The sequence below is a fragment of the Panthera pardus genome, unplaced genomic scaffold, assembly GCF_024362965.1.
Source record: "Panthera pardus isolate Hobbes unplaced genomic scaffold, ASM2436296v1 HiC_scaffold_15, whole genome shotgun sequence".
In the NCBI taxonomy this organism is placed as follows: domain Eukaryota; kingdom Metazoa; phylum Chordata; class Mammalia; order Carnivora; family Felidae; genus Panthera; species Panthera pardus.
The window spans coordinates 43,075,594-43,342,630 of NW_026526710.1; the positions used below are offsets into that span (position 1 = coordinate 43,075,594).

Sequence of the window (267,037 nt, forward strand, 5' to 3'; positions counted from 1 at the left end):
ATGTTTTGAGATGATGAAAATCATCTATATTTTTATTGTGATCATAATTACATGGGTGTATCCATTGGTAAAAATTCATCTTTAAATTCTTGTTGATATTGCACTGAATACCTAAATCAATTTGAGTTTGCCAATTCATGAATCTGATATATACCTCCCCTTACTTAGATCTTCATTAGATTCTTCCAATAATATTTTAGTTTTTTCTGTGTAGAGGTCTATATGTATTTCCTGGAAATATACTATACACATGATATCTTTTTTTTAAAGTTTATTTATTTATTTATTTAGAGAAAGAGAGACCAGGGGAGGGAAAAAAAGAGAGGGAGAGAAAGAATCTCAAGCAGGCTCCGCATTGTCAGTGCAGAGCCCAACATGGGGCTCAGTCTCATGAATCGCGAGATCATGGACCTGAGCTGAGATGAAGAGTTGGACGCTTAACCGACTGAGCAACCCAGGCGCCCCACTTAAAATCTTATTTCATTTCCCTAATTATCTGCTTTTGCTTCACAGAAATATAGTTGATTTGTTTTATGTCAATCATGTGTCCATCAAGCTTCCTAAATTCACTAATATTAGCGATTTATCTATAATTTATTTTGGACTCTTTATTACATATACAATTAGGTCATGTAAAAATGATATGATTTTCATTTCTTCCTTTCCAATACTCAAAGTTTTTCTTTTTTCTTGCCTTATGTTTCTTAAAAAGAACTCCAGTTACAAAGTTATATAGAAGTGACAAGAGCAGGTACTCTCAGGTACGTTGCTGATCTCAAATTTGAAAAAAGTTCCAATATTTAACCATCAGAAATGATGTTTTCTGGAGGTTTCTTGTAGATCCCCTTAGCAGATTAAGGAAATTCCTTTCAATGTTTAAATTATGAGTCAATAAGATTGTATGAGACAGTGGATTTCGGCTCTTCGGCATTTATTGAGGTAGGGTTTATTCCCATTTCAAGAGTCAGCAAACTTTTTCTATAAAAGACCAGGTAGTAAATATTTCAGGTTTTGCAAGCCACCTTGGCTCTATTGCAATTATACAACTCTGTCATTTTAGCAGGAAACAATAATAGACAATATAGAAAAGAATATGCTAGTTGTTTTCTAGTAAAGCTGTATTTACAAAAATAGGTATAGTGGCTAGCCAGATTTGGTTCCTGGGCAGTAGTTTGATAACTCCTGTTTTATTCTGTTAATGTGGTGAATTACACTGATTGCTTGCTAGAATAACTCAACTTAGTTGTGATGTACATGTGATGTATCTTTTTTTGTATATTGCTTGTTTCTGTTTATTCTTTGCTTAGGATTTTTATATACATGTTCATGTGTGAAAATGACCTGCAATTTTCCTTTCTTATACTATCCTCAGGTTTTGCTATTAAGATTATGCAGCTTCACGGGCATCTGGCTGGCTCGGTCAGTGGAGCATGTGACTCTGATCTCAGGGTCATGAGTTTGAGCCCCATGTTAGGCATGCAGCTTACTGAAAAAAAAAAAGTTAGACTGTTTCATAAAACATGTACGGAAGCAGTCTCCCTTTTACTATTTCTGTGATGACTTTATGTAAGATTGGTGTCATTTCCTTCTTAACTTTTCCATAGAATTCACTAGTGATACCCTTGGGCCAAGTGTCTTTGTGGTAATGTTTTGTTTCTGGATTTAATTTCTGTAACAGATTTGGGACCGCTGAGACATTTCTCTTTTTTTTAATTTTTTTTTAACATTTTATTTATTTTTGAGACAGAGAGAGAGAGAGAGAGCATGAACAGGGGAGGGTCAGAGAAAGAGGGAGACACAGAATCTGAAACAGGCTCCAGGCTCTGAGCCGTCAGCACAGAGCCCGACGCGGGGCTCGAACCCACGGACCGCGAGATCATGACCTGAGCTGAAGTCGGACGCTCAACTGACTGAGCCACCCAGGCGCCCCACATTTCTCTTTTTTCTTGCATTAGTTTTTATTATGTTTTTCTATAAACTTGTACTTTTACTCTAAATTTTCCAATTTATTGGCATGAAGTTACTCATAACTTGTTAATGTCATTAAGATCTACAAGGCCCTCTTTTCATTTTTCATATTGTGTCTTCTCTTTTTTCTTGATTACTCCTGCCAGCCATTTATCAATTTTATTAGCTTTTTCAATGGTATAACTTACAGTTTTCTTTACATTCCCCATTATATATTGTGTATTTCATTGATTTCTGTTCTTTATTATTTTCTTTCTTCTACATTCTTTGGGTTTAATAAGCTGTTTTTTAATGTAACATCTTAAGGTAATGATTCTTAGTCTTTCTCCTTTTGTTTTATATATATACATATCTAATGTTTATTTATATTTGAAGCTGTGAGAGAAAGAGAGAGAGAGAGAGAGAGTGTGTGTGTGTGGGTGTGTGTGTGCGCGCAAGTGGGGGAGGGGCAGAGAGAGACAGAGACAATCTGAAGTAGGCTCCAGGATCTAAGCTGCCAGCACAGAGCCTAATCTGACTCTGGCTCAGGTCATGATCTCCTGGTTCATGAGTTCAAGCCCTGCATCGGGCTCCACACTGGCAGCATAGAGCCTCTTGGGGTTCTTGTTCTCTCTTCTCTCTCAGTCCCTCCCTTCCTTGCACTTTCTCCCAATAAATAAACAAACTTTTAAAAAATACATTTCTTAATTTTCAAATACATGGATGGTTTCTAATTATGTTACTGATTTCCAGCTTAATTCTCTGGGGCCAGAGAATATATTTTTATGCTTTTACTTCTTTGAAATTTGTAAAGCTGGCTTGACAGCTACTTTTTTAAGTGTTTGATATTTGCTCAAAATGTATGTGTAGTCTATAGTTCTTAGGCATGGTGTTTTTTGTATTTTAATTTTTTTAACGTTTATTCATTATTGAGAGACAGAGAGACACAGAGCATGAGCAGGGGAGGGGTAAAGAGAGGGGAGACATAGAATCTGAAGCAGGCTCCAGGCTCTGAGCTGTCAGCACAGAGCCCGACACGGGCTCGAACTCACAAACCGTGAGATCATGACCTGAGCCAAAGTCGGTCACCCAACCAACTGAGCCACCCAGGCGCCTCAGGCATGGTGTTTATATGTGCGAATATATTAGACAAAGATTGTATTCCTTGAATATTCTATATTGTTTTTAATTTTTTTATCTGCTTATTTTATCAATTACCAAGAAAACTGTGTTAAAATCTCCAGCTATAATTGTCAGTTTCTCTATTTCTCCTTCAGTGCTATCAATTTTTACGTTATCCTGAATATATGGTTGGTGTTAGGTACAAAATTAGAATTAAGTATTCCTAGGAAATTAAACCATTTATCATTACAAGATATCCCTCAATATCTCTTGCTATCCATCTTGACCTGAAGTATACTTTGTTTTACTATACACTAGGTCTTTTTTTTTTTTTTTTACATTTATCTATTTTTGAGAGACAGAGTGAGACAGAGGGCGAGCAGAGGAGGAGCAGACAGAGAAGCAGACACAGAATCTGAAGCAGGCTCCAGGCTCTGAGCAAGCGGTCAGCACAGACCCCGATACGGGGCTCGAACCCACAAACTGTGAGATCATGACCTGAGCCAAAGTCAGACACTTAATTGACTGAGCCACCCAGTCACCCCATATACTAGCTCTTTTTGCTTAGTATTTGCATGATATCTTTCTCACCCTTTTACTTTCAATTTTTTTTTACCTCTTAAAGTTTATCTCATGTTGCATATAGGTGCAATTTCTTTTTTTTTTTTAAGTTTATTTATTTATTTTGAGGGAGAGAGAGCATGTGCAAGCAGTAGGAGGGGCAGAGAGAGAGAGGCAGAGAAAATAATCCCAAGCAGGCTCCGCGCTCTCAGAGAATATAAGTATTAATGTAGTTATCTTGAAGGCTACTAAAATACTATTTGCTTTCTATTTTCCATGTTGTTATATGTTTCTTTTTCTTTCTTTTTAGTGTTCTTTTTTGTTATTACCTTATTATAATAAAGTATTATAATATACATGGTTACATATTTTTATATGGTTCTCTAAGAGAACCCCAGAGATTATGCATTTTGGATCCATCAGTCTAATATAAATTAGAAATGCTACTACTTTCTGAAACAATGAAGGGAAGTTAGAATATTTCAACTTCATTTGTCCTACCCAAATTATATATTGTTTTTTCAATATTTTAATACTATTTATAAGCCCTATAATATTTTATTCAGTTAATTTTTTTTTGATCTTATGCATATGTTTACTCTTGATGGTCTTTATTTCTTCCTCCATCTCCAAATTTCCATTTACGATAATTTTCTTCTGTCTAAAGAACATTCTTCAGTATTTCCCTCAGTGAGTGTTTGCTAGTGACTAATCCTTTCTGGTTTTGCATGAAAAAAAAAAACCCTTAATTTTGCCTTCAATTTTAAAGGTTATTTTCACTAGAAATATATTATCATACCAGCTTTATAGGGATTTTCTTTTAGCATGTTGAAAGTAACATTCCATGTTGGTATAGAAGTCAGCTGATAGTGTTATTATCTTCTTTTTTGTAATATACCTATGTTTTTCTTTAGATATTTTTAAGGTTTTCTCAGTGTCTTTGGTTTACAGCAGATTTATTGTGTTTTTTCTAAGTGTGAATTTCTTTTATTTATCCTGCTTATTGTTAATAGTTTTTCTTAAATCTGTGGCTTGATTCTTTGGCCAGTTTGAAAATTTCTAAACAAAATATCTTCATATGTTGTTTCTGCCCTGTTTTTTTTTTACCTCCTATTATCTGGTAGTCTAGCTATACATACATTCAGTTTTTTCAACATACCATGTTTTAGATTATTTTTCAGTGTTCTCTTTTTATCTCTCTCTGCTTTGATATGGAAATTATATATATATATATATATATATATATATATAACTATCTTCTAATTCCCTACTTCTCTCTTCAACTAGGTCTCATTTTCAGTCCAATTTTTGAGCACTTAATCTCAATCAACGTAGTTGTCATTTCTACAGTTTCCAATAGGTTCTTCATTAATAGATCTTGGGGCACCTGGGTGGCTCAGTTAGTTGAGCTTCCAATTTGATTTGGTTCTGATCATGATCTCATGGTTCATGAGATCAAGCCCCACATTGGGCTCTGTGCTGATAGCACGGAGCCTGCTTGGGATTCTCTCTCTCACTCGCTCTCTCTTTCTCTCTCTCTCTCTCCCCTTCTGCTCACACACACACTCTCTTTCTCTCTCAAAATAAATAAACTTTTAAAAATTCTAATTTTTGCTTTAAAAACTTGACTTTTATCTTTGGAAACACATAGTATGCGTTCTTTTTCTTGAAGTGACAAATTTTGTTCACTTTCAGAAATATCTGCCCAAATATCTAACTCTGAATAACCACAGTGTGTCAGTCTCTCTTTAGATATAAATGATGTTCCATGAGAAAGGGGGCTGGGTCAGCTAGCAACTCAGAGATTTACAAAAGTGCTTTTTCTTAGGGCACCGGGGTGGCTCAGTTGTAACGCATCCGAGTTTGTTCGGCTCAGGTCATGATCTCACAGTTTGCAAGTTTGAGCCTCACATTAGGCTCTGTGCTGACAGCTCAGAGCCTGAAGCCTGCTTCAGATTCTGTGTCTCCCTCTCTCTGCCCTGCCCCCACTGATACTTTGTCTCTCTCTCAAAAGTAAATAGACATTAAAAAAATTTTTTTAAAGTGCTTTTTCTCAAACTAACCACCTTGCTTTGAAGGTAGTAGAAGTAACTTATGTGTACTTCCCATTCTGTACATTAAAAATATAAGTACTCATGACTCAAGATTTGATAAAATTAGTAATTTATTGCTTCTTCAATGACATTCTTTTTAAAATTTTTGTTAATGTTTATTTATTTTTGAGAGAGAGAGAAAGAGACGGAGCACGAGTGGTGGAGGGACAGAAAAAGAGGGAGACAAAGATCTAGCAGGCTCCAGGCTCTCAACTGTCAGCACAGAGCCCAACGCGGGGTTTGAATTCATGAACCATGAGATCATGACCTGAGCCAAAGCTGGACGCCTGACCGACAGGGCCACCCAGGCACCCCCTTATTCAATGACATTCCTAAATGAAACTGGCATTTTTTCAAATGACTGCTTAGTGGTAAAGTTGAATACAATGTATACTAGTATAGTCTGGTGCTACTGTCTTGATTCATACTAAGGCTCCAGCAATTGTACCCATTTCTTTTGTACTGCAAACGTAAATATTCATACAATGAAAGGATAAATACTGTTCTAAGATGATCACTACAGTTTTCACATTGTAAATCCCTTGAAAGGTTTTTGGGTACTTCCAAAGATCTGCGGACCACAGTTTGAGAAACACTGCTGATGTGGGGCTGCCAAGTGAATGATCAAGAAAGAATTCTTGAGGCATTTTTGGTGCAAAAAGGTGCTTTTATTATACTTCAGGGACAGGACCTGTGGGCAGAAAGAGCTGCACTGGGATTATGAAGAGTGAATGCTTATATTCTGAAGAGTTAGTGGGGGTTGGGGGGGGGGGGGGGGTAACATAAGTCCCTAAGGAATTTGTGCATGTTGAAAGCAAGGTCTTCAGGACCTTGGAGGGTCCTATTGTTAAGATAAGGTTGCTTTTAGTCTGTAATAAAACATCATCATTAAAGCAGCCATGAGTTCCTTGAGGAATGTCACACTCTTCATGTCTCAGGTAATTATCAGTGGGCTCCAAGTTGTAACACTTAATTTTAGCTACATTTCTCTTTCCTTTGCTCTCCTCATCAACTGCCTTATTCCAATCATTAACTGAGATGATGCAAAACTTAGTGCTAGTCCTTGTGAGAAAAGGTCTATTTTTGGTTCATCCTTACTTCTGAGTCGTGGTCCTTTGGGTCCCAAACAAAAACTTAGGTGTTTACCATGACCCCTATACTTTGACAGGCTTTGAACTCCAATTTTTGTCTACCAACAGCCTGCTTCACTAATCACCTAAGCTTTAGGAATAGACAAATACCTTAAGGGGAAAATGCTAGGCTTACCCCTGTGAGTTTTCCTTCTCTTCTGAATCTTCGCACCATAACTCTTCATTCCTTGTTAGCTATTTGGAGTCAGATTATATATTTGAAAAAATGTGTCCATTATTTCTAGTTGTTCTCCATAGGAGATCTGGATCAATTCATCAAGACTGCCATTGTTGGAAGTCTCTAGGCATTAAACTGCTGCTTGCAGTTATGCTCGCTTTAAACATTTTAAAATACAAACTTTAGAACAGTAACTTCTCTCTTCTCACCATGGCTCAACTCTTTCCAATCCCTGGACTCCTGCAAAGAAAATCACTCTTGTCAACTTGATGTATGTCCCTTCCCTCTTTTCTCTATAGACGTAGAAATATTGTTGTACATACATTTAAAATATATATAAGTGGGCTCGTGTTACATTTTTACTCTTCCTAATTTCCCTCTTACAGAATAATCTTAACTTTTTAGTTGGCTCAATAATTAATAACAACAGTTAGCATTTTTCAAGTGGTTATCTGTGTTAGGTAATGCCTTCTTATACTAATACATTATTTCACCTGCCCTTCCCAACCTTTTGAAGTCCGCATTATTATCCTCCTTTTACAGCTCAGGAAAGTAGGTTCTAGGGAAGTGAAATATGCCTACCCAAAGTCACACTGTTAAGTTGTAGTGTCAGTGTGAGTCCTGAATGTGTAAAGTAATCCTTGTCAAAATTTAAATGTTATCTCATTTCTGAAATATATCTATAATACACTATAACACTTTCGAGATGTGTTTCAATGAAAGCTATACACATATTTTCCATTGATGTCAATTTCCTGGTTCTTGTATGTAAGATGTAACAAACTGAGTAAACTAAGTGAAAGGTACAAGGGACTCTTGTTACCATGATTGTAACTTCCTGTGAATCTATAATTATCTTAAAATTAAGTTACTTAAGGGGCATCTGGGTGGCTCAGTCAGTTAAACGTGAGACTTCAGCTCAGGTCATGATCTCAGGGCTGGTGAGTTTGAGCCATGCATCTGGCTCTGTGCTGACAGCTCAGAGCCTGGAGCCTGCTTCAGATTCTGTCTCCCTCTGTCTCTGCTCCTCCCCCACTCGTTTTCTCTCTCTCTCTCTCTCAAAAATAAATAATTATTTTAAAAAGTTACTTAAAAATTTACATACTGTATGATTCCATTCATGTAAAAAAATTTTTTTAATATTTTTTAATGTTTATATTTATTTTTGAGACAGAGAGAAACAGAGTATGAGCAGGGGAGGGGCAGAGAGAGAGGGAGACACAGAATCCAAAGCAGGCTCCAGGCTCTGAGCTGTAAGCACAGAGCCCCACGCGGGGCTTGAACTCATCAACTGCGAGATCATGACCTGAGCTAAAGTCCAACACTCAACCGACTGAGCCACCCAGGCACCCCTATGTAAAATTTTTAAAATGACAAAATTATAGAGATTAAGAACAGATTCGTGGTTTCCAAGGGTTGGGAGCATGGAGAGATGGGTGTGACTGTTGGTGGGCAACACAAGGAATCTTTATAGTCATGGAACAGTTGTGTATCTTGATTGTGGCAGAGGTTATACCAATCTATACATGATAAATTGCAAATAACTACACACACATACACAAATGAATACATGTAACCTGGCAAGATCTGAATAAACTCTGTAGATATTTACCAATGTCATTTCCTGGTTTTGTTAATGTACTATAGGAATGTATAATATTACCATTGAGGGAAAGTGGGGGAAGGGTACAGGGGACCCTCTGCACATTTTTGAAATTTCCTGTGATCTATATTTCAAAAGAAAAAATTACAGTTGTGTAACAAAACACTAAAACACTTCTTATATAAAAGCTTCTTGTAAATGTTGGTTTAACATAACATTCATTGTAAAACTTCAGAAATTCTTGAAAAGTTGGTTAGAATTACTGGTGTCTTTGTTCATTTGTTTTTCAGAAGCACCAAGCTTTTCAATAGTTTCTAATATTAAACAAAAAAGATGGGGGCGCTTGGGTGGCTCAATCGGTTAAGTGTCTGACTCTTAGTTTCAGTTCAGGTCATGATCTCACATTTTGTGAGTTCCAGCCCTGCATTGGGCTGGTCCCCACACTAACAGCATGGGGCCTGCTTGGGTTTCTCTCTCTCTCTGACCCTTCCCCGCTCACATACTCTCTCTTAAAATAAATTTTTAAAAAAGTAAAAAAAAAATAAAGAAAGAAGATGAGGCGTAAATAAAAATTGTTTTTAGTAGTCAACTAAAATTCTGAATTAAGTATTTGGAATTAAGGATATTGAGTTTTCCTCTTTATAGGTAGTTATTCTTTTTTCTTATATATTTTTTTAACATTTCTTTTTTTTTTTTGAGAGAGGGCAAGCAAGTGGGAGGGGGCAGAGGATCCAAAGCAGGCTCTGCACTGACAGGCTGACAGCAGCGAGCCTGATGTGGGGTTCGAACTCAAGAATCGCGAGATCAGAGTCGAAGGCTCAACGGATTGAGCAACCCAGGTGCCCCTCTTTTGTCTTCTTTTAGTTAAAGTTGGTTTCACCAAACTTAAGATATTCCACAGCGGAAAACAACATACATTAAACAATACATGGAAAGTAATAATAATAAATAAGCTTACCTGGCTGTTACTACCTACCAGATACCATTATAAATTACTTCTGCCTACAAACACATTTAAACCTGAGAATAACACTTTACTACTGATTTTAAATATTCTCATTTTATATACTGGCACAACGACAGACACTCAGATCAATGGAACAGAATAGAGAACCCAGAAATAGACCCACAAACATATGGCCAACTAATCTTTGACAAAGCAGGAAAGAATATCCAATGGAATAAAAACAATCTCTTCAGCAAGTGGTGCTGGGAAAACTGGACAGTGAAATGCAGAAAAATGAACCTGGACCACCTTCTTATACCATACACAAAAATAAACTCAAAATGGGTGAAAAACCTAAATGTAAGACAGGAAGCCACCAGAATCCTTGAGGAGAAATCAGGCAAAAATCTCTTTGATCTTGGCTGCAGCAACTTCTTACTCAACAGGCCTCTGAAGGTAAAGGAAACCAAGGCAAAAATGAATGATTGGGACCTCATCAAAATAAAAAGCTTCTGCACAGCAAAGGAAACAATCAGCAAAACTAAAAGGCAACTGATGGAATGGGAGAAGATATTTGCAGTATCAGATATCTGATATTTGCATATCAGATAAAAGGTTAGTATCCAAAATCTATAAAGAACTGATCAAACTCAACACCCAAAAAACAAATAATCCAGTGAAGAAATGGGCAAAAGACGTGAATAGACACTTCTCCAAAGAAGACATCCAGAGGGCCAAATGACACATGAAAAATGCTCAACATCACTCATCATCAGGGAAATACAAACCAAAACCACAATGAGATACCACCTCCCATCTGTCAGAATGGCTAACATTAACAACTCAGGCAACAACAGATGTTTGCGAGGATGCTGAGAAAGAGGATCTCTTTTGCACTGCTGGTGGGAATGCAAACTGATGCAGCTACTCTGGAAAACAGTATGGAGGCTCCTCAAAAAATTAACAAAAGAACTGCCCTATGACCCAGCAATTGCACTACTAGGTATTTATCCAAGGGATACAGGTATGCTGTTTCAAAGGGGCACATGCACCTTTGTTTATAGCAGCACTATCAACAATAGCCAAAGTATGGAAAGAGCCCAAATGTCTATGGATAGATGAATGGATATAGAAGATGTGATGTATGATATATATCATACATATATATATGATGTATATATATGTGTGTGCGTGTGTGTGTGTATACATATATATATATATATATATATATATATATATACACATCACATCTTCTGTATCCATTCATCCATCCATTGACACACACACACACACACACACACACACACACACACACACACACACAATGGAGTATTACTTGGCAATCAAAAAGAATGAAATCTTGCCATTTGCAACTACGTGGATGGAACTGGAGGGTATTATGCTAAGCAAAATTAGTCAGAGAAAGACAAATATCATATGACTTCACTCAATATGAGGACTTTAAGACACGGAACAGATGAACACAAGGGAAGGGAAGCAAAAATAATATAAAAACAGGGAAAGGGACAAAACATAAGGGACTCTTAAATATGGAGAACAAACAGAGTGTTACTGGAGGGGTTGTGGGAGGGGGGATGGGCTAAATGGGTAAGGGGCAGTAAGGAATCTACTCCTGAAATCACTGTTGCACTACATGCTAATTTGGATATAAATTTAAAAAAATTTTAAAAATATTCCCATTTTATAGATGAGGACAAAAAGACAAGAGCTGTTTCACAGGCAGAAATGTTGTGCCTTTTTACAGACTTTCTACTATAGTTATATTTGCAGAAATCTCTTAAGCAGTGTACTTTCGGCTTTTAAATTTTTTCTTTGATTAAAATAGTATTATCTTAATTGCTGTCATTAGCAATAGTCTGATGTACTATTTGCTCTATTTAGTGGATTATCTGCCCATTTACTCTATTTTGTTCACAAGGCAGAAAATGAAAAGAAACACTATCAGGCACCTGGGTGGCTCACTTGGTTGGGCATGGGACTCTTGATTGTAGTTCAGGTTATGATCCCAGTGTGGTGGTATCCAGTGCTGAGCATGGAACCTGCTTGGGTTTCTCTCTCTCTCTCTCCTATGCCCATCCCCCATGCCCAACCCCTACATGCTCAATGTCTCTAAAATAGAAAAACAAAAATTAAAAATTTTATTTATTTATTTTTATTTATTTTTAATTTACATCCAAGTTAGTTAGCATATAGTGCAATAATAATTTCAGTAGATTCCAATGATTCATCCCCTATGTATTACACCCAGTGCTCATCCCAACAAGTGTCTTCCTTAATGCCTCTACACATTTAGCCCATCCCCTCACCCACAACCCCTCCAGCAACCCTCAGTTTGTTCTCTGTATTTAAGAGTCTCTTATGTTTTGTCCCCCTCCCTGTGATTATTTTTGCTTCCCTTCCCTTATGGTCATGTGTTTTGTATCTTAAATTCCACATACAAGTGAAGTCATATATTTGCCTCTCTCTGACTGACTGATTTCACTTAGCATACTACCCTCTAGTTCCATGCAAGTTGTTGCAAATGACAAGATTTCATTCTTTTTATTGCCAAGTAATACTCCATTGTATATATATATACCACATCATCTTTAGTGCAAAAAAGAAACACCATTTTGAAAATTATCATGTCTTTCCTTGCTTTAAACCGATGTAAAATATGAGAGACAAGTGAAATGAAATTTACAATTTGAAGCTAAAATGAAGAGGTTGAGATTTAACTCACCCCTGGTGCTCTGACAGGTTTGCAAAAATAAAAATATCTGACCTTCAAATTTCTCTCAGTTAAGCTCTAGTCTTTGCTGTCATCTTTGTAACTGGAGTGATCTGACACCACTGCTGGAGCTACATCGTGCTGGGAAAACTGGGAAGCCTGCACCAAACACCGAGGGTAGCAGAGGAACTCTGCCAACTCGCAAGCACAGCCGTGCCCAGGCAGGCCGGCAGGAGAACCTCTGAGGGGCACCTGGCCCCCCCCACGCCAGGGCTTCCCCATGGCGACAAGAAGTGCGTGCCCAAACACTTCCGGGAGGCACGTTGAGGCCGGACAAGCACTTCCGGGTGGCACGTGGCAGCGGGGGCGGCTCTTTCGCACGTCTCACCTGTGGTAGCGTCGTCCACTCCACAGGAATCGGCGTAGGCTTGTGCCATGGCGTCTCGGTACGACCGGGCAATCACTGTCTTCTCCCCAGACGGACACCTTTTCCAAGTGGAATATGCCCAGGAAGCGGTGAAGAAAGGATCCACAGCGGTGAGCAGCCAACTTCACCACCGCCCCCCACCCCGCCCACCATGCCCGGTGTCATGCCTTCCTTACCCAGCTGCCCCAGCCCAAGGCTCCGGTGTGGGGGGGTCAGGAAAGGAGAGCCTCCCACTTGTGAAAATTGCTGCGTTCTTTTAATTGATGGAGATGCCCTTTCTGAAATTTGAGCAAGAGGCAGCAAGAGGTAGATTTCATAGGTGTGCAGCCGCTTTCGAAGCATAGCTCCAGACCCAAAACTAGGGTGTCAGTTGAAGCCTTGATTTTAGAAGCAATATGAATGCTGTGTCTGACAATAAGAGAAGAAAAGACTTCTTCCAGCCAGTAACAGCCATCCTGAATGCACATAAGCCACTTCGCGGGAATTCACAGATGCGTGGAAAAGTAGCAGTTACTTTGTGTGGGTACTGTTGTTTAGCAGTAATTACATTAAAAATAGACCATGCCTGCCCCTGAAATAGGAACGATTAAAGTAAAATTGAATCTCTTATTGAGAAGTTGGTCGGGGCGCCTGGGTGGCTCAGTCGGTTAAGCGTCCGACTTCGGCTCAGGTCAATGTCTCGAGGTCCGTGAGTTTGAGCCCCGCGTCGGGCTCTGTGCTGACCGCTCAGAGCCTGGAGCCTGTTTCAGATTCTGTGTCTCCCTCTCTCTCTGACTCTCCCCGGTTCATGCTCTGTCTCTCTCTGTCTCAAAAATAAATAAACGTTAAAAAAAATTAAAAAAAAAGAAAAGAAAAAAGAGAAGTTGGTCAAAAACGCCAAGCCAGTTATCATACATTTCCACCTGTTAAAAGTAATTGTCCTAAAGTTTTCACCTGAATATTTGGCAGCCTTTTAGAGCCTCTAAGCCCCAAGAAACTCCGATCTTTTGCCACTTTTTGGTTGTTGTTCAAATAATGCTGGAATTCCTTGAGAGATTATACCCTACATTATGTTTATGTATCCACATTTCTGAAAAACTTTTAAATGCTCAGGGTAGCAGTACTATTCCTGCCAAGTTTTAATTATATTTAATAATATTAGTGATTTATAAAAATTAAAAAGAACAACATTGCCCTGGTAACCAAAGATCTATTATCCCGAATCTTCTAAGTCCTAATCTATGAATCAGAAGGATCCAATTTTTTTTTAATCTCTCAAATTTCACGAGCATGTTTGTTTTGTATTTTGGAAATTGAGACACTAGCTATGAGACCACACAGTGCATTTCTAAGTGTAGCAGTGTCTGTATTTTCCCTCACTTTCCAAAGCAATTTAGTTATGGAAGGAAATAATTCACTTTTATTATAAATCTATCAAATGTAAAGTGGTAAAAAAAAAATAACACTAGAAAGAATCTTATCATTTTTAAAGTATTTTTCTATTTAATTGGGCCCTCTAGTTTTGTTTCTGTTTTATAAGTAATTTTTTTAGAATTGTAAATTTAAGAAAAGCCTGATGTAGCTTAAACCAAAAGGGTACCATTTTGATAAAAACAAAAAGTTATATAATCCCCAACAAGGCATGAAGCATATGGTTAGAAAATAATGCCCAAGTTTTAGAGCCTAAAATAAAGGAAGTAATGGTAGAAGACTGGGGTGTAATAAGAAGCCACATTGGCTCATTTAAAATGTTTTAAGAATGCTATAGAACTGATTGATAGTTCCTTTGTAATGAGCTGTAAAAGGGTAAAGATATAAAAATACCTATAGTGGGCATTTTTAAAGATACATTGGAAGGATGAGACAGTTTCGTCTCAGGATTCTGAAATTATAATTTGCATCTTTGCATGGAGTTGTTCATTGCGTTTCCTTGAGGGTGCTATGACCTTTTATGGGGGGTAAAGTTTATAATGGCATTTATTAAAATACGCCACAAAATACTCTGTCTGTAAACAGTAGTTGCTGTGAGGACTTATAAATAAGCCAGGGCTGACCAGTTTTGACCAGCATGTGGATGCAGTATTATTTAGTAATACAGGAAGTTATGGGGACCACATTTAGAGTCTTGGCCTCCACTTCCTTCTTATTGATTATCTTATAGCATGAAATGAGGCAAGAGGCCTGTTTTCTTTTTGCTTTAGTTCCTTTTTTTATAAATGAAAAACATGTTTGAATAACATCTTGGAGAGGTAATACCTTTCTTCTTAGGAAAAAAAGTCATGAATCCTTTACAGTATTCCCATGAAAAAGGTAAGATTTATTACCATTCCTTACACTGTCCTTTCTCTGACCCCGAACTGTTACTGGCTCCACGTTTCCTACTTTTTCAAATCTTAGCTTCACATTCTGGCCATCAAATCCTTCCATAATCCTTATCAACCCTCTTTAATTAAAGGGGCAGCTTCATTGGTTTACTCATATGTGTTTGTGCCCTCGTAGGTGGGTGGAGGAGAAAACACCTTTATTTCTGCCATACTCCCTCTTATTTATCCTTTGGGAATCTCCTCACATTGCTTCTCCTTGATGAAGCCTTCTCTGATCCACTCCAGCCATCATGGCTCTTATTCTTTTCCAGAATTTATAATCTGTACCAACTATTTGGCCTCATATTCACTTTATTGTTAAATTTTTTAAGTGTTTATTTATTTTGAGAGAGAGCACACGCAGGAGAGAAGCAGAGAGAGAGGGAGAGAGAGAGAAACCCAAGCAGGTTTTGCGATGTCAGCTCAGAGCGTGATGCAGGGCTCGATCTCATGAACCCCAAGATCATGACCTGAGCCAAAATCAAGAGTCAGATGCCCGACCGACTGAGCTACCCAGGTGGCCCATGGCCTCATATTCACTTTAATTTCAGGCCTATTTAATAGGCTTCTCACACCAACTGGATAGTAGGATCTTTAAGAAGCTAGGTAGCCTAATTCCTCTTGTATTTATATATATACCACATGATATACTACAGTGAGGGGGCTAGGTAAGAAGTAAGCATTTAAGTAATATTTCTTTTGTACCAAGTATTTTATGCATATTTTGTAATGTTAAGGACAGTATTTAACTCCCTTTTTTTATGTGTGGAAACTGATTCATGGCTGTGATAGCTTCCTGAAGGTACTCAGCTAGAAAATGATGGAGCCCATATTCACACCTAATTTTTTCTACTTCCAAAACCTCTGCTCTTTGCATTGTACCATGAAATTTGTTCAATAAATATTTGAATATTAATTGGCTATCACTATCATGAATTTGGAAGGCAAGTATGCATCAGGTAAGGCAACCAACTTCTCTAAACTACAGTTTCTTTAATAGTAAAACAGGCAGCAAACTAGCGCCTGCTTCATAGAGCTGATGTGAGTTAAATGAGGTAATAATACATGTTAAACATCTTGCACAGTGTCTGGTTCACAGCAGCTATTTAATAAATGGTTGCTATTATTATTTACTCTCCCTTTGCTTTCTCTTTTCCCTTCACTTTTGTCCGTGGTTCTTCTAGCACATTCATTTTTGTTGAGCACTTACATATGCCAAACATGGTGCTGGGTTCTGGGGTTTCACAATGAGTAAAATCCCTGTTCTTAGAGAGTTTACTATCTTGCAGGAACATTAGATGATTAAGTGAATGGTCCTAACTAGGCCTAAGTGAGTATTATAATGGGGAGAATATGGTACAGTATGGGAACTCTAGATGTTAGGGAGATTCTCCTGAGGAGGTGATATTTAAGTAAGCACCTGAAAGATGAACGGTAGCCAGGTTAAAAGGTGGGGAGGGGAAGGGGTATTTTAGACAAAGGAAATAGCATGTGGAAGACCAAGCAGCAAAAGACAACTATGTTCTATGAATTGGAAGGCATTCCAGATCACTGAAGCAATGTAAAAAAAAAAGAGAGATGCAGAGAGAGAGAGAGAGATAAAACTAGAAAGAAGGGCTGGATCATAGAATGACTTTAAGAAAGTAAGAGGCCTTGAAGGATTTTAATGTGGCTATTGTCATTCTCTGGATTATTACTGATTTCTCCTTCTAGTAACAGACTGCGTTTGTCCAACCACAGAGGCACTCACACGACTCACATAGATTCATTCATAGTCTCTATCCTCCTGTACACAGTGATAAGCATGTGACTCAAATCTAGCCAATGTAAGTCCATCCTTAGGACTTTTTTAACGCTAGAAATAGAGGTAGCTTTTTTACTCTGGGACAACTGTTGGGACGTGTGTCCAAGATTGCCAGTGGCCATCTTTCTTTTTCTGTAACAGAGAAAGTTTCTTTGCATTAAGAGAGCAAAAGGCTGATATGTAAAGAGTAAATATTACAGTCCCTACATCTTATGGTTCCAGGTCCAGTTCTGTGCTGTCTCAGTTTGCTTAGTGAGAAATGGTCCTTACTAGTTCAAGTTTTTAAGTAGAGGAATGACACATTCAGATTTTCTTTTTTTTTTTTTTCATGTTTTTATTTTTCAAAGATTTCTCAGACTTTAATGTGGTCAGTGGATTGGATGATATCAAGACTGGAAGCAGGGAAACCACAAAGGAGTCTATGAAATAATCCAGATGAAATATGATAGTTTTCACTAGGGTTGGGGCATAAATGGGAATAAGGCAGATTTTAGAGAAACTTTAGTGGCATAGTTGATACAATTTGATTATTATTTGGGTAGTATTGGGGGAGAGGAAGAGGAGAGAAGGAGGTACTGAAGAGGGAGGAGTCAAAGATGGCACCTCTGTTTCTGGATTTAGCCTCTGGGTAAATGGCCCTGCCATTTTCTTAAGGAATATGAAACTTGACTGAAGTTTGAACCATTGAGGTTTGGGACTTGTTGAGGTTGAAATGCTTATGGAACTATAGTAGGCAACCTCTAAAATGGCCTCCAGTGATCCCCACTTTCAGATGTTCATGCCCTTGTGTAATCTTCTTCCCTTGGGTGTGGGCTGAATCTAGTAACTCTCTTCTAGGGAATAGGATAGGCAAAAGTGATGGGATGTCACTTCAGAGGGTAAGTTACAAAGAGATGGTGACTTAGGTCTTGAGCATCCTCTTTCACTTTCACTTGCTTGTTCTTCTAGCATGCAGTTGCCATTTTGAGTTGTCCTATGTAGCAAGGAATTGAGAGAAGCTTCTGTTCAAAACACAGTAAGGAACTGAAATCTGTAGCCCTACGATCCCTGGGGAACTGAATCTTGCTAACAACCATGTGAGTGAGTGTGGAAATGGAGCCTCCCCTATGAGCCTTGAGATGAGTACAGCCCTGGAGGACAAACTTGATCACAGGCTTGTGAGAGACCCTAAGTCAGAAGGTAAACTGTGTCCAGATTCCTGACCCACAGAGACTGAGGCATGAGTCTCTGTTTGGAACTCAGGAGATTGATCTGCGCTAGAGATAGTAATTTTGAAGGGCATTACTTCTCTCCCCTGCTTAACATGTATGTTGAAGGTCAAGCGATGTTGAAGGTCAAGCGAATGAGTATTCTTGAGTTCTGTCTTCACTCGAGAAGATGAAGTATAGACTGTAGACTAATGCACTATGTAGAGGATAATCTACAACCATGAAGGACCTTAATGATTTGTGTGTAATCCACCGTGGCTAAACTCTGAGAGGAGTCGGGGGTAGAAACCATGTTGCCATCAGCTGAGGGATGATGACACTATTTGGGTTTGAAGGGGTTGAGAGAGAGGTGGGAATGAAATTAAGTGGTCTTTAAGATTTTAAGAGAGACTTTAGCATATGTTTAAATTGCTGGTGAGAATAAAGCCTGTAGAGAAATTCAAGGTTTGTTTGTTTTTATGTTTATTTTATTTATTTTTTTAACTTTTTATTATTGAATATTTGGAACACACAAAGATATAAAGGGAATACCATAATGAACCTCTGTATACCCATTACCCAGCTCCAACAGTTATCAACATTTTACCAACCTGTTTTATCTTTCCCCAACTTTTCCCTCTTTCCAATGGAGTGATTTTAATTGAATTTTTTATTGAGATAATTGTATATTCACATGCAGTTGTAAGAAATAATACACAGGGATTTGGGGGCACCTGGCTGACTCAGTTAGTAGAGCATGCAGCTCTTAATCTTGGGGTCATGAGTCCGAGCACATGTTAGGTGGAGAGATTACTTAAATAAATTAACCTAAAAAGGAAAAAAAGGAAGGAAAGAAAGAAAGAATACATAGGGATTCCTTGTGTACTGTGCTCATTTTCTGCCAATGGTAGCATTTGCAAAACTGTAGCTCAATATCATAACCAGGTTGTTGACATTGATAAAAGCCACCTATTTTATTCAGATTTCTGGTATCACTTGTATGCATTTGTGTGTATATTAAGTTGTATCAGATTTTATTGCCTGTGAACTTTCTTATATCCACAGTCAAGATTCTTTTTTTTTTTTTTTTTTTTTTTCTGAGAGAGAGGCAGGGCGGGGTTGGCGGGGGGGAAGAGGGGTAGAGAAAGAGAATCCGAAGCAGGCTCTGCACTGTCAGCACAGAGCCCAATGTGGGGCTCAATCCCATAAACCGTGAGATCATGACCTGAGCTGAAACCAAGGGTTAGATGCTTAACCAACTGAGCCACCCAGCCTCCCCAATACAGTCAAGATTCTGAATAGTTCCAACTCCACAAGGATTCCTCATGATGCTCTTACATAACCACACCCACCTCCTTACCCTGCCTGCCCTACACACCCTTGTATCCATAGCCCTCATCCTTGGCAGCAGTCATCTGCCCTCCGTTTCTAAAATTTTTTTCATTTCACTTTTTCATTATGTAAATGCTATTCTATAATATGAAATCTTTTGGGATTTGCTTGTTTCCCCTTTTTCCCCTTGATCTAAGTTGTCGCATATGTCAACATTTTATTGCTCAGTTGTATTCCATGGTATGGATGTACCACAGTGTTTATTCACTTGTTGAAAAATATTTGGGTCGTTTACAGTTTGGAGCTGTTATTTATAGATATGCTATGAACATTTACAGCAGTTTTTTGTGTTAATATAAGTTTTTATGTCTCTGGTATAAATCTCCAACTGTGCAATTACTAGATTATATGGTAATTGCATGTTTGGTTTTATAAGAAACTGCCAAATTGTTTCCCAGAGTAGCTGTATCATTTTACATCCTCACCAACAGTGTAAGAGTAATCCAGCTTCTACACATCCTTGCCAGCATTTGGTGTTATTATTTTTCATTTTGTCCATTCTGGTAAGTGTATAATGATCCCTCTTTGTAGTTTTAAATTAGCAGTTAAATGGCTAATGATATCAAACACATTTGTATGTGCCCATTTGCCATTTGTATATCTTCTTCAGTGAAATGTCCTTCATGTCTTTTATCCATTTTCTTTTTCTTCTGTCACATTTTTATTAAATTCCATCCAGTTAACATACATTGTAGTATTAGTTTCAGGTGTAGGATTTATCACTTACCTGCAATACCCAGTGCTCATCACAAGTGTGCTCCTTAATCCCCATTGCCTATTTAACATCCCCCAACCTCCCCTCCAGCAACCCTCAGTTTGTTCTGTATAGTTATGAGTATGTTTTATAGTTTCTCTCTCTTTTTTTATCCCTATGTTTTTCTGTTTTGTTTCTTAAATTACACATATAAGTGAAATGATACAGTATTTGTCTTTCTCTGACTTACTTTGCTTAGCATAATACTCTCTAGCTCCATCCATATCATTGCAAATGTCAAGATTTCATTCTTTTTTTATGGCTGAGATATATCCGATTGTATATATGTGTGTGTGTGTGTGTGTGTGTGTGTGTGTGTGTGTGTATGCCACAATTTCTTTATCTGGTCATCAGTCAGTGGACACTTGGGCTGTTTCCATATTTTGGCTATTATAGATAATGCTGTTATAAACATTGGGGCACATGTATCTATTTGAATTAGTTTTCTTTTATCCTTTGGGTAAATACCTAGTAGTGCTATTGCTAGATCATAGGGTAGTTGTATTTTTAACTTTCTGAGCAATCTCCATACTGTTTACCACAGTGGCTGTACCAGTTTGCAATCCCACCAACAGTGTAAGAGAGTTTCCTTTTCTTTGCATCCTTGCTAACATCTGTTGTTTCTTGTGTTGTTAATTTTAGCCATTTTGACAGGTGTAAGGTGATATCTCATAGTTTTGATTTTATCTTTCCCTGATGATGAGTGATGTTGAGCATCTTTTCATGTGTCTTCTTTGGAAAAATGGCTATTTGTGTCTTCTGCCCATTTTTAATGGGATTATTTATTTTGGGGGTGTTGAGTTTTTTAAGTTCTTTATATATTTTGGATACCAACCCTTTATCATATATGTCATTTGCAAATATCTTCTCCCACTCTGAAGGTTGCCTTTCAGTTTTGTTGATTGTTTCCTTTCCTTTATATCTTGATGAAGTCCCAATAGTTTATTTTTGCTTGTGTTTCCCATGCCTCAGGAAACGTATCTAGTAAGAAGTTGCTATAGCCTATGTCAAAGAGGTAACTGCCTATTTTCTCCTCTAGGATTTTGATAGTTACCTGTCTCACATTTAGGTCTTCAGTCCATTTTGAACTTATTTTTGTATGCGGCATAAGAAAGTGGTCCAGTTTCGTTCTTTTGCTGTCCAGTTTTTCCAACACCATTTGTTGAAGAGACTGTCTTTTTTCCATTGGATAGTCTTTCCTGCTTCATGGAAGATACCATATAGTTGTGGGTCCATTTCTGGTTTTTCTATTCTATTCCATGGACTAGGTCTCTGTTTTTGTGCCACTGCTATACTGCCTTGATCAGCACAGCTTTGTAATATAACTTGAAGTCGAGAATTGTGATGCCTCCACCTTTGCTTTTCTTTTTCAAGGTTGCTTTGGCTGTTCAGGGTCTTTTGTGATTCCGTACAAATTTTAGGATTGTTCTAGCTCTGTGAAAAATGCTGTTGGTATTTTGATAGGGATTACATTAAATGTGTAAATTGGTTTGGGTAGTATAGACATTTCGACAGTATTTCTTTTTCCAATCCATAAACATGGAATGTTTTTCAATTTTATCCATTTTCTAACCAGATTGGCTTTTCCACTGTTGAGTTTTGACAGTTCTTTATGTATTCTAGATCTAGCCCTTCATCAGATGTAGGGTTTGCAAATATTTTCTCTCTGTCTGTAGCTTGTCTTTTCATCCTCTTCATATGCACTTTCATAAAAAAAAAGTTTATAATTTTGATGAGGCCCAATTTAACAGTTTTTCCTCTTACGGTTCATATTTCTTGGTGCCAGGTCTAAGAACCCTTTGCCTAGTTCCCAAAATTTTTCTCCTGTGTTTTTTCCTAAAAGTTTATAGTTTTGCATTTTACGTTTAAATCTAGGATCTATTTAGAGTTAATTTTTGTATATAGTGTGAGGTATAGGTTGCAAATCATTTTTCAGTGGAGTATTTTGAAATCTCAGATATTTCACAAATAAGTAAATACTTCAGTATACATCTCTAAAAAATAGTTTCTTAAAACCATTATCACTCCTAACGAAATTGACAAAAACTCCTTAATATTATGTAATCCCCTACATTCTGGTTTTCCTTGTTGCTCACAAAATATCTTTTTGTAATTGTGTTGTTTAGGTCTGAATCTAAAGTCCATGCATTGGTTACCCTTAGGCATCTGTTTTAGTCATGAACAGCATCTCTTCTTTTTTTCCTGGCTTTGACTTCTTGAAGAGACTGGGTTAATTGTTCAGTAGAGCATCCCACTTTCTAGATTTATCTGATTGCTTCCTTGCTGTCAGAGATTTTACTATTTGGAGAGAAGAGTCTAATGAATAAATAAATAATTGTAAATGTGTTGACTGAAAGAACAAGTTATTATAAAGGATAATAGAGAAGGACTCCTTGAGGTGAAATTGAAATAGAGACTTGAAATAGGAAAAGAAGCATTCCAGGCAGAGGGACTTGAAAAAGTCTTGAAAAAAGGTAATGTGGCTGGAGCTTGGTGAATAACAATGACATACTGTTGGATAAGTAGGCAGGAGCCAGATCGTGTTCAGCTTTATAGGCAAGACTAAAGAGTTTGAAAAGATTTTCTAAGTACAATGGAGTGCTGTGGAAGGACATTCACCTAGAGAGTAATCTTGACCCTATTAAGGTTTTTAATGCTCACCTTGGCAGCTTTGTGGAGTCTAGATGGGAGTGCAGGGTGGGGGTGGGAAGATGGAGAGCAAAGGTAGAAAGGGGAAAACTATTAGGCTATGTAGTTGTATGTGATCCAGGCAAGAAATGATGGTTGCTTGTACTAGAATGGTGATGGGGAACTGGTTAGCTTTTGTAAGTGAAATGGACAAAAACAAGGTAATTGATTGGAAATGGATAGTGTGAGAGGAGGAACTATAAAGGATAACAACTGGGGTTTTGGCTTGAACAGTGGAATGGATGGTGACTCATTTCCTCACATGACTCTGGCTGCCAGTTTGTGATGCTTTTTTAACAAGTTATGAAATAGTCTTCACAGATAGTCTTCCTGCTTTTCTAGTGTTGTTTTTAAACTAGGTATGGATATTGAATTTTATCAAATGTTTTCTAGCTTTTATCGTTTATACTACTTAATTGTTTTAGTTAGGACTCTTTCAGTTGCAAGCATGAGAAACCCAACTCGGGGCACCTGGGTGGCTCAGTCCACCGAGCGTCTGACTTTGGTTCAAGTCATGATCTCATCGTTCGTGAGTTGCAGCCCTGCATTGGGCTCTGTGCTGACAGCTCAGAGCCTTGACCCTGCTTTGCATTCTGTCTCCCTCTCTCTTTGCCACCCCCCCTCCCCACTTTCTCTCTCTTTCAAAAATAAATAAATATTTTTAAAAAATTGTTTTTAAATAAAAGAAATCCAGCTCAAACTGATTTAAGCAAAAAATTAGGATGGATTTGAACAGCATGGGTCCACTTGAACTTTTTACAGTACTGTAAATGTATATCTCTTACTTACAATTTTTTTAATGTTTATTTATTTTTGAGAGAGAGAGAGAGGGAGCACCAGCGGGGCAGGGGGAGAGAAAAAGAGGGGGGCAGAGGATCCAAAGCAGACTCTGCACTGACAGCAGCGTGCCTGGTGCAGTGTTTGAACTCACCAACCTCGAGATCATGACCTGAGTTGAAGTAGGACGCTCAACCAGCTGAGCCACTCAGGGGCCCCATTCCTTACAATTTGCTTAATGTTTTCTTTTCTCTGGCTTACTTTATCGTAAGAATAGAGCATATGACACATATAACATGCAAAATGTGTGTTAATCAACTGTTTATATTATCAGTAAGGCTGCCAGTTAACAATAGGCAATTAGTAGTTAAATTTGGGGGAAGTCAAAAGTTACACATGGATTTTCAACTGCATGAGGTGGTAGGGTTGGCACCCCTAACCCCTGCATTGTTCAAGGGTCAACTGTACTGAATCAAGTACCCAAAGGGAGCAGGGGTAAACCTTCCTTTCAGGCTCAATTACATGGCTACTACGGTCTTCTTGAATAGCCCTAGAACTGGTGTGTCTCTGTTTCTTTTTCCTTCTTTCCCTCTTCTCTTCCGTCTCTGTGTCCATCTCTTACTTGCTCTTTATATTACTTTCACCCTCAGACATGACCTCCCTAAGAGTAGCTCCTAAATAGTCCTAGGCTCCAGGCTCCTAGCTATAGGTAAAGAATTATCCTGTCTTCCAAACACTTTCAGTAAAACTGTAAGGATTTACTGGGTTGCATTACAGCTCCACCTAAAGACTCCTTATTTTTCCAAGAACAATTGAAGAGCTCTTGTTATCAGAAGGGCAAAAAAAACAGATCTTCATTCTCCCCTGTAACATTTATATTAAAAGATTTGCTTTCATTGAAACTCCTAAAATTCCTGGAATGAACCATAATTGTTTATAGTATGTTACTATTTTTCTGTGTTTGTAGATTCCATTTGTGAAAATCTTGTTTAGAATTTTTTTTAAAAATTTAATGTTTTATTTATTTTTGACAGAGAGAGAGAGAGACAGACAGACAGACAGACAGAGCATGAGTGAGGGGAGGGGCAGAGAGAGAGAGGGAGACACAGAATCCGAAGCAGGCTCCAGGCTCTGAGCTGTCAGCACAGAGCCTGACGCGGGGCTCAAACTCAACGACTGCGAGATCATGACCTGAGCCAAAGTAGGATGCTAAACCAACTGAGCCACCCAGGCACCCCTTGTTTAGAATTTTTAACATCAGCTTTCCTAAATGAAAATCACTGGTACCTTTCTTTATTTAGAAAATGTTATATTTGCCAGATTTTAACATTGTTATGTAGCTTTCCAAAAAAAGAGTCAGGAACATTTTTATTTTGATCTGTGCCATGGAATAATTTAAATAACACAGGAATTACCCATAACAGCAGATTAGGAAAAATTCATCCATGAACCTTCTAGGCATGACACTTGTTTTTGAAATTATCCCATGTTTGTTAGAGACTGTGTTGTCTATTATTTTCTTGAGTCAGTATGGGCAGTTTTTAAATTTTTCTAGTCTGTCATCCTTTTCACTAAGGTTTTCATGTTGATTAACTTAGGGTTATAATTTTTAAATTCTTGCTTTTTCACACTTGTATATATTTTTTACGCTTTGTTCCTCTTGGCTAGATTAACTGAGATATCTCTTAATTATTCCTTTAAAACCTATCTCTTGGTATTACTTGTCAATTATATTGTTTTCTCCCTAATCATTAATTTCTGCTTTTTTTCTTATTTTTCCCATTAAGCTTCGCTTAAATATTTGTATTCCTTTTTTAACTTCTTGAGTAACTTATTAATTATTTTACAATGAGATTAGGAATTTTCTTCTGAGAATAATTTTACCCTCATCCAAAAGACTTTGATATTAGGATTTTCATTGTAAACATTTTCTAGTTTGTGTTGGAAGTTTTAAATGCTTTAAGTCAGAATTGTTTAGGTGAGAATTATAAAAATTATCGTATGTGGTGATCAATTAATTTATTAAAATTTGGGGGAAATATTGAGATTTTCTTGAGCCATAATTTATGTTACATTGTTAGAAAGTCCCATGGCTTTTCCCTATAAGATATAAAGTTCAACCTGAGTCTGTTAGATGAGGGTGGGATGTAGAGGGAGGGTTGTTGTTTTAGATAGCATGATTAGGGAGAGGCCTGTTAGATAAATTGACAGACTGGAATGAAGTGAGGGAACAATAAGAGCAATAGCCTTGCTAAATTGTCTTAAGTTTTATTTAATTGAAAGATGTAATCTCAGGTCTAGTTCTGTATTTAACCTATTCTATATTTCTGTTTCAATGATACTAATTGAGAGCACACCTATTTGCATAGTTAGTACTAATATCACCCTTGGCCACAAGGCAATCATAAACACAAATACCAATTCTCAAAATATTTAGGTTACCATTGTAATACAAAATTAAACTTCTTATAGATTACTCTTGAGCCCCTGAGAATATGGGCATGTTTCCACAGAAGACCCAGTTTGAGAACTACTATCCTTACACATTATTCTTTAGACTTTTTCCCACTTCACTCTCAAGGGAAGAGGTGGAGAGAAGAACAATGGGATTCTTCTTGTTGAATTCATGTTAGAATTGAGGTTTTGTTGATCAGTGAACTAGAGTGAAGGCATTTGGTCTTTCTCTTGGCTGCTTATGTTCCCCAAGCATTATCTCTCCAAATTGTGAGATACATGGGAGAGCTTTCAGAATTTTATCTACTTAATTTTCTAAACTACTTCTACTCCACTACTGGTATTGCCCACTCTACAAGGAATCCACATGGATTCCCAGCATTTTCTTTCATTTTGGTTAAAATTGTTCTATATCTGCTTAGCACTTCTTCAGGTGTATTGCGTGAGTTTAGGACACTCGTGTAGTTATAGCATTGGTGGTATATTCTTCCAATCTCGACCTGTTTGTCTTCTGTACTTTTGGGTTTGGAGAATGGAGTAATCCTGTACCTGTGCAGCTGTTTTCTCAGAAGTCAACTTTTCTCATTTTTATTGAATGGTTAAGAGAAAGCCTTTTCCGGGGCGCCTGAGTGGCTCAGTCGGTTAAGCGTCCATCTTCAACTCAGGTCATAATCTTGCAGTTTGTGGGTTCGAGCCCCACATCTCTGTTATCAATACAGAGCCCTCTTCTGATCCTCTGTCTCCCTGTGTCTCTGCCCCTCCCCTGCTCGTGCACTCTCTCTCAAAAATAAACATTAAAAAAAAAAAAGAAAAAGACTTTTCCTACAAGTCATGTGGTAGGATAACTTCATTTTAATGTCAAAACTAACAACTAATTATATTTTTTAATCACTTGATAGGTTGGAATCCGAGGTACTGATATAGTTGTGCTTGGAGTAGAAAAGAAATCTGTTGCCAAGCTTCAAGATGAAAGAACTGTGAGGAAAATTTGTGCCCTTGATGACCACGTTTGCATGGCTTTTGCAGGTACTTATGGACCTACAGTAGCGATAGAGTATCTTCGTGTAGTAGGGTAACACAGTCGGGCCCCCCCTACAGCTGTCATGCTATATTTACACAACATATAGAGATATGCCCCATTTCTTACTTTGACACCAACAGCATACCCTACCTTTTCTGGAAAATTACACTTCTATAAACATGGATTTCTAATAGTTAGCTTTGATCAAACATAAATGTTAAACAATACATATTATAGTATCCTAATTATGACTTTAGGTGACTGTTTTCTTTTTAAACTTTTTATTTTTAAATTATAGATAGGAAGTCGTAAAAAAAACACAAGGAAGTTTCCTTTACTGAGTTTCCCCCAATAGTAACATCTTCAAAAACTGATAAATTGAGATTGTTACAAGCCACAGAGTTTATTTAAACAGTTTTACTTGCACTCATTTGCATGTGTATGTGTGTGTGTTTTGTAGTTTTATTAGATGTATCATGTGTGTAAGTTCATGTAACCATCACTGCAATCAAGATACACAACTCTTCATTAACACAAGACCACTTCATGCTAATCCTCCTCATCTCTAACCTCTGGCAACAATAATCCTCTCTCTTCTCCATCTCTATAATTTTGTCATTTTGAGAATGTTATATGAATAGAATCCTGTGATATATAATCATTTAATCTTGGCTTTTCTCATTCAGCATAATTCCCCTACAGTTCATCCAAGTTGTTGCATATGTCAATAGTCACTTGCTTTTTATTGCTGAATAGTGTCCCATGATATGGATCTACCACACTTTGTTAACAACTCACTGATTGAAGGACATTTGGATTATTTCTCGTTTTTGCCTGTTACAGAGAAGGCTGGTGAACATTTGTGTTCAGGTTTTTGTGTGAACATAGGTTTTCCTTTTTTGCAGTAAATGGTCAAGAGTACAATTTGTGGGTCATATGGTAATGCATGCTTAGTTTTATAAAAAACAGACAAATTGTTTTCCAGAGCGGTTGAACTATTTTACATTCCTACTAGCAGTATATGAATGATTCATTTTCTCTGCATCCTCAGCAACCTTTGGTGTTGTTACTTCTTTAAATTTTAGATATTTTTATGAGTGTGTCATGATATATCATTGTGGGTTTAATGTGCATTTGACTCATGGCTAATGATGTTGAACATAATTTTCCTGTGCTTATTTGCCTCCGTATAGCAAACGAGACGTTTTTCTTGTCATGTGTGCTTGTGCACGCACCCATTTTCTTTTTTACTTTCTTTCTTTTTTTGTTTGAAATAAGACTTTAATGTGCACAAAGAAAGTTCACGTTAGTGACAGAGAGAGGAAGGAGGGTGAGGAGGTCCCAGGAAGCCCAAGGAAACTGGAGTGTGGAGACAAAGGCCATGGGGCAGAGGAAGTGGCTGGGAGGGAAGGAGAGCAGAGGGGTGGGCCAGGCAGGGCCGGGCTGCATCGTTGCCTGGTGGGGGTCAGGGGCAGTGTGGAGGCAGGCTCTTACTTCATCACAGTGGTCTTCCTCTGGCCTCCGTTCTTCACTTCCTTCTGTTCCCTGAGCCCTGTTCACTTCCTGCCAGAGCCTAGAGCCTGGGGCCATCCCTGCCCTGCTCCTTTAGTCTTTCCAGGGGCTGAAGTACTGGGCCTGTGGCCAGCAGTGGGGCCAGCAGCACCTTCCAGCAGATATAGGTCTGGGCAGCTAGGTCCTTGAGTCTGGTCGGTGCGTAGCCTGGGGGCCCTCCTGGGTATGGTTGCTGAGGGGCGGTCCAACTGCATGCACGGCTGCTGCAGCCCTCCCCATTGGTCTGGAGTAATGTCCTGCAGCTGACCACCACCCCAACGAGTGTCAGAAGAGTGGGACACAGGGAGTAAACGTCATGATCTTGTTTGGTGCTGGCCTTTCGCTATTGCTCCTGGCACGGCGGCAAGGTCTCAGAGCCCAGGTACTGCCTGAGGGATGATGGCCTCATGAGGCTCAGGAGCTGGCTGAACAAAGACAGCTGGGCCTTCTCTTGCCAGAGAGGGAGTAGTGTCTCTTGCTGGTCCAGCATCCGTGCAACAACCACAAGGCTGAGCTGGCTTTGAAGCTGCCTAGTCTGGGAGGTCAGAAAGAACTATGCAAGTACCAGCAGATTGTGGCGGTACTCTGACACCTTGCTTGGGGTGCAGCACAGCTGCTGGAGCTTCCCTGGCCACCCCTGGAAGTTCTCGAGCAGCAGAAAGCAGAGACTGATGGCGATCAGGCTTGGGCAGCAGGTGGAGCCCCACGTCCAGGCTGACTCAGCACAGCGGCTCCATCAGGCCCAAGAGGTCCCTGGCTGGGCCGGGGCACACAGTGTCAGGAACTTATGGATGTAGCTTGGGCTGATGTCCAAGGCAGTCTCTGGGGGAGTGTCCTGCTGCTCACTTCAGTTCAGGCTACTGTTATTGTTTTTTAGTGGTTTTTTAAAAACTTTATTATTTTATTTTGAGAGAGAGAGAGAGAGAGAGCAGGGGAAGGGCAGAGAGTAAGAGAGAAACTCCCAAGCAGGGTCCATGCTGTCAGCACAGAGCCCAACGCAGGGCTTAATCTCACAGTTAATGAGATCATGATCTGAGCCGAGGTCAAGAGTCAGATGTTTGACTGACTGAGCCACCCAGGTGCCCCATGGCCACTGTCATTTTTAAGCACTCTCCCACTGTGCCAACAGGGCCCCTGCAGGCCCAGAGCAGGGTTGCAGGCTCCCAGGATGTGAAATGCCTTCATGACCTCTTGCAGCAAAGGGGCACCACCAGTGCTTGTCTCCATCAGACTGATGGAAGAGCCCATCCATGTTGAGATCCCATAGGAGGCCAAAGACTCCTGAAGAAGTTTCTGGAGACTGTGTCAGCAGCTGGAAGAGCCACTGGAGCAGGAGCACCAGGTAGTCAGGGGTGTGCAGGTAGAGGCCGTATAGGAAGGAGAGCTGCTGGGCCGACGGGCAGTGAGGAACAGCCCTTCCAGGTGGCTGTGTGACTTCAGGTGTAAACAATCCAGGATGCAACACAGGGGGGACAGCTGGGTAGAAACAGTCTGTCCAGGATGTGCTGGTGGAATGACCTGCAGTGACGTGAAAAATCTCTCCACCAGCATCCTGTGCCCAAGTGTGGCAGGCAGTTCATCTTCATCAAGACCAGGGAGTCAAGGTTGGGACAGTTGTGCAGAAGCAGCTCCTGTTGCCCTTGCTCCAGGGCCTGTTCCTCCTTCTCCTGCACTGAGTGATCTAAGCTATTGATGTAAGTCTGTGAGGCCACAGAGGTGAACTGGAACAAGGTGTGGGTATCCACCACTGGAGCCAGAGTCTTCGGGCTTGGGACTGCCATGTTCGAGAACAGCTCCTCCAGTGAGGCCAGGCTTCCCTGGAGGTCTGAGTCCTGGGGTCTTGATCTAACTCTTCAGGCAGCTTGTGGGCCCACGTCCTCCAGCTCTGAGGCCCTGCCATGGCCACGCACCTTTGGGCTGGAGCCCCCCTGCCAGCCTGTGGTACCCTCAGGTCCAGGAACTCTACAGGCAGTGGGTTTCAGTCATTGGGGAACATATCCTCAGCCGCCTGCACCTTGGGCTTCCATGACAACGTGGGAGTTGGAACTGAGGTGGGACTGCAGCAACACCGGGCAGGGTAGAGGAGTCTCTGGTACAGAGGTGCTCGAAGCAGCCGCCCTTCAGGTTGGGAAACAGGATGGACATCACAGCAGCTGTCTGGACCCCTTCTCTCTGAGGAAGGGCTAGTGGTGTCTTCTGGGGCCTGTCCGTCTGCAGACAGCAGGACGTTTTTTCCTCCAGGGCCGCCAGGCCTCCCCATGGCCCCAGTGTTGCATATGGGCAGGTTGCGCCTGGGCAGGCAACAGCTGCCTACCACTCGGACACAGGCACACGGTCACATGCACCCATTTTCTAGTGATGCTTTTTCAAACCAGGATTTTATATTGATTATTAAGCAAAAAAATAGCCTTTATCTTTCTGTCTTAAAAAAGTAATCATCTTGGGGCACCTGGGTGGCTCAGTCAGTTAAGCTTCCAACTCTTGATTTTGGCTCAGGTCATGATCTTGAGGTTCATGGGATCCAGCTTCACATGGCAGAACCTGCTTGGGATTCTCTCTCTCCCTCTTTCTACCCCTCCCTCACGTGTGTGATCGTTCTCTCTCTCTCTCTCTCTCTCAAAATAAATAAATAAAAATTTAAAAAGAATAACAAACACCTTTAAAAACAGCCACCTTGCCACAAAACAAATTTTGATAATTTTTTGAAAGATCGAAATAATACAAAGTATCATTTCCAATCAAAATGAAATAAAACTAGAAATCAACAGAAGGAAAGCTGAAAAATTCCACAGATGTGTGGGAATTAAACACTACAGTTGACCCTTGAATGACACAAGTTTGAACTACATAGGTCCACATATATGTAGATTTTTTTACATACAGCATTGTAAATGTATTTTCCTTATGATTTTCTTAATAACCTTTTTTCTCTAGCTTACTGTGTTTTAATAATACAGCATATAATACGTATAACATACAAAATATATGTTAATTGACTATGTTATCAATAAGGCTTTCAGGCAACAGTAGGCTATTAGTAGTTAAGTTTTTTGAGGAGTCAAAAGTTATGTGCAGATTTCGCTTGGGGGGGTCAGTTAGTGCCCCAATGCTCACATTGTTCAAGGGTCAACTGTACTCCTAAAAAATCCATTGACCAAAGAAGAAATCACAAGAGAAATCAGAAAATATCTTGAGACAAATGAAAATGAAAACACAACATGTCAGACTTATGGAATGCAACAAAAGCAGTGCTAAGAGGAAAATGTGTGGCTATAACCATTTACTTTAAAAAAAAAAGATTTCAATTCAGTAGCCTATTCTTACACCTTAAGAACTAGAAAAAGAAGAACTAACCCTAAGGCTACCACCAGGAAGGAAATAATAAAGGAAGATAGGGAAAATAAAAGATTATAAGAAAAAAAGGTATATAAAACAGAGAATAGGAAAGCAAGAGAGAAAAATCAAAAAACCCAATACTTGGTTCTTTGAAAAGATCAATACTATTGACAAACCATTAACTAGGTAGACTAAGAATAAAAGAAGACCTAATTAAAAGTAGAAATGAAAAAGGGAACATTACTAATAATTTTACAGAAATAAAAAGGATTATCAGAGAGTACTATGAGCAATCATATACCAACAAATGAGATAATCTAGAAGAAATTGACGCATTTCTTGAAACATACAAATTACCTGAAGTTACTCAAGATGAAATAGAAAATCTCAACAGATATATAGTAAGAGTCAACCAGTGATCAAAAACCCAATTAAAAGAAACAAACACAAACAACAAAAAACATGACCTGATGGTTTCCCTGGTGAATTCTACCAAACGTTTAAAAAAGAATTAATACCAGTCACTCTCAAACTCTTCCAAAAAATTGAAGAAAGAACACTTCCAAACTCAATATTCTATGAGGCCAGCCTTACCATGATACCAAAACCAGACAAAGACACTACCAGAAAAGAAAACTACACGTATAAATATTGATGTAAAAATCCTCACCAAAATACTAGCAAACCAAATTCAGCAAATTAAAGGATTTATGTGTTGTAACCAAGCGGCCTTTATTCCTGGAGTGCCAGGATAGTTCAACACTTGAAAATCAATCAACGTACTATACCACATCAACAAAATGAAGAGAAAAACAGCATGATCATTTCAATCGATTCTGAAAAAGCATTTGACAGAATTCCATACCCTTTCATGATGAAAACACTCAACAAACTAGGAATAGAAGGAAAAGACCTCAACATAACAAAAGCCATTTATGAAAAACTCACAGCAAACATCATACCCAGTTACAAAAGACTGAAAGTTTTTCCTCTAAGATCAGGAATAAGTCAAGGATGTCTGCTTTTGCCACTTCTATTTAACATAATAAGGAAAGTCCTAGTGTGAGCAATTAGGCAAGAAAAAAAAAAAGGCATCTAAATTGGAAAGGAATAAAATTAGCTTTGTTTATGGATGATGTGATCTTGTATATAGAAAACCCTGAGGATTAAAAAAAACACACACAACATTGTCAGAGGTAATAAATGAAATTGAAATTGAAATAAATGAATTGAAAAACGTTGCAGGAAACAATGTCAACACACACAAAAATTAGTTGCTTATCTATATACTGACAACAATCTGAAAAGGAAAATTATGAGAAATAATTCTATTTACAATGGTATCAAAAATAATAAAATACTTAGAAATTTAACTAAGGAGGCAAAAGACTTGTACGTTGAAAACTATTAAACATTACTGAAAGAAATTTAAGAAGACACAAATAAATGGAAAGACATCCGCTGATCATGGATTAGAAGATTAATATTGTTAAGATATCAGTACTACCCAAAGCAATGATTCGGTATATCCCTGTCAAATTTCCAATGAGTTTTTTTCAGAAACAGAAAAAATTAAAATTCATATGGAACCTTGAAACAGTCTTGGAAAATTGCAAATCTGGACAACTCATGCTTCCTGATTTCAAAACTTGTCAAACCACTGCAGTGCTAACATAAAGATGGACATATATGGGCTCCTGGATGACTCAGTGCTTTAAGCGGCTGACTCTTGATTTCAGCTCAGGTCATAATCTCAAGGTTCTCTCTGAGAGCCTCTCTCTCTCTCTCTGAGAGCAATCTCTCTCTCTGTCCCCCTCCCCGCCCAAATAAATAAACCTAAAACAAAAAACATATGGACATACAGACCAATAGAATATAATGGGCAGCCCAGAAATAATCCTCATATACATGGCCAAATGATTTTTGACAAGATTTTCAAGAGTATTTAATGGGGAAAAGATAGTCTTTTCAACAAATGGTGCTGGGGAAACTGAATATCTAAATGTTAAAGAATAAAACCTTAGCTAACATTATATGCAAAAATTAACTCAAAATGAATTAACTAATGGGGTACTTGGATGGCTCAGTCAGTTAAGCGCCCAACTTGGCTCAGGTCATGATCTCGTGTTCCGTGAGTTCGCACCCCATGTCTGGCTCTGTACTGACATCTCAGAGCCTGGAGCCTGCATCGGATTCTGTGTCTCCCTCTCTCTCTCTGCCCCTTCCCCGCTCATGCTGTGTCTCTCTCTGTCTCAAAAATAAATAAACACTAAAAATAAAAATTTTTTAAATGAATTAACTACGCATAAAACCTAATGCTTTAAAACTCAGAGGAATACATAGGAGAAAAGTTTTGTGAAATTGGATTTGACAGTGATTTTTTGGATTAAAAAAATGTAAATTGGACTACCTCATAATCAAAACTTGTAATGCATCAAAGGACAAAGTCGACAGTGAAAAGGCAGTCTATGAAATGGGAGAAAATATTTGCAAAATTATATGTCTGAAAGGATTGATAACCAGAATATGTAAAGAATACTTAGAACACAACAACAAAGAAGCAGACACCCCAATTCAAAAATAAGAAAGACTTAAAAGATATGTCTCCAAAGAAGAGATACAAATGGCCAATAAACACATGAAAAAATGCTCAACATGACTAATCATTAGAGAAAATGAAAATCAAAACCACAATGAATCACCACTTCACATCCATTAGGATGGCTATTATAAGAAATAAATAAAGAAATAACAAGAATGTGGAGAATTCCCTTGTGCACTGTTGGTGAGAATGTAAAATGGTGTAGTCACTATTGAAAACAATATGGCGAATTCATAAAAAAGTAAATATTGAATTACCGTGTGATCCAACCATTCCACTTCTGGGTATATATCTAAAAGAACTGAGAGCAGTGACTCAAAGAGATATTTGTATACCCATATTCATAACAGTATTAATCACAGTAGCTAAAAGATGTAAACAACCCAGGTGTCCATCAATGGATGAATGGGTAAACATAATGTGCTATATGTATACAGTGGAATATAATTCAGCCCTAAAAAAAGAAAGAAATTCTGAAACATACTACTACGTGGAGAAATCTTGAAGACCTTATAGTAAGTGAAATAAGCAGTCATAATAGGCTAATTACTATATGGTTCCATTTATATGAGAATACTACTTGTCAAATTCATAGACACAGAGAATAGAATGGTGGTTGCCAGGGTCTGTCGGGGAGGGGAAATGGGGGGTTATTTCATGGGGTCAGAGTTTCAGTTTGAGAAGATAAAAATTCCCAGAGATGGGTGGTGATGATTTCCCAAACACTGAAAATACTCTTTTTTTAAAAAAAATTTTTAATTTATTTTTGAGACAGAGACAGAGCATGAGCAGGGGAGGGGCAGAGAGAGGGGGAGACACAGAATCTGAGGCGGGCTCCAGACTCTGAGCTGTCAGCACAGAGCCCAATGCGGGGCTCGAACTTACGGAGCATGAGATCATGACCTGAGCTGAAGTTGGACACTCAACCGACTCAGCCACCCAGGCGCCCCCCTTTTTTTTTTAAATTGTTTTTAATGTTATTTATTTATTTTAGGAGAAAGAGAGACAGCATGAGCGGGGGAGGAGCAGAGAGAGGGAGACACAGAATCTGAAGCAGGCTCCAGGCTCTGAGCTGTCAGCACAGAGCCCGATGCGGGGCTCGAACTCATGAACTGTGAGATCATGACCTGAGCCAAAGTCGGACGCTTAACCGACTGAGCCACCCAGGCACCCCAAACACTGCAAATATTCTTAACTCCACTGAACTGTAAGCTTAGAAATGGTTAAAATGGTAAATTTTATGATATATAATTTACTTCAATAAAAGAAAAAAAATTTAAAAAGAAATCATCTTAGTATAAAAGATATGGAATGCTTTAACTTCTGATATGCATAATTTTCTGACTATAATATAAAAATAATTTTAATATGAATTTGACTTTTTAGCAGAGTAAAATAAGCATTTAGTAATATTCTCCCCCTCATGTTAATTGACCTTTGTAGTCGGAAAATACCTAAATGTCTGTTATTGGGAAGTAGTATAATTAGCCATTGCATATCCAAGGAGTTGCTTGAAAGTACAGGCTCCGGAACCATACCAACTGGATTCTTAGCCAAACTCCACTGCCCACTACATCTATAATTGTGGGCAAGGTACTTAACTATTGCTGCTTGCCTCCGTTTAGTCTTCTTTAACGTGAGGTTAAGGATAGTATGTACCTTACTGATTTTTTTACAAGAATTAAATGAATTAATACATAAAAAACATTTAGAACAAAGTCTGGCATATATTATTACTATTACACTACAATTACTACTACTACCGTGTTATCATTCTTATTATTTAGTAGCAGTTAAAAAAGGAGGCCATAGGATCTGTCCATATTGACATGAGAAGTATCCATAATATATATTAGAAATAGTGGGTTACTGAATAATACATATAATTTGTATGGTAGCTTTTATTCCTGCTGTTGGAATATGTTGTGTTGAGTACATATCAGAAAAAAATAGTTCCATCTTGAAAAAAAATCACATTCTTTTGTCAGTATTGTTATTACATTGTACTTTTAATGTTTAGAAAATAGCCTTTAGGAAAAAAATCACAGACTTTGAAAAAATAATTCATGTACCATGTAGAATTCCATTTAAAAGTAGAAATTTTACAGTGTGACAGTATCTTCAAGATAAAGTTGTGGTGTGAATTTAAAAGCACTAGACAGAGGACTTATTTCTTCTATAGATTGCTTATTTATAGAGACAGTAAAATTGTAGTTTTCTTTTTTTTTTAAGTGTTTATTTAAATTCCAATTAGTAGGGGCACCTGGGTAGCTCAGTCGGTTGAGTGTCCAACTCTTGATTTCGGTTCAGGCCATGATCTCAGAGTCGTGGGATCGAGCACGCCATTGGGCTCCTCACTGAGCATGGGGCCGGCTTAAGATTCTCTCCCTCTGCCCCCTCCCCCACTCACATACTCTCTCTCTCTAAAATAAAAGGTAAAAATAAAAAATTCTGGTCCATTAACATACAGTGTAATATTAGTTTCGGGTGTACAGTACAGTGAGTCAACACTTCCTGATCACCCAGTGATCATCACAAGTGCACTCCTTAATTCCCATCACCTATTTAACTTATACCCCCCCACCTTTCCTCTGGTAACCATCAGTTTGATCCCTATAATTAAGAGTCTGTTTCTTGGTTTGCTCTTTTTTTCTCCCTTTGCTCATTTGTTTCGTTTCTTAAATTCCACATATAAGTGAAATCATAGGGTATTTGTCTTTCTCTGACTGATTTATTTCACTTAGCAGCTATCTCTAGCTCTATACATGGTGTTGCAAATGGCAAGATTGTGTTCTTTTTATGGCTGAGTTGTATTCTGGTGTGTGTGTGTGTGTGTGTGTGTGTGTGTGTGTGTGTGTATACACATCTTTTTGAAAACTTTTTTACTGTTTCTTTTTGAGAAATAGAAAGTGTGAGTGGGGGAGGGGGAGAGAGAGAGTGAGACACAGAATCCAAAGCAGGCTCCAGGCTCTGAGCTGTCAGCACAGAGCCGACAAGGGGCTCAAACTCATGAACCATGAGATCATGACCTGAGCTGATGTTGGATGAGTCGACTGAGCCACCAAGTCACTCCCCGCCCCCCACCCCAACATCTTCTTTATACATTCTTCAGTCAGTGACACTTGGGCTGTTTCCATAATTTGGCTATTCTAGATAATGCTGCTATAAACATCGAGGTGCATGTATCCCTTTGAATTAGTATTTTTGTATTCTTTGGGTAAATACCTAGTAGTGTGATTGCTGGATTGCAGAGTGGTGGTATTTTTAACTTTTTGAGGAACTGCCACACTGTTTTCTAGAGTGGCTGCACTGGTTTGCATTTCGGCTAACAGTGCAAGAGAGTTCCTTTTTCTACACATCCTGGCCAACACCTGTTGTTTCTTCTGGTGTTGATTTTAGCCATTCTGACAGGTGTGAGGTGATACCTCATTATAGTATTTCCCTAATGATGAGTGATGTTGCGCATCCTTTCATGTGTCTGTTGGTTATCTGTATGTCTTTTTTGAAAAGATGTCTATGTCTTCTGCCCATTTGTAAATTGAATTGTTCGGTTTTAGGGTGTTGTTTTAGAAGTTCTTTACATATTTTAGATACTAACCCTTTATCAGATATGGCATATCTTCTCCCATTCCATAAGGAGAACAAATATTGTTACAGTGTCAATTCTACAATCTACACATTTAATGCTATCCCTATCAAAATACCAACAGCATTTTTCACAGAATCTAGAACGAACAATTTTAAAATTTGTATGGAACCACAAAAGACCCCGAATAGCCAAAGCAGCCTTCAAAAAGAAAAGCAAAGCCAGAGGCATCACAATTCCAGACTTCAAGTTATATTACAAATCTGTAGTGATCAAAATAGTATGGTACTGGCACAAACATAGACACATAGGTCAATGGAACAGAATAGAAAACCCAGAAATGAACCCACAAATATATGTTCAGTCTTTTACAAAGCAGGAAGGAATATCCAATGGAAAAGACAGTCTCAACAAGTGGTGTTGGAAAAACTAGATAGCAACATGCAAAAGACTGAAACTGGACCACTTTCTTATACCCTACACGAAGGTAAATTCAAAAGGGATTAAAGACCTAACTGTGAGACATGAAATCATAACTCTCCTAGAAGAGAGCATAGTAATTTCTTTGACATCAGCCTTAGCAACTTCTTTTTAGATAAGTCTCCTGAGGCAAGGGAGACAAAAACAAAAATAAACTATTGGAACTTTATCAAAATAAAAAGCTTCTGCACAGTGAAAGAAACAATCAGCAAACTAAAAGGTAACCCATAGAATGTGAAATTGCAATTTTCAGTTGTATCTTTAAGTAAAATGTGTTCTCTTTTTCTTAGCCATTTAGTATTGATTAGTGTAACTTCTGTTTCCTACGTTAAATAACTGTATTACTCATATGGTTTGGCCAATTTATTACTAATTTTTTTTCTTGTGTCAGTTATGTCACTGCTTCCTAAATATACTTCTATGTTTCTATGGTTTTGGATCATATTTACATTGTAAAGGGGAAATAACATAGAAATCTCCTCTCTCATCACATTTTGTGATTGAACAAAGCTTTTAATCCATAGAATAGGCAAGTCAATCTCCTCCCATTTCTTTCTCTTATATAACAAATTTTATAAAACATGTTTTAACTTTTTAAGTGAACTCTACCCCCAACATGAGGCTTGAACTCATGACCCCAAAATCAAGAGTTGCATGCTCTACTGATTGAGCCAGCTAGGTGCCCCTCATCTTTTTTTTTTTTTAATGGAGAACACTCTATGACATGTATGTGAAAACCCAATAGAGAAGTTCCTTTATAGGTTTTTAACATTTTTAAAAATAAGCTCTATTCCCAATGTGGGGCTTGATCTCACCACCCCAAGATCCAGAGTCACATGCTCTACCGACTAAGCCAACCAGCCACCTCTCTCATATAACATTTACAAGAGAAAAGAATTGGTTTTTCCCTTAACTATCTGATTAAAATTTGCACCCTACCCATGAGGGTTAGGGTGATTCTTAGTGGCATATTGTGACAGGTTCTTCATTGTTGACTACTATTATCTATCTTCAGGGATAGACACAATGATATCTATCTACAATGATAGATACAATAGATATCTATCTACAATGATAGATACAATAGATACAATGATAATTCATCTAGGTTTGTAGAAACACAATTTGAAATGGCGGGGAAGTGGAACATGAGTTTGTGACTGCAAAAGACTGATGGTTATGTGAGAAATGACAGTTTCAGAGATTTTGTGAATGCATTTTCTGGGCAGTATGGTATTAAGAGAGTGGGAAAGAAACGGTCATGTGAAGGTCAAATGCCAAAAGTCTTTAATAGAAATGTTTGCAGGGAAGGCGGTTAAGATGGCAGAGAAGAATGAAGACCCTGAACTTGTCTCATCTCTGAAACACAGCTAGATTAGTACCAAACCAATTTGAACACCTAGGAGATTGTTCTGAGGATTAACACAACAATCTGCATAACTTTAGCCACAGAACTCCTTGGCTACGCAGTGCAGAGAGGTGAACTGGGGGAGAGAAAAGCTGCAGAGGCTGGGGAGCTGTTTTGCGGAGAGAAAGAAAGGGGAAGAGTACAGCACATTGGGATCATGCAAGAAAAGCACTCTCCCAAAAGTAGCTGGAGAGAAGGAGAGAGCATAAAAACACTTGCAGGGGACTGAACCAGAAATTTGTTCCCCAAAACCATTGACAGGAGGAAAGGAGAGGGTTTCAATACCACCAGAATTCTATAAACAGTGGAGCACAGAATCTTAAGTTTTGCAGGTCAGTGCCTGGCAGTGCTCTGGTGAGGAAGCAAGGCAAATCCCCAGAAACAGGCAGTGTGGCCTGAAGGGTCCATGTGCCACATGAGGAGAAGCAGTTCTCCTGCTCAGAGTGCATTTGGTAGGGGTCATACGGCCTCCCCACAGGCAAAGGTCCCAGCAGACCCCAGAGAGCAGCCATTTTTGCTGACACTGGAACAAAGATGCCAGGATGAGGTAAAGCCTGGCACCAGCTGCGTGATGTGGTTTGCCATAAACTCTGAACCTGTGCTCCCACGTGATTGTACAGAAGTTTTCTGGGGCAAACTGGCACATGGCCACTGCTCAGTGATACCCTCCCGCAGAGAGTCAGTGCAGGTCCAAGCTGCAGGAGTGTCTGAACTGTGGTGTTTTGAAACACAACCCCATCTGAGTGAAAACTATGGAGGGAGGTGCCACCTGACAGGCAGACAACTTGGACATGGATAAAATAGAAGCAGGGAATGGATGGAGGCCTGAAACAAAGGAGGGGTGTTTGATCCTGAGTCGGTGAGAGCCTGAAGTTTCTGTGCCAGAGACTAGGGAGTTGGGTGAAGCCATCTCTGCCTCTCCCACACACAGGCATGCACACACCATGGCCACACAACACTGATCCACCCAGTAAGCTATGCAGCACCACCTAGTGGAGTATGGAGCCTTTACACTAAGCCCTGCCCAACTGCACCCTCCAAGCACATCCCCTAGAATATCAGTACAGGTCATGTCACCTGCTTAGTATACAGACTATAGAAGGCTTCATAGTTTCAGTTGTAGGGGAAACGGGATGTAATTTCATTTGGGTTTCATTCTGTTTGCTGGTTCAATTGTCTTGTTCGTTTTCTTTGCTTCTGTTTTTGCTTAAATATTAGTTTTCTTTTTTCTTCTTTCTTCCTCATTCTTGGATACAGAAAGATATATATATTTTTTTACATTACTTTTTAAATTTTTTACTCTACTTCATTTTCTTTATTTCGTTCTATTTTATAAGTTTTTTAATTTTTAATTTTTTTCTTTTTTTCATTTATTTTCCTTTTTTCTCTATTGTATCAAGCTTCTTTCAATAAGCAGACCAAAGCACACCTATGATCTAGCTTCCTTTATTTGATTTTTTTTTGTTTTTAATTTTTTAATTTAATTTTTTTATTAATTTTTTTCTTCCTCTAAAATGGCAAAATGAAGGAATTCACCCCAAAAGAAAGAACAGGAAGAAATGACAGCCAGGGGCTTAACACAGATATAAGCAAGATGTCTGAACTAGAATTTAGAACCACGATAACAAGAATACTAGCTGGGGTTGAAAAAAGCATAGAATCCCTTTCTGTGGAAATAAAAGAAATAAAATCTAGTCAGGATGAAATTAAAAATGCTGTAACCAAGATGCAATCTTAAATGGATGCAACGATGGCAAGAATGGATGAAGCACAGCAAGGAATCAGTGATTTAGAAGATCAGATTTATAGACAATAATGAAGCAGAAAAAAAGGGGGAAACAAAGGCCAAAGATCATGATAAAAGACTTAGAGAATTCAGTGACTTATTAAAAAGGAATAACACTGAATCATAGGTGTCCCAGAAGATGAAGAGAGAGAAAAAGGGGCAGAATCTGGTTTATGTGTGAGCAAATTATAGCAGAAAACTTTCCTAAGCTGGGAAGGACATAGACCTCAAAGTCCAAGAAGTACAGAGAGCTCCCATTAGATTCAACCAAAACTGACCATCACTAAGGCATCTCATAGTCAAATTCACAAACTACACAGACAAGGAAAGAATTGTGAAAGCAGCAAGGGGAAAAAGTCAACCTATAAGGGAAGACAGATCAGGTTTGCAGCAGACCTATCCACAAAAACTTGGCAGGCCAGAAAGGAGTAGCAGGATATATATTCAATGTGCTGAATCGGAAAAATATGCAGCCAAGAATTTTTTATCCAGCCAGGCTGTCATTCAAAAATAGGAGAGATAAAGAGTTTCCCACAAATAAAAACTAAAGTTCATGACTGCTAAACCAGCCTTGCAAGAAATTTTAATGGGGACTCTTTGAGTGGAGAAAAGATAAAAAACAAAAAAGACCAAAAGCAACAAAGACTAGAAAGGACCAGAGAACATCGTCAGAAACCCCAACACTACAGGCAACACAATGGCACTAAATTCATATCTTTCAGTACACACTGTAAATGTCAATGGACTAAACACTCCAATCAAAAGACATAGAGTATCAGAATGGATAAGAAAACAAGACCCATCTATATTCTGCATACAAGATACTCATTTTAGACCCAAAGACACTGACAGATTGAAAGTAAGCGGGGGGGGCGCCTGGGTGGCTCAGTCGGTTGAGCGGCCGACTTCGGCTCAGGTCATGATCTCGCGGTCAGTGAGTTCGAGCCCCGCGTCGGGCTCTGTGCTGATAGCTCAGAGCCTGGAGCCTATTTCAGATTCTGTGTCTCCCTCTCTCTGACCCTCCCCCGTTCATGCTCTGTCTCTCTCTGTCTCAAAAATAAATAAACATTAAAAAAAAATTAAAAAAAAAAAAAAGAAAGTAAGGGGGTGGAAAACCATCTATCATGCTAATGGTCATCAAAAGAAAGCTGGAGTAGGCATATCTAGGAATAAACCTAACCAAAGGGGTGAAAAATGTATACACTGAAAACTATAGAAAACTTATAAAATAAATTGAAGAAGACACAAAAAAATGGAAAAACATTCCATGCTCCTGGATTGGAAGAACAAATATTGCTAAAATGTCTATACTACCCAAAGCAATCTACATATTCAGTGTAATCCTTATCAAAATAACACCATCATTCTTCACAGAGCTAGAACACACAATCCTAACAATTTGTATGGAACCAGAAAAGACCCCAAATAGCCAAAGCAATCCTGAAAAAGAAAACCAAACAAAACTGTAGTCATCAAGACAGTATGGTACTGGCACAACAACAGACATATACGTCAATGGAACAGAATAGAGAACCCAGAAATGGACCCACAACCATATAGCCAACTAATCTTTGACAAAGCAGGAAAGAATATCCAATGGAAAAAAGACAGTCTCTTCAGCAAATGGTATTAGGAAAACTGGGCAGCAACAAGCAGAAGAATGAACCTGGACCACTTTCTTACACCAAACACAGAAATAAACTCAAAATGGATGAAAGACCTAAACATAAGACAGGAAGCCATCAAAATCCTAGAGGAGAGGGGCGCCTGGGTGGCTCAGTTAATCATCTGACTTTGGCTCAGGTCATGATCTCATCATTTGTGGGTTTGAGTCCTGTGTAGGGCTCTATGCTGACAGCTCAGAGCCTGGAGCCTGCTTTGGATTCTATATCTCCCTCTGTGTCTGCTCCTTCCCTGCTCACACTCTCTCTCTCAAAAATAAACATTAAAAAAAAAATTTTTTTAATCCTAAGGAGAAAACATGCAACAACCTCTTTGACCTGGGCCACAGCAACTTCTTACTTGACATGTCTCCAAAAGCAAGGGAAACAAAAGCAAAAATGAACTATTGGGACCTCATTAAGATAAAAACTTCCTGCATAGCAAAGGAAACAAATCAACAAAACTAAAAGGCAACCGACAGAATTGGAGAAGATATTTGCAAATGATGTATCAGTTAAAGGATCAGTATCCAAAATCTATGAAGAACTTATCAAACTCAACATCCAAAAATCAAATAATCCAGTGAAGAAATGGTCAAAAGACATGAATAGACACTTCAAAGAAGACATCCAGATTGCTAACAGACACATGAAAAGATGCTCAACATCACTCATCATCAAGGAAATACAAATCAAAATCACAATGAGGGGACGCTATGGTGGCTCAGTTGGTTAAACATCTGACTTTGGCTCAGGTCATGATCTCCTGGTTCGTGGATTCAAGCCCCGTGTCGGGGTCTGTGCTGACAGCTCAGAGCCTGGTGCCTGCTTTGGATTCTGTGTCTTCCTCTCTCTCTGCCCCTCCCAGCTCACGTGCTCACTCGCTCTCTCTCTCTCTCTCTCTCTCTCAAAAATAAACATTTTTAAAAATTAAATAAATAAAGCCATAATGAGATACCACTCACCCTTGTCAGAATGGCTAAAATTAACAACTTCAGAAACAACAAATGTTGGCAAGGATGCAGAGAAAGAACCACCCTTTTGCACTGCTGGTGGGAATGCAAACTGATGTAGCCACTCTGGGAAATAGTATGGAGGTTCCTCAAAAAGTTAAAAATAGAACTACCCTATGACCCAGCAATTGCACTACTAGGTGTCTATCCAAAGCATACAAAAATGCTGATTCAAAGAGGCACGTGCACCCCAGTGTTTGTAGCAGCACTATTAACCATAGCCAAAGTATGGAAAGAGCCAAAATGTCCATCAACTGATGAATGGATAAAGAAGAAGTGGTGTATATATATACGATGGAATATTACTCGACAATCAAGAAGAATGAAATCTTGCCATTTGCAACAATGTGGATGGAACTAGATTATATTATGCTAAGAGAAATAAGTCAGTCAGAGAAAGACAAATATAAGATTTCACTCATGTAATTTAAGACACAAAACAGATGAACATAAGGGAAGGAAGGCAAAAGTATTATAAAAACACAGAAAAACTATAAGAGACTCTTAAATACAGAGAACAAACTGAGCATTGCTAGCACAGTGTTGGGTGGGGGGGAAGGGCTACAGGGGTGAGGGGTATTAAGGAGGATATCACATTGTTGGGATGAGCACTGGGTGTTATATGTAAGTGATGAATCACTAAATTCTACTCCTAAAATTATTATTACACTGTATGTTAACTAATTTGGATTTAAATTTTTAAAAATAATAAATAAACGAATGAATGAATGAAATGTTTGCAACTGTTGCATTTAAGTTTTAGGTCAGTTTTTTATAGAAACATTTTATTTCCTTATAAAGTATTGAGAATCAATTACATGATGTTTTGGTATGGCAAAAGGAAGACAGTGTTTTCTTTTTCTGTTTTAAAATTCTTGATTTTCAAACCCTTAATTTTAGACAAAAAGCTGAGAAGTGGTATGTCACAGTTATACTGAATGCATTTTGAAGGCAATGGATAGATTTTTGATAATGAAGTAATATTGTTTTCATAAGGAGAAAGCCAGCTTACTTCATAATTTAGGTAATAAGTATATTGATTTTGGAACCAGGATAAACCCTCAGCCTTTGATCAGTCTGCCACTGATATCTTCTCCAAAAATAGGTTTTAAAAAACAACTACAGGGGCACCTAGGTGGCTTGGCTGGTTAAGTGTCTGACTCTTGACTTCAGCTCAGGACATGATCTCATGGTTCATGTGATCTAGCCCCAGGTCCGTTTCTGCACTGACAACGTGGAGCCTGCTTGAATTCTCTCTTTCTAAATAAATAAACTTAAACATTTTTAAAAACTATAACTACAGATTTTTAGAAAATGGTTAGTAAAACCTAATAACCAGCTCAGCTACTGTGAATTAAACCATTTTGATCTTTGAGAAATAGTTTACTTAATGCTAGTATCTAACTACTATTCTTTAAAACCATTTTCTTGGGGTGCCTGGGTGGCTTAGTCAGTTAAGTGCTTGACACTTGGTTTTGGCTCAGGTCACGATCTCATGATTCGTGAGTTCAAGCCCCACATCAGGCTCCATGCTGATGGTGTGGAGCCTGCTTGGGATTCTCTCTCTCTCCCTCTCTCTCTACCCCTCCCCTGCTCACACTCTCATTCTCTCTCAAAATAAATAAATAAATTTTAAAAAATTCAAAATAAACCATTTTCTTTAAAAAGTAAATAAGGGGTGCCTGGGTAGCTCAGACAGTTAAGCATCTGATTCCTGATATTGGCTCAGGTCATGATCTCTTGGTCATGGGATGAAGCCCCACGTCAGGCCCATGCTGAATCAAAATAAATAAGATTTTTTTTGAAAGCAAATAAGAATGAATCGGTTTAAGTGTTGAATGTCAGACAAGTGATACTCTATTTTACAAGAATTACAAATTGTTTATAATGGACATATATTGATAAAAATGTACATTACAAGAAAGATTTCATAGTAGCTTTAAAAAAACCCTTTTGAGGGGCGCCTGGGTGGCGCAGTCGGTTAAGCGTCCAACTTCAGCCAGGTCACGATCTCGCGGTCTGTGAGTTCGAGCCCCGCGTCAGGCTCTGGGCTGATGGCTCGGAGCCTGGAGCCTGTTTCCGATTCTGTGTCTCCCTCTCTCTCTGCCCCTCCCCCGTTCATGCTCTGTCTCTCTCTGTCCCAAAAATAAATAAAAAAAGTTGAAAAAAAAAAATTTAAAAAAAAAAAAAAAACCCTTTTGATAAGAAAAAAGCCATTTTTTAAATAACGCATTGCCTACTTTTATAGGACTGACTGCTGATGCTAGAGTGGTAATAAACAGAGCCCGTGTGGAGTGCCAGAGTCATAAGCTTACAGTTGAGGATCCAGTAACTGTAGAATATATAACTCGCTTCATAGCAACCTTGAAGCAGGTAAGCCAGTATTCCGACAGATTTCTTCAGGCTTTCTTCTTTTGCATCATTATGGTTCCTGTCATGGGAATACTATAAGCACTCCAGTCATGTAATCCATTAAATCTACTAAACTCCTTATTCCTCCTCACATTTACTTCATTTAATCCATTAAATCTACTAAATTCCTTATTCCTTCTCACATTTACTTCATATTCACTCTCTTATTCCAGTGGACTGGATTGATTTGATCGTTAGAAATCTCAGTCACTATCAATTCTGAGAATTCTATTAAAATTTAAAAGAGCAATAAATCTCATATTTTAAGAGGATTTCTGTACTTCTCGTGATACAGTAACGAAAACCTTTTTCTTTTCTTTTAAGTTTACTAAAGAAATACCCATGATTCTTTCACCTGCAAACCTAAACAAAACTGATCATGTTTGGATTTGACTTCTGAATCCATACATAGATACACAGGTTGACATTACATAGAATCATGATGTATATAAGTATTCTCTTACTCTCATTTTATGTGCCCTTTATGTATGCCAGCATAGTCCTTATGCATACTTACCGTTCTTACTATGTAATACTGTTTCCAGTTGCTCACTGGAAATTATTTAGATTGTTTCCAGTTTCTTTCCCTTTCTCATTCCCTTTCTCAATTTAGTATTTTAATAGCATTACTCTATCTTTGTCATAGCTTTTAGTTTTCTTTTTTGAATTATACTGTTAAATTAATTTTCAGTATGAGATTACTAGATTAGAGATTGTAATTGGTTTTAAGACTCTTGTTATATGTAGCTAAATTGCTTGGTAAAAAGATTGAACCAATTTTTATTGTGCAACCAGCAATGCATAAATGTATCCCTGAAGGATCATCAGCCTTGGGTTTCCATTTTTCTTTTATTTCACAAATAAGTATAACATAGTACTGTAATGGTTGTTTTAATTTGTATTTTATAATTAGTAGTGAGGTTGATTTTTTTCCCACATGTTCATTTGCTATTTTCATTTCTTCTAGTGTAAACTATCTTTCCTTTTGACAGGCACTCTTGGTGGTTAAGAATGCGCCTCCAGGAGCACATTGGGGGTTTGAATCCTGGCTTTGCTACTTTCTAGTTAATGCCATGAGCACACTATTTAGTCTGTTTTTTTGTAATTTTCTTCTTTATGGAATAAACATTACAATAATACCTAGTTCATTGAGCTGCATTGTGGATTAAATGATTAATACATCCAAAGCATTTAGAATATTTTCTGGCATGGATTTTGTCATTGTCCATGTAGAGATTTCTTTATAGACTATATATTCTAGATACTAAACTTTTAGACTATATACTTATAAAAAATTACCCTATTTTTTTTTTTTTTTTAATTCATGTCTCAAGGAAGTCCAACATTTTTATATTTTTCTACTTTATTTTGGTTTGATTTTCTCAGCCGTTAAAAAGGTACCCATTAAAACACAAGATGTAGAGCATTGTATATACAAGGTTCCCAATTGTGGCTTTAGTTTTTCTTCTAGATATATAAAGGCTATACACAGAACATTTAATATACATTGTAAACCTGTAATAGTGGGGTTGCTACTGGGAAGGGGCCTGGGGCTGTGAGACAAAAGAGATCTTTTATGTACTCCTTTTGTACTTTTAAATTATTTTAACCCTGTGCAAGTACTACTTTTTCATTAAAGAAAAAAAAAACATGGTTGTTTAAGCAAATAAGAGGGTCTCTCCTCTGAGGTATATTTACAAAACATTTACTTCATACCTCTGTGTGAACTAGGAATATTAAGAAATACAGGAGAATAAAGACACAAACCCTGCTCATTAAGAGTTTATTTATATTTGTAGCACAACTATTTGCATTCAAAATTTGAAGTGGCTAATAAAAATATATAATAATAAAATGAAAAAAAGGTGTGGACTTGAGCTTTCTGTCAGGGCTGCCCTGTGCACGACTTCTAGGGGCACCAGTCTCAGAATTAGTGGGAATTCCACTCTCAGGAAGTTCCTGGCACTAAAGTAAAAAGAAATACAATTGGCTTCCAGTGCCCTGTTGTCTGGGAAGGAAAAAAAAATGCTTTTTCTTCCAGAGAGATAAAGGTTTCCTTGTTTGGGAACTGAAAGAAATCTCTTAGTTGGGTTTTCTGTAGAGATAACTTAGTATAGAGTGAACAGAATATCCTTGGTAATAGTATCAAGTAAAAGTACTGATTATAATAGTGACAACTGTAGTATCTCTCAGAGTAAACCCCAAGGACTTCCTTCCAAAGCACAGCTCACTAAAATCAGCTTTACTAGGTGGGAACCAAAATGGCGTGACATATACAGTTCTCTGCTATATTAACAAGATTATAGTCTAGTTATGTTACCAAAAAGCATATAAAGCAATGAGAAAATAGTTTTAAGACCATATATAAGCACTCTTAATTATTTAATTTTACATACTGGATGCATTAATTTCATTAAAATTTCATCATGGATTGAAGTTACTCCAGAAGAAGTCAGAAAGAGGATCTTAAAGAAATACAGAATACTATTAGAATTTCTTAGTTGGTAAGTAATAGTGCTGTTCTTTGTATGGCCTCATAGCAAAAGTAGTTGAAAAACACTTTATTTTTCAGAAATATACACAAAGCAATGGGCGAAGACCTTTTGGCATTTCTGCCTTAATTGTAGGTTTTGATGATGATGGTATCCCAAGATTATATCAGACTGATCCCTCTGGTACTTACCATGCTTGGAAGGTAAGTCATGAATTTGTTAATATAGTTTAGAAGTTAAGTAAATGTATTCACAGTAAAGTTTTATCGTTTTCAGGGACATGACAAAAATTGTTGCATTAAAATATTTTTCTTAATTTTTTTAAGGTTTATTCATTTCTCAGAGAGAGAGCATGAGTGGGGGAGGGGCAGAGAGAGAGGGAGACACAGAATCTGAAACAGGCTCCAGGCTCTGAGCTGTCCGCACAGAGTCCGACTCTGGGCCTGAACTCACGGACCGCGAGATCATGACCTGAGCCGAAGTCGGACGCTTAACCAGGCGCCCCTTGTTGCATTAAAATACTGATGGTGGTACAAACTTTATGTAACCACTTAGCTAGTCAGCAACTACGATGGTTTTTGATGGATAGAGAAACACTTTGTTTTATTAATCACAAGGTCTTTTCCTTTTGAAAAGATGTGACAAACCTAAGTATATGTAAATGGCCAAATAAGAGATATATCCAGTTGCTGTTAACACACAATTGAATGAGCATTTAAGCCCCATAGTGAAGTATTTAATGCATCCTTTATTCGAGACTTAGAGTACCCCAAACTATGAATCGGTTTGGGGTACAATTTATATGGCAGTACATTACAATTTTCTCCACATAATTCTTGGAATATAGTTTGTTTTCTGGATAAGTTGTCATTCCTGTTTCAGTACCTAAATACTAACTTTGCTTAATGGTACATTCAAATCTAATACAAAAGTCCAGGGCCTAGGGAAACTAGTGACAGTTTCCAGAAATAAGTTTTTGTATATTCTCATATATAAATATAGGAGTACCCCATAAAATCTAAATAATTTTTTATATTATTAAAGTTTAAACACCCAAGCTTTAAATAATTTCATGAGGGCGCCTGGGTGGCTCAGTCAGTTAAGCATCTGATTCTTGATTTTGGCTCAGGTCATGATCTCATGGTTCATGAGATAGATTCCCACGTTGGGCTCTGCACTGACAGCAGGGAACCTGCTTGGGATTCTTTCTCTCCCTCTCTGCCCCTCCCCTGCTCACACACACTTGCACGCTCGCGCTCTCTCTCTCTCTCTCAAATAAATAAGCTTAAAAAAAAATTTCATGAAGAGTTTATTTTACTGTTATTAAAAGTCAAATAGGGGACCTGGGTGGCTTAGTCGTTAAGTATCTGACTTCGGCTCAGGTCATGATCTCACAGTTCATGAGTTCAAGTCCCATATCAGGTGATCTCAAGCCCTGCTTCGGGTAAACACGAGCCCCATTTCAGGTGAGCCTCGCTTTTCTCTCTCTCTCTCTCTCTCTCTCTCTCTCTCTCTCCCATCCCCTCCCTCTCTCTCTCTGCCCCTCCTGGGATTCTCTCTCTCCGTTTCTCTGCCCTTTGCTCACTTGTGCACACACTCTCTCTAAAAAAAAAATAATAATTAAATTAAAATTAAATATAAAAATAAGAGCCAAATAAATTAATGGGGAAATATTACCTTGGTCTTTATGTTTGTATTAACTAAAGGAGTTTTTTGGGCTAATCACACTCATTCTGTTTTATAAACCAATTAGCCAGGCCAGTAAAACAGTGGATTATATTCTTGCCACAAAGATCTGAATATTTGTGTAAGCTACACACCTTCTTTTAAGTTACCTGGACAAACTGATTGGTAATCAGAAACTGTGAATTTGCCTGCTGCAAATACCAGACTTTTTTCTGCCAATTTAAGAAATCTTTTACACGTACTAGATTTCTTATGTTTCCCAAATCTGTACTTTTAACAAGTTATTATAGCCTTTCTCAAAATATTTTGAAGTCTGCCATCTTCTGTTTGTATTAATTATTACATCATTACATTTCATTTCAATATCATAACATAATAGTTTCCAAGTTTACATAATTTTTCATTTTAATCTGTTTGCTCCCTAGGGCCATACAGAGAAACACTTTTATTGCAAAGTCAACTAGTTAGGAAAATTATGGACTTTTTTTTAATTTGGGGTATTTCATTTATCATTAGGTCTGAAACTATGCTTTGCCGTGGTGTCTGAAGAACATGTAGTAGAGGTGGAGGGTGTGAACAGTGTGTGCATACACCTGCACACATGTATACCCCATAACCATTTTACTGATTTCACACATTGTACTTTCTTGTAGGATTTTGGTTGAAATCAAATGCAACTTAAAAACATGATAACAAAAAAACATTTGGAAACTTTTTCATTTTACGTATTTGGTAAGTGAGACTCAGGAGTCAAGTGATTTTTTTAAAAAGCCACACCACTAGTTAATGACAAAACTGTCATTAGAACTTAGGGTCTTCTGCCTTATTAGTACAGTGTTCCTTCCACTACCTCATGCTTAGGCCAAGTGATTCTTTATGTGTGTTATATAAATTCTGATATCCAGTCTTGAAAGGTAGAATAAAATCTTCTGGCTTTATTTCTGTTTTGGGGAAACTATATATAGCACTTTAGCCATGAGATCAGGTGGGGTTTTTTTGTTTTTTTCATTTCTATGGTTTGTTTTTTACCAAGTAGCCTGATAAAGTGATACAATGGGCTGTTGAGGACATGGCTGTGGTACCATGTGGAGCCAACACTTTCACAGTGCTAGGATGTAGTTTTTTACAAGGCACAGAGAGAGGACGCATGAAATGAATTATGGAAATGGGAAGTTAAAAATATAAACTCTGGCCACCTGACCTGTTGCAGAAATGAGAACAGAAATAACTGTTACCAGCACTTTGGTTGGTTTGTTGAGGTTCTTTATCTGGCATGTTAACACAGACTTTTGTTTTTTTAAGATTATGGTCCATTAGTGATCCTGCCTTAATGGATTATAGAGCCTTGAGTTAACTTTTTTCGCTTTATATGGGAATAATAAGAGAGATCTCCAGAAAATCCCTTGAGTACAAGACATCTCCCTGGTCCCATTGTATAATAGTAACTTTATTTCCCTTGATAATCAGAATCAATCATACCATCCTCACAGTAACCCATTATTTGCCTACTGGTTCAACGGCATGAGGAGTCCAAAATTGCCAAGTGGAAGTCTCAGCTTCTAGTTCAGTGAAATTATTGTTATATCCCCTAGTAGAACATTGCCTCTTCTCCCTCCCCTACCACGCTGCCAACTTGGGAACTAGGACCTTTAAACTGAAACAACCTGGGGCGCCTGGGTGGCTCAGTCGGTTAAGCAGCCGACTGTGGCTCAGGTCATGATCTCACACTCCGTGAGTTCGAACCCCGCGTCGGGCTCTGTGCTGACAGCTCGGAGCCTGGAGCCTGTTTCAGATTCTGTGCCTCCTTCTCTCTCTGACCCTCCCCTGTTCATGCTCTGTCTGTCTCTGTCTCAAAAATAAATAAACATTAAAAAAAATTTTTTTTTTAAATAAACTGAAACAACCTTAGAAGCAAAAATTTTATTAGTGGGATATCAGGGGTTTAATGAGACATCTATCCCTTGACTCCTAGATTTGTGGCTATGATCCTGTTTCCAGGCACACAAGAGGATCTTGTCGAACATAAACCTGGCTTCAGAAGATGCTGCCCACCCCCCCACCCCCACCCCACACACACACCCCTGGTGCTATAACTGAGTCTTCAGTTGGCTATTCCCTATTTTTACTAGGCTGGCTTCTTTAGGATTACAGAACATAAGAGCAGTGAATCCTATGGACACAAGTATATTCTCTCAGTTCCTCCTTGGTCACCAGCAGTGTTTTGTAGGATACCATCATGGTGAAGAAAACATTCAGGAAGTTCACAGAAGGTGAGGCATTTGTTACAGGGAAATAAAACTCCTATCCGGAGTAAGTTTCTCTTCCAATCAAGGCATATAGCTGCCCCTTCCATGACAGAAGAGTCTTAAGAAATCAGTTAGCTGTGTAGTTCTGGCAGTATCCAGATCAGTGGAAACACCCTTTTTGAAATATTTTTCTTCTTATGTTTTCATATTGCAGAAAATATTGTTTTTACTTGGAGTAATGGGTTCTGGGGTTTGGCACATTACATTAAATTATATTAATCAGAAATCCTCCTGCAACCACATAGAATACTAGAATGGTCATTAACATGTTTTTAATGCATAGCTGAACTTACAAAAAGGACAAAATCCTAAGGGGCCAGAAATAAAGAAGAAATTGAGTACCAGAGCAATAATCCTGTGAGTTGAAGATACCTCTGTGCCAGGGATATTGTAGTGTAGGATTCCCAAAGATAATTCACTATCAAAAGTTACAAAGTAAAATATATAAAGAGTCCATCATTTAACAAATATTCCCTCTAGGGGTTCCTGGGGGGCTCAATCGGTTAAGTGTCTGACTGTTGATTTGGGCTCATAGTATGATTTCACAGTTCATGAGATCAAGCCCCACATTGGGCTCTACATTAACAATGCAAAACCTGCTTAGGATTGTCTCTCTCCCTCTCTCTCTGCCCCTCCATCACTCACATGCATGCTCACACTCTCTCAAAAAAAAAAAAAAAAAAAAAAAAAAAAACTTAAAAAAATATTCCATCTATAAATATTTGAATTTGTTCTAACAAATATTGTTCTAGGTTCTGGGGATACAGAGATAACAAAAATATGTACTGATGGTATACATGTAACATAAATCCTTTGGGGAAAAAGAACAGGTTGGGAGGAGAGGATGTGATTGGTAGGTAAGGTAGTCAGGGAAAGCACCTTTGAAAAAGTGATATGTGAACAGAGGCCTGAAGAAAGTAAAGGAGCGAGCCAGGTAGTTATTTCTGTGGTATTCCAAACAGGAACCAATAAGGCAGCAGTATGTTCCATATCTGTGAGACATCAAGCTGTATGCAGAGCATATGACTGTGCTGTGGTGACTGCAGAAAGATAGTGATGAAGGATGAAGTAAGAAGCAGGAGGGGACTGATCTTACAGGGTCAAAAAGGCCATTGTAGGACTTGCATATTAAATAGGGCGATGTAGAGAGCCATTTGATTTTTTTGCATAATAGAATAACATGATCTGGCTTTTATATTTTTAAAGTATCTGTGTGGCTGCTGTATTGAAATAGACTGTATAGTAAGGTCGAAGCAGGCAAACAAGTTAGAAGGCTATGTCCAATAATAATCTAGGTTAGGGGCATTGGACCAGTGGAAGATGGGGAAGGAGCCAGCATAGTCTGTAAAGGAAGAGTACCCAGAGAGTGGCATCCTGGATCACAAGTGAAAACACCATTCCAAGAAGAGTTGATCAGCTGAGTCAGTGCCACTGAGTCAGATGAAAAGTAAAATGACTGGATTTGGCAATGGGCAGGTCATTGGTGACCTTGACAGGAACTTCTCATAGTGACGAGAGACTGATTAGAGTGGACTTAAAAGAAAGGGAGAAAGTTCCAAGAGTCATCAAGCTTTCATACATTCCGTATGAGACCACACAAAGGATAACATTGTTCTATTACTCATCAGCTAAGAAATTCTAATAGTAAATAAAGTATTGCTGCCAAAATGGCCTTATCAATATTTTTTCTGTATATCTTTAAGATATACCAAGATACATCTGCAAGGTATTGTTTTGGCTCTTAACAACAGGGATGTGATGATTCTTAACATATAAGGGTTTATTTTTCTCATATACTTAGAAGTTTGAGGATAGATGGTCACTGGTATTTGTCTCTTTTATTATCATAGTCTTTGCCCATGCTCTCAAAGTGGCTGCTAGATCTCCAGCCAACCTGTCTGCATTCCAGGTACCAAAGGTTTCTAGAAATTCCACCCATTTATTTCCACTTATCTATTCCTACTGGTAGCTGGGGCTAGGAAATCCTACTTTTCAGCAGGCACATTGCCTAGAGTTCTGTCACAAAGGAAGAATGGATATTGGCATTGGCTGCTAATGATCTTTGCTATAGAAATCATCATTAATCATTACAGGCAGGAAAAAATACTGCAAGACTATCAGAGTCTTCTGAAGTGGGCTGGGGGAGGGGTGGGCGAAGGGTTGGGAGAAAGGGTGGGGACTTGAGCATGGCAAGAAGATCTTAAGAAACCAGTCAAGTAGATAAGAATTAAAGAATTTTTATATTAGCAATTAGGAGAATTGGACAGGAAAGTCACCAGGAATTTATAAGGTGACCTTTAAGGGCTCAGTGAGATTTTTTGGATAAACCACTACCTTATGTTCTTCCTCTCATAGCAACACCTAGTTACCCCCCCAAAACTAGTAGCTAATAATACTCCAAAGTCATACCAGTCTTTACCTTTGATCTTAGTGAAATTTCAAAGCCACAAGATTCAATTTAAAATTTCACAACTATTTATTTTAGTCCTCTGAAATATAAAGGCATAGAAAAAGTTCTGTGAAATAAAAATAATCTTCTGCTAACAGGAACAATACACTGTCAGGCAGTACAAAAGGTAGGCTTTCATGCTCACTTCCTAAAATCTCTTTTGAGATCTCTTTCTTATAATCAAAACTAACCATAACCACTTAGAACTAAGACTTTCCCTCATTCACTGCCAGGATCCTTCATTGAAAGGATGGACTTTTCTGCTGGTTCCTCTCACTCTCTAAAATCATCAAAGCGAAGGGTCAGGTGGCAGCACAGTGTATAAAGTTCAGAGCTTGGACTGTCACTTCAAACTACTTGGTTTCAAAGCTCAGCTCTTCTACTTACCCGGTCTTCCGAGATCTTGGGTAAAATTACTTAAGGCACTGGTTCACAAATTGGGCTGATTTTGTACCCACTGAGAGACATTTGGCAATATCTAGAGGCCTGTTTGGTTGTCACAACTGGGGTGGGGGATGCTACTGGCATCTAGTGGGTAGAGGCTGCTACACATCCTACAATGCACAGGGCAGCGCCCAAGCAAAGAATTATCCAGCTCGAAATGTTAATAGTGCTGAGGATGAGAAAGCTCGTTTTGACATTTCCAACCTCCCATTTCTTCATTTGTGAATTGGGGTTAGTAATTATTTAATTGTTTTTGTGATGGTTGAATGAGAGAATCCATGCAAAATGCTCAGCATAGTGCCTGGCACGTAAGTGCTCTGTTAATATGAACTACTGTTATCATCCTCATTATCATCACTAATACTCGTCTAGATATTTATTTTTTTTATAATTTTTTTTTTTACAGTTTATTTATTTTTGAGACAGAGAGAGACAGAGCATGAATGGGGGAGGGTCAGAGAGAGAGGGAGACACAGAATCTGAAACAGGCTCCAGGCTCTGAGCTGTCAGCACAGAGCCCGACGCGGGACTCGAACTCATGGACCACGAGATCATGACCTGAGCCGAAGTCGGACGCTTAACTGACTGAGCCACCCAGGCGCCCCTCGTCTAGATATTTTGACTGAACGAAATATATATATTACGCGTGGCCATGCAGCCAGGGCAATCGTTCACCTCTTTCCTTCATCTGAAGAAAATTTCGAAGGAACAAAGAAAAATGGGGAATGGAACAGAAGAATCTTCTTTCATTTACAGAATCAAAGATAATGAATCAGTAATTAGGTGACCATTCTATTCTAGGTTCTAAGAAAATGGTACGCATGGTCCTATTCATATAAACAGTTTCTTCTTCATGCCAATGTCCTTTTTTCCTATTTTCTTTCTTCCTTTTGTACTGTATTACAAAGTTATACCTCCTTTCCTCTCTACCTCTTTTGGAATTTCAACTGTTTCAGTCTTTTCTGGTTATCAAGGAGTTGGAAGCCATTAAAGTAGTAGAAAGCATTGACCAGGACAAGACAGTGGTATGTTTGAAGATAAGTCATACCAACATTACAGATTATTCATGTAGTAACAAAATGAGCTGCTGAAATGTTAGCTAATTTTTCAAAACTACAATTTTCACGTAGTAATTACACTAAGAAATGTGGTAGTAAACTCTCCACTGAGTAACCATAAATTCATTCATACTGCAATGATATTAATAATTATCTTATTTTTCAAGGCAAATGCAATAGGCCGAAGTGCTAAAACTGTCCGAGAATTTCTAGAAAAGAATTACACAGAAGATGCTATAGCAAACGACAATGAAGCTATCAAATTAGCAATAAGAGCTTTGCTAGAAGTAAGTGATCTAATAAAGCATATTCAGGAAAACATGTTTTTTTCCCTTATCTATTTGCTTCAAAAAGTAAAATTTGCTGAAGTAATTCTACTATTGTGCTTATTCTACATTAGGTTGTCCAGTCTGGTGGAAAAAACATTGAACTTGCTATAATAAGAAGAAACCAGCCTTTGAAGGTAAGTCATTAACCAAAGAGGAAAAAACATATGTAGTATAAAGTAATTTGACAACGGTTGAATCTTGTCAAGATGTTGATGCCTGTGAATCTTCATTAAATGCCTGAAAACTCCATTAGCATCCACTGGCAACATGATGACTTCTCTTTTGTTTCTGTAGGCTAATGTTCACTAATTCGCATGTGCTTATTGTGAGCACTTACCTATCCCTGGTCCTTTGCGAAGACTTAGAGGTGCTGAGATCTGTATGTAGTCCTACCCCATTTAGTATGTATTCTTCGAGGCAGGAACCCCTACTGAGCCAGTCATGTATGGGGTTGGTATAGAACATTGCCTATGGATATTTATTCCCAGCACCATAAACAAGCACACCTCGAAGATGCTGAGGATTCAGTTCCAACCACCGCCATAAAGCCAGTATTGCAGGGCCACCTGGTTGGCTCAGTTGGTTGAGCATCTGACTGTTGATTTCAGCTCAGGTGGTGATGTCACAGTTGTGAGACTGAGCCTCGAGTCAGGCTCTGTGCCATGGACGTGGAGTCTGCTTGAGATTTTCTCTCTCCCTCAACCCTCCCCGACTCTTGCACGTACACACACATTCTCTAAAAAAAAAAAAAAGAGAAAGAAAGAAAAAAAAAGCCAATATTGCCACAAAACAAGTCAAATGAATTTTTTGGTTTCCCAATGCATGTAAAAGTTATATTTACACTATACTGTAGTCTCTTTAAGTGTGCATTTTGTCTAAAAAAAACAAAAACAATGTACCTAATTAAAAAATACAATGCTGCAGTGCCTGGGTGGCTCAGTTGGTTGAGCATCAGACTTCGGCTCAGGTCATGATCTCGCAGTTCATGAGTTCAAGCCCCGCATTGGGCTTGCTGCTGTCAGCATGGAGCCCACTTCAGATAGTCTGTTCCCTGCCTCCTGCCCCTCCCCTGCATGCTCTCTCTTTCAAAAATTGAATGTTAAAAAATTACAGTGCTAAAAAATGCGAGCCAATATTTGAGCTTTCAGTGAGTCATAATTTCTGATTACAGATCACCATAACAAATATAATAGTAATGAAAAAATTTGAAACCTGAGAACTACCAAAATGTGACACAGACACAAAGTGAGCAAATGCTGTTGGAGAAGTGGTGCCAATAAACTTGCTTGATGGAGGGTTGCCGCACACCTTCAATTTGTAAAAAATGCAGGTGTGTCTGGCTGGCTTGGTTGGTCGAGTATGTGACTCTTGATCTTGGGGTTGTGAATTTAAACCCCACGTTGGATGTAGAGCTTACTCAAAAGAAATTAAAACCCCAACAATTGATTAAAAATGTAGTATTTGCGATGCACAATAAAACAAGGTATTCTGTAGAAAGCAGTTATTCTTCCCGTCTTTTTACATCTTCTGAAAATCAAGATATGCTTCCAGCCAGTGTCATTCAGCTACCGTTAGTATAACTGTTGGCCCTCCAGGCTTCTAACGTACTGTTATCCTTCATTATGTCAGAAACCCTCTACTCCTCTTGTCTACTGGTTTTTATCTATTGTCTCTCCTTTTCAATTAGAAGTGCCTTGAGCCTCTGTGAGACATAAATTTTAATACCTGGTGTGACAACCTTTCTGTATTTCTTTGAGGCAAGTCTGTACCTTTTGTTAACCATTATGGGTTGAAACTGCAGAGGCACAAAATAAATTGTCCAGAGTATTGTGATGGAGGACTCACTGGCTAAAGAACATTTGAAATTCGGTTCACCACTGTTCCTTAGGTAGAACTGTACACGGTACAGTTTGCCAGCTCTCTAGCCGAGAGTGTAAAAAGCACGTAAAGCATGGGAAACCATATGAAAAGTATACTAAGAAGGATTATTTTACATATACTTTCTGTTTTGAAGGAAGTATTTCAAGGGGATACAGTATTAAAGTCAGCATTGGGTGGAGCAGTGGGCCTTTTGTTTTTTGAGTTGTGTTGTTGTCGTTTGTTCCGACATAACATTCGCACCTCGTACCGGTCAGCCAGAAGACGGGGAGGTGAGGATACGGCAGTGGCAAAGCTTCAATGACTAAGAGAAATGGGGAAATGGGTGGAGGTCCTGCCCCTGCACGGCCCCCCAAAAATAACCACGGTGCTGAGATGGAGTGTAGAGATGGGAACTGGGCCGTGTTGTCATCCCTGCTGTCGAGGGTCTCAGGACAGATGCACCAACAGCACAAGGACACAAAAGCACTGAGGCCAGACTCGCCTCTCCAGCTCCATCGCGTACATGTCTACCCACAGGGATAGACACACCCAGGCGTGCATATATTTTTACTTAGGAGTGCTAGGATGGTATGCGCACTGGCAGCAAAGTTACACCGCCTCTCCACACGCTGTTTCACGATACGCTGTGTAACACAAAGGGCATGTGCTTTGGAATTGGATAGACCTGGGTTTAAGTTTAGAGTTACAGAGACCTAAGTTCCAACACACTGGTATATTTAGTAGTGTGACCTTGAGCGAGTTGCTCCCCTCTTTACTTTTCAATACAATAAAATTGATTTGTATAAAATAAAAGCTGTTTTTGCTTCACACTGTAGTGAGGGAGCTGTAAACACAGCAGTGTAAGTCACCTTCTCCCTGCCGCTTTGGCTCTTCTCTTGGCTGGTAAAACAGGCCAACCTATTAGAGAGTCAGACAGTGGAGTGGAGAGGAGTGGGGAGTTCGGCAATGAGTTACTTGCCCATAAACAGAATGAGTCTGCATTTAAATGTTTTCAGAGTTACAGTCATATATATGATATGTAATGCAATATAACATTCTGCCCTCCTTTCTTTTTTAACACAATGATAGTAGAAATGTCATGGAGTTAAGTTTTGTCCATATTTGTTATAAATATGTTGCTTATATACATATTATATATTTGCAGATATAAAGTTAAAGTTTAAATAGAAAATATAAATACCCATTTCAGGTGAGCACAAGCCCCACTTTGGGTGAGCTTGAGCTCCACTTTGGTTGACCGTGAGCCCTGTTGCGGGTTTAAACAAAAACAAAAAACACAGGCTCCATTTCAGGTGATCCCTGCCTCTCTCTCCCTCTCTGTCTCTCTCCCTCTCTGTCTCCCTCTCTCTCTGCCTCTCTCCCTCTCTCTTGCATCTCTCTCTGTCCCTCACTCACTTGCACTGCCTGTCTCAGAAAGAAAGAAAGAAAGAAAGAGAAAGAAAGAAAGAAAGAAAGAGAAAGAAAGAAAGAAAGAGAAAGAAAGAAAGAAAAGAAACAGAAACAGAAAGAAAGAGTAAATATAAATGTATAGGGGCACCTGCTGGGTGGGTCAAGTGGTTAAGCATCTGACCCTTGATTTTGGCTCAGGTTATGATCTCATGGTTTGTGAGTTCGAACTCCACGTCAGGCTCTGCCTAACAGTTTGGAGCCTGCTTGAGATTCTCTTTCTCTCTCTCTGCCCCTCCCTCTCTCTCTCTTTCTCTCTCTCTCTCAAAAATAAATAAATAAACACTTTAAAAAATAAGGTATAAATGTATAAAATATAATTTATATTGGAAATATTTAGAAATTACTGGTGTAATTGAAATTTGCTTTTGATTTTTTTTTCTTTTCAGATGTTTAGTGCCAAAGAAATTGAATTACAAGTAGCTGAAATAGAAAAGGAAAAGGAAGAAGCAGAGAAGAAAAAATCCAAGAAGACTACCTAATTCTTAGGATGAACATTAGGAGCCTTTAATGTTTTGTTTTACTCCTTGGAATTCTTAGTGAAGTTTTAAAGGAAGTAAGTTGGTTTGCAGCATTACATTGAATAGTTATATGCTGTTTTGAGAATGCCACATCTGTAGCTGTCTTCAGACTGTTACATAGACAGACTTAGTATGAAGATATTCTTTGAAAAGAAATTTCGGTAATTGTTGAAAGCAGTCATAATTCCATATAAGCCTGAGCCTTATTTATGCAAACCTAAGAAAAACACTTTAATTTTTAAAAATTAGTAATTTGTTGATGTTTGAGTATTGACTATCAGGTAAAGAGATAGCTATTTCAAAATAAACTGAATACTGAGTCATACTTCACGAATGATAAAAACATCTTTGTGTTGGTAAATTGCCAAAATTTTGTCAGAGCCTTCTTCATTTTTAAACATTTTATCATATTTATTTTACCTTTGTCATTTTATAAGTTGCAGTACATTATTTTTTTCCACAGAACAAGTATTAAAGGCCTAATCTAGATAGGCAGTTAAAGTGTGGTAAGAGCTTATAAGAGCATCTGAATGAGGTACTATATATAGGAAAACAAGGAGAGAAATGGATACATATAAAATTCTTAGTTTCAGTTTTTATTTTATCTTAGTGTCCAGTATGTTAGGTTTGTTACATGTTCCATCAGCTATCTGAGTGCTTACTATGTGCTTGGCCTTGAGCTAGGCTTATTAGGAGTAATAAAAAAATATAAAAAGTGATCCCTGTCCACAGAGGGCCCACAAAAAAATGTGCTTAATTCCTGTATGAGGTTATATTTTTGAAGACAAAGGATATTAATAGGCATAAAAACAATAGCCTATATATCTTACTATTTTAGAGCTTTGTCTTCTCTCCCTCTCTCTCTCTCTCTCTCTCTCTCTCTTAATTTTAGAGAGCATGTGAGCAGTGGAGAGGGTAAGGAGCAGGAAGACAGAGAATCTCCAGCAGGCTCCATTCTCAGTGCAGACCCCAACACAGGGTTGGGATCATAACCTAAGATGATGACCTGAGCCAAACCAAGTGTCAGACACTTAACCGACTGAGCCACCCAGGTACCCCCTTTTTCTTCTTTTTAATGTTCTTTTTGAAAATGGAGAGGAGAGAGGTTGAGTTTTTGCAGAGGAATGAAAAGCTCAGAATAGATGTTAACAGAAAAGAATCCGTTTGGGGGAACAACTGCCATAAGACGATCTAAGCCATGGGTGGTTGTAGTGCTCTGAAGCAAGGGAAAAAGAAAGCAGAGTCAGAATTTTCAGAGATATAGGCGTACCTGGGTGGCTCGGTTAGTTAGGCATCTGACTCTTGATCTCAGCTTAGGTCTTGATCTTGAGTTCAAGCCCTATGGGTGTGGAGCCTACTTTAAAAAATATATATACATAAGAGATACAAAGACACTGGGGCATCTGGGTAGCTCGGTTGGTTAAGCATCCAACTCTTGATTTTGGCTCAGGTGACGATCCCTGGGTCGTGGGATCTAGCCCTGTGTCAGGCTCTGCGCTGAAAATGGAGCCTGCTTAAATAAATAAAACAAAATTTAGATTTTTTTAAAAAAAGGGAGCAAGAGATAAAGACCTTAACAAGGCTACCTCACTGGTATTCATCTTGGGCCAAATTCCTGTGGCCTGCTGCTGATGCATTTCACTTCCTCAGAAGCACTGCAGGGCATTTTCTAAGGCAGAATGTACAATTTGTATTCTACTCTACTTCAGGCCACTCTTACTCTACTCTGACTTATGTCACTCTGAATGCCTTTCTGGTTTCATAGGAACCATGGAATTTTGCAGCTTCCTCTATTTGTCCTCTGTTTTGTTTTTGATACTATGATTCTTTGCTTTGAGTCATACTGTATACCTTTCTTCTTTAGAACTTAGAATCAAAGATAAGTATTTGTTCCCTGTCACTTCTGGCCCCTCTTAGCTTTCCAGAAGCAAAGATGCTTCCCAAGTGGAAGGCCTGCTAAATAAAATATTAGGCTTTTGGAAAAAGAACCTCACCACTTTGAAAATCAGTGATCAGCTCTCTCTGGAGGTATCTCAACACACATGCACACCTAACATACAACGTAAAGGGCAGGATGTTCACATTACCCTGCTGTACTGCAGTGAGCCCATTATGAATTCTTAATACTCTTGATACATTATTTGATAATAAACATTTGACAAATATTGAGTGTTTTCAGTGGCAGACACTATTAGATGCTAGGGATATAGTGGTAAGGAGCAGACTCCCAATTTGTCCCCATTACTGTGTAATGAAAAGGTGGGTATTAAACCCAAATTGGGATTAACTCTGTGAAGCTCTGTGTCTGTTTTCCCTTCTAAACTAGAAGTCCTTCAGGAAGTTGGACTGGGATTTACATCTCTTTCATCTTTGTTTCCACAGGTTGCCTATCATTAAGACTTAATACTTGCTTGTTGGGCTGTGTTGACCTATGCACATTGTTGCAAATATCAGAAATTGAGAGTGGAGAGAGGAATCATCTAATCTCTCACTTAGTGTAGAAGTCAGTTTCCTGATTTCTTTTGGCCCTTGTTGAACATCACAGTAATGGGAAGATATCACATGGTCAATGAATAGTGCAGGCAGGGCCCCTGAAAGTGGATTCCACCCCTGGTGAAATAAAAATGAGAGGACTTGAGGAAGAGAAGAATATATTGTTATGGCCCCGGAAAGCCTTCTAAGGGTGCAGTAATTTGAAGTCACATTCCCCAATCACTCATGCCTGATTGAACATTACCTTTGTGCTGGGTACCGGAGATGAACAAGATACGGTCCTTGTGTTGAAAAGGTCATAGTGCCAAATAGTTGAGCCCATTCTGACAAGTTATAGGAATAACGAAAAGTGTATTTCCCTTATAATCTGAGTGTAATATACAGCATTGCTTGCTGATGGTTCTGGAGTGACTTATTTAAATCTTTGCTAGTAAATGCCGCACACAACACCGGTTCTTTTAAAAGGGAAATGAGACCTATTTTGTGTGTTAAAATGAAGAAGGTGGTAATACCTCCCTGTCTCCCAATTTCAACTTCCGATCTGAGGACAGGACAGCCTATACTGCCAAATCCATCTGGCCATAAATAGATATAATGTTAATGACTCTTCTCTGAACCACTGCTGAGCTGTGTGGCTTCCATGCTTCCTATCTGGGAATAATAGGGATACATTATCCAAATGCTATGGTTATAATTCCACCGCTTGTTTTTATTTTTAAGTTTTATTTATTTATTTTTTTAATTTTTTTTAACGTTTATTTATTTTTGAGACAGAGAGAGACAGAGCATGAACGGGGGGAGGGGCAGAGAGAGAGGGAGACACAGAATCGGAAGCAAGCTCCAGGCTCTGAGCCATCAGCCCAGAGCCCGACGCGGGGCTCGAACTGACGGACCGTGAGATCATGACCTGAGCTGAAGTCAGACACTTAACTGACTGAGCCACCCAGGCGCCCCACCCCTTGTTTTTACTTAAGGAGTACTCATACAGTATTTGTTACATACCAGACACTTTTGCGTTCTTTACAAACATTAACTCATTTAAGTGTCTTCACAACTGTCATGAGACACATGTAATTGATGTCCATAGTGCTGACCTTATAGTGCTTTGCCACCACAGCTGTCCATCAAAATGGACACCCACATCCCTCCCCCACAAAGCTGTTTCATGACAGGACTTATTTATTTATTTCACGGGCTGTATTCTTCCTGTAACAGGCATGAGGGTCTGATTATTTCTGGCTCATTTGCTTTGTTTGTTTTACTTTGGAAATCTGTTATTTTGGCCAAGTTTCACTGATACGCACAAAGTAATTTTTTTGTTTAACATGAGGTTTTAACCAAAACATACTCTTAACACGCTTGTTACTTAAAATAATCATTTTTACTTCTTTTACTAAGAGAAAATCCCCGATATGGAAGCGCTTTATGTTTTTTCTGCATCGTATTCTCAAGGTGAGATAATCACAAACGTTTGGTTTTAGGAATCAGCTAAACAACTGCGCTTTACATCATTGGGTATGGTTAACTAGACAGTCTGAAAATCCCTCACTACAGGCATAGAAACACTTTCTAACAAACATCTTTTTAAATGCATAGCTTAGCTGACAACAAGGGAAACCCCTAGAGGCCAAAAACAAAAGGATTTGAAAATCTGAGAACGCATTTTGATCAGATGTGGGTGCGGCCCTGTTTGTATTGGCACAAGGAATAAACGCTAAGAGTCAGGCAACAGAGCACCTAGGAACATCTCCACCCTTACTGGGGTACTTGGTTTATGGCAGCTAGTATTTCATATCAGTGGATAAAAGATTAAGTTATTCAATAAATGGTGACAGGACAACTGGTTATCCATTTGAAAAAATCGGACCTCTACTTCATTCTATTAAAATCAATTCCAGATGAATTAAACACCTAGACATAAAAAACAAAACTTTTAGAAGGAAAATAAAGATCTTCAAGACCTTGGAGATAAGGATAGATTTTCTAAACAAGATGCAAAAACTGCTAACAAGGAAAAGACTGATATAATTCAGCTACCTCTACATACATAGATAAAGTGAAAAGACAGGCCCCAAATGAGAGAAGACATTTGCAACACATTCAACTGACGAAAGGCATGCATCTGGAATTTATAAAGAACTGTTGATTCAAAGAAATAAAAAGTACAGTGCAACAGAAAAATGGGTGGAACATTTAAAAAAATTTTTTAATGTTTTTATTATTTATTTTTGAGAGAGAGAGACAGAATGCGAGTGGGTTAGGGGCAGAGAGAGAGGGAGACACAGAATCAGAAGCAGGCTCCAGGCTCTGAGCTGTCAGCACAGAGCCTGACACGGGTCTCGAACTCATGAGCTGTGAGATCATGACCTGAGCCGAAATGGGACGCTCAACCGAGTAAGCCACGCAGGCGCCCCAGGTGGAACATTTAAACAGGCAGTTCACTGGCACAAAAACAGACACATAGACCAATGGAATAGAATAGAAACCCCAGAACTAGACCCACAAACGTATGGCCAACTAATCTTTGACAAAGCAGGAAAGAACATCCAATGGAAAAAAGACAGTCTCTTTAACAAATGGTGCTGGGAGAACTGGACAGCAATATGCAGAAGATTGAAACTAGACCACTTTCTCACACCATTCACAAAAATAAACTCAAAATGGATAAAGGACCTGAATGTGAGACAGGAAACCATCAAAACCCTAGAGGAGAAAGCAGGAAAAGACCTCTCTGACCTCAGCCGTAGCAATTTCTTACTTGACACATCCCCAAAGGCAAGGGAATTAAAAGCAAAAATGAATTACTGGGACCTTATGAAGATAAAAAGCTTCTGCACAGCAAAGGAAACAACCAACAAAACTAAAAGGCAACCAACGGAATGGGAAAAGATATTTGTAAATGACATATCAGACAAAGGGCTAGTATCCAAAATCTATAAAGAGCTCACCAAACTCCACACTCGAAAAACAAATAACCCAGTGAAGAAATGGGCAGAAAACATGAATAGACACTTCTCTAAAGAAGACATCCGGATGGCCAACAGGCACATGAAAAGATGTTCAACGTCGCTCCTTATCAGGGAAATACAAATCAAAACCACACTCAGATATCACCTCACGCCAGTCAGAGTGGCCAAAATGAACAAATCAGGAGACTATAGATGCTGGCGAGGATGTGGAGAAACGGGAACCTTCTTGCACTGTTGGTGGGAATTCAAATTGGTGCAGCCACTCTGGAAAACAGTGTGGAGGTTCCTCAAAAAATTAAAAATAGACCTACCCTATGAGCCAGCAATAGCACTGGTAGGAATTTACCCAAGGGATACAGGAGTACTGATGCATAGGGGCACTTGTACCCCAATGTTTATAGCAGCACTTTCAACAATAGCTATGGAAATTATGGAAAGAGCCTAAATGTCCATCAACTGATGAATGGATAAAGAAATTGTGGTTTATAGACACAATGGAGTACTATGTGGCAATGAGAAAGAATGAAATATGGCCCTTTGTAGCAACATGGATGGAACTGGAGAGTGTTATGCTAAGTGAAATAAGCCATACAGAGAAAGACAGATACCATATGTTTTCACTCTTATGTGGATCCTGAGAAACTTAACAGAAACCCATGGGGGAGGGGAAGGGAAAAAAAAAAAAGAAAAAAAGGAGGTTAGAGTGGGAGAGAGCCAAAGCATAAGAGACTCTTAAAAACTGAGAACAAACTGAGGGTTGATGTGGGGTGGGAGGCGGGGGGGGGGGGGGGGGGGTGATGGGTATTGAGGAGGGCACCTTTTGGGATGAGCACCGGGTGTTGTATGGAAACCAATTTGACAATAAACTTCATATATTGAAAAAATAAATAAAAAATAAACAGTTCACAGAACAGGAAAGTTGAATTATTTTCTCTCTTTATGAAAAACTTACTAAATGATGTTCTACCAGACTAATCCAGGAAATGCATGTTAAAATGATGGCGAGACCATTTTACAGCCATCAGACTGGCAAAAATTTTAAATGTATAAAATGTTGCATATGTATAAAGTGTATAAAATTTATATAAAATGTATATATGTATATACATAAAATGTATGTATAAAATATATAAAATTTATATAAAATGTATAAAAGAGTTGCATAAGAATTCTTATCTACTGCTCTTAGGACTGTAGACTAGGCCAACTGCTTTGGGCAGCAAGTTAGATCTAGTAACGTCAAAGAGGCACGTGCCCTTTTACCAGCAATGCCACTCCAGGGCATACAGCCTACAGAAACTCTAACATACGTGCATAAAAATAATCACACATTGTTCGTGACAGCAACATATACAGACATATATGTGAAGTAACCTAATGTTTGTCCACTGACTGAATTGACTGAATACATTATGGTGTATTCATACAGTAGCATACCATATAGCAGGGGAAAAGAAGTCACTACAGCTACATGCATCAATATAGATATATCTCAAAAATATCATATTGAGTGGGGCGCCTGGCTGACTCAGTCTGTAGAGCATGGAACTCTTGATATCAGAGCATGGAGCCTACTTAAAAATTAAAAAAAATAATAATAAATTTAAAAAAACCCATCATATTGAGTAAAAACTAAAGCCAGTTGTGAGAAAGTACACACGTGGTGTTTATAGAAAGCTTCAAAACCTACAAAGCTAAATATAGTGTTTAAAAGATACAGTGTTTAAGGTAAGACTGAAGAAAAACAAGGGAATGGTTGTTGCAAAGTTCAGGACAGTGAGGACGTACTTGGGTTGGAGCCAGGGAGAACGATGCACAGGAGCCGGTTGGTGCCAGCAGTTACTTTCTCATTAACTCCACATGCATTTTCAGTGGTTATTGAGCGGTTATAAAGACGCCCAATCTGATTAAAAGCTATAAGGTTTTTCACTAGGTTTTTTACACAAGGTTTTTTAATAGAGGGTTATAAAGGTGCATTTAAGATCATGATTGCAAGAGGTATGTATTAGAAACAACATGAAAAAATGTATGTAATAATCTCACTGAAAGAATTTTTATAGTATTACTCTTTTAATAATACATTCAAATAGTATATAACTTTAGGTTTGTTTTTGGTTTTTTTTTGAGAGCGCGCATGCATGAAGGGAAAGGGGCAGAGAGAGAAGGGAAGAGAGAATCCCAAGCAGGCTTCACACTGTTGCAGAACCCCACACAGGGCTTGAACCCACAAACCATGAGATCGTGACCAGAGCTGAAATCAAGAGTCAGATGCGTAACCCAATGAGCCGCCCAGGCGACCCTAATTTTTTAAATTGTATCGTCAAATATTCCATCTCATTTTTGTCCCCCAGTGACTTAAGTTCCTCTTCTGAGAGGCAACCATATTATCAAGATGTTTCCACTGATGTTTTCAATATCTCCTATTGATATATTATACCTATAGAAACAAACACATGTAAATATATCTTTTAGTGCAAATGGTACCATACTGTATACTGTTCTGTATCTCGCTTTTTTCACTCAACATATATTTGAGGATCTTCTCATGTGAGGATCATTCTTTCCAATGTATAGATGTAACACTAAATTATCAGTCTTCTATTGATGAACATGTTGATAGTGTTGCTATTGCAGATGCTGCAGTGAATAACCTTTAGTCATTTCACAAATGTGGAAGTAGATAGGATAAACCACTAGAAGTAGAACTGCAGGCTCAAAGGTATGTTACACACTTTTATGTTTCTCCTAATGGTGAGCGAGAATCTCTCCCTTTCTACACCTTCCCATTGTAGTTGTGCTGGCTTTGTATGGTGTCAGCTCAGCTAACCTGAAACTGTTTTCCAGAATTCTCTTTCCTGTACAGTTCTGAGTTTGAGTTGGGCACAAGAGAAATTCGCATAAGATTTGAAAGGCAGAAGGGAAGCAGCTCAGGGTAAGAAGGCAGCTCACAAAAAATGCTGGTTTACTGGCCCGGTTGGTTAGTGTGGGAAGGCCTCCAGAACCATAGCTACACTAGTTCCTCCACATTCTGCTGGATCTTTTCCTTCAGACTCTGGGAACTGGGCCAGGCATGCAAGCAGCTTCATGACAAAGGACACCAACTTTTATATCAGGTCACAAGCATCCCCAGGTTGCAGGTGGTAAAAGATACATGTGGTTACAATTTGTCCTCATGGGTTACAGTTTATTCTTCACCCTCCCCACTCCGTATCCACCTTTCCTTCCTGACTACCACCAGACTCAGCGGATCAGTGTAACAGAGGGACAGCCTTAAAGAGACTTCTCCATCAACTCCCACAATTGGGAGGGATATAATTTATCTAGAAAATTGCCAATTCTGCATCATAGTGATTTCACTTCTTTAATTGAACCCAGACTGATACAATAGTGCTTCAAACATTTTTTGCCACTAAATAGGTGAAATTACAATCGTTTTTGCGTTTTTACTTTTTAAAAAAATTCCCAATATTCAATTTGCATTTTTCTTATTATGAATGATGTTGAACATCTTTATGTTTGTTTAAATGTCTTTATGTTTGTTTAAATGCCTGGCTGGCTCTGTTAGTAGAGCATGCAATTCTTGATCTTGAAGTTGTGAGTTTGAGCCTCATGTTGGGTGTAGAGATTACTTAAAATATAAAATCTAGGGGTGCCTGGGTGGCTGGGTCGGTTAAGCGTCCGACTTCAGCTCAGGTCATGATCTCACGGTCCGTGAGTTCGAGCCCCGCGTCAGGCTCTGTGCTGACCGCTCAGAGCCTGGAGCCTGTTTCAGATTCTGTGTCTCCCTCTCTCTCTGCCCCTCCCCTGTTCATGCTCTGTCTCTCTCTGTCTCAAAAATAAATAAATGTTAAAAAAAAAAATTTAAAATCTAGAGGGGCATCTGGGTGGCTCAGTTGGTTGAGCAACTCTTAATTTCAGCTCCAGTCATGATCTCACAGTCATGAGATTGAGCCCCCCCATTGGGCTCTGTGCTAAGTGCGGAGCCTGCTTGGGATTCTCTCTCACCACTCTCTCTGCCCCTCCCCCCACCCATGTGTGCTCGTCTCTCTCTCTCTCTCTCTCTTTCTCTCTCTCTCTCAAAAATTGTTTAAAAAAATTTTTAGAGAGATACAGAAAAAGAGAAAGTGGTGGAGGGGCAGAGAGAGGAGAGAATCTTAAGCAGGCTCCATGTGGAGCCCAACACATGGCTCGATCTCACCACCCTGAGATCAGGACCTGGGCCAAAATCAAGGGTTGGACGCTTAACTGATTGCATTACCCAGGCACCCCACTCAAACATTTAAAAAATATATAAATAATAAAATCTTTAAAAAAAAATAAAAATAAATAAAGGCCTTTTGAATTTTCCTTCCATTGATTGCTCATACCTGTTACCTACTTTTTCCAATGGATTTTGTGTGTGTTTTTTTTTCCTCATTGCTTTGTAACAGCTTTGTATATATTTGGGAAATTACCCTTCTGCATATGTGCTAGGGCAATGCCAGCTACTATAATAGATGAATCCACAGTAAACGTTTATTTCTCAATAACAAATCCCATTGCTGATAGCAATCCTCCAAGCAAAAATCTAGGACTCCTCCTCCCCCATTTTCTGGCTCTGCTGTCTTCAACATGCCATTTACTTTCTTCTTATTTTTTAACCTTTATTTAAGTAATTTCTACACCCAACATGGGATTTGAACTCAGCCCCAAGGTCAAGAGTCTCATGCTCTTCCCACTGAGCCAGCCAGGTACCCCAACATTCCACTGTCAAACATTCCCAAGATTTCTGTGTCCATCTGCATGAAGCTACCAAATGGGGAGTTTGGAGCATCGATTGTGATTAAAAAAAAACAAAACACTCAGTAAACTAGAAATAAAAAGGAACTACCTTAACATAATGAAGAGCATTTTAGACAAACTCAAAGCTAATGTCATACACAGTGGTGAAAGCTTTCACCTTAAGGTCAGGACAGAGACAAGGATACTCACTTTCACCATTTGCATTCAACACAGTATTGAGTATTGGCAGTCTTAGCCAAAGCAATTGGTAAAAAAACAAAAAACAAAACAAAACAAAAAAACCATCCAAATTGGAAAAAGTAAAAGAAGTAAAATTATCTGTTTGCAGGTATTTATTTATTGTAAAAGTTTTGTTTTTTTTTTCTTACATAATATTTAGAGTACCAAAGAAAGTTACAGAATAAAGAAATCAACACACAAATTTAGTTGAGTTTTATATACTAAAACAATCCAGAAAGAAAATTAAGAAATTTGCAATAACATCAAAAAGAATACTTAGGAATAAATTTAACCAAGGCAGCGAAAGGCTTACACACTGAGAACTACAAAACATTGTTGAAAAAAAATCAAAGAAGTCACAAATGTAAAGTCATCTGCATTCATAGACTGGAAGACTTACTACTGCTAAGATACCAATACCACACAACACTATCTACAGATTCAATGCAACCTGTATCAAAATCCTAATGATGTTTTTGCAGAAATAGAAAAATTCATCCTAATCTGAAAAGTAATGAAAAAGTGCTGGTGCACCTGAGTGGCTCAGTCAGTTAAGTGTCTTGACTTTGGCTCAAGTCATGCTGTCACAGTTCGTGGGTTTGAGCCCCGTGTTGGGCTCTGTGCTGACCACTCAGAGCCTGGAGCCTGCTTTGGATTCTGCATCCCCCTCTCTCTCTGCCCCTCCCCTGCTCACACTGCCTCTCTCTCTGTCTCTCTCTCTATCTCTCTCAAAAATAAATAAACATTAAAACAATTTTTTTAAAGAAAAAAAAGAAAAAGTGCTCACTGTGGGTTCTTATTTCTTCTATTTCTTCCTATGGAGGAAAGTAAAGTTACATAATCTGAATCAGTGTTTCTTATACTTTTATACTTGGACGTGTGTGTGTGTGTGTGTGTGTGTGTGTGTGTGTGCATGCGCGTGTGTGTGTACATACACACATAGGCCCTGATTCAATAGGTTTGGGATGAAGCCCAAGAGTCTTTTCTGCCAAGCTCCCAGGCGATGTCTAGGATGCACTGGCATCACCCGGGAACTTGTTAGATCTCATCAGCTAAGTACTTAGGAAAAAACTTTATGTAATCTATGTGATCTCCCTCCTCACCGCTCCCCCTCCCCCATTACACACACCTCTCTGCTTCATCCCTTGCCATTCAGGCCATTGCTGCCCTGTCTCCTTCAGCTACAGGGATAGTGGCCTCCCTACTGTTCCTCATATACCCTAAGCAGGCTCTTGACCCAGGCCTTGCCACTAAGTGGATCTCCTGCCTGGATCACTCTACCTTTGTGGGCATGCTTCTGTACTTCCTTTCACTTGTTGCACAAATGTCACCTTACCAGAAAGGCTTTCTCTGACCACCATATGTAAAACAGAACACCCATCCCCCAACACCCAACACATGAAAGACGTATTTCTATGTTTTTTAAAATGTTTATTCATTTTTGAGGTACCTGGGTGGCTCAGTTGGTTAAGCGTCTGACTTCGGCCCAGGTCATGATCTCACAGTTCTTGAGTTTGAGCCCGCATTGGGCTCTGTGCTGACAGCTCAGAGCCTGGAGCCTGCTTCTGATTCTGTGTCTCCCTCTCTCTCCTGCTCATGCTCTCTCAAAAATGAATAAACATTAAAATTTTTTTTAATGCTTATTTTTGAGAGACAGAGCATGAGCAGGGGAGGAGCAGAGAGAGAGGGGGACAGAGGATGCAAAGCAGGCTCCGTGCTGACAGCAGCTAGCCTGATGTGAGGCTTGAAATCACAAACTGTGAGATCATGAACTGAGCGAAAGTCAGACACTTAACCAACTGAGCCACCCAGGTGCCCCATGTGTTTGTATGTGTTTACTGAAAGCCTCTCCCCATTAGAATTGTAAGTTCCATGTTTGTTTTATCCATTGGTAAATGGCCAGGACCTAGAACATCTGGGTATCTAGTAGATACTTAATAAATGCTTAATAGTCAAGAGCCATCCATTTAGATTAAAACTTTTAAATCCTAAGTCAAATACTAGTTGTTTCAACGTTTCCTATTTAAAAGATATATGAAACTACTGGCTAAGATGGTATATTTTTTAATTATCTTATTCTAGCATAATGTTATATTTACTGATAATGGATAAAACAACAGGAAAGAGATTTTGAAAAGTTCTCCAAATGACGTGTTTATTTGTGAATTATAATTCTGTCTTTGAAATGCACATATCATGTGAGTATCATGCACTTTCCACTGGCCCAGCCAGCTACATTGAAATTCAGTGACAATTCAAGGGCACCTTATTCGAACATGTTACCTGTACTTGGATTTTGCTGATTGTGTCATGTTTCCTCTATGCCCATTTCAGTTGAGATATTTTGGTTAAAAGAAGCGAAGATTCACTCCAGAAGGATACAAGGAAATAAGGGCTTTTGAAGGGAAGTACCAAACTCGGAACAATAGCATCACTTTGCCTACTAGGAATGGCAGCGTTAAAAACGCCCACATCAAGAACTTTTGGATCTTAACTCTAATGTTAAAGCAGTAAGTGGACCAGTTCTTTTCCACACGTCTGTTTTGTTCTTCTCCCTCTATTGTCTCTCAGCCTTATTTTAGTTCTTTAACTCATTGCTTATGTTAACTCATGGTTCCTTTTCCCTTATATAAGCATCTAGCTTTTACATGAGCATTATGGCCTTTCCAGCTTCTGTTTTGATTACAATCATGTAGTTTTAGCTTCCATAGTTAACTTTCCTTCTCCTTCCAAGGTTCCCAAATTCAATTCTGCAAAGAGTAAATGTGTTTGGACCAGCTCACCACCATGAGCTTCAACACTGGCTTGGGTAGCATACACAGGCTTCTGCTCACTGAAAGACTTTGTCCTCCTCCTTTTCATTGATTGAGCTAACTCTGGAAATTTCTTATGACTCACAACAGACAGTCTTCTCCAAGAAGCCTTTCCTAAGGCTTGATTAGAGACCCGACCTCTGTGTTTCCATAGCTTTTTATTTCAACCTGTCTCATACTGTCTAGTAATCATTTCCTACTTATATCTCCTTCTAGAGTGTGAGCATCTCTGGCTAAGAACTGTAACCTTAACATTTGGGGCCTCAATTTAATGTTCACTAAGTAAAGGCTTTAAAAAGGCTTTAACTTTATTGAAGTAGTGGGCAAATTCTATTATTCAATTCCTGAAAAAGAAGAGGGACTGAAAGACTTTTTTTTTTTAAATTAATTTATTCATTTTGAGAGAGTGAGAGAGCACAAGTTAGGGAGGGGAGAAGAAGAGACAGAATCCCACAAACTGTGAGATCATGACCTGAGCCAAAATCAAGAGTTGGATGCTTAACTGAGACACCCAGACACCCCAGGAGGGATTCTCTTTGATGGAAAAGTTAAGCAGATTATTGGTTAGAGGAGTCACCCTCCTTAAAAACTGGCTCTGGTGGGAAGGCATGTTCTATTGGGCAGAGGAGACTCAGCAGTTTCCCAAAACTTATTCCACATAAGCTTCCTTTGTACCATGTTGATGGGTGTCAGGTGATCCAAGTGTTCCTGGTTGGGAAAATTGGTGAAAGGCTGGCTTAACAGAATAAAGCAGTCTTCTTTACTGCAGTGGTTATCAAAATATGTTCTGTCTACTCCTGGGTATCTGAAACCATTTCACAAGGTACATGGGGGTCTTAGTTGTTTTTATATCATACTAATACTAAAATAATTGCTTTTTTCACAGTGTGGACATTTCTGCTGATGGTGCAAAAGTAGTGATGGGTAAACCTGGACCTAGTCATTGTATTCTTCACTGCCAGACGCTCACATTTTGTTTTTATTTTTTTCAAGGCAATTTCCCTTATGAATGTCCTTGATGAAGCAGTAAAAATTGCATGTCTTTTAACTATTCTGTGTAATAAAGTAAGAATTACACATAAAGTACTTCTGCTATTTACCAAAGTAAGATGATTGACTTGAGAAAAAACACTTATGTGATTGTCTGAATTGCCAGCTGAACTAACCACTTTTTTTTTCCCATGGACCATCATGTCTTTCAAGGAGGAAACATGTTTTACAGTGTTTTCTCTGAAACATACTGACAAATGACTTTTTTTTTCAGATTGGGTATTTAGCAACCATTTTCTCAAAAATGAGAATAGTAAACCTGTCATTTCAACAAAAACAACTGAAAGCATTTATTGCCAATGACAAAGTTCAACTTTCAAGCAATAATTAGAATTTTGGAAGACCTGTATATACTATTGTGAGATTGACAGTTTCCCAATACATAAAGCTGATGAGATTGGTGGTGTTATTGAGAAATATGACTTTTCGATATGGTATAATGCAGTATGTCAACATTTGGAAGATCTGAGTAACTCAGTGAATCAATATTCTCCAAAGGCATGCTCAATACAATGAAATCATGCACAGGTAAAAGATCCGTTCAAAGACATCCAATGCAACCAATGCAATCCAATATTATAAAGTATGAAAAGTTAACTGATATGATTTCAACTTCCACTTTGCAACTAAACTTTAAAAAACTGCTACTTGTTAAGTTTGATGCAGCAGCAAAGAATATCCCCGACAATCTGAAAAGGCTATTAAAATACTCTCCCCTTTTCTAACTCTGTGTGAGGCCAGTATTTCTTCATAGACTGGAACCAAAATAACCAGTTGCAGCAAACTGAATGCAAAGTAAATATAAAATCCAGCTGTTTTCTATTAAGCCACACATTAAAGATATTTGCAAAAATATAAAACATATACTTTCACTGTTTTTAAAAATAGTTGTTTTTTGTTTAAAATGTTTATGGTAATATGGGTGCTACTTTCTTATTTCTCAGCTACAAATCCACCTTTCTTTGCCCTCTTTTGTGATAACAGAGCTGGACCCTGAAAGCATTTTTTCCTTTGACAGCTGATGCCATGCTACACTTCGTCAATAGAGGGCACTGAAGTGATATTGCCGAGCCATAACAGCAGGTAAACGTTTGACTTCTGGATTCTGGTACTCTGTTATTATTATTGTTCGGTGCAGATGAATTCCAGCTTTACCCTCAGGCCATGATTTTCCCACCTTCAGTGGCTTCATAGATCAGCAATGGCCCAATTCCCTGCAGCAAGTTTCTGCTTCACTGTTGGACTGTGGGCTCCATACTCTCTTTGAGGAAGCCTGAATCCCAGCCATAGAGAAGTCCCTCTCCTAATCCTGGTTCTTTTAATGTTCACTCTCCCTCTAGCTGAAGGGACTAAATGCATTTTTTTTGCACCTTCTACTTCTGGATGCCTTAGAGTCCTCTTCTACCCACTTGGCAGTTCTTCTACTAGTTAATAATTCTTTCTATTACATTTTCCCTCTTCAAATAACTGGTGTGATATCTGTCCCTTGACTGGACCCTTGGCTAATATAACATATAATGAGGCTTTTCTTGCTATTTTTTAAATGGACTCATAAATCAATAATTTAATTTTCTCTGTTTTAATTTCTAATGTGGTAAACATTGATAGATATAATCCATATAAACAAAAGATTTTTGGGGTCCCCAATAAGTTTTAATAGTGTAAAAGTTGCCAAAATGTAAAAGTTTGAAAACAGCTGCTTTATTGCAAGTCTTCTCAGAGCTTTTGATATACTAATGTACTTTGCAAATCTGAATTTAAACCCAGATTAACATATACAAAAGCTGTAGGAGACAGTAAGGCCGACAATTTTTAGGTCTTAAAAACTTGAAGAAAAAAACCCTTAAAATCTTTTTTTCTCATGCAGAAGTTCCTTTAAAAATAAAACAAGAGAAGAGGAGATCACACCTTATCACCAAACAATGTAACCAAAATGAAATGCATGGGCTGGGATTACTTGACAGTGCAGGGAAGATATAAAACAAAACTTGTTGGAATGTGAAAGACAGAGAAGAGCTGGGGCACTTGGGTGGCTCAGTCAGTTGAGCATCAGACTTGGGCTCAGGTCACGACTTGGGGTTCATGAATTCGAGCCCCATATTGGGCTCGCTGCTGTCAGCACAGAGCCTGCTTAGGATCTTCTGTCCACCCCCCACCCCGCCCTTCCCCCTCTCTCTGCTCTTCCCCTGCTTGCACTCTTTCAAAAATAAATAAGCATTAAAAAAAGAAGAAGACAGAGAAGAGTCTCTGGAAGAAATACCTGGAAAGAGAGGTGATGGTAGGTGGGAAGCTTCAACGCAGTTTTGCCTGGGACTTTGACCTACCTTCCTACCATTAAACCTCATGGTACTGTGCCCCAAACTGCAGTTTAAACAGCAAAATAACACAGGTTCTTCTTCTTCTTCTTTTTTTTTTTTTTTTTTTGAGTTTATTTTTAAGTAATCTTGACACCCAACATGGGGCTCAAACCCACAATCCCAAGATCAAGAGTCGCATGCTCCACTGACTGAGCCAGCCAGGCGCTCCCACAGGCCCTTCTGAATGGAACCTAGAGTCTACTGGGAGTTAGGAAAGTAAGGGATATATCAAGAGGATCTACCAAGAGGAAGAGAAACACACTGGAGGGTATTTGCTAGGGAGGGTTGAAGAAGACTTCCTTGGGGAAAGCTCGTCCCCCACCTCTTTGCCTGGCCAGAGGAGCACAGCATCATAAGACAGGTTTGGGAAAGGAAGGTCGCTAGAGGGAACGCCAACCAGGAGTCACACTGTGATAGGACTTCTATTCTACATTTGGGTTTTATTCTTGAGGCACTGAGGGAGGAGAGGGTGATGACAGTTGAGGTGGGCCATGGAAAGTTTTTAAGTATGGAAGGACCTCAAATTTTTGCTTTAGAGAGGCAAACATTAAGACAACTAAACCACCTGAAGAAATACTATATCAAGAAGACTAGGAAGCATATCATTGTAATTATTCAGTATTTTTCTGGAGATTATGTCTAATCAATGCAATAGTACCACAAAAATATATAATCTACAAATTCATTCAGTCAGGCAACAAATATTTATGAAACACCTACTTTGGGTCAGCCAGTGTTCCAGGCTATAGGGATAGAGCAGTGAACAACAATAAAAGATCCCTGTTTTCCTAGAGTAGCATTCTAAAAGAGACAGAGTAAAGTCTTAATGACCTCTCAGCATTTCATCTAGTGAAAACTTTTATCTTGGCTTCCTGACTTAACCATTTTGGGTTCTTTTCCCTACTTCTCCAGTCTTTCCTCTTCTATCCTTCCCCTTATTGGCTTCTTTTTCTAGGCTCCCACTAAATGTTGAGGTCTGAAGTGGATTCTTCTTTCTTTATTGTACCTTCTCTCCCTCGGTGATAACATCCAGTCCCATTACTTCAATAATCTCTACTTTGTCAGGAAGTACAGGCAGAAAGGTAATATAACACCTAGCCTGCATTTCACTTTCATGTTCTATTTGATCCTTTTTGAACTTGAACTCTCGAGTTTTTCCATCAGAGCTGCTCCATCTCCAATCTTCCCCATCACTGTGAATGAAATCACCATCTATCCAGTTTCTCAAGCTAGAAATGTGAAAGTCCTTAACATTTCTCAGTATTGGCTACTTTATTCAATTTACCACAAAAATCCATAGATTTTTACCTTCAAATCTGTCCACTGCTAACACCTCGTTTCAAGCCACCCTCATCTTTCATGTGGCCTGATGCAAGAACCATCTAACTTGTTTGTTTCTTCTTGTGCCTTCCCCAAGTCCATTCTCCATATAATAACTAGAATGATCTTTGAAGAATGTAAGTTACTCAGAAACTGATGAGGGGGGGGGACACCTGGGTGGCCCAGTCGGTTGAGCATCCGACTTTGGCTCAGGTCATCCTCTCATGGATCGTGGGTTTGAGCTCCACATCAGGCTCTGTGCTGAGAGCTCAGAGCCTGGAGCCTGCTTCAGATTCTGTGTCTCCCTCTCTCTCTCTGTCCCTCCCCAACTGGCACTCTGTCTCTCCCTCTCTCTCAAAAATAAATAGACATTAAAAAAATAAAAATAAAAAAAAGAAATTGATGGAGATTCATCAAAAGGATACAGGAGATACCATAAAGGAGATCCTACTGTCCAAATCTGGGATAATTTGAGAATCAAGATAATCATGATGGTAACTGGCCATAGCCCACTGACTGAAAAAGACTGTATAAATCCACACCAATACATACATAAGAGAAATGGGAAAACTACTTCTGCCAGTAGAATGTCAAATGATAATGTAGAAGAAATGAGTTTTAAAACATCACCATTTTGCAGCCATCATAGTAAGAATTGATTCAGTCAAGAGCCAATAAATGATGCTAAAATTAACAGGTCAAAGTTTGTGAAGAACTTATTAATTACAAGATGAAAAATAGTAACTTTACAGTGACAAACCTTAAATATACCAACATAAACAAGTGGCCAAATTTAAGGTAAATAATAATAACACCAACTTACATCATCATGTATCTCTTAATGTGATATAGAGAATACATCACTCATGCACTATTTCTGTCAAAATGCTAACCTGAATATGATCATGAGGAAACAATAGACAAGTCCAAGTTGAGGACATTCTATAAAATAAATGACCTATTCTCTTCAAAAATGGCAATATTGTGAAAAACAAAGAAAGGCAGAGGAACTGCTCTAGATTAAAGGAGACTAAAGAGATACAAAACTGTGTGCAATGAATGATTCTGGATTGGACCCTGGACTAGAAAAAAAAATGTGATCAAGGACATTATTGAGACACTTGGCAAAACTGAAAAAGAGCTGTTGATTTAAGATCTATTGACTAAATGATTATATTAATGTTAAATTTCCTAATGTTCATTGTATTTTGGCAATGCAAATGCATGTCCTTGGTTTTAAGAAATAGACAAGGAAGTATTTGGAAGAAGGGGGCAAGTCTGCAACTTACTTTTAGGTAGTTCAGGGAAAAAAGTGTGTATAGAGTTGATTCTCATGATCCATGGTAGTTATGTTGTATTAAGTTACAGAACCCTACATTAGCCAATACTCAATCATCACTTCAAGGGGAAGCACAGTGTCAGGTTCCTGTAAGCCTTTAGTCATAACATTTTCTTCTATCCATCAGAACACAACCTTGTTTTATGTGTTTCCTTTTTTAAAATAAAAAAAAAATTATTAGAGAGAGAGAGAGAGTGAACACACAGTGGGGAGAGAGCCGAGGGTGGGGGTGGGGGCAGATTGAGAGAGAGAGAGAGAGAGAGAGAGAGAGAGAGAGAGAGAGAGAATCCCAAGCAGTCTTCACACTCAGCATGGAGCCCAACACAGGGCTCAATCCCATGACCTGGGAATCATGACCTCAGCCAAAATTGAGTCAGACAGTCAACCAGATGAGCCACCCAGGTGCCCCTTTGTGTATTTCTGTTTAAAGAACCTTATTTGATGTATGTTGTTGATTCAGTAACACTGAACTCACAACCAATAGCACTGTAACTCATGCCTGAAAGATGCTTATCTAACATATATATTTTCTCTGTAAAGCACGTCACAGCCTTGCTGCTCTTAGGAACGCAAGGCAACACTTCAGCACTATGCCTGGGGGTTATTTTAAGCAGAGACATCACCAACAAAAAGCACAAAAATATGAAAAGCATGACACTAAATAGTCAGCAAAAAGGACAACTGGTTACAGCATGAGAGCTGAAACAAGAAGGCACAGCATCATCCTGTTTGACCTCACCTGGGAACATGTGCATTTGGCAACTCAAATTTTTGGCTGCTCTGCACATGCCTGCAAAAGACCTCTAGAGTACCATAAGTATTGATTTGGAGAGCACTATTTATTTAAGTTTTAGGAAGTAGGTGAATTTGCAAATGTGGAATCTGTGAGTAATGAGGATTGAATATATGTGTATGTATGTATGTATGTATACATATACACTCACACACACATACATACAGAAAGAGAGAGTGAATGCTTTCATTTGCACATCACATGACCCTACTCTCCAATCTCATTTAGGCAACTCTTCCTCTGATTTGTTCTGCACCAGTCTCTCTGGCATTCTTTTAATTCCTGGAACACTTCCCTAACTCCCTAGCTAAATTAGATCCTGTCCATTATCTTCTTTCAAAGTACCTTCTTCTTTTCCTTTGTAGCATTCATCATAATTTGTAATTATATATGCAAACATTTATGTGTTCTTGTTTAATAAATATTATGCATAAAATGACAATTACAAAGACATTTAGAAGTATGAAATTATGCACATGACCTGATTTAAATGTTTAGTTTAGGCATGGAAAATTACTTAAGTACAGTTGATTCTAAATGATATAGAAATGTATACTTCACATAGTAGTAAGCCTATAATGGGCAAAGATTAGAAAGTAATATGCAAAATAAGAATTCAGGTGGAATGATGGAATTATAAATAGTTAAAAATAGTAATAGTTTTCTTTTTAGGCTCCTTTCAGTAAGAAAGAACAATAATCCTAAATCAAAGAATAATGAAAATAATTGCAATGTTAATGCTTAAAGGAACATATTGAATAAAAATCTGATTGCAGAGTAGAGAACAGAACAAAGGAGGGGCAATGCAGGAGTTATTGAGAGCGCCCAGTTAGCATAATTTAAGTGGGTGTACTTGGGCTTGAACTAAGAGTAACAGTGGTAATGAGAGAAGTTGATGGATTCCAGAGATATTACAGATATGATGCCAGGATTGACAGGATTTAATGAGTCACTGAAATGAGTGAAAGAGAGGGAAGAGTCAAGGTCAATTCCTAATTTTACATCCTAGGCATATGTAAAACATTTGATTGTTTCACTGAGATAGGGAATCACAGGAGAAGAAGCAGGTTTGAAGGTGGAATAATAAATTTAGTTTGAACTTGTGAAACATCCAGACAGAAGTAGGCAGCTGTCTATATAAGACTGGAGGCCAGCAGAGAAATCTGGGCCAAAGATAGATAGATAGGTCTGAAAATCATAAACATATAGATAGATGGAAATTAAGCCATCAAATTAAATGTTTTCACCCAAGGAAAGTACAGACTAAGAACAGAGAGCTGAAATATGGACTTCCTATTACTGTGTGGAGAATACACACACAAGACAAAACTCCTTTCCCTACTTCTCCGGTCTTTCCTCTTCTGTCCTTCCCCTTATTGGCTTCTTTTTCTATGGTCTCTTTCCCCTGGAATGTATGCTTCACAGGGACAGGGATTTCTATCTTTTATTTTTTTCATTGATATACTCTTTACTGTCAAGCACAGAGCAAGCATACAATGAACACTGGTTATGTGAATGAATGACTGAAGGGAGCCGGGAAGAGGATCTTCTAAGAAGGTATAATTCAAGAGAATGAGTGCTAAAAGAGACAATACAAGTAAAAAGTTCTGTGACTGCAGAATCTTCTAGAAAATAGAAGATCATTTGTGAGATTATGGCTTCTTAGGCCGTCATGACGTTTTCTATACTGAATTATGAAATGAAAGGAAGGGAGTACTCACACTTTTAGAAAATGCCCATCTTCCCAGGTTAAGGCAGTGTTTGTAATAAGCTTCTGCCTGGCATAGCTTAAGCAGGCTAATATAGTTGCCCAGTTTCAGTGGTTTCCTGAGTGCTATGGCGGGTGGAGACCAGGGAGGACTTAGCTATACTTAAAAGATTTCAGTTGTCGCTAAGAACATATATTTTAAGAAAAAGCTTGTATTAACTTCTGATTATGCAAATAAATTAGAAAATAAACAAATATAAAGAGAAAATGATCACTTAGAATGTCTCCAAATAGATGTCCTCTGTTAACAGTTTGGTTGTATAATCTAGATTTTCCTCTGAGCATATATCTACCCGCTTATTAGTTTAAAATTTTTTTAAGTTTATGTATTTATTTTGAGAGAGACAGAGACAGAGACAGAGAGAGAGAGAGAAAGAGAAAGACACTGTGCAAATGAGTGGGGGAAGGGCAGAGAGAGAGGGAGAGCCCAACATGGGGCTCCATCCCATACACTGTCAGATCATGACCTGAACTGAAATCAAGAGTTGGACGCTTAACCGTCTGAACCACCCAGGTGCCCACTCCCCAAATTTTTTTTAACTTACAAAAAATAGAATCCTACTTTATATACTATTGTATAACCTCCTTTTTTCATTTAACAATATACCATGATCCTTTTTCCATAAATGTACAAGTATAAACTGAATGACTGATTCGTATTCCATAGTGTGATACATCTCTTACGATAGAATCTTTCAATCATATCCATTTTTTTGTAGGAGCATTAAAAGTGTCTGAAACTTCATTAAACCTTTAGTGAAGGCATTAAAAATGGAAGTCATTAATGAAGACAAGCGTTTAAGGTGCATTCCTTTAAGACGAAAGAAATGACAGAATGGTGTTATAGGAATGTGTTCTACTGCAGAAAAGTATTTAAATGTTTTTTTATGTAAAAGCACAGATACTGGACCTGATTCAAGGTTCAGAACTTGAGGCCATTTGTTTCTGACTCAGTTTGAAGCTGAGGCCATCACCATCTTAGCCAAATAGTTAGGTTTTCTCAGGCAGATTTTTCAGCTGATTTCATTTCACAGATAAAGCCTTCCTGTTTAACATCTACAGAGTAGTAAGCTTTTTTTTTTTTTTTTTAAGATTTAATTTTAAGTAATCTCTGTACCCAACATGGGGCTCAAACTCACAACCCCAAGATTAAGAGTTGCATTTTTGGAAGAGACTGTAGGCATATGGAAAATCAGAAGGATAATAAGAGTAATTTTCATTGTCCACCCAATAATCATACCCTTAGCTTTTGGTTTTGCCCAAATTTAAGTGTGTGTGTATATGTGTGTAAAATAGTGAAATAATGGAAATTTAAATTCTGTATTTGTTCACAGTTTTGTTTCATTACCTGAATTGATGATCAGAGTATCTGGACAATTGACTTAGTCCCTCATTTACAAGGTGGTCTGAATGTTTGTGTCTCCCCAAAATTCATATGTTGAAAGCCTAATTCCCAAATGTGATGGTATTAACTAGGTGGGGCCTTTGGGAGTTGCTTAAATCATGAAGGTGGGACCCTCATGAATGGGATTTGTACCTTATGTAAGAGGCTCCAGAGAGAGTCTTTGTTCCTTCCTGGATGTGAGGATGTAGGGAGAAGTCTGTGATCTGGAAGAGAGCCCTCACCCGACCATCCTGGCACCCTGATCTGAGATTTCCAGCTTCCAAAACAATGAGCAATAAGTTTCTGCCGTTTGTAAACCACCCATCACCTAATCCCCCTATGTGAAGGAGATTAAGAGGTACAAATATCCAGGGGTGCCTCGTTAGTTCAGTCTGTTAAGTGTTGAACTCTTTCAGCTCAGGTCGTGATCTCACAGTTCGTGAGTTTGAGCCCTTTGTCGGGCTCTGCACTGACAGCATGGAGCCTGCTTGGGATTCTCTCTTTCTCTCTCTCTCTCTCTCTCTCTCTCTCTCTACCATGCTCTCTCTCTCTCAAAATAAATAAATAAAAAGGTACAAACATCCAGTTAAAAAATAAATAAATCATAAGTCATAGGGATGTAATATACAGCATAGGGAACAGTCAATAATGTTACAATAACTTTGTATAGTGACAATAACTAGACCTATCTAGGTGATCATTTCATAATGTATAAAAATACTAAATCGCTATGTCATATACCTGAAACTAATATAATATTATGTATCAATTTTAATTCAATTAAAAAAAAGCCACCAGTCTGTGATATTTTGTTACAACAGCCCGAATGGACTAAGACAGAAGGTAAATGAATAAGTATTTTCAACAGCCTTAATTTTACAAATATTTTAACAGATAGACAAAATAAAATCAAGGTATAATCCTCCCCTGCATTTTTTTCTTTTCTTACATAAATAGATAAAATGCATTTTGCTTCCTATGTATGCTGCATTAATAGAAGTTTCTATAGAAAGGAAATGTAGTAAACATAATTATTACTAAACTCCAGATTCAGGACGGTAGTTACCTGTGCTGGGTAAGAAGTATATTCTTTGCAACTAGAATATTAGAGTTCCCATCAATGACACAAATAATGAAGCAAATATAAACAAGTATAACAAAATGTTCAAGGTCACTTAAAGAGAAAGTGTACTTCCTCAGCCAAGCTTCTTTGTAACTTGATTGAGGTTATTTACATATCTAAACAAAGTATGTGAGTTGGGGGTGGGGTCTAATGAAAGTTTGGAAAGGGAGAGTCATTAGAGCAAACTCTGAGTCTTCTGCAAGTATTTACTGAATTATACTGTAAGGAGAAAAAACAAGGCTAAACAATTTGCCCAGCTAGTAAAAAAGCAGATCTAAGATTCGAATCCATGAGACCATTTTGCTTCACTGAAAATGTTGCATGGATCTATTTAATATTTACTAAACACCTTTTATGTGCAAGGCATTTTGCAAGGGCAGAGTGCATATATATGATGAATCAGATATTTGTGGAGATATAGAAAGAGATGTACTTTGCTTTCATACAGACTGTTTTGAATCCCAGATTCTTGGAAAATTAGTCTTTTAACTGCAGTTTTTAAGTTAGGACATTGAAGTGGTTGTTTCAAAAAAGAAAAAAAAAAGAAAGAAACAAGAAAATGTATCTATTAGTGACCAGCACACAAGAGGCCCTCGATAAATTTAGTTTTCCTCTCCCCAATTCCACTATAAATTTTCTGGAAGCTATGTGATCAAGTAAGTCTTCATGGAATGGGGAAGTTTGTAAATGATTTGATTCATAAGATGGGTTCTTGATTTGGACTGGTTGAGATGGCAGAAACAGCAAATGTAGTTAAGTGTGAGGGCTGTGAGTAGATCCTGTCCACTGGAATACACAGGGAGAGAGAAAACCAGAAGCTGTAAAGGTCAGGTTGCCTGCCTACTTGCAAAATCTCCTTCCGTATAGTGTTGGGTCCTACAAACGTAGTATTATGACAAAAGCCTGAAATCAAGGCATCTTCTCTGACTAGATCTCTAAAAAGCAAGTTTCTCTGTATATTGGGCTTTATTGATTCATTTAACAAACACTCTACACTTTTTCAAATAATATCTAAGATTGCAGTTAAGATCTAATTGCTCGAATCTGAGGATGTGGTAATCATAAGACATTGTCCCAGTTTTCAAGGAGAAAATGTTTACGTGTGTATAACAATTTAAATACGTTAGAGGTGACAGACATCAATAGCCGCACAAAGGAAGAAAAAGATTTTCCCTTGGGGCAGTTCAGCTCTAAAGTCATATGAAAATAGACATATTTTACAGACTATAAAATTAGACGCCATTCTTACATATTTAAAAGAAAGAAAAGGACAATTTTTCACAATGTCAACTGTAACTCTCGTTTGGCGACGCTGTAGGGCAAAGCCCGCAGGAAAACAGAGGAAGCGTGATTCTTACTGAGTTAAACCGCTCTCCGAAACCAGTCCGCCACATTTTTCCTTAAAAAAGTAGAAGCGTGTAGAAATTACACTCTTGGCTTTTAAAGGAACATACAACTGGGAATACCAAGAAGAGGAACGCGAATGTCGCAGTTCTCCAAGTGCGGCCCGCCCCTCCCACACGGTAGATTTTTGGCAACTTGACCCACCTTCCTCCTGATTCTGGGGGAAGATTCTAACGCCCTCTGGAGGCGTCCCTAGTGACGTCACGAGCGCGATTCCAGTATGTGGCCAATCACAGAGCCGGATTCCGGGGGAAGCCCGGGGCGGCGGCGGCGGCCTGTGCGCGTGCGCGAGGTCTCCGCGTGGCTATATAAACATGGCTGGCGTGGCCGCGCGGTGGGGCCACGCCGAGTGTGTGTAGGGGGCTTTGGGGCGCTCCGGGTTTGTAGTTTTTAAATTTCTGGCGGGGGAACTGGGACGCAGAGTTTTTCTGGGTGGTGGGAGCCGAAGTGACGCCCTTCCGGGAACCGCGCAGCCGGGCTCCGCTGTAGCGGGACCCGAGGCTGAGGCGCCGGGCTGAGCCGGCGCACGTGTGAGGTCCCCGGAGGAAGCGGCGAGCGGCCGGGCAGATGTTGCTGCAGCCGGGGCCGCACTAACCGGAGGGAGGTCTGGGACGCGCGGGTCTGTGTCCAGCCGGCGTCAGTCACTGACTTCTGTGTCGCGGCCCCTGCGCCTCTCCCTAGCGATGCTGTGGAGCCGGAACTGCTCTGGAGCCGGCTGCAGCTTGTCAAGCCTCCCTTCGCCTCTGCTCCCGGAACGGCAGCGTCGCAGCTGCCGCTGATCCACCTGGGGGATGCCCGCGGGTCTCACGGAACCGGCCGGCGCCGCTCCTCCCGCCGGTGTGAGCGCCTCCGGGACCGTGACCATGGCCCCCGCTGGGACTCTCCCTGTGCGGGTGGAGAGCACTCCGGTGGCCTTGGGCGCCGTGACTAAGGCTCCTGTCAGTGTCTGTGTGGAGTCCACGGTGTCCCAGCCCCTGCGGTCCCCCGTGGGGACCCTGGTGACCAAAGTGGCTTCTGTCAGCGCTCTTCCTAAACTCAGCAGCGGTCCTCCGCTGCCTGCTCCTCAGATAGTCGCTGTGAAAGCCCCCAACACCACGACAATCCAGTTGCCTGCTAATTTGCAGCTTCCTCCAGGTATGTCGATCACCTTTTCCAGCTTTTCCAGCCAGTGGTGACACGGGAAACGTCGCAGCTCCGGATTGTGCCTTCATGCTGTTAGCTTTAAAAAACTCAGCTAAGAGAACCTTTCATAATCGACTTGGCAGGGCAGTGATTTGGCTTTACAATTGATATAGCCTCTTTGAGTCATTACTGCAACAGTTTTTCTTTCCATATTTAAGGAAAGAATCTTTTCACCTAAGTGACACAGTGAAAGCTGGAACAGTATATTCAGGAGGACCTTTGAGGCACTAGCTCCTAGGTGGGGGAAGATAGAATATAACTAAAGTTTATTTTCATGTGCAGAAGAGACCAATTTATATATCTACATGCTTAGATAACCATATCTTTTTTTTTTTAAAGTTTAAGTTCTTGTGTGTTAAGACTAAAAGAGGATTTTAAATTTAAGCTAGCTAAAATAAGTTCACTGCTTTTCTAGTACCAGAAATGAATAATGCTGCTTCCCTCACAATCTTTAGATGTGTGATGGTTGTAGTTTTCAGTTAGAAGATTACCACTCATTCCCAGCAAATGCCAGAGTTGACCGATCAGAGGCATGCGATTCTTAAATCTGAAGCAGTGTGTGAATGCTGCAGTTAGCCTGTGACCACTTTTTATGGAAGGGTCTACATGTTTGGGCTGTTTTTCATGATTTACGTACAGATTTTGCTTTGTGACTCTTCAGCATATTGTAAATTTGAGTGTTCTGCTTTCTTTCCTCACCTGAAGGTGTCTTGGAGTTTTCAGCCGGGGAAAAAAGACACATCTCACATTCTTTGGAGTGAACTCTTCTCGTAATTATATTGTCTGCTGTTTATTTTATTAGTAGTATTTGGATCTCAGACCTGCAAACATGGTATAGGAGTGAAGTATTGATTCAAAATTTCAGTATCCCCTAGCAAAATGATAGGGGCTCTTTTGTAGGCAATGTTCTATTTGATCAAGAATGTTGTGGAAAGATCATATTCTTCACTTTTGATGAAGTTCTGTTTCAGTTGTGTATTCTACAAGATATATATATATATATATATATATATATATATATATATATATTTAAGGCTATGCTGTGTATGCCACTGGATACATTTTCTGTCGGTTCTAAATTGTCATCCTGCATATACTTGTAAAGTACTTAATGAATGTGTTTGAATGAAATCACCTCCTAATTTGTTAAAAACTAAATTCTTGTCAGTGAAGATTGTTTAGAAACAGTCAAAAAAGCATTAAAATAGAGGAACTGTCAAGAGTGAAAACTTGCTGGTAAGTGGAAACTAATCAGTAATCACTGGCATACGTGCTATACACACTTTCATATTTATATTCTTTTTGTTGGTCATAATAGGTAGCAAATAAAGAAAGAGGTTTCTAAGCATAAATAATTTGTCCAATGCCAGACACCTCATGGGTGTCAGAGGGAATTTGAATCCAGGTCTGTTTACTCTTTTTTTTTTTTTTTTTTTTTTAACGTTTATTTATTTTTGAGACAGAGAGAGACAGAGCATGAGCGGGGGAGGGTCAGAGAGGGAGACACAGAATCCGAAGCAGGCTCCAGGCTCTGAGCCATCAGCACAGAGCCCGATGCGGGGCTCGAACTCACAGACTGTGAGATGATGACCTGAGCCGAAGTCGGCCGCTTAACCGACTGAGCCAGCCAGGCGCCCCTGGGTCTGTTTACTCTTTACACACTATGCTTACCACTTGGTGTGTGTGTAGACTATGCCTAATTGAGTATCAGAGCTAAGAGTGACAGAATTTTAGAGCCTAATCTTTTGTACACAAAGAAACCAAAACTGAAACTTACCAGAGCTGCATAGCCATAAACCAAGACCACAACCTAGGTGTGCACTACAGTAAAAACACTTTAGGCTATTGACCGTGGAGAAACTTCCACTACAGAGGACATAAACTGCCTTTAGGAATTGTTATTTACAGAGGAGGTGGGAAGATGCTTTGAAGAGCAGCTTTTGGGAATTTCAGCTGGTGGGTGGCAGAAAAGCATACTAACATTTGTGCTCTCGTTAGTGCACAGTAAGATAACCAATAGTTGAGGAAAGAAATGAAAACACAGTAAAAGTTATGAGTCTTGTACTGTTTCTTTTATATCCTGAGGATTAGCAATTGATTACTCAGGGATGCTTAAAACATATAGAAGTTCACTCTTCTTTTTCCAAGATAATGAATACTTTAAGTATTTCATTTCTGTTTACTTCAGAATTTTCTCAATGAACAGAACTGGTTTTTAAAAATATACGTATGCACCACAAGTTTTTCTAGGGAGCAGGGGCTGGAAATAAAAAGGGGAGGCATTGTGAGGAAATGAAAGAAGCTGTAGCAAAGCTCTGAAAATTATTCTGTTGAATGTTTCTGGTAATTTCTTTGGTCTTCTTGGTCTTCTCTTTTCTGAACATGTGGGATTTTAGGCCAGACTGTGGCTCTTTCTGTTTTTGGTATTCTGTGTCTCTTCTGTCACTTGTTTGAGAATGATGATCAAGGATTTGGTTGCTTCTGTTAGGTCATAAACTGTGGTAGATTCTGTTTGACGGTCGTACTGTACAGAAGTTAGTGAAAGTAACTTGTAAAATGCTTCAGGTCTTTTTTCATCACCTCCTTCATGCTGAGACATGGCATAGGATTTGGATCTTAGATTCCTGAACCAGTTACTGGAAAAGCTAGTGCTTCTTGTTTCTACCCTGGCTTCATCAAAAGGATATTACATGAGGGTAGGGACTCTTGGCTTTATTATCCAGGGTATTGCATGACGGTAGGGACCCTGACTTTATTATCCAGCACCTAGCTAAGTTCCTTGCTCAGAGGAGGCTGGAGAATTTGAATGCACGTATTAGTATATGTGGAGAGATCAGAGGGCAATAGGGCTGCAACCCCTAAGGGGTTCCAAGGGCCATTACACATATCAGTGTATTTTATTCTTGATTGCTTTGCTTATTCTGCTTATAAAAGTGACATATGTTCTTGTAAAAAAAAACAAAAACAAAAAAACAATACTGAAGTGTAATACACCCTTCGCCAGAGTATTACTGTTAACAATTTGTTATCCTTTTCATGTTACTACGTATAAATCTTCCTCATTTTTAAAAAAATTCCTTAGGGGTGCCTGGGTGGCTTGGTCGGTTAAGCGTCCGACTTCGGCTCAGGTCATGATCTCACGGTCCGTGAGTTCGAGCCCCGCGTCGGGCTCTGTGCTGACAGCTCAGAGCCTGGAGCCTGTTTCAGATTCTGTGTCTCCCTCTCTCTCTGCCCCTCCCCTGTTCATGCTCTGTCTCTCTCTGTCTCAAAAATAAATAAACGTTAAAAAAAAAAAAAAATTCCTTAGTAGTCCATTGTATCAACGTACCATCATTTTTTGACCACTCTCCTGTTCATAGACATCGATATTGTTTGCACTACTTTCTGTTATTATAAATGATGCTATAATAAACATCTTGGTGTATTTTTGCGCAGTTCTATAAATGTGTATTTTAAAGAATAAATTGCTAGAAGTGGAATTGCTGGTTCAAAAGGTAATCTTTTAATAGGATTACCAAATTTTTATCCCCAGAAAATTGTTCAAATGCGTAATCAACAATGTTAATACTTAATTTTAAAAGGGTACCTATGGAATCCAATAGTAATTTTCCGGACTTAACTTTAATTAATGTTAATAGAAGATGAGCCCTATAATTGAGTGGAGAGAGATAGACTTTAAATGTAGAAAAATGTGGCTGGATGATAATGTTATAGATTTTTTTACTTACTGAATAACTGTGCCCAAGAGGGCTCTTGTTTTTGTGAAGTAAAGTAAGTATATAGTATACGATAGCTGGGAAGGTGTAGTTCAGGGCCACAGAGTAAGGAATAAGTGTGCTGATCAAATTTGTAGATAACAAGGGGCTTGGAGAGTTAGCCTTTGTGGAAAGTAGTGAAGTGTAGCAATACAGGGCAGAACATTGGCCTTGGAATCAGACCTGGATTTGAATCCCAGCTCTACCACCTATTAGCTTTGTGATCTTGGGTAAGTTTATTAACCTCATCCTCAATATCAGTTTTCTTACGTGTAAAATTGGATCATACCTTCTTCACAGGAGTATCATATGGATTAACTAAGATAAGTATATAGGTCTACATGTTGCAGAACTCTAGGGAACACCATTTGTGTGGAATACAGAGTTGCATAGCAGGCATGTCTGGAGTATTTAAGGTACCTGTATAGCAGTTGGCTATAGGTACTCTGGGCACTGTTGATCTAATACGTATGACATCCACCAAGTTCACTGTAATTTAAGAGGTTGGATTTCTGGGTGGCTCAGTTGGTTAAGCATCCGACTCTTAATCTCAACTCAGATATTGATCTCAGAGTCATGAGTTCAAGCCCTGCATTGGTCTCCATGCAAAAAGATGGATTTTGAAATAACCTCAATGTCTATGTGTCCCCATTTTTATATGTTTGTTAGAGACAATTTGGAAAATACTGAAAAATTATCCTCAGATATTTTAAGTATATCTTTTAGTCTCCTTTTTTTATGTAAGCTTTATGGAGCTACAGTTTTTTACATGTACATTTATTTTAAAATGGAAACCATTTACAGTAAGTTTTGAAAAATTTGACAAAGGTATAGCCACCATTCCAAGATATAGAACATTTCACTCCCCTAAAGCTTTTAGTTTCTTTGAGAAAAAAATGTATGTGTGCTTCCTCTAATTTTACATAATTGGGATTCTATTGTATAATTTTTATATCCTGCTTTTCACTTACCATTATATAGTGACTATTTGTATTTTATAACCTCAGAAACTTAATTTTAATGGGTGTGTAATCCATTATTTAACATTTTCTCTATTCATTTAGGTTGCTTATGCTTTTTTTGTTTAAAAAGTTATTTATAGGGGCACCTGGGTGGCTCAGTTGGTTAAGCATCTGACTTCAGCTCAGGTCATAATCTCCCAATCATGGGTTCAAGCACTGCATTGAGCTCTGTGCTGACAGCTCAGAGCCTGGAGCCAACTTCTGATTCTGTGTCTCCCTTTCTGTCTACCCCTCTCCCACTTGTTCGTGTTCGTTCTCTTTCTCTCTCAAAAATAAATAAACATTAAAAGAAATTAAAAAGAAACATTAAAAAAAGAAAATTACTTACAAATAAAAGTATATCAGATGTTTTGTATTTAGATTGTGGTGTGTGTGTTGATTATTTTCTTGGGACAGATAATAAGAACTTTAGAATTTCTGGATCAAGGAAATAAGAGTGCTTTAAAGTTATTCATATATTTTTTTAACTTATATATGTCAGTGTTAAGTATATGCTAGGTTCTATGCTCATTACCATGAATGCAGTGGTAAATAAGGTAGACACAGTTCCTCTCCTGAAAATCAAATAGATTCTGAGAATTTCCATAAATTATTCCGGGCTTAATTTTTCTCCAACAGTATTATTTTTGTAAACTAATACATGCACGTATAAAAACAAATATGACAAGTTAAAAAGAAAGTAAAATCACCTGGAAACATCCTACTTTTAAAAGGTGAAATTTAGTAAAGGTAAATAGAAGTTCTGTTTTGACAAATCAACGGTGTAAATGGAGGATAGAGGAGATGTGCCATAACTGATAGTAGAACCTGGGATAAAAACTTACTGATTGATTTTAATTTTTTCTTTTACTCACTCAAAGAATTATTAGACTGAGAGAGAAATTTAAGTGACTTTAAGCTCAATAAGGGAAACTGATTTGAAAAATTAAAGGAATTGGGGCCATGGTGCCTGAGCAAGAATACAACTTTGGGTATGTTTAGCTGCCTTTAAGTGTTCAAAGTACTGTCCTATGGTAATGAAAGTAAGCTTATTTTGTGAGATTGCACAAGGGAACATCCTATCTCTGAATATTAATGGGAAAAATATTTTGATTCCATATTAAGGAATAACTTTGTATTTCTAATCTACTTGTGAAGAAGGAGCATTTATACCTCTCTACCTTCCTAATTCTGGACTTATTTCAATAGAGACTAGAAGGTCACCAGTCAGGCAGTTATGTATAGATGTGAAGTTACAATAGATGAATTCTAAAGTTTTTCTGACTCTTAGATTTGGATGGGCCTGCTATTCTTTCAGTATTTACTATTTACCATTGCTGGGAATATGGACAAATTAGAACCACCATCTGGATCAACTTGCAACCAAGACAAAATAGGAAAGGCAACTTGGCATATAATAGTTCACTGGGCAGATGAATAGAGTATGTTAAATTATGTACCAGATAGAAGGTGGATACCAGACCACTTTACACTTTTTTTTTAATTTTTTTTTTTTTTAGCGTTTATTTATTATTGACAGACAGACACAGAGCGTGAGCCGGGGAGGGGTGGAGAGAGGGGGAGACACAGAATCCGAAGTAGGCTCCAGGCTCTGAGCTGTCAGCACAGAGCCTGACGCAGGGCTCGAACTCACAAACTGCGAGATCATGACCTGAGCTGAAGTTAATCACTTAACCAACTGAGCCACCCAGGCGCCCCTACACTTTAACATCTTAATATTTTTAGAGGAAAGGTGCTCCGTAACCTAATGTGTAATTAATTTTTTTTAACATTTCTGTAGGATAAGTAGGCAAAACTGTGTATCCTTTTATGTTTGGAAAATGAATCATATTTATTAGGATTTGATTCAGAGGCTTGGTAGGTGGTTTTCACAAAAGAGACTAATGTTCAGTTTCCTTTGTGTGTTTTTAAGTGCGTTTCACTAGGTTGTTGCTCATTGGAATTGGACTTTTGGGATAAACACTTCAGTCAGAAGAGCATTGACTTTAGATGAGCTCTTGTTATTTTATTCTCAGTATTGTCTGTCTGCAACTATTCTAATATTACTTCCTACTGCTGTTTTGAGTACTTACTAGAAGAAAAGTTTGTATTGTAGACCTTTTGACATTAATAACAACTACTACAATTGATAACTTTAAAGTTCAAAAGTCTGCTCAAAAGTATTGTCTTATTTAATCCCCTTTAATGATCCTACAAGGTAAGTAGTAAGTCTCTAGATCCACAAATATGAAGTGTCCATTTATTTAGGTCTTTTTTTTTTTTTTAATGTGTATTTATTTGAGGGAGAAAATGAGTGAGGGAGGAGCAGAGAGAGAGGGAGACACAGAATCAGAAGCAGGCTCCAGGCTCGAGCTCTCAGCACAGAGACCAATGAGGGGCTTGAACTCAAGAACCGTGATATCATGACCTGAGCTGAAGTGGGACACTTAACTGACTGAGCCACTTGATTTATTTAGGTCTTTAATTTCCTTCAACAGCATTTTGTGGTTTCTGGGGGCACCTGGGTGGCTCAGTTGGTTAAGTGTCCCACTCCTGATTTTGCCTCAGATCATGATCTCAGGGTCATAAGATCCAACCCCCCACCCCTGCTCCAGGCTCCACCAATAAGTGTAGATACTGCTGAAGAGTCTCTCTCCACCCATCCCCTGCTCACGTGTCAACGCCCTCTTTCTCTCTCTCAAAAAAAATTTAAATAGCTTTGTGTAGTTTCCAGAGTATTGGTGTTATACTTACTTTGTTAAACTTGCCAGTATATTATTATTTTTGGTGCTATTGTAAATGAAATTGTTTTCTTTGTTCCGTTTAGTCATTCATTGCAAATGTATATAAAAATACAGCTGATTTTTATATATTCTGTATCCTGCTGCCTAGCCTTGTTTATTGGTTTTAATATTTTTTCATGGATTTATATGATATCTGTATATAAGATTGTATTATCTGTGAATGGATAATTTTACTTCTTTCTTTGGATGCCTTTTATTTCATTTTCTTGCTTAATTGCCCTGGTTAGAACTCTGAATACAATGTGGAATAGAAGCAGTGATTGCAGGTATCCTTGTCTCATTCCTCATCAGTAATCTTTGTCTTGTTCCTAATCTTAAAGGGAAATCATTTAGTCCTTCACCATGACATATGATGTTAGGTGTGAGTCTTTTATAGATCTCTTTTATCAGTTTGAGGAGGTTTGCTTTTATTCCTATTTTATTGAGTGTTTCATCATGATAAAAGGGGTGTTAGATTTTGTCAAATGCTTTTTCTGCATCTGTTGAGATGATCATGTGGTTTTGTCCTATTTTGATAGGTTGTTTTGTAGTAACTTTTTTATGTTAGACCAGCCTTATGCAGTGAGATGGATATTACGTGATATTACTTTTTTGTGCTACTGGATTCAGTTTGCTAGTACTTTGTTGGAAATTTTTGTATCTATATTCATAAGACATATTGGTCTCTGTTTTCTTGTGATGTCCTTGTCTAGTTTTGGTATCATGGTAATACTGACCTTGCAGAATGAGTTGAGACGTGCTTCATTCTTTTCTACTTTTTTGGAAGAGTTTGTGAATGATTTGTATCAAGTTTTCCTTGGATTTTTGATAGACTTCACCAGTGAAGCCATCTGGACCTGGGCGTATCTTGTGGACACTTTTTGATTAATAATTAAATTCATTTGTTGGACCTATTCAGGTTGCCTATTTTCTTTAGTCAGTTATAGTAGTTTTTGTTTTTAGGTATTTGCCTATTTCATATATGTCATCTAATTTATGGATTCACAGTTGCTTACAGTATTCCTTTATCCATCTTTCTATAAGATTAATAGTAATATTCTCTCTTTTTTTTTTTTTTTTTTTTTTTTTTTTTCCATTCTTGGTTTTAGTAGTTTGAGCAGTCTGGTAAAGGTTTTTCAGTTTTGTTGGTCTTTTCCCAGAACCAACTTTTGCTTTTCTTTTTCTCCTTTGTTTTTATACTCTATTTAATTCTGCTTTAATCTTCATTGTTTTCTTTTCATCTGCTTGCTTTAGTTTTTATTTTGCTGCCCCCCCAACCCTGTATCTTAAGATGGAAGTTTAAGTTATTGATTTGAATCTTTTTTCTTTTTAAATACCATCATTTATGACTATAAATGCCCCACTAAACCCTGCTTTAGCTGCATTCTATAAATTTTGGTATATTATGTCTTCATTTTCACTCCTTTCAAAGTATTTTCCAATTTCCCTTGTGATTTCTTCATTGACCAACTGATTACTTAGAAGTAATTAATTTCTAAATATTTGTGAATTCCCTCAATTTCTTTTTGTTACTGATTTAAAATTTCATTCCATTGTAGTTGGAGACTATACATTGTATGATTTTAGTCTTTTTAAATTTATTGGAGCTTATTTTATGTCCTAACATTGAGAATGTTCCATGTGCACTTATGGAGAATGCTGTTGTTGGGTGGAGTATTCTATGGATGTGTTTGGTTGGTTGGTTTATAGTATTGATTGAGTATTTGATTTCCTTGTTGATTTCTATATAGTTGTCTATCCGTTGTGGAAAGTGGGGTATTGAAATCTCTCAACTATTATCATTGAATTTCTGTTTTTCACTTCGCTTACATCAGCTTTTGCTTTGTATATTTTGGGCTTTGTTTTTGGGTACATATTAATATTCCTGACCCATTGGGTGTTACATCAGTTATAAAATGCCCCTCTTTATCTCTAGTAACATACGTAGTCTATTTTGTCTAATATTGGTCTGACCACTCTAGTTTTCTTATGGTTGCTGTTGTATATCTTTTTTTTTTAAAGTTTATTTATTTTGAGAAAGAGAATGTGAGCAGGGGAGGAGCAGAGAGAGAGAGAGAGAGAGAGAGAGAGAGAATTCCAAGAATTCCACTATCCGTGCAGAGCCTGATATGGGACTCGAACTCACGAACCATGAGGTCATGACTTGAGCCGAAATCATGACAATATAAATGTATGTTAATTCTGCTTTCTTCTCTTAATTTAAAAAATTGTTTAAAAACCAATTGTATAGAACAGTATGTATATAATTATATTGTTGGGACTATACCATTAAAATAATATATTTGTGAATAACAACAGAAAGTGAGTAGGAGTAAAGTTGTATTGCACTAAGGAAATTACCTTAGGTGAAATCTCAAATCCATAGGAACAAATGAAGAAAACCAGAAATGGCAAATGCAAAAGTAATGAAACAAATGCTACAAATACATCCTTTGCTCCTTTCTTCTGTCAGTTTCTTTAAAAACCATACAGTTATATTATGTGATAATAACAAGGTATTGTTGGGTTTCTAATATATCTAGATACAATATATAGAACAATAATAGCACAAAAATAAAAGTGAGAGGAAAATGAGCTAAATAGGAGAAATGTTTCTATATCTCACCCAAATAAGTTAATACAGACGTGAAATAAATTCTAATACGATATATATTGCAAACTCTATTGTAGCCTATAGAACCTCTAAATATATGTATTGAAAAATTATAAAGAAATTTAAGTGTTACACTAGAAAATACTCACTTAATGCAGATGAGATCAGGGGAAAAAAAGAGAGAAACAAAAAGGAGAGGAAATATACAGAAACAAAAATAAATGGCACACCTAAACCCAACTATATATCATGCAATGTGAATGGTCTAAATAATTCAATCAAAAGGCAAAAATGTCTGGGCTCCTGGGTGGCTCAGTCAGCCACTATTTCTTTGAATGTTTTTCTGTTTCTTTACCTCTCTCTCTTTATGTTTCTCTTGTTCTCCCTCTCTGGTACTCACATTATGCCCGTGTTGTGGTGCCTATCAGTGTTCCACATTTCTCTGAGGCTCTGTTCATTTTTCTTTATTCTTTTTTCCTCTCCTTTCTTTGGATTTAATAATCTGTTGATCTATCTTCAAGTTCACTGATCTTTCTTCTACTTACTCAGTTTCACTGTCAAACCCCTCTAGTGAATTTTTTGTTATTGTGCTTTTTAACTACAGAAGTTATTTTTTATGGTACCTATCTCTCTAGGGATAGTCTGTATTTGGTGATCTCATCATACCTTCCTTTGCTTTTTTAAGATGGTTTCCTTTTGTCTTTTGAACAAATATATAATGTTTACTTTGAAGTTTCTGTTGTTAGAAACTAACATCTAGTCTCTCTCGTGAGTGGTTTCTGTTGCTTTGCCTTTTTTTCCTGTGTGTCACACTTTTCTTTTTCTTTGCATGTACTGTAATTTGCTATTCAAAAGTAATATATTGTAGCAACTCTGGGTACTGTCCCCTATTCCCTTGAGTGTATTATTGTTGTTTGGCTAGATTGTTAGTGAAATCTATTTTCCCTACAATGGGAAGCCACTGAGTTGCACCTCAGAGGGCACAGCCTTGGTTTTAGCAGGGCTCTCTCTGACTTTCTCTGAATCCTGTTTAGCTGTGCCTCTCTGTTGATAACCACACATAGCTATTAAGCTCTATTGGTTGCCAGCCAATTGCCCTATTTTTTTCAACAATGCCCTAGAGCCTAGCTTGCTCCACAGTCTGATCCAATTAAATTTAGGCTCCTTTACTGGTTAATTTTTTAGGTTTATTGTTTCACGTTTGTTCTGACATCAGGAAGACCCTTCTTAGTTATCTCTTTATCTGGTTCTCTCTGGTAAACTAGAGCTAGGCCTGTTGCCTATCTTGTATGGGTCATGAAGCTACCATCCTTCTTTTAATTGTTTATTGTATTTGAGAGTGCTCTTACCTTTGAGTTTGCCCATGCTGTGTTGAAATAAAGTCAGCTTCTCTGGGGAGATATTTGGAGCGGGGACCAGGACTGTGGCATACTTCTCTGTGGGCAATATCCCTGCTTTAGGAGTGGGGTACTAGGCATGGGTGGTAGCCTTTGATCTTACCTGCTTACCTCTCCCAGCATGGAATAACTCCTACAAAATAACTAGGGTGAAGGACACTGGGGTCCAGATATTTTTAGTGTTCCATCCCTGAGGTGTAGAGCCTTCCTTTTATGAGTAGAGATGAGTAAAGGAAGAAGCCTGGAAACTTTTGGATACACTTATCTCAAATTTGTCCTCTGTTGTATGCAGCTCATTGTGGGGGAGATCAGAAATGCTGGTGGCCTGCTCCTTCCAGGAAGATACCATAGCCTCAACTGGGAGCTTGGGAGAGGAAGAGGCCCTGTGTTGACCACACTGCCTGATGTGAGAAGGAAAAGGGAGCAGGTCATGGTTCAGATGCCACAGATTCTTGCTGTTCTTACGGAGTTTTAGTAAATCCTCTTTAATAATGGTGTAGTCATTTTCTGTATGCCTTCAGGCAATTTCCAAAGACTCTAAATGATGTTTTTAAAAATAATTTTCACCAGTTATGCTTGCTTTGCTGGGGGCAGGTTTGTTGAGCTCTTGATGCTCCCATTCCAGAAATGGAACATCAACTGTGAATATTCTCGTTTGTGCCTCCTACTGACATGGACAAGAATTTCTTTAGATTAGAAATACTACTGGGTTAGAGAGTACAAATGGGAATCAGTTTGGCACAATCATGTAAAGTTGAACAAAGCAATTCTACCATGTTACATTACCATCATCAGGATGTTAGAGTTCTTGTTGCTGCACATCTAACACTTAATGTTGTCTTTGGACTTCTTAATTTTTGCCCATCTAGGTAGATATAAAGTGATATCTCACTGTGGTCTTAATTTACCTTTCCCTGTCATTGGCATCTGTGTTTTGTTCATTTTTGATATTCATTCTTCAAACATAAGTGAACTAAAAATTTTTTTTTTTCCGTTTGGTAGTTTGTTTTTTTGCTTGGTAGTGTCTTTTGGTAAACAAAAGTTTTTTTTGGTATAGTAGAATGTGTCAAATTTATTTAAGAAAGTCTCCCTATCCCAAGTTCAGAAAGATCATTTTGTATATTATCTAAGAGTTTCAAAGGTTTTACTTTTTGCCTTTGTATTCTTAATGCCATAGGGGTTTTGTGTGTGGTATGACACTTTTAATCTTTTCCATGTAAATAACTAATTGACCCAACCTTGCTTATTGAGTGGTCTGCTCTTTTCCTCACTAATCTGCAGTGCCTCTTAGGAAAATTTGATATGACATATCTGCCTGAGCCTATTTTGGAATTCTCTAATTTATTCCATTGGTCACTTTGTGTAGTCTGGTGCCATTACCATATCATCTTACTTACTGTAGTTTTACAGTTTGAAGTCATGAAGAAAAAGTGTTTTGACTTCTTCAAGAGTATGGGCCATAGGCTTGGACTTCTAATATTTTAAGTAGCTTTGAGTGAAAACATTTTTCCATATTATTTATGGTAATTAGTGTACATAGAATTTAGTGTGTACTAATCATTTGTTCAGACATTTTACAATATGAAAGAAATGGTCAGAACACAAAATATATGATGCTTATGTTTTATTTATTAGCTTAGAGGTCATGGTTTTTTTCTTTTAATTCTAGGAACAGTTTTAATCAAAAGTAACAGTGGCCAGTTGATGTTGGTATCTCCTCAGCAAGCTGTGACAAGAGCAGAGACCACTACTAACATAACTTCAAGGCCAGCTATACCAACGAATACTCATACGGTCAAAATCTGTACAGTGCCGGTAATATACCTTAGGGTTTGGTTTTTTTTTTTAATTCTTGGTTTTCTAGCTGGTATCTTCATGTAAATATATGTGTATTTGTGAATAAAAATAATAGATGATTCTGCTCAACTTTTTGAATTGAGCCACTTTCTTTGTGTTAATCAAGATGTTTGGTTTTGTCACTTGGTAATTGCTAAAATAATAAAGATTCAGTCTTCATACTCAAAGATTTTTATTTCTCAGGGGAATGTTAAAAGGGCTTTTTGCATGTCTAAATGGAAAGAAAATATGCTTCAATTTTAATTTGTGGTAAGACATTAACACTACAGTTTTATACTATTCATTTGTATCTGTATCTTATAGGAATGACTTCTTAAGAAGTCCGAAATAGTTCATTAATTTAGCGTTGTTAGAAAATGGTTTGTTTCACATACATGGTAATCTTTTTAGGTAACTAACTGAAGCTTATCTTGTGTGGCAGAGGTAAAAAAAAAAAAATATATATATATATATATATATATATATGTGTGTGTGTGTGTGTGTCATATTATAACATCTTTCTCTGGTAAAATAAAAAATGCTGAATGTAGTATAGCATTTTCTTGATGAGTCAGGTTCATCCTAATGAAAGATCGCATAGTGTTCTGTGGTAATATCCTCTGGCAGTCTGTCTGCCACCCTCACCCCCCATTTTGTGCTCTCCTCTAATATTTGATTCTATGTTCTCATTTTCTATGTTACTGTATCTTTCAATGATAGCTGCTTCTTCCCTCTTTTCTTTTCTTTTCTTTTCTTTTCTTTTCCCTTTCCTTTCCTTTCCTTTCCTTTCCTTTTTGTTCTTTTTTTTTGAGAAAGAGACAGAGCACAAGTGGGGAAAGGGCAGAGAGAGAGGGAGAAACAGAATATGAATCAGGCTCCAGGCTCCAATCTGTCAGCACAGAGCCCCATGTGGGCCTTGAATTCACAAACTGTGAGATCATAACCTGAGCAGAAGTCAGATGCTTAACCTACTGAGCCACCTAGGTGCCCCTGCTCCTTTCTTTTCTAGTTTGCTTTATCTAACTGCTGTGAGTTGAGAAGATAGATTAGCAGACTATTTTAATAATGTTAAATAAGAATCCATATGTTTTTGGGGTGCCTGAGTAGCTCTGCTCTGTTGGTTAAGCATCCAACTCTCAGTTCCAGCGCAGGTCAGGAAATTGATCTCAGGTTCATGAAATTGAGCTCAGATCCCAGTGCTAGGCTCCCCACTGGGCGTGGAGGCTGCTTAAGATTCTTTCTTTTGGGGCACCTGAGTGGCTAAGTCCGTTAAGTGTCCGACTTCTGCTCAGGTCATGATGTCATGGTTTGTGAGTTTGAGTCCCGCATCAGGCTCTGTGCTGACAGCTCAGAGCCTGGAGCCTGCTTTAGGTTCTGTTTCTCTCTCTTTGCCCCTCCCTTGCTCTCTGTCTGTCTCTCTCAAAAATAAACAAACATTAAAAATTAAAAAAAAAAAATTCTTTCTTTCTTTCTGCCCCTTCCCAACTTGTGTTCTCTCTTAAAAAAAAAAACCAAAAAAAAAAACTATATGTTTTCTGTATGAGCCAAAGAGTAAAGTTTAAGATTTTAATGCTAAAAAACTGTGATATTGCTAAATCAGTTGCCTCCTTAAGGAGTATGAAGTAGTGTCAGTTTGCCAGTTGACCAGGTAGGTTCGCAGTGGAGAATATGCTTAAAACCTATAAGGCTATATAAAGCCAGTTATAACAACGGAGTTTGCTGTGGTGAAGTGTTTTAATTTTTTTTTAATATTTATTTATTTGAGAGAGAGAGAGAGAGAGAGAGAGAGAGAGAGGGAGCATGCGTGCGCACAAGTGGGGAAGAGCCAGAGAGACAGGGCAGAAGATCCAAAGCAGGCTCTGAGCTGTCAGCACAGAGCCCGACGTGGGGCTCAAACTCCTGAACCGTGAGATCACGACCTGAGCCAAAGTTGGACATTTAACTGACTGAGCCATCCAGGCACTCCGAAGTGGTTTAATGTTTAATGTTCACCATAGTACTGATTGATTTAAAATTACTAATGCTGATGATTCTGTTATCTCTCTCCCCTCCCCCTCTCACCCCCTTAGAATTCTGGTTCACAGTTAGTTAAGAAAGTGGCAGTGGCACCTGTTAAAAAGTTGGCACAAATAGGAACTACTGTGGTAACCACGGTTCCAAAGCCTTCCTCAGTACAGGTAAGTTGTGACTGACTTGTGTCCATGTGTGCACTGCTTATTCTCTCATCTTTCTTTATTTAGTTGTTTCCTGCTAGATATGTAGGTTGTCACAACAACCGTGTAACCTTGAGCAATTCAGTGATATTTGGTGACACCAAAGTGGGTGGGAACGGTTGGAGGTGTGGAAACACAGGATAAACATGGTGTGTGCTCTTGGAATATTAATTTTACTTGAATGTATTAAATTAATACAAACACACCCAATAGCCATGTGTGATAGTGTTTAGAAGCAGGTGCTAGGACATCCCCTTTGGTGTAGGGGATACTTATTAGTTATTGATACTTGTGGAAGGGAAGGAGAATAAGACTTTGAACTAGATGTAGGCCCAGTAAAGACTCCACCAATCAGGTGGGGAACATTGGAGTAAATATGGCTTGTCAGAGTTGTCCTACTATGTGCCAGCTTTGGTCAGCTGGTCCTTAATTCCCACTCTGTGATCAGTCATTGGATGTCAGTTCCACAGGGAGAGTTGTGCTATTGGGCAAGATAATTCTCTGTAGTTGAGGCAAACCCTGAAAGAACTGACAACTGTAGCCTATGTAATAGCATTCGCAACAGCTGGGACAACACAGATGTCCTTGTGATGGTATTGCAAAGTTTACTCCTTGTATCACTGGTATCTACTTCCTTATACGTTGTTAGAGACCAGATCTTTTGGAATTCCATTGGGTTTCTTCCTTGGGGAAACAAAGAAGAGGAGGTTATAGGATGAACTACAGTCCTCACTGCTGTGGCTGATACTCATCATCTCCCTCCTTTACTATCCTATCCATTCTAGATTCCCTTCATTCTCAACTAATAACTCTACTGGTCTTGGTAGCTTAACTGGTAGTGGGACCAGATTTTCATCCCTGAGGGATCTGAGGTCTTAATCACTATGCTCTTTTGAGACAAGAGTTGCTGTACTTGTCCATTTATCATTACAATTGGGCAAGGAAATACCAACAGGCACTTAAGCAGATCCCTTGGATTCACCACACATACTCCTCTCAGTCTGCATTGTAAGATAGCAACCCTACCTATTCCAGATGTCAGGTCACTTACCCCTGTCATGATAAGCTCTTTACTGATGTTCCCTGGACGTAAGAAACCTGAGGTGCCCAGGAGGCAGTCATGGTGTCTAGTTTATGGGAACTCTTGTTGTGTCCTCTGGTGAAAGTGTGCCCCCTGTGGGCAAAAATGGGAAGCACATGGTCCCCCAGCATGTCTTTGGGAGTGATAAGTGGTTCCATTCATCCCTTTACTCCTTGATTCCTTGATTTTCATGTATTTGTCCTATTGGAGACATAGTACCATAAAGGATTTCTTGATACAGTTAGTACACTTAGTCTTGGAGGATGGAATTCGATCATCATTGAGTATTGCCTCTGAGTTTGCACTTCACCTGTGCCTTCTGCAGGCTGTTCTAATACTTTACTAGGATGCCAGCTTTTAGGTCATGCCCCCTCCACCCACCCCCCCCCCCCCCCCCCCAGACAATCATAATCAGTGCCAGTGCAGTCTTGCAAAGCATGGAAATACCATGGGCTGGTCGAGAATATCAGAAGTTATGATTGAGTTTGAGATGGTCCATCCATTACTGCAGTGGGATTGTGTAGGTAGAGTAAGACTGGGATTGTGTACCTCTCTATGCCTTTTAAGAGTTAGAATTGGCATGGAAGGTGCAGATATCTGGTAAGGTACAGCTAGTAACTATATTAGAAAGAGTTATGAAAGACAGATTTTGTACTAGAGACCATTAAACATTGACAAGGAAAGTGGAAATGCCATAAATCCTTCATCTGTTCACAAAAAATAGTATGCTTTTTCTGAGCTCACATTTCATTGAGCCTTATTTTACTTCATGAGGGAGAGGAACCCTGAGGTTCCCCAATGAACACTTCCCATTGTCCTGGAAAGTAATCATAATTACCAGCTAAAGTTTTAGATTATATGTTCTTAAATAAAGTAGTATAAGGAATTAAGGGCAGAGTATAAATCTAGACTCAACTGAATATAGACTCAGCTGAAGGAAGAGTATTTCATTATTGTATATTGACCTGGAAAAGTTTTTAGACAGTCTCCAAAAAGATTCAGAGAAACTGCACAGTAGTTGTCCTTGAAGAGCAAGACTAAGGCTAGGAATAGGAGGGAGACTCATTTTTATTGTTGCCTTTGAGATCTGCTTATATTTAATAAAATTTTACTAACGTAGCTGCAATTTTTTCCCCAAAATTTTTATTTAAATTCTAGTTAGTTAACACAGTGTAATATCTGTTTTAGTAGAATTTAGTGATTCATCACTTACATATAACACCCAGTGCTCAATACAACAAGTGCCCTCCTTAATACCATTACCCATTTAGCTCATCCCCCCACCCACCTCCTCTCCAACAACCCTCGGTTTGTTCTCTACCATTGAGTCTCTTGTGGTTTGCTTCCCTCTCTCTTTTTTTTTTCCCTTCCCATAAGCTCACCTATTTTGTTTCTTAAATCCACATATGAGTGAAATCTAATAGTATCTGTCTTTCTCTGACTGACTTATTTCACTTAGCATCCATCCTCTCTAGCTGCATCCACATCATTGAGAATGGCAGGATTTCATTCTTCCAGCCTCTATGTTCTTAAGCATTATTCTTTATTGCTTTGGATGGGGCAATTTGAAATTTTAACCCTTGAGAATTACAATATCAGTAAGAATAATAAACACTCTGTCTAATTTTCAGCAAATGAGATTTTATCTGCACTCTTTTTTACAAAGGGGTATATAAAAGTTGAAGATTTAGCTGCAATTTTTAATTTAACTTTTTTTTAACATTTCATCATTCATTCTAGTCTTCATCATTAATCAGGGTTTTTAATTTCTTTCCCATTTTTACCCTTGTCTTTTCTAATATATGCTTGTCTAATATATGCTCCAGTCTTTCTAAAGTGGGCAATTTTGGTGTACATTTTAATTCACTTATTGGGACTGTTACCAAAGGAATTTTCTTGAAGGACATTGCAACCTGAACTTTTTGTGTTGTATGCCTTAGTATACAAGTATTCCAACTAAAGTGATGGTGCATTGTTCAGTTTTCTGCATGAATTATAAATACTCTTGTCTTCTGATCCCCCTAAACTTGACTCCTGTTCTGTTACTTTCAGTGTTTGTTTTAAAATAAGATTGTTGCTTTATCTCAATATAGTTGTCTAAGTTTTTAACTGCCTGACTTGTGATTTCTTGTATTAAACTTTTTATCCTGCAGGTGGCGCTAGAATCACACCTCATTTCAATAGAGGGTAGAATAACCAAAATTCTTTTCACTGTGAAAGTAAGATATCACAGTTTGTAATATTTATTATGTTAATAGTCTAATAAAAGCTTATCTGAATACAAGATGATCAATAGATCTCTCTACTTTATACTTAAGCAGAAAATTATAGAATAGGAAATCCTATATTTTCATATAAAGACTATTTCAAATTCTTTTTAGAGAAGTATTAATAATGTTTTTTGAGGACCATATGCTTGGTACTATTTTTCACAAACAACCCTAGGAGAGTAGGTAGGTGTCTATTTTTTTATAGACAGGAGTCAAGGGATTACTTGCTTGAGGACAACACTCAGTAGATGTCAATGAAAAGTAGGTAGGTAGATGAGAATGAAACCCAGATCTGTTAAAGTCCAGAGCTCTTACAGCAGTGTGCCATTGGCTTACACTAGTAGAACATAACATGAAAGCAAAGATGTCAAGATCCATTTGTAGTCTCATAAGTGTGAAATGAGGCACCAGCTGTGATATATATATTATAGTAAATGTATCTAAATATACACTACTCTTAATTTCAGTCTGTGGCTGTGCCAACAGCCAGTGTTGTCACAGTTACTCCTGGAAAGCCCTTGAATTCTGTAACTACCCTGAAGCCTTCAAATTTGGGAGCATCACCTGCCCTCTCAAATGATCCCAGTCTCAAAGCAGAGAACTCAGCAGCTGCTCAGGCAAATCTTTCTCCGGTAAGCTCTCACTTCCACCTTATGTGAGTACAGCTCTTTACATATTTTCTTGAATTCTGTTTTTAGCTAACATTTGTGTTTTATGTATATTTCTTTACTTAGGCGATGCTAGAAAATGTGAAGAAGTGTAAGAACTTCCTTGCCATGTTAATAAAATTAGCATGTAGTGGATCACAGTCCCCAGAAATGGGGCAGAATGTGAAGAAACTGGTGGAACAACTTTTGGTAAGTTAGTATTATGAAAACGTGAAAATTCCGTGAGAATTCTTAGAACATGTTTTAAATGGGATGTATCTTTAAGTGAGGTTTATGTTAGATGGATTTTTTTGACAAGCTATGGTTTGGTTTTTTTTGTTTTGTTTTGTTTTTAAGTTTATTTTGGGAGAAAGCTTTACGCAGGGGTTAGGGACAGAGAGAGAGAGAGAGAGAGAGAGAGAGATCGAGAGAGGGAGGGAAAGAATCTCAAGTAGACCACAGAGCTCAAGGTGGGACTCGAACCCGTGAACTGTGAGATCATGACCTGAGCCAAAGTCAAGAGCCAGATGTTTAATGAACTGAACCCTCCAGGTGCTTCTGCTTTTGCTTTTTAAGAGCTTTATAATGATAATAAATCTAAGACAAGTAAATCTATTGTTTATTATTTTCTGTATGCCTTAACCTAAAAAAGGACCTTGGAGAGAAGGTTGACTATTTGGCCAAGTAAAAAATTGTTACTAGAATTGCAAATGTCAGAAAGCCAGTCTGTAAGTTCAAACAACAAACTTTGTAACCCATGGAAGTAAGTTAATCTTCTTAAGTCTGCCTTTCCTTCTCTTAAAATGAGAAGAGTAATAAATGTGATGACCTTTAGGGCGCCTGGGTGGCTCGGTCAGTTGGGTGTCCAACTCTTGATTTCAGTTCAGGTCATGATCTCACAGTTCGTGAGATCAAGCTCTATGTTGGGCTCTGTGCTAACAGTGGGGAGCCTGCTTGGGATTCTTTGTCTCCTTCTCTCTCTCTCTTGCCCCTCCCCAACTTGTGTGCACTCTCTGTCTCTCTCTCTCAAAATAAATAAGTAAACATTTAAAACAAAATGTGATGATCTTTGACTTAACAAGTTCCAAGATGCTGTATTTTTTAGCTGTCAAATTATATGTCATTCATTTTTATATCTTTCAGATAAAATGCTTACATACATTAAAGCAGATGAAAGTGGAAATGAGCAAATATTACATATTTTATGCTTAAGAAATATGCTGATGATATAACAGAGAAATACAATTTTGAATTTTTTGAACTACTAAAATCTACAGGTTTCTCTGACCATACAATGAGAATTTTGTGTATTTTTTGTATAAAAATGGTCACTTTTTCCTAGCAGAAGATGTTTATGTTTCAAATATTACAGGAAAACAAGTATACTTTATAAATATTAAAATACCTTCTTTACTACTCTTTTTTATGCTACCTATAATTTGTTAGAAATAGAGCACATTTGAAACGGTTAGTTTTCTGCTTGGGAAAACTATTTTAAATATTTAAAATTGTAAGTCCTACAAACAAATTTTTAACTTAACTTTCAAGCATTTTTAAAAATTAAAATTAACTTAAATTTTTAATTTTTGATTTAAATGTAGTTGACATATTATTTTCAAGTATACAGCATAGTGATTTGACAATTACATACATTACAGAATGTTTACCACAGTAAGTGTGGTTACCATCTGTCACCAGAAAGTTATTGCAATATTATTCGTTATATTTCCTGTGCTGTACTTTCCATCCCTCTGACTTGCTTATTTTATAACTGGAAGTTTGCCCTTCCTAAGTCCCTTCAGCTATTTTGCCTATTTTCTCCTCCCCAGTTTCTTCTCTGTATTTGAGTTTGTTTCTCTTTGTATTATTTTTTAGATTTCACATATAAGTGAAATCTTACAGTATTTGTCTTTCTCCTGTCTGACTTACTTCAGTTAGCATAATACCCTCTAGGTCCATCCATGTTGTGAGTGGCAAGATCTCATTCTGTTTTATGGCTGAGTAATATTCCATTGTATATACCGCATCTTTTTTATCCAATCATCTGTCTAATGATGGACATTTAGGTTGCTTTTATATCTTGGATATTGTAAACAGTGCTGCAGTAAACACAGTGGTGCATATATTTTTCAGGGTAGTGTTTTTGTTTTCTTTGGGTAAATACCCAGAAGTGCATCATGTGTTATTTTAATTTTTAAATTTTTGAGAAATCTTCATACTGTTTTCCATAACAACTGTACCAATTTATATTCCTTCCAATAGTGCATAAGGGTTTCCTTTTCTCCACATCCTTGCCAACACTTATTACTTCTTGTTTTTTTGATATTAGCCATTTTGATTGGTGTGAGGTAATATCTCATTGTGTTTTTGATTTTCATTTCCCTGATGATTAGTGATATTGACTATCTATTCATATGTCTGTTTGCCATCCTAAGTCTTCTTTGGAAAAATGTCTATTTAGGTCCTCTTGTCTATTTTTAATCAGATTTTTTTTTTTTTTTTTTTTTTTTTTTTGGTATTGAGTTGTATGAATTCTTTATATATTTTGGATATTAACCCCTTATCAGGTATGTCATTTGCACATTATCTTCTCCCTATTCAGGAAGTTGCCTTTTTGTTTTGTTAATGGTTTCCTTTGCTCTGCAAAAGCTTTTTAGTTTGATATAGTCTCAGTAGTTTATTTTTGCTTTTATTTCCTTTGCCTGAGAAGACATATACAGAAAAATATTGCTAAGGCTGATGTCCAAGAGTTTACTGCCTGTGTTTTCTTCTGGAGTTTTATGGTTCTAGGTCTCACATTTAGGTCTTTAATCCATTTTGAATTTATTTTTGTATATGGTTTAACAAAATGGTCCAGTTTCATTCTTTTGTATGTAGCTGTCCAGTTTTCGCGACACTATTAAAGAGACTGTCTTTTCCCCATTGTATATTTTCACCTCATTGTCATAGATTAATTGACCATATACACATAGGCTTATTTCTTGGCTGTCTACTCTATTCCATTGATCTGTGCATCTGTTTTTGTGTCAATACCATACTGTTTGGATTACTATAGCTTTGTAGTATAGTTTGAAATCTGGGATTGTGATAACCTCCAGCTTTTTTCTTTCTTAAGATTGGCTGTTCAGGGTCTTTTGTGGTTCCACACAGATTTTAGGATTATTTGTTCTAGTTCTATGAAAAATGCTGTTGGTATTTTGATAGGAATTTTATCCAATCTGTAGATTGCTTTGGGTAGTATAAACATGTTAACAATATTAATTCTTCCAATCCCATGAGCATGGTATATGTTTCCATTTTTTTGTGTCCTCTTCAATTTCTTTCATTAACATCTTCTAGTTTTCAGAATACAGGTAGGTCTTTTACCTCCTTACATCAATCATGAATTACATACCTTTTCTCTTTTAAAATATTTGTAAACATAAAAGTATTCTTCTTTCTTCTGTTCCTCAGGATGCAAAAATTGAAGCAGAAGAATTTACTAGACAACTGTATGTTGAACTCAAGTCTTCACCTCAGCCTCACCTAGTTCCTTTTCTTAAGGTAAAGTTGTCTGTTACTTTGAAGAAATTATTTGGATTAGATTATTTAAAATAATTTTTAAAAAATAATTGAAAACCTGAATATTTCAATATGACAGCAGTTTAATGTGAAAATACTAACAACGTAGGAGAGGGCTCTCAACTGTTGTCATCTGTTAACATTCATAGTCCATATTCTTTGGATTGGAACACTTTGAGAAAACAGAAGTAACACCTCATTCATGAACAAAACTTAATGATTATATTGTTAAAGCTTATATCCTCAAATATCTTGACTTTTCCATTAAAATAGGGCCTTCTGCTTTGTCCTAATAACTCATATTGTCTTAGAAATAAAAAAAATCTCATCGTGCCAAATTTAGTGGGAGAGCTGTTATTTTTAAAAACTGTTACTAGGCATACTCCTTTGACAATTTGTTGAATTAAATAGAATTTTAATGTAGAACAGTAACTTTGATAACAAGAGACTATAAAAATTATTTTTTTTGGGATATTCAGAAGCTGAAGTGGAATCGAATTGAAATTTATACAGTTATTAAAGACCTGGGATTATAGTGAACCACAGAGTCATCCCATAAATTTTGAAATAATGGAAGACAATTTGACTTAACTGTGTAGGGAGATGAAAGAGGTGCCACAGTGGAAGGCTCCTTTTGGTTGCCTCATAGAAGAAGAGTTGGAAGGAAAATGGGGCACCTCTTCAGAAGGATATTAAAATAGTGGAAACTGTCACTAGAAGGGTGAGCACATTGATTAGGAGGATGCCAATCATGTGATATGAATTGTGGCTATAGCAACAGAATGTTTTAGCTAAAGGAGACTTGGTTTGGGGAAAGGCAAATTGCAGGTTCAGCAAAATACCTAATAATATCAAATAACTACTGCCCTGCTTTTTGGATGACCTTCTTGATTGAGAAGTTAGAGGCAGTTCTTCCTTGGGTCCCTTTCAATGCCTAAAGTTCTGTGAGCTATAGGTGTCTATATGACACTGACAACTCTTGAATTTATCTGTATTTCATACTCCCTGGAGACACCATGGGGGAGAAGGAAGATAATCAGTAGGCTTCTATTATGTATCCTATGCTTTGCTAGATACTTTTTATTTTTATTTTTTATTTTATTTTTATTTTTTGATTTTTAATATTTATTTTTGAGACAGAGAGACAGAGCATGAACAGGGGAGGGTCAGAGAGAGAGGGAGACACAGAATCCAAAGTAGGCTCCAGGCTCTGAGCTGTCAGCACAGAGCCCGACGCGGGGCTCGAACTCACGGACCGTGAGATCATGACCTGAGCCGAAGTCAGAGGCTTAACCGACTGAGCCACCCAGGCGCCCATGCTAGATGCTTTTTAAATTTGCATTGTTTGCGCTTAATTTTCATATCAGTCTTTTGAGAATACTAGGTGCTAGATTTTATAGTAGTTTCCATTTTGGAGATGAAAAAAACTTTAAATTGACTAATTTTTTTATCAAGCTCACAGGTCCAGAATTTATTCTACCTGACTATTTGTTTGATAATACTAACATTAAGTTGCCAAATGTTACACTAGGAAGTATTTGTGCTTTGTATGTATTTTTTTAAGTTTATTTATTTATTAAAAAAAAATTTTTTTTAACACTTATTTTTTATTTTTTATTCAGAGAGAGACAGAGCACAAACGGGGGAGGGTCAGAGAGAGAGGGAGACACAGAATCTGAAACAGGCTCCAGGCTCTGAGCTGTCAGCACACAGCCCGAGGCAGGGCTCGAACTCACGGACCGCTCACGGACCGCGAAATCATGACCTGAGCCGAAGTTGGACGCCCAACTGACTGAGCCACCCAGGCGCCCCAAGTTTATTTATTTTTGAGAGAGAGAGAGAGTGTGAGCATGTGCATGTGTGTGCATGAGCAGAGGGAAGGGCAGAGAGAGAGAGGGAGACAGAGAACCATAAGAAGGCTCCATGCTGTCAGCACAGAGCCCAGCATGGGACTCAATCTCACAAACGGTGAGATTGGGACCTGAGCTGAAATCAAGGGCCAGAAGCTTAACCAACTGAACCACCCAGGCATCCCTTTATGTGTTTTTTAAGCATCTATTAAGTTTTGTGATTTTTTTTTTTTTTTTTTTTGTGAGAATTTTTTTCTCATTTTTGAAAGCTTTTGGACATTGAATGTGGCATAGAGATGCCACATTTAAACTTAACTCTGGCCAGCTGATCAAGAGATAATTTAGACATATATTTTTTATTATCTCTTTGAGTCTCATTAATTAATTTATTAAAACAATTTTTTTAATGTTTATTCATTTTTCAGAGACAGAGCATGAGTGGGGGAGGGGCAGAGAGAGGGAGACAGAATCTGAAGCAGGCTCCAGGCTCTGAGCTGTCAGCACAGAGCCCGACGCTGGGCTCCAAGTCACGAACTGTGAGATTGTGACCTGAGCTGAAGTCGGACGTTCAACCGACTGGGCCACCCAGATGCCCCTGAGTCTCATTATTTTAACATTTTTTTTCAATTGTGTTTTTCTCAGGATCCCCTCATGTTAGAATTCTAGCTTAAATTTAATCAGATCACTTCATCTGTTCATGTGTTTCCAAAGCAGCTTGTTTTTAAAGTTTGGAAAAAGATTATGAGAGATTGTTTCTTACTTTCTTTTGTTACCATTTACATACATATTTGAAAACCTTCAGAGAGCTTTTCAATCCTTTTTAATCAAAAAAAAAAAGTAAAGGAAGTAACTATAAGAAAAGGAAGAACAATGGTTCTCATTTGCTTCTTAAATAAAGGCAGTCTGACTGAATTTAAATGTCAAAACAAGGAAACCTTCCAAACAGCCCTTGAATTCACCAAAAGATAACCTACTATCTTGCCTCCTTTTCCATTTTTTTTTTCTTTCTTAAAAACAAAATCCCCAGGGACAAAAAGAATGTTCTACTTTTTAGTTTGAACACCCTTTACTCTTTTAGAAGGGTGTGAGGGACACCAATGTAAAATCCTGTCAAAATATTCTAGCTTGGGAAACCTAAGGGGCTCAGTCAGTTAAGTGTCCCACTTTTGATTTTGGCTCAGATCATGAGATTGAGCCCTGAGTTGGGCTCCATGCTGAGTGTGGAGCCTGCTTAAGATCGTCTCTCCCCCCCACATCCCCCCAAAAGACTCTCTCCCTCCCTCTCCCTCTGCTTTTCCCCCACCGCATGCATGCACTCGCATTCTATCTCAAATAAATAACACAAATGAATAAACAGACAAATAGTTAAATAAATAAATGAAAATATTCTAGCTCAATTAAGGAAATTGACCTTGTTTGTATTAGTTTTATTTTTGTTTTTTCTTGTATTACTTTTATTTTGATTTAAGACTGTCTATCCAAAGCTTGAAAGTTGTTTACTAAAACCTTTTTTTTGATAGATTCTATTGTTATAAAACAAACTTATAGATACTAAGATTATTAGTGATCTATTATGGGGTATAGGTAAATATAAACAAGTATACACAGTGTTTTTATTTTACTAAATTGATATTGAGGTATACAAAATAAGTTTAATATTGGGAGATAATTTCCTGTTGAAAAATAAAGCACTTTGGGGCTTTAAATTGACTGTATCCTGGATTTTGACAGGATATGAATATGAAGTGATACCAGATTTCCTCAACTGAAACACCTGATATACTTTTGATTTGTTTTATGTTGTAAAGCTATGAAAAATACAAAGCTATGAAGTACTAAATCCTTTAGTTTTACTAGCAGTTGATTTATTTAATCAGGTTCTTTTTTCTCCCGTTTCTAGAAAAGTGTGATTGCCTTACGACAACTCATGCCCAACTCCCAGAGCTTTATTCAGCAGTGTGTTCAGCAGACCTGTAGTGAGGTTGTCATTGCTACCTGTACCACAACAGCAGCCACTTCTCCCGTGGTGACAACAACAGTTTGCTCCATCCAGCCTGAAAAACCCATCATTGTTTCTGGAACAACAACAGCCAGCACTGTGTCAGTGCCAGCTCTGAATCCACTTGCTGGCCCAGGGGGAGCAAAACCAGGAGTTGTGACACTTCATTCTCTGGGTCCACCTGCTGCACCAGGAGGAACAGCAGCTGGAACGGTTTTGCTTCAGACTCCAAAACCACTGGTGACATCTATACAGAACACAGTCACAGCAGTCTCCCTCCCACCTGAGAAGCCAGCTGTCTCTGGGGCAGCAGTCACGCTGGCTCTCCCTGCGGTGACTTTCGGAGAACCTTCGGCAGCAGCTGTCTGTCTTCCGTCTGTGAAACCTGTCATGACCTCTGCTGGGACCACATCTGACAAGCCTGTCATTGCTCCAGTCCAGATAAAACTTGCACCACCAGGCCCCGTCCTTTCTCAGCCGGCTGGTATTCCACAGGCAGTTAAAGTCAAACAACTAGTGAGTAACGTTCATTTCTTCCTCAGTTTCTTCTTTTGAAAATTTCAAACATTCAGAAAGCTGGCAAGGCTAGTAAAACAGGCCCCTGCGTATCCTTGACTGAGTTTGAATACTTGGTAACATTTTGCCATATTCGTTTAGTTTCTTCCTCTCTCTGTTCACACACATAAGCACACGCACATAACTTTTTCCTGAACCATTTGAGAGCTTATTGCAGAAGTCGTGATGTTGCACCTCTAAGCTAAGTACTGTGTATCTCCTACTGAAAAGGATTTTTTCTCTAACATAAGGGCCTCACACTTATTATCATATGTGGAAAGTTAGTATTGGTACAGTTATTTTCCTAGTTGTGCCAACAGTGTCCTTTACAGCTACTTTTTTTCTGATAGAGAACTGCCTGTTACATTCACCTGTCTTTTCTCTTTAGGCTCCTTTAATCCAGAACAGCTCCCCAGCCTTTCATGGTTGCTCATTATCTTGTAATAGTTTAAGTGCCCAGGCTAGTTGTTTTGCAGAATGTCCTTTGTTATGTCTAATTGTTTCCTCAAGTTAAGATTCAGACTAAATCTTTTTGACAAGGTTATTACAGAGGTAATGTTATGGTAACAGTTCTCAAGAAAAATATGCTAAGAGGGGAGGGAAACAGTGAGGGGAATAGATGAGTATGAAGCTGTGTTTTTTCCTAAACTTGGTAGGTTGGGAGGTTCTTGGATGAAAGAAACCTTAGCTATTTATCAATTAGCGCTGTTAACACTTAGAAATAAAACTGTCAGTTATTTTACCAGTTTATTGGTAATAAACTGCTATTTGGGAATAGCAGAGCATTAGATTCATGACAAGCAAGCTATGGCAAAATCACAGGCACATCTAGAGAGCAGAAGAGAATGGCCTTGTATAGAGGAAAGGAGGAAGTTGGAAAAGGCTGTTATAATCAAAAGTCCTTTGGAGTAAACACAGTTCGATGTGTAGTAGCTTCTCCTTGGCGGAGTTGTGACAGTCTCTCTCTCATCAGCTGGGCTGTTGCTGGGCAAGATGAAAATCTTTCTTCCTCCTGCAGTCGTAGTAAAGGATAGGTTTCTTCCTGTTCAGAATGCAAGGTACCTCTCTTTGTGTTGGGGTCTGCAGCTGATGACTAGTTGTAGGGTGTGAGAGGTTCCCCTTTTGGCTTCCTGGCTCATTTTCATGGGGCTTCCCCTTATTTTCAGTGTTTAGAACATTTTAGTTGATTCAAGACAGGTGGTGAGAGTATTATTAATAACCTGTGGGAGATAGTACATGGTGAGTTAAGAATCACATTTCTTGGGGTGCCTGGATGGCTCAGTCGGTTGAGCGTCTGACTTCGGCTCAGGTTGTGATCTCAAGGCTTGTGAGTTTGAGCCCCACATTGGGCTCTGTGCTGACAGCTCAGAGCCTGGATCCTGTTTCAGATTGTGTGTCTCCCTCTCTCTCTGCCCCTCCCCCATTCATGCTCTTTGTGTCTCTCTCTTTCTAAAATAAACATTAAAAAAATAATAAGTAAAATAAAAATTATTTTTCTTTTTGCTTACCTTATACTGTAACTAACACCTGTTACACTAGCTGTTCTAGTATAGTTTTGGTAATTGCCCTTGTTTTCTTTTATAAATCTTTTTGTTAAAGGCTGTGTGTTGAATCTCTTTGTTTTAGTTTTTATTCTGCTTCTGGGAATAATAAAATCCAAGTAGACTTACTAGCCTTGTTTGTGTGATCAGGAGCAGAGGTTAGTATCTGTGGATGATTATCTTTGAGGCAGAAGGTAGCAATGGGTTTAAGATGAAAGAAGGAAGATCAATATGGACAATCAAACTCCTGAGTAGGTAGGAAGTAATAGCCATTTCCTGGGTGCTAATCTTTTTTTCATCCCTTCCCACTCAGGGTCTGATTTTCAAATACAGAAATGTGCCTGCCTTGCAGGGTTTCTCTTGGGTTGTCTGAATTTAATCTCAGACTTGAAACCTTTTTAGAAGCAGTGATTCTTAAATATCAGTCTGAGCAGCCAGCTTTGGGAACCACTGAAACAGAGTAATTGCCTCAAGGAAAGGCCTGTTTTTTGGGAGCACTGAACAGAATTGAAATCCTCTTTACAGGTCATAAGTGATTCTTGAATCAGTGCTAATCTTTATTGAACATTTATACTATTATTAGTTCCTGAAGTGAAATAATACTTTATAGCTATGTAGAATTTTAAAAGCATGTCATGTATTAACTATGGGTTTTAAAATAATTTTGTGATAAAGAAAAGGCAGTGAGAAAACTAAGACTCTGGAAACATTAAGTGACCCATCCACTGGCACTCAACAAGTATTGGATCTCAGACTAGAACCTAGTGTCTTTCCCATTAGAGTATGGTACTCATGACAAGAACTATTAAGTTTCTAGAGTGTCCTGAAACAGAAAAGCTATGTGGTAATAATATCTTGATAGCATTTATGTTTTGTAGGTTTGACTTGTTATACATTAGGAACAATTTCAGTAAAGAAAAAATGTAACAGAAAATCCAGTGGATGGTGCCTGGCTAGCCCAGTACTTCGAGTATGCAGCTCTGGATCTCAGGGTTGTGAGTTGGAGCCCCACGTTGGATACAGAGATTACTTAACAATAAAATCTAAGAAAGAAAGAGAAAAAGAATGAATGAATCCAATGGTAAATGTTAGGGGTTTTTTGACTTACTACTTTCATTTGTATAATGTGGAGTATTTTAATTTTCCTTGTGAATTCTGCTTTCTTGTTTAGCCTTTGTTTGTTTACATTTTTTTTTTTTTTTTTTTTTTTTTTTTTTTAAGTAGGCTCCATGCCCAATGGTGGGGCTTAAACTCAGGACCCTGAGATTGAGAGTTGCATGCTCTACCTACTGAGCCAGCCAGGCACCCCGTTTGGCCTTTGTTTTAATTTTACTCAACACATTTGATGTCAGTATTCATACCTTCATATTTAAAAATGACAAACACTAGAGCAATAGACACTGAAGATGCATTGTAATCTGTTTTGTAACACATTTTTACCTGGGGCACAAAACAAGATAAGCCATTCTGTATGGTAATGCCACAGAGAGGACTGAACTAGGATATTTTTTCAAATTAATGTGGAAAATTAATATTTACTAAAGTGTTTATTAGTATTAGGTGAGCCCATTTTAAACCATTGTCCAATTTAATCCCAGATAGGTGAGAAGGAAAATAGGATGCTAGAAACATAAGAAAGTATTCAGTGCAGCTTTTAAAGAAAGATGGCAAATAATAATTTGAGATATGAGAATTGCCATACTGGATCAAATCTGTGGTCTGGGCAACTCAGGATGTAGTCTCTAAAAATGAGCTGAAGAATGGGGCACCTGGGTGGCTCAGTTTGTTAGGCATCAGACTTCACCTTGGGTCATGATCTCACAGTTTGTGAGTTTGAGCCCTGCTTGAGGCTCTGTGCTCACTGTGCAGAGCCTGGAGCCTTCTTCAGATTCTGTGTCTCTCTCTCTCTGCCCCTCCTCTTCTCATATTCATGCTCATGCTCTGTCTCTTTCTCTTTCTCTCAAAAATAATAAACATTAGGGGCGTCTGGGTGGCTCAGTCGGTTAAGCGTCCGACACTGGCTCAGGTCATGATCTCATGGTTCGTGAGTTTGAGTCCCATGTCAGGTTCTGTACTAATATCTCAGAGCCTGGAGCCTGCTTTGGAATTTGTGTCTCCCTCTCTGTCTGCTCCTCCTCTGTTTGCACTCTCTCTCTCAAAAATTAATAAAACATCAAAAGAAATTTTAAAAATATATAAATAAACGTTAAAAAAATTAAAAATGAGCTGAATGCAAGTATTACTGTTCAATGTTAGTTTTTAAATTTGTTTATTCCCTTTAATAATTGATCGTGAATTTTAAAATTCCTTCTTTATACTTTATCTGTTTCTAGCATTTCTACTAATTTTTCTGGAAATTGTATAGGTTTCCTGCTTTCTAGATGTTTTCTATATCCATGCTTTTGAGCTATAAGAATCCTCTTAATCTCCCATTGCAGGGTTTAAATTTTATAGAATTATTGCTTTATGAAATTATACATTTTTATTCCAGATTAAAGAGGCCCTTCCCCATTTTTTTTTAAATTTAGATTTATTACTACATGTTGTCTTTTCTATCTCATTGATTATTGTATGTTAACCTCTGGGGATCTGCTTAAAGTTCTCATCAGAAGAATTGACTTGTTCACAGCTTCCGTAGATGAAAGTTTTTCATTTTGTGCCAGTAGTTCATTGCTTTGTATATTTTAGTCCTCAAATGCTTGAATTATTGAAATGTGGACCTAATCAGTAGTTCTTTTGATTTCATCTGAGAATCTAGTTTTTATAAATGTTAATGTTATTATCTATTAATTCTAGCATAGCAGGTGTTATATGATGTTACACACTCTAAATGTTAAGCTTAACGTTTTTACCTTTAAAGTTAGTGAAAGAGAGTGGATGATATGTAGTATAGTCTACTGATGATGGATAGGTAATAAGTAGAAGCTTTCAGAAGTTTCAGCACTTAAACAGTTTTCTTAGGATATTTGTGAAAAAACTGTTTTACTCATAATTGAGCAAAAGCTAAATTTAATTTAAAGTATAATTTAAATTAAATTTAAACTTAATTAACAAAAGGTAATTTAATAGAGAACTAAATTTTAATTTCAGTTTGGTCATTTTAAAAATTAAATTTGATATATTTTAATAACTAATTTTACCATATAAAAATTAAACAATAAGTCTCTAAAGTCCACAACATGTATGAATAAAATTCACGAATGAGAAAGTTAATTCAAAATTCCTGGTCTGTATTTTTAGGGAAAAGAAAAATGCTGATAATTTTAGAGAGCAAACTGAATGTTACCACTCTTAGTAGTAATATTGTATTATATGTTGTTAGTTCAATATCTTTAAAAACAGTTTATACTTGGAGATAGGGCAGGAAGCTTTTATATTATCTTGGATATTTTTCTTATTTCAAATATATATTTCCCCGAGCACCTGGGGTGGCTCAGTCTGTTGAGTGTCTGACTCTGGATTTTGGTTCAGGTCCTGATCCCAGGCTTATGGAATTGAGCTCTGTGTCATGGAGCCTCCTTAAGGTTCTCTCTCCCTCCCTCATTCCCTCCCTCTCTCCCTCTGCCCCCTTTCCCTTGCTTGCACATGGGCATGTGCGTGCGCTTTCTCTCTCTCTCTCTGTAGAAAATATGTATATATGTGTGTGTGTGTGTGTGTGTGTGTGTGTGTGTGTGTGTGTGTATATGTATGTATGTATGTATATATATATATATATATATATACATACATACATATGACTCTTTTATCTGCATTTCTTCCTTAACAGAATTGTAGGCATTTGATAAATAAGTGGCCAAGTATGTCCAACAGTCATTCTCCAAATATTACGGTTTTGTGGATATCAGATGAAAACAAGTACTAGTACATTATTAAATGTGGTAATTTTCCATTTCATTCCATTGAAGTAAAGCTGATTTCTTAAAACAAATTGATCTAGAATATTAGAAAAGATTTATTCTTGTTGCATTGTATTTTCCTCTGGTACCTAATTATTTTGAAGTAAGGGACCCATTAAAGAATTTTAAACAAATATATCTTTATATGAAATACTATATGAGATGTAACTCTGCTGACTGTCTCTGACTTCAGTTTTCACTGGACATGGAGAAGTGTTTTCAAGGGTATAAATTTTAGTTTCTGAGTATGCTGGTGGCCACTATATTTATTAGAGAAGTTAAAGTAAAAATTGAGTAGGAAAAAAAAACAAAACAAGGATCATTAATTGTTTTATTGGCTCAGGTAGTTCACTCTCCGTTTCATATTGGACTGACCTAAGGATCCAGATTTAAGCAGTTTTATTTTTTTCTTTCTTTTTTTGCATTCTGTTAAGTGTGAGAAGAGAGGTAGAATTCCAGTTGATGGTTGTAGTCCCACTTAAATGGGACTGAGGAAAGTTTTGGTGAAGAAAGAAATTGAATTCAAGTAAGGTACCTTTATTTACCATGTGTATTTAGGGTTGCATAGAAGATTCTCCACATGCCATATTTAATCAGAGTTTATATAATAGTATATAGATTGATTAATGCTAGTTCATTTAAATTTACTTGAGTTTTTTTTTTTTCTTTTAATTGGCAAGGATACATTAGAATTGATGGACAATAAACTATTTAGAAACAGTGTTTACAGTATTAGGTCATCTTATGTTTGCTTTATCAAAGAAAATGTTTTATTATGGAAATTTTGAAACATAGCAGTGTTGAAGTTCATAGTGAACACCTGTATAGCAACCACCCAGATTCTGTTTATAATTACTATACTTGATTTATCATGTATTTATCCAGCCTTCAATCATCTTATTTGATGGTTTCAAAGACTTCTTCCTAAATAGTTAAACATGCATATTATTAACTACAGTTCAGTATTTCCTGTTCTTTTTCTTTTTAGCTAAAATCTACATACAGTGATGTACACAAATTTTAAATGTACCATTGGATAAGTTCTGGCAGTTAGTGTATACTTCTGTGTAACTCAGATCCCCTACCAAGTTATAGTATGTTAACATCATCTTGAAGTACCCTTGTGTTCCTTCTCAGTCCCCACCCCAACATCCCCAGAAGCAACAACTCTTTTGATAATTTTCTCCCACAGATTACTTTTGCTTGTTCTAGAATTTCATATGAATCAAATCTTACAATAAGCACATTTAAAATTTAACAAAAATTTATAGGTTCTCACTTTTTTTTTAATGTTCATTATTGAGAGAGAGAGAGAGCATGAGTGGGTGAGGAGCAGAGAAAAAGGAAAACACAGAATCTGAAGCAGGCTCCAGGCTCTGAGCTCTCAGCACAGAGCCTGGCACAGGGCTCAAACTCACGACCTGCAAGATCATGACATGAGCCGAAGTCGGACGCTCAACTGACTGAGCCACCCGGTCACCCCTATAGGTTCTCAATTTTAAGCAGCATTTACAGATTCCTATAAAAGCTGGTGGTATAATTAAGAATTCATTTGAGCACATTTTTTAAAATGTTTTTTTATTTTAGAGAGAGAGAGCAAGCAGGGGAGGGGCAGAGAGAGAGGGAGACAGAGGATGCGAAGCAGGCCCCATGCTGTCAGCCCAGAGCCCGATGCGGGGCTCCAACTCACAAACCACGAGATCATGACGGGAGCTGAAGTCTGACACTTAACTGACTTAGCCACCCAGGTGCCCCTGAGCACATTTTTAAGAGTTTAGAAGGCCCATTAAATTAAAGAAACAGCATGTTCTAAGGTTTACCAAGATTGAGTTTTAATTTAGATTGGGCATGGCAAATAAGTTTCAACTTTCATTGTAGGATTTGACTGGAGCTCTGTGTTAAGATTCTGAGGCTGAATGTGGGCATATAGAAGTGTTTAGTGGTGTATGCCATTGTCCCAGAAGGTAAGGAATTGTGGTACAAGAACCATATATTAGCTGTTCCTGAGAAATGGTTGGCAACTAACTACCTGACTTTTATACTGCAGCTTTTGTTTAGTTAGGGTCTTCTATTTTCTGGAAGTCAACCTTACTGAGTTCATTCCGGTAATCACATATTGAATAATGTATAGAAATTAGAGGAGATAGTAAGTGATTGAATCCAGTAGCTGTGTGTGCATGCACTACTTGAGTTATTTACAGATAAACATTTGATTGCTGTGTATTTATGAATAGGGGAGTAGGTGAGGGTTGAAATACAGAGAAAGCAATAGTTCCTTGTCACATATCCCAGAGCATAATGTAAAAATCATAATTAAAAAAAAAAAAACCTAAGTAATGTTATGTAGCCCTAGACCTATATTTCTATGAACTATTAGAACATTAATTTATTTTAAGATTCAAATAAAACATCAGAATTTGACATGTCAAGATAAAAGGCTAAGGTATGTGCTACTTAGTGATTTTCCTTGCTAGTGGTTTTTTGGAGGGAAATAAAGGACTTAAGTTTGCAAAAATATGATACAGCTTTCTTTTGCTTGCCAAGTAGGAATAAATATCTCTTCAGGTAAATTTCCATCTCTCTGCAATAATTTCTCAATCTCCATAAGATGCCTAATACTGTGGTTTTAAGTGGTACTTTGAAAGAACGCTAATGAATGCTCTTCTACTTTCTCACTCATTGTATTTTATTTTGTTCAGCAAGCGTGCAGTGTGCTGTACATGCTGCCCCAAGTGTCATAATCATTAAGATGAGGAATAATAGGGATCCAGGGTTATTTAAATCCCAGCTCAGAACTTTGTGATATGTATAAATACCATGTATCATATACATTTATATAAATATTTGTATATTCATAATATATATAATAATTATAAACATGTATAAAGATATATTTATATGTTTTTAACTGGCATATTTGTCTCCCCCCATGTGTATGATCTTGATCCCACGTGGGCTGTAGGCAGGGCCAGGCACACCTGGGATCCTACGGGTGGGCACTGAGGCTTGCTTTCCCCAGCTTGTTCTTGTCAGGGCCACATAGTGGTGCCTCGGTCCCATGGGTGCTATCCCTGTCTGCCCCACCTCCACTCCTTATAGTCCAGGTCACATACAGCCAGGCTGTGTAGGGCCCGCATCCACCTCAGGGACAGAGCTTCGGGCTATTACGTGAGTACCTATCAGAATGGTATGAAGACTAACTCACCACACACACACATACACACACGTGTGTGTGTGTATGTGTGTGTGTGTGTGTATACATATATATGTATATATATGTATGTGTGTGTATATATATGTATATATATAGATATATATATTTTTTTTTTTTTTTTTCCCCTTAAGAAAGAGAAGGGTGCAAGTGAGCAAGGGACAGAGAGAGAGAGAATCTCACGAGGGACAGAGAGAGAAGCAGAGCTCACCGGAAGCAGGGCTTGTCGTTTTTGTTGTTGTTGTTTGTTTTGTTTTTACATCGGAAGCAGGGCTCATGCTTACCTAATGTGGGACTTGAACTCTCAAAAGGTGAGATCATGACCTGAGCTGAAGTCAGATGCTTAACCACTGAGGCACCCAGGCACCCTCTAATAATATTTTATTATTGTTTTTCAAAATTAAAATACTGAAAAAGAATACTTAGTAAAGGATATTAAGGAAGAAAATGTGAGTGAATGGGGAAAGAGGCCAGAATTGTAAGGATTGTTTCTGTTAAGATTCAGTCTGAATGCATAAATGTAACTGTGAATGCATATTTCATTGTAGAATTTATTATTTTTCTAGTAATATTAGTTTGAAAACTCAACTTCATTTTTCTAATTATAAATGTAGTATATGCTAATCATAAAAAAGCAAATAATGCAGATACCTATAAAGTATATATAAAATATATAATAAAGAAATACACAGCATCCAGGTGGCTCAGTCAGTTAAGTGTCCAACTCTTGATTTTGGCTCAGGTCCTGATCTCATACACCTGACAGTGCAGCCTGCTTTGGATTCCCTCCCTCTCTCTCTGCCCCTCCCCCCCCCCCGCCCCTCCCCTGCTCATATGCATACTCTCAAAATAAATGAAATAAATAATTAAAAAGAAAAAAGGGGCACCTGGGTGGCCCAGTCAGTTAGGCCTCTTAACTCTTGGTTTCGGCTCAGGGCATGATCTCACAGTTCTGTGGGGTTGGATTCTCTCTTTCTCCCCCTATCTCTGCCCCTCTCCCACTTGCACTCTCTCAAAATAAATAAATAAACAAAAAAAAAAAAAAAAGAAAATATGATCCAAATGGAGAGTTAAATTGGGCAGTGGATAGTGTAAATTTGAATTACACTCTAAAAAGAAAACACAGTAAAACCTTGGATTGCGAGTATCTTGTTCTGCGAGTGTTCTGCAAGACGAGCAAACATTTCTAATAAATTTTAACCTGATCAATGAGTGATGCCTTACAATACAAGTAGTATGTGACGCCAAACATCACATGATCACAGCTGAGCCAGTGGTTCTTCTCTGTCTCTCTTCAGTGTGGGATTGTGGGTGATCGTGTCCCATACTCAGATACTTGGTCTCAGGCCGCAGCGTTTGGCAGAAATCTGATTTTTCAGAATGTTGGAAGGTGCCCACAACTGGCATCCTACCGTTGGATCCAACTGTTGCATTGTGAGCAACAACAAGAGGTTATGGAGGAGATCTCCTATGCAGAGGAGGAGGAAAAAAAGGTGGAGGAATCCCCCACTTCAAATGAGATTAGGGAGATGTGTACAATGTGGGAAGCTGCAAAATTTTGTAGAAAAGCACCACCTGAATACAGCTGTAGCAGTGTGAGGGATGAATCTGTTTAATGACAAAGCAACGTCACATTTCCACAAAATCCTCAAAAGGAGGCAAAAGCAAGTGTCATTGGATAGGTTCCTTGTTAAAGTTGCACAAAAAGAAAAAGATTCCATTGAGCCAGTAAATAGCAGTGATTCTGTTAGTGATAGTGCAAGTCGTCCTACACAATAACCCTCGTTTCTCTTATCTCCCTCACACCAGCCACAAAGGTTTTCAAAGGTAAGCACAGGTTAATTTGTTTATTTTTCTTTTTTACATTTTTTTTTAAACATTTATTTATTTTTGAGAGACAGAGACAGATTGTGAGTGGGGGAGGGGCAGAGAGAGAGGGAGATACAGAATCCAAAGCAGGCTCCAGGCTCTGAGCTGTCAGCACAGAGCCCCATGTGGGACTTGAACTCACAAACTGTGAGATCAGGACCTGAGCTGAAGTTGGATGCTTAACCTACTGAGCCACTTAGATGCCCCTGTTTATTTTTCTTTATATGCTGTATTTTCTTTATTTTGTATTATAGTATTGTAATCATTTTTATATGAATGTTTTTGGGTTGTGGAACAAATCGAGTTCCCACTATTTCTGATGGGGAAATGCACTTGAATATACACATGCTTTGGATTACAAGCAAAATGTTTCCAGAACGAATTATGCTCACAAACCAAGGTTTTACTGTACGTTGCGTGAGAAAGTCCTATTTTTCACTTTTGAACAAGATAATTTTGCTACATACAGATATAAATTTTAGGTAGACTTTCTTGTTATGCTAACATAAAAGTATATTTACAGTTAGGTGAGCACAATCATTTGTTCTGTTACAACTGAAAGCTTGTTCTTTCCTAAAGCAGGTTTAGTTGAATGAGTGTATTAATAACTCTCATTGTTTCAGGTAGTCCAGCAGCCTTCAGGAGGTATTGCAAAACAAGTGACCACACTTCCCCATTCCTCAGCATTGACCATTCAGAAATCTGGACAGAAGAAGATGCCAGTGAGCACTGCAATACCTGCCAGTCAGTTTCCTCCAGGTAGACCCCAACCCCACCCCGCATCCCTGGCCCCATCATACTGGGTTTGGAACATGATGGGGTTTTGTGTTCTCTTTTTTATTTGTTATATTAAGAAAAGGTACTCTTTTAAAAGTAGGACCTAGGAGAGAGGACTGAAAAATCACTAGCACATTCTTTGTATCTACATAGCTACTTTTTGGGGATATATATCTTAGAGTAGAAGAAGCAACTACTCATGGTATTTTGTAATTAGATAAAACAATGTATTAGTGAATAAAGCATTTTTTTTAATTTACAAAAATTGCTATAGCTTTCTTTCTTTTTGAAATGTACTTTTTCTACATTTGGAAATCAGTCTTAACACAAAAGAAGTTTCATGTATTTTTAAAATATGCAAATATAAATGATATATTAACATCACTTGTCACTATTTATGCATATTTTCATAATGCTGGTAATCCTATAGGCTGAAGACTGTATGAAGAGAAATTATGATTTTTCTAAGATGATTTCATGCAGGGAATAAATTCATTGTCATTTTTGAGTTTAAACATAGTTCTAGGACAGCTTGAAATTTCTTTTGGTTATTCTGGGTATATTAAAAGCTGCTGTCCTGCATTTCTCCTAATATGGCATGACTGATTTTTTTAAAATTCTTTTTTCTTCTTTTGTTTTTATAGCTTCCATTTTAAAGCAAATTACCCTACCAGGAAATAAAATTCTGTCACTCCAAGCATCTCCTATTCAGAAAAATAAAGTAAAAGAGAATGGAATAACATCTTTCAGGTAAAGAAAATAGTTAAAATTTGGTCTGGTTTAAGGAAGTAGTATTAACAAAAAAGATGGCAGAATAGTACTTATAAAATAAATATCTTGATGCCTTTTTAAAAAGCCGACAGTACTTTATTGAGTATAATTTATAAGCAAGTGTATAAATCTTAAGTGTATAGTTCAATGAATTTTGATAAATATACATCCCTGTATAATCAAGATGCTGAACATATCCTTTACCTTCATGCTATTTTCAAATCAATTACCTTCTAACCCTTGCCTCCAGCAACCTCTATTCTTTAATTTGTTTTTTAAAATTTAGAGAGAGAGAGAGAGAGAGAGAGCGCATGCACACACATGACCAGGGAAGGGGCAGAGAGAGAGAGGGAAAGAGAAGCAGGCTCTGCACTGACAGCGCGGAGCCCAACAAAGGGCTTGAACTCACAAACTGCAAGATCACGTACCTGAGCCGAAACCAAGAGTTGGGCACTTAATTGACTGAGCCACCCACGTGCCCCCAGCAGCTGCTATTCTTATGTCCATCCCCATAGATCATTTTTGTTTATTCTTGAACTTTACTTAAATGACAAATTGCATTAACCTTTTTGCATCTTTTTCCTCTCGGCATGTTTTTGAGATTCATCCATATCATTTTGAATATTAAAAGATTGTTCTTTTGTATTGGTGAGAAATAACCTTTGTAGTCTCCTGTTGATGGACATTGGGCTGTTTCCAGTTTTTTTACAGTAATATGTAAAGTTGCTATAAACATTTATATACAGGGGCACCTGCGTTAAAAAAAAATCACATTTATATACAGATTTTTCTGTGAACATAGGTCTTCATTTCTTAAGTAAATATCTAGGAGTTTGATTGCTGGATCAGTAGGTGAGTGTGTGTTTATTTAAGAAACTACCGGGGCGCCTGGGTGGCTTGGTCGGTTAAGCCTCCGACTTCGGCTCAGGTCATGATCTCGCGGTCCGTGAGTTTGAGCCCCGCGTCGGGCTCTGTGCTGACAGCTCAGAGCCTGGAGCCTGTTTCAGATTCTGTGTCTCCCTCTCTCTCTCTCTGACCCTCCCCCCATTCATGCTCTGTCTCTCTCTGTCTCAAAAATAAATAAAACATTAAAAAAAAAATTAAAAAAAAAAAAAGAAACTACCAAACTTGGGGCACCTGGGTGGTTCAGTTGGTTAAGCGACTGACTTCAGATCATGATCTCATGGTTCATGAGTTTGAGCCGCACGTCGGGCTCTGTGTTGACAGCTTGGAGCCTGGAGCCAGCTTTAGATTCTGTCTCCCTCTCTCTCTGCCCCTCCCCCTCTTGTGTGCATGTGCATGCGCTCTCTCTCTCTCCAAAATAAATAAATATTAAAAAAAAAAAAGAAACTGCCAAACTTTACCAAGGAACTGTACCATTTTGCATTTCTGCTAGCAATAATAAGAGTTGATTTGCTCTTCTACTTTGTCACCTCTTGGTATTGTCAGTTCTTTTGATTTTTACCATTCTAATAAGTGTATTATGGTTATTATTGTGTAGTTTTAATTTGCATTTCCCTAATGACTAAAGATATTGAACATCTGTTCTTGTATTTATTTGCTATCCACATACATTCTTTTGATGAAGTGTGTGTTCAAATCTTTTGCCCATTTTTTCTTACTGAGTTGATTTCTTATGGTTGATTTTTTTTTTTTTATGGTTCATTTATTTTGAGAGAGAGAGAGAGACAGCATGAGTGGGGGAGAGGGAGAGAGAATCCCAAACAGGCTCCTCACTGTCAGGGTGGAGCCCAACATGGGGCTCGAACCCATGAACTGTGAGATTATGACCTGAGCTGAAACCAAGAGTCAGACGCTTAACTGAGCCACCCAAGAGCCCCTCTTATGGTTGAGTTTTTAGAGTTCTTTGTGTATTCAAGATCTAAGCTTTTTACCACATAAGTAATTTGGAAATATTTTCTTTATGGTATATTCTATCATTTGCCAGTGTTTCTCACAGAGCAAACATTTAATTTTGCTGAAGTTCAGTTCATTACATTTTTCCTTGTAAATTATATTTTTCACGTTTTACCTAAGAAATATTTGTGTAATCCTAGCTTACGGAGATTATCTTCTGTGCTTTGTTCTAGAAGTATTATAATTTTAGGTTTGTTCTTATATTGATATTCTAAAATTCCTGCCTATTTCCTGTATAAAAATTAGTGTGTGGATATTTTATTTTCTTCTTCCTCAACTTTCTTCCATTTTTAGTTGCATTATTTCTTTGTCATAATTTAAAATAATTTCTGCAGTAGTTTTTCTTCCTTGTCTCCATCTGCATTTTAGTTGTAGGTCTACTTTTATATTAAAACGATCATCATCAGCCCTTTCTCTGACGTTTTCTTAGTTATCTCTTCGTTGGAATGAACCAATTCTACTTGAGTAGAGTTCCTGTACTCAAGAAAGGCTGATTAGTGTAGAATTCCCTAAGTTCTTGTGTGTTAAAAAAAACAAAAAACTGCTGCAGTGTCCTTGATACATGAAGGACATCTGGCTGGATATGAAATTAACATTTTTGTAACATTTTTGTATTGCGTTTTAAAAAATGCTTCTCCACTGTTGCTTGATATTTATGTTGTTTTTATATATTTGATATTCTCATCTGAAGGCCTTGAATTTATTTCTTCATCTTTGAAATGTAATATTTTTGTATCAGGATATGCTGTGAAACATTGCCCATTCTGACCTTAACTTTCTTAGGTTCCCAATTGGCATGTTTAATATGCAGATTCTGCTCTCTTGAGATGCCTATAAAGTTTTCTTGGATTATAATTTGAAATATTAGTTCTAGTCCATTGTTTTATGTTTCAGTCTTCAGGGAATGCAGTAGTATGGATTTTATTGTTTACCTCCCTTAATTTCCACTATTTTGTCTCTGATCTTTTATTTATCTCCTTTTCATTCCTTTGTTTTTTATCTCTCTCTTCAATGCTTGTTTTTTTATTTTTTAATTAAATTATTTTTTATTTTTTATTTTTTGGAGAGTATGAGTCAGGGAGAGGGCCGAGGGGCAGAGGGAAAGAGAGAATCTTAAGCAGACTCCATGCTTACTTAAGATTCTCTTAAGCAGATTCCATGCTCAGCACGGAGCCTGATGTGGGGCTCTGTCCCAGGACCCTAGGATCATAACCTGAGCTGAAATCAAGAGTCATATGCTCAACCAACTGAGTCACCCAGGCACCCCTGAACATCTTTAAAACAGCGTTTAAAAGTCGCAGTCGAGTACATCTGTCCCTGGGTCTTTTTCGGGGATAGTTTTCTGTGGATTTTATTTTTCTTTTAATTGGTCATACTTTCATGTTTCTTTGTATGTGTCATGATTTTTTTGTTGAAAACTGGACGTTTAAATCTAATAATGTGGCATCTCTGGAAATTAGATTCTTCGCATTCCCCAGAGCTTGCTGTTTTTTTGTTTTGTATGTGTTTTGTTGTTGAAGGATCAACCTGAGGTATACACTTTAGATCTTAGATCATCTTTAGCCTTTGCTTTTCCCTAGGCATGTTTGATGACATTCTAATTGCCCCCATACATTCTGTTGCCTTTGAATGTCCTAGTCTTTCATGTTGGGCTTCCAAAAGAGGAAAATGAGGGCATGAGGAAAAATGGAGACTGGCCCTTTAAATCCCTTGGCTGTTCCTATGGCTAGAGGGTGAGGACCTTGCAACAGAGGGAGGAGTTGCAGCAACAATGGGCCACTCACTTCATTGTCTACATCTGTATGATCAGAAGCAACAATCAGTAATCCTAGCATATACTCCTGATATTTGGAGAACAGTTTTTTTCCTCATCCTAGTTGCCCCAAGCTTTGCGCAGACTGCTCCAATACATATGCATAGTTGTCTGCTCCAGGGCTGCAGCCTGGGGGATGGGGAGCTTCTGCCAAACTAACAGCTGAAATTGACCCAAATAACCACAGTTTACCTTACCATCCCCTTGGAAGTTGGAAGCCTTCAAAAGATTCAGAAGATCCAAAATAGTTACATTAGACAGATTCCTGATGCTCTTTTGCCATCTCCCAGAATCCTTCTCAGAGTGCTTTTCATAAAGCTTTTCGCCTGGGTTCTTTGACTTTTATTTTGCAGTTTCTTTTTTTTTTTTTTTTAAGCGAATTACATTTTTTAAAAAATGTTTATTTATATTTGAGAGGGAGAGAGAGACAGAATGTGAATGGCAAGAGGGTCAGCGAGAGACAGGCAGAATCTAAAGCAGGCTCCAGGCTCTGAACTGTTAGCACAGAGTCCAATGCAGAGCTCAGCTCACGAGCCTTGAGATCATGATCTCAACTGAAGTTGGATGCTTGACCAACTGAGCCGCCCGGATGCCCCCTTTTGCAGAGTTTTAGTGCTCCATTCCTTAAGTGAAAAATCATCACACAATGTCAGGTCTGTTTCTTTGTGCCTCAATTCTTTTATAGGATCATGGCCTACACTCTGAGTCTTGGCAGCCTTGGCAGCCTTGAACTTTTTCCTGTCTCTCTATCCTCATGAGTTTGCCTAATGCTCTTTTGGCTTTTCTACTTAGTAGCTGCCCTCTCCATGGCTCCTTAGTGTCTTATTCCTTATCAAGAATTTGCACATGCCCAAAGGAAAAAACAGCATGGAGAGAATTTTGTTTCCTCTCATGAGGAACCTCCTATCATGAGGTTCTCTTCTCTTGGAACTGTGGTTCCTCAAGACCTGGTTTTCCCAGCATTTATCTGCCTTCAAAGAAACTTTAAAAAAATGTTTTGGGCTTTGTTAGTTTTGTTTAATCAGAACAATTGTCTGTTATAAGTGATAGTCTACAGCAGAAGCAGAAGTCCTAGTGTAATTCTTTACACTTTTGTGTATTGCAAATATCTATTGGAGTTAGTGTTTTCAGTACACTTTATGGTGTATTTTAAAGTAGTTGAATTTAGCAATTTCTTATATATGAATTACTTATTGATGTCTTATCCTCCTTGGTATCATAAAGATACCTTTATAATATTCTAACAATTTTTAAGTTTTACTTTTTATATTTAAATCTTGGTCAACAGGGTTTAATTTTGAATTTTTTTAAATGTTAATTTATTTTTGAGAGAGAAGCAGAGAGAGGGAAACAGAGGATCTGAAGCAGGCTCCACGCTGTCAGCACAGAGCCTGATACAGGGCTCAAACTCAAACCATGAGATCATGACCTGAACTGAAGTCAGATGCTTAATCAACCTAGCCACCCAGGCACCCCAAAAGGGTTTAATTTTGGATTTGTTTGTTTCTATGACGTAGGGTAGGGATCCTACTTCACTCTTTCTCATATGCATAATCATTTGTTCCAACAACATTAATGAAGACTCAATGATCTGCAATGCCTCCTATGTCATATACACATGGATCTTTTCTAGGCTGTCTATCCATTTTAGTTAATCTTTTCATCTCTGCTTCATCTTTTTGGTTAATTTGTTTATTTCCAGTAGGATGCTTCTCAATTTACCATAACTTCAAAATAAATTTTGAATCTGTTAAGGTACCTCCTCTACCTACCTCTCCTTATTTATTTTCCTTCCTTCACTTTCATATCCCACCTCTCCACTCTTACTGATTTTCATGTCTGTTCTTGGGATTTTGCTGTTCCATATAAATTTAAGTATTTGAATTCCACCAGAAATGTCTGCTGGAATTTTTAATGGCATGGCCTTGAGTCTATTGTCCTTCAGCTGATTTCTTTATAATTTTTAGTCTTCTGTCTATAAACATGATTTATATCTTCATTTATGCATGCTTTCTTAAACATCTTTCGATAAAGTGTTACAATTTCATCTATAGGTATACACAGTTTGTTGAATTTATCTGTTGAATTTATTCTAGGTGCCTCTTTTATTGCTATTATAAATATATTTTTGGTAATTGCCTTTTCTGTTACTACATAGGAATGCACATTGCTTTTTTTTTTTTTTAATCCTATGCCAACTGCCTTGTTAAGTTCTTATTTCTGATAATTTTTAGATTATTTTGGGTTATTTATGTAGACAGTGATGTCAGGAGTGATACTAGAATTATGGGTTGACTTTTTGTTTTCAACACTTTAAAAATGCTGTTCCCATAGTTTTGTGTGTATGTGTATGTATTCACTTTCAAAGGTAAAACATACAGGGAAAAATCACCCTGAGTTAAACTACAGTGAAACAGCAGCACATTTGAAATCCTACTAACATCAAACATTGGACAATCAAATATTCATTGTTAAAAATTATTATAAAATGGTTAAAAACAAAATGTGGAATCATAAACATGAGCAAGTAATAATTTTCTATTAAAAAAAATGAATATGGGACACCTGGGTAGCTCAGTCATTTGAGCATCCGACTTCAATTCAGGTCATGATCTCATGGTTCGGGAGTTCGAGACCCACATCCAGCTTGCTGCTGTCAGTGCAGAGCCTGCTTCGGATCTTCTGTCCCCCTCTCTACCCCTCCCCTGCTTGCGCCTTCAAAAATAAATAAATATAAAAAAATAAATACAGTGATGAAAAAGGACACTTAGAAGTGAAAAATATAATTGCTGAATTGCTGAATTTAAAACCTTGTTGGATGTGTAAATCAGATTAAACCTGAGGACCTAAAATGAATTTGCTTTACTCCAGAGAGGATTTGTGACTTTCTTGTAGGAACCAGGGTGACTGTTGACTTGGGACCACTTTAGCACCTGTTCTAGGGAACCTGACTGAACCCAGCAGTCTCAGATACAATTTCTCCACTTTATAAGGGGTCTGAGAACTAGTGCCAGCCACAGGCATTTGTCCCTGAGGCAGTTTTACCTTTAGAGTGTGGTTATTGCTTATTTTTACTGACAACTTTTTTGACAACTTCTGTGCACCCAACATTAGAATGAAAATGTCTTATGCTGGTCTAGTTAGAATGCAGCGTAATTTCTCCTCAGTAAATCTAGTCCACTTACTGCCTGAAGCAAAAATGTCACCATTAGTATTTTCTCTGGGAAATTTCTAGCTTATTACTTTTGCTCATTTATCTGTTGAGTGCTTATTGCTTTCTAGACTTATATATATATATATTGGAGAGTAATTCTTTGTTATATATGTTGTAAATATTTTTCTCCCAGTCTTTTGTTTAACTGGCAACTTTGTTTTTAGTGTCTTTTGTTTTAGAAGATTTTAAATCGCAATATTCGATTTATCACTCATGCTTTATGGCTTTTGAATGTTCCCATTTTCTAAGAAATCCTTCTTCATCCCAAGCTCATAATGATGTGCTTCCATATTTTCTTCCAAGATATGTATACACATCTTGTATATGTACATATACCTTTACCTTTTCAATAATTCTTGATTTTATCTTTGTAAATGTCTGCAGCAGAAATTACCTTTTTCCCAATTGGAATGCCTGTCTCAACAGTAGTTACTAAAGAATTCATTATCCTTACCTTTCTGATTTGAGATGTCACCTTTACCTGATAATAAATTATCACTTATATAGGCACATTTCTAGAATTTCATTTTAGTGCAGTGTTTTTATTTTATTTCTGTGTTAACATTTTTGCATTTTCTATTATGATTCTTTCATTATTTGTTTTTATATCTGATCTGACAAGGTAAACCCTCTGTTTATTCCTTTTTTTTATCAAAGGTATCTTCACTTTATTTTTCTACTGCATGTGAATTTTAGAAATTTAGAATCTATGAACATTTTTTATTGAGGTCATGTGATTAGATTAGTTTAAGGAGAATTGACTTTTTAAAAAATGTTTTTTAATTCATTTTTAAGAGAGAGCAAACGCGAACAGGGGGGAGGGGTAGAGAGAGAAGGGGACAGAGGTTCTGAAGCAGGCCCGTGCTGACAGCAGAGATCCTGATGTTAGGCTCAAACTCAGAAACTGTGAGATTATGACCTGAGCCAAAGTTGGACGCTTAACAGACTGAGACACACAGATGCCCCGAGAATTGATATTTTTTTTTATGATGTCAGCTATCTTGAACTGTAGTTCTGTTTGTTGGAATTCAGTAAGGCTGTAGATAACAGGCATACTAAAAAACAGTGGCATGAGTCAGACAGAAGATTGTCTTACATTTGGGAAAACTGAAAGTAAGCAGATCGTTGCAGATATAATGTTGCATGGTGTAAGGGACCTGGGTTTCTTGTTCACTTCCTTTTTGTTCTTCAGACACACTACTCATGTTCCCACTGTACATGGGCATATTGTAGATGTGATATTCCCTGGACTCTCTTTCCTCCAGTCTTCATTTGGCTTGGTCCTCACTTTAGTTTAGAAGTTAACTCTTTAGAGAGTCTTTGCTTAGCCAGCCAACGGAAAGTAGTTTCTTCATTCACACTTGCTGTCTTGTGAAGGACTCATCAGAAAATATCCTGTTTGTTTGTTTACCATTCCTTGTGTTTCCCACTCCTTTTAGACTCTCTGGGTGTTTATAGTCACTTTTATTTACCATTGTATACCTAATGTTTAGAACAAGGCCTGGTCCATAATAAACATTCAAATAGTTGCTGAAGTAATGAATTTTGAAAAGAGAATAGAAGTTTCTATAACCATAGCTATTTTTAAAGATATCTTTTATTTTTGCAGTAAGATACATTTTTTTGTTTTGTGTAATGCTTTATAGTAATTTGGGTTATTCATGGTTTATGCATATCTTTTTAAAGTTACATTTTTTTAAACTTACGTTTGGTTTATTTTGGGTACTTAATGTCACTTCAGTTGTTAAAATGAAGCTTAAAAAAGACCCTTGATGTTGACTCTTGTAAAATAAGAGGAGATAATAGTGTATGCCATTAGATCTTGTCTTGACTTTAACTGGATGAGGTTTAATAACATAGGATGATATCTGCCTATTTTTTCAAAACTACTTGTTTAACTGAATAAAAATTTTTTTTTGTTCATGATTTTTCCACTAAGAGAATTATATTTTCTATTCTGCTTGTCATTGTACCTGGGATGATTAAGGGAACTTATTCACCAGGCACTTAACACCAGTACTTAAACACCAGAGGGAGCCAGAGATTCATGTTTTATTCTTTTTTTTTTTTTTTTTTTTTTAATTTTTTTTTTCAACGTTTTTTATTTATTTTTGGGACAGAGAGAGACAGAGCATGAATGGGGGAGGGTCAGAGAGAGAGGGAGACACAGAATCGGAAACAGACTCCAGGCTCCGAGCCATCAGCCCAGAGCCTGACGCGGGGCTCGAACTCATGGACCGCGAGATCGTGACCTGGCTGAAGTCGGACGCTTAACCGACTGCGCCACCCAGGCGCCCCCCATGTTTTATTCTTATTTCAGCATTAGAAGTGGCAAATATGACTGTACCTTTGCATGTTTGTTTAGTTAACCTTACTTAAACTGAGTGGCTATTTAATGATAATAAGGAATTATTATTGATTTTTTTGAAGATACGGTAATGCTTTAAGGTTAAGTTTTTTTTTAAGAGTTCTTATAGGAAAAAATAGTAAAATATTCATGGATGGATAATGCATATACATATTACCTCTGTTAGTAGGGGTTTAATGTGTTATTTTTAAACTTTTGCTTTAAAAGACACTTTTAGGAAAATAACATAGGACACGTTACATGCTATTTGCATAGACAGTATTACTTCATTAAATTGGATATCCTTTCTTTTCTTATATTGCAAGAATCAGATTCTCTAATATAGATTAAACATATGTTCACCTTGCTTCATATGTAGTTTTTTCATCATGTATTTATTAAAGAGTCTGCTTTTCCTTATAGGTACAGGTATAGCCATAATACATGTTGTTATATAACCTATGAAATAATACATATAGTTAATCTTTCCAAAGCAGGACTTTGGAGAGCCGCTAGTGACAAAAGAAACCTCTCATCTTGGAAAGATAAAGCATCAGTGTGAGCTATGCCCAGATTAGCTCTAAATCTAGAGTTAAAATTCAACAAAACAGTCTTCTTGGAGGAGTTGCCTTATACTAGATCTCAATAGAAATTAAGCTCTTAAACATTCTTCGCAGGAAAATTATATGAATAAAGACTTGGGAGAAAAGATACGAAGTCTTTCAAAGTTTTTGGCCAGATTTTGTCATAGTAAAATGCCGTTTAGGAAAAATGTTTGTACTTAGGTGCAGAATGAACTGGAAGAAAAGGTATTAGAGGTAGATGAAGCAAAGGTTGAAGTTACATAGGCAGGAAATAGGACATGTCTCTTTTATATGTCATGGGCATCCTCAAGAAGGATCAAAGCCAAGAGATAGTGACAATTGTATGGTATTATTTATAATAAAAATTTCTTAACAGTATTAATAATGGAAAATGTATTAAATATAGGAAGTGGGTGGTAGATACTTTCAGAACAATTTATAAATAAACAATTGCTAGTATAGCATAGGTCAACAATTTCAAAACTACCCATGAACTTACTGAGATTATTGATTTGTGGGCTCACCCAGAATAAAATCTCTGGAGGCTGAACCTTGGCAAGAGTCTGTATTTTAAAAATCCTCATAGTATTTCTGCTGCTCATTATAAGTTTGGGACTGTAAGTATAACCATCAGGTTTCCAAATGTGATCTATAGAAAATAGTTTTGAAAATGAGGACTTTTTCAGGGAATTTGTGAAGTTAAAACAATTTTAATTTTAATACTACTACTACTAATAATAATGTTATTTGCCCTTTTCAGTATATTATTTGATTAGTGGTTCAAAAACTACAGTGGCAAAACCTCTGGCACCTTAGTATTATTCAAGGCAGGGACACAAAACTATGCTGGTAGCCATTCATTCTTTACCCTCACACACTCACAGTAAATGAAAAGAACCTAGATGTTTTGTTTGTTTGTTTGTCTTTAATGAGATGTCATGCATTATTATTTTTATTAGGTCTCAACCCTTGAGTACACACCTGTTTAGTATTCTGTGTGACAAAATAGGAGGTTTGCATAAAGCTCTTCTGCATGTTGGGGTCTCAAGGTTGTCTCAAGGACAAGTGCTTGCGCTTGTGTTTCAATTGTGAGCTAAACTAACCACTTTTCATGGAGCACCACTTTTACTTGAAAGAACAAAGAGCAACTGAAAAACAAACGGTGGTTATTTAGACTTGGGAATTTGACAGATATTTTTGTGAAAATGAAAAAACGGAGCCTGTCACTTCAGGGAAAACAACTGACAGCATTTATTTGCCAGTGATAAAGTTTGAGCTTTTTAAGCAAATATTAAAAATTTGCAAACCTTGTATCCACTACCATGAGCTTAACATCTTCTCAATACTTAGATTTTCTGATAAGATCAGTGCAGATATTAACATGTGATTTTGGATTGCGTATGGTGAATCTAAATTTGGAAGATCTGTGTAAACTCAGTGACACAATATTTTTCAGATTACCAACACATGATGTTACAAAACCATGCATTAAAGGTTCATCCAAAGTGAAGAGGGCCAATGGATTTTTAAAGAGATTGGAAAAAAGAGCACAATGCTATCCTTCTGAGTGATTAGTTTTTAATTTTGGCATTGTTAGCATTAAAATGGTATTTATGTTAATATGTGATGGTTTCATTACTTTTCAATGAATAAATACTCATTTAAAAAAAAGATTTTATTTATTTATTTTGAGAGAGAGAGAGAGCAGGGGAGGGGCAGAGAGAGGGGGAGAAAGGGAATTCCAAGAAAGCTCCGCACTGTCAGCACAGATCCTGACGTGGGGGTTGAACCCACAAATTGTGAGATCATGACCTGAGCCAAAATCAAGAGTTGGATGCTTAACCAACTGAGCCACCCAGGTGCCCCCCAAAATATTTTATTTTTAACTAATCTCTGCACCTGACGCGGGGCTCAAACTTACAACCCTGGGATCAAGAGTCATATGTTCCACCAGCTGAGCCAACCAGGTGCTTCTACATACTCATTTTTGATTTCTGATATGGTTCTAGTTTCTAATACAGTTTTCATTCAAAATCTTATAATAGCTACAGTTTTCACCCAAGCTAGATAAGGGAATTGATGAATAGAGATGTGAACAAATTTGTTCAAGGTCATCCTTTTAATAACTGTCAGAACAGGGACTGAAACCTTGGTCTCTAACTCTAGAATTGGTACAGTTAATTAATTAATTAATTAATTAATTATCTTGAGAAAGAGCACAAGAGCCAGCAAGAGCAGGGGAGAGATGGGTGTGGAAGGGGGGTAGAGAATCTCAAAGCAGGCTCCATGGAGCCTGGAGGCTGACACTGGGCTCGGTCTCTGAATCTGACTGTCAGATCATGACCTTAACCAAAATCAAGAGTTGGACGCTTTACTGACTGAGCCACCCAGGTGCCCCAGTGGTCTTAATTTTATAACTCCGTAGTTTTCCAAGTGTGGTCCACAGAGTGTGTACCTCACAGACACCTAAGTATGTTTGTTTAAAAGCAAACAAACAAACAAACAAACCAAAAAAAACCCTCTATAATAGACCCACTGAACATGAATTGTGGGTGCTGAATGGGTGTGTATTTGATTGTGAGACCTGCATTTTGAACATACTCCTGGGTGGTTCTTAAAATCACTAAGGTTTGGGAAATCCTTCAGTATGTTACACTACATTTGAGTCAAAAGAGGAAAGACAAAAGGGATTTCCCATGAGAAAAATAACTTCACAGAGGCATGAAAGAGGAATAAATAGGGTGTTGTGTGAGTTTATGTGCTGGCTATGGTATAGAGGTTATGCCTGAGGGTGGTTAAAAAAAAAAAAAAAGGATTGAAGGCAAAATTATTTTACCAGGGATTAGTAATCTAAGGGAAAAATTTGATCTTAAAATAAATTTTTTCTTTATACTTTCTAAACAAATTTATTCTACTAAGTAATATATATATTTTGTACAATATTCAAAAGGAAAAAAGGATATACAATGGAAAAATATGGTTCTCCCTTGCTTCTTTTTCACTCTGCTACCCAGGTTCCCATTCTAGAGCCAACCACTGTTAGCAAATTCTTGTGTATTTTTCTGGATGTAATTTTCTCAAAATAGATGGTAGTATATAATACATCATGTTTTACATTTTGTTTTTTACAACTTAGTGGTAATAAATCTTGGAGATTGTGCTATCCCAGTGTATATTCATTGTGATTTGAGATTTTTATCAGTTACATAATGATGAATAGTTAAGCTATTTCCAGTGTTTTGTACTAGGAAAACAAAGCTGCAGTGGCTATCATTTCACATAATTTCTAGAAAGAAGTGCTTATTCATTTTAAATTGGCAGATAATATCAAGTAAATCTCCACAGAGGTTAGATTTACAAATTACACTGAGCAACAAAGCTTACAATAGCATATTTTCACCTGTTCTGATGAACTTTATTAACAAGTTTTTTCCAGTCTAACAGGTGAAAGGTTATATCTTGTATTTCTCTTATGAGTCGAACATCTTATTTTTGAGTCATTTTAAACTTTCTGTTAACTGAAAATTCTTGTGCTTTGTCCATTTTTCCATTGGATCATAGGTTCTTTCCTTAGTTATTTGTAGGAGCTCTTTGTATATTAAACTAATTCCTTTTCCCATGATATGAATTACTTCCTTCAATCTTCGGTCTAATATGTAGGGATTGTTATTGTCTCCATTTTACTGACAGTGCAGGTCTAGAAAGATTGATTTGCTTTATTTCATACAGATAATAACTGGCAGTCAGGATTACACTATGGGCAGTTCGACTCCTCATTTTTACCCACTGTTCTTCTCAGTATATTGTAGTAGATAAATAGCACACTGTTCTGAATACATGGAAGTTTCCTCAACTATTTACCATTTACATACTACTCTGCTAAGAATGAGAGAGGTGATAAAAATAATATATTTATTATACTTAGTATATTTGTTGAATATAATCAATACAGTTAGTCTAGTAGGAGTTTAAGAGAAATAGGCTGATTTTTTTTGTATTTACAAAATAACCATATGTTCATTTATTTACCATTTATTGAATATTTACTATATGAAGCATAATCCTGGAAATTAAAGACACTTTCTGCCCTCATTCATAGGTTAATATGGGAGATAAGCAAGTAATCCAGTGCTTAAAATATGGTAGAGTAAGTGCTGTGGTGGAGTATGTAAAGACTACCTTGGAATATCCAAGTCCCCCTCCCAGACAAGTGGGGACGTGCTGTATTGCATTTCAGTAAAGTTATTTGTGTGTGTGTGGGGGGGGGGGGGGCTTAATACAGGTTATCCCTTGAAATATGCTGATTTTTAGAATAGGAAGCAGAGTAAAACCTACCATAACAGAGACAAAACATATTCTCAGAAGTTAAAAAGTTGGAGCAATTGGACACATGCTTTTTTTTAAAGTATCAGTATTAGTATTTTATTAGCATAAAAACAAAGTAAAAACACAAAAACAAAAGTTTAAAACAAATTAAAGTGGCATTTCTAAACTACACATTTGAAAAGGACTGGGATATAGGTAAGACTTTTGACAACTGAAAGATAATCAAAGAGGAGTTTGAAGACTAGAACTGGAAGTAGGGAATGTTCTGAGCAAGGCCAGAATCAGTATGAGCTGTGTGATAGTGAGTAATGGGAGGTAAGAGTGCTAAGTTAAGGTCATTACCTGGAAAACCTTGAATATCAAGTTAAGTTATTGGCAGAGTGAGAGATTTTTAAACAGGAGAGTAATACGATTCTCTCTACTTTAGAAGAATCAGTCTGGTGCTGGTATAGATCTTAAGAGGGTGGAAGACATTTAAGAAGTCAGGCATAAGCAGTGGATAACTTTATCAAAAGCTAAAGAATTAGGTCCGTTTTAGAAGCCAGATTGCAAGACATTAATGATAATTGGGTAATGCTTCTTTAATTTTTACATAGTAACTCATTACAACCCACAGAATCTTGAATTGGAAAGCTTTTTCTATTAAGGCATTATTAAATTTCCTTTTTGCATATCTTAAAAAGAAAACAGAACAGATTATTTTTCATAGTACCTTCATAAAAAGACACTGCATTAGATCAGAAGACTTGAAGATATAGTTCAGAGAGTCTCATTTTCTTCTTCAGAATTAAAACCAAACCAAAATCACAACGGTGCTTCAACATCAAAGCCTTTAATACTGTCCTGGCCTATCTTAGCTTTATTGATAATGCTGTTACAGCATTGTGTTGTCTTTTCTTTCCATCAGTCTGCCTCCTGTCTTAGAGGAAGTGTTAAATGGCTTGGGTGCTATTTACTGTGGCACCTTTTCCTCTTCCCTCAGTAGGGGTCTTCCTCTCTATTGCTGCCACCCTCGGTAACCATAGCAACTGACAGCTGTACTAGAGGGAGCTGTGTTCAGCTTGGGGCCAAATAGGAGGAGGGAAGGCAGGCACGAACAAATCTTATTGGGCAGTTAGTTCCTTGCTTATTTCAGAGGAGGGCTGCAAGAAGATTCTTAAAAACATGGGACTGTCTCCTCTTTGATGAATTCTGTTCATTTTTAGTACTCTGGTAGTAAGTACTAGTAAGTACTGGTAGTAAGTATGCCTGGTACTGTTCTCTGCAGCCTGTGTGTGAGATTTCAACAGGGAGTATGCAGAAACCCCTTGGAAGCAAATTGCAGTTTATAGGGCCTGTGTACCTGACAAACATCTGAGATTGTAAGCATTTGGTGTTGTGTGCATGTGTGTAAAGACCTTGTTTTATATACCTTAAACAATTCTACTTTTTTTAATGTTATTTTTGAGACAGAGACAGAGACAATGTGAATGGTGGGGGGGGGGGGGGTGCAGAGAGGGAGAGAGGGAGACACAGAATCCAAAGCAGGCTCCAGACTCTGAGCTGTTAGCACAGAGCCCGACGTGGGGCTTGAACTCAGGAACTGTGACATCATGACTTGAGCCGAAGTTGGATGCTTAACAGACTGAGCCACCCAGGCCCCCCTACCTTAAGCAATTCTGATTTTCTTTTTAAGGGAAGATTGATGTTATATGTTTAAACTTCATGTTTTCTATTTCCAGGTTTCTTTTCCTACATGTTTATTTACTATTTTTTAAATATCACTAATAATTTTTATTGGGTAATTCATGTACACAGTACAGTATTCAAAAGGTAGAAAAGAGTATACTATGGTATAAAGTAAGTCTTTCCTATCCCTACTTCCTTGTTTTCCTCTCCAGAGAATTTCTCATTTATCTTTCCAGAGATATGTGAGGTTATACCCATATGTGTATGTGTGTGTGTATGTGTGTGTGTCTGCGTGTCTGTTTCCCAAGGGACAGTTTCTTCTCTACCTCTCTTTTTTTTTTTTTTTTTTCTGCTCCATAGTACTCCTTGGCAGTTGTTCTGTATCAGGTCAAAGAGGATTCCCTCATTCTTTTAAGTGGCTGAGAGGGACCTTTGAAAACACCTAATCTAAGTTACTCATTTTTAAAAAAAATTTTTTATTAATTTTTATTTTTTAATTTTTATTTATTTTTGAGAGAGGCAGAGACAGAGCATGAGCTGGGGAGGGGCAGAGAGAGAGGGAGACACAGAATCCAAAGCAGGCTCCAGGTTCTGAGCCATCAGCACAGAGCCTGACAAGGGGCTTGAACCCACAAGCTGTGAGATGATGACCTGAGCTGAAGTCAGATGCTCAACCGACTGAGCCACCCAGGCACCCCTAAGTTACTCATTTTTAAAGGAAATTTGAGTCCTAGAGATGGTAAGTAACTGGTTGGGTTTCAATTTTAGAGTGAACTAGTTCTTCATTAATGTGTAGTTGGCCTTTTTTAAAAAAATAGATATTGTTTATTAAAGCAGGTTTAGGTTCACAGCAAAATTGTTCGGTAGATACAGAGAATTCCCCTAATCCCACACATGCATCACCTCCCTCATTATCAACATCTCCCACCAGAGTGATCATTTGTCACAGTTGACAAACCTGCATTGGCCATCAGTATCCCTCAAAGTCCAAAATTTACATTACAGTTTGCTGTTGGTGTAGTACATCCTATGGGTTTTAACAAATGTATAATGATGTGTATCCAACATTATAGTATCATACAGAGTACTTTCACTGCCCTAAAAATTCTGTGTTCTGACTATTCATCTCTCTCCTCGCTAAATCTCTGGCAACTGCCGGTCTTTTTAGTTTGCCTTTTCCAGAACGTCATATAGTTGGTATCATATGTTATGTAGCCTTTTCAGATTGACTTTTTTCACTTAGTAATATGCATTTAAGTTTCCCTGTATGTCTTTTCATGGTGTGACATCTCAATTTTTTTTTTTTTTTTTAGCACTTAATAAAACTCCATTGTCTGGATATGCCACAATTTATTTATACACTTAGTTACTGAAGGACATCATGATTATTTCCAAGTTTTATCTGTTATCTTTGAAGCTGCTCTAAACATCTGTGTACAAGTTTTTGTGTGGACATAAGTTTCCAACTCCTTTGGGTAAATCGAAGTGCAGTTGTTGGATTGTACAGTAAAAGTATGTTTAGTTCTGTAATACACTGCTAAATTGTCTTCCAGGGTGACTGTACCATTTGGCATTCCCACCAGCAGTGGATGCGAGTTCCTGTTGCTCCATATCCTCACCAGCATTTGATGTCAGTGTTTAGGATTTTGCCTTTTCAAACAGATGTTTAGTGTTATCTCATTTTAACGTATATTTCTCTGGTGAAAGGATGTGGAGCATCTTTTCATATGCTTCTTTGCTATCCGTACATCTTTGGTGAGGCATCTGTTAGGTCTTTGGCCCATTTTTTAATTGGTTTGTTTTATTGCTGAGTTTTAAGAGTTCTTTGTGTATTTTGGATAACAGTCCTTTATCTGATGCCTTTTACAAATATTTTCTCCCAGTTTGTGTAGCTTGTCTTTTCATTCCCTTGATATATCAGGTTTTTTGTTTGTTTGTTTGTTTTTTGCACTTTAACGTAATCTTTACCCTCAACATGAGGCTCAAACTCACAACCCCAAGATCAAGAACCACATGCTCTACTGACTGAGCCAGCCAGGTGCCTCTTGAGACCTGGGGTTTTTAGAAATATTTTTCACTCAGACCTTTTATTTTTTTATTTGGATCTTGGTCCATCTTTGGGTTTATGGTGTCTGCCGTTCTTACACTTAAGATGTTTACCTGTTTAGATGTTTCTGGAAACACTACTTATGTAGGTGGCAAAATAATTCTTAGAACCATTTTTGGCATTCATACTTCTGACAATACCTCTGTGACATTTGATAAGGCGGACTGCAAGCATTTTTGTATAGTTTCTTTGTATTGCATGTTTTATTTTTCCCTTTGTAAAGACTCACCTCTGAATGTTAGGGTTTTAAATCTGTTCAGATTATGAGACTCTTGCTCTATCTCTCACTTTCAACTGCCGTGTCTAGCTTTCTTTTATTTAGTTGTTTTTGTTTTTTTTTAAATCTCTCATATATGTTTGAGCATCGTCTCTTTTCCCCTCACCCCTAAACGCTGCTTTTTAAAGTGGAACACCAGAGGCCTTCATTTCTTGAGTACTTGACAATTATAATTTATTTCCCTTTCCCATGCACAAATGCATTACCACAGGGAGTTTCATAATTTAAATCTATTGACGTGAGACCACATGATATACCATTTGGACCATGCAATAAAGAGAAGCAACATCCTTTTTATATAATCATGTTTGTGTAAATTATGTTATACGTTGATAGGTGAGTTATGATCGGTAACCTGCTTGTTATTACATACGGTGATAAGGATGCTGTGAGGGAATTTTCGTATTTCTTTTCTCTCTTCTCTACCCTTAAACAGATACGCTCATCTTAGCACTGTAGCCATGTAGCAATCCTATTAGATAAAAACAACTATTTAATTTTGCTGGTGCGATGCAAGGAGCTCAAACATATTTTGTGTTTTATATATATGTCATGTTAGTATGTGTGTGTGTGTATAATTTTATATCTTGTATGTAGACCTTTGCAGCCATTTGCTCGAGGATGTGGTTTAATGAATTCAGTTGGTACAGATGGAGCACACCAAAAGTCTCAGGCAGAAAATCAAAACTAGTTTTAACCATTTGGTTTCAGAATAGTTAGTCAAGAAAGCTTCTTTTCAAGGGTCTTTATGTGGGTACGGACCTTTGAGGACCAGGGGATTTCTCCTGCTCCTCAGTGGAACAGTAGAGTACACTGGGGAAATCAGAGGGCATTTAACATCTTGGATGAAAACAAAGAAGTCTGTTTTCATTTCTTTGTCTCTTCATTTCAGGGCATTTGTGGATAACTTAGTTCAACTCCCAAGTCCCTCATTGACTAAACTGAAAGAGAGATGGACACTAGGAGACACAGTTGCTTCTGATTCATCTTTCTGATTAAATATACACTAATGGTTAGACATTTCAATTAATTTTAAAAGCTTCCAGGGAAAGATAGCTATTGTTCAGTTCTCTTGCTTGGATGAATTGAGAAATTAATGTCTGTAGTTATAAGGAAAGATCTGTAATTCTTTGCTCTCTTAAATCATTCATGTACAGATCACCAACCACCACCACCACCAAAAAGCTATCTTTTTTTCCTCTTAGGGATGAAGATGACATCAATGATGTGGCTTCCATGGCAGGGGTCAACCTCAGTGAAGAAAATGCTTGCATCTTAGCAACAAACTCTGACTTGGTTGGCACACTTGTTCAGTCATGTAAAGATGAACCATTTCTTTTCATTGGAGCTCTACAAAAGAGAATTTTAGACATTGGTAAGTGCAGACTTATGATTGTTGACCTGAGAGTACTGTCTGTTCCAGGGAAAGTATTATCAAAAGAGACAGCCTGGGTTGGTGTTCCTGGAACTCTGAGGCTTAAATAAGGCTGTGGGAAGAATCAGGATTTCATGGGTGTTCTAGAAAGAGGCGTTTCATTTTAAAAACTACTAATGTAACTTAAATCATAACCTACTGTTTTGGGTTTAGATAATAGAAGTTAATATTTTATTTATATTTCTTAGAAAAAGATGTGTGTATTTTTATGTGAATTTGTACACATGACATACAATTTTTTTCTGTCCTGTTCCTTTCTTGGTTGGACTTAAGTACATATGTATACATGTGCATGCATACATTATAAGTTCATGTTTATGAAATACAGAAACTGCCAAATATTGTGGAACAGAAATACAGAAGTTGAGAGTAAGTCCCTTTTTTTTTTTTTTTTTTTTTAAATCTCAACCCTGAAATTAAACTTGTTGCCCTAAAAGAACTAAATTAAAATACTAGGTGTCTTTCTGGGTCCAAAAGTAGCTATTAGATGGCTGCAGCGTGTAGAAGGAAATGGAAAAAATGTACCAGTTTTGTTCTGGAGCCACACAGCTTTTTTGTTGTTCTTTAATACCAAACTTGCAGTAATGTGAGAGACTGCACTCTCCCCATATTGACTGAGAAATGAGACAGTTTGGAGAGAGAATATTGCCTGTGAGTTATCTCATTTCTTGTGTCCTAACCCTGGGACTTTTTGGAGTCCCTTCTCCCATATCAAATTTGGGAGGTCAATACTAGTGACCTTTGAGTATACTTTAGTAAGAATCTTTATTATTATTATTTTTATTATTATTATAATTATTAAATGTTTATACTTGAGAGAGAGAGAGAGAGAGAGAGGGAGGGAGGCAGGCAGAGGATCCAAAGTGGGCTCTGCGCTGACAGCAGACAGCCTGATATGGGTGGGGCTCTATCCCATGAACCGCAGGACCATGACCCCAGCTGAAGTTGGATGCTTAACAGACTGAGCCACTCAGGCACCCCAAGAATCTTTATATTTTATATTGAAGCCCTAACACAAAAATCTGAAGGTTTCTGATTTCTGATTATACCCATGGTTTTTTTTTTTTTTTTTTTTTTTTTTTTTTTTTTTTTGAGGGAGACAGAACGAGTAGGAAAGAGGGAGAGAGAGAGGGAGAGAATCTTAAGCAGGCTCCATGCTCAGCACGGAGCCCAGTGTGGGACTGCATCCCATGACCCTGGGATCATGACCTGAGCTGAAATCAAAAGATGCTCAACCAACTGAGCCACCATGGTATTTTTAAAGACTACAAAGTACATTACTATTACATATTTTAAATCTGTTTTGCAAAATAATAAATGTTTGAGCTCCCGCACCTTTTTTTTTAAATCTCTAATGTAACTTGGGTATGTTATCTTTCTTTTATTATGAAAAACTAGAATTTATAAGCAGGCCAAAAGTATAGGAATTCAGAAGAGCTCTTGTTAAAATGTTTGCCGTTTGCTTGCATTTTGTTTGACTTTTCTCCCTGCCCTCTCCTTCTCCTTTTCCTTCTTTCTTCCCTTTCCTTTATTTTTATTTTTATTTTTATTTATTTTTTAACTTTAGAGACAGAGCATGAGACAGGTGGGAAGGGGGCAAGATTGAGAAAGAGAGAGAGAAAGAAAATCTTAAGTGTACTCCAAGCTCAGTGCTCGGTGTGGAGCTCAGAGACCTATGCAGGGCTTAATCCCATGTCCCTGGGATCGTGACCTGAGTTGAAATCAAGAGTCCAACACTCAACCGACTGAGCCAGCCAGATGCCGTGTTTTCCTTTCTTACTGTTTCAATTTCTTCTTTGCCTAAGTGTTGTGTATGGTGTAGGAGCCAGTTCCTTAATTTTGGAAGACGCATTTTACGGTCCTGTGATGGCTTAGGAAACTTACTGGTATTGACTCCATGTAACTAACTATATAATTATCTAGAGCTTTGGTAGAGTAGAAGTAGATACTTAGTTTTATTCGTTCCCACCCCACCCCCTAACAAATTTTGTTTTTAATTTGACTTAAACTTTGATTATATGATAGGAAAGTCTTTGGCATTGCAAGAACAGTTTGATCATTTAGGACAGGGATGGGCAGTTTTTCTCTACAAAGGGTCAGATAGTAAATATTTGCCACTTCGTGGGCCATGTGGTTTGTATCACAGCTGCTCAACTCTGCTATTACATTGCAAGAGCAGCCTTAGAGAATATGTAAACAAATAGGCAAGACTATCCCTATCGAACTTCATATACAAAAAGAGATCAAATTTAATTTGCCAGCCTGTTTTCAAGAATAATTCTGGAAACAGCTGTTTGTATTTTCAGTCCTTAATAATCACAAATGTGTCACTTAGTAGGATAGAAAATTGCAAAACTTCTTACTTCTGAATTACCTAAGCTTTTTAAAAAACAATAAAACTATAGAGTGAGTGGAATTATGTATTTCTAGGAATGTTTTCCATTTATAGTAAAATTCCATCTTTACAGAACAGATCAGAACCAGGACTATTCCTTAATAGTCTAAAGTTCCAGAGAATTTTTTTTGGAAGGTTTTTCTACTTAAATGTTAGGATAGTAAACATGCCAATGTTTTTCCTTTTTTTGTTAATTACCTAAATTAAATTACAGACATTCTATAAAATCACATAACAAGCTTTCAAGTACCAGCTAGATTTTTTAAATCAATTATGTTGATTTAAAGAGAGTGTTATATTTAAAAGTGGGAATTTTTTTTTTTTTTTTTTTTAATTTTAGAGAGTGAGCACAAGTGGGGGAGAGGGGTGGAGGGGGAGAGAGAGAGAGAGGGAGGGAGGAAGAGAGGGAATCTTAAGCAAGGCTCCACATGCTCAGTGCAGAGTCTGACACAGGGCTCGGTCCCACAACTCTGGGATTGTGATCTGAGCTGAAATCAAGAGTTGGACGCTCAACCAACTGAGCCACCCAGGTGTTGTAACTTGGTAACTTTGTCATGTTTTATTATCAGTGGATTAAAGATATTAGAACATTTGAGTGTTCGTTAAACCCTGGAATTGTCTGCAGATCCCCTCACTTGTTTATTTCTAATACTCTAAAACATGAATTTTTTTTTTTTTTACATAGGATGAACGATTTTATAAATACATATAAAATTATTTTTGAAGTTTCCCTCCAAAACACTACATATTTCTATGTGTTCATTTTCTTTCCCTTAGTCATGAACTGACATGTCATCACCCATCTACCCATGTTTAGTTGTAACTTTAATCATTGGATGATTTTGAAATTGTGTCCTTTATGTAGAAGACCTCTGCTATTTATGTATGCTGACAGTTTTAGTAGAGTAGCTTTGGCTTTGTAGTGTTTTTTCCCTGCTTGAATCTAAAATTGGCGATGAATTCAGTTTTGCTGGATAGCAACAAACCACATTTTGAAGGTTTGGCTTAGGAGAAGCTAAATAGTTTTATATCTTCTTCCTGTCTGCTGTGCTATAGCCTGCATTTTGGACCTTGAGCACTTTTTTGGAGGTTCTAGTAAGGGAATGCAGCTACTCACATACCTCTGACCAAAGAATGGCCCTCCTCTATCCAGTTCTGTCAGTTCAAGGGAACATGTAGCTTTGGGAGGGATGCACAAGGAACACTGAGAGAGGAAAGGGACTGCGCCTTGGCAGCCAGATCAGCCACATCCACCCTGGTGATCAGATGTCACAGCCAGGTAGCCCTCACATCCTATAGCCTATACTTTGAAGTTTAACATTTATTATGAAATAGTGTTAAAGAATGAATATAAGATTTGTTGGCTTAAAAGCCAACAATTAATTAAAATTAAAGCCTATCTTTGCTATTTTGCTGTACTCATTCACACTGGGAGTATTTAAGGGTATATTTCAGATGAGAGTGCAAAAGCAAACTCTTATGTTTGTTAAAAATAAACACAATAGTACTATTAAAAACTCATTTAAATTAGCCAATCTAATTGGCTATATCTTTAGAATTAGGTCTCTGTTGATACACGTGGTTCACTGAGCTGAGGAATTATTATTCAAAAACTGATAAGATTGATTTATAAATGAGCCTTCTGCCTTTGGGTATGTGGTCCAAGTTGTTTTCTTGAATCTTTCTTCCTAGTTAGCAGAAAGAAGAATAGAAGTTTGGTTTATTTATGGAATGAGATATAGTGAGAGAGAAATTATTCAAATGGAGGAGTGAAATGATGAGGTTTTGAATGTATTTCAACTTATAAATTAATTACCAGGCCAGTTTATCAGAACATGAGTTAAAGCAAAATAAGCATGTTTGGTAATGGACAAAAGGAATGTAGGTATGTCTTGTAGACAAGGCAGTAACAGAGACCCACAATCTAAATTCATTGAAATAAATGTCGTAAATTGTTAACAGTGTCAAACAGGGCAAAATGTAATTTTCTATTTTTTTAATTACTGAAATTAACAGAATACGGCACTAATTTCTGAAGTTACCATTTTCCTCCCTGAACACTAGACTTGATTTGTGTTCTTATTAACTTTGTCCTATAAATGACCTTGCAAGGAGAATGATTCTAGAGGCTAAGTGAAACAATGTCTATATTTTCTGAGGCTTCAGGCTAGGTTTTATTAATGTAATGTCTAAGATCTTTGAAGTTGTGACTTTACCAGGAAAATCATAATCTCCAAACCTTTATTCATAATGGGTATGACTTCCAGGGGGAACAGAATACCTGCTGTGCTAATTATTTCAATTATCAGCCACTACTAAAACACGTAATGGATTTTCTCTGCTTCCACAGGTAAAAAGCATGACATTACAGAACTTAACTCTGATGCTGTGAACTTGATCTCCCATGCAACACAGGAGCGATTACGAGGCCTTCTAGAAAAACTGACTACAATTGCTCAGCATCGAATGACAACATACAAGGTAAAGGAAATCATTAAAGAAATACAGACTCTCCTCTTTCCTCTTTGTTGTGTTAAAGATAGTTTTTTGGTGTGGATTCATATTCTAAGTATATTTTTATAAAGGAAATGGTCAAGATGTAGTTCATACTGGTAGACAAAGTTTCATTCCTAATTTGCCTGATTTAGATACGCTTACATGACAAATAAAATAGAGTTTAAAATTGTGTCCAAAGCTTCTGTGTCAGTGTAGATTGAGATATGCATCTGTTCTGCCTCAGACTTCTACAGCTTTTGATTAGGAGGGAGAATGTGTTAGAATGGAATATTGGATAGCTGTGTTCTCTTCAGTGATCTGTAATCTGCTAGCATTGTTGTTCCTTTTTAATAAGTTAAATAATTGCATTGAGTGCTAATGCTGGTGCCGCTCATTATCATTATTGGCTGCTTTTTAAACAAATTAAATGCAAGGATAGCCTGTCTTGTCCCTTGTGGTATGAACCAAATCACTTGCCATCATGAAGATGAAAGCACTTGATTTATTTGCATTATGGTTTTGGTCGAGAGCGAATTTATTGGGTGGTGACGGATGAAAAAGAAAAAGATAACCTTTTCCTCCTATATCAAGAAATGTTGGCTAGATTTTGTGCAGCATGTGGGTTACCTTATGAGGTCTTGAATTTGTGAGAATGGTCATTGTCACAATGTCTTTGCCATGGGTTAAAAGGAGCTCAGGGAAATATCAGTTACCACATCACTGGTAAGGTCCCTGGAGGAATCATTCTATTTTCTCTCCTTTCTGCTAAAGAACTTTGGAAGAACTATTTATAGTTGTATAAATCTTTGTGAGAATTTGCTGGACTGACTTAAAAATATGTGATCACGAGGAGAAAAAGCTGTGGGGAAAAAAAACACTTCAGCTATTTTTGTGTGTTTTTAGAATTTGTCCATTTCTTCTTGGGCCTAATTTGTTAGCATATAGTTTTTTATAGTGTTCTCTTATAATCCTTTTTACTTCTGTAAGGTCAGCAGTAATGATCCCACTTTCATTTTTTAATTTTATTTCCTTAAAATATAAAGTAGGTTATTGGTTTGAGATCTTCCTTTTTTTAATGTAGGCATTTACTGCTATAAATTTCCCTCTGAGCACTGCTTTCACTGCATTCTGTAAGTGTAATGTTCCAATGTTGGAACATTGTGTTTTTGTTTTCATTTATCTCTAAGTATTTTCTGATTTCCTTTGAGATTTCTTTGATCAGATGGTTGTTTGAGAGTATGCTGTTGAGTTGCCACATATTTGTGAAATTTTTAATTTCTGTTTTATTGTTGATTTCTAGCTTCATTCCGTATGGGCAGAGGAGATTGTGTGAGTCAATCATTTAAAATTTATTTAGGCTTATTGTGTGGCCTAACGTAGGATCTGTCTTAGAGAATATTCGATGCACACTTGAGCAGAATGCGTATTCTGTTTTTGGAGGGAGTATTCATAAATGTCTGGTAGATCTAGTTGGTTTATAATGTTAAGTCCTCTATTTCCTTATTGATCTTTGTCTAGGAATTCTACCCATTATTGAAAGGGAGGTATTGAAGACTTCAGTTGTTATTGTAGACCCCTATTTCTGTTTTTAGTTCTGTCATTTGCTTCATAAATTTAGGGACTCTGCTGTCTGGTATGTATATCTTCTTGATGAATTGACTCTTTTGTCAACATATCATGTCCTTGTTTATGTCTTTTAACAATTGTTGACTTAAAGTTTATCTTACCTGGTATCAGTATAGCCACACCTGCTTTCTTTGGTTATTATTTGCATGAAATCTTTTTTCCATCTTTTTGCTTTCAGTCTATTCATATGCTTTCATCTAAAGTGAATCTCTTGTAAGGTAGCTTGTTAGTTTGGATCATGTTAGTCTCTACCTTTTGATTGGGGAGTTTAATCCATTTACATTTAAAGTGATTACTCATAAGGAGGAACTTATGATATTTCACTATTTTTCTGTATGCATTGTAGCTTTTTTAAAATCCCTTATCTGTTATTACTACCTCTTTGGTTTGATTTTTGTTGTTGTTGTGTACTATTTTGATACCCTTCTCGTTTCCTGTTGTGTATGTATTTTCAGATATTTTATTGATGGTTACCATGGGTATTACAATTAACATCCTAAATTTGTAATAATCTAATTTGACCTGATATCAGTTTACCTTCAATACTGGGATGTGGGGAAAATAGTCTTTCTTTTTGGCTTTTTACTGTAACTTATAAAGGTCTTCAAAATTTTTCCAGCCTGGATTATCCCCTATTCCCACCTCAGTCACTGAACTGTTTCAGAGATATATGAGTACGCTTTTATTTATAGTGGGCAGTTTCTATATAAAACATAATGGTATGATTTAGTATGGAATAGAATATTTCCATGTAATGTTTATTATTCTGTCATCCAAGTCACTGTTGTGTGTTCCAGTCTTCAGATGGAATTCTTCTGTTGTATATTAATAGCATATGTTCTAAGGATTTTGTTGCCCAAGGCAAAATGGATAATATCTACCCCACCTGGAACCTCAGTAACTTAGCTTAAAGCTAACACTTCCTTAACCATAACCTAATTGATTTTCCCCTGCTTGCCTTTCCCCACACTCATTACTTAGTGCAACTAATGCCACTGTCTGAATTTGTACTACATTATCATCCTTCTTTAAACAGAAGTAATAATCATTTAGTTACGTTTGGATCTAGTTCAAAATTATATTTGTTTTGTAGACTTTGATCTTATAATAATCATTGTGTCACAGATTTAGCTCTGTCCTTACATTTTAGTTCATCCCTGATAGGATTTATTTTTATCTGTACAGTGTGGGAATTTTTACCCTATGAATTTCACAAAAACAAGCTTACTTTTATTAAAAGCAAAATCCCACCATCTCTTTTCATTTGACATCCATCTACTTTTGGTAATCTTTCACATGTTTAGATATAATTATCTAATTAATCATAGTCCATAAACTGAGATTTAAGTAAAGAAGTAGAAAGTGACACATGTGACACAGAGCTTTTGATCTTGCTGCCAGGTGTTTTCCAGCCGAAGATACAGTCTTCTGCACGCCAGTGGTCATGGAGAAGCTTCAGTGTTTTCTGGTTGAAAGGGGCTTTGTGCTTCCTTTAGATGGGATAATAATGATGGTTTTATCATTTGGTCTGAGTCCTTATATTTTCATTGTTAAACCACCCTATTCAACCTAACATAAAGACTTGGGTTAGGCCTGTGTGGTAGACAGGAAGCAACGTGGTAAGATGGGGTTACTGTTGTTTAAATAAGTTTGGGGAATCAATAGGAATAGGGGAGACACTCATTTGCTTAGCATCTGTAAGAATAAAGGAAGGATGCATTAAACCAGAGGCAGTTGTATCTAAATTGGGAGAAGAAGAAGGGGTCTTAGCATGGGGATGAGATTGGGTTAAATTTTAGAAAGTCTGTGTTTCTTTTTAATTTAGTGTTTGTTGTCCTTTTAAAATTAAATTAAGTCAGTAAACTATCCCCAGAGTATCTGAGCACAAAAATGGTAAAGATGAAGTATTTAAGAAACCACTGGTTATTATGTTTATGCCTCATGGTTGGCCTGTAATGTATTCCATATTCTATCTTGTATTATTTAACTTTAAAAGCATTTGAGAATTCGTTTTGTATTAAACGTGAACTAAAATAAGTAGCACTAATACATCCTTGTTCGTTATACTACGGTAATACTCTTTTGATCTAGTTAAATACCAACAATAAAAATTTAATTTAGAAAGAATCTTGGGCATATGAAATCTCTTGGTCCCAGTTAATTGAATCAACCATAAGCACGGGATAAAACAAAGATGGGCTTGGTGCTATACCTATGATTTCCAAGCCAGGCACTGACTGTTAGACTAAATGTTTAAAAACTTTAAGTTTTCCTGTTACACAGTCTCCCACAGTCTCCGTCCCATATTTTGGGTGTCTGATTTACTGAGATGACTAGATGGCAGGATATCTTAAATGCTGATTGGAAAGATTGCATCCGCCAATCCCCATCTTAGGTGTATTTAGAAAGATAGATGAAAATTTTAAAAATATTTAGATTGGAAAGCACTGTCTTACACTCTAGAATATCAAAATAAATAAAGCAGTGTAAATTTTATCATTTTATGGAGCAAATTAAGACAAATAATTATACTTCTCTGTTATGGCTCTCATTTATAAATTATCTACTTACTTTCTCTGACTTTAGTTTCTGTCCAAGTTCATAGCTTAAAGGAGTCCTCAAAACAAGGTTTAGGATATTAAATGTTTGCCTTTTCATCTTATGTTCTATTTTGATTGAAGTTGTACTCACTTGTCAAGGTTAGACCAATCCAGCAATGGAAATGGGGGTGGTAACTTTCATCTTTGATGTGTTTTTTAGTGAAGTGATTGTTTTTTTGTTTGGGATTTTTTTGTTTGATTTTGATTTTGTCTTTGACAGGCCTGAGATTTCATTAAACATAGTAAGGTCTGTAGAGATGGGACAATAATTTAACTAAACAGATTTTAGATTATAGGTACATGGTATACTCTCTTGCTTTCTACTTCCTATTGTTAGGATTTGCTTGGCTTAATTCTCTTTTTTTTCCCCTTGCAGCTTTCTAGGAAAGCTCTGAAATTTGAATGCTTAATAACCTCTCAACTTTCAAGGATGACTAAGGTTTTTTTGTTGTTGTTTGTATTATCAGAAATACAAATATTACATCTTGAAAATTTAGCTCCCTGTGTATGTTGGTTATTATTGTCTTTAGCTGATTTATTAAACCTCATGTAGAATGTGTTGCCTAAGGATCATTAGGAATCTTTTTTTTTTCTCTTTTTTTCCAGGCAAGTGAAAATTACATCCTGTCTAGTGATACCAGATCACAGCTCAAATTTCTTGAAAAGCTAGATCAATTGGAGAAGCAGAGAAAGGATTTAGAAGAAAGAGAAATGCTACTTAGGGTAGCCAAGGTAAGAGCCTACATGATTTATGATTGAACGTGGCCTGGCAAGGAGGTCAGAATTGGCTTTATTGTTGGTTGACTGTCTTGTTTTTATTAAGCTTTGAGATTTCTCTGAAGGATTTCTTGAAATGAGATTACTAATAAAGTCTCTCACAGCCAGGATAGTGTCATACAGTGACTGTCAGCTAATTCAGCTTAATGAGATACAATCTTTTATCTCCTCATTCTCAATTCCTGTGTGCCTAGGATCATACCTACTACCCTTAAGTAAAAATGTTTTTTAAAAATGCTCAAGGTCTTTTTAGGGATATAATTTGATAGGTGCCAAGTTGAATCTGAGAGAGGAAAATTTGGAAATTTATGGGTAAAATTAGGATTAATTAGGATTATATGGAGCAAAATATAGCATGGGCAGAAATGGGTTAGAGAGTGAAAGAACAGGTAAGAAGAAAAGTATCTTATAAATATATATAACTGTATTTATTTCCTTTCTTCTTTATTGAAACATTTTCCTGAACTGTTAGTGCCTGATGGCCTGAAAGCTGGTTCTACCATGGTTTGCATTTTGTTGCTTCACATTTCCTTGTAGTCCTAGGGCCTTTGCATGTAGTCATAAAGGTTGTGCACTAGACTTATTTTTTGTTTTAAACACCTTAGTTTTAATTTTTAGTGTTATTGTCAATCTCCCATATCAGAGTATTTGTTCGTAATCACATACGAATCACCTTTTTAGTTAATTTATTTTGAAGGTATTAATAAATGTTAATTAATTTATTTTGGTACTTAATTTATTTTGGTAATTAATTTATTTTGAGGTATTTCATACTTACCAGGAAAGTTGCTGTACTGTACAAAGAATCCTCCTCTCCTTTTCTCAGATGCCCCCCATTTTTAACATTTTACCGCATTTTCTCCATCTCTATCCTTTCTGCGCGCGCACGCACACACACACACACACACACACACACTATCATTATTCTCTTTCATTCCTTTGTTCTTTCTTTGAATTCAGAGGTTTTTTTTGTTTGTTTGTTTTGTTTTTTTTTTAGTATTTACAAGTAGTGCAATTATCATCTCTAGCCTTTCTCTGAACCTTTTGAAAGCAGGCTTCAGCCGTGATGTCCCATCACTGCTAAACATTCTAGCATGTATTTGTGAAAACAGGACATTCTGCTATATAACCCTCCAAATCAGGCTGTGAACAATATAACACTGCCATGTAATCCACAGACCCCATTCAGATTTCACCAGCTGTCTCGGCTCATTCTCCTTTTCCTCCATGGTTTATTCTTCCATTCAGCAATATGTGTTTTATTTGTTGCCCTCTCTTTTTCAGACTCCTTCAGTTAGATTTCTGACTTTCTCCCTCATGTCTTTGACAAGTTTCAGAAGTATAGGCCTTACCATCTATAGGGTGACTAATAATTCCTGGGTTCATCTGATATTTCCTCATGTCTTAGGTCATGAATTCTTGGCAGGAATATATACATTCTTCCCAGCTGATTATATCAAAAGGCAACCTTGATCACCCAGTTGTGTGGGTGCCTGTCAATTTTCTCCATTTTAAATTTGCCACTTTCCTTTTTCTAATCAGTTTTTCATAGGAAGACATTCCAGGATTATATCAGTGTCCCCTTCCTCATCAAACCTCTGTGTATCCACTTTAGCACCCATAGATGGTGTCTACCTGAATCAGTCACTTCTATGATGGGCACAACTTATAAATACGCAAATAGTGATTTTTAAATTCTCATCCTCTTCTACGTTTATTAGCATTCTACTATGTGGAAGAGCTTTCCTTTCTCTTTTATTCATTTATTCATGCATGCATTCATTGATATCCATATGGGCTCTTGGATTTCTGTGTGATTCAACAGGTTGTAATCCATTACTATTAATTATTATTTTGATGCTCAAATTCCTCCTGAGTGGGAGACCCTTCCAGCTGGCACTTTTCTCTGTTACTCATGTTTCCCATCATTCCCTGAGCTTATCCTTACTTTCTGACACAAGATGTTCCAGGCCCAGCTTTTGCTTGTCCTTCCTCAGCCCTGGAATCAGCCATTTCCCCTAAAGAATCTTGTGTCTTTTTAGTTGAGGATGTTGTCCAGAAACCAAGAATAGAGCTTACAGTGTGCTCATTGCTAATGGGGTGTCATCACATGTAGGCCCTGTCAAGTGGACACATCTAGGAAATATACGTATGGTGTATATGTATGTACCCATGTATTTATATATACACAAACATACATTTGTAACTATTTGTGTGTATATGTTCTAAAACCATAATTTATATGGATACCTCCGACTCCAATATCTTAGGACTTTTTCTAGCCTAAACCTTTCCATGTTTATAAATACTTTCTCCTTAGTCAGATACTTGACTCTTGTTATCCTCAATTTATTTTCTTATGTGCTCAATTTACTTACTTGCTCTGTGTAACTAATCTCCAAAACAGCCATGCTGGCTGCCTTCTCTGTCTGCTACCACTGTTTCCCCTGCCTTCATTTCATTGCCTGTGTAATTAGTAGCCATACTCACTGGCCATGCCTTGGTCGGTCTCCCCAGCCCTTCATCACTCCGCATTCTTGGCCACTGGTCTGTAACTTCATGTCCCCAACCCTCACAAGGAAGTGGTGCACCACAACCTTATCACTGTGCTGTTTCTCACTGCCTCAGTCCCCATGCTGACCCCTCTTGAGCTGGGAAGGACAGCTGGGGCAGGAAGATGCTCTTCCTTGAGCTGTCAAGTATTATAAGCAAGCACACAGTCAATGTGATGAGGTGGTTTATTCATATTTTATTTCCAATTACTGTGCTGTAAACAAAGTCATAAACTATTAAATACTTGTTTAGTTATTATTGGATATAATATAGTCTCATTCTCTCTTGGTTTTTCTTCCTTTGCCAGACTTCTAAATATTAGAGTATCCCAGGTTTTATGATTTTCCTCCCTACTCAAAATACCTTTTACTCTTAATAGGTTTTCCTAACTTAGTAAACAACACAATTGTTTGCCTTGATGTTCAAACCAGAAAACTTAGGAGTCACCTTTAACTCCTTTTCCTCTCCCTACATCCAGTTTACTTCCTGTTCTGTTTCCCAGATGTAGTCTTCATCGTCTCTTTATCACCAGTGTCACCTCTCTGGTCTAAGTCATCTTTCACTTGGACTTCTGTAATGTCTCCTAACTGATCTTGTTTTCCTTTTACAATCTGTTTTTCATACTCTTGTCAGAATAGTGTTTCCATAACAAATCATGTGTGCCTCTATTACTTGAAAACCTCAGTGACTTCCTCTTGCATTTAAAATAAAATCCAAACTTCTTACCAGATCTTAAAAGGTACCCACCTCCCTCTCTGAGCTCATTCCTATCCCTCCCTTCTTCACTCGTCTTGCTCCAGTCTTGCTGACCTTCTTTGAGGGTGCCAAGTGTGCATCTTAGCTAATTAGGCATCTAAACCTGAAAGTTGAGTTCCTATGTCCTACATCTACTCTGGTCTTCATCCTCTCCGAAAGTTGGAATTCTCACCCTTCCAGTTGCTTAGACTAGAATCCTAGGAAATCATCCTTAATTCTCTTTACTTCACACCCTATATCCAGTCCATCAATAAATCTACCTCAAATATATTTCAACCTGATCATTTATCATCATCTTCTCTGTTATGACACTAGTCCAAGCTGCCCTTCTCTTTTTCTAAAACAATGGTTATTTTAGGGGCACCTCGGTGGCTCATTTGGTTGAATGTCCAACTCTTGGTTTCGTCTCAGGTCATGATCTCACAGTTTTGTGAGTTCGAGCCCCACATCAGGCTCTGTGCTGATCAGCACAGAGCCTGCTTGGGATTCTCTCTCTCTCTCTCTCTCTCTCTCTCTCTCTCTCTGCCCCTCCCCGACTCCCTCGGTCTCTGTCTCTCTCAATAAATAAATAAACTTAAAAAAAATAAAACAATGGTTGTTTTAGAGTAGTCTCCTCCATTGTTCTGTGTGCCTGTACCTCCAATCTTGGGTCCCTACGGTTCTGCATCCACTGCACAGCAGCCCGAGTGATCTAAGGTGTTGTATCAGTGGCATCTCACTCCTGTGCTCCAAGCCCTATAGTGGCTTTTTCTTATAACTAGAATTAAACCCCAACTCCTTATCATGGCCTATGTGGTCTCCAATCCATCTCTTTCAACTTTTCTCTATGTTCTAGCTACCTGGGCCTTCTTTCTTTACTTAATTTTTAAAGTTTGTTTGTTTATTTTGAGAAAGAGAGCACGCAATGCACGAGCATGTGAGTAGGGGAGGGGCAGAGAGAGGGAGAGAGGGAATCTCAAGCAGGCTCCACACTGTCAGCTCTAAGCCTGACATAGAGCTCATGAGATCATGACCTGAGACAAAATCAAGAGTCAGATGGTCAACTGACTGAGCCACCCAGGTACTCCTCTTTCACCAAGCTTATTCCATTTTAAGTCTTTTGCAATGACTGTGCCTTTTGCTTGGCGTATTCTTCCCCCATATTTTTGCATGGCCGCCTCCTTCTTGTCGTCCAGATCTCTACTCAAATGTCACTTCTTTCAGATGTCTTTTCTCCCTTCCTAGCTAAAGAAGTACTTACCCCCCCACACACACACATACTCCTTCCTCTATTACATATTTTATTTTATTTTTATTTTTATTTGAGAGAGAGGGCAGGGTAGAGGAGGTGGGGGAGAGAGAGAATGTTAAGCAGGCTCCATGCTCATCACAGAGCCTGATGCAGAACTTGACCCCATGACCCTGGGATCATGACCTGAGCCAAAATCAAGAGTTGGATGCCCACCTGACTGAGCTGTGCAGGTGCCCCCAATTTTATTTTCTTTAATATAACTTACCACTATCAGTAATTGTTTTTTTATTTTCCCCATCATAAATGCTTTACATATCGTAACTGTATTTAATTTTTATAAAATTTATTGTTTTATTATTTTCTTAAAATATAAGTCTCTTGAAAGCAGGACTTCATCTTGTTATTTCATTTCTGTATCTCCAGGCTCAAAATAGGCACATAGAGTAGAATTTATACTATGAATAATCATTAAATACTGTTTGACAAAGACTTGCTACTCAAATGTACCCATTTCATACTGGGGCAAAAATTATATACTCACAAATATATATACACATATATGTACATACACACGTTTTTATATAAGTGCATATATACACACTGCTTTGTCTCTTAATACAGGTGGAATAATAAAGGATTTTATCTTAGTTTGGGCTGAAGTGAAGTTGTTTTAACAGATAGGGGACGGGGCGCCTGGGTAGCTCAGTCGTTTGGGCGTCTGACTTCAGATCAGGTCATGATCTCATAGTGCGTGGGTTCGGGCCCCTCAATGGGTTCTGTGCTGACAGCTCAGAGCCTGGAGCCTGCTTCAGATTCTGTGTCTCCCTCTCTCTCTGCCCTTCTGCTCGTGTACTGTCTCTGTCTCTCAAAAATATATAATCATTTTTGAAAAAGTTTAATAGAAAGGGGACAAAATGAAGAAGAAAATTATTAGTTTTGGTGGAGTCTTATGTAGGTATTTAATTAAGGTGTTTAAAATTACAAGGCACTTTTAAATCTAAACGGTTTCTTTCTTTCCTTAACAAAAATACCAATAAATCAGTAAAATGTATCCAGTAAATTTAGTAAATAAGAAAATACCTTTAGCTTTTATTTTGTTAGCTACCTTTAGGTAGCTGATGTTCCATTTCATAGAACAAATATTCAGATTTATAAAGAGTTAGATAACTTTGTTAGAGAAAAAAGAATACTCTGCAGCATATTTTTCAGTGGACAAATGTTCATAGTTTCAGAAATGAAGTTCCTTACTGTTGGTTTCATCATAGTATTGCATACAGAAGATAGTTTTCTCCTTACAGCAATCCTGTAAGATTATTCATTTTTGGAATGTTGAACTGAATCAGTATGGAAAGCAATATTTAATAAACATTTATTGGGCATTTAATTGTGCACAGCATTCAAGTAAGTGCTGTGGAGGACCCAGAGATGACAAGATACTCTAATGAAAACACTGGGGTGTATTTCCTACTTAATTTTTTAAAATTCTACTTTTAAAGAGATAGTGATTTGGTTCAAAGTCCATCAGGTTCCTGATTTTATGTGATTTATTTTTAAGTGTTTATTTTAATTCCAGTTAATTAGCATACAGTGTTAATATTAAGTTATATGCCAGTTAATCAGGCATCCAGTATAGTGATTCAACAGTTTTGTACATTGATTTTAATAGTCTTGGTTTTAATAGTCCTTGAAATACCATAGGTTTTTCCAAAATGGCTTCACCTGAAGATTAGCCAGTGTTGATTGCTTTCCTTCATTTGAGCCAACAATTATCCTTCTATTCTTTTCCTTCATCTGTACCATCCGTTTTTTAATTTTTAGTGTTCTAACAAGAACAGCGTCATGCCTCAACTGGACCTGACTGACATCGTTAGCATCATTTTCAGTATAAGCTTCCTTGGGGCTAGAGCCGCAGCAGCCGGCCCAGATGATGGGAGGGAGGGGGCGTAACGGAGGGAGTGCACCAGACTGGATTGAGGCATTTTCCCCTGGAGCTAAGGTTTTCAATCACAAGAGAAAATTGTCATTTATTAAATATTTAACGGCAACTATGGTGTTTAGATGCTAGTAATTTCTATTAAAATTTTCTTTTCCTTTGATAGAGTCGTTCCAATAAAGAAGATCCAGAACAGCTGAGATTAAAGCAGAAAGCCAAAGAGGTAGGACTTTCAAGTTACCATGCTTGTCTTTGTGTTGGAGGGAAGGTTGGCAGCTCTCTCCTGGCAATTAGGTCAGGGTTTATTTTGCTGTTGCATACCATTTGCAGAAGCCTTGGGGAAGGACAGGAACTGCTCAAGGCAAGGGCAGTACTTCAAATGAGGTCAATGAGTTATGTGCTCTCTTTTTAAAATTTATTTTCAAGGCTTAGGCCTGTCTAGAAATGGCTCTTTGTAAACTACAGTGGTGTACTTGGAGGAATATAATGTGGGATTAAAAAAAAGAAAAAAAAAAAAAGAAACTTCTGAGATTTAGCATCTGGGACTGTACAATAGGCTACATTTTTCCAGGGTAATTGTTCGTTTTGTAAATCTGATACTGCTTATAATTCTTTGGCTGGGAGGTGGTACTGGGATTTAGTTTTAAATGGAAAACGCCTCTGGCTTTTAATTTTCTGGGCCCAGCAGTTTTCTGTTCTGGAATGGAGCCCTTGTTTCACACAGTTCATGTTTAGCTGCAGGGGTTTTAGTTTATAGCTTAGACTGGTTAAGCTTTTACTCCCAGAGGCCTCTGCATAGCAACTGTAGAAATCAACAAATAAGTTCATTTATGTCTGCAGCCTCCTCTCAGTAGCTGACTTTTTACATTTCCCAATATCCATTTCCTGACTTTTCTAGCCCCAGAGAAAAAAGCTCCACTAATTGGAGCTTATTTTAATTGAGCCTTAATATTGGATCTCACTGGAGTTGCCCCCAGAGCTGCTGAGAACAGAAGGAAATGAAAGTACCTAAGGTTGAAGATGTGGTGTGTGTTTGGGTGTGTGTGAAATTTTTCACTTGACCTACAGATTCTTTTCCCTGCTGAATAAATCATCAAGCCTGTTCACATTTCTGATTAAGGATCTGACAGCAGACGATAATAAAGACAATTGAGGTGTGAGACGTGTGATATGGAGCTGAAGAAATTGGTTTCTATAGTTACTTGACTGATTTCATGCAATTTTTAAGGATCTTTGTGCTAAATAAGAGTGATTTCCTGAGCAACCTTTTTCCTTAACTGTGCCTCTTGAACTATGAAATTTGTTGTTGCTTAACATTGCAGCACTCGGCTCCTAGGTGCCAGCAGCAGCAGGTTATTTATGAATGTTTTCAAGGCCCTTATTGTTTGGATTAATGTAGGAGCTGAGGCAAAACAAATGGAAATCTAGTAAGATTCTTACAATCAGTGTGGTATGTTTTCACTAAAATAGAGAAGGAAAATGCATGAACTCTGGATGGAGAGGTTTCTTCTGGATTGAGATGAGGAGAACTGGAAAGGGAGAACATTAGAAAGGATTGAAGTCAGACACATTTCAACAACAGAACACTTCTAATACTCATTTCTGTTCAGCAGAAAATTTATCTAAAGATGTTATCTGAAAAAATTAGTATGAGAACTATACCCATTACCCTCTTTAAGCAAGCCTGGCTTCATAGGTTATTTGGGAATGGACAACCTATTGTTCTGAAACACAAGCATTCCTCTTTGTTTCAATTAAGGACCAATTAGATGCTTATCTTACTTTCTTGTGATTCCACCCCCTTTTGGGAAAACACATATCAGAAAGCTTGCCCTTTTATCTTTAAAAATCTTATCCCATCTTTTCCTTTTTCAAAAACCTTCATTAACATCTGGATTGATTAATTTTTCCTTCAGGTTTGTATGGGATGGTTTTGTTTGGTTGGTTTTTCTTTTAATATTGTGTTTAATTGTTCCCTGAGGGATGAATAGGTGGACAGTATTTTTCAAAGAAAATTGTAAAAGTAAGTATGCAAAAAAAAAAAAAAAAAGAAAGAAAAAAAAAGTACCTCTCTTATGAGAGCAGGTGGTAGCAAACCTGTTTTTTCCCCTCTTTTTGCGCCTCCATTTATTTTTTTTCCTAGCAAGATTTAAAGGACTGTATAATTTCTTTCCAAAATATTTTGAAAGTTTCCTAGTTGCATACTATCCTAAATCTTTCAATTAAAAAAAAAAAAAAAAATCAAATACACTGGCCTCATTCCAAGAACAGAGCCACTTTGTATTAGTTGCAAATGTTTGATGAAACTGCAATATTGTCATTTTTGTGACATTTCCTTTGCCCCCTAGAGCTTTTAATAACTTTAGTATTCTAAGGGCCTCTAATTTAGAATCAAACTCACAGGGATACCATATTGTGTTTCGTTGCAAAAGTCATTGACTCTATCTTAATATAGTTGAACTGTTCTCTTGTGTGGTAATTTGTAAGGTTATCACTTGGGATGTGCTAATTGTTATCACACTGGTATAAACTATAAAGCTTTCATTTGTGATTTTTTGGTATTTGGTCTGTCTGGGAAGTTTTCTTTGTTCAACTGTGAAAATTAGCATGGATTCCTTTCAGTTGCTCAATTTAAAATTTGTTTGCTTTCTTTTTCCAGGTAACTAGCTACCTACCAACCTAGTCATAGGAAGTAGATTAAGGAGAATACCTTATGAATGCAGAACTCCAGATAACTATTTAGAGAAGTTGTAGGCTTTGTTGATCCTGAGAAATGTTTCAGCAATGTTTCTCACGTAAATATTAAATAACTTGAATCCCCTTCATACATAATTTTATAATCTATGGTGGTTTCAACCGTTTAGGATAGAGTTTTGATCTTGATCATTTCTCCTGGGTGTTTTCTTCTCTATTAATACCATTTTTGAGTCTCTTCATTTCTTTTTTGCATTCTGGGTATAAGGACAAACTGTGTTAAATCAGGCAGGTTTTTATAAACGTGTCTGATAATTTTTTTTTCATCCTTCCCATCGACTTCCAATTTTGACATTCTTATTTGGAGCTTAAAAAAAATAGGCTGCCCTTGGGATTTGCCTCCAGTCTAGTCTCAGTCCATTGAAGTGGCTCCTTCTGCATACTGTTCTTATTGACCTGACAGGTTATCTGTCTGTTTGAAAACCTCATTGTTGTCTGGCTGAAATGTCTATGGATATCCTTGTAATTCAGACATCTTAGTCTCAACTTTGGGGCTGTTTCCTGCCCCCTCCTCCCTTTTTCTATTTTTGCCTGAGGAAAAAAGCAACAATATTTTAGAGTGTAAGCACTCTATTGTAACTTTATATTTTAAATATCAATACTTTTGGGGCGCCTGGGTGGCTCAGTCGGTTGAGCGTCCGACTTCGGCTCAGGTCATGATCTCGCGGTCCGTGAGTTCGAGCCCCGTGTCGGGCTCTGTGCTGACAGCTCAGAGCCTGGAGCCTGTTTCAGATTCTGTGTCTCCCTCTCTCTCTGACCCTCCCCTGTTCATGCTCTGTCTCTCTCTGTCTCAAAAATAAATAAACGTTAAAAAAAAATTAAAAAAAATAAATAAATATCAATACTTTTAAATTCTGGTTTAAAAATTTTTTCCTACGTATGTTTCCTAAAATTGAAGTACTGACATTCTTCCATTTTACCATCTATTTGTGAAAAGTTTTAGATGGATTACTAATTGCCAAATTCTAACTTCAAGCAGGTAGGTACATCTTTGTTTAATGCAGCTGTAGGCTTGTCGAAATACGTGCTGTGTATCCTAGATTATCATCTAGCCTTCGATGTTTTCCGTTCTTACCACATCATCCAGAATTCTGAGGAGCAAGCCACCTGACCTTGGAGTTCATACATCCTGATTCCTTAAACATTTGTTATATATACTGTGACCCTTCTTTCCTTTTGAATATATCCTCTTTCTCCTTTGGGAGATGTGAATTCAGCACATCTGTGCAGAATGAGACAAAGAATTCATTTACTTCCTTTTAACAACTCCTAGCATTCCCACTTTCATTTGTTACCAGACAATAGAGGAAAGAAAAAGGAATGCAAGACCTGTACCTGCTGGCACTTAGCTTCACAGGGCAACCAGTAAAAACTGTTATATTGGTATGAAAAAGACAAAAGATTTTTGTTTTTTTAATTTTTTCTATGTTTATTTATTGCAAGAAAGTGCCTGCACTTGAGCAGAAAAAGAACAGAGAGAGAATCCCAAGCAGGCTCTGTGCTGTCAGCACAGAGCCTGATACGGGGCTCGATCCCACAAACTGAGATCATGACCTGAGTCAAAACCAAGGGTCAGACACTTAATCAGTTGAGCCACCCAGGAAGCCCCTTAGATGAAAAATTTAAAGATACGGCGTCCGTGAAATGTGATAGTTAAGGCTGTTAAATTATAGCAATTTGTATTTAAACTTATGCTAGTTCTGCATGAGTGAAAACTCATGGAACACTAGACAGGACAAAATGAAACTTGTCATTTTAAATATGTGTGTGTGTGTATGTGTGTGTGTGTGTGTATACATATACATTTTTTTTGGTCATTAAGAATCTATTTTAGCAATCCAGTTAATTTAGTATGGAGAAGACATTTGTAAAATGACAAGTTGTAAAAAGCTTGTGTACATAGAGAAACAGATGCAGACATTTCAAAGCATTGATAGTCTAGGATAGAGGTTCTCAAACTTTGGTGGACATGAGTATTATCTGGAGGGTTTGTTAAAATACAGATTGCTACCCCCCCCCCCCCCGCCCCCTTCCTAGTTTATGATGCAGTAGGTCTGGGCGAGGCTTGAGAGTTTACATTTCTAACAGATTTCCAGGTAATTCGCTATTGCTGCTGCTCCTCTGGAAATCACACTTAGAACCATTGGTCTAGGAGGAGAAGGAAGAGGACCTTTAAAATCGACCACTTTTATTTTCCCGTTGACTAAATGGTCATAGAAGGTCAAACAAAATACTGTGATTTGGGAATCTAAGAGTTGGCATCTTGAACTGGCATTGTTCAGTTACCATTCAGTAAATTCTCTTCTGGGAGCTGAGAAATGGATATTTTCTCAAGAGATGTATATTGGTTGTATCTCTTGATTGGTGTACCTTACATAGGAAAGATAGTGTTTTATTTAGAGCTTCATCAGAAGGTTACATGCATTAATTTGGAAGTATAGGATCTGTGTGGCCTGAGGGACATTCTACCCTTTTGGTAGAAGAGGTATGTATTATAAGAGAAATAGCATTGAACTAGAAGTCAAGAGTCTTCAATTCTAGATTCAACCTGCCATTGACTACATCTCACTTTGGGGAAGTTACTTTACTTCTTGAACTTAACCCATTTCCTTTTTTCTTTTTTTCAAACATCACAAGTAAGATTTTTTATTTGTCACCATTAAATGTCTGAATTTTAAACAGATTCTTGGACTGATGGCTCATATCCATCAGCTCGTTCAACTTTAGCACCGGTGTCATCCCCAGTAGCTTTTCCAGAACTACTGCCTTCACCATGAAGCTCCATGAGCTTTCCCAATTCAGACTTGGGCTTCTTGAGCATTTTTACTTTTCTAACAAAGACATCATGGAGTGGATAAATAGACTGACAAGCCTTCTCTGTGTCTTTTCCAATGCTGTCTGGAATTAGTTTATTGACCACTTCTTTCAAGTAATTTGTCTGCACCTCTCGGGTCATGATTTCCATTATCTTTTTCCTAATTTGTCAGACCTATTGGTGCTGAGCATAAGAGGTCTTCCAAATCCAATTGTGGCGTTTTTTAGTAAAACCGACACAAAAGAAGCGAAGAAATTACCCATCGGTAGTCTTGACATCAACATGGGTTTCAATCATGGTCTGCCATTTTTTGACCATGGAGCACATTTTGTCCCGGGTAAGATCCATGCCATGGAAATTAGTCAGGTTTTGCCCTGAACATCTTCAGTAATTAGCTTCAATTTCCCACATGCAACTTCATCATTCTCCAGATCAGCAAGGCTTACTTCAAACACAGGACCCTTGAGGCCATCAGATGCGATTTTGGTTCCTTGAGTTCTTGTGACTTGTGTTTTCCCAATATTTCTTATATTAAACATTGCTGGTGCTTTCACATCATACCAATCTTTCTTTGAAAATGGATCAACCACTTTCTTCTTGGCTCCCTTTTTGCCGCCTTTCGTAAGGTGCTTGTTCTTGCTGACCACCATGTGGCACTGCTCAGGGAGCCAAAAGGGCCCCAGTTTCCTCTTATAGTTGATCCTTGAACAACACAGGGGTTAAGGTCACTATCCCCCTGTGCAGTCAAAAATCTATGTATAACTTTTGATTCTCCTCAAATATATCTACTAATAACCTTCTGTTGATAGAAAACCTTACTGGTAAAATAAACAGTTGATTAAAACATTTTTGTCTGTTCTATATATTATATACTATATTCTTATTCTAAGATAAGCTAGAGAAAAAATATTAAGAAAATCTTAAGAGAAAATACATTTCTAGTACTGCACTGTATCCCAAAAAATCATATATAAGTAGACCCATGCATTAAAACCCTTGTTGTTCACACCCTATTTAAAATGAACAGAGGGGTGCCTGGATGGCTCAGTCTGTTAAATGTCTGACTCTTGATTTCTGCTCAAGTCATGATCTCGTGGGTCGTGGGTTTGGGTCCTGCATTGGGCTCTGCTCTGACAGTGTGGAGCCTGCTTGGGATTCTCTGTCTCCCTGCCCCTCCCCAGCTTGCATGCTGCTCCCCCCCTCCTCAAAATAAATTTTAAAAAATAATAACAAAATAAAGTGAATATAACAGCACATGTTCTGCTTATGTAACATAGCTGTCATAATTTAGGGAAAGGTGAGGTGTAAAAGGAAAAATAGTTACTTAAAAACATTAGCTATAGAAACATTTAAGATAGATGCCATCAAGCTCTTAAATAAGCTCGATACTGACCCATAGATATGTAATTTTTTTTCCTTTGTTTTTTTTCTTTCAAGAAGACTGGAAAGAAGGTTGAAAAAAAAAGAATGTAAGAGGAAGACATGGAGGGGGAGGGTTCTGTAATCTAATACAAATTATATTTGTTTTAAACAATATAGAAATCAAGTATTGTGTTTAAGTCTAAGGAAGAAAGTGTCTAATTGAGATCAGAGAATGTGCTATTTACTGAAATGTAGAGATGGATTAGAAGGGCAGACTAACAAGGCATTGGACTCTACATTCCAGATCCCAAGTATCTCAGGTGTTCTGGACAGTAGCTTGACATCATAAGAACTAGCATTAGTGGTTGGGAGAAAAAAAAATACTCAGACCATGTATTGTTAGGTTTGGTGGATTGCCTGCTTAATACTTGTCTTTTAAGGGTTGAAAGCGATGCTATGTTTCTATTGTTGTATCCCTGAATTTTAGGTGAGATGGGGGGAGGTAGTTATTGTTTTTTAACTTGCTTTGTTGGTTCTGTTGACTTAGAATTCATTTGTTAATGGTGTTTAGTGTGGTATTGTTTGCTTCTTTTGTAGTATAATATTTTAGGATTTAACCTTGTTTTCCCCAGTAAGTTGCAGTAATTTAGAAGTGATTATTAGCATTGTTGAGAATTTTAGAGTTTGGCCAATTAATTTTTACAAAGCATATCTAAAATTCTACCTAAATGTTTACTATTTAAAAAACATCTATTGGTGGTAGGGTTTTATTATTCCTACGTACACATAACGTTAACTGTGAAATCTAAGCAACACACTATTCGTAATTCTTTGCAGAATTCAAAACTAGGTAGCGTACTTTATTTCTCTTATTTTTTCAGATTCTTTCAAATATTCCTATTTAGTGGCAATAGCTATTTTCATTGCTACTAATGTATGTTGTTTGGACAGCATACATAAGCTCTGGGGGAGACATTAACTCATCTCTCAACTCTGTCCTTTATACCTTATTATCACTTTCTAAAAGTTCATAGCAAAATCAGACTGAGGATGATAGCACTTCATATTTCTGGATCATTTGTTTTGAAGGACAGCTCTGCTGTTGTCTCTTGTACTTTCAGCACCTGCCTTTTTTTTTTTTTTTTTTTAAATATCTTGCCTGCCTTAAGCATGAAAAAGAAACACAGTTTTGAATTTTCTATAGTGTCAGTGTCATAATTATCTAAATAATTTAGTCCTTCCTGTTAATAATGTCCTTGTGTCCGTGGAGGGACTTGACTATATAATACTTGATTTATTCATTCTTTATGCATCTCCTCTAATTCTGCTTCAGTTTTGCTTTCCTTTTTCATTAATTTTTTAAAAAATCTTTTGTCTTTCAAAATGATGTGCTTAGCATCAAGAAGTACCTCTGTTGACCTTTACATCTGAGAGTTTGTGTGATCTTTAAGGTAATCTGTTAATGTGTTTTGGACTTGATTAAAGTGACTATTATCATAGTTGTACTTAAAAATGAACAGAGACAGATACTAAACATCAGGAATAAAATAATCTTCAACCACCATTGCTCTATTGCTCTCTAGGGCACTGACTTGGATTTTAGGGGACCTATGCTTATTATCAGAGAAGACTGTGATAAGGGAAATGAAGGCTTCTGCCTTTTTCATTAGCCATAGGAAGGAGTAAGGGTACTCTTAAAAGAGAACTTGCCAAGCCTGTTAGATCTTTTTGGACCAAAGTGTGTGTTGCTGGTGTAAGTAAGCAAGCAGGCTTTAAGTTTTATGAAACAAAGCTTAGTAGGAATATAATTTAACAGAAACCTGTTGTCAGAATTCTGGTTAAACCAGCTTTTAAAGGTTTCAGTTGGTGAAGTAAAAACACTTCCGACTGTCTCTCCCACTGAATACAGCTATAAAACCTGAACAGAATGCATGGAGAAGCTATGACGGTTTTGAAAATAGTAGGCAAATTGGGGAAAAAGATGAGACTTCAAAATACCATGAATCCAGCAGTGAGGTTGCCATCCCTCCTGCACCTCCCCACCCCCATTCTTCGTGCTGCTTACTGTTGACATGGACAGTCACAGATATGTATGGCAAAGCAGAGTAATTAAAGCCCCCAGCTTTCTGGCCAGAGGACAGAAAGAGGAGACTAGGGAACCAGAAATTACTGGGAAGATTGTGAAATGGGAAGAGCTCAGGAAAGCAAGCCTGTATTATTATTTTAGACTCCTAGGCCCACTCTTGAGCAACACATTTGTCATATGTGAATCTGATTCTAATCAGCATACATAAAGACTTTAAGAATGGAACTAACAGGGGAGATTTAGTAGCTCAGTCGGCTAAGCATCTGACTTTAGTTCATGGTCTGACAGTTCAGGTCATGATCTCACAGTTCATGGGTTCAAGCCCCACATCGGGTTCTGTGCTGACAACTCAGAGCCTGGAGCCTTCTTTGGATTCTGTGTGTGTGTCTCTCTCTGCCCCTCCCTTGCTAGTGCTCTGTGTCTCAAAAATAAATAAACATTAAAAAAAAAAAAAAAAAGAAGTGGAACTAACAGAGCAATGCTAGGTCCCAGACTGACCACCAAGTGGTCCGCATTTGGGACATATCCAGTGAGCACTACAAAGGCTTTGAAAACTGAACTCGTATTGGAGCTTGAGCTAACAGAAGATACATCGGAACTTGTGGCCTAAATCTAACTGACCTGTTCTGCATACTAAAATTAAAATGTCATATTCCAAAGGATTTAAAGAAGACCCAGAGTCTTATAATATTTAAAATGTTCAGGGTACTATTCAAAATTACTTGACTTGAAGAATCAGGAATAAATTTCTAAAATAGAAATTTATTTTTTTAAATGGAAATTTTAGAACTGAAGATAATAGTAATCAAAATAAAACACTTGGCTGGATAGTTGAAAAGAGACAAAAGAGTAAAGAGTGAACTTGAAGATGGACAAGTAGAATTTATCTAATCCAAAAACTAAGGAGAAAACTGATCAAAAACAAAAAACAGAAAAACAGAGCCACAGAGACCTGTGGGACAATGACCAAAGGTCTGGCATTAATGTTATTGAAGTCCCAGAAGAGAAAGAGTAAGATGCTAAAAATATGTTTGGAAAAATAATGGCTAACAACCTCCCAAATTTAGAAAGACATAAACCTAAAGATTCCAGAAGGTCTGTGAACCCCCAAACAGGTTAATCACAGAGAAAGTCAGATTCAGTTGCATCTAAGAAAACTAAAGACAGAGAAAAAATTCTTGAAACTAGCTAGAGAGGTGTACACTTGTCTAATAAGGGACAGCAATTCAAGTGATTGTAGATTTCTTATCAGAAACCATGGAAACCAAAAGAAAGTAGCAAAATATTTTTAAAGTGCTGTAAGAAAAAAACTGTCAACCAACCCAGAATGCTATATCCTGTGAAAATACCCTGCAGTAATAAAGGTGAAATAAAGACAGTGCAGGAACAAGAATAGAATCTTTTGCCAGTAGACCTACTCTAAAAAAAAAAATGCTTAAGGAAATTGAAGTTCTTCAGAATGAAGTGAAAATGATACCAAAGGAAAATTTTAAACATTAGGAATTAAGAAAAAGCAACAGAAATGGTATATAGTCTGCCTTTAAGCTTTTTAAAATATTAAAAATAAAAATTCTAACATTGTCGGATTTTCAGTGTATACATATGTAAAAATAAGAAAATTATAACAGAGTGTGGGGAGTAAAAGGATATAAGGTATCTGTATTCCACTTGAATTGGTAAATTATGGATTCTAAGACTGAAATTTTAATTTTTTTTTAAACATTTATTTACTTTTGAGACAGAGACAGAGCATGAACGGGGGAGGGTCAGAGAGAGAGAGGGAGACACAGAATCTGAAACAGGCTCCAGGCTCTGAGCTGTCAGCACACAGCCCGATGTGGGGCTCGAACTCACGAGCTGTGAGATCATGACCTGAGCCGAAGTTGGACGCTTAACCGACTGAGCCACCCAGGCGCCCCGCTAAGTAGACTGAAATTTTAAGTAAGTATACTGTAATTTCTAAAGCCACCACTTAAAACAATAGGTAAATTAAAGTGAAATATTTAAAGTTCAGGTAACCCAAAAGAAGTAGGAAAAGGGAAACAGAAATGAAAAACAGAAGGAACAAACAGAAAAGAAATAATAAAATGGTAGACCTAAATCCAAAAACATCTAAGTTGTTCTATTAAGTGTAAATGGTCTAAATATACCAGTTAAAAGATAGAGATTGTCAGAATGGATTTCAAAACCATGACTAAATTATATGTTTACAAAGAGACTCATTTCAAATGTAATGATGTAGGTAAAAGTAAAAGGATAGGAAGAATGCTTATGTTAGAGAAGAAGAAAGGTCTCAAATTAATAATCTAAGCTTTTATCTTAAGAAACTGGTAAAAGGAGAGCAATATACATCCAAAGCAAGCAGAAGAAGGTCAATAATAAAGATAAAAGCAGAAATCAATGACTTTGATAACAAAAGGAAAAAATAGACAGTAAAACCAAAAGCTAGTTCTTTTATCATAAAATTGACAAATCTCTAATTAGACTGAGAAAGAAAAAAGATGCAAATCACCAATATCAGGAAAAAAGAGGTGGAAATCACTACAGACCCTGCAGGGTAAGGGAATACAAAAGAACAACTCCATGCAAGTAGTTCAACAACTTAGATGAAATGACCAGTTTTTTCAAAAGCACCATCTATCAAAACTTAGCCAAGTTAGGTAGCTAACCTCAGTAGTTTTGTAATTATTAAAGTTAATTTATAGTTAAAACCTTTCAATGAAGAAATCTCCAGGCATAGATCATTTTACTTATTAGTAAATTCTCCCAAAAATTTATAGAAGAATTAATACCGTGTCTCCACAATTTCTTTCAGGAAACAGAAGAGTTAGGAACTCTTCCAGTTCATTTTATGAGACCAGTATTATCCTGATAACTAACCAGAAAAACATTACAAAATAGGAAAACACTTCGGTATCCTTTGTGAACATAGATGTAAACATCTTCAACAAAATATTAGCAAATCAAATGTAGCAATGTATAAACATAACATATCATGACCAAGTGGAGTTTACCCCCCCAGGAATGCAAAGCTGTGATTTAAAAAATCAGTGAATGTAATCTACCATATTAACAATCTAAGAAAGATCATATCAATTAATGCAGAAATACATTAGATGGATTTCAATATGTATTAATAAAAATAACTCTCAAAAATCTAGGAATGAAGAGGACTTTCTTAACCTGATAAAGAGCAACTATTGAAACCCTACTATTAACATTATTCTTAATGATGAAATGACTGAATGCTTTCTTCCAGAGATTAGGAAAAAGGCAAGGATGTCTGTTTTCATCACTATTACTCAGTGTTATATTGCCCAGACAATAAGGCAACAAAAAGAAAAATAGAGAAATTAAATATAAATAGTGTGGTTTTTTTGTTCTCTTAACCATGTCTTTTGTAGTGCAAGAATGTTTCTAATTTGTATGAAGTCTAATTTGTCAGGTTCTTTTTTTTTTTTTTTTTTAATGGACCTGTTTTGGGTGTTCTGTCTTAAGACATGTGAGATTTCAGAAAACCAAAGTATACTTTGCAGAGTGGGAGAAAATGTTTTACTACATAGGTAGGGAATTTTGATGACAGAGGTCAATTTAAAAACTTTTTATTTGTTGTGACTATCTTGCAGATGTTAATTTTCTCCAGGGAAAGACTTAAAAAATATAGCTGATAGTTTGATTTGTGCTGCAGGGTAGATTAATTAAAATCACATTTTGTCACCTAGAAGTTCCAGATTATGACAGCATCAGACTCTGAAACTATCTATACTTTTTAAAAGGCCAGCATCAACAAAGGACAGTTTACAACCCCTGAAAACAGTTTTTTAGCAATATATATATATATATATATATATTTAGCAATATATATATATATATATTTTTTAGCAATATATATATATATTTAGCAATATATATATATATATTTAGCAATATATATATATATATTTTTTTTAGCAATATATATATATATGTATATATTTGTGTGTGTGTGTAAAACTACAGTTTAAAAGAGAGTTTTCTTCCCTGTAATTTGTGAAAAGCAAATGGAGAATGGTTCTTAGTTAATTTTTTTTTTTTTATTTTTAGTTATGTTTTCTGCTTTACTAAAGACTCAGTTACCTAGGGATTATTTTTGGTCTTTCCTCTAATACTGTGAAATATCCTGAAGTGGTCTTTACTTTGTATCTCCTTGAGACTGCCTATTTCACCACAAACTTTACTATTTTCATCCTGCTCTTTTTTTAATATGTTCAAAATTTGGTCAGTTCTCTTTTAAAAAAAATTATTTTTGATGTTTATTTTTGAGAGAGACAGAGCACAAGCCAGGAAAGGGCAGAGAGAGAAGGAAACAGAATCTGAAGCAGGGTCCAGGCTCTGAGCTGTTAGCACAGAGCCCAATGCTGAGCTCAAACTCACAAACTGTGAGATCATGAGCTGAAGTCTAAAGCTTAACTGACTGAGCCACCCAGGTACCCTGGTCAATGTTCTTTTTAAAGAATGTTCAATGTGTGTGTATAGGGTTCCTCAACAGATTACTTTCAATTGGCTATCTTAGAGCCTGATATTGTTTGAATATTTGTTTAGCAACCAATGGCAGGTTCTTTATTCATTTCTCTCCATAGTAATAAGATTTTGATGGTAACTGAATGTTCTTCCTCTTCTGGAGAAGCTTAAGGACCTTGTAGTGATGTTTTATTTTGACTTGGTTGTCTTTTCTTTTCTTTTCTTTTCTTTTCTTTTCTTTTCTTTTCTTTTCTTTTCTTTTCTTTTCTTTTCTTTTTTCTTTTTTTTCTTTTCTTTTTTCTTTTCTTTTTCTTTCCTTTCTCTTTCTCTTTTTTCTCTTTCTTTTGTTTTCTTTTGTTTTCTTTTGTTTTCTTTTCTTTTCTTTCTGAAATACCATTTGACACTCACCTGCCCTTGTAAAATGATACTATGGTTTCATGTATTTACTTTACAGTTCTAATGTCTTATTTATCTGTCTTTTAATGGGGCATCTTTCATGAGCACCTTTCATGAGTACCCACATAGTAAATTATATCTTGTAGATTTGGATATTCTGGGTTAATTATGATAAAAACTCTACAGCAAAATAGTACTTTCAGTTTTTAGCATGAAGATAAATATAGAGTAAATCCATGTGAAAGTGTGATCTATAGAAAGGGCTTGTAATAAGAACACTTGGCTCTGAGTTCTGTTTCTACCACTTATTTATTTATTTATGTAACCTTTATGAAGTTTTTCTAAGCTCTTAGGGCATGTCTTCCTTAGTAAAAGAAAAAAAAGATGGTACATGGTACATATATGTATAACTTTCTATCCTATTATAATTAATATTATACTTTTTAATGTGGTTGTAAGAGTTAAATGAGTAAATTTTCAAGGAAGTAGTTTGTAAACCATACAGCATAGAACTCTTTCCTATAATTTACAAAAACTGTCTTTATTTTCAAGTAACTTTTATTTTGAAAAAGTTGACTATAGTGTGGCCAGTTTGTCTCCAATTTACTGTTCGATTTATTCTTCAGGTATTTCTTACCTGCGATTAAACTAAGGATAGATTAAGCACTAGATGCCCTTTTTTTTTTCTGGCTTTTCTTCTATACTTCTTCCTTACCTAAATTCTGCCTCTTATTGTTTAGAGATTCAGGACTAAAGAGTTTGTTGGAGTAAAGGTATTAGGAAATGATGTGCTCTTGACTGTTAGGGGAATTTATCATTTATTTTATACTGTAACTTATTTGGTAAAGAACACAGAAATAGGCTTAATGATCAGTTTCTTCCTCCTTCTGAGCATGACTCTGAAAACATTGACTTTTTTGTTGTTGTTGTTCCATCTTCTAGTTACAACAGTTGGAGCTTGCGCAGATACAGCATAGAGATGCTAACCTCACAGCTCTTGCGGCTATTGGACCAAGAAAGAAGAGACCACTAGAATCTGGGTCTGGAAGTGAGGTATTGAAGTAACGTTTGTTATTTTATTTTTCATGTCAAGAAAGCAAGCCAAAAGGAAGCAAAGACATGTACATAGTTTATCCTACCTTGCATGCCGGTGCTGCCAAATGCTTGTTAAAACTCTCCTTTGCCTATTTTATAAAATATTAACTTTGCCTGTTTTTTTAGGATATATATCACCTTGAACTTTACTCCTCTTGATTACTTATTTTATACTTCTTTCTTTTCCCTCCACCCACCCCCGTCTCTACTCATAATGAGTCACATTATCTCAGTTTTTTATTTCTGTGCATTCTTTCCACTGGTCTTAGATAATCCTCTTCCTACTGTATATCTAAATCGAGTTCATATCTTTTTTTCTTAAGTTTTTTAAAAAAATATTTATTTATTTTTGAGAGAGAGAAAGACTGACCCCGCATGAGTGGGGAAGGGGCAGAGAGAGAGGGAGACAGAGGATCTGCAGCAGGCTCTGCAGTGACAGCAGAGATCCAGATGTGGGGCTCCAACTCATGAACTATGAGATCACGACCTGAGCCGAAGTCAGATGTTCAACCAACTGAGCCACCCAGATGCCCCCAGTTCATATCTTAAGATCAAATCTGACATCTTTTTCTTCCATGAACCCCAATTACGCATTCCTTCATTGACTTCTTGTCTCAGTACATAATGTGTTTGCATGGCAGATTCTTCCCTGTTCCTTATATGATGCATATTTTTTCTTTGCAAGATTTTAAACTTTTTGAGCAGATATAATCCTATTCATTTGTATTCCTCCACAGAACTTACATACTCAATAAAAATTGTTAATTGTTTGATTAGCACCAAGAAAGAAGCTGACCTACATCTGTAGAACAATTATTTGATGTAATGTTAGATTTGTGGATCGATTATCAGGGTGAGATACAGGTACCACTGAGGTAGGGTCAGCAATAGGAGAGCCATGGCTCATCTGTTTTGCTCTGTAAAATTTAAATATGCTTTGAGACCAGCTCCTCCCTAACATATACCCTGAACATTGACAGTTCCTGAATAAATGACAATCATCTCAGTAGAGGAAGGATTTAAAAAATCTAGTTGTTTTTTATTATAAATGTAATGAATGCAATATGTTCACAGGTCCCCCAAAAAATCACAGTATAAAAAATGTTTGAAAAATAAGTGTCCCTCCTCACAGATTTCTAGTTCCCCGTCTCCTGCCCAACCAGACGAAACCATTATTAAGATTTTTGACATAGCCTTCTAAAAATTTATTATGAATATGCACATGTATCTTATGGGTGTTCACAGATCCACGTGCTTGATTTTGTTTTTACTTAATTGTGATCAGACTATGCCTATTGTTCTGCCCTTGATGTTTTTTCCCCTTTTCTGTAATCTCCGTCACATAATTGACCTCCATACTTTTTAAAGGTATAGGACATTACAATGTGTAGATAAACATAATTTACTCAACCCATTCTGTAATGGAAATTTAGTTTTCTTCCAGAACGTTCTTGAACTTACATTGTATAATGTAACTGTAGGCTAAATTCCTAACAATGGAATTCCTGGTTTAAAGGATATGCATAACATGAAAAACTTTTTGGAAAAATTCAAACACACAAAAAATAGTATAATGAATCCCCCCCATATACTCACCACTCTGGTACACCTACTATCAATGTATACCCAGTCTTATTTAAATCTGTACCAACTTTCTCTGGTTTTTTATACCTCAGGTTATTTTTTTTTTAAGTTTATTTATTTATTTTGAGAGTGAGCATGTATGGAGGATGGGAGGGAAGGGCAGAGAGCAAGAGCGAGAGTGAGAGCGAGAGAGCGAGAGAGAGAGAGAGAGAGAGAGAATCCCAAGCAGGCTCCTCACTGTTAACATAGAGCCTGACATGGGGCTCAAACTCATGAACCATGAGATCATGACTTGAACTGAAATCAAGAGTCAGACATTTAACCTACGGAGCTACCCAGGTGCCCCTTCCTCAGGTTATTTTAGTCAGTTCTAGACTCAGTATCATTTTATCCATAAATATTGTTTGTTGCTTTTGATTTTTGTTACATATTTAAAAATGACCCTCTGAATAAGTTGTATCAGTTTTTAAATCCATTAGTTCCTATTTAACATTAACACTGAGATTATCTTTGCCCTTAGATGGTTGAAAATGTAATTTTTAATGGAGTATTTAAATTGCAAGTAAAATTGAGTAGTTTTTTCCTATGTATATTGGTACTTTCAGTTTACTTTTTGCAACTGAGTTACGTTTTTCAATTGATTAAGAAAATGGAACACACCACACCCCTCCACCCCCCTTTCCAGTTGTCTAGGCTTTCTTGTAAAGTATTTTATTTTCCTAAAAAGAAGATCTTCTGAGTGTTTGTGCTCTGGCTTTCCATTCTATTTGGGAAGGCCTTTCTTAATTAGAATTATGTGTTAATACATTTATCATTTCACTTTTTAAGTACAAATCTTTGATTCATCCAGAATTTCTTTTGAGTAGGAGTTAAGATGTGGCTTTATCTTTATTCCCTTCTTCTTTGTTCTCCCCCAGGCTCACAAATCGTCCCAATACTATTTATTCAATAATTCTTTCCCCACTGATTTGAAGTGCTACCTTTATCACACAGATTCAGTATTGAATACAAATTCCCATATGAATTTGGGTCTGTTTCTGTATACTGTGATCCAGTGCTATCTAATAGAAATTTTTGTGAGAAAATGTTGTATCCATGCTGTCTTGAATGGCTACATACAGCTGTTGAGCAGTTGAACTGTGGCTACTGATTGAGGAAATAAAATTTTAATTTTTAATTCTATTGATATATATCTATTTATGTATTACTACAAAATCTTTATTTTTCCCCATCCTAACCATTTTAAAGTTACACAGTTCAATAGCGTTAAGTGTATTCAATTTGTCGTGCAACATATCTACAGAACTCTTTCGTTTTGTAAAACTGAAACTCTATGCCCATTAAGAACTCCCCATTTTCCCCACAGCCCCTAATAACTGCCATTCCACTTTGATTCTGTGAACTTGACTACTTAAATACCTCATGTAAGTGGGATCATATAGTATTTGTATTTTTGTTACTGGTTTATTTCACTTGGCATAATGTCCTCAAGGTTGCACATCTTAATGTATTGAAAAAATATGGTAGGGATGCCTGGGTGGCTCAGTTGGTTAAGCATCAAACTTTAGGTCATGATCTCATGGTTTATGAGTTTGAGCCCCACATCGGTGTCTGTGCTGACAGCTCAGAGCCTGGACCCTGCTTCAGATTCTGTGTCTCTCTCTGTCTCTGTCTCTCTGTCTCTCTCTCTCTGTTCCTCCCTCACTCTTTTCTCTCTCTCAAAAATAAACAAACATTAAAAAAATCAAAAAATAAAAATATGGTAAAACTAGCCCAGTGGAGAGTTTTTATGTTTTTATTATTTCTCTACCACAGGATGACCCACTGCCCTTTATTTTTGGTCTCTGTATATGAATGTGTGTAAATATTTTATTAAAACTGGGGCATGCTATTTCATCATGAAGCATATTCCTATATATATGACTTAGCATACTTGTTTCTTTTTTGCGAGAATAGTTATTTATAATTTTTTTTTCCCATCCACAGAGTTATTATTTACACCTCCTTTGAGAAAGAGCTATAGAGATATCTAAATTCCTATCCTTCCTTTCTATTAGTATTATACAATAAATCCTATATTATAGCACATGGGGTGAGTACACTTGCTTTGAACACAGACAAATCTGGGTTTTGTTCTTTACTGTTAAGTTTTATAATTTTTGACACCTCCTTTAAACACAGTACCTCAATTTTCCCCATTTGGAAAATGGGTATAATACCAGCCTGTAATGTTTTAAAGATTGGATTCTGCAGTGTTTAGCTAGTTTCTGGCCTCACGAGTGGACTTAATAAATTATCATTATTGTCATCATAGTAATAGTACCATTATTTTATCTTTTAATCATATTTTATAAGTAGTCTTCATGGTCCATAGTAAATTTGAAATGTTAACCATTAATCTCTTGAGACCTTTGCTTCTCTATCTCATTTGAGTTTGTCACAAATTTTAAAAACAAAACATTCCCTGGTTTACAATAATCAGAGATTTTTAAGTGTTTTTTTCTTTTACTGTATGTTCAAATCTGAGAAAGGTCATAGGTTAGGGGTCAGAGAGAAATGTATTTTTGGTGTTCAGAGATAAAAAAAAAACTAGTTTATATGATTTGTCTTGGCATTAAAATGCAAGATTATTAATTTTAAATTTCAAAACAGATGTGTCATAACTTGTGTTTAAATGTATTGAAGAGTGCGTTTGCTTGGTGCTTCTTTAGTTTTGAGAATTTAGGCGTGTACATTTTCCCCTATATTTCTTGGGTTTTAAGCTTAGGTAGTTGTCAGATTTTACTGTATTATATAACAGTACTTTTAAGTAATGCTAACCTAAATTGAAAATATCCATTTCTTTAATGAGCTGGTAACATTTTAGTACAATCCTTATTTTGAAATTAGCTTGAAGACTATTATTTGTTGATTTTTATTTATGATATTTTAACTTTAAAGGCCATTTTCTTTTAAAAATGAGAAACTGGAGAAATGATGTTTTAGGTTTATTACTGATTTATTTGCCCTCCCAGTAACTTAAATTGCATTAATTTGAATTATTAAAAACATTTTTTTAATGTTTATTTTTGAGAGGGAGAGGCAGAGCATGAGTAGGGGAGGAGCAGAGAGGGAGGGAGACACAAAATCTGAAGCAGGCTCCAGTATCTGAGCAATCAGCACAGAGCCCAGCGTGGGGCTTGAACTCACGAACCACAAGACCATGACCTGAGCCTAGGTTGGATGCTTAACCTACTGAGTCACCCAGGTGCCCCTAACTGGAATTATTTAAAACTCTTTATTCATTTGTCTTATTCCCTCACAAAGAATGCAGAAGTTATGTATAAAACCAGAAACTGAGGCTTTACTTTTTATCTTCTTTGTAGATGGGAACCTGAAATCTTACCTATTTGATTTAAATTGGTTAGGATAAGCAGATAATCCCAGAGGGGAGTGAAGTAGAGTCTGGTTCTTTGAAGAATAACTCCTTAGTTTAAATGCATTTTTTTTTTTTTTTGTCTACTAAAAATGCAGAAAATTAAGCTTACTAGTACCTTTCACATTCATAGATTATCATTTTTGTTGATAATAAATCAACAATAATACATTTGGAGAAATTAGTTTTGGACTTTTGTCCTTTAGTATTTTTTTTCTGTTATGTAAAATAAAGCAAAATTATCTCTTATCCTTAAAAAGATTTGTATAACCCATATATTAGACTGGCCCCTTATACAAACCGTAAGAGACTCTTAAATACTGAGAACAAACTGAGGGTTGATGGGGGTGGGGGAGAGGGGAAAGTGGGTAATGGGCATTGAGGAGGGCACCTGCTGGGATGAGCACTGGGTGTTGTATGGAAGCCAATTTGACAATAAATTATATTTAATGTAAAAAAATAAACTGGCCCCTTATAGATTTACATTTGATATTCTCTTCTAGAAGTCCTTTTTTTTTCTTTTTTTTTTTTCCTCTTCTAGAAGTCTTTTAAAAAGTTGAATAGCATCAGCTACTGTCTTCCTTGTGTTAACCCTGGCAAAAAGCAACAAGTACCAATTATCATTTTGAATCAACTATTTATACCATAAACCTGTCAGCTTTACAAAGGGAAGAAATAGGGGTGCCTGGGTGGCTCAGTTAGTTAAGCATCCAACTTTGGCTCAGGTCATGATCTCGAGGTTAGTGAGTTCAAGCCCCATGTCCAGCTCTGTGCTGACAGCTCAGAGCCTGGAGTCTGTTTCAGATTCTTCTCTCTCTCTCTCTGCCCCTCCCCTGCTTGTGTTCTCTCTTTCTCTAAGAATAAATAAACATCCAAAAAAATTTTTTAAGGGAGGGAAATAGTTAAAATTTACTGCTTGGTAATACTTGAATTTGTCCTTAATTTACTGCTGTGGTTTGAAGTTTTATGTGTGGGTGTGGGTGTATTTTTATATAAATATGTATTTATATATACACATATACATAAATGTGAAATTAGTTTTTAAACTAATATAGGCTATACAGATACTTATAACAGTAAATTAGAACCTACTTTAAGGTTTAGAGTGTTTGCATGTTTGTATTGCTTATGTATATTGCTTAGATCATGTGCGTGGGGTCCTTTGGAATGTTAAGACATTAACTGTACTTCCTGTATTAATTTTAGATCCTTGGATTAGAAAGGATCTTTATTAACAGTACTTTCAAATAGTTCACATAGCTTATTAATGATCCAATATTAATAATGATATTTCTTCATTTTTGTTGAATATAAAGATAGGTTTTATTTTTACTTTATAACATATCTTAAAAATCCCATCATTACACATAAAAGCAATTTTGGAGCTATGAAAGTACACATTTTGGAATTTCAACATGCAGTTTTACTCTCATTGCTTTTTTACAAACATAAATAAATGAGGCCTCTTGAGAACATTTAATTATTCAATTGGCTTAAAATTGCTGATATTTCTTTTAAAATTAAGTGGTTTCAGTACCAAATCAGCTACATGGTGCTTATAGTATTGATGTGTCTAGTATATGTTGCTTAAAATGGTGTTCATTTGCTAACCAGAATGAAGAAATTATCAAGTGGATAGTATATGTTTGCTCTGTCTTGAAGCAGGCTAGAATGCTACCCTATAAGATTTTAACTCTTCGGTGGGGGAGGGGGTGTGTGTGCCTGGGTAGCCCAGTCAGTTAAGCCTCCTACTCTTGGTTTCAGCTCAGGTCATGATCCCAAGGTTCCTGGGATCAAGCCCCACGCTGACAGTGCAGAGCCTGCTGGGAATTCTCTCTCACATGCGCTCTCTCTCTCTCTCTCTCTCTCTCTCTCTCTCTCTGCCCCTCTGCCCTCCTCAACCCCCCATGCATTCTCTTTCAGAATGAATAAATAAACTTAAAAAAAAAAAATAAGAGGGATAAGAGAAGAAAGGGCTTTTACGAAACTTTGCTTAGCAATAAATTAAAAGTTTGAAATCAAAAATAGGTTTTTTGACATGAAAGGGCACAGCTTTAATCTTTATGTTCTTGAGGGGCACAGGTAGTGCCATTTTTTACCACCATTCTTTTGTGCTAGGCTACAGTGGAACCATAACTTCTGAAGTGTGCATTGTTATCTATTATAGCTGACTTGGAGATTTAAACATACTTATTGTCATCTAACACTGGCTATAAATATCACATAGATTGGCTGGAATTTAGAGCATGTTATTACTTTAAATAAAGAAGTAGCTCCTCATTTTTAAAATGTTATTTAATTCACACTTCCATAAACAGATCTGCCTCTTTTAAATTTTCCAGAGATACAGAGGTTGACTTTGTCAGCCATGTTCAGGGACTTCATGCGAAATATGTTAAAGTGCACATTATGGATTTATCTTTCCTTCTTCCCAAATTTCCCTTAAATATTGGTAAAGGAGTGAAAACATAAATACACAAGAATAAGGAAGAGAAGAGAAAACAGCAATAAGAGTATTTAGTAGTATTTGAGTTGAAATTGACTAGAGACTGGAGGCATTGTTTCTAAAGAAATAATAATAATAACCAAGAGAAGAGGCCTTAAGTATTAATATGAACATGTTGGCAAGGATAAGCAGATATGTAAGGGAAACCTCTTACATGAAAAGTTAAAAGGAGAATGTGGAAAAAAAGGTATGAAGCAGTAGGAAACTAGAAAAAAAAAATGTAAAAAGCAGAATGTGTCACAAACATGAAACAAGAATAAAAGCTATTTTTAACAATGACTAGAGAAAATGGAAGACCCTTGGGAACTGAAAGTGTGAGAGCAGAAATAAGCAATAATAGAAAGGGTTAGAAGTTAAAACATAGGGGGATGCCTGGGTGGCTCAGTCGGTTAAGCGACCGACTTTAGCTTGGGTCATGATCTTGCGGTTCGTGAGTTTGAGCCCTGCATCCGGCTCGGCTGACAGCTCAGAGCCTGGAGCTTGCTTCGGATTCTGTCTCCCTCCCTCTCTGCCCCTCCCCCCACTCATGCTCTTTCTCTCTCTCGAAGATAAATAAACATTAAAAAAAATTTTTTTTTTAAAGTTAACACTTAGGTCAAATCCAAACAAGTATTTTTTTTTTTAAAAGACAAAGATAGTATGGTGTATTTGTATTATGTCAAATTTGGTAAGGTAGAGCTGCATTTCCCAGAATACCTTTTCTTGCATAGTTCCTGGTTACTGTGGGCAATGAGGTGTTTTGATTTTGCAAGGTGGAAGTGAGACTGCATCCATATTCTTACTCTCAAAAGATAAGCATGGGCACCCTGGGAGCTACTGCAACTCACAAACATTCTTGGCATGGGAGAGCCACAGGGCTCCTCAGCTTCCCCCATTTCCTCTCTATCGGCTTCTCCAAACACTGGGCCAGGCCCAGCCCCAGACAGAATCAACAGCTGAACATAAATTGACCAGGTTCACCATTACTTAAGGCCAAATCTCCATTATAAATGCCATATTCTCTATCATTCCTAGTGTTCTCTGTTCAAATGCTGACTGATAAAGACACCTGTATCATAATTAGTTGTAGAAGAACAGTAATGTAGTAATGATGGGCTCCTAAATTAGTTCTAGGTTTTCCAGAATTGGTTCTCAGGTCTAATTACATTTAAAAGCATTAGCAGCCGTTTCGAGTGGCAGAGGGGACACTGGTGATCCATGGCTTGCTATACCAAAGCAGTTAGTTTATCAGCTTTAGACACTAGTAATCAAGTGCCCATAAAAGGTAAGACTATGGGAGACCAAGTATTTACTGCCACAGAACATTTTAACATGAAAATAATAATAATGGGATAGGTTGATCCCTTCAAACTATATTGGGGAACTTAGGAAAGGAAACGGCTTTAGCTTCTGAGCTCAGAATCCACATAAAGAAGTGAAATCCTCTATGATTGCTGTAAAAGAAACCCCTATCTCTTGTAGCCAAAGGCAGAGATTTCTGAAAACCAAACCCAAAATCTAATCCTGCAGGTGGCTGAGTTACAATATAAATTGAACTTCTAGTTTGGTAGTCTCTTGTGTTAAGGTTATGTAGAGAAAGAATGGAAAACTGAAAATTGGGGTGGGGAATATGGGCAGATTCCAGTGAAGCTAGGTACCTTGGACTCCTTAATTCTGCCTAGCCACCTTTACTTTACCATCCTACCTCTGTCTGAGGGAAGTTAGTCTCCTGAGGAATCTATAATGGCTTGCCTTAAGGTAGTTAAGTTGCTTTTTAAGAGACTGCTGATCTTCTCTCACCACCTCTCATTGCTTTTATACCTCTGTAACCCCCTTGCAACAGCCCCCAGGACATGAGGTACTTACCTACTAAGTGTTACCCATGAGGAAGTGTGATCCACACTGAAAGAAATAAATGATTTATCTGCAATTACCTGGGGGATGGTATAGGAATGGAATAGAGCAGAAGGTATATAAAATTGAATCAGGCTGAATTTATTGATAAAGGCTCACTAAGCAGAGATTCCAGATTGAAGGTACTAGGTCAGAGGGCTATGAGTGGTTCTAACAGTTTGCTTGGTTAGTTAACTAAAAACTACACTAAAAGGTGGCCTAAACTAAGTAAAGTTGAGATAGATGCTAGAACTTTATTTATATAGTATAGAGGAAGTTATCCAAAGGTTTAAGGAGATTAGAATGCTAGAGTGGGTTTTTCATTAAAAAAACAAAAAACTTGATCACACGTGTTCCCCAGGTGAGTCTAGAGACCACTCCTTTTCTCAGAGCTCTGAGAAATCCACTCAGGAGGAGAGCCCCAACATCCTTGAAGAGCTCTATTGGCTGTTTTTTAAAAGAATGACAGGATAACTATTGCCATCAAATTAGGATCCTTGAATTATTCAGGAGTAATGGAATCCCAGGTGACAGCAACAAATACTGGCACTTAATTGCAAAAGACAAAGGGTGAGGGTGTGGTTACTGTAATGGTAAGGAAAGCCAAAGTGGTAATCAGAGAATTCTGAGTTGGCAGAGATCTTTTTCATGGGTGAATTTGGTTATAGTATCTGTACAGCTGAGATAGATGGGAAACTTTATGAATTATTCATTGATTTTTTATATACAGAAGAGCTCTAGACCTGGGGAACAGAAGTGTGACTTGAATGACCTCAACAGAGTTTATAACCCCTCAATCTGTCCCCAGATGTAAGCCAGGTCCAAGAACCTTTCAATGAAGGGAAAGCTGGGTCCTGCCATATAGCCAAAAATTTATACTGTTGATCTGCTTCTAGGCTTCCCCCAAAGACCTGCAGCCATTTACTAGAATAATGGACATTGGGGAATGAGAAATAGACTCTTTAGGGATTGCTGAATATTGACTCTGAGTGTAATGAATTCTAGAACATTCCAAACACCACTGTTTTCTATCAGTCAATGGAGTTTTGGCTTAGGCCCATCTAACAGTGGGCCCAATGTGGTCGGTTATTTCCATTTTTCTGGAATGCATAATTGGAGTAGACATATTGAACAGCTAACAGAGATCCCACATTGGTTAACTGACCTGTGGAAGCCACTAGAATGTTATCTACTTACCAAGATAAATTATTACATGGAGGGATTGCAGAGCTACCATTAAGAATTTGAAAGATGCAGAAGTGGTGATTCCTATCACATCCCTATTCAACTTAACTGTTTGGCATTGAAGAGGACAGATGGATCTTAGAGAACGATAGTGGGTTATCATAAGCTTAATCAAATGGTGGCTTCAATTAAAGTTGTTCCAAGTGAGGTTTTGTTGCTGGAACAAATCAATGCAACCCCTGGCATTCGGTATGGAAATATTGATCTGATATATGCTTTTTTTTTTCTATATACTTATTAGGCAAAACCATCAGAATTAATTTGCTTTCAACTGGTGGTGTCAGCAGTATACCTCCACTAACTTATCTCAGACTTTATGTCATAAGCTAGCCTGCAAGGAGTTGGATAGCCTCTCCCTTCCATAGGACATATGCTGATCCATTATATTGGTTCCATGATGATTTGATCTGCTGAGTTGGATGTAACAACTCCTATAGACATTTTGGTAAAGTGCATGCATGCCAGAGAGAGGATAATTCTCACAAAAATTCAGGTGCCTGTTACCTTGATGAACTTTCTAGGAGTCCAGTGGTTTGGATTATGTTGAGATACCTTTTCTAAGGTAAAAAATAAATTAAATAAATAAATAAATAAATAAATAAATAAATAAATAAATAAAAATAATAACAACCTGCTATACCTAGCTGATTTTTCCCGTCATAAAGTGGCACATTTGGATTTTAGAGGCAACATGTACCTCATTTGACCTGAAATGGGGACTATCCCCCTTTTCCAGAAATCTTGCTCTGCTCTGTTGACCTGACCAGGAGCTCCAAAGCCTACCTCTTTCACTTACTGTCTGGAAATCTATTCTGTTTACTTTCTCTATTTTATTTCCAGTGGGTCCCTCTCTGTCAACTCTTCCTAGGTCCCTTTCTTGTCCCTGTCACTTATACCTTTCGATTCCTCAGATTGGTGATTTCTTTAATTTTTTTTTTTTTTAATGTTTATTTTTGGGAGGCAGAGACAGAGCACAAACGGAGGAGGGGCAGAGGGAGGGAGACACAGAATCCAAAGCAGGCTCCAGGCCCTGAGCTGACATGACAGCAGAGAACCGGACGTGGGGCTTGAACCCACTAACCATGAGATCATGACCTGAGCCAAAGTCAAGAGTCGGACACTTAACCGACTAAGCCACCCAGACACCCCTGGTGATTTCTTTTAAACAGCATTCTTGCCCAGCCTCTTTAAAGTGAAATTTTATATTTAAAATTTTTATTTTCATCAAGACATATGTTTAACTACTTTATAGTTCTACCAGCAGTATATGAAAGTGTGTGTCTATTAGTATCTCAGTACTGGATATTGTTATTCTAAAAGCCTGATGCCATTTGTTATCTCTTAGTTATTTGGTTAATCTCCTTTCTGTTCTCTATTCAGGAGAGATGGCATTTATATTCACTTATTCATTCAGTCGCCCCACTGTGCTAGGTACAGTGGTGAGAAGAATAGAACTAGGCCTCAGCTTGCTTGGAATTTATGGTCTAAACAGTTAGTTTTCTTTATGGCAGCTGGTCTGGCTATTCTGCCTTGTAACTGAGCATGATTAGGGAAGTACTTGGAGCTTGTGATACAGGACACCATTAATGAACTTTAGCATGGTGGTCTTTTTAGCAGTTGGCCATGGATATCTGTGGTTAAACTGGAAATTAGTATAATGTATATAAAATACAAGTTATCTGTGAAGAGCTGTCTGTGAACCTTTAAGATTTCCATGTCTTTTCAAGTATTTTTATTGTTACATTCCTCTGCTCCATTAAGTATTTTGGTCACCATTCCCCCCAGGGCAAATAGTGTTTTAATGCAGTTTTATATGGAATATTTGAGGCTTTATAAAATTTTTTTTTCTTCAAAGCACTTTAATTATAGTTAGCATAATAATGGGCTTATGCTGAGAGAGATTATTTTTTTAACTTGTCAAGCTTTAAGATGATTCCTAAAAGTTGTCGGGCTCCCAAGAAGCAGTTTTTGAAAGTGTGTCTATAAGCATACTGCTTCTGTAATTTAGACTAGTATGACTGTCTTTAGATTTCTTAAATTGTACTGTTCTCACATGACCAGTTATACTGTTATGCTTATTCCCTAATGTACTAGTAGCTGTTTGTCTCAGCCTTGTATGCAGCTATTTGGTTCCAACTTCAGTGTCTGTGAAGAGCACGAATTGCCTGTGTGATGTAGGACTGCTTTTGATAAATACCAGGCCTTAGAGGGTTTTCCAACGTGATGATAGATGAGTGTTAATTAACAACAAACTAATGTTTATGGGAAAAGTGGTTGGTAACTCCTTTGCTAAGCGTATCTTTCCATAGTTTAAATGACACTTAGTTTCTCTGTGAGATTTCCCCAAATTAGATGTTCAGATTGTCAATTAATGTTACCAGTGAAAACCCAAGTTTACTTGGACAGCAATATATCTGCCTTAGATATCGCAATAGTACTTTACTTTCTAATAACATTTAGAGTATATTGGTGAATTTCTATTTACGCATTTTCCCCAAGAATTCCGTAAAGTATTGAAAACAGTAACTACAAGTTGCTTTTGAAATGTTTATTCCAATTTGTTTGACTTACCAAATTGTGCCGATCTTTTGTGGGATTTTTTTGTTCAGATAAAATTCATATACTATAAGATTCACCACTTTAGAGTGTACAGTTGAGTAGTTTTTAGTGTATTCACATGGCTGTGCAACTATCACCATTATTTAATCACAGAACATTTTCATCACTCCAAAAAAGAAATTCCATAGCCATTAACTGTTCCCTCTGAGCACCTTGCAACCACTAATCTGCTTTCTTTCTTTATGGATTTGCTATGCTGAGCATTCATATAAATGGAATTATATAATATGTGATCTTTTGTATCTAACTTCTTTGACTTCACATAATGTTTTCAAGGGCCATCCGTATTGTAGCATTTGTCAGTACTTCATTCCTAATTATGGCTGAATACTTAATTTCTTTTGGGTATATTCCTAGGAGTGGAATTACTGGGTCATATAATAATAACTCAGTGATTGACTTTTTGAGGAATGCCAAACTCTTTTCCATAGCAGCTTCACCATTTTACATTCCTACCCATAATGCATGAGAGTTCCAATTTCTCTACATGATGGTCGTTAGTTGTTGTTGTCTGGTTTTGTTTTTGTTTTAATAGCCATTCCAGTGGGCATAAAGGGGTATCTCATTGTGGCTTTTGTTTTGCATTTCTCTAGTGACTACTAACATTGGACAACTTTTCATGTCCCTTTTGGTCATTTGTGTATTTACTTTGTAGAAATGAAGTCCAATCAGTCTTTTTCTTTGCTTGCTTGTAACCCAGTGTCACAGGATTTATATCTAAGAGTATTATAGTTTTTGCTTTTACATTTACATCTTTGATCCTTTTTGAGTTCATTTTTTTGTATACGGTATAAGATGGGTCCAAATTCATTCTTTTGCATGTAGATATCCAGTTGTCCTGGCACAATTTTTTGAAAAGACCATTCTTTCCCATTGAACAGTCTTAACACCCTAGTTGAAAATAAATTAATCACAGGATGCCTGGGTGGCTCAGTCGGTTGGGCGTCCGACTTCGGCTCAGGTCATGATCTCGCGGTCCGTGAGTTCGAGCCCCGCGTCGGGCTCTGTGCTGACAGCTCGGAGCCTGGAGCCTGTGTCGGATTGTGTGTCTCCCTCTCTCTCTGACCTTCCCCCATTCATGCTCTGTCTCTCTCTGTCTCAAAAATGAATGAACGTTAAAAAAAAAAAATTTTTTTTTTAATAAAAAAAGAAAATAAATTAATCATAGATGTATGGGTCTATTTCTGGGCTCTCAGTTCTATTCTGCCAATCTATGTGTCTATCTGCAAGTACCACAATGTCTTGATTACTATAGCTTTGCAGTAAATTTTCCAGTCAGAAAGTGATTTTTCTAGACTGGACTCTTTGCTTTCAAGATGTTTTGGCTATTCTGTGTCCCTTACATTTACATATATATTTTGGAATCATTTTGTCAATGTCTGCAAAAAAAGATAGTTGGGAGTTTGATGCAGATTACATTGAATAGATAGATAGTTTGAATAGTACTTCCAACCCAACAATATTAAGTATTCCAGTCCATGAACATTTGATGCCTATCAGTCTTTTGAAATTTCTTTCAACAATGTTTTGTAGTTTTCAGTGTACAAATTTTGCACTTCCTTTTGTTAAGCTTATTCCTAAGTATTTTTATTCTCTTTGATGCTGTCATAAATGTCATTGATTTCTTAATTTCATTTTTCAATTGCTTATTGCTCGCATATAGAAATAGAACTGATTTTTTTGTATATTGATGTTGCATCCAGCAACCTTTCTGAACTCTTTTATTAGCTCTAATAGTTTTTGTGAATTCTTTAAGATTTTCTATATATACAAGATGATGTTATTGGCAGATAGTGGTAGTTTTACTTTTTCCTTTCATTTCTGGATGCCTTGTTCTTTCATGTTCTTGCCTAATTGCCCTGGCTAGAACCTTCAGTACAAGAAGAATAGAAGCAGTAAAAGCAGACACCTTTTTTTGCTCTTAATTTTAGGTGGAAAGGTTTCTTTTTTCTTTTTCTTTTTTTTGCCATTAAGTATGATGTTAGCTATGGGTTTTTCATTGATGCTCTTAAAGTTGAAGAAATTCTGTTTTGTTTCTAGCCTGTTTTGTGTTTGTCTTTTTTTTTTTTTTTTTTTTTTTTTTACCAATGAAAAGGTGTTCGATTTTGTCTGAAGCCTTTTCTGCCTCTGTTGAGATTATCTTTTTTCCCTTTTACTAATAACATGTACTACATTGATTTTCACATGTTGAGCCAACTGTGCATTCCTAGGGTATATATCCCACTTGGTTATCAGTGTATAAGTTCTTTTTACATGCTGCTAAATTTTCTTTAATAGTATTTTGTTGAGGATTCCTGCCTCTGTATTCAGAAATTGTTCTGTTGTGCTCTTGTGATGTCTTTGTCTGGTTTTGGTAGCAGGGTAATAATACTGGTCTTATAAAATGGATTAGGAAGTGTTCCCTCCTTTTTTGTTTTTTGGAAGAATTTATCAAATATTCATGTTAATTCTTCTTTAAATGTTTGGTAGACTTTACTAGTGAAGCCATCTAGTTCTGGACTTCTCTGTAGAAGTTTTTTAATTACTAATTCAGTCTCTTAATATAGGACCATGTGCCAATTAATTTATCTTTCTCTTCTTAGTAACAGGCATGTAGGTGGCCTTATGTCCTTTTCCATTCTTTAGTCTTGTTCTCAGTGTCCATTCTTAAATTTGCATATATCAATAAAATGCTAGTAGACTAACAAGCCTTTCTTGCCATTAAATTATTATGTTGTGTTTTGATTGATACATGAAAGGCACGTTTGAATATTGAAACCATAAAGCAAATTAGTTAATGTCTGCCTGACTTAGCTTAGAATGTTTGCTAATTTTCTGCCACAAAAAACACCTTGGAAGTATCCTGATTTTTTTTTTTTTTTTTTTTTTTTCTAAGCCCACCATTGCACATTCATGGACTTGGAGGGTTCTGACCATGATCAGTCATCTTCTGGATTTATCACTCCAGTTAGTAGTTTGGTTTCTAATGTTATTTCTTGTAGTTTGTCTATGTATTGTATGTAATATATTGTCTTGTAGTTTGGTGCTGTCGATAGTGTTGTCAGTGGTTGTGTTTGGTTTCCCTAATTAGAGTTTTCAACAAAATCAGTCGTTGTTTATCCTCCCAAGTCAGTCTTCAGTAGGGCACATAAAACTATGCACTTTTGTTTTCTTTTGAAGATTAAGTAAGTAAAGGTAGTCATTAGTGAAATTATCAGCATTGGAATTAAAATGGGATGGTAGATTACATGTATTAATGGGATAATTTTTCATGCTGCTTATATATGCTCATTAGCTTATAGACAAGCAGTTCTCAACTGGGGGGCAGTACCTACTATGAAGTAATTGGAAATGTGTGGGGTATTATTCTGACACAGTGACTCAAGATTTGGGACTATGCTACAAACATATTGTGACAAGGGGCCAGTGTTACTAAATATTATGCAATATGAAAGACACATCCACTTTCTCATCAAGCTTACTCAGTAAGCTTACACATCAAGCTTACTCAGTATTGTAATAACACCCTCATAGAGAAATGCTAACACTTAAATTTTCAAGCTCTTCAATAATACTTACAATCTCTGAGTTGAATGTATTCTGGGGTGTTAAAAGATCTTCTAGGTAACTTTATTTACAGACAACTTTCCACATAATATTGGAATAAACATTTCTTTGTCTACATTCTCTTTACCTGTCATAATATTTGTGAATATGGAATTCTGACATCACAGTGCCTGTCAAACTTTTATACCAGAGCACACCAGATAGTAGAGAAGAGTAACCATGTGCCTTTGGGGGAAGTTTTGAGGAACGAATGACTTTTAAAACTTCAGATGAATTTTGCACTTGGTTTTAAGGTCAAGATATAATTTATTTACAATAAAACATGCTGGTTTTGATTATAACCATCATCCCAAATTAAGATAGAAAACATTTCTGTGGCCACAGAAAGTTCTGTCATGCCTATTCAGTCATTACCACCTCCAGCCTTTTCCTTTTCAGTTACTGATCTAATTTCTGTTACCATAGCATAGTCTTGCCTGTTTTAGAACTTTGTGTAATTGGAAATCATACATAAATGTACTCTTTTGTCTTTAAATTTTCATTCCACATTTATGTTTTTGAGACTTACTCACATTGTACATATTAGTAGTAACATTCCTTTTTAGTGCTGAGTAGTATTCCATTGTATAAATGCTCCATAATTTCTTTATTCATTGAACACTTGCGTTCTTTCTAATTTTTGGCAGGTACAAATAAAGCTGCTATGAACATCCTTGTAAAAGTCATTTTGTGGACATAACATTTTCATTTCTCTTAGTTAACTAGGAATGCAACTGTTGAATCATAAGATAAATGTGTGTTTAACTTTATAAGGAACTCTAAACAGTTTTTCAAATGGTTGTGCCATTTCACATTCCCTTAGCAGTGTACTTTTATTTCCATGATGGTGTCTTTTGGAGGAACAGGAGGTCTTAACTTTGACAAAGTGTAATTTATCATTTTTATCATTTTTCTTTTAGACTTACTGCTTTCTATATCCTAAAAAAAAATTGTGTACCAATAGCCTCACAGATTTTTCCCTGGTAGCTTTACATTTTACATTTTAAGTGTTTGATCTTCTTACGTTTTTTAAAGTGTTTGATCTTTGTAATTTAATTTCTATGTCTGATCTGAAGTTTTAGGGGTTGAGGCTAATTTTTTTATATATAGATATCTTGTTACTCCATCCCATTTATTGAAAAGACTTTCTCCATTTATCATGACTTATATTTAAAACCAATTAACTGTATGTATATGTAGAAATGCATATTCATACTTTATCCTGTTGATCTGTTTTGCTATACTTATGCCAATACCACAGTCTCTTACTTACTGTAATAATTTTGAAATCAGATAATCAAATCCTCCAACTTTGTCCCTTTTCAAGGTTGTTTTTGGCTGTTCTGTCTGGGTCCTTGGCATTTTCATATGAATTTCAGAATCATCCTGTCGTTCTTACAAAAATGTATAGATATTTATTAGGATGGCATTGAATCTGTAGATCAGTTTACAGAACTTACATCTTAATGATATTGAGGCCATGTGATTGTCATATATCCTTCCATTTATTTCTGTCATCTTTAATTTCTCCCTGCAGTGTTTTAACTTTCTATTTAGAAGTCTTTCATTATGTTTATACATAGATATTTTCTTGATGCTATTGAAATGGTATTTTTTTTAGATATTTATTTAAGTAATCTCTGCACCCAGCCTGGGGCTCAAACTTACGACCCCAAGATCAAGAGTTGCACACTCCTCCAACTGTGTCAGCTAGGCACCCCAAAATGTTTTTTTTCCCTTTTTTTTTAAGTTTATTTATTTATTTTGAGAGAGACAGACAGACAGACCCAAGCAGTCTCTGTGCTGTCAGTGCAGATCCCACATAGGGCTCAATCTCACAAACCATTAGCTCATGACCTGAGCTGAAATTAAGAGTTAGACCTTATGTGACTGAGCCACCCAGGCACCCCCCAAAGTGGTATTTTTCTTTTATATTTATTTATTGGGGGGGAGGGGCAGCAAGAGGGGAGGAAGAGAATCCCAGGCAGCCTCCCAGCCACTGGCATAGAGCCCAGCACGGGGCTTGAACTCACAAACCATGAGATCATGACATGAGCCAAAATCAAGAGTCGGTCACGTAACCAACTGAGCCACCCAGGCACCCCCAAAATAGTATTTTTTTAATTATACTTTCCAGTTTGTTGCTAATATATCAAATCTTGTATCCTCTGATCTGCTAAATTTACTTAATTTTTCTGATCATTTTTGGCATAAATTTCTTAAGATTTGCTAAACAATCAACGTTGTTTACAAATCAAAGTAGAGTACTTCTTTCTTTTCTTTTTTTTCTTTAATTTTTTTAAATGTTTATTTTTGAGAGAGGAGAGACAGAGTGCGAGAGGGGGAGGGGCAGAGAGAGAGAGAGGGAGACACAGAAACCGAAACAGGCTCCAGACTTTGAGTTGTCAACACCAGAGTCCAATGTGGGGCTTGAACTCACAAACCAGGAGAATCATGACCTAAGCTGAAGTCAGATGCTCAACCAACTGAGCCACCCATGCTCCCTTAGAGTACTTCTTTCTTTTCAGTCTTTATGCTTCTCCCTTATTTTTTCTTGCCTTAGAACACTAGCTAACATCCCCAGTACTGTGTTGAATAGAAATGGTAAGAATGGACATCCTTGCCTTGTTTCTGATCTTGGGCAAAAAACATTCAGTATTTAACCTTTAAGTATAATATTGGCTGTAGGTTTTTCATTGAGGAAATTCTTCTCTTCCTAGTTGACTAAAGAGTTTTTATGATGGTTCGTATTGAATTTTGCCAAGGCATGTGTGAATTTGTCTGATTATCATATGAGTTTTCTCCTTTATTCTTTTAATTTGGTAATTTATATTTGTTTTTAAATCCTGAGATAATCTGAGTTGGTCATAATATAAAATCAATTATATATGTTACTAGATTCTGTTTGCTGTTCATTCATTTTGTTTAGTTTTTTTGGATCTATGTTCATAAATGACATTGTTCTAGAATTTCATTTTGTTGTAATGTCCTTATTAGTTTTTGTTTGAGTTATGCCAATGCTCTTCCTCCTTTTTTTTTTTTTTTTTTAAAGTGTTTGCCTAATATAGGTCGTATTTCTTCCTTAAATGTTTGATAGCTTTTACCAATGAAGCCATCCAGGCCTCAAGTTTTCTATGTAAGCCCATCTCAATACTAGGTTTTTTTCTTTTTATGTGTATTAATATTTGAACATTGTGTTTCTCAAAGAATTTTTGTACTCATCTAGGTTAAAGTCATTCACGTAAAATTATCTTATCTTGTCGTTATCTTTTAATATCTGTGGTGATATTTTTTCTTTCATTCCTGATATTGATAATTTATGTGTTGTCTTTCTTCCTGATCAGTCTAGATAAGGGTCCATACATTTGATCAGTCTTTTCCGAAAATTAACTTATGGTTCCTCCCCAAAAATGTCCATTTCCTATTTCACTGATTGTCGCTCCTATTATTCCCTTTCTTCTACTACCATGGTGTTTAATATTTTCTTTTTCCAGCTTCTTGAGGTGAAGTTTGGGTATAACTTTTTATTCTAATAAAAACACTAAATGTTATAAATTTCTGTTAGTTTGTGGGAGTAAAGCTAAAGCAGAAAATCTCTGATATGTTGAGTATGTTGTGTTTTTATTATTGTTAAGTTCAAATATATTTCCTAATTTCCCTTTTGTCATCTTCTTTGAAATACAGACTGTTTAGAAGTGTGTTGTTTAATTCCAAATATTTGGTGTTTTCATTATTGTTAGAAGACATATTCTGTGATTTCAATCCTGTTAAATGTATTGAGATCTGTCCTCGTATATGGTTTATCTTAAGGAATATTCTCTGTGCACTTGAGAAGGATGTGTTTTCTTTAGTGGTGAGTGAAGTGTCTATTAAGTCTTCTATATCCTTACCAGTTTTTTTTTTTTTTTTTTTGACTGCTTGTTCCTTTGGTTGCTGAAAGAAGTTTGTAAGTTTTCTCTTTTTTTTAAACTATGGTTGTGCATTTGTCTATTTCTACTTGTCAATTTTTGCTTCTTTTTTTTTGATGGTCTTTTATTTGTTGTAAACACAGTATGTCTGTCTGATGGATTTCCCTCTTTTGTCATTGTGAAATTATTCTATTTCTGTTGATATTCATTGTCTTAAAGCCTTACTTTAATATTATTATAGCCATACCAAATACTATTATGCTTAATATTTGCATGGTTTATCTTTTTCTATCCTTCTATTTCCAGCCTGTGTCTTGATTTATTTTTATTTTTTATTATTATTTTTAATGTTTATTCATTTTCGAGAGCAAGAGAGAGAGAGAATGAGAGTGCAAGCAGCGAAGGGGCAGAGAGAGAGGGAGAGACACAGAACTCGAAGAGGGCTCCAGGCGCCATGCTGTCAGCACAGAGCCCAACGCGGGGCTCAAACCCACGAACCATGAGATCATGACCCAAGCTGAAGTTGGATGCTTAACCGACTGAGCCACCCAGGCGCCCCTCTGTGTTGATTTAAAGCCGGTCTTTTATGAATAGCATATAATTGAGTTTGGGATTTGTGTCCAGCCAGTAAATGTATTTGGAGGGGCACCTGTGTGACTCAGTTGGTTAAGCATCTGACTTAGGCTCAGGTCATGATCTCGCAGTTCATGAGTTCAAGCCCCACATTGGGCTCTGTGAGGACAAGCTCAGAGCCTGGAGCCTACTTCAGATTCTGTGTCTCCCTCTCTCTGCCCTCCCCTGCTTGTGCTCTGTCTCTCTTGCTCTTGAAAATAAAGTAAAAATTAAAGAAAAATTTTTAAGGAAATTTATTTGGAGTGTTTAGTCCATTTACATTTAATATAATTTCACTGTGATTGGATATGGGTCTACCATCTTGTCATTTATTTTCTATTTGTTCCCTCTGTTGTTTTGTTTCTCCTTTCCAGTCATCTTTTGAGTTAATTATGTAGTATTTTAGTGTCATGTTCTGTATCCTCTGTTGGCTTTTTAACTATACTACTCTTTTATTTTTTTAATAGTATAGTATGTATCCTTAACTGTCTGCACTCAACCTTGGATTAATACCACTTCACATAAGATGTGAAAATCTTGGGGCACCTGGGTGGCTCAGTTGGTTAAGTGTCCAACTCTTGATCTCAGCCCAGGTCTTGATCTCAGGGTCATGAGTTCAAGCCCCATGTTGGACTCCATGCTGGGCATGAAGCCTACTTTAAAAAAGGGGGAGGGGGGTGCACCTGGGTGGCTTAGTGGGTTGAGCAATTGACTTTGGCTCAGGTCATGGTCTCTCAGTTCATTGGTTCAGACCCGAGTCGGGCTTGCTGCTGTCAGCTCAGAGCCCATTTCAGATCCTCTGTAACCCCCTCTACATCCCTCCCTCACTTGTGCTCTCTCTCTCAAAGATAAACATTTTTTAAATAATTAAAAAAATTATAAAAAGGATATGAAAACCTTTTAACTATGTGATTCCATTATACAAATTCCCCCGTCCTTTGTGCTTTTTATACTTCTACATATGTTTTAAACTCTAGTACATTGTTATTACTTGGTCATAGTCTTTTAAAGAGTTGATAAATAAAAATAGTTCTTTTATATTTACCATCTGTAGTGCTCTTTTATTTTTCCCGTTTAAATTTCTATTTTGTAATACCATTTTCCATCAGTCCTGTGCAGCTCCCCAGCTCTAGAAGTACTAGAGTTTTAAGTAAAGCTACTGTTAAAACTTAAATATATTGGTAAATTTACTTTAGCTGTGAGGCACAACAGCCTTTACTGATATTGTAGCTTTTCTTTTCTTCTTCTTTTTTAAATGTTTATTTTTAAGTGAGGGGCAGACAGAGTGTGAGCAGGGGAGGGGCAGAGAGAGAGAGAGAAAGACACAGAATCTGAAGCAGGCTTCAGGCTCTGAGCAGTCACCACAGAGCCGGATGTGGGGCTTGAACTCACAAATTGTGAGATCACAACCTGAGCCAGAGTGGGACACTTAATTGACCAAGCCACTCCAGTACCCCATTAGCTTTTCTTAACATTTAAATCCTCCAAGAATAAAATCAAAGCTGGTTCTGAAAGAAAAAAAAAAAAAAACAGTTAACTGGCAGTCGTTTGAAGTTTTCATCATAAAATAATAGGTAAAGCTTATCTTTGGACATAGTTTTTGAGAGGACTTTGTAAGTGTCTTAATTAAAGGTTAAAGAAAATTACTAGTATTAAGAGGGAAGTTACTGCTTTTCAGAGTTGACTGTTTATTTGGTTGTCTATACTGTTCCTGTGTATTGTGTTACTTGGTGGGCTGAAGCACTTTTTTGCTGTTTGAAAGAGTGACTAAAAATAACCTTTTAAGCAATTTGATCCAGGAGCAGCTTGGTGGGGATGAGTGGGTGAGATGAATTGTTAGAAGGCTGGGTAATGCTTAGGAACAAGCCATCAAGGGACTTTACATTTGTCTCTCAGATTATTTGGCTTAAAGTTAAGAATGACAGCAGCATCTTGATTTTAAAGCCATTGTTAATTCACATAAACAATGTTATTGGGTGACACTTAGACACATGATTGTACTGCAGATGCTGAATGGATATCAGCTAAGTGCCAAACACTGTGTTAAAATATTCCCAGCTACAAAATCCTTCCCTTCTAGTGAGTGAGAAAGTTAAAGAGGTAATTGCATTGTGCTGAATGCATGTGATGATAGAATGAAATTCAGAGTACTTCTGAAGTAGGACTTGTACCTGGTCCAGACCTAGGATAGTTTGGGTTTGGAGCACTAGGGAAACATGTACCTGAACTGAGTTTTAAGGAACTTAGTGGGGTGATGTGATACAAGGATAGGACAGAGAAATTGGAAATGAGTTAAGGAGGAGCAAATTAACTGGAGCAAAGAGGAAAATAATATTGTGGCATGCACAGTAGTTTGGGACAGGAAGAAAGGAATGAGAGATGAGACTGGGGAGAGGCTTTGGTATGTTCCTGGATGACTGTATAGGTCATGGTTGGATACTTGGACTGGGTCCTATAGATTTTTAGCCATTGGAGCATTTTGAGCAGGAAAACAGCATTATCTCGTTATTATTTTAGAAAGATCATTCCCACTCCAATATGAGCAATATTAATACTGGAACTAGGAAAGTTAGGAAGGTTGTTGGAAGTAACCTAGGCAAAAGATAATGGGAGTGAAAATGTAGGAAGAAGTAGATGGTTTGGAAATTGTTAGGAGGTAGAACTGATAAGTGACAGATGGAATGTAGAGGGAGAAAGAGTTAAGGATGACACCCAGTTTCCTGGCTTGGCCTTTGGAGGTGAATGGTATTACCATTACTTTAAATAAGAAAGAGGATGGGGCGCCTGGGTGGCTCAGTCATTTGGGCATCTGACTTCAGCTCAGGTCACGATCTCGCAGTTTGTGGGTTCAGCTGTGCTGACAGCTCAGAGCCTGGATCCTGCTTCTGATTCTGTGTCTCCCTCTCTCTCTGCCCCTCCTAGCTTGTGCTCTGTGTCTCTCTCTCTCTCAAAAATAAACATTTAAAAATAAATAAATAAGAAAGAGGAGGAGAAATAAGAGGACACTGATTTGAAACATGTTGAATATAGGATACATTCAGTCTGAGAGTTCATTAGGAAATTAAACAGTGAAGTCTAGAATTTAGGAAAGCATTCTTTTGGAGATAAAGAAGGGGGATTGTCACTAGCACAGAAGAACCAGAATTGTCTTTGTAACTCTCATAATTACACAACTAGAATTAGAACTCAAAGCTCACAATTACATGTCACAGCAGTCTGTTTAAAGACATATTATTTCTATATTTTGCAGTGCTTTTGTATTTTTCACAATTTTTCCTTTGTTTAAAATAGCTGGGGTTCAACTAGAAAAAATTCACAAATTAGCCATTTCAATTAGTCTTCAAAATGTTATGTCTGTTAGAGAAGCTAAAATTCACTTATACCACTTGTTCCCAAACTTTACTGAGAAAAATCATCTATGGTATTTGTTAAAAATGCATACTGTTGGATCCAAACCTCAGAGATGAAATCAGTATTGATATGAGAATTTGACTTGGAGATCTGCAGGTTTTGGTTTCAGGTAATTCTCATACACTTTGTGAATATGAAATACACTTTGTGAAATAATAACACCAAATTATCCTTTTCCCTAAACAGCTAAAAATCAAAGGCTGATAATATAAAAGTTTTCTTAATATTGTTGCATCTTTTTTGAAATTTCTGCTAATGAAACTTTAAGAAACATGAAGTCTGTAAAAGACTGTTGAAACACAGACACTTAGAAGTAACAATTCTAGGGCAGAAGATAACATGTATGTAGAGTTGCTAATATTCTGAAATACCTTGAATAAAATGAAGGTGGTAAAAGCTAGAGATCTGTTGCGTCAAAAGTTCCTCTTGTTGACCAGCAGAGGGCGCTCAATCTCGAAGTTGAGCTTTTTTTTCCCCCCTCTATGCTGCCTTTAAGGCCTAGAAGCTCAGGTCTTTTGAATATAGATTTTTCGTGTTCTTATTACACAAGGCCAGGCATTCTGTTACGCAAGGCCAGGATACTTTTTTTTTATTCTTGTTTCTAAGACTTAGAAGATGTTCAATTTCTTTTTCTAGAGCCAGATCTTCATTGTACCCCCTGTGCCCATGTCTATTTCTTGTTACCTCCCTGAAGTTTAAGACCTGAGTCATCACCTTAAGAGCTGCCATGGTACTTGGGATTAGCATAAAATCGGGGGCAGAGCCTGAGAAATGTAATGAATCTTTGCCTGTATTAAAAATGTCCAATTTTTGTTCCTAGTTAATTATTAAGATTCAGGGATACATTGTGTTTTGTCAGTCTTCTGATCCAGGGAATAGAATGGAAGAAGTTGATGTTAGCTTCTGGAAACAATATTGATAAGCTTGGTTGGGTCTGTAGAGCATCAAGCTCCTCCACTATTTGATTGGAGGAGCTTATGGAAAACTTCCTGTCCTGGGATATATCCTTTGTCCATCCACCGCATGTCTGAAATGTCCATTAATCTACTTGTTAGCTTTAGGCACTGAGAGCTCCACTAAAACCCAAAGATTTCACTGAGAGGACTAAAGTAAATGTGGCAAGAGAAATTGTTTCTTTAAGTTAGGTAGGACTTGGCAGGATGTTTATCATAATTACACTTAACTACGGGATGTCAGGAAAGATCTGGAACTCGAATTATACTGTTTCCTGTTTATAAACCTTCAAACCTCTAAACTGACTAATGAATTAATTTATTATAAGAAGGATCAGCATTTACAGAATGTATACTGCATGCCAGGCACTGTTCTCATTTAATCCCCAAGACAACCCTATGAGATAATTACTGTTACTCTTCCTTTGTTGCAGATTAGGAAACTGAGGCACAGAGAATTTAAGTAATTTGTCTGAGGTTGCTAATGGAGGAGACAACCAGGGCTCATCACTGTTCAATCCTCCTGTATATCTTTAAGTGTCCAGTAACCCAGGGAACTTGTCAGCTGCATCCGTGTGTGAGCTGGCAGGAAGCTCAGTTGCCTTGGATGGCAGCTTTTCGAAACAGAGGCCCACGTGAAGTCACTGAGAACTTCAGCAGGATTCACGAAGCCCCTGAACTCATAAAAATGTGATTTCTGCTTTTCAGTTAATATAGCAGGAATAGAATTGAGGAAAATATGGAAAAAAAAGTGAGACAAACTTTGAAAGGTTTCACTTCACAGCACCCACTCCAGTAAGTTGAGGGAATAAAAATTTGGATAACTGGTTATTTTTAAGTACTTAGTGTCATTTAAAAAAAATGTTTTGTAATGTTTGTTTTTGAGAGAGAGAGAAAGGCAGAGTGTGAGTAGGGGAGGGGCAGAGAGAGAGAGAGAGAGAGAGAGAGAGAGAGAGAGAGAGAGACAGAATCCGAAGCAGGCTCCAGGCTCTGAGTTGTCAGCACAGAGCCCGACCTGGGGCTCAAACTCACAAACCATGAGATCATGACCTGAGCCGAAGTTGGACACTTAACCGACTAAGCCACCGAGGCACCCAAATACTTAGTGTCATTTTAAAAAGTGTTATTTCTCTGAAATTGGTAACTTACAGTGTTCAGTTTTTTCTTATTAGAGAAGAGTTCCACAAAAATAAGAAACTTTGTTTAGTGGTATAATTGAACAAATTAGTGAAGGCTAATAACTTAATTGACCTAGCAGTGGTAGAGTGTGTGAACATTTAGTTTTGATTATGATTTCAAGAACATCTGTTGTGCACTTGGTAATAAGTGTATTATTTCTTTCATTTTCTTTGATCTTTCTCTTTCATTTCAATACCTGATTTTCATCCATGTGAAGAATCCAAGTTACGGAATATCCTCATGTAGAAAGTTGGTTGGGAAAACACCCTATATCAGAAATAATTAATACATTATCAGCAAGGGTCTTCTTTTTCCTTCATACAAATTCTGATCTCGTAACCACCTTAGTGTTCTTTGGCATTAATAATGTAGTGTGACCAGAAATCAGTCCTAGACTTGGTGAGGTGGGAGAAGAAACTTAGTGAGGTAAGAGAAAATTAAAGATGTTGGTGAAAAGGCAGGTTTGAGTTTTTTTATAGCTTTAAGTTAGCTGTGCACGATCCACTTTCTTGACCATGGATAATTGAGAGCTGATTATTCTGCCCAGGTCATTGTGAAAGTGACAAGTCAGACTGTAGACATCCCCAAAGCATAGGCATAGGAATAAAAATGCTATATTTTTGTATCCATGTTCAAGAAAGATTGACTTTCGAAGTGTGTCACTATTTGGGGGAAGAGGATGCTATCACCTTTGTAAAGTTGTGAATTATGAAAGACATTTCTGTTGGGTTACTGAATGTCCCTTGGGGTTTGTTTCATTTATAACATTGCCTCAGGCCTTCTGCTACATCCTGTTGGAATGACCTTCTTTTCAACCCTGTGCTGGCAGCTGTAATATGGCTCTTTCTCCTGAATCCTTTAGGGTTATCACATGACAAGCATGAACTGTGACCCCTTTGTTCTTTACCCAGATGATTCGGTTTTAAAAATTTTTTTCTGTTTAACATTTTTGCCTTATTTCTTTCCTCTTTTTCCCTCTTTGCTCTCTTTTTTATTTCCTACCTGGACAAGGGTTTGTGGGGTGTTTTTTTGAGCATTTTAATTTTTTAATTAAAGTATGACATTGATGCAGAAAAGCACACAAATCAAAGCTCACTGAATTTTCACAGCACAAACACACCCATGTAGACAATACTCCAGTCAAGACAGAGAACGTCACCGGAACCCCAGATAACCCTGCCCTATCTCTTTCTGGCCACTACTCCTCTCCCCTAAGGGGAATCATTGTACTGACTTCTGTAGCTTTGAACTTTATAGAAATGGAATCAGACTATATTTTGTTGTGTTTGGATCCTTTCATTTTTGTGATATTCATCTATGTTACTCAGTTTGTTACTGCTGTGTAGTTTTCCATTTGTGTAAGTATTCCACAATTTATTCTTAATGGGCATTTGGATGGTTTCTTGTTTAGGTCTATTACAAATAATAGTACTAAACATTCTCATACATGTCTTTCAGTGGACATGTGACATATTTCTGGGTATTTACATTTGCCAAGACATTGTGTATCCATCTAGCCATTTACATTTCAAAATCCATATAAAACATTAGATGATTGATTTTAGGCAAACTCTTAATAGGAAACGTTTGTAAACAACTATCGATTCAGCTTTAGCATATTATATCTAATTTTTGGCTAAGAAAATGCCTCTATTTAAATATACTATAGTTTAAACAGATAAGTCCTATATACAGCAAAATTGCCACTCACTGCCCATGACATGTTTTATTAACTCTCTTCCTAATGTGTGTTTTTTATCCAGTTTTCTAAAGTTCAGTTGGCAGGTCCATTCTGCAAAACCCTTAGGAAAATATTGTGATGGTGATAATTCACAGTGGTTAGGATTACATCTATATTATACCACGTCTAAGTGGTAACGGGAAGAGGAATGTGCTAGTGCTTGACTGCCATGCTTTAGTGAAAGTCACAGAGGCAGACACTTGTATGCGCATTCATTACTGAGAACCTTGCAGAAGTGGTGAAAGACTGGCTGTCCCATAGCTTGGCTCCAGGACAAATAGCCAGGCAATTGTGCAGCCAAGAGTAAAGTTTTCATCCTTTTTAAACATGTCGACTTTCCAAAATTTGTTCCATGGATCCTTTTGAACATGTTTAACCTTATGAAAGTATAGAAATGTGATTGTGCTGTCATACTCCCTCAAAACTGCAAAGCATCTCTTAAGGAGATTTTGTTTGACCATCAGGTAAAGTGCCCCTCAGTCATTCTGTGAACATGCATAGAATTAAGTTGACTTGTTTTGACCAAAGTGTATTCCTTAAAGAGGATTTCTTTCTCCTCCATCGAAACAAAACAAAAATGTAGAGGGAATAATCAAAATTCGATGGTTATAAAAGGATAGTTACAGAACCAGAAGATTTGCCTCCTATGTTACGGAAATATAAATATAAGTCTTTTGGAGGGTGAAAGGAGGGTCGACAACCCTATCAAGATGTTTTTGGGAACAAAGTATGGTTAAAAAAAAAAGAATGAGAGAATAAAGGATTTCACCTTGACAAAATTATCCTTTAAGAATTCTGTTATTTTTCGTTTCTTCTTCCAGCCTTTGTTTTTGTAAAGGAACAGTGGGAAGTGAGCCTGCAGGGAAGCCATGTGATGAGTTTGTACCTGATTTGGTAGATAATATAACGCAGTAATAACTAAGAGCACTCACTTTATTTTTTTATTTATTTTATTTATTTTTAAGTTGTTTTTTTTTTTTTTAATTTACATCCAAATTAGTTCGCATATAGTGCAATAGTGATTTCAGGAGTAGATTCCTTAGTGCCCCTTACCCATTTATCCTATCCCCTCCTCCCATAACCCCTCCCATAACCCTCCGTTTGTTCTCCATATTTATGAGTCTCTTCTGTTTTGTCCCCCTCCCTGTTTTATATTATTTTTCTTTCCCTTCCCTTATGTTCATCTGTTTTGTCTCTTAAATCCTCATATGAGTCAAGTCCTATGATTTTTGTCTTTCTCTGACTGACTAATTTCACTTAGCATAATACCCTCCGGTTCCGTCCACGTAGTTGCAAATGGCAAGATTGCATTCTTTTTGATTGCCGAATTATACTCCATTGTATATATATACCACATTTTTTTTTATCCATTCATCCATCGATAGACATTTGGGCTCTTTCCATACTTTGGCAATTGTTGATAATGCTGCTATAAACATGGGGGTGCATGTGTCCCTTCAAAACAGCACACCTGTATTCCGTGGATAAATGCCTAGTAGTACAATTGCTAGGTCCTATGGTAGTTCTGTTTTTAGTTTTTTGAGGAACCTCCATACTGTTTTCCAGAGTGCTGCACCAGCTTGCATTCCCATAAGAGCACTCACTTTAGATCAACTTAGAAATTGAGTCCTGGTTCAGTTTTGCTGTGTGACTGAACAGGTCGCTTAACCTATCTAAGCTCAGTATTCTCATTTGATAAATGGAGGCAGCACCCATGTAACTTGTTGCAATGTTACATGAAAGAAAAGAGATCATGTGTGGGAAGTGATTTAACATAGCTGTCATAACAAGTGCTCAGGTAGCTAGTCTGGACAGGGTGGGGGAGCCATTGAAGATTTTTGAACCACAGAATGGTAGGACCTGAATCATGTAAGGCTTTTTCTTTTATTTTTATAATCAACATACAAAAGGCAGCACACATTTCAAGTATTCAGTCTGATAGATTTTTATATATACATATACCTATGAAATCATCGCTGCAATTGAAATAATGACCACATCCATCAATCCCGAAACTTTTGTCTAAGACCTTTAAAGAAGAAAGTCTGGCCTTCAATGCACAGCAAAGAATGGAGTGAAGTAGAGCCTGGAAGTGGAGAAATCAGTTAAGAGGCTGTGGCCCTGGTCCAGGTGAGAGAGAAAGATTGAATGAGGTGTGGGGGCAGTTGGCCTTCCCCAAGAGATGGGGCTGCTGGGGACAGGGTTGAGCCTGCTGCGTTACTGTATTCTCTCCAGCACCTAACTCAGTGGCCAGAGGCTAGTAGCTCTTCCATGCTGAAGACAGTTTTTCCCTTTATGAAAGATTGGTTACTTTAAACTTTTTTCTCTATTCTGTTTAGGGCTTAAAAGACAATCTTCTTGCTTCTGGGACATCCAGCCTGACAGCCACCAAGCAGTTGCTTCGTCCAAGAATCACAAGAATCTGTCTCAGGGACTTGATATTCTGTATGGAACAGGAAAGAGAGATGAAGTATTCTCGAGCTCTGTACCTTGCCCTTCTGAAGTGACCACTCCAGTCTCCATCCAGATCCTTGCTGTTTACTGCCAAAGAAGACATAAAGAGCATTGTTGCACTCTCCTGAAATTTCAGTTTCTGGAAAATAATCACCAATAGGGAAGATCATTGTTTACAGTTACAAACTTTTATTAAATCTTACTCACACATCCCACGGGGTTCTTAATGACTAGAATTCAACTTTGTCTTCTGGAAATTGGTTATGAAATACAGTTCACACAGACATAGGCTTCTGCCTACCTGTGGATTTAATTACAGCAAGTTAAGGCCCTGTTTGTTACCACCTGCTTCATTTGCTGGACTGTAGGCGAGGTGTCTTTCCCTAACACAGCCTGCATTACGATGCAGGGGAAAGAAAGGAAGAGTCCCGACTTTCCAAGATTATATTTCATCCTCTGCTGAACTTGTCTCAAAGTGTTAGGTTTTCTAGGCTGGGATCAGAAGTTGCTTAGCTAATTGTGATAGTCACCTTCTGTAGTTCCAGGTGACAAGCCACAGCGTCTGTAGTGACTTTGGTCAGCCGAGTCCCAGTGTTGTCAAAACGGAGACAGATGGGGATAGTTTGTGCCTGTCCCCACAAAGGTGGCTCCTCTCTGGGTCGTCACCATATGCTGCTTCTGATACCAAGTGAGGGGACATCCTTGTCAGGGAAACTTTAAAATGGAAGCTGCTGATATACCTCACTGAAAAGTGGAAAAGGTGGGAAGTACTGAAAAGAATGATGGGGCACTGCATTCAAACTGAGGAGGGGAAAATGAGAGTGGAACCTCAGAATAGGAACCGTGCTGCACATGCGCCCTCCGTTCCAGTGGTGGGATTGGAACTCCAGAGCAACCGGTACACGTTTTGTTGACAGGACAAAATCACAGCCCAACCAAAAAAGGAAAATGTATCAAACATTTTCAAATGTACAATATCTCAAAAGGAAGTCGTTATTTTTTGTTTTGTGTATTGTTTTAAATCTCAAGAAGGATAGTTTTCTAAAATCCTTTTCATTACCGAAAGTTTTAAGCATCTTGTTGCATTTACAAAATCCTAATCGATGATTAGAAATTTTTAACAATAGGATTCCATTTTGGATTCTATACTCAAAAGGTAATGTCAGCATTTCATTGTTGGAGATCTTGGCTCTAAATGTATTATGAGGAGCAATATATATACATATATATATTTTTTTTCCCCCCACCTGAGGAGGAAGCTGATGTTTTGTAAAGCAAACCCTCCTTTCTTTCTTTTAATTCCGCCTTTGTGGCATGTAGTTGGTGAAAAATAATAGCTGTATTTAGAATCCCATACAGAAAGAACAAGTAAATCCTCCAAGAAGATTTTTTAAAAATGGGAAAGCTGTGCTTCTTAGAAAAAGAATTCAGGGGGAAAAGAACACACCTCTGGTATGTTACTCCTTATCCTGTTCTTCCCATTGGGACTGTTGTGGCCATGTTCTATACTGTAGTAAATGTTAAATTGGCCATTTTTGTTTCAGCAAGTTATGTAAAATGCTATAAATTATGTATATGTTAAAAGAGAAACTTTCAGAAGAGATCTATACCTAAAGTTGTTTTTGTATATTTAAATGCTTAGCTTTATTTTTTTGTAAAGTGCAGCATATTCCCATATTTGTGTATAAATGTTTAAAATTATTTCAAATACTTCATTAAAATAATTATTTTATTATACGAATAATTTTGCTCAGTTACTGACTTTGAAAACCAGTATCTTTAGTAGTAAGCCTCCACACCTGGGGGCTGGGCAGTGGGTCTTACCTGCTGGGCAATGGATCTTTCTTGGCTAGGATTGTTACTTTGGAGTATCAGCATTTGGGTTCCAGAACCTCACTTCAAATCCCAAGTTACTATTACCACTGTCTTTGGAATAGTTGTAAATTTGCATGCTCTTTGACTCACAAAGAAAGCTAAACATATTCATTACAAAAGCTTTTCTTGGCCCATCAGTTTTCTTACTAAAATATTCTTTTTCAAACCTTATTTTTAATATACATTTTTAAAATTTGTGTCGTGAAGTATATCTTACAAAAGAACAAGTACAGTGTATCCAAAGTATTCTTCTGCTCAGTTTGCAAAATGGTGGCCTTGGGGTAGATTTGATCTATAAAGGCATTCTCTGTGACTCATACAGTGTTTCCCGTGTTTTAATTTACAAAAATCTATATTTCCACCTCCTTTGAAAAATCAGAAGATCTGGAATCATTAGGTACCTCCTTGTGTATGGTAATCCACTGGAGCCATCCAGTGCCTGTTCACTTTAGATGTGGGGGCATAAATTTACCTTCCCTTGTCTGAACCCTTCAAGTATTGACGTTTGTGACCCTCTGCCTTCAAGTAAATATTTATCTTGGGTGATGAACAGTAAAAGAGTAAAGTACTGGACATTCTCTTACCTGTTTGTTTTTTTTTTAAGCAACTTTATTGAGGCATATTTTATATATAAAATTCACCCATATTTCACCCATTTACTTTTAATATGACTGATCTTTTAATTTTTTTTTTTTAATGTTTATTTTTGAGAGAGGGAGAGACAAAGTGTGAGTGGGGGAGGAACAGAGAGAGAGGGAGACACAGAATCTGAAGCAGTCTCCAGGCTCTGAGCTATCCGCACAGAGCCTGGCACGGGGCTCGAACTCATGAGCCGTGAGATCACAACCTGAGCCAAAGTTGGATGCTTAACTGACTGAGCCACCCAGGTTCGCCAACTGATTGATCTAAATTGTTTCCTCCATGAGTATCTTTAAGACCTTCTCTTAAAAATAAGATCAACATTTAACATTCTTTTAAAGCCTATATTTCTTAAATCCTGCATTTGAGTTAAATTTTGTTTCATTAGAATTTTGGCAACACTTTATTTAGAATTAAGGCCATTTATGGGGCGCCTGGGTGGCTCAGTCGGTTGGGCGTCCGACTTCAGCTCAGGTCACGATCTCACGGTCCGTGAGTTCGAGCCCCGCGTGGGGCTCTGGGCTGATGATGGCCCAGAGCCTGGAGCCTGCTTCTGATTCTGTGTCTCCCTCTCTCTCTGACCCTCCCCCATTCATGCTCTGTCTCTCTCTGTCTCAAAAATAAATAAACATTAAAAAAAAAAAAAAGAATTAAGGCCATTTATACCAAGTATGTCATATGTCATAGTTGCAGCAAAGAATGCATGTAATATTAGGGCATATTCTTCAGAAAAATATGGAACCAAGATCTCAGATTAAGTTGGACTTTCTCTCTATCCCTAGTTGTATAATGAACTAACTTAAGTATTTATAAAAGTCTGAGCTTAGTAAGACTCCATGATTCTGCATGAAATAAAATATAGTATGTCATATGTTAATACATGACATGGTAGCTAGTTTTTGTTTGATTGTTGTTTGCGTTGTTATCTTTTCAGGCATTTTTTGGGCTCCCTGAACTGAAATGACTTTTTTTTTTCATGTAGGCATGATTTACATCTGATATCAGTACCTTTTTCTCTGACTTTTTAACCACTTCTGAGTATTTTCATGTGCATTTCAGTTGTGTTGCATTGGTGCATTTGCTTTTTTACTGAAGTTGGTTCACAAGTTGAAAATTGGTCCTCAGTAGAATGGTTTTGCCCTATTTTTCTTTTGGAAAACATTGAGAGACCGCTGTGCCGGCAGGCAACCTAGAGTGTCTGCCACCATATTCTTGAACGCTGGCTAGTGGGTGAGCAGAACAGGCACAAGAGTGATAGGGTTAGCATTTATGTCTACTTGGCACATTGAATATTTGTGGGAAGGAAATACTCCCTAGGAACTCATTTTAAGACTTTTGACTTTGTTGGTAAACCGTGAGAGCAATTTTAATGGCAACTCTTCTTTAATAATGCCAGGTCGAGGGGCGCCTGGGTGACTCAGTCGGTTGAGCGTTCCGACCTCGGCTCAGGTCATGATCTCACAGTTCGTGGGTTCGAGCACCGCATCAGGCTCTGTGCTGACCTCTTGCTCAGAGCCTGGAGCCTGCTTCAGATTCTGTGTCTCCTTCTCTCTCTGCCCCTCACCTACTCACGCTTTGTCTCACTCTGTTTCTCAAAAATAAATAAATGTAAATAAAAAATTTAATAATGCCAGGTCGACACCTTACTAAGTTTTCTTATTGTAGGTGGTATTGACACAGTATTGCCCTGGCTGCGTCTCTAATCTTGCCTCTTACCAGTTGTGTGGCCTTGGGCAAATTATTTAACTTCTCTGTGCCTTCGTCTCCTCATCTGGAAAATAAAAGGCTATGAGGAAAATGAAAACATTTATTTCTGTGCTAAATCTGTAGATGTTATACGTCATACTGTCGATCTAGCTTTGTGTCCTTTTTCTACCACTGGAGATGCTGAAAGAAGAGAAACAACTTAGAATAAAATGTCACTTTTGAGGTTCATCCTTCAAAGTGACATTGAGGCTGTGTTTCTCATTTCCTCTTACTGCATTTGGATTTGTTTAAAACAATTTCAATTTGTCATCTTTAGGGGTGAAATGAAATACCCTTTTAATATCATTCCTTGCACCGGCCCTGTACACGATAAGGTAGGTTGGAAGAAGAATTGCCATAATTCTACATAAGCTGCTTAGCACTTTCAAAGCTAGTATTGAAATGTTACCTGTGAGGTTTAGGCTGTGGGACTGATAACTTTTCCTGTTTGTAATTGTAACAGGCTTTGCCTGAAGATGAGTGGCTTCTTGATGAATCTATCTTAGGCCTCCACTTCCCTAAACAGAAGTATAAAGTCATTGTACTGAGTTGGCTTCAAAGAACCTTTAAACTTGCAGATGGAGGGGTACCGGGGTGGCTCCGTCGGTTAAGCATCCGACTTCAGCTCAGGTCATGAGTTTAAGCCCCGCGTTGGGCTCTGTGCTGACAGCTCAGAGCCTGGAGCCTGGTTCGGATTCTGTATCTCCCTCTCACTCTGCCCCTCCCCAACTTGCACTCTGTCTCTCTCAAAAATAAACATTAAATTTTTTTTTAAATAATAAACTTGCAAATGGCAATACAAATATCTCACTGGGTACTTCCCAGTAATGTTAATTCCCATAGAAATAGACAGTGGTTGCCTCTAACACAGAGAAGAGCAAGACAATTGAATAAATGGTACATTGTGTCATTTCCATGCCTTCTGCCATTATCAAAAAGCCTGTGGTGCTGGGCTAGACCCCAGTCAAGGAACAATTCAAGTGTTGTTATTGATGTGTATTAGTTTCCTAGGGCTACCATAACAAATTGCCACAAACTAGGTGGCTTCAAACAACAGGAACCTATTTTCTCACAGTTCTGGAGGCCAGAAGTCTGAAATCAAGGTGTTGGCAGGGCCACCCTCCCTCCATAGGCCCTAGGAGAGAACTTTCCTTGCCTTTCCGGCTTCTGGTGGCTTTTGCTGTTCCTTGGTTGTGGCAGCAAAACACCAGTGTCTGCTTTTGTCCTCGCATGGCCTCTGTGTCCTCCACGTCCTTTTCTTATAAAGACACCTGGTCATTGACTTTAGGGCTCAATCCAATTCAGTATGATCTCATCTTGGCTTTTAACTAACATCCGCAAAGACCCTATTTCCAAACAGGGTGACATTGTGAGGTTCCAGGTGGACATGGACTTGGGAATGGGGGGGCGGGGGATGACACTATTCAGCCCACTGCAGGAGCATCCTTTATATATTCCTGATACTTTTATTTTCTGCCTCTGATTTCAAGAGCAGTGAAAAATTAATGGCTGCTAACATGGAAGGGGTTGACCTTATATCTCTTTACACTGGAAACTTATGATCTTGAGTTCTGTCAAGATGCCGATCCTGACCTTTCCTCCTTTTCTCTTCCCCTTTAGACAAAGCTTTTGGTGCTGTCCTAGTTTTACCATAGTGTGTTCAGGTGAATCTGTTTTGTATATTATTGGGGAAGGAAAGTAAGGAGCAAAGTCCAGAATTCCTGCAGGAGAGATGCGTCATCAAGGAGAGACTTCGAACTTGGGGAAATGTCAAGAATAGCTTTTTTTTTTTTTTTTTTAATTTTTAACGTTCATTTATTTTTGAGAGAGAGAGAGAGAGAGCATGGGCAGGGAGAAGCAGAGAGAGGGACAGAATCTGACGCAGGCTCCAGGCTCTGAGCTGTGAGCACAGAGCCTGACGTGGGGCTCCAACTCAGGAACCGTGAGATCATGACCTGAGTGGAAGACGCTCAACCACCTGAGCCACCCAGGCTCCCTGAGAAACGTCAGGAATAGCTGTATTGACTAATCACAGATTAAGCATTAGCCTCTGGAACTGGGAGTTGGTACCAACTTCTACACCTAGGGTCACTACAGGCGACTCAAGTTTTTATCAGATTTCTTCTGTGATAGAATACTTAAAAGGTTCTAACTAATTTTAAAAGAATGTGTATTTTGCCTACCGTAGCTTTAAAAAGTCATCTTTTGTCTTTTTCTTAAGGATTTACTAAATAAGCAAACAGTTGGCAGTGGTTTGGGGAAAAGACCCTTGGAAGTCTGCATATATTCTAGAAAGAACAACACAGAAAAGTCTACTGAATGCAGTCTGTAAAGGTCAGAAAACAGCAGGCTTTGCCTGAAATATTAGCATAGGAACAATCATTTAGCAGATTCTCAAACTTGTCTTCATGACACAGTGTCTTCAGTTATCTCAAAGGCGGACTGAAATCTCAGGTTTCCAAGATTAAGTTTTAATCCATCATTTTGAAAGATGCAGAGGCAGGCATGGGGATTAGGAGAGAAAGATATCAAATCAAGCAAAATGATAAGATGTTGCATCCTCTGTGCCATTAAATCTGTTTCAAGGTTACTGAGTGACATCAATTGCTAAGGCACAGACTAGGTTGCAAAGATGAGTGTTTGTTGAACAAGATGTTTATGTGGTCTAGTCTACCACATTTAAGTGTAAATTCACTTAGAATCAAGCCACTTATTTGCAGCCTAAGGTTCTAGATACTTCTGAGGCTATCTGAAGGTTATCCAATCCCATCTAATAAAAGAATTCCCTTCAGCATCCCTGAAACACAGGTCCTCTAATAATGCCAGTGATGGTGACCTTACTATATTATACAATCCATACTTGAATTGTCCTGTTATTTCTATGTTCTGTCTTGGCTTGATTTGAAAGCTGCCTTCCTATAACTTAGCATTTGGAGGGGGCCTGCTTTTGTTCTGTAACGTCACATAATAACAGTAGTAATTTTTTAAAAATATGTGTATTCACTTTTGAGGAAGAGAGTGCAAGTGGGGAGGGGCAGAAGGAGAGGGGGACAGAGGATCTGAAGAGGGCTTTGCGCTGACATCTTCGGAGCTGACAACAGTGAGCCCAATGCGGGGCTTAAACTCATGAACCATGAGATCATGACCTGACCCAAAGTCCGACACTCAACCGAGTCACCCAGTCTCCCCTAACAGTAGTAATTTTTTGAACACTGACTATGTATAAGGTACAGGGCCAAGCTAAGCATTCTACCTGCACTATCTAAACCCACCCTCACACAGTTTCACGAGAGTCTGGCAGGGATCCATTTCCTCCTGCATACACAGCTAGACCACATCTCGAGTCTCCCTTTAGTTAAAGGTGGCCATGTGTCTGCGGTCTGACCAAAGACATGTAGGCAGAAGTAGTGTGTGATATGTTTCTGATCTGGCTCAGGACAACCTGCCATGTAGGATCTTGCATGTTCTTTCCCTTTCCACTGAGACCTCGGTAGGCTCATGATGAAGATGGCACAGCCACCAGATGTGAAGAGCCTTGGGTCACTGAATTGCGGCCCAGAGCAAAACTGCCTGTTGGCCAAGAACACCATTTCGGGCTATACATGAATGAGAAATAAACATCTAATATGTAAACCACTCCCAATGCATCTGTTCTCGCAGTTTGTAGAGCTGAATTAACACTACAGATAGCTACTGCTATTGGTATTTCTAGTTTACTGGTGAGGACACAGGTGTGTCAAGAGACAACAATTTAGTGGAAGTCACAGAGAAAGTTGTTGAGATGGGATTTGGACCTCAGTCTGTCCAACCCCAAAGCCTGCACTCTTGATTCCTACACTGAATGGGAGTTTTGGTTTTGTTGTTTTGTTTGTTAGTGTTTCAGAGCTAATCTCTGTCCCACGATGATAGCACTTTCACTATGTGAGGATAACTCCATTTCCTTTCCTACACATCACGTCCCTTTTGTAACCGAGGGGGCCAGTTCATCAATTCTCACAATGGTCATTCTAGATTTCTCAGGACTTTATTTTGATTGTTCACTTGGTGTATTCCACCAAACTAAAGGCCACAGTACAATGTTGTTTGCTTGGGGCACCTGGGTGGCTCAGTCAGTTGAGTGTCTCACTCTTGATTTCAGCTCAGGTCATGGTCATGATCCCAGGGTTGTGGGATCCAGCCCCTCGTCAGGCTCCATGAGTCTGCTTAGGATTCTCTTGCTCTCTCTCCCTCTACTCCTCTCCCCTGCTCATGCTCTCTCTCTCTCTCTCTCTCTCTCTCCAAAATAAAAATTTAGTAAATAAACAAAAATAGAATGTGGTTCCCATTCTAAATGCAATACCACCTATCGGGCTTGAAGAGTAGGAAGGGTGGTGAGCCCCTACTATTTAGAGCAGAAGTCTGTGGTGCCGTTGGTGCAAAGTCAGACTGTGGAAACGTGAGGCTTGTGGCTAACCAATCACCCCAAGGTTTTTTATGCTCACGATTCAGAGACTAGCCAGTGGGCCGGTTCCTAGGGCCAGTTCTTACCTAGGAACTCGTTAGAAACATGGGACCTCAAACCCCACTCCTGACTTGCTGAATCAGAACCTGCATTCTAGTAAGATCCCCAGGTGATTCCTGTGCTCTTGGAAGCTGGAGAAGCACTGCTCTGATTGATTGCCTTTATCAACCTCAAGAAAAAAAACCTCACATATGTTCTGCAGTGCTTGATTTTGCTCTGGCCTGTTCAGTTTAGCCAGTTACAGTCATTTTGGATTTTGATTCTGTGATGTATTGAGGACATTTGAATTCAAGTTAATAAATCAACAATATCATTATCCCTCTCAGCCTGTGTCACCCACACGTTTCCTAAGCATGCCTTCTAGGTTCATTCAAGTTGCCCATAAATGTGTTGACCAGGACAGGGCCAGCTGTGAAACTGGGAAGCATGTTGCTGCCCTCCAACATCAGCTTATTAACTGGCACTGATTGCTCTCCATGGCCAACAGTGACTATGTCTAACTCATAGTGCCATTGCAGACTTCATAGTTTCCACGAGCAACTCTGGAGAACTTGCTCAACTATATGCACTGCCTCGCCTGTGGTTAGCCAATCTAGCAGCATCTCAAAGAAGAGCATGATCATGGTTTAGAAGATCCCCATCTGTTATGGGCTAGATTGTGTCCCCCAGGCCCTGAATTCATTATGTTGACATTCTAACCCCTAGTCTTTCAGAATGTGGCTGTATTTGCATATTGCATTGTATTTGCATAGGATCTTTAAAGGGGTGGTTAAAATGAGGTCTATAGAGTGGCCCTGATCCAATATAACTGGTGTCCTTATAAGAAGAGATTAGGACACAGACAAGTACAGAAGGAAAGCCGCTTGAGGACACAGCGAGGAGGCGGCCATCTACAAGCTAAGGAGAGGGGCCTCAAAAGAACCCAGCCCGCTGACATCTTGATCTCGGACTTCTGGTCTCCAGGATCGTGAAAACATAGATTTCTGTTGTTTTAGCCTCCCATTTTGTGGTACTTTGTTATGGCAGTCAGGCAAACTAATACACCATTCCCTCCCTCCCCTCTTCTGCCTTTACTTTCTGGCTCTGGCAGGATGAGCTGAGGCGGTACTTTGAATTGCCTGTCTGAGAAACTTAGGCATAAATGATATATTTAAAATGCCTTGGTGGTGAGGGGGCACCTGGGTGGCTCAGTCAGTTCAGTGTCTGACTTCACCTCAGGTCATGATCTTGCAGTCCGTGAGTTCAAGCCCCGCCTCAGGCTCTGTGCTAACAGCTCAGAGCCTGGAGCCTGCTTTGGATTCTGTGTCTCCCTCTCTCTGCCCCTCCCCCACTCGCGCTCTTGCCACCTCTCTCAAAAACAAACATTAAAAAGATTTTCTAAATAAATAAATAAATACATACATACATTAAAAAAAAAAATGCTTCAGGGGTGTTGGCTACAGTAAAGTCCTGGGTGAAGTAGAGGATTGCCTTAAATGGAAGAATCACCACTAGGGTCACAAGGTACAGAGGAATGTTCAAGGTGTCTGCATTCATGATATTTAATCAAAGCTTACAGGAAAAGTCAATATACATCACCCTGGAGCCTGCTTCTGATGGGGCAGTGCCTCAGCCTCTCTGCCCCTGTTTTTCCTACTACTGTTTCTGCTACTGCTTTCATTCTCTATTTATAAAGTGTCTTCTTCTTGCACATTTTTGCATCTGGGCACACGATTCTCTCTGTGTCGTTCAAACCTAAGAGAGAAGAAGTGGCTGGGTCTGTTAAATGCTCCTCCTCTTGGACACTCGTACTTGTTGGTTGTGATTTTGTGCTAAACTATCTCATAGGTGCTGGCCAGCCTGAAGGTGGCTGCTCCGGTGTCAGGTGCTAGTCCCCGGTGCAGACTGCTGTGACCAGCGTGGCAGTGTCACACATAGAAAGCAAGACAGATTTCATGCAAGGAAGTGCCCTTGACAGCGTTGTTTGGGGGAGGCGCGGGCCCGGCGAGCATGCTACACCTTGCCACTCAAAGTGTGGTCCGTGAACCAGCAGCAGCATAGGCCTCCCCAGGAATGTGTTTGGTGTAGAACATTGGCCCCTCCCCCAGAGCTGCTCAACCATAATCTCCATCATAATAAGATGCCCAGGAGATTACCAACCTTCTCATTGATTTTTAGTAAATCTGGACTTTTCTGTATATCAAGTTTGCTTAAAACTGCATGCCCCTGTAGGTCAGATTGGATCCAGGCTTAGGAGTTTTAAACCTGTAGTGAACCTTGGCCATATAGTCAGCTTTCAGAATGAGATGTTGAAACCCAGAGAGATTAGGTGATTTGCCTGACACCCCATCACGCTTGGATGCATTTAACGATGCACAATTTTCTATGAACGCTGGTAATATAAAAATATATTTTCTTAGGCAACTTGGCAATGCTGTGTCAGTTTCTGAGCCAGATACATTTGAGAACCGGGTCCAAACTTAAAGTGATGGGCAACTTTGCTACTAGCTACGTACCTTAACTGCATTCAAAGGGATCAGTGCATTGGAGGGTTGGAGAAAAGTTACAAGGACTGTTTGCCAAAGAGAAGCATCATCATTCTTCCAGTTAGAGGGGCCAACACTTGGCAGTGCATTCTATCTGGTCTTCCTCTCTTAGGAAAGATTATTAGAGCATGTCTCATTTCTTTTTTTTTTTTTTTTTAACTTTTATTTATTTTTGAGAGACAGAGAGAGCGCGTGCTTGCGTGCATGAGTGGGGGACGGACAGAGAGAGAGGGAGACACAGAATCTGAAGCAGGTTCCAGGCTCTGAGCTGTCAGCATAGAGCCTGACAGGGCTCGAACCCATGAACTGTGAGATCATGACCTGAGCCAAAATCAAGAGTGGGAAGCTTAGCCGACTGAGCTACCCAGGCACCCCAAGCCCATCCCATTTCTAAGAAAATTCTCCCACATCTTTTACATTTCAAATTTTCATTTTGACTCACTTCACAATGCCTTTGGCCCATACAAGTTTTTAATCTAAAAAGACACTATAATAATAAAAGTAACTAGTAGCAGCACTGATAACAGTAATAGTAACTACAGCACTTTAGGCCTAACTACCTAAAAGAGCTGTGTATGTTACATTGATACTACGATTCTGAAAAAATGTACCATTACAATCCTGGGGGTTTCCCTCAGTGAATTTCCCGTTTGATGAATAAATCGATCTTATATCTTATTTTATTAATTTTTAAAATACTTTTAAAGTTTATTTACCTTGGGGGCACCTGGGTAGCTCAGTCAGTTAAGCGTCTAACTCTTGATTTCAGTTCAGGTCATGATCTCACGGTCCTGGGATCGAGCCCTGTGTCGGGCTCTGCACTGGGTGTGGAGACTGCTTCAGATTTTCTCTCTCTCTCTCTCCCCCTCTGTCTCTCCCCCGCTCACACACACTCTCTCTTTCCCTCTAAAAAAATAAAAAAATAAAGTTTATTTATTTTTGAGAGAGAGCACATGCAGGGGAGGGGCATAGAGAGGAAGAGACAGAATCCCAAGCAGGGTCTGCACCATCATCACAGAGCCCAAGTCAGGGTTCGATCTCACAAACCATGAGATCGTGACCCGAGCCGAAATCAAGAGTCGGACTTTAACTGACTGAGCCACCCAGGTGCCCCTCGATCTTCTATTTTGAAATATTTTTCTTAGGCTTTGTAATGGTCATTGTTCATTCAGTACTTACCTGTAGAGTATCCACGTTAGAGAGCTTTTGAGGTGGTGGAACTATACACATGAATACTCAAGAGAATTTTAGAGAGCTTGTAACAAGCACATTATGATGAGGAAAATAACGTCCACAAAACGTGGATGGCAAAGCAGAAACCGGAACCCAGGGAGACAGTCAAAAGGCCAGCCAAGCGCCCCTACTACTGTGAGCCTGGGCTTGGGAGTTGCCTGGGGGCAATTTGCTTGGGGGACCTGGCAAAATACTTACACCAGTTCACCAGTGACAGGTCTTACTTAGCTTTGGCTCTTGCTTCCTGGTGTATAGGTTTCTGCTTTGTAAGTTGGATACACTTCAATTCTATCATTTTCCCTCAACGTGCAATAGTGCTGTTCTTGTCTCTAGATTTCTTGTGTTCACTGGTTTTTCTATGCATCCAACATATATTTGGTGCCTACTGTACACCAAGCTGCACATTTCATAGGGCGGGAGACAGGGGGTTCCAGAATGAAGAGCACATATGCCCTGCCTCTACAAGCTCCCTGTGTCATAAGTGAGACATACAGGAGGCTGGTGATTAGAACACAATGCAGCAAAGACGGGGGATGAGCTAAGTGCTATGGGAGATTTTCAGCTATTGTTTGCATCAACCTCTGCCTTTTACTTTCTGCCTTTTCTTTCAGTTTCTTTTTCTTTTTGAAAAAGAATAGATATCAGGTAGCTTAAGGATAGGGACACTTTGTTTTATTTTATTACCACATGCCCATTGTGCCCCAAACACCATGATGGGCACACAGAAATGAACCACCAGGGGGAGACAAACCTGCAAGCAAGTAACTGTGTGGTGTGTTAAGTGCTGGGAGGGAGGATGTGCAAGGATGCACAAGCAAGGATGTGCAAGATGGGGACTTGGGACCCTTTATGCTGCGACTTGAGTCTGAGGAAGAAGGCTGTCCAAGCAAAAGGCAGAGGCGTTGTGATGTGTCTTATTCAGGGAATCCTTGGTTTAATAAGGTGGGAACAGATAGGGTGCAAAGGACAGAATGACAGCTTTTTAAGCCAAGTTAAAGGGCTCTGGGAGTTTACCAGACTATCTTGTCGGATTCCACTGGTGACTGCATAGGGCACTGTCCCAAGCTCCCTTGACCCATAAAGCCCTTTAAATTATAATATGCTCATGGCATCTGAGAGGTGAGGCCCCCTTGAATTAGGTGCTAGAGATCCTCAGCTTTCACATAGTCTCCACTTTTGCCCACATTTTCCTCTCCTCCATTTGTTGGCTTTGGTTTTTAATATGTGGCAGGACTAATGATAAGAGACCTCACAGTGGCCCAACCTGCCTACCGGGCACCATCTCTGAGAGGATGGCCAGTGGGTGGGTCACTGCCCTGCTGCCTGAGCCAGCAGCTGAAGGGAGCCCCTACTGAGCCCCTGCTTTGTAGGAGACTCTTTCTGGGACTCCTCCTCCTTGGCAGGATTTGTGGGGATGGGTTAAGGCTAAGGACACAGCCCCGGGTTGGGGTTGGTCCACTGAGGCCCTATTTGACTTGCGTTATGGTAACAAGTGAAAGAAGTACCCCATTCACTGCAACCTTGCTTGAGGTAAAGTCCACATTGGGTTAGAGGTCTGAAGGTTGAACGAATGTCTGGGCCCTGGGGGAACTGGGGGAGCTCCGAGCCAGTAGGAGCACCCTCCCTGGGCACTTGGCACCTAGGAAGCTTCTTAGCTGTCTGCCAGGTAGCTTGAGCCTGGGGCAGGAAAGGCCAACAGAAGCTGTAATTATCATCTTTTTTAAGCTCCTCTGGAATGGAAATTCTGGAAGTCAGCAGGAGCCAAACGGGCTGGGCAGGCTGAACCTGGTGGTGGTTCTGACTGTTGGTGGCAGCACAGGCCACCTTTGAGTCACTGGCATGGTCCCTGGCCCTTCCCAACAGGCTTTCTTAGGTGGATCCTCCAACTGCACAACCCTTTTCAGGAGCCAGAGCCCCCAGGTTTGCTTGTGCCATTTAAACCACAACCTGGCTAAGCCTCTTCAAATGTGTTCTGTAATAAATAGACCCCCCCCCCCCCCCGCCCCGGCTTCCTAGGCACCCATCCATGTGTTCAGGAGACTCATCAAAGCCATTCTTTCCAGGGTGTGGCTCCAACCTGGAAAGCCAGCTGCATCTCCTGCCACGGCCCCCTCTTCTTCCAAGGGGCGTGCTCACAAACCACACGTCAGAGACGTGTCAGAGGCCTCACCACTGCACAGCTCAGAAATGTGGGTCTGGAGGCCAGGACGATCAAGACATTTGTTCTGCACCTCAGTACATACCCGCTGGGACGCACCCCCAAGAAGGTCTTCAAGGAGAGGGTCACCGTGACCCTATAGTCAGCGCCAAAACTTCCAAACCAAAGTCTGGCTCGGTGCTTTGACATCAGGGACCCGCAGCTGCCATCTTCTTATCTCCACAGGGTCTACCTCCAGGTCGGGTTCGTGCGGCATCCCATGGGTCCCTGTGTTTCTCATGACTCACCCACGTGGATAGAGGAGGGAAGCCGAGGGAGGAGAGCAGCAAGGGTGATAGGGGATAGAGTGAGGAGGGCACAGAGGCAGCTCTGCCTCCCAAGTGCTCAGAGATGAGCCGCCTGTGCCCAAGTGCAGCTTACTGTCCTCTCCCGTCTCTGTGAGTTGTCAGTGCCAGCAGAGGGATGCCTGCCCAATGGGATCACTGGATGACTCAATATGCAAGTGTCCAGGGCCCAGGATAGGGTGGTGAGTTACTTAGCAAACTAAAAGGTAAGTGAACAAACACCTCATAGATACTTCCTTCCAACCCAGGACAACCTTTGTTTCAAGAATTGCAGCTTTCATTTGACCAAATACAACATCCATTCATGATTAAAAAAAAAAAAATCCCTCAACAAGTTAGGTTGAGAGGGAACATACCTCAGCATAATAAAGGTCATATAGGAAAACCCACAACTAGTATCATCCTCGGGAAAAACAGAGCTTTTCCTCTATAGTCAAGAAGACAGGATGTCCACTCTCACCATTTTTATTCAACAGAGGCCTGGAAGTTCTAGCCACAGCAATCAGACAGCAAAAAGAAATAAAAAGCATCCAAATCAGCAAGGAGGAAGTAAAACTGTCACTATTTGCAGATGACATGATATAACATAGAAAACCTAAAAGACTCCAGCAAATAACTGCTAGAACGGATAAATGAATTCAGTAAAGTCACAGGATACAAAAATTAACGTGCAGAAATCTGTCGCATCTCTATACACCAATAATGAAGTGGCAGAAAGAGAAATTCTGGAATCAATCCCATTTACAACTGCACCAAAACCAGTAAGAAAGATACCTAGGAATAAACCTACCCAAAGAGGTGAAACACCTGTAGTTTGAAAACTATAAAACACTGATGAAAGAAATTGAAGACAACACAAAGAAAGGGAAAGACATTCCATGCTCACAGATTGGAAGAACAAACATTTTTCGATGTCTATAGTGCCTAAAGCAATCTACACATTTAATGCAATCCCTATCAAAACACCACCAGCATTTTTCACAGAGCTGGAACACACAATCCTAAAATTTGTATGAAACCACATAAGACCCCAAATAGCCAAAGCAGCCTTGAAAAAGAAAAGCAAAGCTGGAGGCATCGCAATTCCGGACTTCAAGAATTATTACAAAGCTGTAGTGATGAAGACAGTATGGTACTGGCACAAAAACAGACACATAGATCAATGGAACAGAATAGAAAACCCAGAAATGGACTCATAACTCTATAGTCAATTACTCTTTGACAAAGCAAGAAAGAATATCCAATGGGAAAAAGATTGTCTCTTCAACAAATGGTGTTGGGAGAAATGGACAGCAACATGCAAAAGAATAAAACTTTCTTATGCCACACACAAAAATAAATTCAAAATGGATTAAAGACCTAAGTGTGAGGCCTGAAACCATCAAAATCCTAGAGGAGAACACAGGCCGTAACTTCTTTGACATTGGCTATAACAACTTCTTTCTAGATATGTCTCCTGAGGCAAGGAAAACAAAAGCAAAAATAAACTATTGGGGGCTACCTGGCTGGCTCAGTGGGTAGAGCATGCGACTCTTGATCTCAGGGTTGTGAGTTCAAGCCCCACATTGGGTGTGGAGCCTACTTAAAAAAAAATAAGAAAATAAACTATTGGAACTATATAAAAAATAAAGAGCTTCTGCACAATGAGGGAAGCAATCAACAAAACTAAAAAGCAACCTAAAAAAAAAAAACAAAACAAAAACTAAAAGGCAGCCTATGAAATACAAGAAGATATTTGCAGGTATCGTCTAACCCAATAGAGGGTTAGTATCCAAAATATATAAAGAACCTCTCATACTCAATACCCAAAAAATGAATAATCCAATTAAATCATGGGCAGAAGACATGAATAGACATTTTTCCAAAGAAGATATACAGATGACCAACAGACACATGAAAAAATGCTCATCATTACTTATCAGGGAAATGCAGAACAAAACTGCAGTGAGATATCACCTTACACCTGTCAGAATGGCTAAAATCAACAACCCAAGAAACAACAGCTTTTGGCAAGTGTGTGGTGAAAGGGAAGCCCTCTTGCACTGTTGGTGGGAATGCAAACTGGTGCAGCCACTGTGGAAGACAGTATGGAGGCTCCCCAAAAAATTAAAAATAGAACTACCCTACAATCCAGCGATTGAACTACTAGGTATTTACCCAAAGAATACAGAAATACTAATTCAAAAGGATACATGCACCCCAATGTCTAGAGCACATTATCTATAATAGTCAAATTATGGAAACAGCCCATAGGTCCATTAATTGATGAACAGATAAAGAAGAGTGCTGTGTATATATATATTGGAATATTACTGAATCATTAAAAAGATGAAATCTTGCCATTTGCAACAGCATGGATGGAGCTAGAGAGTATTATGCTAAGTGAAATAAGTCAGAGAAAGACAAATACCAATATAATTTCACTTATATGTGGCATTTAAGAAACAAAACAAGCAAAGGGGGAAAAAAGAGGCAAACCAAGAAACAGACTCTTAACTAATGGTTACCACAGGGGAGGTGGGTGGGGGGATGAGTTACATAGGTGACGGGGATTAAGGAATGCACTTGTCATGATACAGGCTGAGTGACGTAGAGAAGTGTTGAATGAATCACTGTACTTTGCACCTGAAACTAATATTATGCTGTATGTTAACTAACTGGAATTTAAATAAAAACTTAAAAAAAAAAAAAAAAAAGACTTGCAGCTTTAGGGAAGTTTGATGGAAAAGAATTGTGAAATCTTCCCTGGCAGGAAGTATGGAGTTTGGAAATCTGTCTTATGAGGCCAATCAGTGAGTCCGCGCAGGAAAGAACAGAACGTGGGGGTTCGCTGCCCCTGCACTGCCCCTCTGCAAGCTCACTCATGTCCACTGCCAAACCTCTTCAGGGTCTAAACAAATAAGATCGAATGCAATATATGAAACAGAACCACGGGAGTGTCTTTTCATCCTGGATTGAACAATTTCAAACTTTCATCTGATGTTTTTTTCAGGGAAGTAGAAGGGGAAAGTCTTAACTCTTAATAAGAAAACAGATCTCGGCGTCTTTTGTAGAGCCCAGGGCTCCCGGTACTGGACCTCGAGCCTTTGAGCTCTGAGAGTTTATTGTAAACATCAGTATCGCCAAAACCCACAACTGAGTGCTGTAACTGGGAAGTGGGTGGATGGGTGAGTTGTTTTTTTGTTTTTTGTTTTTTGTTTTTAATTCAGCAAATAATGTGGCCTCCCTCTGTATCTTTACTTCTCATGGGTTCTGAATTTGCCAAGCTGGTCAGTCTCTTTTATGGGTAAATATGTGCCCATTTTATTAAAACAAAAGCCTCTTAAAATGCAGATGGTATGCTTCCTGCTTGCTAGCCCTCACAGATTCCTTGTTGCAACCGAAGCGGGCGTGTTACTTTGATAGTGGTATGAAATAACCTTAACTTTGCCTGGGGATATTTATAACAAAACATGCAGAATTATTGCACCATAAAGCCTGCTTCACTGATTCTTGCTGATTAAAAACTTTTTTTTTTAAGGCTAATGTAATAAAAACCAAAAAGACCCAACAGCTGGAGATCTGAAGACAGCCCAACTGGAGCCACACAGGCTCCCCCTCTGCCCTTGGATTCAAGCCCTGCGCCTGGAGAAGCCAGACCAGCTCCACAGGCCCCTTCCCGGTGCTTCATGCATCACCTACCTTCCCGCCCCAAGCTGAGGCAAGAATGAATGGCCTGGGAGGGATGGGCTTGTCTTTCTGCCATGCTGGAGGTCAGTGCCAAGTTTTGCTTCAGAAAAAACTGAGGCAGAGCCATCCTGGTATTAGGTGAGGCCAACGTATTCCACCCTGTCCCCTGGAAGACAGGCCAAACAGGACGGAGGCATTTTTAATTGATGCTAGGACCATGTAAGGATAAGAAGTTGACAGGAACTGACATAACTCTTTATTCTTCCTTCCAAGGTGCCCATTTATCAGGCACATCCTCAAGGGCACTGTGAAATCAGGCCCAGTGGGTTTTTACCTCTTGGCTGTTGGCCAAAATCAAACTGGTTTCATCAGGCCCTGAGAGTAGACACAATAAGTATTAATTGGTGTTTTTGGTATTAATCCTCATTTTCTTTGGGTGCTATGATGAGCTTTGCCATGAGCCTCTCCCTCTCGGTGCCTTCTTTGTCTTGGGGGCCCTAAGCAGTACCACCACACCCTGTTCTCTTTTCTCACTTCACCCTGTCCTTCTCTAACCCCTCCCCTGGCACACACACACATTCACACATACATAATCCTCAATCCAACGAGGTCAGATGTCCCTGCATCTAGCTCAGGTGGAAAACTTGTTTTACAACAAAGAAAACACATTTTATTGAGAAGTGGCAAAGAATATTGCTACACATTCTTCCCAAGGCCTGCCTGACTCAAGACTTGGGCTGAGTAGGAACTGATATCCTATAGAGGCACATCTAGCTACATCACTCACCCATCCAGAGTGATTCTTACCAGCTGTTGTTGTTCATTAGATTAAAGAGAATAAAAAGTCTAATGATTCAGGAAACAGTCATGTACCCAACACCTACTTAAAATGAAAGATCACTGGGCACCTGGGTGGCTCAGTCATTTAAACATCTGACTCAACTTTGGCTCAGGTCATGATCTCACGGTTCTGTGAGTTCAAGCCCCGCATCAGGCTTCGCGCTGATGGTATGGAGCCTGTGTGGGATTCTCTCTCTGCCTCTCTCTCTCAAAATAAATAAATAGACTTAAAATAAAATAAAATAAATACAATAAAAGGTCATTTCTCTTACCTTTGAGATCTCTTGTGTGCCCTTCTTGTTCCATCTCCTCTCTCCTCTTTGACGTAATTAATCATCCTGAGTTGTGTGTTCACCATTTCCTTGGTTTTCTATATATTTTCACATATACTGATATTTCTAACCAGAAGAGTCAGTTTGTATGTTTCTGGACTTTACATGATGGAATAATAGTCTTCTACATTTTGGCTCAGGAGCCAACATCAGGCTCCTGAGAAGGATCATTGTGGCTGCTGCTGTGATTCATTCAGTTTCTCTCCTGCATGGAGTCCCATTGTGTGGAGATACTGATTCTGATGGCCATTTACCTGGTTTTCAGGTTTTTACTCTTACAGACTTCTCTGCTATGCTATGTAACATACATCCTAGAAATGTCTCCTTACCAAGCAAGACTTCCTCTGGAAGTGAAATTACTGACTTCCAGGCTATGTACATTTTCAGTTTTCCAAAGTGGCTAGGTCAGTTTCCAGTCTACCCCAGAGTGTAAATGAGTACCATTCATTTGTTTCCTTCCAACACTTGATTCTGTTTTAAATGTTTGCCAGTCTGGTGGGCAGGAAGTGATCGCTGGCTGTGGTTTTGAGTTGAATTCTGTTGTTTAATGAAGATGGGTATCTTTTAATATGCAAATTAGCCATTGTGCCACATGTCTTCAAATATTTTGCCTCTTTTTCTTAAAGGATTTATAGGTGTTCTTTATATATTTTGGATATCAATCTTTAAGCAATTATGTATGTTGCAAATATATACTCCCATTTTTGACTTATTATTTCCACTCTATGGTGTCTTTTGATGAACGGAAGTTGTTAATTTTAACTGTTCAATTCTTAAATATTTCCCTTTAGAAGTTGTATAATTGTGGGCGCCTGGGTGGCTCAGTCAGTTAAGTGTCTGACTTCGGCTCAGGTCATGATCTCCCAGCTTGTGAGTTCGAGCCCCACGTCAGGCTCTGTACTGACAGCTTGGAGCCTGGAGCCTGCTCTGGATTCTGTGTCTCCCTCTCTCTCTGCCCCTCCCCTGCTTGCACTCTGTCTCTCTCAAAAATAAATGAAAACGTTAGAAAAAAATTTTTTTTTAAATTTTTTTTTTAACGTTTTGTTTATTTTTGAGACAGAGAGAGACAGAGCATGAACGGGGGAGGGGCAGAGAGAGAGGGAGACACAGAATCGGAAGCAGGCTCCAGGCTCTGAGCCATCAGCCCAGAGCCCGACGCGGGGCTCGAACTCACGGACCGTGAGATCATGACCTGAGCCGAAGTCGGACGCTTAACCGACTGAGCCACCCAGGCACCCCAGAAAAAATTTTTTTTAAAAACGTATAATTGTGTCTGGTTTTAGAATCCTTCTCTACTACATACAAGTTCATAAAGAGAGTCTTCTATCTCGTCTTCTGAAAGTTTTAGTTTTATCTTCATACTTAGCTCTAAAGCCCACCTGAAATTGATTTTTTTTTTTAATTGGTTTTTTTAAATGGTGTGAGTTGAATAGTTCAATTTTCATTTTTCCCTTATATGGATAAACTGTTGTTCTACAAATCTATTGAATAATTCATCCATTCTCATTGATTTGTAATGCTGCCAATTTCGTATATATGTATTGGTTTCTATGAGGCTCTCAATTCTGTTGGTCAGTTTGCCTGCTCCATTCCTGCACATTTTATTTACTATGGCTCAAGTAAATATTGATACTTTTTGATGCAAATTCTGCACCCTTCCCTGCTGGTCTTCTTCAAGAGTGTCTTGGCTACCAAGCTGTTCTGGTCCCCTTGCACTTCCTTATAAATTTTAGAACCAGCTTGTCAAGTTCCACGAAAACTCTGTTGGTATGTTGACTAGGATTAAATGGAATCTGTAGATAAATTTGGGAAAAGTTGGTATCTTTACTGATTACAAATTTTTGACACTACTTTAAAGTGTATTTTTAAATATTTATTTATTTATTTATTTTGAGAGAGAGTACACATGAGCATGAGTTGGGGAGGAGCAGAGAGAGAGAATCCCAGGCACACTCCCGGAATCATGACCTCACCCAAAACCTAGACGCCCCTTAAGTTGTATTTTTAAAACAGAGTTTCCAGCGTTTGTTTTTGCCAGATGAAAATGCAAGTGAACTTAGTTTATTAACTTTATATCCAGCACCTTACTAAAATCCCATCAATACTAATACTACTTTATATAGATTTTTTAGGATTGTTTTTTTTTAATAATTTTTTTAATGTTTATTTTGGAGAGAGAGAAAGAGAGAGAGAGAGAGAGAGAGAGACAGAGCATGAGCAGGGGAGGGGCAGAGAGCGAGGGAGACACAGAATCCAGACCAGGCTCCAGGCTCCGAGCCGTCAGCGCAGGGCCTGACGTGGGGCTCGAACTCACAAACTGTGAGATCATGAACTGAGTGAAAGTCAGACACTTAACTGACTGAGCCACCCAGGTGCTCCTTTAGGGTTGTTTTTGAAGATAATTGTATCATTTGCAAATAATAACAGCCTTATTTTTTCTTTTGCAATCTTTGCACTTCCTTCCTTCCTTCCTTCCTTCCTTCCTTCCTTCCTTCCTTCCTTCCTTCCTTCCTTCCTTCCTTCCCTCTTTCTCTCTCTGTCTCTTTCTTTCCTTCCCTGCACTGTTGGCTTAAATCTCAAGTCCAAAATGGATTAGAACTGGAGCACCTGTGTGGCTCAGTCGGTTAAGCAACCGACTTCAGTTTGGCTCAGGACATGATCTCACGGCTCATGAGATGGAGCCACACATCGGGCTGTATGCTGACAGCATGGAGCCTGCTTGGGATTCTGTCCTTCTCTCTCTTCTTTGCCCCTCTCCCTGCTTGCTCTCTCTTTCTCTCTCTCTCTCAAAACAAAACAAAACAAAAAACAAAGCAACAAAACACTTTAATAAAAAAATGAATTAGGATAGTGAGAGTGGACACATTCACCTTATACCTGATATTAAAGGGAATACATTATGTTTCACCATTAATGATGAGGTCTATAGAATGATATATAGGCTGAGAAGTTCCTTTATATCCTGAGATTGTTATGAGTTTTTTGTTTTGTTTTGAAATCATGCATGCATGTAATATTTTAACAGCTACTTTTTTTCTGCTTTAATTGAGAGGATAACATGACTTTTCTCCTTTAATCTGTTAATTGAGTAAATTACATGAATTGATTTTCTAATGTTTACGACCAACTAGGTCATGATGATTTTAAACAACACTCAAGTTTGTTAGTGTTCTGGTTATCTCTTGTTGTATAACAAACTAGCCTCACAACTTAGTTTTTGAAAACAACATCTCTTTTATCTCAATTTTGCAAACCAGGAATCTGGACAGAACTCAGCTCAGGGCTTTTTCTGCTCCACAGGGACTCCTGGAGGTCATTTGGTGGAATTACGCTGGCAAATGAGCTGGTCTTGTAGGTTGGAGACCTCATGCATGTGTCTGGCCCCTTGATAGACATGGCTGAAAACTGGGTTCTCCTGAGATTGTCTATAGCGGTGCCTTCTTGTTTTCTCTCCAGCTGGCATTCTCAGGGCAGTCTTCTTATTTGCAGCTCTGGGCTCCTAGAGTGTTCTGAGAGTCTATGGAAGAAACTATACACTTCTTATTACCCTAGGAAGTCATGCAGTCATACTTCTACCACATTCTATTTTATTCCAAGAAACACTTTTCTATAGCCACCTAGATTCAAGGGGGAAGGAATTGGACTCTACCTCTCAGTGGGAGAAGTAGCAAAGAATGTGCAGTCAACTTTCATCTGCCATGTGTTAGCTAGTAGTTTATGATTTCTATGTCTATATTTCCTAAGTGAGATCGAAACTTTCCTTTCTATGCTTCTCTGGTTTTGATACCAAAGATAAGCTAGCTTCATTTAAAATGGGTTGCTGTGTCTTACCTACTTTTCTCTATTTTAAAATAATTTAAGACTTAGTTTCATTTCTTGAATGTTGGTAGAACTTGCTGGTAAAACCATTGAGCCTGGTATTTTCAATGTAGAAAGATTTTAAACTATTGTTTCTATTTGTTTAATGGTAGGGACTATTTGAATGTTCTATTTTTTCTTGAGTCAGTAATAGAAAGTTATATTTGTCTGGTAATTTGCGCATTTCATCTACGTTTTCAAACTTATTGGCAAAAGGTTGTTTATAGTAAGCTCTTAAATCTTTGTAGTGTCAGTAGCATCTGTGATTATGTCTCATTTTTCATTTCTGATATTGTTATTTTTATCTTCTCCTTTACGTAATTGACCTTACCAGAAATTTATCAATTTTATTAATTTTGCCAAAGAAACAACTTCTGGCTGTGTTGATTCTATTTTACTTTTGTCCTCTATTTCAGTAATTTCTTCTCTTTCTTTTATCTTTCTTTGGGTTAATTCTATTTTTTTTTCTATCTTAAGTTGTATCCTCAGCTCATTATTTCTATTATAAGTTATATACGCTAGCTTCTTTGAGCCTTATGGTTATAAGAACATTTTAAAATTTCTAATCATTAGGAAATTATCCTTTTGTTATTGATTTCTGATTTAACTGTAGTGTAGTCAGAGAATGTAGTCTGTCTGATGCTGGTACTGTAACATCTGTTGAATTGAGAATTCTTTTGGCTCAGTGTTTTGTTGCTGAGAACAATTTGTATTTTATAGTTGTTGGGTACAGTTTTCTCAAAATATATCTTAGACCAATCTTATGCTGTTGAATCTATATTCTTACTTTTTTGTATTTTGGTCTTCTTGATATTTCATTTACTAGGACAAATATAATAAATTCTCCCACCATAAGAATGTATTTATTTATTTATTTATTTATTTATTTATTTATTTATTTACCTTAGTAATTGTGTATATTTTTGCTCTATATGTGTAGAGGCTATATTATTGCTAACTATGTTAAAACTGCTATATTTTCTCAGTGAACTCAAACTTTATTTATCATATGGTAGTTTTATTTATTTCTAGTAGTGCTTCTTGCCTTACAGTTTATTTTCTGCTATAAATTTAGGGACATCAGCTTCTTTCATTAGGATTTTCCTGGAGTATCATTTTCAGTTCCTTTTACTTTCAACCTTTTATGTTCCTAAGTTTTAAATCTGTTACCTGTACATAGCATATAAATGGATTTTTTTTAACTGAAACTTTCTCAATTTATATTGATTATAATTACTGATATATTTGTCATTTTATTAAACGCTTTCTATTTATCTTAACTTCTCTGTTTCTTTTTCTCTCCTTTCTTGCATTCTTTTATTTTTTTAACATTTGTTTTCTTATTTTACCTTACCACCACAGAAAATTTTAAACACATATAAAAATGAAGAAATCACCTCTCAGCTTCACCAAAGATCAAAACATTTTATCTGCTCTCTATACCCTCCCACAACCCAACACTGGATTGTTTTTGTTTGTTTTGTTTTGTTTTTTTAAATGTTTATTTATTTATTTTTTTTTTTGAGAGGAGATAAGAGCACGAGCAGGGGAGGGGCAGAGAGAGAGAGGGAGACACAGAATCCAAAGCAGGCTCCAGGCTCCGAGCTGTCAGCACAGAGCCCAACATGGGGCTCAAACCCATGAACCATGAGATATGACCTGAGCCAAAGTCGGACGCTCAACTGACTGAGCCACCAGGCGCCCCTGGATTGTTTTTAAGCAAAACCAAGCCATCATATAATTTCATTCACAAAATCTTCAGTGTGTGTCTATAATATTTAAGAGGTCTTCTTTAAAACAAAAGCACATTACCATGATTACATCTTTTGAAAATAGTAATTGTTTCATATCATTAAATATCTGACTCTCGATTTCAGCTCAGGTCGTGGAATCAAGCCCTGCATTGGGCTCCACAGTGAGTGTGGAGCCTGCTTAAGGTTCTCTCTGTCTCCCTCTCTCCCTCCCCCTACTCGTGCTCACTCGTGTGTGCGCTCTCTCTCTCTCTCTCTCTAAAATAAACATTGAAAAAAATTTAATAAACAAATTATAATAAAATTAAATAAACAATGCCTTATATGTAAATAAATATACATATTTATATATAAAATTTCCATAGGAGGACAGGCCAGGATACTTTTTTCATCATGCTTCCAGATAGAAAATTCCTCTCAACAGTTACTTTTCTGATCCCTATTTCCAGAGTGCTAATTTTTGTTAGACAAAATTTTGCAAGTTTCTAACATCAACAGAGCAAGCCCATCTGGCTTCTTTGCAGTTTCTGTCTCTATCTCTTTCAGATTCACATTTCCCTCTTGACCTTGAACCCTGATTTTCAGGGTTCTTTCAGAGGCTCTTCTGCTTGTCCACATTACAGAGTACAGTGAGCCCATCAGGTATGAGGTCTTGTACTCTGTTGTCTCTACTTCACAGTACCTCTTTATCCTACTTCTTCTTCCTGTGCATTCTTCCCTGAAGTACCACTTGCAGAACTGTCCCTCCTTTTCAAGGTCAACTCCTCTGTCCTTGCCCCTGAATTCCTCCTTTTCCACATTCCACATCTTTTGCCAGGCATATTGTTGCTAATCTTCCAAGGCTGAGGATAGTCTGCCTCTTCTGTGATGTCTTTGTAGATGTCCCTTCCCACTTAGTCCCACATTTCCTCTCTGACCCCGGTAGCACTTTATTGTCAACATGAACACAGGGCTTACACTGCCATGCAATATTACAATTTGCATAACTCATTTCTCCTACTAAGTTGTGAGCTACTTAGAGAAGACACTGATTTTTGTTTTATCCTTCTATTTCTTACTGTGCTGAGCACAATATTTTGCATATAGTGGCTCACTGCAAATACTGTTGGATTAACAATTGAATCCCTTCTTGCCTTCCCTGGAAATCAGCTTTTTCGGTGATCCCTTTCCCATACTCAATGTCTATCTTCATCTTTCCCTTCTATGGTCAGACACACTCGAGTATTTGACAGTGAAGGGAAAGGAAAATATCTTTACTTGGTCCTGCTGTTCCCTTTTTTATCTTTTCCCTTCTAAATATCTTAAACATATGGTCTATGACTTCTGTCTTCTCTCTTTGCCCTGAGTCTTTCTCTAGCCATCTGTAGTCTGACCTCCACCCTCACCACTCTATTGAGATTACACTCTTAAAAATGAAAGCTTCCCTTCTATTGCCACGACCTCTCCTCCGCTTTTTGTACATGCATCTGAGCACTCCTGCTGGGAAAGCGTTCTCTGCCCCAGGTTACCCAGCAGTGCCTGTTCCTTCTGCCCCCTGACTGCTCTTCTTTCCTGCCCACCCCTTCATCCAGACCTGTTCTCAGCTCACAGCATTTCCTCTCTGTTCGGGGGAATCCCACTGCCTTTATGACTAGCTTTTGTTAATGTGGCTGCTTTTCACATCTTGATTCTCTGTCCTTAATATCTTTAAAATCTAAAATCTCACATCCCTGAATTCCTCCCAGACGTTTTCATTTAGCATCCCTATGCTCCAAATGGCTGTCTTTCCTAATTTTTTTTTTCTTGCATTCACCTCTTCCATCACTTTTTGGGTCATTTAGACTCAAAAATCTTTTTAGTTTGGTCCCTCCCACTTTCTTATTCCTCTTTCCCTCCCCTCCCATCAACTTGGTTCAACCTTCCCAATACCTCTTTCCTTTCCAGTTGGCCTCTCCTCTGGTTTAGGACCTCATCCTCTGGATTGGTATGTCAGGCTCCCTGCTGATGCCTCTGCTGCCAGTCTCTTTCCTTTCTCAGCCATCGTATACATCATCACCTAGTATTCCAAAAATTCCCCCAGGTTACGATGGAGGTCTATAGAAAAAGAGTAGTATGAGTTTGTTTGTGGGTTTTTTTTTTTAAGATTTTATTTTTAAGTAATCTCTACACTCAGTGTGCGGCTCGAATTCACAACCCCAAGATCAAGAGTCTCATGCTCCACCCACTGGGCCAGCCAGGTGCCCCCAAAAGAGTAGTATGGGTTTGGGGCACCTGGGTGGCTCAGTTGGTTAAGTGTCCCACTCTTGATTTTGGCTCAAGTCATGATCTCATGGTTCCTGAGATTAAGCTCCATACCAGGCTCTGCTCTAACAGTGCAGAGACTGCTTGGGATTCTCTCTCCCCTCTCTGGCCCTTCCTCCTTCTCTCTCTCTCTCTCCCCCCACCCCCAAATAAATAAATAAAATTAAAAAAAAAAAAAAAGGCCCAGCACTGAGAGGGTGTTTTCCTTAAAGAAAAAAAAAGTACTATGGGTTTTAGAATCAGACAAACCCAGGATTAGAATCCTAAGTCCACTATTTACTGGCTGGAATGTCAGTTCCTCAATTTCTGTGAGAGTAATATCACTCATCACTTTGGGTTTTAGTGATTATTGAGTGAGATGATATAATAAAGTTACATTTCCATATTAAAAAAATTCAACAGAGGAATAAGCAGTTTCAGAAAAGTTAAGTACTTTTCCCAAGATCGTGGTCTATAAAAGAGCACAGTCTATAAAGAGATTTTTCACACATCTCAAGGTCAAGGTGAATATAAGCCATTGATTGGTCTATATTAATCAATGAGTCCACATCTGTAGTAACTGGAAACAAATTCTAGATTAACCTGGTTCTTCAGGATCCAAGAGAAGACATTGGCTTTGACAGGGCTGGAGCGAGTCCAGGTTGATATCAGAGTTGAGACCAGAAATGGAAGACAAGGCCGAGTGGGATTAGTGTGGAGGCCGATGCATGTGGATGCTGGGATGGAGACACGGTGAGGTGAGAGAAGGTCATGTCCAAAGAACCCCTGCCCAGCATGACTGTTGCTGGAAAATGAGAAAGGTCATTGTGTATTTTTATGGTGTTGAGTAAATTTAATCCTTTTCTGCCAAGGGCAAGTCACTCTTCATAGGGGTCTTGGGGATTTGGCCAATTGTGAGAATGTCTGTGGTAATATTAAAGCTTATTTTATGAGGCCTGTGGCCATTTTATGAGGTTGGTGGCCATTCCTTTCAAACCATAAATTTTATCCTTTAAAACAATGAGAACAACTGCTTTGAAAATGCCATTTGATGATGGAAAGTGCAGTCCTAGAAAACACCAAAACAAAACGCAGATCCTCACTTCTGCCTCAGTCCTGGTTGTGGGCTGGGGTCAGGCATCTGGCACCACGTGAGGGCCTGGAGCCTCCCATGTGGGAGCTTCTCTGGGAAGTAGTGCTGTGGTGGAGGAACAGAAGGAGGGAGAGGAAGAGGAAGGGGACCGCACCTCCGCCCACAAACGCACCCTTCGCCTGGCTGCTCTGGGTGGTGCATCTTGCTCCTTCCTCATGGCAAGAGGGCGGCCTTGACTTGCTTGCCCTCTCCCTGAGCCAAGGAGCTGTGTCTTCCCCCTCTGCCTCATGCCCCTAGATCCATGGCTTGAAGGAACTATTCCTTTAGAACTCCCGAAATTAAAGCATTTTGCGGTGAATTCTGTTTGGGAAGTGCTGCATGTTATTTTCCCCTTCTGGAGATTCACAGTGAACCTCGACAGTAGTAATTAAGACGATTTTTTTTAGCTAATGGCCCTCAGAGCCAGGTTTATGGGTCTTGAGTTGTTCCTAGGGCCTAAGTCATGCCCTGCAACAGTGGGGCTTAGGATGTTACAGAAACTCTCACACCTCCAGAGACTTCCACCGTTTCCATCATTTTTTTGGCAGCAGCTTGCTAGCCACTGGTCAGGGCACACGGGGAAGGGGGAACGGAATCTCACCTTCCAGCCTGTGCAGGACCAACAGGTCCTTACATAACAATTTAAGTAATTTCTTCTCCGTTCGTTCTTCTCTCCAGGAGAAGGGGGGGAAATGCGCTTGTATGTGCTAATAGATATTCCGTTGCTAGTTTAAACATGTAAAGTATGGATTAGGGATGTGAAAACTTGAAGCGGTGTTTTTGAGAGCAGCTTGTATCGTTATGGCAACTAAAGACATTTGCCGGTTTACAGCAGGCATGGAGTAGTGGGGGGAGGGGGGTGTAGATAAACTCAGAAGAATTCCTGTCCATGACTAGAGGCCAAAGCGCACGGATAAAATCTAGGGCAGTGGGTTCACAAGGAAAATGGGCTACTGGGCAGGCATTCCATAGCAGTTATAGGGGGGACAGGTGAAGACAGTAATTTTATGAAAAATCAGCCTACCACCCAGACCGCTTCTAACCATTTGACTGCTATGAACCCTCTAGGTTGAGGATGTTTGCTTTAGGGAACTGGGCAGAAATCATGACACTTAGACCACATTTATGAGACTCTCACTCTGTGCTTCATGTCCATCTTCCCATTTCATACTTACGGCCCTGCTGTGACTCCTGGCAACGGACTGCTCTTCTACCCACTTTATAGATGAGAGAAGTCAGCTTTCTCCTCTAAGGTTTTGATGGTTTCCTGTCTCACATTCAGGTCCTTTATCCATTTTGAGTTTATTTTTGTGAATGGTGTGAGAAAGTGGTCTAGTTTCAACCTTCTGCATGTTGCTGTCCAGTTCTCCCAGCACCATTTGTTAAAGAGACTGTCTTTTTTCCATTGGATGTTCTTTCCTGCTTTGTCAAAGATGAGTTGGCCATACGTTTGTGGGTCTAGTTCTGGGGTTTCTATTCTATTCCATTGGTCTATGTGTCTGTTTTTATGCCAATACCATGCTGTCTTGATGATGACAGCTTTGTAGTAGAGGCTAAAGTCTGGGATTGTGATGCCTCCTGCTTTGGTCTTCTTCTTCAAAATTACTTTGGCTATTCGGGGCCTTTTGTGGTTCCATATGAATTTTAGGATTGCTTGTTCTAGTTTCGAGAAGAATGCTGGTGCAATTTTGATTGGGATTGCATTGAATGTGTAGATAGCTTTGGGTAGTATTGACATTTTGACAATATTTATTCTTCCAATCCATGAGCAGGGAATGTCTTTCCATTTCTTTATATCTTCTTCAATTACCTGCATAAGCTTTCTATAGTTTTCAGCATACAGATCTTTTACATCTTTGGTTAGATTTATTCCTAGGTATTTTATGCTTCTTGGTGCAATTGTGAATGGGATCAGTTTCTTCATTTGTCTTTCTGTTGCTTCATTGTTAGTGTATAAGAATGCAACTGATTTCTGCACATTGATTTTGTATCCTGCAACTTTGCTGAATTCATGTATCAGTTCTAGCAGACTTTTGGTGCAGCCGCTCTGGAAAGCAGTGTGGAGGTTCCTCAGAAAATTAAAAATAGACCTACCCTATGACCCAGCAATAGCACTGCTAGGAATTTATCCAAGGGATACAGGAGTACTGATGCATAGGGGCACCTGTACCCCAATGTTTATAGCGGCACTCTCAACAATAGCCAAATTATGGAAAGAGCCTAAATGTCCATCAACTGATGAATGGATAAAGAAATTGTGGTTTATATACACAATGGAATACTACGTGGCAATGAGAAAAAATGAAATATGGCCTTTTGTAGCAACATGGATGGAACTGGAGAGTGTGATGCTAAGTGAAATAAGCCATACAGAGAAAGACAGATACCATATGGTTTCACTCTTATGTGGATCCTGAGAAACATAACAGAAACCCATGGGGGAGGGGAAGGGAAAAAAAAAAAAAAAAAAAAGGTTAGAGTGGGAGAGAGCCAAAGCATAAGAGACTGTTAAAAACTGAAAACAAACTGAGGGTTGATGGGGGGTGGGAGGGAGGGCAGGGTGGGAGGGAGGGCAGGGTGGGTGATGGGTATTGAGGAAGGCACCTTTTGGGATGAGCACTGGGTGTTGTATGGAAACCAATTTGACAGTAAATTTCATATATTAAAAAAAAAAAAAAAATAGATGAGAGAAGTCAGGTGTCGTGGGGCTAAGTTACACCCTCCGTGAGGCTAAGGAGGAAGCACAGGCTCCCACTCTCTGCATGCCTTTGCTTCCAGATACAGTGTGGAGTCTGCAGGGGACACTTCCTCACATTCCAGGAAGGAATTGAAACACTAGAGAAATAAGAGCTTTAGAAATCACCTCAATGCAAGGCTGCCGCCTTCTGCGCTGCCCACCTGGAGGGGGCCTGGCTCACTTAGCAGTGGGGCTGCAACACGCAGAGCTGCTCCCTGCAGGGCTCCCAGGGGGAGAAGGGGACTCTGTCAAGGTCTTGGCCCTCCTGTGGCTGTGGAGTCTGACCCTGAATCCTGATGGAACGCTGCAGACCCCCTGGGGCCACACGGAGCTGGGCAAGCCCAGAGCAAAGAGCAAAGGGGAGGTGGGAGTGCTCCCAAAAGGAGGGTCCTCACCTACTCTTTTAAGATGCGCTTTCTTTCTTGGCAATTGCCTTCTCCTAGAGATGTAGAGAGAGAAATTCTTAGAGAGTTTCAGAATTTGCCTGGCTTATCTGTAAACTATGTGGAGGGAGAGTTTCAAAATCCCGCTGTTTTCACAACTTAAACCTCTGTTGTCACTGTGGTTATCAAGGCAGTGCTGGCTCCTGACCCTAGCAGGGACTTAGCTGCATGCCAGCCATAGTAGGGAATGCTAAGTAATTTCCTCGGGCCTCCACAGTAGGCCTTACTGTTGGAGAAGAGAAGTTCTGGAAAAGTTGTCTCTGAAGTAAGTTTCTATTAATAGAATAATTTGCATATTTAATGGTATATAACATTTAAAAAAACCACTGTCAATATCCCATGGAAGATTAAAACATACATTTTTATTTTATTTATTTATTTTTTAATGTTTATTTTTGAGAAAGACAGAGGGAGAGAGGGACAGAGTGCAAGCAGGGGAGGGGCAGATAGAGAGGGAGACAGAATCTGAAGCAGGCTCCAGGCTCCGAGCTGTCCGCACAGAGCCCGATGTGGGGCTCGAACTTGTGAACTGCGAGATCATGACCTGAGCTGAAGTCAGATGCTTAAATGACTGAGCCACCCAGGCGCCCCTAAAATATACATTTTTAAATCCTGTATTTGAAGAAAAAGGAATATAGCAATATTACAAAGACAATACAAATATAAAGACTTTCCTGGCTAAGACTAGAAATCTCTTGGGGTTGGATTCCTCCCCCCAAACCACACCCAGGGCCTAATTCCCAGGTATGTGGCCCATCTGGGTTGCACAGGACCCCTGCTCAAGACCTGCACTTGGCTTAATGCTGTGTTCCTACAGTCTTCAAATTCTGAACCCTCTCTCAACAGGGGCCCCGTGTTTTCATTTCACACTGGGCACCGTGAACTATGCAGCCAGTCCTGCCTCACTGGTTCCCCATCCCTGCAGAATGAAGGTCGGGCTTGGTAAAGCTCTCGGGCCAAGCCCCAGCACCCCTTCCCACCTCTCCTCACTGGTCTCCAAGGCCTCTCAGGGTGCCTCCTCCCCTGCACAAATCCTCAGCACTTCCCAGGCAGGTTCTGGCCTCTGGCTTTGCTCCTGCAGTCCCTACCTTGGCCAGGGAGCCCCTCCTCTACCTGCACCCTCCTGGAGCCTCCCCTCCCTACCTCTGGCCTGGCTTCAGCGCTCGTCTAGGTGCAACCTCACAGCACATGCGCCATGCTGCACCAACATTCTACATACGTGTCTGTCCCCCAGCCCTCAGGAAACCCTTCCAGGCAAGCACTGGGGCTGGCAGGCCATCCCCACCGCGGTGTCAGGCAGCAGGAGTCAGCTAGCATTGAGATGACTAAGGAAGCTCCGGTCTGTGGGGAGCAGTCTTAGGAGACGCCACAGAGGACTTGTTCTCCAGATAAGATGGAAGCTCTTTCTGTCCTCCCCAAATATCCCTTTTTCAAACCAAACTCATTTCCTATCTGGAAACAAATGTCAAACACTGGGGGCTCACCAATTAGTTCTGTGTGTGTGCGTGTGTGCGTGTGTGTGTGTGTATACGAGTGTGCATAACGAGGCTACCAATAGACTTAAAACACTTTGTTTAATGTTTATTTATTTATTTTTGAGACAGAGAGAGATAGAGAGCGAGCAGGGGAAGGGCAGAGGGAGAGGGAGAAAGAATCCCAAACAAGTTCCATGCTGTCAGCACAGAGCCTGATGTAGGGCTTGAACCCATAAACCCTGAGATCATGACCTGAGCAGAAACCGAGTTGGACATTTAAACGACTGAGCCACCCAGGTGCCCCTATAACACTTTGTTTAAACCTGCTTTCTTCTTTCATTTCTTCTGGCATTATTCATGTAGTGTGGTTTCTGTTTCTGTTAAAAGAAGCTGGTCTCTAGTTTCTTAGTTTAGCACATGCAGACTTTTACATGGAAGGTTCTTTAATTCAACTAACTTAACAGCTGGGTGGCAAGGGGTGGTTGGCTCAGTGTAAGGAGAATGGGCACTGGGCCATGGGCATTACCAGGCTCTTCAGTTGTCCTGGTTTCAGGGTCAACTTCTCCACTAGGTAACGCACAGACAGGACCTGGGGCCCACAAAAATGTCTTAATTTCTTTTAAAATCTGAAGAAATAATAATAATAAATATATAACATGTAACCTATAAATCCAGTCTGGATTATATTTGTCTTCAATGCAGTCATACAATTTAATTTTTTAAACTTTATGGGGTGGCTGGGTGGCTCAGTCGGTTAAGCGTCCGACTTTGGCTCAGGTCATGATCTCACGGTTCATGGGTTTGAGCCCCGCGTCGGGCTCCATGCTGGCCGCTCAGAGCCTGGAGCCTGCTTCAGATTCTGTGTCTCCCTCTCACTCTCTGCCCCTCTCCCACTCACACTCTGTCTCTGTGTCTCTGTCTCTTTGTCTCTCTCTCTCTCTCAAAAATAAACATTAAAAATATATTTTTTTTATGAGGAAGGGGCCCCCAGAAGGCACGGTACAGCCCTGCATGTTTGGCATTACCTGTGTCATCGGACACCTCACAACTTCCACCCTCGCCCTCTGGTTCTATCGGCAGCAAGAAGGTAAGCCAGGCCATTTTGAAGGTTTGGTAAGAGTAGGTGGGACAAGCACTCCACGGTGCTTGTTTCCCAGGGCGGTCAGCCCTAAGAGAACACAGCCCGTGATCATGGGCCGCTGTGACTCTCTTTCCTGTCAAGGGCACCGAGCTGACTCGTCGCCGAGGCCATGACTGGGCACCACTTCTCTGGTAAACACCCTCCTGGTGAGGTGTGGAGCACACACTGCCAGCTCTCTTCCCATGGATGAATGCCCTCTGGTATCCTGGGGTCCGAGGCAGCACCCAGGAATCTTTACTGGAGTAGACGCCTATCAGGAAAGCCTAATTTGTACATTTATCTTTTAAGGAAAATTTCTTTTAACTCCTGGATCTGGGGAGGAGCGAGAAACGTGTGAGGAAACAGTAAAGGTTCTCCACGCCTCTCTGATAAATTCATTGCCCCCACTGTCCTAGGGCAGCAGGAGCCTTGGGATACACACAGGTAAGTCAGAGAGCTCCCGTGCGGTCAGCTACATGGAGCTGACAGTGCAGCGGGCTTAGGGGGGCAGCCTTGTGTGACTTCAGGCAGTCTGAATGAGCATGTAGTCAACCTAGACCAAGGTGCCAGCTTCAGTGCTCCTAGCTGACGGTATGCCAGATTCTGGGCAAAAGACTACAGCACTTCCCATTTTAACCTCACAACAGTCCTCTCAGGGAGATGCTGTTGCACCCATTTTACAGATGAGGAAACTGAAGGGTAGAGAGGATACAGAGAGACAAGATGAACTGCTCAATGGATAACCCGCAAGTGGCCTGGCAACAGGGTCTCTGGGACTGAGGTGGGAGGGGCTGTGCATGGTCTTTTCTCGCTTGCTGTCTCCAGATCCTGGGCACTGGCGTTCCCAGCACCTCCTTGAATAGCCTGTGTTTACGCTAAGACTTCCTAGTACCCCAGCATGATTTGTCCCTCACCCTCCAAAACTCCTTTCATGCCCAGTAGAAAGAGAGAGCTTTCCTCCACGGGAGCACAAGCATGGCCCACCATGCTGAGATGACGCAGCCGGCTCTGCAGGCACCAGCTGACCCTTCTCCCTGTGAGATTCATCCTGTCCCAGCAACACCCTGCAGTTGCCTATGTTCATGAGCATAACCAAGGTCAAGCAATGTTCCCAAGGTCACATAGCTAGCAAGGCAAGGGGCAGAGCCAGGACTAAACCCAGGCTGAATAATTGTAGAGCCTGTGTTCTAAACCACTGCATTCTATCTAAGTGCTCCTTTTTCATCAAAAACAGCTTTAAAAACAAACAAACAAACAAACAAACAAACAAACAAAAAAGCCTAAATAGTTCCTGCCCTGGCTTTCTCACAGGGATCCTGGGAAGGCCAAATGAGACAATGTATACAAAAGTTCTGTGCTTCCTAGTTTAATACTCACCCCTCTTCATCTTCAAATTGCTTAGTCTTCAGTTGGTTTTGTTCTTGATTTGGGGCTCTGATGATTCTGAAAAGCAAAATTATTGATATGCACAAGGTCAAAGCCCTTTAGGTGACTACATTTCAGTAGGGTGTAGTGATAGGAAGATAGCAGGCTGATATCAGGATATCTGACTTCTAGTCTTGATAATGTCATTGTCCTTATTTTGCACCTGAACATGTGGGCACTATCCTTTCATTATTGAGTACTCTACTGTAACCAGATTCTGTGCTGGGCAATGCGGGTGCAGGAAAAAAAGTCTCAATTTTTGCCTTCAAGAAGCACAGCCTAGTCTTTCTGGCAATGTTTGGAAAAGTGTGGTAGACCACACTTTGTCATTATTTGCTGCTTTTTCTGTGAGGGGATTGTTTTTCTCTGCCTTATTGACATTGGCTTGGGCATATGACTTACACTGGCCAATGAATGCAAGTCAAAGTGGCATACACCACATCTGAGCCAATGCATGTTTCCACCAGTTCTCTTACCTTTTCTTCTCTGCTACAAGACCAGTGTGGCCCAGAGATGGGCTACACTTTGTCCTTGGTTCTGGAATAAAAGAAAAGCTATACTTAACCCACAGAAGATGTGAATCATGAGCAAGAAATAAACCTTTTACTGTTGTGGTTGTAAGACTGAGATTTGGGGGATATTTGTTATGCAGCTTAACTTAGCAAAAGCTGAGCAATACAAAAGGAAAGAAGTAGGCTCTGTGTTTCTGTCCCCTTGTTTGCATCAGTTTGGAGATAAGAATGGTAATCCTTGTGTCTAAATTAATAGATTTTATGTGGCTCAAAAACCTATTTTATTCATTTCTTGTCTTCAGAGCCATTGAGTCTAGGCAGCCAGGGGGTCTGGGCAACTGGGACAGGCCAAATCCACAGAACAACTTTGCTGCCCCTTTGCCTCTGGCCTTGGTGTTGGGTCCTATGCTTGAATATTTCTTTATCACTGTTTCTGGCAAGTGGTTGGTTCTTTGTGTTGAAATAGCCCCAAGCTGCTTTTCTGCCCACATTTGTAGGGTAGGATCCGGGGGATATTTGTCACTCATGTTGGGTGAGGACTTTATATTGGAAATAAATTATTCCTATTATACAATCCTGAATTGGGTTCTGAAGATGCTTCTGCTTGTCTACCTTTCCCCCAAGTCACTCATCAGAGTCCTTCTCTGTGGGACACCCCTGACTCCCTCTGTCTCATCTTCCTATTTCTTTTCTTTACCCGTGATTACTTTTTCTTTCTTTCCTATTTGATGAAACTGACAGAGTCAGTTCCTTCATAGTGTAAAATCTGGAAGACAAACCAACCTTTCTAACACTAACAGTGAGAGCTTCTTACAGCCTAACCTCCACGTGTGAGGTTGTACTAAACAAGGCCCACCGTGCCTCTCTCCTTGCTTTCCTCCCTCCCGCCTCTTTTCTTTCTTCTCTCCTCCCATCCCTTCTCTTCTTTCACCCTTTCATTTCTTTCCTCCAGCGAATATTTATTGAGCCCCTATGATATTCCCTGTTGCTCGCACTAGGCACTGAAGAGGGTTCAGTGAATAAAACAGATCAAGATGCTTCTCCCCAAAGCTAGGGGAATGATAGAAGTGGGTAGGGTGGACATCCCAACCTATTATTCTTCTATATGGAAAGCTGAAATATTGGTGTCATCTTATTATTTTTTCAGTTGTTCTGAATGTAAACCTATGGTAGAGATGAAGGAGAAAAATGATAACAGAAGGTCACTTACAGTTTCTCCTGGAAAAGCCATCTCTCTGTAGGTTTATCACGGTGAGCCTTGGCATCTTCAAAGGTTGGAGCTGCCACAGGGATAAGAGATCATTCAGCACAATGCTCCCCAGAATTTTCACAAAGTGGCCCTGGGGCAGAGCAACATGAATCACTGTCCCTGAAAGATGCCTGGACTCTTTAGCATGAAGCCGCCAGACACATGGGAAATTTCTTTGAAATATCTTTTGTGATTTAAAAATTAATGTATTTTTTGCATGCTTTTCATAACATAGCTGTTTGTTTTAATATAAAAATTATCCTCTCAAGATCACATATTGGATGATTCCATTTATATGAAATGCCCAGAATCGGCAAATCCAGAGGCAGACAGTAGATTAGCTGTTGCCCAGGGCTGTGAGGGTTGGGGGCTGTGAGAGTGATGGCTAAGGCATACAGAGTTGGTTTTGGGGGTGATGGAAAGATCTCAAATTAATTGTGTGATTGTTGTACAATCTGTGAATATATTAAAAGCCATCGAATTGTATGCTTTAAATGGGTGGATTGTATGGGATGTGAATTTTATCTCATGAATCTGTTAAAAAAAAAAAAAGCTGTCCCTCCCAATCTTCAAGGAAAACTGGCATTCTGGGAAGATGCAGTTGTAGCTTTTCCCCACTGCGTGAGCAGTGGTTAAATGCACCCATTTGAGAATGGAGACTCTAGCCCAACCCCATTAATATACCGACTTATAGAAGCCTGAGCTGTGAGGTGACTTGCCCAAGGCCACCCACAGCAAACAGCAGAGCCGGATTTCCTGTGTCCCAGTTCAGGACAACAGGATTAACCTCCAAATGTACTTTGCATTGAGCTTGAATTTACCTTGTTTCACTTCCTAAATCATTTACTTACCAAGTTGTTTTAGCCACACATGTTCCCTGGCCCTTGGCTTTCTTTGGCTTTCCACGTCCTGGATGTTTCCAAAACAAGAGGCTGAGTCTCTGAATACCTCATCCCGTTTTCTGCAGGGGCTGAGTGGGAGTGGCAGGAGGAGGAGGAGGGGCTCCACCCGTTCTTGCCTTGAGCCCCACTGAGCCAAAGGCCAGCTCTGACTTCAAGAGGCTGTGGGAGTAAGATCCACTATCTGTTTAATCACCAGTGGTATCTGGATGGAAGCTCAGCCAGGACACTCTCATCCTAACCTGTGCAGCATTGGGCAAGCTGTGAAAGTGAAATGCTGAGGTCAGATATGAGGACAGATCATGTAGTAACCTGCAGCCCCGTGACCTTGCTTTCTCCAGATGACCTCATGCCGAGAAATGCACAAGTGCATCAAACGTGGCCCCTCCCGGCCAGGCTGGACCATTTCAGTGAGGGGTAGGCTCAGATGATCTCTGGTACCTTGGAGCCTCCCTTTTGTCTGGTTCTTTTTTTTTCCCTTTTTTTAAATGTTTGTTTGTTTAGAGAGCATGTGCACAAGTAGGGGAGGGACAGAGAGAGAGAAGGAGAGAGAGAATCCCTGGTGGGCTCTGTGGTGTCAGTGCAGAGCCTGACGTGGGGCTTGACCTCACAAACCATGAGATCATGACCTGAGCTGATATCAAAAGGCAGATGCTTAAACCAGTTGAGCCAAACATGTGCCCCATATCTGTCTGGTTCTACATAGTTCTTGCCTCCATTCTTTACATTTTTTTTTTTAACGCTTATTTATTTTTAAGGGGGGGAGGGGCAGAGAGAGAGAGGAGACGCAGAATCTGAAGCAGACTCCGGGCTCTGAGCTGTCAGCACAGAGCTGGAAGTGGGGCTCGAACTCACGAACCATGAGATCATGACCTGAGCCAAAATCAGACACTCAATCGACTGAGCCACCCAGGCACCCCTTCTTGCCTCCATTCTTTCATGAGATCTTTACAAAGGTCCTGTGAGGTGGTCGAGGAGAGCATTAGTTACCTTTATTTTTCAGATATGGAAACCAAGGCTTAAGAATCCAAGTTGCCCAAGGTTTTGAAGGCAACAAATGGAGAGCTAGACCAGGCTGTTTCCACCAGGTTCTGAGCTGAGATTAGCAGACTGCTCATGGAGGACAGTGCAAAGTTCACCCATGGCCTTAAAGAACAGTATGAGCATTAATCATCATCTGTTGCTTTTGAAGATCACCTCCAACATAGCTTTGTTTTAAATCTATGCCCAAGGCCGAAATGGAATTAAAAAGATGTGAGAGACAGCAGTCCTAAGTGTACTCAGAAGTATTTCTTAATAAGTAGCTCTCTCTCCACTCCTCCCTTCCTTGAATGTGAGAAGTTAGGAAATGAGCAGTCATAAGCAGAGATGGCAGTGTGAGATATTTCACAGAGGGGGTGTTTAACCACCTGTCTAGGAGATGAGCAGCTCGTCCTCGAGGTGGCTTTAACAGAGAACCAGTCCTTCCACAGCCGAGTGAAGGAAATTTGGGAAGTTTGGGGTCTGGAATTCTGGGCCAAGCCATCTCACCGTCTCTGTCAGGAGAGATCCCCGCCCCTTTGATTAGGGTTCAGTTGTCTTACTATAATTCAGTTAGAGTCAAAAGATTAAAAATTATCTGCTGCTCTAGCTGCAGTATTTAAAAAAAATATATTTATTTATTTTTGAGAGAAAGAGCATGAGCGGGGGAAGGACAATGAGAGAGGGAGACAGAAGATCTAAAGCGGCTCTGCACTGACAGTAGCGAGGCCAACGCGGGGCTCAAACTCACGAATCCTGAGATCGTGGCCTGTGCCGAAGTCGGACGCTCAACCAACTGAGCCACCCAGGTGCCCCTCTAGTGCCAGTATTTCTAAAGCACTTTTTAAAATCTGCAAGATCCTTTCTTCAAATGAAATAAAATATGTTAATCTGAGAAAAACAGAGTTAGGAAAAAGAGGCATGTTGGAGGATGAGCTACCTGGAGCTCCTTGCCTTGCCCGCAGTTCTGGCAGCTGGCTGTTACAAAATCTGGAATTCTGACGTAATCTCTTACTTCATCTATGGGGAAACGGGACATAATAGCAGTGATCATGGTTATATTTCATTGTGCTCTCACTTTACACTCATCGTTTTATTCTCCCAACAGCCCCACAAGATATGTGTGTTATTTTCTCGGATCATCAGAACAGGAACTTGAGACTCAGGATGATTAAGCAACTTGCCTGAAGTCACTTAAAGAAATGCATGGAGGGACAAGGGACTAATGTCCAGGACTGTCTGGCTGCAAAGCCAGCCCTGGGCTAAGCCTTCAAAAACACACATTTCCCACTAGACCCATACTCTGCAGGGACAAGACCTTGATGGAAACTTGAGGTAGATTTGTTTTTCTGTCCCTCAAAGGGCACCTTTCATGATGCCTGCTTTGAACAGTGGAAGGGCCCTGACTGGTCTGTGGCTCTTGGTGTCCTAAAGGAGGGGTTGGCAGTTTGTCTGTGACTGAGAAGTAAGTCAGGCCACATCCCCAAAGTCCCTGAAGCTGGAGCAGCAGGGATGCCAGGCCTCGGTCCCTGACACATAAACTGCATTGTCGCTTAGAGTGACTTCCGCCTGGAAGCTGGCACTTGGGGGGGACTTGGCAGTAGAGCAGGCTAAGCCCTTTGGGAGCATCTGATCCAAAGTCCTTACTGTACTTACTTGGAGTGACAACAGAGGAAGAGGAGAAAGTCACGTGCCAGTGCTGACCATGCCACCTGGGAGTACAAAGTTTTCAATAATGTTCCTTGAGTATAAGTCTGCTCATTTATAAGTTACATACCTGGCTGTCAGTACTGTTCTATATTATGCATATTTCAATCTATCCCCAAATTAAAAAAATTAAAGAATGAAATAAAATATACACCTAGAAATTCTACTATTTTTCTCCTCTCCCCAGTTGGGTTGTGTTAAGGATAAATTTGGAGCACTCACTTTGGAGAACTCTGGACCAGCCTCCCTATGAGCTGGGTAATTTAGGAACCTGAGGCCGGATGTTCAGTTTTAGGTGGTTTTTCATTCTGAGCACCACCCCCCCACCCCACTGCCATAATATCATTACTTCATTCAGTTTTTTTATTGTGGTAAAATATACATCACATAAAATTTACCATCTCAGCCATCTTTAATTGTACAGGTCAGTGGTATTAAGAACATTCACCTTGTTATACAGTCATCACTGCCCTCCATTTCTAGAACTTTTTCATCTCCCCAAAGTGAAACTCTGCCCCCATTAAACAATAACTCCCCATTCTCCAGGCCCTGGTAATCATTGTATGTTTTGCCTTTATGAATTTGACTACTCCAAGTCAATAATTATTTTTAAGCTCCTATGATGACTCAGGTGGTGGTTTGGCACATGAGAGTCAGAGGTGAGCAAAGCAAATGAAATTCCCACCCTCCAACCTCCAATAAAGTCTGCTTTAATGAACTAAACTTACCTAACCTAGCTCTACTTTAGGTTAGCATCTTTGGAGAGCCCAGGAGATGGGCTATATCCAAGCTGGTGGCCAAGTGCGGAATACAGGGCAGGTGAGATGAGAAGGGTTGGGGGAGGTGAGGCTGGAACTGAGAGAGGTGTGACAGGTGACTACTGGATAAAAGGGAAAATACCTTCCCACAGAATTCCTAAAGAATTGGAGGAGAGATGGGACTTCCTGCGTCACATAGGTTGAAGCCGTATTTGTTTTAATTGAATGCTATAAGAGTCATCCCAAAAGGCTAGCGGGCATGCGAACATTGGGGTGTCCTCATTATCAGTAACCCACGCGTGACTCAGGCTTCGGAGCTTGGGAGGAACAGGTGTCAGGTGTGGAGAGAAGAGAGTGGGTAGGGGCTACACCTCCGGGGTGCAGCTTGGCTGTGTGGCCGGAAGCCTGCCCACATCTGACTGGATCCCACGCTCTGCCCCTCCGCCTGCCTTTGCCTCAGGATAAAATTATACATTTCCAATTACAGGGCTGGTCAAAAATCAATACAAAGGTGGGAGAGAACAGATCATTTTTCTTACGGAAGTAACCATTTTCATTAATTTTTCATTAGCGCTGCCTTTGTTTTGCTATCCATCACCCGCAGAGCTGCAGCCTGCGTCAGTGAGTGTGCGTGCCTCTTGGCTTCAGGAGTTACTGCTTGATAAAGCCAGCAGGTCACTGCCCAGGACTACTGCCTGCGCAGCTGGTGTAGGTGACTGTTTTGTGACCATCCTGTTGGTTGGAATGTGCTTGAAAACACCAAAACTCAACCCTACCTCTATAATGGAAATTCTCTTTGTAGCACATGTTGGGGTTCGTTGCATTTCTTTTCAGGGGTGTACGTAAGTCAAGCCCTTCGTGGACTCTTGGTGCTGATTGACATGAGGGGTCTGTTTGGCTGGTGTACTTGGCTGAGGGCCAGCTGTATGCCTTTGGGACCTTGGGCCTCTGCCTGAGTGAGGGCGGTTTCTTGTGTCTTGACATGTGCTTCTCTGTGCTTTTAATGCAATTATTTTATCCTTAAACTCAGTTCCCTAAGTTCAGCCTGCCCCATCTCTCTGTGAAGCCTTCTCCACTCCCCATTATGGCAGAATTGCTTGGCCAGTAAACCTTATCCCCCGCCCCTCCCATTATGCTCTTCATACAAGTGCGTTGACTACTCACGTGGGTCTCCCCCTAACAAACCTTTAGTTATCTGAGAACAGGGGCAGTGGCTTTTTAGTTTTCAATTGTCAACACCTAACAGCACCTGGCCAATGGTAGGTGATTAATGAATGTCATTAAAAAACATAAAAACAAAAGACAAAAGGCAACTGGAAGTCATTCCTCACTTTGTATAAGCAAGGATAAGACCCCTCATTAGCAGTGGGAGGTGAAGCAGGCCTGACATTACCCCCAAATGACTTATCCTATTGTAAAAGAACTAGGTGCTAATCCCAGCTCTGTGGCTAATTAGCTGTGTAACCGTGAATAAGTCATTAACACTGAGTACTTATCAATAAAGGGGGGATTCTCTTCCAGCCCTAATGTCCTTAACCCCAAGAACCTCTGCCCTTGGAAAAGAATCCTCCCTCCCATACCTCACTCGTCAAGCTGAATGACACATGAGCTTTCTGGTGCTAATTCCCTCCGCTGGCCCCTATCACTAGGCCACTAGGCTCCCTCTCCCTCCTCACACCGAGGCTTGTCCGGAGCACTGCTTGCCACGCTGGTTGTTACCAGCCTCCTCCTCAGCTTTGTGCCATCAATTCTCTCTGGACCTTTTACTGTTTTCTACAATGTGTTTTTATATGACTACATTTGGGACAATCACCCTCATAGAAAACATTTTCACACCCCCGCCAAAATTCCCTCAAGTCCCTTTCTAGCCACTGGCCCCCACTCCCCCACCTCTACTCTAGAGGTAACCACTGCTTTAGTCTTGCCTGTTCTGGAACATCATATAAATGGAACTGCGTAGCAAGTATTCCTGTGGTTGCTTGACACTTGATTCCACATAACTTTCTTGAGATCCATTCACGTTGTTGCATATGTCAGTAGTTCATTCTTTTAAATCACTGAGTAGTATTCTGTTGGTTGAATAAACCACAATGTGTTTACCGATTCTCTATTGTTGGAGGACATTTGGATCGTTTCTGGCTTTGGTCTTTTTTGTGTTGTTTGTTTCGTTTTAGTTTTGTTTTTTTGGGTCTTTTTGTGTTTTTAACTCCTTTTATATTTGCTTCACTTTAATTTCTAAATGTAATAAAATCATTTAAAAAATGTCACCTCTCACTTACTACCTACGTGACCATGAGTGGGTTACTTAGACGCTCTGAGCTAATTTCCTTATTTGCAAAATGGGATAATGATAGTAGTTTTGCTATAAGATTGTTTTGGTTATTTTATTCCCTTTCTAAGGTAAAATTTTTATATTTGAAGAACATCATACTGCACATTTTCTATTTTTTTTTAATGTTTATTTGAGAGAGAGAGCATAAGCAGGGGAGGGGCAGAGAGAGAGGAGGACAGAAAATTCAAAGCAGGCTCTGCACTGACAGCAGTGAGCCCAATGCAGGACTTGAACTCATGAACCACAAGGTCATGACCTGAGTAATGCCCAACCGACTGAGCCACCCAGGCGCCCCATACTGCACATTTCACACAGTCATGTAAGAAAGCAAAAATGTATCCTTCCCTCATCCTAGAAATAAAGAAGGGCGTAAAAATTTTTTTAAAAAAATCATGAAACTTGGAAGTTTAGCACCAGCATCTGAAATAAATTTTTAAAAAAGGGAAAAAAAGCATTTACTACATATTTTAGATTTGTTTGGTTGAGGTTCTCCATATGTGGTATTAATAATTCTTCTTTCAATTCCTATTACCAAAACAGTAAAAACCAGGAAAAAAATATTTTACATATTCATATAAATATGTAGCCACATTATAATGATTAGGTTCATATATTCAATCACTTAGGATATTGCCTAGAATATAGTAAGCACTATATAAATATTTGCTGTTATTTGTGTTATTATTGAGCTGTCTTGAGGATACGGGTGACATTCTATTCTTGGAAGCACATCTGTGGTTCAGGCATTATATGAGGAGTGTAGATTTTGAACCTCATTCTCGTCACTCACACCCCTTCTTATAAACATCATGTAAGCTCACTTGTAACCCTGGTGTTAATTTTATTTTTACTGAAAGAATATTAGATGATATGAAATAGATACGGTTCTCAAATATTCAAACTGAAAAAGTATTATCAACCTAACTTGCTGAGCCTCTACCCTTGGCAAATACACTATTAGGAATTTTTGAAGTAGAAAATATTCCGAATAATTCTTGGTTTGTAGAGTGTAGAAAATAATAGCTATATCCAATCATTCATGTTAAGATGTGCCATTTTAATAAAGTAAAAAGTTTTTGTGGGGGGAGGGAATTGTGTATTTTCCTCTGCCATTTCCTTCTAGCTACTGGCCTGCCTCTCTTTTCCTCTGGAAGATCTTAAAGGAATCATGTGCAATCACTGTCTTTACCTCCTCGCCTCTGATTCCCTTCTGAGCCTGCTGTGGTCTGGCTCTGAATCCGAGCTCATCACAATCGCTTCCTCTCGGGGCAGCAATGGCCTTGTTATTGCCACACCTGATAAACGGGTTTCAGTCCTGTCCCTGTTTAACCTCTTTCGGGCACTGGACACTTTCATCCTCCCTTTGAAACATCCCCTCCACCCCAATTTCCCGCCCCATTTGATTCCTACCCCCTGGGCCACTCATTCTGGGTCTCTACCCACATCTGAGCTGGTGGGTCTCCAGGTGCACACCCCCCCTCCCCTGCCCCAACCCGCCCACCCCCTATACACTCCCTGGGCTTCAGGCAATTTCTTGTCAGTCATCACTCCAAAACCACATGTGTAAGCTCAGCTCCTCCCCTGGTGTCCACTCTAACTGTCCCCATCTCTGCTCACCTAGTTGCCCACAGCCACCTCCCTGCCATATGCTCAACACCAAACTGTTGAGAGTCCTCTTTACGTGCCCTACAAATGCAAGCTCCTTCCTGCCTCCCTTCCCTCTTTCTCTCAAGGGCTCTCCAACCATCTGGAAGCCTGAGGTAGACACTTTGGAATCATTCTTGATTCTTTTCTCTCCTTCACCACCCACATCCAATAGCTCATCAAGTTCTGCTGTTCCTACCTTGGAGATGTCTCATGAGTTCACCTCTTCTACCTCCCAGTTGCTTTTATTTATCATAATAGCTCTGTAAGACAGCTGGAATAATCTCCCAATTTATCTCTTCAGTCTCTGTCTGCTCTGCTTCCTACTCCATTCTGCCACAAAAATTCGTAAAAGCAAATCTAATTACATCACTCTTCTGTATATAATGGTTCCTTGTTGGCCATGGCTGGCTCCCCCACTGGGCCTGCTGGCCTCGGGGTCGCTGGAGGTAGGGCTCCCATCTCAGGGATGCTGAGTTAGTTTTGGGGCCTAGATTTCTGCAAAGAGTTCCCTTCCCTGCCCCTGTTCCGCTCTACAGGGACCTTGCTGTTCTCAGCATCCTGGCATCGCGCTTCTTCAAGCCTCAGTGCTCTGGCTCAGCCCAGGCTATTGTCTCTACATGAAACCCTCTCTGCTCCACATTTCCTTCTTTGTGTTCCTGGTGGGGTCATCCTACAAGATTCTCCTCCTCCCCAGCTGTGTCAGGGCTTCTCTGGCTTCCCTAGGATGGATTCCCTAGAAGTGTTTGTTCCTTCGCCTGTGTTCCCTGGCTCATCTGCACATACCTGTCAGGGCATCGATTGACTCTGCTGATCTATTACAAGGCTGCCTGCCTGCATTTGCTGGGATCTCCCTCAGCAATCTTCTCCCGCCTGCATCCTTGGTGGCTAGCACAGCGCCTGGCACGCTGGCCCCACTTAGAGCTTGGCCCGCGAGTGAACGGATGAACCTCCCTTCTTCCTTCCTTATTTCCAGCACTGCCTGTCAGATGGTGCCATTGGCAGTGTAAATAGCTGACAAAAATTGAGTGTGGTTTTGTAAATGCTGCCTTAGTTAGGACCTCCAGTTTCTCTGAGTCAGTTTTGGAACGTTTTATTTCACTGATGCCTTTTATTTCAAAAGAAGAAAATTATAGAGGGATGGAGGAGGGGACGACAGGAAAGAGCCTTCTCAACTCTGAAACCTGTTTGATTTGAGTGTAATCAGAGACTCGCTTATTGCATTGTAAAGAACTTCCAGGCTGTAGAGCCCCGCTGAGGTGGGTTTCCTGGTTCCTGGGGAGTAACGTGCATTTCTTCAAGCAGCAGGGCACTGCCTTCTTGCCCAGCTTTTGCAGCGTGGAGAAGCCTCACAGCACAGGGCAGGGGCAGTGGGGCTGGGGGGGGGATCTGAGGCCTGGCGAGGGTGACATCTGGGAAGCAGAGCTGCCTACAGAGACAAATGTAGGGCAAAGCACTCATCTGGAGGGTGCTCTGGGACATTCCAGGAGTGAATTTTTCCTATTGGTGGGCTAGACTCGTTGAGTTAGCAGTCAGCCTTGGTTTTCTCATTCACAAGAAAACCCTAAGGAAAGATAAGATACATGAAACATGGCAAGACTAAAAGTGAAGCTTATAGGGACTTTGTACACCCAAAAGGAGGCTCTTTGCTTTATTCAGAATAAGAAGAGAAAAAAATAATGGTGAACATGCACTGAGCCCTGTCCTCTGTATGTGTTAATGCGTTTATTCAAAGTCTCACAAAACTCCTATGCATTAGACACTGCCATTACCCCTAGGTTTTAGATGAGGACTCTGAGACACAGAGAGGTTGCCTAATTTTTCCCAAGGTCACACAGCCAGTGAGCAGGATCTGTACCTACACTGGTATCCATCGTGCCACAGAGCTTCTCAAGGCAAGAAGGAGGGAGAGGCTGGTGCCGACTGGGGCCAAGAGAAAACAGATCTACTTCACTGCTGTTTTATTTCTGCCTTCCTGATCTGAGAGAATGGACTTTGAATTGGAAGGAGTAAATCAAACACAACAAGGAAGGGACTAGACTTTAAGACTGGGGCAGACTGAGCTGGCATGAATTTAAGTCTCCTGGTCTAGATGAAACACAATCCTGGATAAGGAAAGGACTTGTAGATTTCCTAGAGGAAGCGGCATGGGGGTAAAAACTGAAAGTCAGTAAGTGTTCCCGTTATCAAAAAGGATCTAAAAATGGGCTATGTTAATGGCATCTTTTCCACATTATGTATTAGGATTTTAAAATTGCAAGTAACAGGGCGCCTGGCTGGCTCTATCAGTAGAGCATGTGACTGTTGATCTCAGGGTTGTGAATTTGAGCTCCACATTGGGTGTAGAGATGACTTAAAAATAAAATCTTAAAAAAATTTTTTTCAATAAAATGTTGAATAGCATAAGCCAATTTAAACAGCTTAAATAGAGCTTTTTGTAAGGACACAGAGCTGTGTTACAGAAGCAAGGGTAGGGATGGATTAGGCCTCAGGACTGAACCAGAACCAGAGAATCACTGTTGCTTCTGGTGTACATTTGCCTCTGAATTTTCCTGTGGCTGTGAACTTGGGGGCCCACAGAGTCCAGGTTGATGGTTCCTCTTTTGAAGAGCTAGTCAGCCTGAGACCAGAGTCTCTAGGACCCAGTGATGTATTCCTGGGTAAAGGACTCTGGGCTGATCAGTGGTGGGGGAGAGTCCTGGGTAAACAGAGCTGCTCTATGTACAATGGCAAATGGAGGTGGACAGGGGGAGGTGCGGGTGTCAGTTCACAGGGAGTTGTGCAGAGGGGCAGGGAACTGTACTTAGGTGGGAGGAGGGTGTCTACACTGATACCCAAATTTCTCACCAAATTCTGGAATATGTTCATAAATAGTTTTCTAAGAAAGCAGACTCCTCTGAACCCTTCAGAAGATCTAATTCTACCCCCCCCCCCTCCACTTGTTTTTTGAGAGAAAAAGAGCACAAGTCGGGGAGGGGCAGAGAGAAGGAGAGACAAAAATCCCAAGCAGGCTCCATGCCATCAGCACAGAGCCTGATGCAGGGCTCGAACTCACGAACTGTGAGATCATGACCTGAGCTGAGATCAAGAGTCAGACACTTAACCAACTGAGCCATCCAGGTGCCCTGTCATTTCCCTTTTGATAGACTTACTAAAAGGGTCAGTAAGGAGAATGGCATAGACAAAATAATCAGGATAATGTTATGAAAAGCTGTAAGGGCATCACCTTTGTCTTCTTCATCTTTGAGTGGCTGGTGCATAGAGCAGGGCTGGTACACAGCAAGTGCTCAATAACTGAAGAATGAATGAATGAATGAATGAATGAATGAATGAATGAACGAACTATGCTGAATGATAGCATAGTCCTGTGAAGTCATGGCTGTTGAGGGCACCTGTACCCACAGAATACTCATCAATGGACTGGGGTCATCCTGGAGAGAAAACTTTGACAGTGAGCTTTGGTAGGACAATTACGTCAGTGATTTGGGGGCAGACAGGCCATGCTTACAGAACTCTCACATGACTGGAAGCTAGAAAGAGGGTGAGATAGCCTCCTGGGGACAGACGGAGGTTCCCAAAGCAGCCAAGAGGCCGGAATGAAGGAAAAACACCAATTCTCTGGAATTTCACCAGGACTAACAGCAAGTTCTTCATGTGGCTAAGAGGGACCAATTATATAAGGAGTATGGGATACCTGCCTTGATCGAAGTCAAGCTCAGAGTGGTGTCTGCTTCTTGGGCTGTACTAAGTTGGGTATAATGCCAAGATTAGGGGCATTTTAGTTGAAGAAATGGGGGCTGCTTAATCTGGTGAAGAAAGTTTTAAGGGCCGACGCAATGTCTTTCTTCAAACAGTGGGGACCAGTGGCCCATGGGAGGTCAAAGGGTAACCAAGGCCTGTTGCATCTGATGGCAGTGAGCTCCCCATAATGGTAGTAAAAGCCTACATTTGTGCAGGGATTTGCCATTCTCCATTCTCTCTTACTTGCTCCCCACACAGCCTTTAGGCAGAGTTGAGGCAGACCATGTGCCCTTATTATAGCTAGAGAAACTGTATGTCTAAAGACAGAACGTTTAAGTGACCTGTTGAAGGTCATACATTCACAAGTGGCAAGGCTAAGGCAGGAATCCAGATGTTCTGGTTTCCAGTGTGATGGACACTTCAAGCTTCCCATGATCAAGGTGTTGAAAGAGAAGCCAGAAGACCATGGCAGGGATGTCGTGGAGGTGAGTCCTTCCATGGGAGAGAGAAGGGCTGCCTTGAAGACCCCCAGCTCTTGGGGCACCTAGGTAGCTCTGTCAGTTAAACTCAGCTCTTAATCTCAGGATAGTGAGTTTGAGCCCCCCACTGGGCTTCACGCTAGGTGTGAAAACTATTTAAAAAATAATTAAAAGAAAGAAAAGCCCCCCAGATCTGTGTGTCTGTGATGGTGAGGATGCCCTATGAAGGATGTTAGGCTTTGCTGCAAATTGCCTATGTTTGTCACTGTGCAGATATCCCCCACCAGCCACCTGGTGAACACCAGGCTTGTGAGGGGAATGTTCAACATGAAAGCTGAGATGGTGCTTTCCCTGACTTTGTGCCCTCTACCATTTAAAAATGAGTTACGTCATTTATTCTAAAGGATGATTTAAGGAAATTGCTGCTTCTGCCTTTTGGAACCATGTGTCTAATACTTGGGGCTTTACTTCAAGGTTTATGAGTTCTGAATTTTTTTAAAAAAATATTTATTTTTGATGGGGGAGGTGGGGATAGAAAACGAGCTAGCTCATGCAAGTGGGGTAGGGGTAGAGAGAGAGGAGACAGGATCCAAAGTGGGCTCTGTGCTGAGTGGAGAGCCCCACGCAGAGCTCCAAGTCACGAACCATGAGACCATGACCTGAGCCAAAGTCAGACGCTTAACCGATTGAGCCACCCAGGTGCCCCAAATTCTGAATTAATAGCAGAATCAAGCTTTCATTTGTCTGAGACTTCCTAATTGGTGGGAGTGGCAATCAGACACATTTAGTGTGGGTTAAAAAGCACTGGGCAATATGACAACTAAATGCAACGTGTGATTCTTGACTCATTCCAGAATGAGCAAACAAAACAAAACAGTTGTAAAAAAAATTCTTGGGAGTGGTGTGTGTGTGTGTGTGTGTGTGTGTGTGTGTGTGTGTATAAGAGAGAGAGAGAGAGACAGAGAGAAAGGGGTGAGGGAGGGAGAGTATCAAATCAGTGTTAAATTTCCGGAGAGTTACGTAGGAGTATGTTCTTTCTCTCAGGAGATTTCATGCAGAAGTACTTAGGGGTGAACTGTCAGGATAGGTGCAGTTTATTTTCACATGGTTCAGCCAGAACAACACAGAGAGAAGTGGGAGAGCAAATATGGCAAAATGTTAACAACCGATGAATCTAAGTAAAGGGTATGGGGTGGTATTTGTACTTGTGTTTCTACTTTTCTGAAGGTTTGAATGTTTTCAAATGAAATATAGGGCAAAAGTAGTTAACACTGAAATAAAGGCAGATTTCAAGAAACGTTTCTACTGTATTGTGAGCCTAAAAATGAAAAGCTCCAGTGAGTGGTAAGTAGGCAAGTTGAGGCAAACCGTGTTACCTTTTGTCTTTTCTTAGCAGTGGAAAGCCAGGAAGCCACAGAATAAAACAAAGACTGTTTTGTGTGGGAGATGAACTCATTTATCAGCCGCATTCAGACTGGAGAGGCAGAGGGAAAGATCAGACTGTTTAAGTTTCTTTTCTCCACCCCTATTCTATCGCTCTGATTAACCCTATAGTTACTTCCTGATGCTTATAAGAAGAGAAGGCAGCCCCACCTAAAATGCTAATATAGCCAGGATTCCAGCATGTTGCCACGCATACAGCATCTTTGAACTAGAAGCCATCGTTACTTTTGCTTTTCTGGCAAATACTCTTAGTTTAAATAAGTACAGAATTTAAGAATCTATCTTTAAAAGTAATATTGAAAGTCAGATAATTTGCCAAATAAAAGAAGTGACGTTTAAAAAAATTCCTTACAAATTCATCTAGAGAGTAACAAAATACATCTTTTACATAAAAGTGTTGCTGGGAAGTGTTTGGGTTGCGAATGTGTAATTTGGAAAGTTATTACACTTGTTACAGACACTTTTATGGACCCAGGAAAATTTTACACAAGGCAGTTTCAACCTGTTTGTCAATCTGCTGTTCCTCCCGGAACCCAAAGGAGTCCATAGGGCCTGGGTGCAATAGTTGGCCAGAGCTGACTTAGAATCTGGGCTCCTTCATTGATTTACTCTTTGGCTCATCCCTAATGTTAACTATTTGTGTCTTCTTGCTTTATTTCCCCGATGAGTCTTGGCTAGTTTTATCAGTGTTGTTGATTTTCTCAAAGAACCAATGTTGATTTCATTGCTTTTCTCTATTGTATCTTCTGTTTCTGTTTTATTGATTTCCATCCTGATCTTTATCATTTTTGTTCTTCTGCTTCCTTTGGATTTCATTTGCTCTTCAATTTCTAGTTTCTTAAGGTGGGGGTGAGGGGTCATTGACTGGAAGACTTCCTTCTTTTCTCATATAGATATTTAGTGCTATAATTACCTTCTGAGTACTGCTTTAGCAAAATCCCACACATTTTGATATGTTATATTTTCATTTTAATTACATTCAAAATACTTTCTAAATGCCCTTTTGATTTCTTCTTTGATTCATGTGTTATTTAGAAATGTGTGTTTAGTTTTCAAATATTTGGGGATTTTCTAGAGATCCTTCGGTTGTTGATTTTTTTTTTATGCCTATTTATTTTGAGAGAGAGAGAGAGCTCACAGCGGGGAGGGGCAGAGAGAGAGAAAGAGAGAGAGAATCCTAGGCAGGCTCTGTGCTGTCAGTGTGGAGTCTAGCACGGGACTCAAACCCACGAACCATGAGATTATGGCCTGAGCCAAAATCAAGAGTCAGATGCTTACCTGACTGAGCCATCCAGGTGCCCCAACAGTTAATTATCCTTTAAATATATTTAAGTTATAAGAAATAAAGCCTTCTATGCTTACCTGGGTAGTTATCATTTCCAGTGCTCTTAATTCTTTGTATAGATGCAGGTTTACATCTGGTATCATTTTCCTTCTGTCTGAAGGACTTCCTTCAACATTTTGTAGAGAGAGCTACTGGTGATGAAATCTTTTAGCCTTTGTATGTCAGGAAAAGTCTTTGTTTTTTGAAAGATATTTTTACTGGGTATAGAAATGTAAGCTGACAGTTTTTGTCTGTCAGTACTTTAAAGTTGTTGCTCCATGGGTGCCTGGGTGGCTCAATCATTTAAGCCTCCAACTCTTGATTTTGGCTCAGGTCATGATCTCACAGTTTGTGAGTTTGAGCCCCACATTGGGCTCCACACTGACAGTACGAAGCCTGCTTGGGATTCTCTTTCTGTCCCTCCCCTGCTTACACACGTGCTCTGTCTCCCTCCCTCTCTCTCTTGAAATAAATAAACTTAAAAAAAATTAAAAATAAACAATAAAAAATAAAGTTGTTGCTCCAATGTCCTCTGGCTTGTATTGTTTCTGACAAGAAATTTTCTATCATTTTTATCTTTTCTATCGTTTTTATCTTTTTTTCTGTTTAAAACTTTTCCCTCCCCCCATGGCTGCTTTTAAGATTTTTTTTCTTTATCACTGTTTTTAAGCAATTTGATTATGATGTACATTGGTATGCTTTTCTTCAAGTCTCTTTTGCTCAGAGTTCATTGAGCCCCTAGGATCTGTGGGTTGATCATCATCTTCAAGTTTGGAAAATATTCAACCATTATATATTCAAATATTTTTCTGTCCCCCACCTTCTACACACATTGCTTGAGAGAAACTTCAATTACGTGAAGTTGTCCCACAGCTCAGTGATGCTCTGTTCATTTTGTTTCAGCCTTTTAAAAAAAATCTGTGTTTAATTTTAGTTTCTATTACTATATCTTCAAGTTCACTAATTTTTTCTTCTCTAATATGTAATTTGCTGTCAATCATGTCAGGAATATTTTTCAGACATTGTAATTTTCATTTCTAGAAATTTTATTTTGTTCTTTTTCATATTTTCCATGGTGCAACAAATGTGTTCAGTCTTTAGCTCCTTGGACATAGGAATATAGATTAATAACTTTTTCAGGGACTCCTGGGGGGCTCTTTTGGTTAAGCATCTGACTCTTAGTCTTGGCTCAGGTCATGATCCCAGGGACATGGGATCGAGCCCCTGCTTAGAGCTCTGTTCTGATAGTAAGGATCCTGCTTGGGATTCTCTCTTCCTCTCTCTCAAAATAAGTAAACATTTTTTTTTAAATAACTTTTTTAAAAAAAGATTAGTAACTGTTTTAATGTTTTTGTCAACAAATTCTGTAATCTCTATAATTACTAGGTTGGTTTAGATTGATTTGTTTTTCTTCTTACTAGAGGTTGTATTTTCCTGCTTCTTTGCATGCCTGGTAATTTTTTATTAGATGCCACATATGGTGGATTTTACCTTGTTGGGTGCTGGATATATTTGTATTTCTATAAATATTCTTGAACTTTGTTTGAGCATGAGGTTGAGTTACTTGGAAATAGTTTGATCCCTTTGGGATTTGCTTTTAAGCTTTGCTAGGTGAGCTCAGAGCTATGTTTAGTCTAGGGCTAATATTTCCCTACCACCGAGGCATTCTCAGTATTCTAGCCAATGCTCCCTTAATTATAAAGTTTTCCACTCTGGCTGGTGGGAATTGGAACTATTACTGGCTCTGTCTGAGCAATAGTTTTTATATCTTTCTACATAGTTCTTTGCCTAGCCTTGGGTAGTTTCCTCAGACACATGCACTGATCAGCACTCAGCAGAAGACTCTAGGAAGACCCTCCTCAGTTCATTGCTCTTCTTCCTGTGTGTGTAGCTCTCTCCTCTCCATTACCCTACCCTAGTTGCCTTGGCTTCTGTAGATTGCCAGCTCTGTCTGTCCAACTAAGGGACACCACTGGCTTCTGCCTGGGTTACCCTTCCCTACACCATGTCTGGAAATTTCTTCAAGGTAGTTACCCAGGGCAACCTTAGGGTTCACTGTTCTCTGTTGCCTAGTATCCAATCTCTTGAAAGCCATTGTTTCATATATTTTGTCTAGTTTTTTTAGTTGTTTCAGCTGGGAAAGTACATCTATTATTCCATATTGGTCAAATGTGGAAGTCCACCATGACTTTTTAAAAAATGTTTATTTATTTATTTTTGAGACAGGGAGAGCAAGCAGGGGAGGGACAGAGAGACAGAAGGAAAAAGAGAATCCCAAGCAGGCTCTGCAATATCAGTGCAGAGCCAAATGCGGGGCTCAATCTCACAAACTGTGAGATCATGACCTGAGCCAAAATCAAGAGTCAGATGCTCAACTGACTGAGCCACATAGGTGCCCTGGTCCAACACAACTTTTAATTGGGCAAAATCCAAAGTAAACATTTAATAACCCATAGTGCTTAAGGGCTTTAATATTATTAATAATTAATTCCCTAATGTATACCAGTTGCTTTACACATATTTTCATTTAATCTAGTGTTTATGAGTATTAACAAGCTCTCCAACTGGTGGAGTTGGTAACATGAAACCCATACTCTGCATGTTTTAGGAAGAGTAGACTTCATTTGTTTATTTTATCTGTCACCAATAGGCATTTCTTTAGCACCTACCAGGTGTGACATAAATATAAATAAGTCAGATCTTAAGTTTGGCCCTTAGATGTAGACATGTAAATATATTTTTCAATATCATACGGTAAGTGCAATAATAAAATAGGGTGCTTTAGAACCATAGTGAGGAGTCACCCAGCTGAGGGGCATATGGGAAGGTGGTGATAGGTAAAGGGTGTCTTAAAAGATGAGTGGCAGGTCATTAAGGAAGTAAGAGGATAAATATATTCCAAAACAGGGAGTCTTAAAACAATATGACACATCGGAGCTGAAAACAGTATGCAGGAGGCCGAGGATGGCCACAAATGAGGTTGAGAGGTAGGCAGAGTTAGAGCAAGGAGGGCCTTGGATGCCACCCTAAGGATCTGAGATGATTCTGAAAGCAATGAGGAACCACGTGGGGCTTTAACAGCTGAGTCAGCAGGCTACTGGGGCGGGGGGTGTAAATTTCGGATGCCCCTTCCAATTCTCAGCAGAAAAACGAATTAAGATCTCATGGAAAGAGTCCACAGAGGAAGAGTTGATAATATGACATTGAGAAGGGGTAGTAGGGATGAAGAGGAAGAGACTGGGTTGAGAAATGCTTAGGAGATACTTTATGTCAAATTTGGTGACCCGCCAAAGTGGGGAGGGTGGGAAACGGATTCCTGGTTTGGGTGGGAGGTGGTGTCTTGAACTGAGATAGGATATTTAGAAAGAGAAGGGATAGAGCTAGGGGTCAAAGTAAGTTCAGTTCTGGATAGTCCAATGGAAATATTTTGCAGACTCTGCATCTGTCATTGCTGATGACAGAATATATTGAAATAAATCATTTCGATAAGTAA

General features: G+C 38.5%; 2 protein-coding genes, 1 long non-coding RNA gene and 2 pseudogenes across 3 annotated transcripts; 3 read left to right on the forward strand and 2 right to left on the reverse strand.

The window, feature by feature from the left end:
- Positions 1-12,680: 12,680 nt before the first annotated feature.
- Positions 12,681-61,929, forward strand: PSMA8 (proteasome 20S subunit alpha 8). The gene is made up of 7 exons (XM_019465503.2): positions 12,681-12,848; positions 27,036-27,162; positions 46,829-46,953; positions 49,565-49,687; positions 57,595-57,714; positions 57,828-57,890; positions 61,473-61,929. The coding sequence occupies exons 1-7, from the start codon at positions 12,747-12,749 to the stop codon at positions 61,563-61,565; spliced, it is 753 nt and encodes a 250-aa protein (XP_019321048.1). The 5' UTR covers positions 12,681-12,746; the 3' UTR covers positions 61,566-61,929.
- LOC109276502 (protein FAM178B-like) lies at positions 28,687-40,766 on the reverse strand (annotated as a pseudogene).
- A 25,786-nt stretch (positions 61,930-87,715) lies between the features above and the next one.
- On the forward strand, positions 87,716-212,118 carry TAF4B (TATA-box binding protein associated factor 4b). Its single transcript, XM_019465502.2, has 15 exons — positions 87,716-88,552; positions 101,820-101,965; positions 104,056-104,163; positions 108,018-108,182; positions 108,285-108,407; positions 111,651-111,740; positions 115,509-116,123; positions 127,303-127,438; positions 128,101-128,206; positions 147,686-147,855; positions 152,661-152,791; positions 157,639-157,764; positions 164,449-164,505; positions 179,138-179,248; positions 210,260-212,118. The coding sequence occupies exons 1-15, from the start codon at positions 88,210-88,212 to the stop codon at positions 210,425-210,427; spliced, it is 2,595 nt and encodes an 864-aa protein (XP_019321047.1). The 5' UTR covers positions 87,716-88,209; the 3' UTR covers positions 210,428-212,118.
- On the reverse strand, positions 169,669-170,501 carry LOC109276469 (40S ribosomal protein S3a-like; annotated as a pseudogene).
- A 32,914-nt stretch (positions 212,119-245,032) lies between the features above and the next one.
- Positions 245,033-252,273, forward strand: LOC128776967 (uncharacterized). Its single transcript, XR_008422081.1, has 3 exons — positions 245,033-245,163; positions 245,321-245,455; positions 251,225-252,273. It is a non-coding gene; the product is annotated as an uncharacterized LOC128776967 (long non-coding RNA).
- The last annotated feature ends 14,764 nt before the right edge of the window (positions 252,274-267,037 follow it).

Coding starts and splice junctions, on each gene's coding strand:
- TAF4B (XM_019465502.2), top strand. CDS start 88,210: ATGCCCGCGGGTCTCACGGAACCGGCCGGCGCCGCTCCTCCCGCCGGT. Junction 88,553..101,819: donor TAATTTGCAGCTTCCTCCAG/GTATGTCGATCA, acceptor TTTTAATTCTAG/GAACAGTTTTAATCAAAAGT. Junction 104,164..108,017: donor CAAAGCCTTCCTCAGTACAG/GTAAGTTGTGAC, acceptor TCTTAATTTCAG/TCTGTGGCTGTGCCAACAGC.
- PSMA8 (XM_019465503.2), top strand. CDS start 12,747: ATGGCGTCTCGGTACGACCGGGCAATCACTGTCTTCTCCCCAGACGGA. Junction 12,849..27,035: donor TGAAGAAAGGATCCACAGCG/GTGAGCAGCCAA, acceptor ATCACTTGATAG/GTTGGAATCCGAGGTACTGA. Junction 27,163..46,828: donor CGTTTGCATGGCTTTTGCAG/GTACTTATGGAC, acceptor CTACTTTTATAG/GACTGACTGCTGATGCTAGA.